The 277,622-nt window shown below is 41.8% G+C and overlaps 2 protein-coding genes across 11 annotated transcripts; both read right to left on the reverse strand.

The window, feature by feature from the left end:
* Positions 1 to 7,598: 7,598 nt before the first annotated feature.
* Positions 7,599 to 160,236, reverse strand: KIF21A (kinesin family member 21A). Of its 10 annotated transcripts, XM_030575700.1 has the most exons (38): positions 159,973 to 160,000; positions 119,632 to 119,720; positions 114,742 to 114,964; positions 111,109 to 111,291; positions 103,370 to 103,519; positions 101,727 to 101,861; positions 97,731 to 97,898; positions 95,583 to 95,698; positions 91,232 to 91,427; positions 89,700 to 89,889; positions 87,934 to 87,997; positions 85,888 to 86,091; positions 81,355 to 81,393; positions 78,589 to 78,676; positions 76,532 to 76,646; positions 74,132 to 74,320; positions 70,491 to 70,690; positions 70,140 to 70,247; positions 69,575 to 69,643; positions 69,237 to 69,451; positions 67,596 to 67,749; positions 66,904 to 67,101; positions 64,640 to 64,741; positions 55,368 to 55,533; positions 54,692 to 54,712; positions 43,388 to 43,448; positions 43,112 to 43,166; positions 40,689 to 40,906; positions 33,191 to 33,301; positions 32,518 to 32,646; positions 30,811 to 30,849; positions 27,905 to 28,041; positions 22,503 to 22,683; positions 20,827 to 20,991; positions 19,156 to 19,273; positions 16,747 to 16,917; positions 13,134 to 13,333; positions 7,599 to 8,881 (listed from the first exon to the last, which is right to left on the reverse strand). In XM_030575700.1, exons 2-38 carry the CDS (start codon positions 119,706 to 119,708, stop codon positions 8,788 to 8,790), a joined length of 5,049 nt encoding a protein of 1,682 aa, XP_030431560.1. In that variant the 5' UTR covers positions 119,709 to 119,720; positions 159,973 to 160,000; the 3' UTR covers positions 7,599 to 8,787. The 10 variants fall into 10 exon arrangements, with proteins under 10 accessions (XP_030431560.1, XP_030433203.1, XP_030434070.1 ...); XM_030577343.1 differs by lacking the exon at positions 119,632 to 119,720 and having other exon boundaries at positions 159,973 to 160,236; XM_030578210.1 differs by lacking the exon at positions 81,355 to 81,393.
* Positions 160,237 to 208,394: 48,158 nt separating this feature from the next.
* ABCD2 (ATP binding cassette subfamily D member 2) lies at positions 208,395 to 276,873 on the reverse strand. The gene is made up of 10 exons (XM_030533604.1): positions 275,799 to 276,873; positions 274,155 to 274,335; positions 268,936 to 269,057; positions 264,032 to 264,200; positions 259,655 to 259,749; positions 257,682 to 257,827; positions 229,591 to 229,736; positions 221,099 to 221,183; positions 216,628 to 216,753; positions 208,395 to 213,405 (listed from the first exon to the last, which is right to left on the reverse strand). The coding sequence occupies exons 1-10, from the start codon at positions 276,786 to 276,788 to the stop codon at positions 213,195 to 213,197; spliced, it is 2,271 nt and encodes a 756-aa protein (XP_030389464.1). The 5' UTR covers positions 276,789 to 276,873; the 3' UTR covers positions 208,395 to 213,194.
* Positions 276,874 to 277,622: the final 749 nt, after the last annotated feature.

Here is a 277,622-nt window from a genome sequence, read left to right on the forward strand (position 1 = left end):
GAGCCTCATATCGGTGTGTTTTTGGTTGGATCCAGATAAATCTAACAAGGGGAGGCAGTCGAGCTTCCTGTGCATCAACTGGAATCCACCTCTGGGTTCAGGGGTCATACCAGGAAATCTATCCATGCATATTTAATTTTGTCCAGAAAGCTTTTGTGTTCAGTGGTCCCCTTTGTGCTGACTTCCTCCTGTGTTCCAAAATCAGGTCTTACCCCTGGAGTAAGAGAAGCCCCTTCTCTGGTATCCTTGTAAGTAGAAATGAAAACTATTCTGACTTTTTATGCAACCCTGTAGGTCTTCTTGGACTTAATTGCAGCAGAAAGCTAACTTTTTGGCTACTTCTACTGTCAGTCATCTTTACAATCTTCTCCCTGAGCAGGATTCCACAGGATAATTTTGAGGTGCAGAAAAGTACTTTGGAATAGTTCTTTGTTGTCCCAGATGAAACCAAAGACAGTTCCTGGCCATTGATTTATCTGCTAGCTTCATGAAGTCCAAGAGCCATCTGCTCTGAACACAGTAGATATGAGAAAGCACGTGTCTGGAGATGCACATGCATGTATATATACGCATATATAGAAACAACTTTAATTTGGTATGGTTTTGAGGGGTGAAGCTTTCTTGTTCTCCACACCAGGACATAGTGACCATAGAAAAGCATATGGTTGGTTGCCAGTCAAGCTTTAAGGGCTTTGGAAGAAGGTCCAAGGTTATTCCATTCTCACAGTGACTTCTATCTTCCTGTTGGCAGGGTCATTTGGAACAAAAAAAAATGCCCCTCTGATGGAATTAGCATTCCTTTGCCAGGGATGCTAATGCAGCTTCATTCTCAAGGACAAAGGAGAATCTTCAGGTTCTAGTACCCTGCCAGCTTTGTCAGGAGTTTCTTATGACTCCCTAATGCTTTATTTATGTAACCCTTCTGCCCCTCTGAGTTGGCAGCAACAAGGGCTGGGTTCAGTATCTAGGGGTTCTGTTTCAATAATGCAATGCAAAACCAGCTCGAGCCCCCACTCAGTGACCTGGGACAATTACATACCACCCCCTGGGTGCCTCTAGGAGGCAATACTTCCCCTCTCACAAGCATGGAGTCTGAGTGTAGCAAAATCCTTTTAATAAAGGAGGGAAACAATGCGGCATTATGTTGGGGAAACACCACAAACAGGATTTATAACAAACCATGAGCAAAAGACCCATCCCCAAGTAAGTTTAGCAGTATCCTTTTAAGTCCAGCCACCCAAAAGATCACCCCAAAGTCCCAAAAGTCTCATGAGTCCAGCAACCGAAAAATCACCCAATAGTCCAACAACCCAAAAGTCTCTGTCCCTGGTCAGTGCAGCCCCAGAGTTCAAAAGTTTATCTGCAGAGTTTTACCTCCCCCAGCCTGGGTCGAAATAGGTAGGGGAAAGTGGGGCACGCGAGATGTTAAAGGGCATCTTACATGGTCCAAGGCCAACAGCCCCACCTCTCCGTGGGGTTCTGCTGCAGCCTTCACCACGAACTACCAGTCGCTCTGCTCCTCCAGCTGTCCTGTGAGCCAGTCCAGCCATCCCTGCAAACTGCTCAGCTCTGCTCCACTCGCTGTTCCGTGGGCTGCTCCAACTGTCCCACAAACTGCTCCACTCTGCCAGCGGCTTAGCAATATATTTTCAGGCTCCCCCACTAGTTAACACAGCACCCAGTGATCTCAGCTCAGTAATTTTAGCTCTTTAGTGATTTCAGCTCTCAGTGATTTCTGCTTGTCGTAGGAGAGCCCCAGTGCTGGTGCACCATTGGCCCAAAGTGTATTCAGCTCAGCAGTCTCTAGCTAGACTCCTAATAGAATCAAAATTAGCTCTGCTATTCAATAGTGGAGAGGAGGTGGTGCAGTTGGCATTCCAGACCCTCAAAAGGGGCCCATACCATCAGGTACACACAACTGTCCCCAACCTCTCTCAATTCACTGGGTTTTGGAACCCATGTCCCTTGTCTAGCAAGTGCTACTTAGTTGATGGTGAGTCTCTCTGTCATAAAACAGTTCCACTGGCCTTGATTCACATAATTAGGGTAACAACACTTTATTCCTCCTGCTCCAATAACAGAGAAACTGGGGATCCCACAGCTGCCAAAGTGTCCATTTTGGGCTGCTGTGGGCTCACGCTAGGCGGGGTGGGTGTGCTTATGCAAACAAGATCAGCCCCTGAAGTTCTTTTCCACACACAATTCACCACCAGGTGTCAGGGTAGAGCTCATCCTGACTCTGCTTACATTTAAATACAGGGAAATAGTAAGCCCTAATTAGCTTTTGCATCCTAGGCTTTAGATGATGACTCCTTTTTCTCTGGTTGGATCTCAATGATGGACACCATTTTCCTGCTCACGGTTTCCAGCATGTCAGGTGAAAGAACATCTTTATCATCTCTGGCTCACGATTATCACTATCTGAAGCAGAAATTCCTGTTCTTCCAAGGGAGCAGATAGACCTTGTGGAAGGAGATACAGATCTAAATTCCACTGGGCTTCTCTTTTCTTCTTCAGTTTTCGGGGTTGAGTGACTGAACACAAAGGACTGGCCACTTCTTATCCCTTTTCCCTTTGGAGTCTGCCCATCTGAAGGGAGTAAGGAAGGCCTCTTGAGTGCCAATGGTCTGTTGCCAGATTCCTTCCTCAGCTCACCCCCCAGGCCCTGGGCAGAACCCTTGCACTCACCTGGGACTCTGCTTTGCAATGTCCAGGTGTTCCACCACCCAGCCCAGTGGTAAAAAAAGCTCAGTCTCTGCTGTGCCCTAGACAGTCTGCCCCTTCCAGGGCTGTCAATGAGCATAAAAGGAAAGCAAATTATCCAGTGAGTGTGGTAAGACTCTTTAAGAGATGATTCTGGTAAGCTGTGGCCCCAACTAGCCTCACAGGCCAATATGGAGAAATAGTTTCCTCTAAAGGTGGATCAGCAGTAAGCCCTCCCTTCCTTCAGGAAGGGGTCACTAGGCAGCGGTCACCCAACAAATTCCTGCCTTCAGTCAGCCCTCTCTGCAGTAACTATAGACCCAATCTCCTGGCTGGTCTGCCACCGGCTGGCCTGTTTTCCTCTTTTTAAGTTCCTCCCTCCAAATCTGACATCTCTGAAAGGTGTAGCATGATGAGGTCACCTGAGACCATAGTAGCTCATTAACCCTGTGTTGCCCAGGGTGGGATTGATTAACCCCACCACCCCTCTCTCTCTCACACACACACACACACACACACACACACACACACACACACACACACACACACCTTTTCATGATATATATTTGGAAAGTAAAAACGTTCATAAGAGCACTCAAATATTCCCTTTGGGAAGGAGAATTAGAAACAATGCCAGACTCCTTATGCACAAACTCAACCACCCCCATAAGAACTGGGATGGAACTCTGGGCTTTTCCCTTTAGAAACGGGTTGGCCTGAGGGATTCAGGGAAGTTTAGAAATTACTACCCAAAGAGTCCTTTCTAATGGATGAAGGTCCTGTTTGCAGATTACCGAGAGATGAAGAGGACTGACCTATCTTTGTGAAGATATCTGTTGAGGAGTCTTGGCTGGTGGGGAGGCTTCAACGAGCTGCTCAGAATCTGAGCCCCCAACGCTGGCAGCTCAGAGTCTATGCACTGGAAGCAATCATGGTAAAACTCTCTGCTATGGCTCCTTGAGAAAGGAGCAACTCTACCTCTGATTTGCTCCATCCAGTATATGTAACAGGAAGGGAGAAACATGTGAGGGAATGAGCTTGACAAGTGGCCCTGTTTGGGTGAGTAAAAACCCTAAAAAGTTATTTCCTGAAGGGAGGGGGGGGGGAGATTTGCTTGTTAGTGGCCCCCAAGTCAGCTTTAAAAACTAAGACTGCAATGGACAAGGCAGGATTGGTGACACACTGCCATTTCCACTGCTGGAGATAAATCTGGCACAAAGGCAGAAAAGATGTGGCTAGGCCTGAGGGACAAGGCTGAACTGCCTCTCGTATTTTCAGGAAGAGAGATGGGGAAGTCTAGGGGAAAGGAAACAACTTTCTGGATCCTAACTTAACTGCCAGCCCTGCATATCTCACCTGTTGGTCAGAGTCAAGCGAGGCTCTTTCCATCCATGTGTATCAATAAATGTTCCACAGGCCAAACTTAGGTCTTCACTTACACTCTATTCAGCCACGAGTTACAAATTCTGGCCCCCACTGACAAATGTGCAACCCCTTTGCTCTCTGTTGCTTTGCACAGGTGTATTTGAATGCAACACAGTAACAGGGTTGATGAAAGATGTGGACAAACTGGAAAAAGTCCAGAGGAGAGCAACAAAAATGATTAAAGGTCTAGAAAACATGATTATAAGGAAAGATTGAAAAAATTGGGTTTGTTTAATCTAGAGCAGAGAAGATTGACGGGGGACATTGTAACAGTCTTCAAATACATAAAAGGTTGTTACAAGGAGGAGGGTGAAAAATTATTCTCTTTAACTTCTGAGGATAGGACAAGAAGCAATGGAGGTTGCAGCAAGGGAAGTTTAGGTTAAACATTCTGGCTAGTTAAGTGCCAGAACAAATTGCTTAGGGGGGTTGTGGAATCTCCATCATTATCTAACCTGTTCTTAAAAACCTCCAAACACCCGTCAGGAATGGTCTAGTTATTACATAGTCCTGCCTTGAGTGCAGAGGACAGGACTAGATGACCTATTGAGGTTCCTTCCTGTCCTACACTTCTATGACTCTATGCACAAGGTGGAATGAACCCTGCTCATTTCATTTTAGCTATGTTAGTTCAGCTAAAATGCAAAAATAGGCTTGTTTTTAATCCCTAAAGTCAGCCGACATGATTTAATACACAGAATTAGCAAATCTGTCAGTTTACATGGTGTCTTTTCAGACTAGAGCCATACTAATTTATTTGTACACTGAAATTCTTTACAAAATGGGCATTTTGAAAGGACAACTGGCTCCCTGGCAAAATTTCTGACTCTGTAGGTGTTAGAACATTTTAAAAAAATTAATTTCTCTTGCCAGTTTGAAGCACTGAGTCCATAGCTGATTCTGAAAACCAATCCTTGTAAGTCTCGGGTGCTGAAAGGCACATGCAGCTGCTGATTTCCAGACACATTTCTAACTGATTTGGTGCAAATGAGGTAGAAGCAACTTGAAAAACAAAAATAAATAATTCCCTTCTTTCTTGTATGCCTTCCTGTTTTAAAGCCTTAGCTCATTTTTGCTGGTTTGATGGCCTGTTTCTGTGTAAACATCAGTAGAAGCTGGAATTGCAAATCAGCAGTTGAAATTAGTAAGAGCTTTTGCTGCCAACTAGTGGCTTTTTCAAGGTAATTTCCATGGAAATGGATGTTGAAAATAAGCACCTTGAATTATAATTATGAAAACATATACATGTTTTCTCTTTCTGATTCCATCTTTTTTGAGAAACTAGGTTAGCAAATACTGCACTACTAGGCATCCCTGAGGAGGATGAGTGCAACCACATTTTCTCCAGTGTAATAATACTGATAGCTTACATGCTGGGATTATTTGCATGTTTAAAAGGTATATTACATGGCATAGCTAGTCCTGGTGTGCAGAGGCTCCTATGATGTCCCCTCCAACTTTCTCCCTTAGGCTCAAGAGTGAATCAATCTCTAGTATAAGTGGATGCAGTTCCCAGCCTCAGAAGTGGGAGCTGGGCAAACTTATTTTGGGGCTGCCTTCCCTTTCTTAGGTTTCAGATGAGCAAAGCACTTAAGTACATGCTTAACTTTTAGCACGTGAGTCATTCCATTTACTTCAGTGTGACTATTCACGTGCACAGAGTTAGACATACGCCTAGTTGGATCAGGATCTAATTGCAGCACTGTACAGACATCCCAGTCCCTCTTTATCCCCATTGCAGCCATCCCTTGCCTGCATTGGTTTCCAAATCTACTCCCATTTTGTTTTCTCCCTCTACCGTTCTCTCCCATACACAAAATGTCTGATTTCTTCTCCATGTAGCTACTTTGCATTTACAGACACTACATTCAGCTTCTAAAAGCTGCTTATTGCAAAATAGAAATATCATCTGTACTGACCTGCAAACAGAACAGCAAAAAACTGAAGACTCTTGATTCGTTTCATGGTCAGACAGGTAGAATTAGTTCACACAGTATATCCGCCTTTTATAATGGGCAACACTATGACAGTTACAGCAGCATATCTGTAATTTGAGACACTGCAAACATTTTCCAAACATTAGTATCTGGCATGAGATTAACCAAAACACATGCTCTTCTACGCATGTCAGGTAATAGCAGCAAAGAATCCTGTGGCACCTTATACACTAACAGATGTTTTGGAGCATGAGCTTTCGTGGGTGAATACCCGCTTCGTCAGATGCATGTATTCACCACGAAAACTCATGCTCCAAAACGTCTGTTAGTCTATAAGGTGTCACAGGACTCATTGCTACTTTTACAAATCCAGAGTAACACGGCTACCCCTCTGATACATGTCAGGTAATGTTTTTCTACTGGATAAAGATACAGAATGTAAAACAAATTGGTTACTAAAAACTAAAAGTAAACTAAAATTAAAATTGAAGAGCTGGATGCTTTCCTTTAGTCTGCCAGATAGAAGACATCAGAAATCAGTCAGGCCCTGTGGGGTTTCATGGCTCTGCTCCTAGGATCTCCTCACTAGCTGTCCCACTGAGGGGAAACATTAGTCAGACAGCATGAAGGTGACCTATGGTAGCCACTTGGGCCTTCTAGTAATGAATGTGTTCTGCAGATTACATAGTAACTATATAAATCTCACGTCCACCAATCCACACCCCTAACTGGATAGTGGGATTAGAACCCTGAACTTTCAAGCTCCAAAACCACAGGTCTCTAGTACAATTTAAGCTACAGATGAACTCCCGCAGCTGATGGTAGTAGTACCAGATGCCTTCTGCTCTCTGTGGACCAGACACTAGAGGGCACAGTCACTCACACACATAGCTGCCATCTAAGGGTTTTACCATGGGAAGGTGTGATATGGTCCTAAATCTTTCGAGCATGTAACCTTTTGGTAGTCAGAATGAGCACTTAAACTCTCAGTGTAAATGATGCTTCCCAACAACCTGAACAGAACTGTTAACTCGAACAATGCTATTACTTTGGAAGTCTCAACCAGAGTAAATTAAGATTATTAAGTGAGAAGATTTATGAATTTTCATCTACTTTTCAAATTGATTTAATGTGATGGGAACTCAAATTAATGTGATGGGAACTCAAATTAAAAGAAATCTTCAAGGCTTTTGTCTGTTTTGTTGTCCTGTTGTGTAGTGTCTGGAATTTAGATTGTGAGCTCTCTGGGGCGGGGAATGTCTGCTTTGTTACAAGTCTGTACTGTACCTAGCAAAATGGGGCCCAAATCCTTGATGGGTTTCCTAGGTGTTATTGTGAAACACATAATGAATAATAATGGACGATTAGAACAATAAAACAGTACAGAAGTAGAATCTATGGAATATTTTACTCATCAGATCGTTCTATTGCATTAAAAAAAGTAAAACTATTTCATATAAAAATTTGGCCTCAGGAAGTATACTCTAATAATGCATGCTTTACAGACAGAATGGTGAAAAATGCACAGAGAAATAATTCACAGTCACATGTTTATTTAAACATCACCTACATAAGCTACAATTTACAGGCCGATATTTTCTGGGAAAAAAAATAAAATAAAAATCCAAACACTGTTTTTGAATCTACATAAACTTTTAAAACTTGCAGAATTTACAAATTAATATTTGTAGCAGCTGGATAAACTATACATCCTCTTTCAATATTCACACTCTGCAGCATTTTAAAATCCACATAGGCACAAGATAAGATATTCTCTTTTTACAATCCATCTATTTACATAGCTTTTTCCAGTGCCAGTGTTACAGTTCTCTTAGTCACAGCCAAGTTTGCAAAACATAGCGTATCTGAAATATTTTTAGCAGCATATAAAATTAGATAAAAATGAATGACAAATTGCTGTTAAAGAAAATGTGAGATGATTAAAACAAGTTCATAAGAAAAACAGATTAAGATATACGTCTATTATGACATTAAGAATACTGTTCATTACAGAATACAGGCAAAGCACTAATAAAACACAACAATTTAACAGCAATTTAGTTCTAGTCCTGAGCACAGAGTATACACAGCTACACAACTTTGGTCAAAAAGAGTATATGCTAACATTAACACAAATCATATGGCATTCACTGATAGCCAGAAACAGCCATATTAAAAATATCTGTCACACTAACAACTTTCTCAGATATTTTATTCAGTCTACTTTCATAACATCAATATAGGTAGCCTTTTACAACCTCAAACCAAACCTAGTTTAATTAAAGGCTTAGTATGGTATGCATCATTCCCATGTTATCTCAAGATACAAATCAGCTCATCAGAATGTCTGAGAGAGTGAAGTACAATAGAGTATTTTGTTTTGTATTTCAGGTTGCAGGTTTGAGACTGTTATTAGAGCAGATTACTTTCTGATTTGTTTAAATTACAACTGTTATATATGCACACAAATCCAGCCATTAGATATATCAGGGAGACTCAAGTATATTACCAATAGGCTATTTTTAAATACAGTATACAGGGCTAGTGTTCTGAGGATATCAATTCTAGGAGAATACAACACATATTTACCGGTTGGGTTCAGCTGCGTTTTCCAGTTTATTCCAGTTGTCAGTGTTTACCTAGTAAATGCACAGCAAAGTGCACTAAGAATACACAGCATTTTATCACAATATTCATTTGTGCCCATCATTTCAATTCATGTTTAATTACTGGCGATATCTTCATTTGCATCTCCAGTATCAGAGATATGTCCATCTAGCAGGTTGCGAGCTTTCCAGATCCTCACAGTTCGATCACTGTAAAACATTTGTGATATCAAACAGAAAAAGTGAGCAAAAAAGAAAAAAAAACCAAGTTTCTGGAAATGTTTAGCTTGTCAATTTACTCCAAGTTGGTTTTAAATATATGCCTATATACTCGTTCATTAGCCGAATATTTTTGGTAAAAAAGTGACGCCTCAAAGAGCGGGGGTCAGCTTATAAGCAGGTCTACACCAAAATTTGATGATTTTAAAAACTCTATGGAATCACTGAATTGAATAGCTAATACAGGGATCGGCAAAAGACAGTTACCTTTTCCGTAACTGGTGTTCTTCGAGATGTGTTACTCATGTCTATTTCACAATAGGTGTGTGCGCTTGCCACATGCACTGGTGCCGGAAGTTTTTCCACTAGCAGGACCCGTAGGGGGAGCGCCCCAGTGACCCCTGGAGTGGCACCTCCATGGTGCGGTATAAGGGGAGCTGTGCACTCCTCCCACCCTCAATTCCTTCTTGCCAGACAACTCCGACAGAGGGGAAGGAGGGTGGTATGTGGAATAGACGTGAGCAACACATCTCGAAGACCAGTTACGGAAAAGGTAACTGTCTTTTCTTCTTCGAGGGATTGCTCATGTGCATTCCACAATAAGTGATTCCAAGCTATACATGTTGGAGGTGAGTGGGAGTTCACAAGTTCTCAGGACGGAGTACAGCCCTGCTGAACTGGCGTCATCCCCGGTTTGGGAGACAATCGCATAGAGCGAGGTGAACGTGTGAACCGAAGACCACATGGTTGCCCTGCAAATGTCCTGGACAGGGACGTGGGCCAAGAAGGCAGCCGATGAGGCATGCGCCCAAGTCGAGTGCACCTTCACAATTGGTGGCAGGGCAATACCCGCCAGAGCAGAACAGGTATGGATGCACAAAATGATTCAGTTGGAGAGGCACTGAATGAAGATCGACTGACCCCTCGTGCTCAGCCAAGGTGACAAACAGTTGCGAGGACTTCCTGAATGGCTTAGGCTGCTCAAGGTAGAACGGCAAAGCCCTCGGCACATCGAGCGTGGAGGCGGCACTCCTCATGGGATGCGTGCAGTTTGAGGCAGAGAACTGGCAGAAAAAAGGTCCTGACCCATGTGATAGGTGGACACTGCCTTCGGGAGGAACGCAGGTGAAGCTGGATCTTGTCCTTATGAAACACTATGCATGGGGGCTTGGAGGTCAGGTCCCTGAGTTCTGAGACCCTCCTGGCCGAGGTGACCGTGACCAGGAAGGCCACCTTCCATGAGAGGCAGGACCAGGAGCATGCGGCTAGCGGCTCAAATGAGGGCCCTGTGATGGGTCAACACCAGGTTCTGGTCCCACTGCGGAACCGGAGGTCTAGAATATGGGAAAAGATGGTTCAAACCCTTAAGGAACAGGCCAGTCATAGCATGGGAAAATATCGTGTGCCCTTGGTACCAACTGACGGAAGGCCGATATGGCTGCCAGGTGCACCCTGACTGACGAGGGCGCCAGGTCCTGGGCCTTCAGATGGAGGAAGTAAACCAGAATAAGCCGGATAGGGGCAGCTACAGGGGAAACACCTTGGTCTGCCACCAACCTAGAAAATTGGGACCACTTTGCCAAATAAGAGTGGCGAGCGGAGGGCTGTCTACTTTCAAGGAGGACATGCTGAACCTGTTACGAGCATGTCCTTTCCTCACCACCTAGCCACTGAGCAGTCACGCTGTGAGGTGAAGAGCTGCTAGGCTGGGATGGAGGAGGCGGTCCTAGTCCTGAGAGAGCAGGTCTGGGTGGAGCAGCAACGGCCACTGCGGAGCTACCGCCAGGTCCGTGAGGGTCTCGTACCAATGCTACCTGGGCCACACCAAGGCAACGAGGAGGATGCGGGCCTTGTTTGTCTTTTATCTTCTCCAGGACCCTGCTGATTAGAGGGAACGGAGGAAAGGCATAGAGAAGCCGGCCTGACCAGGCCAAGACAAAGGCATCGGAGACAGCACCCCTCTCCAGGTCTCCCCTGGAGCAGAACTGGGGGCATCGCTGGTCCTGCCGGGTAGTGACTAGATCCACCTGGGGAGTTCTCCACCTTCAGAAGAGCCGGTGGGCCACGTCCCAGTGGAGGGACCACTCAGTTGCGAGGAAAAGTCCCTGTTCAAGTGATCTGCCCTCACGTTCCGGGCACCCAGCAGGTGGAAGGCCTTCAGGCAGATGTCATGGACTATACAGAAATCCCACAGCCTGAGGGCTTCGTGGCAGAGGGCCAAGGATCAGGCCCCGCCTTGCTTGTTGAAATAGAACATCAAGGCCATGTTGTCCGTGAGGACCTTGACTACCTTGCCCTCCACATGCAAGCGGAAAGCCATACACGCCAGCTGCATCGCCCTGAGCTCCTTGACGTTTATATGTTGGGTCAGGTCTTGAGCCGACCACAGGCCTTGGGTCTGAAAGTTCACCGCATGGGCCCCCCAACCCAGGGAGGTGATCACAGAGTCCGGCACGGTGAGGACTTTGTCCATCCTGTCCATGGCCTGGGAGAACATCGAGGCCAACCAGAGCTGGAGGGGCCTTATCCTGAGTCTGGCATGAAGGGCCACGTACATGCACTCCAACATGTGACCCAAAGGCTGCAGGCAAGCCCTGGCTGTTGTCACTAGGAACCTTGTGACCAAGTCAATGAGACCTTTCAGGGTCTGGAATTTATCTGGAGGGAGAGAGGCCCTGGCCAACATTGTGTCCAGGAGCATCACGATAAACTGTATGCGCTGGACCGGGACTAATGTGGACCTGGTGTTGTTTACCCATAGGTCCAACCTAAGTAAACAAAGTGTCCCGGCCCACCAGTGGCTTACCCTGATGGGCTGGGATAGCAACTGATGGGACATTTTTTTGGGGGGTGAGGGAGAGGATGGGGTCAGGTTTACTTCCGTGCCTGTGTACGCTCAAGCTAAACAAACCATCTCCGCCCACCAGTGGCTTATCCTGATGGCCTGGGAGCCAAAGTTTGCCGACCCCTGAATTATAGGGTTAGCTTATGAATGGGTCATAAAAAGTTTCCATTTTTACTTATCCATCTTGGGGGGAGTCGGCTTATAAACGAACCAGCTTATGATGAAGTATTTATGATAACTGTTTTCTTACCTCACATACCATATCCTCGGCATATATACATTTCTTATATTCCTGTCTTTATAAAAGGCTGGGATCAGCTGGCAAGGCTCTAAACTCTGGAACTTATGCCCTCCCTTGACCTGAAATAGCCCAACTTTGGTGACTGTGATATTTGTTTGACTGGGCTTTTGCCAAAGCTAAGGTTTTGCTTCCCACAATGATGAAGAAAGGAGTATCTGCAGGTGCCTGGCTGCCTGCTGGAATTATTAACACTGCCAGGATTTTATCATGTTATTAATGAGGCATAAGGGTAACTAGAGCCTGGGACAGTCTTATTTTTAATTATTTAAAATCTAAGCACACAGACAACAGATTTATGTATGATAAATGTACATAACCAACATTTTCAAACACAAATACATATGAAACACCTACACCCATATTTAGGCACCTAAATATAAGTGGCCTGACTTTTATAAACGCAGACCTCTCGCAGCTCCCAATCAATGAGCTGTGGCCGCTCAGTATTTCTTAAAGCTGGGTGCCTCAATAAATAACAATTTTGGCCTTGGCAGGCCCTGTGCTCACCTTAGTTACTGTCCACCTAGGCTCTGATGCAGATGCCTGCATTTTCTCTAGACACTTTTCTTGTTTATAGTGTCTCCAGTATGTTTGATTTTTCCACAAGAGTAAGGGAATTATTCCATTTATATTGCTTCTACCTAAACATGCCTATCTTTCTATCTTGGGCTCTCAGATACTGGGAGTGCAATGGGAAGATCTGACCCTTTGTCACTAATCATCAACATTTCTCACTTCTACCTAATAATGCATTCCTCCCTAGAGTATTCACATTAAGACATGAAAGGAGGACAGTAAGAAGTTACCATATTCAGAGTTTCTGCTTAGCACATATATTGTGTATTTGTGTTACAAAAGCATGACATTTTGGGTTGTCTCCTGGTCTATGAGAATTTTCTGATGCCATATTCTAGCAGTGGACGGCCTGAGATCTCCATAGCATATTACAGTCTGTAAGCAATTTGAAGCATGGACCTAGCTTCGAAGTGACTAGCACACTTGTGAGTGCTTTGAATTAATTTGTTTGTGCAGAATTTGAGTTACACATGAAGAAAGAGAAAGCAGCATGTATGGAAAACATTAGAACACAAACTCACTCTGCTGCTGTAAAAATGTGGCTGGAGTTGGTGCAGATAGCATTTATAGGACTGTCATGTCCCCGCATCTCTCCTACTGGTGTGAATGTATCCACATTCCAGAGCTTTAGAATACCTCCTCTACAGCCACTGAGAAGAACAGAGGAGCCAGGCACCAGTCCAAGAGCACACACCCAGTCCTTGTGTGCATTAGGAACTTGCTGAAAAACAAATGATACACAAATCACACTACAAGGCAGAATGGGCACAGGAATGAGCACAGGTTTAGGCATCAGGAAGTTCTGAGTTCTAATCCCAGTTTCCCAGATCTGCAACAGACTAGCTATGTGGTACGTCACAACTTCTCTGCTTCACTTTCTCTTTCTGTAAAACAGGGATAAAGCTTTTCTATCACAACGGCTTTTATATAACAACATTAATCAGCATTTGTACCTAATTTTGAATGTGTGAAATGCAAAGTGTTATTGCAGAACAGAAATAAAATCCCTTATGCACAGTACTGACTCTGATATCTACCTGCTCAGTCCATACATGTTGCATTTCAAGAGACTAAAGTTGTAGATACAGAATAATTGTATATTTCAACATTCAGGTTCTGTATTTTACTGATAAGCATATAAAACAAATTGTGGGACTGTAGAAAAATTTCAGACTAAAGAAAATGAACCCTAAAGATGCAAATGTGTAAGATGCTTACCAGCTGTATAGAAATAGTTAAGGAACTGTGAAACTGTCTAAAGCTTGTTCCCTTCTCCCTCCTACGTATTAGAAATAGATTTGAGGAACATCCATTAAAAACATATTCTTCCTTTACTGAGGCAAGACATTGCTGATTCAGAAAGCAAAATGTTACCCAAACAGGATGCCAATAACATTCATTTGAGATCAAGAGCCGTGAGCTAATGGCCCAAGCCTGCTCCCATTGACTTCAATGGGAACAGGCTTGGGCAATAACTTCCAACATAATTACATTTTAGAGCAACTTTAGCTTTGGCTTCTGACTCCACTTTTCTCCCCCTCTGGAATAGTCATGCCCAAAGCAGTCAAGAGCAGAGCTAAAACATGTAGTACACAATGAGAACACATACAACATTACAAACCAGAGTATTTTTATTGCCAGAAAAGGTTATATGCCATCAGGTTATAAAATTATTGCTAAACTTATTTGCAGAGCTCCCAAGTGGCTGAGACATTAGGTAGAGCAAAAAAAATAAATAAAAGACTCCACCAAAAAACCTGAAAGCATAAGTAAGTTCTGATATTAAGTGTCCCGCCTCCCCTAGTGATCTCAGAATTGGAAGTCCTGGCATTCAGTGATATTTACCTTCTATCTTACAACACTGCTCTCTAAAATGTCTCCAATTGTTTTCTAAATATATTCAGGCATTGAAAAAGCAACATCAATTCTTTTCATTTCTTACTTTAAAATTCAGTACAACTGTGTCACTCAATCCAATCCCTTTTGGGTTGCTCACATTTGCAGATAAACACATGACATATTCTGAAGCAGTATTTGTGGGAAAAAATAGAAGCTAAGGTTAACCATTTTTGAGCTCTGTCATGCTCTTCTGAATTTAACAATCAAATTACAAAGATAACAGGATATGTACTAAAATCAACAAAATACACATCCTCTATGAGAAAGCATAAAATATATTGCCTGTGGTATACTGGAATACATCCAGTTCATTATACAGTAAATCACTATAGTATAGAGAAGAGTGCACTCTACATACTGTTACAAATATTAACGTAATTATATATGTGAATATATCAGTGCAAAGTTCACATTACACAATATTTTAATGAGTCTGGAAATGCAAAAGTTATGATTCTCACAACATTAATTTGATCACATTATGCATATAATATTTTTGTTCCTATTCTACCCATTTTTGTTGTTAAATGTGTAGCTTAATATATTTTTTATTTATATGGTCAAATGTATGCTATAAAATATATGGATGTATATACGTACGAACATGGCTGATTAAACGTTACTGTGGGAATCTGAATTTCTGTACTTTAACTCATAAGGTTAAAGTACTCATAAGGTTGCATAACATAGGAAAATAGGAATTGCCATTCCAGATCTGACCAGTAGTTTCAGAGAAAGGCACAAAAAAACATACAAGACAATTATAAAATAACCTGCCCACCCAAGAAGTTTCTTCTTAACCTTATCAGTTAGTGGGTCTCTTATGCCCTGAAGGAATAACTTCTGTTTATTTTAATCCTTATTGATGTAACTGTGGATGTTTTCGTTACATCCAAATACTTTTTCAAGAATTGCTAAGCTCTGCTAAGCACTTAGCATGAATGATAACTCGTGGCAATCAGTTCCACAGATGAATTGTGCACAGTGTAAAATAAGCATTTTTTTTTAAATCAGATTTACTGCTTTTCACATCTTCTTTAGTTTTGACTTGCCTAAATAATTTTGTCTCTTGTCTCAAGGACTCCCTCAAGCCCTGCCATAGGGGCAGAGTCTTGTGGAGCTGCAGCCCATACAGCAGCCCAGGGAGGTTCAGACAGGCCTCCAGTAATGTCAGTGGCTTCTGCAGCCCCTGAAGCAGCCTAGAATCAGGAGGTCGCAAAAGGTGACTTAAAGCTGCCTTAGCCCCGAGGCTCTCAGTTATGTGCTGCAGAACAGAACCTCACTCAAAATGTTTTAAATAAAAGGTCTGTCAAAAGAATGTGCTGTATGTCATAGGGGAAAAAAACCAAACCAAACCAAGATGTTGTTAGGCTCTGCTCAGAGGTTAATTTTTCCAATGACTTTTAAAACTATTGTCCAAGCAACGTTTTTTTAGTTTGATTGTGGAGATATTCCAGACTGAAAATCACTTAAGACACACTTTAAAGTTCTATTGTTCTTATCCTCAATAAATAAATGACAATTTTTTTTTAGAGTGAGAAACATTTTTTTTTCTAGAAGCATGGATCTAAAGAAATGTTTTGAAACATTGTAGCTATAATTTTACACACACACACACACACACACACACACACACACACACACACACACACACGTCTTTTCAGTTGAGACCGCGAAAGAAAACATTTCAGACAAAAAGAATGTTTTTGGAAGTTGTAAGTAAAACAAAGGATATATAGTGAAAATGCTCTGAAATCCGATTTGTAACAATTGTTACTTAGGAAACAGTAAAAAATTTGTTCATTAATTACTCCTCAATTCAATATTCTCCACACTGTCCACAATACTGATGTTAATAAACCAATTCAGAGCGCAAGAAGGTTAAGATGAATATTCCATGAGGATGTGATTTCATGTATTTATAACAATGCTCTTGAAGCTAACCAATTAACGTAAATGTTCTGTGCTATACTAACGGAGTACAAACCACTTCACTGTCAGTCTTCTGACATTCCACTTCAGCTACAGAGGAAAGCAATGGTGTTCCTAGTAAAAAGAGCAGCTTTACATGTCCAGTTTATTTGACCAATATGCTTACCTAACGAATTAAAAACAGCAGCAGCAAAGTAGGTAATGACAGGCTGAGCACAAATCGAGTGTTCATTTATAAAGTATGAAATACACACAAAAGTACTACAGCAAAATTATCAGATCATCCACCTGATTTTACATTACCTGAAGCAGGTCTTTTTGAGCTAAATCCCATTTCTTTATTCCATTATCTCTGGACCCACTAAAAAGGGTGTCTCCAATGATAGTAAGTGCTTCAATCCCATCATAATGAGGTGGTTCAAAATTGTGTGTTGGACTAACAGTTCCAAGGGCCCCTTCAGTTACATCAAACATCTAGAACAAGAACAGCAATAAATATTCAGACATGCTATCTACTCTTGGCAGGCAATTAACAAAATAAATCAGAGAACTCATTTCACCTCTACCATGTAGCTATCTTGAATTTATTCAGGGATAATGTAATATAAGCTCAGGTTTAGCAGAACTCGAGTTAGCAGATCCTGAGTTTGCTAACCTAGGGCTTGAGCATCTACGCTCATTTTGTAATTCCAGGTTAGGAATTGTTGGGGTTCCAACACCTACCTTGAAAGTTGGACTCATGCGGGCCTGAGTTCAACCACCCATAACCCAGTTTTAGTGCCCTCCAAAATGTGCCTGCTCTAGCCCTTTGTTTGTGGTGCTGTGTGGGAAACTTGGGACTGTCCACCAAACTTGACTGTCCATAGGACAAAGAAAGTCAGCTTGTTGGTTTGAGGAATCCCTTTGGTGGACTTCCAGAGCACGAGTCCAGTGAGACTGTGTCTAAACTGCAAAGCAATAGGGCTTGAACCATGGGTCCCAGCTTGACTCAGGCTCAGCACCTCCACTCCCATGGGATCTGTGGTGACTCTTGAGCCAAACCTTCAGTTGGCATCATTTGTGTGTATACAGGAGGGGTTAGCCTTGAGCCTGAGTTTGAATCTGGGCTGGCACTGCAGTGTAGACAAACCCACCATGAATGATTTATAGGGGAACACTTGGGAAAGAGCTGGAGAGTTTAATTCCTTACAGGCAAGACCCAGAATACTGTGGAGCACATAAATTATGTGGCAGAGCCCCACTCAATTAATGCAGCAGAGCTTCACTGAATTCACTGCAAGTGGGAATTATTCAGAAGTGCTAACTCACTAGGCGATCAATGCATAATCTTCTAATTGTATTATAAAAATGTGTCCAAATACCAATAACCAATGCCCAATATTTATTTGCTCTGTAGCAGAGGAACATCTCTCCTCTCATCTCAGCCTTACTATCTTCGCAGACAGCCCGTTAGTAATTTCTTACTGCTCAGGGAAGGAGTGTGCAGCAGCAAGAGGAGCATAAGGGTGGAAGCATTGTCTTGTAGTTGAGAGGTGGATAGTTGTAGGAAGAGGTGGTAATTTCCAGAAAATTTTGCTTCTATAAGTGTTCTGTCCCTGTAAGTATTGATGTCTCCTCTGGGCCACATATACCTTTCTTCTTCCCAGTCCTCTGAGAACGGGGTTGCAGAATGCAGGCTCTTCAAACAACAGACCATTAGCTCCATTCAAATAACCTTTGTGTCATGCAGCTTTGTTACCTTAATAGCACTTTACAATAAATAAACTTGACAATAAGAAAAACTGATTATTTGGCAATGTAAAAAATAAAATAAAATTTAAGAAAGCTTAAATGAATTAAAGGTTTGTTTTTTAAAAAAATTCATTATGCATGGCATTCAATTAGAAATTCAGATGTATCTGTCACAGAAAGATATGGAAGGTTAATTTTATCTAAAGATTACATTCACTTCAGTGGTATATTCTGCTCTTAGTATTTTAATACACATCAAACCACTCAAATAAATTAAGTTTACATCCCATATTTTAGAATCTCCCTTCAAGAGTATGACTATATCTTTCCCACTAAATTAAGTGGGATTTGCCTGCTGGCCTTTTTCCAACTTAATTTGACAACATATTACAATACAAATACAATGACATCAAAAGGAAGCTATTTGGGTGGCAAAGTCAGGCACTCAAAATTTAGAAAACACTAGAATTAAGGTAGCCTGCATTGTCTGGGTGTGCATAATGTACAGTATTTAACTACATGACCACATGCTATTTTCTCCTCAGGATCCCTTCATCATTCAGTGCATCAGGAAGAGAGCTCCTGATTTAACTTCTGTACACAGTTCAATATTTTGTGTATATCTATTATGTCACTACTTATTCATCTTCTCACTTTTGATATTGCCCTAATATTTTAATTTCTCTTTATATGGAAAACTTTCTCAGAATCTAAAAATTGCTGTTGCCCTTCATCAGACTGTTTCTGTTATATACTTTTTGAGATGGGGCCATTGTTAGATGGAAGTGCTATAAAATTGGTATTATTAATAAACATATTCATATGCATTACATGATATACGATTTTCCATGTGGGCAGCCATTTTTGGGGATGTTGGGAGAGGAAGGTAGAAAATTGAAGTGACACTAATCCTAAACCCTGCCCCTACCAGTCAAGTGAAAATACAATAAAGGAGAAAATGTTAATACTAAGATGTATTACCTTTATATAGTGATCCTTTGAGCCAGTGATGATAAGATCTTGTCCATTGGAAATGCGGTCTACAGTAAGGCACATGACAGGGCCTAGGTGACCAGTTAACTTTCCTGTAGACTGGAATCTTTAAGAATAAGAAAAGGAGTGAATGCGAGGCGAGGGTAATGTGATGAAGAATATTCTTAATTTTTAACCAGCTTTAAACCTGGATGTAGAGAGTCTGCAGCTCTGTTTTCAAAAGCATGACACCCTGTGGGGATTTGGGGGTTTATTACTTCCATTGGATATGCTGAAAAACATGATCTATTTATACAGTTTTATAGCACAGACAGTCAGTTTCTGGCCAAATTCTGCCTTTTTGCTCTTTTCTTCACAAGTTTTCCAGATATCTGCTCCACCTTTCCACTCCCACCACACTGGAAATTTACCCAATAAACATGCCCAATCATGTTTAAATAAATACATGCTTAACTTGTCTGAAAATCTACTTTTATGTCAGATAATTCTAACTACAGGCAATTATCTCCACATTAGCTAGTCTTTGCATTCTGACTATTTCTGTATGTCTGTATTCTGATTTGCATAACCGCTGTCTCGTTATTTTCAATTACCATATATTATATAAATCCAGCTGCTCTCACTGGGTGATAGCCACTATTAGTTTGAATGCTGGCAATAGCAAAATCATTTTTCAGTAACTACCTTAAATATGCAAGTCTCTGTACCCTAGTGGGCTACTCTAATCTGTCTTTTCACTTGTGCCATTTTCAAACTGCTTACTTCTGACTCATTTCGACTGAACAGAAAATGACTCTTCTTTCCACTGCAGCTGCTATATATAGGCCTGATCCTGCAGATTCTCACAACCAGGCAAAGTGCGTGCTATGGCTCTGATCCTACAGTGAGCTCCTCAGAGAGCACCATTCACTTAAAAAGGGTGCTACCTACACATAACTCACTGGAGGACTGGGGCATGAGTGAGTATTTGAGCATTAAGGGTTGGCAGTATCATGCTATATGTGTTTGTTTTGAGTTGTATTTCAGAAATGAACTGGGGTTGTGTGGGGCTGGAATTATCTCAGTGCATACACAGTGACCATTATTCTGAGGGGAAGGCTTTGCTGACCTGGGGGTACTAGGGAAGAGAGATGCAAGGAATGCGGAAAATGAGGCAAAAGGTTTTTAAACCCATTTCCACAATCTCACAGCCTCATTTTCTTTGCTTCTATGGTTTCCTCCCCTCTATCACATAAATTTTAGTTTGCTGACCTGTAGGGAGGCAGGAATGGGGAGAAGAGAAAGGAGATAAGGAACGAAGAAGGAAAGCAGGGGGAAATGACTGGGAAGTTAAGAAAGTCCAGTGAATAAGGTTGTATGCTTTTCATTTAAAATTAACTTTTCAACTTTTCGGTTTTTATTCTTTTCCACTCATTTAAAAAGTCAATTTTTAATTCAAAGACTCAGCCTACTAGTAATTAAGCAATAGCTTCTGAGTGTGTTGTATTGGGTCAGTAATAACCATAGTGTGAACTAATTAATCCCTTGGACTTTGACCTATGAGCTTGTTCAGCCCAAGACATTGATATTGCCTCACGAACAGGAAGCATCCTGGTGCCACCTTTGTCATATATTCTGGTAAATATCTAGAGAATATTATATTTTGCCTAAGTTATGTACCTTTTAAGGTCCCACATTCTCACTGCATTTCCAGAAGCTGCATAGAGGAAAGTGCCTGTTGGATTTAGTGCAATTTGGTTGATCTGGTTTTCTCCAGCAGGAATAGTTACTGTTCTGTTAGTGCTTCCAGAACAACCATCACCCGACATGACCTGGCCTGAAGACCTGGATATTGCCAAAAAGAGACTGTTACATTTTGTTTAAAAATACGCATGCTTATTTGAATGGAGAAGAACTACACACCTATTTTGAACGCTGAATAATATAGGCAAATCCACAGAAACACTCTATATGTGGATTTAAAAAATTTGAAGTTTCCACATATTATAAATAAATATTACTGAGTCTGCAACCATAAAGAGGCTGGCACCAGCAAGCTATGCAGTTGTACTACATTGACCTGTGACTGGGATCTCAAACTAGGCAGGATCAGCCTGATAAGTACTTGGATGGGAGACTTTCAGGAAAAAGCCCAGGTGCTGATTATTCAGGAGGTGACATTCTTCTCTCTAATACATGCTGGCTGACTGCCTGTTGATTCATCCTCAGCACAACAATAGGGTCATGGTGCCATTGGAAATGCCAACTTCCTGATCAACTGAGATATAAGATTCAGTGGCATATTTTTGCAAGAGTAGAGATGTTAACCCTGATATTCTGGCCAAATTCTAGCTTAGATAAGTACATTCTGCTCACTACATTTCTGTTGTTTCAACTGGCTAAATTGATTTCTCTTCCTAAAAACTGTTGTGTATTTATACTGACAAAAAATGACTGCTGTGTTGCACCAAACAGGTGGTTGCAATGGAGTGGTGGATAATGTGATAAACAGTACATATAGACAACAGCAACAAAAGGGGTTACCTTAACCCTGTAGTGATACTATAAGAGAGGCCTCAGATCAAAGTTTGCTGAGCTGATAGTTTCATGGTAGCTGCAGTTCTTGGTAGCTGCCTCCTTTGCTCCTCCCATAAGCAACCCAGCAACTCCTATTCCTCTTCCAAACCCTTCCCCTTGCTCTCTCCCCAGAACTCATACAATCCCCTTCCTAGTTTGTCAAACACATATCCCACCTCTATTTCTACATCCCAACTAGCCAGCACTAGGATGCAATCTCAAGTGAGATGCTAGTATTTTTAAGTTCACTCAGAAAAGGGGGTCCCTTCAAATATTAGCTCTGGCTTTTGAATGATAAGTGTTTTTAAACTAGCCTTAATATAGAATCCTCACCTTAAACTCTTGTATTTAAAGATAAGGTAGAGAAAGATTCAAGTTTGATTAGGGTTCGAAGTATCCCCATAAAACCCCCCTCCCATACCTTTAAAACTGAATAGAACTATCGTGTAAAGACTCAACTCACTCAACCAAGACCAAAATGCCATCTGAGGGCTGAAAAAACCCTGAAGTTAAAGGCAAAGCTGTTTTTTCTCAGTGGAACACAGAAAAAGAAAAACCTCACAACACTTTCCTTTTCCCTAGACACTGTGAATCTACCCCTAAAGTCCAGGTTTAAAGTCAGTGGGAGTCTGTTCAGGGAGTTTGAACCCTTACATTGGTTTCTTTGCAGTCCATACATAAAATATGATCTTTACACCTTCTCTTATTAAGACTAATGAAATTTTATTTAAAATTAAGAATCATTCAGCTCTCTGCCATTTGAGATTTAAGTCACTTACGTCAATGTCCGAATACACTTGGCAGAATCGCGGATATCCCACACTTTAATATAAGATGTTGAAATTGTGAAGACCAGGCTAGTATAGTTGCAATATTTCACAGATACAACATTGTTAGGATGACTTCCGAGAGACATAATCTCCTGTCCAGTTACCAGATTCCATACTTTACAAGTGCGATCTAAAAAAGATACACAGAAGAGAAAATGTGTATATTTTTCTCCATATAAAAATGTATAGTTATGTTTATATATCATAGAATATCAGGGTTGGAAAGGACCTCAGGAGGTCATCTAGTCCAACCCCCTGCTCAAAGCAGGACCAATTCCCAACTAAATCATCCCAGCCAAGGCTTTGTCAAGCCTGACCTTAAAAACCTCTAAGGAAGGAGATTCCACCACCTCCCTAGGTAACCCATTCCAGTGCTTCACCACTCTCCGAGTGGACAAGTTTTTCCTAAGATCCAGCCTAAATCTTCCCCACTGCAACTTGAGATCATTACTCCTTGTTCTGTCTTCTGGTACCACTGAGAACAGTCTAGATCCATCCTCTCTGGAACCCCCTTTCAGGTAGTTGAAAGCAACTATCAAATCCCCCCTTGTTCTTCTCTTCTGCAAGCTAAACAATCCCAGTTCCCTCCGCCTCTCCTCATAAGTCATGTGCTCCAGCCCCCTAATCATTTTTGTTGCCTTCCGCTTGACTCTTTCCAATTTTTCCACATCCTTCTTGTAGTGTGGGGCCCACAACTGGACACAGTATATCACTCCCTGCAGCATTTTAGGTTCATCATAAATGATTGAATTCAATATATCCCAACCACCATGGAGATGTGGACAACTCCATGGTGCAGCAAAACTACATCCAGTTTATAATAAAATATGCTCCTTATTAACATACCAGCTCGCAAGAGCATTTCACACCCAATGTACAAAAGCCTCATAATCAGTCCTTGGTCTGTCCCTCCACAGGAAAAATGTAAGACGACAGGTGGAAGTTGCAGAATATCCTGACGATCACAAAATTTGGGCTATGGAACATCATAGGGCCACCTCATCAAGAACACACTGCAGCAGGGGGCTGAAAGCCTGAGCACTACAGATGACCTTGACTGGCAAGTTAACATATGAGGAGAGAGGCATTCTCTCTGGAAGTCACATCCCAAACTATTCAGCGCTTCAGTCACCTCTGAAAATCCCAGTCCAAGTGGGTAAAATGCCCAGGTCCAGTTTCAATGAGATTTAAGTACCTACGGCCTTGTCCACACACAAAAGATATACTGCTTTATCTGCTCTGGTGTAGTTAAAATGGTACAGCCCTCTAGGGTGGATGCAGTTATACCAGTATAGCTTAGGCCTGGTCTGCACTACGATTTTAGGTCGAATTTAGCAGCATTACTTCGATTTAAGCCTGGACCCATCCACACGAGGAAGCCCTTTTCTTTTTTGTTTCTTTTTCTTTTTTTTTCTTTTTCTTTTTCTTTTTTTTGACTAAAAGAGCTCTTTAAATCGATTTCTTTACTCCATCTCTGACGAGGCGATTAGTGCTGAAATCGGCCTTGCCGGGTCGAATTTGGGGTAGTGTGGATGCAATTTGATGGTATTGGCCTCTGGGAGCTATTCCAGAGTGCTCCATTGTGACCGCTCTGGACAGCGCTCTCAACTCAGATGCACTGGCCAGGTAAACAGGAAAAGGCCCGCAAACTTTTGAATCTCATTTCCTGTTTTGGACAGCGTGGCGAGCTGATCAGCACAGGTGACCATGCAGAGCTCATCAGCATGATGTGTATACAGCCGGGTCAATATCTTATTTTGATCCACTCCATCTATCTTTTACATCTTAGGCTGGCAACAGACAGTGCAGTACGACTACTAGTCATCATGTCCTGGCTGCTCGCCAGAAGACAGTGCAGTACCATTGCTAGCCATTGTCATCTACTGAGTGCTCGGCAGATGAGAATGACCTGGCTGAGTCACTCCCATGTCTGCCCAGGCGCCCCTGACCGACCTCATCGAGGTCATTTAAAAGGGGACCCAGGAGTACGACAATGATGGCTACCAATCGTAATGCACCGTCTGCTGCCAAAAAGCAATGAGCTGCTGCTGTGTAGCAAAGTAGTCCCACGTCTGCCAGCACCCAGGAGACGTACGGTGATGGTGAGCTGAGCAGGCTCCTTGCTTGCCGTGGTATGGTGTCTGCTCAGGTAATCCAGGAAAAAAGGCGCAAAATGATTGTCTGCCATTGCTTTCATGGAGGGAAGGAGGGAGAGGGGGGCCTGACGTCATGTACCCAGAACCACCCGCGACACTGTTTTTGCCCCATCAGGCACTGGGATCTCAACCCAGAATTCCAATGGGCAGTGGAGACTCCAGGAACTGTGGGATAGCTACCCACAGTGCAATGCTCCAGAAGTTGACACTAGCCTCAGTACTATGGACGCAGTCTGCCGACTTAATGCACTTAGAGCATTTTATGTGGGGACACACACAACCGACTGTATAAAAACGATTTCTAAAAAAAGACTTCTATAAATTCGACCTTATTTCATAGTGTAGACATACCCGTATTCCTGTTTGGGAAGAGGAATAAGAGATACCCGTATAAGCACATTTTTACCCATAAAACTGCATCCATGATGGGGGTTGTAGCAGCATAACTATCAGTAAAAAAAAAAACAAAACCCAAAAACATATCCCTAATGATCTAATTATACTAGCACAAGAAGCGTGGCTAGACCTGGACTCTCTTCAGATGCTTGGAAAACCCTAGCTTTAAAGTCTAAAACCTATACCTTCCGCTGAACTCCCAAATGAAATTAGCAACCAGTGCAGCTTCTGGAACACTGATATAACACACTCTAAGTAGGCCACTGCCTTCTACATTAACTGCAATTTTCAAAGGGTTTCAAACACATGAAGTAAATAAAAGTCTACGCCATTTTGCAGTTTTATCAGGTTTTCCCTCAACTAATATTTACCTTTCTTAAACAAATGCTTTACACATATAGGAAACTAACAAGTGGCAAGAAAAACAAATATTTACCCCGCTTGCCAATGTGCTTCTTAGTTCCAAAAATTTAGGACGCTTTGAAAACTTTTTAAAGATCACAAATCTAAATTGAAAACACTAATTTAAAATACTTTTTGTCACATAACTACTAAAATTGAAATCTCATTGCAATTCAACTGAGCAAAAACACTTTTAATCATATCATCATAGTGAAAATATTGGCAAATACAACATAAGGCAGCAGACAAGAGATACACATTTCTTCCTGCCATCACTAATGCACGTCCAAAATTTAGCAGACCACATCCTCTGTAAACTTGCTAAAATATTACATTTTTAACAAGAACATGAACATTTATATAATTTCCCACAAATGTAAAGAGGAAAAATAATAAACAAAATAAAATCAGAAAATGTTGGCAGCATTTGACTTCTACTAGCTTTTCAGTCATCAAGGATATAACTCGATACTGGTAATAACAGTCAGTGATGCTATGAGCCACCAAAAGAAATAATCAGAATAGGTTGCACCAGATTACTCGAATATGATCTACAGGAGGACCCATACTTAGATGGTGTTTTCTAGAAAGGAATGTAAGGGTAAACAGGGGGAGGCACTGAAATCTTGGTATTTATTATTTAATGAAGAGGAGAGTTTTTCCATCACTAAGCTATAGTTCATGCCCTGCAGCCACTCCAATTCACTTGGGCCCCATCCTAGAAGGAGAACCATGTGGGCTGTCAATGGGGTTCTGAGCAGGGCCGCTCGGGGAAGGGGGGGGGGCAAGTGGGACAATTTGTCCCAGGCCCGAGGCCCTGCAGGGGCCCCCACGAGAATATAGTATTCTATAATATTGCAAGGGGCCCCTGAAACTGCTTTGCCCCAGGCCCCCTGAATCCTCTGGGCGGCCTTGGCTCTGAATGGGAGCAGAGGTCCATACATGTCATTCTTCATGCAAGTTAGAGGCCTTGAAATGCCTATCTTACATTTTTGGCTGCATGGATATTACAGTTGCAGAGCTTTTTACTAGCTACATCACAAAGATATTCAGGAAGAGCTCCAGAAAGAATGACTATAAAGTAAATGGGAAATAAATGTCTTTTTCTAAATTCGTGTATCTGCAACCAAAATCAAGCAATTAAGATGGAGAGTCACTAAAGATGGATAAAAGAGCCGCTTTCTAAACACAGTTTCTAGCAGCATGGAGAGAGTGTGTAATCTCTTGTAGGCTCCAATACTGCAAACATTTCGGAACATAGTTATCTCTAAGCACTTGTGCACCCTAGCTGAAATCAATACAACTGCTCACATGTATAAACTATTTGCAGTTAGGGCCCTAGTTTTTCTGGTATGTTACTGTAGTTAATGGATAACTTTAATCTATTTCTTTACAGGAGTATGAAGACCACCAAGTGGACATACACTTCCAAGTCATGGGCCATTCATTGCTGGACAGATTCTTATGCAAATTCCACTCTTACAATAGTGTGTCTAAGCTATATTTTCATTTGGCTATAGCAGTTGGATTGCCTTGTAGGTCATGGGCCTGTGCATTTTGTAGGAGGAGTTTAAAATAAAAGTTCATATAAAATCTATAGGACATATAAACTGTATCATTATTAAAGGAAGAGAGTCAGGTCAAACTTGACCCAAAGTACAGTTAGTTTTTCCCCTCTTTTAAATAATATTTTCAAAATCTAACACCAATAGAAATGTTTCTATGTTTTTTTCTTTAATAGAATGCATTTTAAAAACAAAAATATTCCTGCTATGTTTCAAACCCAAATGTTGCAGCAGTGAGCTACTGCATGAGAAGTTGAAAGTGAAATTGAGTAGTAAAATTGATTACTTATGTTTTCAACATTCAGGCTGAGAGAAATGCAAAAGTGAAGAGTAAGTTAGATATTAAAAATTATTTATTTTAATAACAAGGTTAATTGTAACAGACAAAAATTATTTTCAAACATATTATTTTTATCCTGACAGTGGCATTTGAAGAGTTAAAGGAATGATCCAAAATGCCTCAGCCAAATTATGAAACCAATAGGGAGCGATCTGCACAGTATTTTTCCAGACTGGGGAAGTTTACTGGGAGGGGGAGAGTGGTCTGGTGGCCAGAGCTTAAGGACTGGAATTCAGAAGAACAAATGTTTTTTAAGATGCTATTTTGGAAGTTAATTTTCCAATTAAAAGGAACTCAGATGGAATACATGAAGGACAAACATAAATTAATCAAATCAAGCTTATTATGCTCTAAAATGGATTTTTCACAGCATTCTACCCCAAAACCTCGCATTTCTATCACTGGTCACCGATAAGGAATTTCAAAATATATTGATTTTTCAAAGCAGTTTCAGTATTTCAGTTGACAACAAATACATGAAGCCTCCCCAACCTTTAGATCCAGTGAACAGAAGATCATCAGTAGAATCAACACAAAGCACAGCCTTGGTATGCCCTTCAGCTAGATGGACACACTGAAGTGGTGAAGATCTGATGTATTTTGAAGCAGGGAATGGGTTGATTATGCCCCTAAAAAAAAAAAAAAAAAAAAAAAAAAGAAATACGAGTTAGATATGGCAATGTAAATCATTTATTTCCACAGCTCTCTGTGATCCAGTGTTTATTTTTCCTGCATTATTTCCTATAGCCTTACGTATAAAAATGAAGTTGAAGGTATGTAGACAAATAAGTTAATATTACTTACTTACACATTTTGGTATATGACAATTGAATTTGTCTTCTGTAAATTCTGTATTTATTTTTATTATTCTGCTTTATCAACTGTTAGTGTTGTACTATCAATTAAATAAAATGATATCTAATTCAAAAGAGATGACATCTGATACTCCAGCATAGGAGAGAGTGTGGATGGGGCAGAAGAGAGCCAGTTACAGCTCTCTGATTCTCAGGGTCGCCCCAACATGATTTAGAGCTGCATTTAGGCTGCCCGAATATGTGCTACTGAGGCAGGGTCCTTAGTGCACCCATGTGATTGGAGGGCTGGCATAACAAAGTTCCACCATGCTGCAAAAGAGAAACTGGGTTGTGGCACAGATGCCTCACTAGAGAGTTCCCTTACACCAGGGTATTTTCTGCTGGGCATGTGTATCTACATTACCTGAACGGCACAAAGAGGTTGCAATCCAGCCTGAGAATCTGGTCCCAAGTATTCTATCATTAAATGATCATTATTAGCTGTCTAAACCCTCAGTCCTGCAACTGCATGTTTTTGTGGAACCCCAATAACTTCAATAGGGCTCTGTGACAGTGCTAGGGTCTGTCCACGCACGTCCTGCCATTTTTAGGGATTACACCCCCCCCCCGGGAAATATGAATTGCCACATTGTAATAGAACCATCATCCCACTTCGTCCAATATCCAGTGCCAGATGTTTTAGAGGAAGGTATAAAATTCCACAATGCTGTTCATTAAGCAAGGGTCTGCCACAGGGAGAAAATTCTTACTGATCCCGCCTGGTGGGGAGTTTACGTATTGCAGTCTTTGTAATGTTAACCTGTCATGTCAATGCAGAGGTTATTTTATTCATATAAATTCTTATTCATGTCTAATATTTTACTAATATACTTGCCTCAGTCATCCCCTGTGACACATCATGTAAAAAGTTACTCCTCTTTATCTGTATTAAATTTGAAGAATTATAATTTCATAGACTGTTCTCTAGGTCGTATATTATAGAATCATAGAAATGTTGGCCTGGTAGGAACTTTGAGAAGCCATCAAGTCCTGCCCCTTGTGGTGTGGCAAGACCAACCATCCCTGACATGTTTGTCCAATCTGTTTTTTAAAAACTTTCAATAATGTTTCCACAGCCTCCCTTGGAAGCCTATTCCAGACCTTAACTACCTTCATAGTCAAAGTTTTTCCGAACATCTAACCCAAATCTCCCTTGCTGCAGAGTAAGGCCATTACTTCTTGTTCTACCTTTAGTGGACATGGAGAACAATTCATCACTGTCCTCTTTATAAAAGTCCTTTACATATTTTGAAGACTTATCAAGTCCCCCCTTCAATCTTCTTTTGGCAAGACAAAACGTGCACTTTTTTTTAAAACTTTCCTCCTAGATCTCATTTTCTAAACCTTTTATCATTTTTGTTGCTCTTCTCTGAATTCTCGCTACAACTTATCCACATCTTTCCTAAAGTGCGGTGTGCAGAACTGGACACAGTGCTCCAGTTCAGGCCTCATCTCACATGTACTACTTTCCTCCCATCCACTAGGCCAGTAACCCTATCAAAGAAGGAAAAAAGGTTGGTTTGGCATTATTTGTTCTTGACAAATCTATGTTGGCTATTCCTTATATCCCTATTATCATCCAAGTGCTTGTTACAGTATCTTTCCAGGTATAGAAGTAATGGCAATTTGTCTATAATTCCCCAAGTCTTCTTTGTTTTCCTTTTTAAAGATAGGTATTATGTGCGCCCTTATAGCAGAGTATAGATGTGACCAATAAAACTTCTCTATGGCTTTCAATATCTTATATACCTCTAACTCTTCTGCTTTCCAAACTAAATGAACCTAATGTTTTAGAGGCAGCATGATTCAGCAGATGATACCACTGTCAGAGCCAGGAGACCCACAACTTACTCCTAGATCTGCCTCTGTTTTGTAACCTTGGGCAAGTCATCCAACATCTTTGCACCTCAGGGACATTTATCTACCTTTGCAACAGCACTTTGAGATCTATGGATGAAAAATGTTGTAAATGCTATTACCACCAACACTAAATGGTTATTAGCCTTTTCACTGCCTCTCTCTGGATATGTTCTGTTGTTTTTCCACAGGGTAGCCACATTACAAGTCACAGCTGTTTCTTCTCAGGACCCTGTTCCATGTTTCTGGATCAAACAAGGGTGGAAGTATGTTGAGCTATAACATTCTTCCATCTCTTAATCAATTTTGAGTATTGGCAGTAAGACAGTAGATACCACTGACTAACATACACTGGAATATAACTTTTAGATAATAAGCAAAACCCTAAAAAAAAGTGTGTGTCCAATTATTCTTTTAAAAAACATGCTTGGTTTTAAAAAAAACCCTAAGAAAAAAAATTTACCTCTGATTTTCTCTAAAAAACAAAAAGGACATGCTGGACAAAATAAAACAAATATTTTAATTTATTGAAAAAAAAAGAATAAATGAAAAGGTACACAGCATACATGTATTGCGGGAGGTATCAAAAAAGAGCATGCAGCAAAAATGAGATTACTTAATAACTGAAGTAAAGGCAATAAGAACATCAACAAGAGGCCAGAAGGATGGAAAAGAGAAAGAGAGTACCTGTGTACCTCCGACAGAGAGGAATCACTTTCATCAGACCTATAATGAACAGTGGTAGGAGATTGCGAGGAGAAAGAATACAGGTATCAGCAGGGTAAAGTCTCCGTATGAGAAGAACAAATAACAGCATGGCTGACTCAGAAATGCAGTGCACATTTACTTACTGCACATAGCATTGCTTCTTAGTTTATGCTTTACATCAGATATAACACCGGTGTGATTTTTAAAATGGCTCTCTCAGGGTAAGTTAAATTCACAAAGTGTCTCATATCAAGAAGCTGAAGAATACTGTGCAGCCACTTCCTATTTCCCCAATACTTCTTACAGAAGTAGGCAGTGAAGAAAAATGAGATGGATACAATTTGACTCTCCATGTGATACTAATTCTGCCAAATATTTAAAGAGAAAAATCTAAAGCTGTCAGTGTCTGTTTAGTATAGAAACACACTTAAAAATTTTGCAGATTGCTTACATTCTTAAATATAAAATATCAAGATTATTCAGTCTTTATTGAACAAAGCTCAGCAGTTTGCAAATGATCAGACAAGTTCAAAATCTTTCACCTTCTGACCCCAAAAATGTTTTAGAACTGCCTCCCTCCAAAAACAAAAAAATCTACATCTGAAGTATGCCTTAAAATAATAAAATACTATGTCCTTCATTTTTAATGCAAATCAAACATGTTCAGTAATTTGAGTTTGATTTCATAGCCAGATAATAGAAAATACAAAGAGCTATGGTTACTAAAGCTCAAAGCATAAAAAGAAGCCTCTGATAATATTATATCAGGTTAGTGATAAGAGACTAAGATAATTTAGTTGAGATTAGGGAGTTACATGCAGTTTTAAAGTACTGGAAGCCTTGCAAGCAACTACTTGGTGTGCTATGACTCTAGAGGTCACTGAAAACCAAAAGTTAAATAGAAATAACGTTTAAAAAAAAAGGGATTAAAGCAATCCCTCAAAATGCTACAATAAAAATCAAACGTTGATTCTCCATTGTTGAGTTAGAGTTAAGCACCAGGTTGCAGTATGGTCAGTACTGAAAATTTGAAATTAAGATTCTGGCTCAACTCAATGCGATCACTAGTTTTAATGAGATTTTTAGAGAAGGAGATGTCTTCAATGTCAAGAAACTCAAGTTTTATTCAAAATAATTTTCCAAATTGTCTCAATGGAATGCAGTCCATTAAATAATTAGGGTTATTGCTAAACTGCTGCACTATAGCTATTCCAGGAAATCACCCTACAGGGGCTAATTTGGAGAGCTCTCTCAGCCATGCTAAAAAAGAGTAGCTGAATAATTATCAAAAGCACTATTCCTAAATTGTTAACTAAATCGTAATTTCAGGTATAAATATATATATAGTCTCTCTCTCTCACACACATACACACACACACAAATTCCTATAGCTCTTTCAAGCATTTTGACTCATGTTAAAGGAAAATTATAAGTACAGGAGATAAGCTATAAGATAGGGAATAAAGTAGCAGGAAATTAATTTTCTTCAATTTTGGCAATGTGTGAAAAGCATTTCCATAAAAGTGTGAAACTCCCTTTTAGAAAGTTAATGAAATGTAGCAATAATTGTATCTCCTTCTCTTCACAGGAGAGGCTAAGGCATTTATTTAATGGACTGCAACACTGGTGATTGAGTATACTTTGCAACTTGCTAGTAGGGGTCTGAAGCTTCCCTTTGTGACTTACTTATCCTGCTGAACTGATGTGTTTCCCTGAGAAACAGTAAGACGACTAAAAACATTCAGTTCATTACGGGGCCGGCTTGGTGGGGAAGAAGGAGGTGACAGACTAGCCTCTGAGGTTCCAGAATCTGAGCTATAAGAAAAAAAGAACATCTTCTTTGAAAGATTATGACATGTTAGAGAGGTTAAATAAAACATGCCTCAAACAGTGTATTAGATTCTATTTTCTTAAACAAGAAATGTTGTTTACATGCACTACCAGAGAATGAAACCACCTTATGGCTACAAAACTGTTGCTGGCCACAAGATGGCATGAAATTCAAACAGTTTACTTTAAATGGTGAAAGCCCTATGCAGAAAAAATTGGCACATGTAAAATGAAGGAGCTCTTATAAAAAGAATAAATGCAGCTTTTCTCAGACATTTAGGACTTTTAAAAAAAGTAATCATTTGCAAATACTCAAGAGGACTGACTCTCTCACAGTGTTGACACCAAATTGTATGAACACCATTATAAAACAAAAACAGGAACCTGATAGTGGATAATAATTTCACAGCCACCATTAAAAATTCAACCTAGAATGAAAAAAAATGTAAAAAAAAAAAATCTATTATTCTTCCAGAATATTTTCCAAAGGCTTAATAGCTTTGGGGAAAAAAAACGAAAAGATTCTTACTGTTTCTGTTCTTTCGTCTTTGGCTTTTCCATTGCTTTCTCATAGGCCTTCCTCTTTGTTAAAGGTGAAGGTTCAGGTATTTTCTTTTCCATCAGAGATGACTGTTTAGAGCTAAGGTAACAGGGAAGATTATCTTATCTTTCAGTATTTGTTAAAATTGCTTCTCATATATTCAAGTTGCAGTTCTACCACTCAGAGTTAGTCTCAATATAGCTCTCAAAGTATGGAATTTGTTAGATCTCATGATATTTTTATTCATCGTCGTCATTGGTTTATGGACATCAGACAACTCTTGAGTTTCGCTGGCTCCACTCTTTAATTTTGTTCTTGGAAGCCTCATATTTCAATACTAGTATAATACAATCATAGGCCAGAGATCACACACATGTATAGCGGTACGTTGACATTATCAAGAAAAGAAATTAACTGAAGTAATTTTAATAGCTGGAGCAGGGGTATCAAGCTCAATCAATGGGAAAGGAGGAATTCTAATTTTAGTTATGATCCGTGGGCTGAAGCATAAATTTTGGACTTCATCCTCCCTCCCATCCACATTGGAACACCCACTGATGTTAGTGAAATGCTTGCACAAAAGTCAAGGATAGAATCTGGCTTATGCATGGTATCTAAACTATTAGTTACTATTATTTAGTTAAGTTCTTCCTTGTCATATTCAGCATCATGAAGTGAAATAATATAGCTGTGTTCCAAAGAGGGGGCATTTCTATCCTTAGTTTCTTCCCATCCTCTTCCGTCTCTGTTTCTTTCCCTGTTCCTTGTTTTTGTGCCTCTCCTCTGCATTTCCTTCACTGCAGCAATTTCCAACTCTCACTCCCCAAACCTCCCTCCCAAACTCTTTCCACCCACTAAAATGATCACCAATGCAACAATCAATGCTGACCTCAAAGTGTTATTGTAACTGACTCTCCAATGAGACAAATAGGAACTGTGAAGTCCCAGACCTCTCTGAGCCATTAATTCAGGCTCCTTGGAGACTCAGGAAGGTAATGTTGCATTGGTTTGCCCTTGGTTCGCATTTGGAAGGATTTCTGTACAATTATGAGAGCTTGAAGCTTTCACTTTTTTTTTTTAAAGTCAGATGAGATTTTGTATAATCTCAGGATATGTCAGACTTATGTACAGTGCTGGGGAGGAGCCTATGGTCGTGGTACACATAGGCACCAGTGATGTAGGGTAAGATAGGAAAGAGGTGCTGGAGATCAAATTTAGGCTGCTAGGTAAGAGCTTAAAATCCAGAACCACCATGATAGCATTCTCTGAAATGCTTCTGGTTCCATGTGTACAGCCAGTTAGACAAGCAGAACCGCAAGTTCTCAATGAGTGGATGAGATGATGGGTAGGAAGGAGAGTTTTAGGTTTATTAAGAAGCGGGGAACACTTGAGGAAAGGAAGAGCCTATACAGGAAGAATACACTCCACCTAAACCACAGCAGAACTAGATTGCTGGAATGTAAAGCCAACAGGTGCAGAGGAATACACTGTTCAGACGGAGAGGTCTCTTAGGAATGGATCTACTAACAGGGATTCTCTATTTCTTAGAAAAGGGGAGAGGATACAAGTTGAGTACAGGTAGGAGCTTAAGAAAAACAGTCAAATAAAAAGTTCCATTCAATTACATCACATGAAGGCAGACAACTAAATATTGACAAATTTTATAAGTGCTTGTATATAAATGCAAGAAGCCTAAATATCAAGATGGGTGAACAGGAATGCCTAGTATTAAATGAGGATATCGATGTAATAGGCATCAGAAAAACTTGGTGGAATGATTATAATCATTGGGACATGGTAATACCAGGATGTAAAACGTATAGGAATGATAGAGTAGGTCATGCTGGTGGGGGAGTGGCATTATATGTGAAGAAAGCAGAATCAAATATAGTAAAAATCTTGAATGAATGAAAGCATACCACAGAATCCCTGTGGACAGAAATTCCATGCTTGAATAATAAGAGTACAGCAGTAGGAACAGATTACTGATCACCTTACCAGGATGATGATGGTGACTGTGAAATGCTAAGGGAGATTAGAGAGGCTACAGAAATAGAAAACTCAATAATAATGGGGGATTTCAACTATCCCCATAATGACTGGGTACATGTCAGCTCAGGACAGGATGCAGAGATAAAATTTCTAGACACCATTAATGACTTCTTGGAGCACCTAGTCCTGGAACCCACAAAGGGAGAAGCAGTTCTTGATTTAGTCCTAAATGGCACACAGGATCAGGTCCAAGAGGTGAATATAGCTGAACCACCTGGTAACAGTGACCATAATGTAATTAAATTTAACATCCTTGTTCAGGGTAAAATTCCAAAAGAGACCAGCACAGTAGCATTTAACTTCAAAAAGGGGAACTGCACAAAAGTGAGGAAGCTCATTGAATGGAAATTAAAAGGACAAGACATAAGAGTGAAATGCTTGCAAGCTGCATGGAAACTTTTTAAAAACACCAACTAAGCTCAAACTAAGTGTATAGCCCAAATAAAACAAAAATAGCAAGAGGACTAAGAAAATGCTACCATGGCTAAATAAGAGAGTAAAAAGAGGCGGTTAAAAGCAAAAAGGCATCTTTTAAAAACTGGAAGTCAAATCCTACTGAGGAAATTAGAAAGAATCATAAATTCTGTCAAGTCAAGTGTAAAAATATAATTAAGTAGGCCAAAAAGAATGTGAAGAGCAACTAGCAAAAGACACAAAAACTAACAGCAATTTTTTTTTTAAGTACATCAGAAGCAGGAAGCCTGCCAAACAATCAGTAGGGCCACTGGATGATTGAGGTGCTAAAGGAAGACAAGGCTGCTGCTGAGAAGCTAAAAGTATTCTTTGCATCAGTCTTCACTGCAGAGGATATGAGGGAGATTCCCACACCTGAGACATTCTTTTTTTCATGACAAATCTGAAGAACTGTCCCAGCCTGAGGTGTTGAAAGAAGAAATTTTGGAACAAATCAATAAATTAAACAGTAATAAGCCACCAGGACCAGATGATATTCACTCAAATGTTCTGAAGGAACTCAAATATTAAACTGCAGAACTACTAACCGGGATATGTAATCTACTGCCTAAATCAGCCTCTGTACCAGATGATTGGAGGATAGCTAATGTAACACCAATGTTTTTTAAAAGGCTCCAGAGGTGATCCTGGCAATTATAGGCCAGTAAGTCTAACTTCAGTACCAGGCAAATTGGTTGAAATTTACACATTTATCAGACACATTGATTAACACAGTTTGTTGGGAAAAGTCATCATGGCTTTTGTAAAGGGAGAATATGCCTCACCAACCTATTAGAATTCTTTGAAGGTGTCAACGAACATGCAGTGGATACAGTGTCTTTGAACTTTCAAAAAGCCTTTGACAAAGTCCCACACCAAAGGCTTTTAAGAAAAATAATGAGTCATGGGATAAGAGGGAAGGTCCTCTCATGGATCGGTATCTGGATAAAAAATAAGAAACGAAAGATAGGAATAAACGGTCAGTTTTCAGAATGGAGGGAGGTAAACAGCAGAGTCCCCCAAGGATCTGTACTGGGACCAGTGCTCTTCAACATATTCACAAATGACTGGAAAAAGGGATAAACACGGAGGTGGCAAAATTTGCATATGATACAAAATTACTCAAGCTAGTTAAGTCTAAAGCAGATTGCGAAGAGTTATAAAGGGATCTCAGAAAACTGGCTGACTGGGCAACAAAATGGCAGATGAAAGTCAAGGTTGATAAATACTATTAGAAAACAATCCCAGCCATACATACAAAATGATCTGAAAACATCCACTCAGTGCGGAACCGGCAAAAAAGTGAACAGAATGTTGGGAATCATTAGAAAGAGATAGATAATAAGACAGTAAATATCATAATGGCACTATATAAATCCATGGTATACCCACACCTGGAACACTGTGTCGAGTTCTGGCCACCCTATCTCAAAAAAGATATATTAGGATTGGAAAAGGTAAAGAGAAGGGCAACAAAAATTATTTGGGGTATGGAACAGCTTTCATAGGAGGAGAGATTAAAAAGACTGGGACTGTTCATCTTAGAAAAGAGATGACTAAGGGGTGATATATGATAGAGGTCTATAAAGTCATGAAGGCATTGAGAAAGTGAATAAGGAAGCGTTATCTACTCCTTCACATAACACAAGAACCAGGGGTCACCTGATTAAATTAATAGGCAGCAGATTTAAAACCAACTGAAGGAAGTACTTCTTCATACAGCCTGTCAAACCTGTGGAACTCATTGCCAGGGAAAGCTGTGAAGGCTAAAAGTATAACTGAATTAAACAAAGAATTAGATAAGACCACGGAGGACAGGTCCATCAATGGCTATTAGCCAAGATGGCTAAGCCTCTGACTGCCAGATGCTGGGACTGGACAACAGGGGATGGATCACTCGATGATTGCCCTTGGCTGTTCATTCCCTCAGAAGCCTCTTGCATTGGCCACTGTTGGAAGACGGCATATTAGGCTAGATGGACCACTGCTCTGACCCATTATGGCCATACTTATGTTTCTTATATCTACATTGCAAAAAAAAGGTGTGTGTTTTAACTCAAATTGGCTAACTCAGGTTGAAATAGCATTTTAACTTGCATTAGCAGCTCAAGTTCAACCACAGGCTCCCTTATAGGCTTTAACTTGAGCTGCAAAACTGAGTTTGCTGTGTCTTCATTGATATTTTAAACTGAATTAAGAACACGTCTTTTCTACAAATGTAGACATAACCTTAATGTTTTCATGTACAGCACACAACTACATCATGTGGGCCACGTCTGAAATGTGGGCTTTATGCTTGACATCACTGCTGGTGTTTAATATCCAAGATCAGAATCTGTCTCTATATACTTACACAAGAAAGCTCCACCAGTTTAACTTAGGGTGTGATTTTTAAACTGATTTAGCTAAACAATTGCAAAAGGCTGTGTGGACCCTCTTATCTTGGTTTAAACCAGGCTTATTTCAATTCATTTTAAGCCTATTAGGAATTAGTTTAAGATAAACTGAAATAACTCACTCAAGCTGAACTAAGGGTATGTCCACACTACCCGCTGGATCAGTGCGTAGTGATTGATCTATCGTGGATCAATTTATCGTGTCTAGTGTAGAAGCGATAAATCAATCCTCAAGCACTCTCCTGTTGACTCCGGTACTCCACAGCTGCAAGAGGCACAAGCAGAGTCGTCAAGGGAGCAACAGCAGTTGACTCAGCGCCGTGCACATGCCGCGGTAAGTAGACCTAAATACGTCGACCTCAGCTACGCTATTCTCATAGCTGAAGTTGCATAGCTTAGGTTGATCCCTTCCCCCCGCCCCCACCGCCCCAGTGTAGACCAGGGCTAAGAGAGTGCCCACAAAGGGGACTGCACCCATTTAACTAAGGCAGTAAAAACTGATTTAAGTTAAAATGGTGTAATTTTCCAAGTAGAACCAAAACAAACAGTACAGTACTGCAGACGTGGGGTATTGCATCTAAATAATTCTATTTTAAAAGAATATCTGGGTATTTATCTCTGACACCGTGGTATTGAATTAGGGCTGGATTTTTACTCTTAAAAAATGGGAAAAGTCCACCAATGGGAGCTGGCTTGAGCTCTCAAAAGGGACTTTTATATTCAGGCAAACTGCAGGAAGTGAACATCTACAGAAATAAATAATTTACATTACAGGATGTTTTTGCTTTTTCCTACTATTATAGATAGTCTCCTTACCCCACACCACTATTATTTCAGCTCCATGACCTTACAAAGAAGTAATAACCTCCCATTCTGCTGTGATAGGACCTATTTTGATGCAACAGAGTTGGCACTGCAACTTTGCTGCAGGATCCAGTAGGAAGCAGAGATGGATTTTAAGAGGTAACTTTGTTTCAATAACAAATATCAGCAATAACTTGGAAGAGTAATAATGTAGAAAGTAAATTAATACAAGTTCTAACGGAAGAAGAGTATTAAACAGATACCTACAATGTGGAAGTCACTAAGAACTGTTTGAGACAAAAGCTTTAAGTCATCTGCTGAAGTATGATCAATAAAATACAGAAATAAGAGAAGTCCACTACTGAGCAGAATAAATTGCTACAGAGGCTCAACTATAATGTGTCCAAAGTTTGAATTTAGAGAATTTTATTTTGCCTCATTGCTAATTATTTTTCATAATGGATACAATTTAGAAGATGCAGTGAAGCAAAAAGATATTACCTGAACCTTGATGTTATTAAATCTTGGCGCTCCAACAGTCTCATCTTACACACTAAATGCTGAAACAAGTAGGCTTCTCAGCCTATCCTGATCATCATTCCCCCCTCTGCATCACCAATATCATTCCTTCTGAGCATATTCTACTTGTAAAAGCATTGAAGCCATCAGCATATGTTAACAATCTCTGTCAGCAGTGTTTTACTGTTTATTTCTGACATCTCAAGCGCATGCTAGAAAAATATGAAACTGTTAAAACTAATAGCAAGTGTACACTTAACAGTGAAGACTTCCATGAAAAAAACAATAGTTTGATAGGAACAGGACAGATGGGACCTGGTGAAAAATGCCTTACTTCAGCATCTATAACCTAAAGATAGCTATGGGGATAGTCAGCTAAATTTTTCATATTATTGAATGTGGCAAGTGCATTCAGCTTACATGTGACAGAATGTGAGGTTAATATCTAAAAAGCAAACAGTTCCCTGCCTATGAATATCTGACAACAATAGTAATCTCAGTACATAAATAGTGAGAAAAGATTTGTCCCCAAAGTTAAATTTGTTAAATAAAATTAAGTAATTATTATTAAGTGATTATCAATCATTAAAAACTATTCTTCAGCTAAAGTGTACTGTAGTTGGAAAGGCACTGATGGGACTCATATGCATGTTCACAGTGTTATTTTGATCATACACTATTGATTACACTATTGATTGATTGATACCTTATCTATTTTAATATTTACTCTAAATTTAGGCTGCTCCATTTTAAACACAGTAAATACAAAATACATCTAAGTTTTTTTTCCCACTCAGTCATTAGGACTGTGACCTTTATTATTAACTACAAAATGTAAGTTTACATGAGATTGCTTTGTTTTAATAGGCTTTACTTTGGATTTACAATGTGTTTCTTTTTAAGGTCTTGTTGATATTTCGGAAAAGATTTTGCCCTCTAGAATTTGCATTTCATATCACTAACAAAACAGAAGCATCCATAGTATCAAATGATTGCATCCACTATTTACAAACAAACCTAAAGTAGTTTCGCTTAAGAAAACTACTTAAAAATGTCTCAAAATATATTAATTACAACAGCATATGTATTCTTCATTGGGGGGCTGTGGAGGTATAGAAGGAACAGATTTGTGAATGCTACTTGGTTAGTCTGAAATCAGTTGTCCCCCTTTGTAAAATTCAAAATTAGAGATTATAAGAAATTGGCAACATGCATTTTTTTAAAAAAGCAAAAGGTAGTTAGTACAGCTTGGCCAAACTTACATGCTGCCTATTTTAGAAGGTAAGCCAGATGGTAGGGGAATGAGGTCCCTTTCCCTAGCAGAAGTATCACTTGTATCAGTATGCATCCCACTCTCTTGCACTTCTGCAACAGGTGTAAGAGGACCAGGCAAAATGGTGTCTGCTGCATTACTGACAGCAGCTAAATCGCTGCTATCTGCATAAAGCAATTCCATCTGGGTAGTGGTCCTCCGGCGGGCCTGGATTTAAAATAAACAAATAATCAACTCTTTTTTAAACATAAGAGCATTGATAGTGTGTGCCAGTGATATATTTTTTAAGCCCATTCTTAATTTTTACTATTCAGTAGTTACACTAGTTATACTTAACTGTCAACTCTCCTTGGAAACTAAATCACGGAGTTTGCTTTTAATCTATTTAGTTGGCTTCAATGAGAGCAGTATGGGGATCAAGGTCAAGTTTCAGCAGAATAAAATATTTATTTGACATGATGTGCAGTCATCTGCCCATGTTACAAAGGGAAGGAGATGGTGTGAAATAGATACCAGGAAATGAGAAGATGCCAGTTTCAATAAACGTAGTGTTATGGAAGAGCTAATAAAATAACAAATTTAACTCTGTCCAGTATCATCATTCTGCAGAGTTAACTAGGTTCAGTGTGTGAACAATGGTGTTTCTGAGTAGCTATAGAATTATAGGCCCTGTTTAACTAGTAAATATCTGTAAACTGCTGCCTCCTGAGTATCCCCTCTTTGCCAGAGTTGACTGTGCTGAGGTTTTGCCTTCATTTCCCAACTTTTCAGGGATCTCTTAATCAACTTAGCAAAACAAACTCTTCTCAAGTTCAGCAACACCCCTCTCTGGGGCTGGATTTATTAATATTCAAAAATAAAAAGTTCTCAAATCCCCATCAAGTGCATACTCCCAGTCTTCTTGCTGGGCATCTCCCAAGCCTGTCCTTCCCGGAGCCTTTTCTCTGAAAAGTCATGGTTTCCTGCTGGAGTCTACTTGCTCCCATCTGCCATTCCCTGCCTCGGCAGGTCTCTGCTGAAGCCTCTTACTCTACCTTCACTCTGGTTGTCTCTTCCTGAGACTCCCGCCACTTTGCAGCTTTCTGCTGCTCTATATAGGGGAATCCCCTTCCCTGTTCCCAACTGGTTCCACTAATTAAACCCCACAGCTCATCCCAAGTGAGGCAGGTATGATTAACTATATGGGGCTGGCCAGCCTCATGCCTCCAGCCTTAAAGGGGCAGGCCACCTCATTACAGCACCCAGTTCAACAAAGCACGTTTAACTGTAAGCATGTGATAATCCCATCCATATTCAGTAAAGCACCAAGGAATACGCTTTGTTGAAGAATGGTCTAAAAGCATAGGAAATGTTTCAATATAAAACAACTTTTTCTATGCTAAATGATCACTGTGCATCTCTGACTTGGAGAAGCGTTGGTGTGTGCAACATTTGGAAAGAGAAGGTGCAGCTGTTGTGCGACTGACAGCCACTACACAACGTGAACATCTTGAAGATCAGAAAAGTAAGGGGCACAAAGAATGGAGCTTTACTTCAAACTAGCTTAGATATTAAAAAATACCCAGTAGTTGTGCATCTTTACTGACAACATTTGAGGAATATAACATACAATGTTGCCGTCTTAAAGTCTTTAATTACTAAGAATACTGAAAACTACTACACCAATTTTTATTTCTACTGTCTAAAAAAACTTCAGAATGTTTTAAAATGAGAAAGGGAGAAATTCTTAAAGTATAGAGAACTTTTTTAAATATTGTACATATATTTCAAACTTTTTTTTTAGTTCCTAGGTACTTGAGTTCATCTCAGGGAAGGAATGTCTAATTTTAAAAGTGCAGCTCTAATCTGAGAAGTTACTTTATAAAAATGGTGGCTCCACGCTTATTTTGCGTCAGTGGTTTCTAGACCAAATTTCAAAGTCTACCTGGAATCTGAAAGTCAAACTTGGTTCTTTTTTCCTAACACATCACCATTCGTAATTAAGATCCTGTAAGCCAAATTATACCCTCAACAACACTTCTACAACCAGACTGAGGCCCTGATTCAGCAGAGCACTTAAGCAAATGCTTAACTTTAAACATGTGCTTAATTCCCATTGGCGTCAATGAGGTTTAAGCACATAGTTAAGTGCTTGCTGAATTGGAGTGTTGGCAGTAGAAGAAAACATTTTTTCCCCAAAACTGAACAAATTTGATCTGGAAATTTTGAGACAAATATGAAATCCTACAATGCCACTTATAGTCACTTTACAGAGGGGAATGTCACTTTAAAGCAGATTAATTAGGAGTCAAGTGAAAAACACTTCACTATGTCAGTGTTGTTGTGAGACTTATTTCATTAACATTGTAGAAGAGCCATGCATGACTCTCAAAGAAAGTGCTTTACAAGTGTTATTATGACAGTGCGTCTTACCTTGCTTTTGGGCTTGACTTCACCACAAAGCTTCATGAGGTCCGAAGACAAGGAACTAAAAGAAGAACAGTGACACTAATTCATTTTTGCAAAACTAAAGTATTTTTTCTTTATTCTTTTGACAATATTTTTTTTGCTGAATTTGTGGGTAAAATGAGAAGTTGCCAGTATAAAATATATTTTCTAATGGATCAATAGTGACTTAGTAAAAGAAAAGAAGTTGCATTTAGTTTTCTGGAAACAAGGCAAGTTACACAATTTAAAGAGCTCTCTTACCTTCCTTCTGGTCCAGGGCTGTGCAGCGGGGCATCTTCATCAGTACTATCTTCTACATTTTCTAGAAAATTTCCAAAAAGATAATGTCAGAAAGCTCATGCATCATAGGTACATGGACTGAAAGTGCTTCCTAGAAAACAGTGAATACGTTTAATTCATCTACATTTCTCTTCCAGTGAGGAAATATATATTAATGCGGTGATTTTCAAAAGAGTTCCAAAGAGCTCACTGGCAGTTGCCATTGAATTTCAGTGAGAGCTAGGCAACTAACTCCCATCGGTTCCTTTGAAAATCTCAGCCTAAGAGTACAGTGTCAAAGAGCATCTGTGTAAAAAACAGAATGATGTACTTATAAGGGAAATTCTGGAAAAATGGAAGAAAGACAGAAAGAAAAGATTAATAGTGAGCAGTGTGAAATGCATTCATAGTAGACATGACAGCTCTCTCTCCCTCTTCTTTTGGAATTACTCAGATATCGGAAGGGACATCCTAATTCTGAGGAAAAAATCCCCCCTCACTCCCTGTTTCATTTAGCTAAGTGAGCTGGGGACTGGTTTCAATGATTGGGTTGACAAAAGCAAGCACTTTATTAGTATACAAGCATTTAAATTTTAGAAGAGTATGATACCACCCTAAAGAACAGCTCCCTATAGAACTACCAACTCTATATTTAAACTACATGCAAAAAGAGGCTGTGCAGTAGAACGGACTCTTCTAACAAAACAGATACAAACGTTGGTCTGTTCACATAAGATAACACCAGCATGCATGTCATTCACTGTAACAGTAAATCATAAACATCAGATTAACAAATTTGCATGCAAAAAAAGCAAGATGGTACATTAAGTCAACCAGTCCAGTATTTATGTACTTTTGATATTAAAAACAATGTAATTTAAAACACACAAAAACTAAGAAATGTGACAAAGGAAAACAGAGCAATATAATGTATCGCCTTATGCGAGAAGGCAGTAGCACTTATTTGCATTTTCACTGAGTACAGCATTACTTTAGAACTCTTTTTAAAAAAAATGCAGTAAATGCAATATTTAAATCAAGTCCCGTAATTATTCAGTACATTCAAATAATCCCATGGATTAAATATTGTTTTGCTGAAATCTAAAGTCACTTTATTACACAACAATAAATAAAGTCTATAATTTTCCTTACTTGAATTTCTTACATATCCCTTGGGTTACAGGAGACCTGGATTTGAGTCCCCGCTCTGAAATAGGCACAGCAGGATAGCTCCAACAAGAGAGGATGAGAAATCTATAAACCCAAGAATAGCCAACATCCTGGTGTTCAGGACACTCCCCTGGGATGTGGCTGGGAGATCTGTGTTCAAGTGTCTGATCCAAATTGGGTCCCAGATGACACACCACAAATGAATACCGCAACTACAGGCGATTCTGTGGTGCATCTCACCCTCTTTCTCTCTAGAAATTCCATCCTTGGACCTGAGAAACTTCTTGATGAAATTTTCATCTAACCCTGTATATTTCCATAGTTTTGGTTTCAACAAATCAGCATTTTTCTGACTAAAAAAAAGTTTCATCGAAAAATTCCCTACCAGCTCTATTATAAATGTTATACCAGGTTTGTCTACATATTTATCAAAGTTCATTATTTTGAAAGAAGTAGGAAAGATAGCCCTCAGCTGAACCACATACAGTAAGTGAGTAAATTGGGCTAATTCAAATGCTGCTTTTTTGTACACATCAGACTATCCACATCCAAAAATGCTTCCACAATCTCCAAAGACCTTGTCAACCTAAACCCAGATGATGCATCTCAACTTTTGTACTAGTTAAACAATATAACTTTAGTTATTGGATAAAAATAACAATATCACAAAGCTAGACAAGTAACAGGAATACTACTTCAAATTTTCTCCTTTTGCTCCTCTTTAGATTTTGAGACCACATTGAGACTTCTCTAAGTATTTCATTAATGTGTGTCTGCAAAAGAGATGAAATACAAGACAGAAGAATACCTTTCTTTCTAGCAAGACCTCCAAAACACTGAGGATAAAATTAACATATTTCCCAGTTACTTATGGACACTAGGGCTGAATTTAACCCTCCACCCATGCCACAAAATGCATACAACCGAATTTTCATAGATAACACAACAAAATAAAAGCCAGACAATCAAAAATACTGTGGAGAGGGAAACCCGTAGAAGGTTTTGTTTGTGGACTCAATTGAGTTGTCTTGTCACATTAACTCCTTTTTATGTTTGTTTTATAATCCAAGTCCAGGAAGGAGTTTGGGAAGCCCCTCAGTGGAGACTCGCATGTAGTACTAACCAAATGAAATGGATTTTGAGATAGAATTTGAAGTGAGATTCCTAGGCATAAAGGAGGGATGCCGTGACAGGTGGCATAGTGAAATCAAGTGTGGCATTCTGAGAGGGGAGACAAAGGGAACATTAAGGTAAGCAGACCGCCAGATACGGGAAAGAGTATCAGGAGATGAAAGCAGAGATGCAGATGGACAAAGAACAGCAGAGAGTCTTGGAGGTGAGGACAAACTGTCAGAATGTACCTAGTTTGACAAGGGTACACAGAGACTTTATATTTCATTCTGAGGAAATGACACTTGCCTTGCTTCCTTCCCAAGACTGATCAGCTCATTCATGGCCGTGAGTCACATGCACAAATAACCAGATCTCGTTAACGAGAAAAACAATTCTAGTGGTCATACAGAAATTAGTCACTCTAGCAACATTTCATGAACAGTTGCTATATTGTCAGTCTGAATGAGAAAGGGAGAGGAGAGGGTGGAAGAAAGTCCTACCATAAGCAATAAAATATAGTACAAGCAGATTGTGACTTACAAAGCTATAACAACACATCAGGATAGTGGTGGACACAACCCACTGTAACTTTGTACATGCATTTAGGATATAATTTATTCTCTGTTTATAAAATGAATTGGGAAATCAATCAGTGCAGCTGTCTTGTTAGTTGCCACATAGTGTAAAACAGCACAGGATGGAACTTGACCTAATTACATCACTGTGACCAGTGCATGTATGAGTGTGTGCGACACACACCTGAAGAGGAATGACTTTCTCAGCATAGGAGACAAAACCACTTTTTTTCCCTTTTAATTATGACTTCTTTTTTGGTCTTTTAAAAGAAAGTTGTTTTTAAGTTCAGAAAGGTTTAATGCATTAATACAATTCCACTTTGCCTTATGCATAGGGCTAACATGGATAAACGTTACTCTGATGAAGGGAGTTGGTGTTCTATTTTGAGTTTCATCCTGCTTCTCTTGAGGTCAATGGGAATTTTGCCATTGCTATCAGTGGAAGCAGGACTTTTTAGGGAAGCAAGAGCCCTACTGCATCAGAAAATAGCTTCAGCCACTCTGTCATTCTAGACCATAATATTTTTCCCAATTAGATGCAATACTAGAAAAAAAAATCATTCACCTCGTGCAGTAACAATGGTTCTTCGAGATGTGTCCCCTTAGGGGTGCTCCACTGTAGGTGTGCTTGCGTCCCTGCACTGTTGATTGGAGACTTTCAGTAGCAGTCTGTTGGGCCCATGCATGTGCTGTCTCTCCTCATGGCACACCATGAGGCCAGACAGCTAACCCTCCTCAGTTCCTTCTCTATTGCAGAGTCAAGACAAGAACGTTGAAGTAGAAGGGAGATGGGTGGGTTGCAGAGCACCTATGGGTGCACATCTCAAATAACCATTGTTACTGCACAAGGTGAGTAACTTCTTCCAGTAGCACCCCTATGGGTGCTTCACTGTAGGTGACTCCTGAGCAGTACCCCTTCTAGAGAGCCAGGACTTGCATCAGTTACAGATGACAGCACCATTTGAGACCCACTTGGAAAGTGTTTGGGCCAATATTGCTGAGCCCTTGGATCTTTCCGTTACAGAGAGGAAAAGTCTAGAGGACTTCCTGAAGCCTTTGTCCTGTCCTTAGGTAGACCAGGGCTCTTCGGACATCCAAGGTAAGCAATATAGTCCTCCTTGTTGTCTCGGTTAGGGCTGGTGCAGAAGATTGGAAGACGAATCAACTGATTCATGTGAAACTGAGAGGGTTACCTTAGGGATGAATTTTGGGTGTGGCTTGAGCATAACCTTGTGCGGAAGAAATATCATGTAGGAAGGATGCGCCATCAGAGCTGCTTTCTTTCCTTTTTTCCTGGCCGAGGTAATTGCTACCAGGAAGGCTGTTTTCATGGCTACGGACATTAGCGAACAGGTGGCCATGGGCTCGAAGGGGGGCCTAGTCGTCCTTTCAGTCCAAGGCTCAGGTCCCATGTGGGGTCGGAAGTCCAGGTTGAGGGAAGAGATTTACTATGCTGTCGGGAGGTATGCACACCCTATCCTCCTTTGGGGCTTACAGTCTTCCAAATAGTCCTCAGGCTGAAAACACCATGGCCTAGAGGCCAAAGTCAATATGATGGCCCTTGGGGTCAGGGCTGTGTGGCCCAGTGGCCAGAGTCAGGGAAGCAGGTTGCTTCCTAGGGGAAGGTGGCAGCCGCGATGGGGGACCCGGGCCCTCCCTCTCTAACAGGTCCCAGCCCAGAGTCCTGTCAGTGACAGGGTTGGTCATCACCCAGTCAGCAGGGAATCCTACCACAACACACCAACTTTGCTTGGGTGGAAGATACCACTCCCCCTGCCTCCCTGGGCTACTTCCTACCATGGTTACTGAGGTAGCAATTGCTATGCCAACGGGATCTCACGGTTTCCTGGCTTGGTTAACTCTCTGGAACTCCGGCTCCCGGATGCTCATTGAAGGTTGCAGGTCACCAGTCTGGGCTCCGGGTCCTCAGGCTCTTGCAGTCTGTAGCTATAGCAGCTCCTGGCCTGGAGCCTCCATGAAGTATCCTCTCGCTTTGGTTATCAGCCTAGAATGAGCTGGGCTGCTCCCTTTTATACTATGGCAGCAGTTGGAGCACGCCTAGCTTGCACCGCCCATAATGCAGAGTTAATCCTATCTTGCTCAGTGCGGGATATGCACACCCAGTCACATATGCCCTTGAGGAACCTTTTTGTAGTTGGATGTGACAGCACTGAGTACTCCTCTATAGGTTGGTGAAAGACTGTAATAGCCACTAGGTGGACCCTCAGAGAGCTTAGATATAGACCAGACCTTTTTAGGGTTAAAGTATAGTCTATATGTGGAAGAGCTGCGGATGCTGGAGAGATCTGTTGGGACATGAACCAAATCTGAAACCTGGACCATTTCTGCAGGTAAGTGTGTCATTTCGAAGACTTTCTACTATGTAATAGAATCTCTTGTACCTCTCTTGAACAGGAGCTTTCTAGATGTTGGAACCAAACAGAAGCCATGCCTTGAGGTGGAGCACTCCCAAGTTGGGATGTAGGGTATTTCCTTTTTCTGTGAGAGCAGGTATGGAGTGGCTCAGAGAGAGATCAGTGGACATGATCTCTCTCCGAGCCATGAGGTCAATCTTGGCCAAGTAGGGGCAATCAGAATGACACAAGCTCTGCCCCTTTATATTTTCAGCAGGACCTTTAACAGTAGGGGAAATGGAGGGAAGGCGTATAGAAGAAGGTCCCTGTTCCAAGGGAGGAGGAGAGCATCGCCTAAAGAGTGTTGTCCCATCCCCGCTCAGGAGCAGTAGTGTGGACACTTCTTGTTCAGGTGAGTGGCGAAGACAGTGTCCCCTACCATCTAAATAGGTCATGAAGTTACTGATGGGTATAATCTCCCACTCGTGATTGGGTGGAAATTTGTGACAGAGACTGTCCGCTATTGAGATTTGAGTACCAGATACACCACAGACAATGTAGCATTATGTCAGAGGCACCAATTCCATAATCTCATCACTCCTGCGTATAGGGAAGGTGACCTGGCTCCCCCCTTGTCAACTGATGTAGTATATACAGGCTATGTTGCCTGTCAGGATCTTTGTGTGTGATCCTGTGATCAGAGGGAGGAAATGGGCACAGGCATTCCTGACCACTCTCAGCACAAGGAGATTGATGTGGAGGAATATCTCCATAGGTGACCATTTGCCTTGTGTCATGAGACCATTCAGGTGTGCACCCCACCCTAAGAGCAATGCGTTGGTGATGAGGAGCAATGACGGTGATGTTTGTGAGAAGGGGATCCCCTTGCAAACATTGTCTGGGCTCTTCCACTAGTTTAAGAAGTTTTTGATCCTGGTGGGTAGTGATAGGGGTTTGTCTAATCTATCTTTGTTCAGTCTGAAAACCAAGCTGAACTGCATTTGGCGGCATCTTATGTGAAGCCTGGTATGAGGTATCACCACTGTGCCCGCTGCCATATGTCTGAAGAGTTGTGGGCTGCTTTGAATGGTGTCTATAAGTGTGACTAAGGATAGGGACCTGCGTTGAGGTAAGAGGGCTTTGGCCTGTAACGTGTCAAGGTTGGTCCCTATGAATTCCAGGCATTGCACTAGAGTGAGAGTTGAGTTCTGAGTGTTGATCTGTTGATCCAGTTCTGTAAACAAATACATTGAAGTGTCTGTGACTTGGTGAGCCTCCTAGAGAAATCAGGCTCTGAGCAGACAATCGTCCAGGTATGGGCAAATCTTTATCCCTTGAGAGTGTAAATGAATGGTCACCACTGAGAGAACCTTGGAAAATACTCTTGGAGCTGATGATAGCCCGAAGGGGAGCACTCTGCATTGGTAGTGGTCGTGTCCCAGAGTGAATCTGAGAAATCATCTGTGAGCCAGTAGGATTGAGATGTAAAAATTGGCACCCTAGAGGTCGAGGGCTGAAAATTAGTCTCTCTGTTCCAATGCTGGAATGATCATCTTGAATTTTAGAGCCTTGACAAACTTCTTGAGAGCTCTGAGATCTAGTATGGGTCTCCAACCTCCCTTCCTTTTGGGTATTAGGAAATAATGAGCAGGGCCGACTCTAGGACAGTGCTGAGTCCAGGGTGGAAGTGACGTCACTTCCGGGACCGACTGCACTGGGGGCGGGTAGAAGAGGCTGGGGCACGCTGGGCTCCAGGGGGGCTGGGGCGGCTGCAGCACCACTGCTGCACTCTAACCCTCTGGGCAGTGGGCGCAAGATGCACTCTCACTCGGGTGGAAGGGGCAGAGCAGGGAGTAGCCTCCCCCAGCCAGTGGTTCACCTGCCTAGGACATTGAGGTAGTTCTATGGCTCCTGCCTGAAGGAGTAATTAGTGTGACCAGACATCCCAACATTAAGGGCTTTATGTTATATAGAAACTTTATCTCATCCTCCCCGTAAAAATGGCCTCATTAATCAGGAGGGAGATCTTTGAGGAGGCTGAAGAATGGAGGCTATCAAGGAGTTGAGGGTGGGTATCCTTGACTTACTCCAGTGGAAGCTGGAGAGTGTCTGCCACATTCTTTGCCAGTTCCTGAAAGAGATGAAAGTCGTCTGCCGAAGATGGGGGAGAAGGCATGATAGCTTTGTCTGGAAAGGAGGAGGATACTGTCCTTGAGTCATTTCCTTTTCAATACTGGCTTTCTGTTCCTCTCAGTCTCAAGAGGCTCGGTGCAGAGGACTTGAAACCAAGAGGAGGAGACTCCAGTGCAGCTGGCATGCGGAGGTCTCTTGAATGGCGGAGTTCCGCCTATACTGATTGTCCGGTGTCAGTACTGGCGGGGAGAGGATCTTATCTGCATCAGTCACTCCTGTGCCAGCAAGCCATTGCTGGTGGTACCGATGTGGGCTTGCATACGGGGAGTGTCTTTTTAGAGGAGTTCTTACTCCTGTCCTTCAGTGCCAATGACTCAGTGCCTGCACCCATTGGGTCCATAGGCCTGTCAGTGATACCAAGCACTGTCGGTTTCTGTGAGCCATGGGTTCTAGACTAAGATGGCCCTGGTGCTGGCAAAGATACCAAGGGAGACAGTGATTCACTATCTTGGGGCTCACTATGGGGGCTTCCCGTTCTCTTCTTAGATGATTTGAGAGAAGGGTCTGCAGCCTGCTTCTTTGGCCTGCAGCCCTTAGATCTAGAAGACTATCATGTGACTTCGGTTGGAGAGCTGCCTCCATGAAGATAATCTTCTGGTGGAGCTTGATCTTTGTGGGATCTTGGCCGGAGTTGTTGGCAAAGACCACACTACTGTTGTATGTGGCCTTCTCTGAGGCAGCAAATGCACTGAGAGTGCTTATTCATGATCAGGATCACCTTTTTACCAGTAAGACATTTCTTGAAGCCCAGCAGATGGGGCACACCCAGTTGGGGGAAAGGGTCCCTGATAGGGGAGAAAACACAGGAAGAAAAAAATAGTTTGTTTTTTTTTAAAAGGATAAAATAAAGAAAGGGGGGAAAGGTAACTAGGAGACTAACTATAAGTATGTAGATTAAGATGATAGTCTTAATGGACTGCTAATGCCTCCATCTCTAGCCAGGGATGGTAGAGAAGGAACTGAGGAAGGTTAGCCCACACACACTGGCTAGCATCATGGGTCAGCATGAGTAGAGACAATGTGTGTTGTGATAAACTCAGACAGACAGCTGCAAGGGAGGGGTATGAATCAGTCCAGAGGGGTAAAAGGCCCTCCTTATCAACTGAGAGGCAACCACAGGTCAATCAGGTTCAGCTGTGAAAGGGTTACCAAGGTAGCAAATTAGAATCAGCTGAGGGGGATGTCATAAACAGATAGCTAAGGGTTAACGTCTCTTTCACCGGGAAAGAAGTAATCTGAAACACCTGACCAGAGGACCAATCAGGAAACAAGACTTCTCAGGTCTGGGTGGAGGGAAGGTTGTGTCTGAGTTCTTTGTCTTGTACCTATCTCCCTCTCGGCTATGGGAAGGATTTCTCTATTTCCTGCTTTTCTAATCTTCTGTTTCCAAGTTGTGAGTACAGAGATCATAAAAACAAAAGGGTTATTGTTTTTTTCTTTTGTATTTACATGGTATAGTTGCTGGAGTGTTTTGAATTGTATTCTTTTTGAATAAGGCTGTTTATTCATATTCCTTTTAAACAATTGACCCTGTATTTGTCACCTTGATACAGAGAGACCATTTTTATGTATTTTTCTTTCTTTTTACATAAAGCTTTCTTTTTAAGACCTGTTGGAGTTTTTCTTTAGTGGGGAACTCCAGGGAATTGAGTCTGTGCTCACCAGGGAATTGGTGGGAGGAAGAAGTCAGGGGAAAATCTGTGTGTTAGATTTACTAGCCTGACTTTGCATTCCCTCTGGGTGAGGGGGGAAGAGAGATTAGCTCTCAGTACTTCTGTTTTCCAAGGCTGGAAACGGGGAGGGTGGAATCCCTCTGTTTAGATTCACAGAGTTTGCTTCTGTTTATCTCTCCAGGAACCCAGGGAGGGAATACCTGGAAGGGAGAAGGGAAGGGAAATGGTTTATTCCCCTTTGTTGTGAGACTCAAGGAATTTGGGTCTTGGGGTCCCCAGGGAAGGTTTTTGGGGGGACCAGAGTGCCCCAAAACACTCTAATTTTTTGGTTGGTGGCAGCTTTACCAGGTCCAAGCTGGTAACTAAGCTTGGAGGTTTTCATGCTAACCCCCATATTTTGGACGCTAAGGTCCAAATCTGGGACTAGGTTATGATAGGGAGCTACCTGAAGTTACTCAGGATCTGCTGATTCCAACTTGGGGCTGCCTGAGACCTTTTTAAACCCTTCCCTGGAAAGAAGGAAGGAGGGGAGAGCGGAGAGAGAAGGAGCCCTGCTCCCAGAGCAGCAAAAGAGCGAGACTCACCAGGAGGGGAGGCAGTACTCTCTCCCACAAGAGAGTAAGAATATTCTAAACAGGATGGGTGGAGATACGGGGAGCAGACTTCCCCTGTGTCCCAAGGGGGACCGCACTAACCAAGCCTGTCTCACCAGGGCCAAGAGCAGCAGAGGCTGGGGAGACTGAGAAGGTGCCTTGCCACAGTGTGTAGGTCCAACAGACACTGCTACTGAAATTCTCCAACCAGCAGCGCAAGGATGCAAGCACACCTACAGTGTAGCACCCATAGGGACACTACTCAAAGAAGAAAAAGTTTCCTCACTTGTCTTGGGCAGATACCTTAATCTCACCATGACTCAGTGAAAAGTGAAAATACTACAGCTAATCTATGTCACAGGAGTGTTGCAAGACAGTTCAAGCTTGCCAAGTGTTCTGGGACTATCAGATGAAAGGCACTGTGCAAATACTTGCAGAATATCTCTATATCTATTTTGATTTTGAACACCTCTAAGAAGTGCCTGACCTATGCTCCAGATGCATTTAACAGATTAAAAATATATCCAAAGCTGAAGAAACTACAACATTGACTGCTGGTTGGAGAATTATTATTCTAATTTAAGTGGACTTAATTAGCCTACAGATATTATTGAAGCTTATGAAAAGTTATTAACATTAAATTGTCGAGTTTCTATTTTATCCAAGCTATAATATTGATAATCTTTGACATCATTCCTGAATGAATACTAGCTTTACACAACAACATATTTTGAATTGGATCTTCAGCTGATGTAAAATTATTTCAGTGCCAATGAAGCCAACAAAGCTATGACAGTTTAAACCAACAGGCCTATAACGAAGGGGGCATCTTCCTCCTTAAATGTAAAATCTTCAATGAACAACCACTAGGTTAAATAAAACCCTACCCCTGAAAGTTATCTGACATATATGCAAATTAGTATAAGACAGTTCAATGTGGTTAGAAACTATACAGAAGGAATTGCAGATTTTGTACAGCCTGAAGTATTGCTGATGTATTCATAAAGAGCAACCAAATAATGTGGTGTTTTGGATGATGTTTTAAATTTATATTCCTTACCTTGCTAATCACGTTCAAGTGACAAAATATATACTGAGTCCACAAAATGATTAAAATAAATTAAGCCTTGAATAAAAGTGTAAAATAGTCTATTATACAGTGTACATTATACACATTCTGTAAAGCATTTAAGTTCAAAGATAAATTATCTGCAAAAGGTTAAAAATTAACTGCATGTTAAGAGTTATTTTTATGTCAAATACAAATGTTATTTGTCACAGCCACAGCAATAATGTGATGAAATACCCCATTGAGCTATCTATATAGGAACATACTGTAGGTTCTTTAACAAGTAAATTAGGAACCAGTTTTATCTACAGCGGCATTTGCTGCACTCACTTCTTAACTTCTAAAAATCGACTATTACGAGTGTTTTTAAGTGGCGTCACTAAGGGAAAGAGTGTTTTTTAAGCTTGTGTGATAATGAGTATGTATGCAAAATATTACATGCAAACTGTTCACACGCTCACAAATTCTAGGATGCACCAGTTAGTGTACATGAACAATTAGTAACTCATGCAGCTGTACAGTACATGGGAAGCTAAACATACTTACCCAGTGATATGCTATCTAGGTCTGTGTAAATAACAGCAACAAGGAAACAAAAAGCAACACTCCAATCAAAACAGATCCATTAAAAAAATCCCACATTAAACTATATTATTCATAGTTTAACCTAAGAGAAAGCAGAATAGATGCTGTAGCAGACATAGTACCGTCTTCAAAAAATACAAACATATGAAGAGAGAAGGCGGACAAATGTTAGAATTTTATGTTTAGAAGTTTCAATAATACCAAATTGTCAATATTAATCTTTTGTAGAAACAACAGGCAGTATGTTTTGAGTTAAAAACATTGTGGCAATCAAAACTTCCTTATTTCCTGCATTTCCCTGCTGCATGGACATTACACTTAGAGTGACCAGACAGCAAGTGTGAAAAATCAGGACACCATTTTTTGGGGGGTGGGGGGCTGGGTGTGTGGGTGTGCATGCAGGTGGTATAAAGTTGCCTATATAACATAAAACCCTTAATATTGGGGTGTCTGGTCACCCTAATTACACTTTCAAAATGGTCTACATGCACATCAAGTGTGGAGTATATTTTTAAATGTAAGATGTTAAAATACAGCATCTATTCAGAAAAGTAATGACCTAAAATATCTAGTACATCATGCATGAAAAGCAAACCTGACATGCAGTGTACTACCGCTTATAAGATGCCAAAATTACCTTGCAAAGCATGACCCAGCAAAGCATCAAGTTCAGGATTTAATTCTGCCTTCTCTTTCAGCATATGAAATAGCAGCTGATTTTGAGTAGCACTTGTAATTTCTGTTTGCTTAAGGCGTCCTTCAAGAACTTTAATTTGAGCCTCCTTCTGAGCTGCTTGGAGACCCTATAAGAAAATGACAAGTTCTTTAAAAGCATTCTGAGAAGTCGTCTGTAATTGAGAAATCGGACATGTTGTTTTAATTTCTGAATTTAGTAGTCAATTTGAATCTGCTGCATCTCCTCATATTAAAAGGTAACTAGTGGCCAAACTTTTTTGGGCATCCTCTGTCTGCTTTTCTGTTTCACCTTCTTTCCTCAGGGTCAAACTTTCCAGCATGCACATGCCCAAGTAGGTGCCCAATTTAGGCATAAGCCAAATGTATAAATTGGGTTCATCCCTAAACAGGCAAGATTTTTGCACCTAATGAAGCACAAGCAAAGTACACAAAAACTTGAGCCTTAATTTTTCCAAAATGCAGTCTTCTTATCTATTGCCTATTTTACCTATAAAACAAAAAACAAAACTATAAACTTCCAGGATCATTACATGAACATTCAGTTTTCTCTGGAAAGCTCTCAGAACCTAACCTACACAAGAAGCTATTTTAGGAGCAATTCCACAGATGTGTTGACTTGTGAGGCTTATTTAGTTTGAGAAAGTATTGCCCAAAGTGGAAAACTTACAGCAAGGGTTTTCCAAATGGAAGAAACTAAATAGTTAAAAAGGTACATCAATAAAACATCTTCTTGAGTGTCTTTTTCAAGGACAAGAGGAGCTACATCGATATATTGGACAGCCTGCAGTGAGGCAGGTTGCAGGAAAGAATTATAAAACTACACGCAGACACATCAGGAAATCCAGTTCCCCAAATTTTAAGTTTTCAGGCCACTCTTGCAATTCTGTTTTCCCAAGAGGATGCTGGTAAACGTTTCCCTCTATGTAGTGAATACTTAAAAAAAAAAACAAAAAAAAACAAAAAAAAAACAAAACAGGTTCTGCTATAACCGGCCTTTGTGTGACAAGGGAAATAACTAACAAAAAAAAAAAAAAAAAAAAAGCAACACCAAGCAAGGGAGCAAGTATGCAAAAACTTTGACTCTGCTACAGGTTAATCATCTAACAGGAGGAGTAAAGTGCCACACACAATTTTGGCCTTTTTATAATTATAAAAAGAGGAAGTTAACTACCCTGTGCAGTAACGATGGCTCTTTGAAATGTGTGTCCCTACAGGTGCTCCACTCTAGGTGTATGTGCGCCTCTAATCAGAGATTTTTGGTAGCAGTATCCGTTGAGTCTGCACATGCGCTCTCCCTCCCATGTGATCTGCCTTCAGGCTATCTAGCACTGCGTGGGAGAACCCTCCCCCCCTTCAGTTCCTTCTTTGCCACAGAGCCCCATGGAAAACTCTGAAGTAGTGGGGAAAAGGGTGGGTTGTGGAGCATCTGTAGGGGGACACATCTCGAAGAACCATCGTTACTGCACAAGATGAGTAACTTCCTCTTCTTTTTCGAGTAGTGTCCTTATGGGTGCTCCACTATAGGTGACTCCTGACCAGTACCCACCACGGAATGCTGGGACTTTGGAGTCTGTTACTACAGAGAGTACCGTGGAGTCAAAGATCATGTTGGAGGCCAAATCTCCAGTGATTGCATAATGTTCTCAAAAAGTGTGGGAAGAGGCCCAAGTTGCTCCTCCACTGATTGCTGAGATAGGGATATCTTTAAGGCATGTGACCAAGGTAGAAATTGTCCAGAGTCCATACGCACTCCATGAGATCAGAGGCAGCAGGCTGTGTCCTTGATAACAGTGATTAATGTAACAAGAGACCCATTTGGATAGTCTTTAAGCAGATATCACAGAGCCTTTGGATCTTTCTGTGAATGATAGGAAGAGCTTAGGGGATTTCCTGAAGTCCTCAGTCCTGTCCAAGTAGAATGCTAGTGTTCTAACATCTAGCATATACAGAATCCATTTCCCTGTTCTCACAATGTGGTTTTGGAGAAAAAACCAGGCAGATGGATCTGTTAATTCACATGGAAAGTGCAAAGAAAGTGAGGAAAAACTTGGGATATGGCCTTAGAGTTACTTTATCTCTAAAAAAGACCATGAATGGTGGGTGTGCCATCAACGCCGCTATTTCTCCTATATGCATAGCTGAGGTGATGGTAATTAGAAATGCTGCCTTCACGTTCAGGTGTAAGAGACAGCAGGCTCCCATGGAAGGTCTAGTCAAAGCCCTGAGAACTAGGTTAAGATCCTAGGCTGGAGCAGGGAAGAGATTCCCAATGCCCTTAAGGAATCTATGCATCAGTAAGTGAGTGAACACTGAGTATCTGTCTACCTGGCCACAGAAAGCCATTTTCACCACGAGATGTACCTTAAGGGAGATGAGTAAGAGTTTTGACATCTTGAGGTTTAAAATGTAAAATCAGAGGGAGGGAAGAGGAGGTTGGGGCTGTGTATTTAGAATGACAACAAACTTGGAATCATTTCCATTTGGTAGGAATGTCAAGTGGTCAACTTATGGCTGCATAGCAACACATCTTTCAGCTCATGAGAGCAATCTGCCGCTAAGCCTTAGAACCAAGAAAGAGCCAAGCCTGGAGGTGGAGGACCCGCAGGAGTGGGTGAAGGATCAGCCCACTGTTTTGAGAGCGCAAATGAGGAATGGGCTGAAAAGGAACCGGAGAATATATTGCCATCTGTGTCAGGTAAAGGAACCAGACTTGTATTGGCCAGGAGGGACAATCAGAATAACTCTTGCTTTATCTCGCTGAATTTTCAACGAGACCTTGGATAGAAGAGGAAACCAGGAAAAGGCATACAAGAAGTCCCTGTCTCATGGGAGGATGAGGGCGTCTCCCAGTGAATTTTTCCACAGACTGGCCCTGGAGCAGTAACGAACATGCTTCTTGTTCTGGTAAGTAGCGAAGAGATCACTAGTCAGGGTTTCCCAAAGGGCAAATGTATCTCAAAGCACCTCTGAGTTTGGTTCCCATTCGTGGTCGTGAGAAAAATTCCGACTGACACTGTCGACTGTCATGTTCTGTATCCCTGGTAGACAGACAGCTGAGATGAGCACATCATGGATGCACCAACTCCAAAGTTTGAGTGCTTCTGTGCAGAGGGAGGGAGATTTGGCACCCCCCTCAGCGATATATGTAAAATATACATGTCATATTGTCAATCATGACCTTTGTGTGTGTGTTCTTGATGAAAGGCAAAAGCGTGCACAGGCATTACAGACAGCCCTTAGCTCCCAAAGAGTGATATGGAGGGTCACTTCTGTGGAAGGCCATTTGCCCTGAACCTTGTGGTTGTAGGTGAGCTCCCCAGCCTATTAGAAAGGTATCCATCCTAGGGTGGTGAATCTGTGTAGGGGGAGGAATGCTCACACTTGGACTGCATCAAGGTTGGTGGTGATAAATTCCAGTCGCTGTACAGGGGTTAGTGCGCCGCTACAATGGAGAGAACCTGGGTGAATACCCTGGGTGGAGCAATCTGTATGGATAATGGTCCTGTCCAAAGGTAAACTGTAGGAATCTCCTGTACAATGGTTGTATCGAGATCTGGAAGTAGACATCTTGTAGGTCGAGGGCCGGAAATCAATCTCCTTGCCCTAGATCTGTAATAATGGCAGCTAGCATGATCATCTTGAACCTCTGCACCTTCCTGTATTTAATTAATACCCTTAGATCTGGAATGGGCCTCCCACCTTCCTTCGCCTTGGGGATCAGGAAATAATTGGAGTAAAACCCCTTGCTCCTGAGTTGCACTGGGACTGGTTCTATGGCCTCTAGGTATAACAAATAATCTATTTCCTGACAAAGCAGGTTCTTGTTAGAAGGGTCCCTGAAAGGGGATGGGGAAGGAGGATTAGAATGGGGAAGGAACATGAATTAAATGGCGTAACCCTTCAAAACAGTCTCCAGGACCCATCTTTCAGAGATGATATTCTCCCAACTGCCGTGAAAGAGGGTCAGGTGACTTCTGAAGGGGCATGACAGGTGTGTAGATGGCAGCTGATGTAGCAAGGTATAATTGTTCGGGGCCTCAACCAACCTGTCAAAAGTGCTTAGAGGCGGTTTGAGAGGTTGTGGATTGGGGTGCGGACTGCTTTCGCTTTTGAGCACTGGTCCTCTTACATTGCAGCTCGTAACAGCACTGATATGGTGGTATTGAGGAGGTTGTGACCTGTGCTATGGCTAAGAGACATATCTTTTCTTCTTTCCCACAGCGTAGATTCCAAGGGAGCGTAATGTGGCTCGGGAATCCTTCAAAGGTGTGGAGAGAAGGATCTGTCTTCTCTGCGAAGAGTTTGGGCCCTTCAAACTGGAAGTCTTCTGCAGCTGTTTGGGCAACCCAGAAAGGTGTAGCCAAGAAGCCTGCTTCATTACCACCATCACAGAGACCGGGTGGGCCGCTGTATCTGCTACATCCATTGCTGTCTCTAGCACCAGTCTGGCTATTAATTGACCCCCTCTGAGAATGGCCTGAAACTGCTCCTTTTGTGCCTCCAGTAAATGTTCCAGAAATGCATTGCATTTCCCATAATTTATAAAATTATATTTGGCCATGACAGTTTGGTAATTCATGACTCTAAACTGTAATGTTGCTGACAAATATGCTGTCCTCCCAAGCCCAATAGTATGGGGTCGACTGGGCATGATGTTGCTTGCTTCGTCCATTAACCACATGCATTAAGATGGGTGGTGTTGAGCTGCAGATTTTGAAACAGGAAGTCTTCCTCTTTTGGGAGATGTGTAGTAATTTTTTTTTGGCTCTCTTGCTGGTTGGTGCGATGGCGGCTGGTGTCTGCCAGATGACTTTGGCAGGATCTAGAATCGCCTTATTAATTGGGAGGGCAATTCTGGATGAGACGGTGGTGTGCAGAATATCCACCAACTTGTGATGTGTATTTGCCACCTCCTTTAGAGGAACCTGTAGCTTATCTGCCACCTTCTTGGTAAGATCCATAAAGTTCTTAAAATCATCACCTAGTGATGCAGGAGGAGGCATTACACCTCATCTGACAGAGATGAGGAGAAGTTTGCTGGATGGGTAGCTTCCCCTTTGAGCTCTTCTTTCTGTTCTGATAAACCTTCCTCCTCCCCTGGCTCAGAGGCTCTGGACAGCCAGGCTGTAGAACCACCTGGTAGACTTTCATTGAGAGACAATGGACAGCCGCAATGCGTGGGATGTGTACGTTGCCCAAGGATCGCCATACAGCCATGGGAGGGAGAGGGCATAGGTGGTGAGATTACCCCAGGGGGCTTGTACCATGACCATGGGCTGGCTCAATGGAATTGAAGAGGACCCTCGTATTGTGACAGTGGGCCACAATGAGGGGCCGGGGAAATTACCTCCTCCTGGCCACTGTCAGACTCGTCACCACAAGGGCGGCGCTGACTGGGGTATGCGTGGGGCGCTGACTGGGGTATGGGTGGTACACAGCCCGTGCTGAGAGTATTGGGGATTGTGTTTCTTCCCCAACCATCAGGTCTCCAGGATACTGGAGCTCATGTGGTACTCTGGGCTCACTCGGTACCGCAGAGGAGTGTCCATGGTACTTTGTCGGTACCGATGGTTGAGAAAATGCGAAGCACTCCCTAGATGAGCATTTTGATGCAGCCGGTACCGAAAGTTCTCTCTGTGTTGCTTTTTTACAGATGTATGGTAATTGTCTCTCTCCATAGGGGGAGGTACTGTTGGCTTAGAGCCTGAGCCCCTGGCTTCTCCAGGAGGTGCAGTCGAGTTCATAGCGGAGACCCCCTTCTGAGTACCGGCTTCAGAGCTAACAATGCCATCAGTACCGAGGTGGCCACACTGAGGAACCTCTTTGGCTGGCCAACGACTCGAGCCAAAAACCAGGTGGCAGCATTGGGGAATGTTTTTTGGTGCCATGGTACCAAAGTGGCAGCACTGGGCAACACTTCTGGCTGGCCAACAACTCAGCGCCCTTTTTACGAGCCTCTACAGGGTGTATGCAGTTTTTTTTCATGAATCTACCCTCTCTGAACTTAAATGCTCCGGGGATGATCTGGGGTGAGCATCGGAGTCCCCTAGAAACTGAAGTGCCTTCTCCATAAGGAGGTGTTTTAACTTCCCAGTTCCTATCATTTTAGCTGTGGCAAGGGAAGCACTTCTGTGGGACTCTTCCAAGCACCAGACATAGTCAGAGTGTCTGGCCAGTACAGGAATCAACTCCTTGCAGGTAGGTTAACCAGATGTTCCGATTTTATTGTGACTTCCCCAATATTTACTTGTTTGTCCCACGTCCCAACCGATGTTCAGTTGGGATGTGAATTGTCCTGATATTTTACACTCTGGCTCATAGGTGGAGAGGGCTTGTGCCCCCAACTCAGCCCCGGACCCGCCTCGACTCCACCCCCTCCCTGCCCCATTGGATCCCTACCCAAATCCCCGCCCTGGCCCCTCCTTCTCCCCCCTCCTTCCCAGGCTTGCGCGGATCAGCTATATGGTGGCGCAAGCGCTGGGAGGGAGCGGGGAGAAGCAGGATGCAGCAGCCAGCTCAGGGGAGGGCAGGGCATGAAGCTGCCACTCTGGTGGGTTTTTTTTTTTTTTGCTTCGCCGGCGACCTCCCCACCCGTGTCCCAATATTTCATGTCTCTCATCTGCATCTTGCAGGAGAGGCATTTTTGGAGCCAGGAGAGCCAGGCATACCCCAGGGCAGGGGCCTATCATCCTCTAGCAGGGAATGCAGAAGAAAGGGCTTCTTTCCTCCTCCTCCTCTTTTTTTTTTTTTTTTAAACTGAAAAGAAAAAAAAAGCCTGATGGGGTGGGGGACAGAAATTCCCCGAGACAGGGCAGGAAACAAACTAATTCCCCCCTCCCTTTTTTTTTCTCCTTTAATCCCAACAGAGTAAAGAAAGGAAACACTAACTATTGAAAGCAGCAAAGAATCCTGTGGCACCTTATAGATTAACAGACGTTTTGGAGCATGAGCTTTCGTGGGTGAGTACCCACTTCGTCAGATGCATGCACGCACATCGTCTATAAGGTGCCACAGGATTCTTTGCTACTTTTACAGATCCAGACTAACACGACTACCCTTCTGATACTAACTATTAAGGAAAACAAACAAAAGCAACTACTACTTATGCTAATGACGCAGATAAGGAAGGAACAACTACTTGCTTCGTTCAAGGCCAAAGGTGGTTGAGAAAGAACTGAGGGCAGGAGTGTGACTGTTCCCTCTGGGGTGCCACCTGGAACTGGGGTACCACTGAGCCCTCTGACCCACAAGCCAGGGCCCCCTCTCACACTATGCTGCTGTGACAAGCTGCAATGCCCTCCAGCCTGCACTTTCACCAGCATTCACACAGGTAGGGACATACCCAGCTGCAGTTACCAAGCTTTCTAACCACCAGCTTCCTATCCTAGGACCCTAAAGCAGTTCCGTCCTGCCCTGGTCTAATCTGGACAATACATAGGTTTAATACCCAGTCCACATCTCTCTCAATGTGAAGATAGCAATGCACACTTGTGGTAACTAAGCAGAGATTTTCCCCAAGCATGCCATTTAAAGCTCACTGGTTTGGATTAAAACATAAAATAGGTTTATTAGCCAGAAAAGATTTTAAGTGATTATAAGTGACAGCAAACTTAAAACAGATTATCTAGTAAATAAACAAAACGCAAATTAAGTCTAAGATACTAGAAAGACAGATTAAGAACTAGCAAATTCTCACCCTGGCTGATGACACAGGTGGGCTGCGGATTCTTATGGGGCAAGCTGCACTTGCTTTACAGCTTGGATTCCCCAGGTCTTTCATATACAGGCTAGAAATCCCATTAGCCTGAGTCCAACCCTTCCCCTAGTTCAGTCATTGTTCCTCAAGTGTTTCCAGGAGTCTTCTTATGTGGGGAGTCAAGAATCACAGATGACGTCACTCCCTGCCTTATATAGTTTTAGCATATGGTGGGAAACCTTTGTTTCAAAACTTGGTGCCCAGACCAGTTTGTAGAAAAATACTGACAACCCAATACTGAGTCCAGAGACATGTAGTCTGGTCACATGTCCTTGTAGAGTTACAGCAGCCATTTGAATTACAGATCCCTAGTCAGTATTCATAACTTCAAATACAAAAATGATACATACGCACAAATAGGATAATCATAGTTAGCAAATCATAACTTTTCTAATGATACCTCACATGATCTGTCTTGCATAAAATACATCATAATAAGATCATTATGAAGAATATGGGGTGCAGTGCCACAGGGGGGTTGCCTGCGCAGTGCTAGATAGCCTCGAGGCAGACCACAAAGGAGGGAGAGCGCATGTGCAGGCTCAACAGACACTGCTACCAAAAATCTCCCATTAGAGGTGCAGAGGCACACATACACCTACAGTGGAGCACTCATAGGGACACTGAAGAAGAAGAAGTAGATAACAATTAGTATTTGATGTTCTAGATACATCTCTGATATGTATGAATGGGAAGCAGATATACCTGTAGCTATTAAACATAGATTATAAAATACCAAATATGCAGTGACCTCATTCACTCTGAAGTCATCATTCACTGGATTCCAGACATTAAAAAAAAAAAAGCCATCTTGCTATGTTCAAAAGCACAAGTCTTGTCAAATGTATATGTTATATGGATGGAAAATAGCCAGCGATCAATACGTAACTCCAGTTTTGTTATGTAAAAAAGCTAGGTTACAGTTTTAAGAAACAGTTGCTTAAAGTTAGGTTCCTTAAAACTGCTCTGGTTTTCAGAAGTTCTGAGCACCTAGCACCATCCATTGAAGTCACTGAGAGCTGCAGAGTGCTCAGTTGTTCTGAAAACCAGCACGCTTCTTTAAGTATCTTAATAAGCAGTTAGGAGCTTAACCATAGACATATAGTTTTCGAAAAAAAAATGTCCTGGATAGGTCTTAGACTCAGACTTTAAGGTCAGAAGGGACCATTATGATCTTGTTGCGTTTTTCTTAACTGTCTTATTTCTTTACACTTCATTTTTTTGCGTGAGGCAGGGGGAAGAGAATAAACTACAGCTCTTTTCCCTGGCAACAATTGTGATATGGCAGCATAGTTGAATATGCATAATTTCATAATTTGGCACTATTTTTTGCACACTTCATCCTGAAATATGTTTTTTATGTTTTAGTCAAAGCGTTATAGATCCAACATGCAAATACCTGTGACAATTCAAAATGCTTCAGCAGAAAGCACAATATATTTCACTCGCTGTCTTACCTTATTAATGCCCATTGTGAGGAAGTGATCAAGAAGATATCGAGCTTCTGTTAGCGTGCAGGCATTAATCACTACAGACAAATCCATGGTCTCTCCTTCTTCCTACATGCACAACAGTAAAGAAGTCAAGAAATTTACATCCTATTCATATGACACAAGTGCTGCCATTTTAAGATATGAATTATATTAACACTAAAGATTCAGGGTAGGGTTTTCAAAAACAATGATAGTCAATGAGATGTGTTCTCTTAATCTAACTAAAGCATTTTGGAAAATCCCATCTTTAAACATTATAGACTCGCTTAGGAACCTCTTTGTGCTGAAATGTCATTATTAATGCCACAGGGGTTATATGACCCTGCATCGTTGGCTAGCTGGTCAAAAGTTCAAGGAACTACTATCCTGGTATGAGGAGAATAGTGTAAGTTACTGATGTAGTAATGTAAACTAGGAATTCAGGAACAGACCAACCTTGTGAAAGAAGAAGTCAAAGTGAGGCTTTGAGAAGGTACTAAATATTATGGCTTCAACTGTGTGATGCAGTCTGTATCACAGAGTTGTAGAAAATTCTGTCTGGTGGTTAAAAATACTTTGCTATGTAATGCACTTAAAAAGGCAAACTGTATAATGGTTTCACTGCTCTTGGTAATAATCACATTTTTACACAATTGTAACAGCTGGTTCCTATGACTTCATCTCTGCCTATCAGATTACATTTGGCAATCCAAGGCAAACAATATATTTGTTTGACAATACCATTAACCTTCTTTATCTTATTTTACACTAATAATATAATATATTCCAAAAGTACAGAGTAACAGCTATACCAAAACCAACATTACAACTAATTTAACTCTTTATAGAATCATAGAAATGTAAGGTTGGAAGGTACCTCAAGAAGGAATCAAGTTCAGCTCCCCGCTGTGTGGCAGGACCAAGTAAACCTAGACCATTCCTAAAAGGTGTTCGTCCAACCTTTTTTCAAAACATTCAATGATGGGGATTCCACAACCTCCCTTGAAGGCCTATTCCAGATCTTTAACTACTATAGAGTTGAGAGTTTTTCCTAATATCTAATCTTAATCTCCTTTGCTGGAGAGTAAGCCCATTACTTCTTGTCCTACCTTTAGTGGAAATGGAGAACAATTCATAACCATCCTTTTTATAACATCCCTTAACGTATCTGAAAACTTACCAGGTTCCACTTGAGTTCTCTTTTCCCAAGACTAAACATATCAGATTTTTTTAAAAACTTTCTTCATAGGTCAAGTTTTCTAAACCTTTTATCCATTTTTTGCTCTTCCCTTGACTTTGTCCACAGCCTTCCTCAAATGTGGCTTGCAGACCTGGACACAGTACTCTAGCTGAGTCCTCACCAGTGCCGAGTAGAGCAGAACAATTACCTCCCACATCTTACATAAACATTCCTGTTAATACACCCCAGAATTATATTAGCTTTTTTTCACACCTGCATCACATTGCTGATTCACAGTCAATTTATGATTCACTATAACTTCCAGATCCTTTTCAGCACTATCACTTAGCCAGTTATTTCCCATTTTGTAGTTGTGCATTTGATTTTTTTTCCTTCCTAAGTGAAGTACTTTGCACTTGTCTTTACTGAATTTTATCTTGTTGACTTCAGACCAATTTTCCAATTTTTCAAGGTTGTTTTGAATTCTAATCCTGTCCTCCAAACTGCTTGCAAGTCTTCCCATCTTGGTGTCATCTGCAAATTTTATAAGCCTACTCTCCACTTTGTTATCCAAGTCATTTATGAAAATACTGAATAGTACTGGACCTCAGACTGACCACACTAGATACACCCTCCCAGTTTAACAGTGAAGTATCAATAGAAGACAATAACTAAGTACAACTTGAAGTGTGTCTTCTGAACGTGAAACAGACTGTACTATAACAGCCAGCTGTGGAAGGAGGACTTAAATTTGTGAGCTTTTGTCACAGGAAACATAGTATTTAATATCAGCAGAATGGAAAGTATCAGCTTTGGAATTTAAAAGGCCCTGCAATGTTACCTTACATTATATAATCAAAGCTAATACTTATACCTGAAAACCCCACTGTATAAACACCACCTATATCAACCATCCCCTCAACATATTTTAACTTAACAACATAATGAGTAGGTTGCATAATGAATGAAATACCAAGGCAAAATTCACCACAGAATAAAATATTCTCAAGGATAATGCAATTTCCCAGTTGTACGTGTTACTATTCCTGAACCTTAGCACTTGACCTACCTTTGCTTCCTCCATCTGCATAATGTTTGCTTGGCAGTCAGAAATACTGTCATTGATGTAATCTATATTTGCAGTTAGTGACTCCATCTCCTCATTGATGTTATGGACATTTTTGTCTGCTTCTCCACCACCATCGTTGATGACTTTCTCCCTTTTTTTCAAAAGCTTCTCTCTTCTTTTTGTAAGTTCTTCACGTTGCTATTTTCCAAGAGAAATTTTAAATAAAAAGATTGTATACTTAAGCCAAATATAATTTTTATTATTTATTTTTGTTCTTTTCTGGTTACATGGTAACGTCAGTGTACATTTTTGCCGTGGGAAATGATATCAATGTATTTGACAACACATGCATAAGGTGTTCTTAGATCTTGACACTTACATCATATTTGTTTTGTTTCTTATCTCAGTAAAGTTTGATGGTTCTGGGTTCTATGCTCAGATTCAAACACATCTGGTAATAAAGCACTTTATACACTTGTGCCTACAAGGTGTTAAGCACGTCTGACCTCTGACCTAGACCAATGCTTACTGAAGTCAGAGGGAGCCTTTCCATTGACTTCGATGGGCTTTGAATCACCTTGGCAGGTCCTATATGAACAAGTAATTTACTGATACAAGAAAGTGGCTTTGCTTTCTGCTATTTTAATACAATAGCATATAAGATATTTAATATCACATAATAAATACCACACCTTAAGCAGTCTATTCATATCTGTTTCCATATTAGAAATGGTCATTCTCTGCATAATGATGTCAGTCACTTTGCGTTCAAGTAATTGCCACTTCATCCTGGCTGCCTTTGAGGAATAAACTCTGACAGTTGTTCCTTTTCTTTGGTATTTCTTCCTATGGTTAATTCAGAGAGTCACATTACTGAATATAACTACATGGTCCAGTTCAGATTTTGAAACTGCAAATTATCAGTGCAAAATTATTATTATGTTTAAAGACAACATGACTTTTTTTGCAGACTCTGATTCCACATCCACCAACTTGTAATCAGTCCTCTGCAGATGTACTTCCCCCCCGATATACATTTGCCCACCCCTGCTTTAGAGACTACAAGTCCACTCAATCCTACTTCTTATTCTGCCAAATCGCTAAGACAAACAAGTTTGTTTACATTGACCAGAGATACTGCTGCCTGCTTCTTATTTACAATGTAACTGAATGCAAGAACAGGCATTCACATGGCACTTTTGTAGCCGGCATTGCAAGATATTTATCTGCCAGATATGCTAAACATTCATATGCCTCTTCATGCTTCGGCCACCATTCCAGAGGGCATTCTTCCATGCAGATGATGCTCGTAAAAAAAATAATGTGTCAATTAAATTTGTGACTATACTCCTTTTGGGGGAGAATGATGTGTCTACTGCTCTGTTTTACCTGCATTCTGCATACGTTTCATATTATAGCAGTCTTGGATGATGACCCATTACGTGTTCATTTTAAGAACACTTTCACAGCAGATTTGGCAAAATGCAAAGAAGGTACCGATGAGAGATTTCTAAAATAGCTAGAGCACTTGACCCTAGGTGTAAGAATCTGAAGTGTCATCCAAAATCTGAGAGAGATGAGGTGTGGAGCATGCTTTCAGTCTTAAAAGAGCAACACTGATGCAGAAACTACAGAACCCAAACTACCAAAAAAGAAAATCAACTTTCCGCTGGTGGCATCTGACTCAGATGATGAAAATGAACATGTGTCAGTCCACACTGCTTTGAATCGTTATCAAGCAGAACCCATCATCAGCATGAAGGATGTCTTCTGGAACACTGGTTGAAGCATGAAGGGACGTATGAATCTTTAGTGCATCTGGCACATAAATATCTTGCAACACCAGCTATAACAGTGCCATGCAAACGTCTGTTCTCACTTGCAGGTGACATTGTAAACAAGAAGCAGGCAGCATTATCTCCTGCAAAATGTAACCAACCTTGTTTGTCTGAGTGATTGGCTGACAAAGAAGTAGGACTGAGTGGACTTGTAGACTCTAAAGTTTTACATAGTTTTATTTTTGAATGCAATTTTTTTTGTACTTAATTCTACATTTGTACGTTCAACTTTCATGATAAAGAGACTGCACTACAGTAATTGTATGAGGTGAACTAAAAAACACAATGTTTTGTTCTTTATGGTGCAAATATTTGTAGTAAAAATAAATTTAAAGTGAGCACTGTACACTTTGTATTCTGTCTTACAATTGAAATTAATATATTTGAAAATGTAGTAAACATCCAAAAATATTTAAAATAAATGGTATTCTATTGTTCAACAGCACGATTAATCGTGATTAATTTTTTTAATCGCTTGACAGCCCTGGTCTTTACCTGGTTCCATTTGTTGCAGTTACTGATAATGCTTGGACCCTGGCCACAGGAATTCTCATTTTCTGCTGTGCTGCTGCTCTTGATCCATCATAGTCTACAGATGACATACTAGAACTTGGTTCTTGAATAGGATGGTCAGGCAAACTCAGTTTCCGACTCACCCTCCCAGCTGCTTTATCAGATATAGGCCTTACTTGTCGACGCAGAGCTGTAACCTGAAACAGCAGGACATCAAGACCCATTACTATCATCTGAGGCATTATAAATTTGACTTTACTACCAGATATGATGCAAATATCTATGATCTGACAGGACACACCAGTGCTGTAAAACAATACCTCTTCTGTTTTGCGGCGTAGAACAACTTCTTGATTTCTTTTCTGAGCTTCCAGAAGTTTGAGCTGATGCTGTGAACAATAACAATGAATAAGCGAAGTATTTTTCTCTCCAACATTTGTTATTAGCTGAAAAAGAAGGCCAATATATGCTAATATAGGCTTGCAAGACTGTTGTGAAAATGGGTAAACCCGGGTGCAAAATCTTCTTGTCCATTATTTGATATAATGGTTATAATGGGAAAACACACCTCAATACTTTACTTGCCCCCAACAAATAGATAACTTGGCTGGGGTGAATGAGCAGATAGAATTTTGTAAATGGCATTGGTATATATACAATGAGCCTTTATTTGTTTTCAGTAATAGTTACTACTTGAAGCCTAGAGGCAGAATTTCCATAATGTAACTAAAATGCATCAGAGATGTCAAGCAAAATCTTGTTTAATGATAAGGAGAAGATGATTTCGGTTTATAGAAAGAAATGTGACATATTCCACATCATAATGAGCATGTTTACTACTGTACAGAAAGCTTTATGAACATTCACATCTTATCTGTAAATCACCTCTCGCTTGCGCTGCTCCTTTTTAAGCTGTGCAATCTCTCTATTTCTTCTAGATTCGGTCATCCTGGCTTTTTCTTGCTCTTCTTTCATTTGCTTCATCAGGCGAACCTGCATAGAAACAACCACCTTAACAGAGGGCATTTACTTTAAATGAAAATGTTTTTATTCTCCCACCACTCATGTAAAGAGCATTTTCTTCATGCTATAATCTCCTATTACTATTCTGTATTTTCAGTAATTTACCTCCTCCCAGATATACGTTTTTCTTCTTCAATGTGAGAGCATTAATTTGAGAAAATGGCTCTCAATCCCTTTCCCATTGATCAAATGTTAACCATATTTAAAAAATACCTTAGTTTTTTTCATCTCAGTCACATCCTGCTGCAGTTTCTTCAGCTGCTTTTCATATTGAGACTGATTTTTAAGCAATCGTGCATGTTCTTTCTGAGCAGTTTGCAGTCTTTGCAGTTCTTTATTCATGGTTTGGAGCTTTTTCTCATATTCTGACTTTATTTTTTTTGCTTTTTCTTCTGAAAAAGACTCCATGGAACCTAAATAACAAAGGAGAATTCTTATCTGCTAATTTGTTGATAATATTTTCACTTTGTCAGTACTGAGTTACCTCTGCAGTCAGCCGCTTACTGGCAGTAGCCTCCAATCAGCTTTAAACTATTTAACTTCCCATTCTGCTTCTATCCTCCACATTGCTGTGAAGTCTCTACCCAGAATTGATGACTGCTATAGCTTTGGGTAATGTATCAAGTAGTAACACAATCAGCTTTATATCCTTAATTGGTTTCTAATTTTAATAGATCCTCTGGTTTCTTTGCAGTGAAGGCACATACACCAAATTAAAACCAAAACCAGAAGAATTCCCTTCTGTTTTACTGAACACATTGTCTACACTGGACACAGGAGTTGTAGACTCTAAGCGCTCTATTCTCACTTCTTTCTCCCCCCACAACACTACATTTTACCCAAGCAAATCTGAATAGGAAAGTAATGGTGGATACCAACTCTGACCTTCTCTGGCCAATGTACAGAGCAACACTGACAGAATCTTCAAGGACTCAACTCGAAAAAATTGGTGCATTTAACAGGTCTGTGTGTCTGTGACAGCGTAAATTAAAATGTCTCCTTTCCTTCAATTTCCAGGACCTGCAAGCTATATTGGATCCTCTTAAGTCATCAAAAACCACTGAAAGCTGCTGCTGGTAGTGATGTGGTCAGGAAAACGCCCATCATTTCTGGCTTGGTACACCCCATGAATTTCTCTTTCTCCATATAACAGCTGAATAACTTGTACATGGAAAGTCTCCAGCTTCTTCCAGCAAGAAGCTCATAATTAAATCTAAGTCTAACACACAGTAGCAAAGAACAAGTAATGTAATTCAATGCCTACTGAACCAATGCATCACAATGAGTTCTTGTGTTGATTACTGTGAGCATTAGCTTGGACCCCTAAACAGCACTATTTAAATAGCAGTTGTCCACGTATCTGATACACTCACATACTCAATCTGATGCTGTAGAACAAACCTTTAATTGCAGTTACACATCGGGCTATTTCTCCAGATTACTGTTTTAGGGACCAGGACTGTAAACGTTATTCAAAGTGTGTCCAGTTATCTGCTTGGGCTTAAAAATGGTGGGTGTGGTTAGGGGGACCCAGGAAGAGCTCCCCTGATGTAAGTTAAGGCCAACATTTTCAAAAATGGCCTATGGTTCTGAGGTGTTTGCAACATGCAACACCTTGGAACCGATTTTCAGAAGTGCCAACCACTCCTAAGCCCTTCAGAAGCCCAGGGGGGCTGTGACTTCTCGGCATTGCTGAAAATGAATGTGTAAATAAAATCTGAGTAAAGCAGAATAAAATAAACACGACCTGTATAACAGTTAGAATATTATTTTATATTGTGGGTTATTCAAAATAAAGTGGCGGTTAATCAGCCATTCATCACTTAAATAAGGGCTGTGACACAGAGGCCCATTTGTGGGTCACTATTCTGTGTCAGGAGTGCTTGTCAGGCATGACATACTAACTTATCACATGGTTGCCATAATCTGTATCTAAAAGGTGTCATGTAAGCTATCATTGGAAAACTAATAAGTCACTAATCATTAATATTCTTGAATGTATGGGGTGTGTACAAAGAGTTATGGATATGTGCTAGAATAATATTCTTAGTATGTATTTGGCAAGCAATGCATAAGGCGTCTTCTCTAGACAATGGAATATGTATTTGCTTGGCTCACCAACCTGGTCATCAGGCAGACACAGTGAAGATGTATTTACACATAAGGTAAACAAAGCCATCAAGCTAACCAGAGGAGGAGGTAATGACTCAACTATCACAAGTGGGGGACGAAGCAGAATGAGGTCTTCACCAGACCACATGGCATCTCTTCCCAGAAGGAGAAAAGGAACTTTACATGAGAATACCTTTAAATGGTTTACTGGGCTATAAAGGTAATGGGTCTGAACCTCAAATGATAAATAACTGAATCCACTGATTGTACAAAATATTACAGTACTATAAAAGTGTAGCCAGGAAAGTCTTTTCTGAAAGCTAATGAGACACTAGTGATTAATATAATTATGAAACATATTTATTAACACTAAATGAGAAAATATGGATACTCAGTGGTATTATGCTTTAAAGTCTGAGACCAAACACAGAGAGAAACAGGTTTTCCCCCAGATAGGAGAAAAGATAGCATTTTTGAATCAAAACAGTGGAAGCCCTATTTACATATGAATCAACAGGGGAAGAGGAAGTCCACAGGAAGGGTCATCCTTTGTCTGAGGACAAAACAATGAGTTTGGGAAGATATAAGGAGAAAGAAGAAGCCATCTTGGCATCCATCACTGGATGGACACAAGGGGCCGGAGCTCTTGCAAGCGGAGAAAGATGAGGCCTTCAGCCAAGGGGGTTGAACTGAATATAGGTGAGAAATCTGCTTAGGTAAAGATGTTTCACCAAGGAAGACAAAGGAAACCAGCATCTTGTTCTTATGTGGAAAGTTCTGACTGAGAGAAAGTCAGCTACAGTTGGCTGGGGGCGGGAGGGGCAGGGAGGGGAAAGAAAAAAAAGCCTGGTAGGAAATCTACCTTGAACCAAGGCTGTCGCTTTTGGAGTTAAGTCTTGGCCTCTAGAAAGTGTTTTTTACTTTTATGCACTTGTAACCATTCTGACTTTATCCTTTCAACTTGCACTGACTTAAAACTCTCTCTTTTTGAGTAAATAAATTTGTTTTACTTTTATTCTAAATCAACCCAGTGCTGGGCTTGACTTGAAGTGGTTATTAACAACAAGCTGCTATACTTTTGCCCCTTCAAAGGAGCAACAAACTTTATTACTCCTCTGAATGTTCTAGGAAGGGGCTGGACATTTCAAGGCAGAGGGTTTTGAGGAAATTCAGGACTGGGGATATATTGGGGTCACTTGGCCAGCAGAAACCATGGCTGGTAGAGACAAAAGTGTGGCTTGTCTGCCGGCTGGGAGCATCCAGACAGGGAGCTACCACACCAGAGCACCGTAAGGCACTCAGGGTTACAGGACAAGCAGTGACCTCTACCTCTCATTAGTCTGGATTACACCCCAAAACATGACAGGGGCATAGAGCACTGATTATACCACTGATCTGTTCTGTTGTGGTTTTGGTTCTTCTCTTATTTAGGGTGAAGAACGAGAACTTCATTTGAATACATGTACTAAACTGTGTGAAAGGAAGTCAGAACTCATAAGAACTTGAAAATTCATGTTCACCTACTCCTAGTACCAAACAGTAATAAAGACTTAAAAACTTGTATTATTAAAACTGAAAAATTAACAAAGATTAGAAAATGACTCTAGTTAGCAGCTAATTTTCAAATAATTTCTCCTCACAGTTTTCATGCAGTACCAACTTATATGTATGGGGGAAAGTAACAAATCATTTGTCATGAAGATACTACAGTAAAATGATTTAAATAAAGTTATATGTCCTACCCAGGTTTTGAAGAACCTGATCTCTTTCAAGTTGAGTGTCTCGAATCTTATGTTGTAGCATCATTAGCTTTTCTTCATATTGCTTTTTCAGAGTCTGCAGTCTTCGTTGGCTGTTCTCTAGTTCATCTATCAGCTTTTGCTTTATGGCAATTTCACAAGTGATATTTGCTAAATCTGCCTGATAATTTTCTAAAAGAAAAAAAGAAAAATCAAATACTAAAAATGGAGGCCTTCAGATCCTATGGCAATGAGGGCCATACAAACATATAGATAGATACCTCCTGTAACTTTAGGGTAATCAAAATATAATGGCATAGAAGCATTTTTTTCGAAAAGCCAAGGATTTTGAAAAGCCAAATTATTTGGCATAAACTACCAAACACTGGAGCCAACCGAGCAATAAACAGCCATACCTTTCTGAGTTGTACAAACGTAAGATGCCTCAAAAAAACCTGCATTGCCTAATATGCTTGTATCATGTAATAATTTTGCGTTGACATGCAAAATCTGTCATGCTCATATGAACACATTCTGGACAGTGTGATACAGCATGGCCAGAGGGCAGCAGGAGAGGGTCAGAAGGGAGCCTTATTCCCTGTAAGGGGAAGAAAGTTTGCTGTAGATTAATTAGAGCACCTGAAGCCAATTAGAGCACCTGAAGCCAGTCACTTGATAAAAACCCCTGCTTCAATCAGACAGTGTGGGAGTTGGAGCAGAGTGGAATTAGTGTTGGAGCAGAGGACAGTTTGGAGAAGTGCTGTGGTGAGCTAAGAAGTCCAAGACCCTAGGTAAAGGGGCACCTGGCTTGTACAGAGGGAGGGCAGGAAGCCCCCCACAAGCTGAAGGGCAGGAGAGAGAAGTAGCCCAGGGAAGGAAGTGTCGGTTCAAGTGGTTTACCACTATCCTCAGGGCCCCTGGGCTGGGACCTGGAGTAGAGGGCAGGCCCAGGTCCCTCCCTCTCCACTCCCCTCCTCTAGAACACTAGTGGGGCAGTTAATATTCCACTGCAGGGGCAAGAAATGGTGCCCTGAACCATCCCCAAAGAAGAGAAAGTGTGAGACCCATCAAAATAGTGCCAGCAATTTGCCACGACAGTCAAAGCTCATTTGGAGTTTAATGCTTGTGTATCTATAATTTTGTACTGCATATCTGATTTGTGCACATAAAGATTTTGAGTATTTTGTAACCCTGACAGAGGGAAACAGATGCTGGATCTGCACATGGGTAATCTATTTTTTGAGATCCAGAAAAATACAAAGTAATGCCTTCCCACCCACCACACCAATTTGGTGAAATATGGAATTTAGTAGGATGATGGAAAAGTTCATGTATGTCAGATAAGCATTATGTTTGTTTCACAACTCCTTACCCTCAACTCCCACCTCAGACACCATGTCCCTTCTTGTGCTCATCTCACACAACCTGCTAGAGTTCCTTCAACACCAAAGCTGCAGAAACTTCCAACAGCAAGCTCAGGAGTGTGTAGGGAGGAAATCTTGACTGGTCAGTGAATCTTGCGGTGGGGTCCCCCTCACACACACCGTAACACAGCTGCTGAAAAGGTATATCCTATCTCCAGAGAGAAGTGAGGAGCTGTCTCAATCAAAGGGAGGGGTCCCCTATCTCTGACTGCAGTTATGTTAGGTTTATGGCCCTTTTAAAGTTCTTATCTGACTGTCAGTGAATCAGAGAAGAATCAATATACATGGCGTGTTCCCTAGCCTAATTCTCATGAGGCAGATTGTTGGGCTGGGCTGGGCCCCAGATTCTGCACTTATAAAAGGGGGCAATCCTGATGTGTGTGTAATGCCAACACCAGCTTTTTGTGACAAGTAACATTTCTATATAGGAAACCTCTGTCTCTTCATAACCAAGTTGGTTTATAAGCTTCATCATTTCAGAATTAAACTCTGAAAATAGCTGAATTAACAGGTGCTGGATATCACCTCATCCTCATCCATGGTGTTTTTCAGAATGAAGAAAATTAACCTAGTGTTTTAATCTTATACTGAGGATATTTTTCTAAACAAAAGTTTTAGAGAAATAAATCAAGTATCAGATTGCTTCTACTAGGCTATAGAACAAACCTGGATGAATTGCACAAGGGCAACTCAGGACTCTTGCAGTAAGATGAGAGGCAATGTAAAGAAACATGTTCTAGGAGCCCACGGAAGGGCACACCATTATAGATAATTCACAGAATACTACTGATAGCGGGCTCAAGAGATGCTGAGCATACTTCCCTTCCCGCCAAAGGGAAAGAACCGCAAATGGTAGTCATCATGGGGAAGGAAAGTGGCAGGACCAGACTGAAAAAGTATCATCTATGCCCAAATATGGGGTGCCCAGACAAAGCAGATTTTTTTTACAAATTCTGCATAAATAGTGAAGTAATGTCACCTTTTTCATCTAAGTCAGAATCAGATTCATCTGAGCTTTCAACAACTTCCATATCATCATCTTCATCTTCCTCGTCTTCCTCATCCTCATGATCACTTACTTCCTGAATTTCTTCCTATAAGTAAGTAAGGGGAAAAGTTAGGACAAAAATCTCCATTTACCCACCCCCCTTTGACACTTAGATTAACTTGGAAGTACATGGAAGCAGGGTAACAAATCAGACTATGGGCTAGTATATTACTTTTTAAATACTTGTTCATTAGCCCATTCATTTATAAGCCAACTCCCCAAAATGGATAGGTAAAAATAGCAAAAACTGTATGACTCTTTCATAAGCCGACCCTATATTTCAGGGGTTGGAAAACTTTGGCTCCCGGCCTGTCAGGGTAAGCTAATGGCAGGTCAGGATGTTTTATGTGGAGCATCTGCTGTCATGGAGCCCTTCAGCTCCCTGTGGACGCAGTTCGCCGTTCCCATCCAATGGGAACTGCAGGAAACTGTGTCTACAAGGAGCTGAAGGGCTCCATGCCTGCAGACACTCCAGGTAAACAAAACTACAATGTATTAGATCTGGGATCGGCAACTTTTGGCACACGGCCCGCCTGGGTAAGCACCCTGGTAGTCTGGGCTGGTTTGTTTACCTGTCGTGTCCACAGGTTCGGCCGACTGCAGCTCCCAGTGGCTGCCGTTCGCTGCTTCAGGCCAATGGGAGCGGTGGGAAGCGGCGCGGGCCGAGGGATGTGCTGGCCGCTGCTTCCTGCCGCCCCCATTGGCCTGAAGTGGCGAACCATGGCCAACGGGAGCTGCGATCAGCCGAACCTGCAGACAAGGCAGGTAAACAAACTGGCCCAGCCTGCCAGGGTGCTTACCCTACTGGGCCACGTGCCAAAGGTTGCCAATCCCTATATCAGATATTCAATTCAATGATTCCATAGAGTTAAAAATCATCAAATTTTGGTGTAGACCTGTTGATAAGATGACCCCCACTCTTTGGGCTTGTCTACATCAGAAAGTTGCAGCGCTGGAGAGGGAGTTACAGCGCTGCAACTTTGAAGGTGTACACATCTGCAGGGCACCACCAGCGCTGCAACTCCCTGTTTGCAGCGCTGGCCGTACTCCCGTTTTGTCTCGGGTGTAGAGGATCCAGCGCTGGTGATCCAGCGCTGGTAATCCAATGTAGACACTTACCAGCGCTTTTCTTGACCTCCGTGGAAGGAGGAAGCCTCTGGTAATCAAGCTGGTCTCCTTTCCCGGTTTGCTCTCTCGTTCCCGGAACCCCGAGCAAGCAGGTCTCCTTCCCTGCGGTTTGCTGGGTGGCTCCGGGAACGCGAGAGCAAACCACGGCGAAGCTGGTCTCCTTTCCCGGTTTGCTCTCTCGTTCCCGGAACCCCGAGCAAGCAGGTCTCCTTCCCTGCGGTTTGCAGGGTGGTTCGGGGAACGCGAGAGCAAACCGCGGCGAAGCTGGTCTCCTTTCCCGGTTTGCTCTCTCGTTCCCGGAACCCCGAGCAAGCAGGTCTCCTTCCCTGCGGTTTGCTGGGTGGCTCCGGGAACGCGAGAGCAAACCGCGGCGAAGCTGGTCTCCTTTCCCGGTTTGCTCTCGCGTTCCCGGAACCCCGAGCAAGCAGGTCTCCTTCCCTGCGGTTTGCTGGGTGGCTCCGGGAACGCGAGAGCAAACCGCGGCGAAGCTGGTCTCCTTTCCCGGTTTGCTCTCTCGTTCCCGGAACCCCGAGCAAGCAGGTCTCCTTCCCTGCGGTTTGCTGGGTGGCTCCGGGAACGCGAGAGCAAACCGCGGCGAAGCTGGTCTCCTTTCCCGGTTTGCTCTCGTGTTCCCGGAACCCCCCTTGAAGCCGCCCAACAGCGCTGCAGTGTGGCCACATCTAACACCACTTGCAGCGCTGGTTGCTGTAAGTGTGGCCACTCTGCAGCGCTGGCCCTATACAGCTGTACTAATACAGCTGTAACAACCAGCGCTGCAAAATTTTAGATGTAGACATGGCCTTTGTGTCACTTTTTCACCAAAAATATTTGGCTTATGAACGAGTATATACAGTACTTACCGCTTCCAATTCATGATTCTCTCTCTCTGAAGTGCTTTTTTCATCCCTTTTCTCCTGTTCATTATCTGGGTTCTCTTCTTTAACATTACTAAAAGAAAGTGCAAATGAAATATTAGATCATTGATGCTATGATAGTATTTTTTTCTTAAACCAATAACCTGCCGTTGGCACTTGTAAAAACATGATGCTCCAGAGACAGGAGAAATACAAAATGAAGCTAACCAAGTGAACAAAGCTGAGCACTGGGAAAACATAACTTCTAGACCTCTACAGATAATATAATGCCCTGATTTTTAATTACCCCTACATAATCTTGGTTTGTACAGCAGCATTATTGATCATAAAATAATTGTAGCTTTCACCTTTAGGATTTTTAATTTTATAACTAGAAACTTAAGCAATAGGAATAAAAATCTCCATATACTATAGCAGTACTCACTTTGGATAGAAATCGCAATGTATCCCCTGTAACTTTTACCAAACATCACAGAAGTGTATTTTGTGTGTGATTTAGCATGCAGTAGATTTTGTTACACTGTAGAATCTATCATACTGTTTATCATCTGCAAACTCAGGTGTAAATCTTGAAAAACAGAATCCTAATTTATTACACTGTAATGCTTTTTGGAGCTGTTATGTACCTATACATGAAAGCATGCTTAAAGAAGGCATTGATACACCATAAAAAAATAACAAACCCTAAATAGGATTTTTTCAATAGGGCACTGTTTTAAAAAGCAACTTTTTCCAGTTGTCAAATATGCATTTTAGATTTTTTTCAAAGTACATTTACATGCTTTCAGTGTTTAGAATATTGCTTAATCTTACTTGGATGCCACATATCTGTACTCCCTTTCCTCTCTTAAAAATGCGAACTGTAATGATTGGTGTGTTAAAACTATTATAAGTACAGCCATTTGAAAAGAGAATTATATTCTATTTCATTCTTTTAAATGCCAGGTCGTGATGGAAAAAGCAAAATCCACAGTTAAAAGGTGACCTGCAAAAAATCAAGTACCAAATTCCAGTTACTTCATTGACACACACATAATTCATTTTGTAGCTAACATAAGAGTCATTTAGCATATTATAACCTATAACCATCTTTATTTCTCTTCTTTCAGGTTCTACAGCTTCTACAGTCACCTGGGTTAACTGTCTCTTGCCACAATATGATACCCAGCACACAACATGCTGTGATATAACAATTGTTCTAGAGGCCAACTGAAATTGCAGGCAGGGCAAATATTTCTTAAATGTTTTCCCATGTCCTTACTTTATATATATTATTCATTTTTGAAGGTGTAATTGCTTGGAAAAAAACATCATATATTAAAAATTGAACTTTTCTATAAGTTCTATATCACAGCACAATACATGTTGGGGCATCATCTCAGATCAGGAGCTAAGCAGCAGTGGCAGGCTGGACATCACAGAATCAGAAATAATTATGGTTTTATGTAAATTTTCTGAATGTCACTCAGTCTGGCAACTGTGGATACACAGCACATTCATGAAGTACCTGGCATTTGGTACATGACTTTTGTAAGTCAGCTTTAAAGTGTGCTTCTAACAGTAAGTGTATACATGGCACCATCTTACGCAGCAGATCTGCTTCCTGTGTGTATTCAGAGTTATAAATGCTCATTTTACTGTAACTCCTCTTAGCACTAGAGAGCTAGCTGGATTCTATTCCGGTCCTTTCATCATCAGTACAACTATTAACAAAATTAGAATTGTAGCATCCTTACTGCTGATGATACATGATACCAAAAAGAACCCAGCTTGACTTTCAGATCGTAGGAAGGAGTCTGCAAGGCTGATAGCCTTGAGATTTCAGTCACACACCATTGAAATTAAAGGAAATTTTGCAGTGACTTCATTCAAACATGGATCAAGCCTTATGTGCCATTATGAAAACTATTTTTGGCCTGTTTTAATCTCTCTCCATACATTTCTTATAAGGAAGCATTACTACTCTTCTCACATAGCTAGGATGACCAGATGCCATTCAGAATTTAATTACTTCTCAACCTGCCATTATTGGGGACTGTAAGAATGATGTCTGCTTAACCCTCCAGCTATTCTCAGGGTACATTTACATTGCATTCTCCTTTTGGCGGTGTATAGTATACGTACTCATGTAGCCCCCCAGGATGGTTATAAATAAGAGTGTCTAGGGGGCAAGGCTAAGGAGAGTAAATACATGCCTGGGTAAGAGTATGTATGCAAAGCACACACCCTACATGGCTCTCTACTTGCACAATTTGTGCATCCTTGTCTACACTGCCAACTGCTTTTCCCAGAACCTTGCCTCCCTGCAGTGAAAGGCTCTGGCAGCAAGATCTGCTGAAGCCTTTCCCTGCTGTTGGAATCTTTCAGTGACATGTAGCTACAGGGCTGCAAGGTGGATGCAGCTTGCTTTTCACTGCAGTGTGTAGCTATATATACACACACACTTCATACTGCTAAAACTAGTACGTATTATATACATAGCTTTAAAGGCTAGAAGCATTACTTCCCCAACACTACTAGCCCAACAGAGCAAGAGCCCAAGGTTAGCCTTGGCCTCCAGTTACATATAGTATGTTTCTTCCTGTTTAAACAAAAAAAAAAGTGTTAACGGAAAAGAAAACACAGTTTTAAAAAGCCCCAATGAACTACTCTATATGTGTCAATGAATTTACTGCTAGAATTGCCTTTCATGTATAGCAACTAAATTAATTTAAATGACAGTTTAATTAAAAACCTGGGAAATATTCCAACCTTCTTTCTTCTTGATTGCTTTCCTCAAGTTTCTGTAGCCTTCAAAAGCAGGAGGTACAGTATTGGAAGGCCAAGCCAATGAAGGACAAACCAGACAGTGAAAGCAGAAGTGGTAAGAAGGTAAAAATGATACATGAGCTTATGGATTTTAAAATGAAATTTAAAAAGATACCATCAAAAGACGACAAATAGTAAAAAGGCAATACATTTTGTGCAGTTGGAAAGTAAAGAGAAAACTAAAGAGCTGCTGTACCCTAGGTAGTGTTTCTAGTATCTGAAGTTGACCAGTCCGTCATTATAAAGTACTGAAGCTGTCTATACCTCAAGTTACGCTAGTGAAGGGTTTTTTGGAAACACAACTGCTTATTTTATTTTGAGAATCATTTCTAATTAGCTTTTTAAAAAGTACGATCTTCAAAGATAAACGTTTCTTCTCTTTTGCTCTTTAAAAGTCCCTTTAAATCAGCATAGGGGGCCGTTAACAAAATGTTGTTTTAAAACTTCAAAAAGTACTGCCTTTAAACCATACTAACAAAATATATATCCCCACTACGTACTAGGACTCAAACAATACACTAATTTTATATCAGAATATGCTACAGGCATCTATATATACACACTTCGCATTAAAAGAACAATATGCAGAAAACTTCCACTTCTAACAGTAAAACTATAAAGGATACATTCTGAACATAACCTATGAATACATCAGCAATTTGCAGTTGTGGCGTTTTTAAAGATTTTAAGGCAAAATATTATAGTTTACTCTTCTGGGATTAAAAATGTATCTGCCACTTATTGCATGTTACAACATCAACAAAAAAGTACAAATCAGAAGCGATGGGATGGGAAAAATACAATAATTTTTTTAAATGACAGATGTATTACAGTAAGGAGATGTGTGAAGACTTCAATAAATGCAGAAGTGTCTTAAATTACTGAAAATATTTTATAATTTTGATCTCACATTCAAATTATGAACTAATTTTGAGTTGGAATTTATTGGAATGACTTCCCATTGTGCACCTTCTAATGTAAAATACTAACCATGTTGATACCTATTTAATTTTATCAATAATCTAATGTGATAAAGGTTAAAGCAAGAACAGTTAGTATATACATCAAAAAAGTTATGAAGTATGTAAAAATAACTAAAGATTGGAAGACGAAAGGAAAATTTACCCCAGCAACTGAGAGGTTAGGTCACATTGATTGGAGAACACTATACTTAGGGTATGTCTACACTACCCTCCGGATCGGCGGGTAGCGATTGGTTTATCAGGAATCAATATATCACGTCTCATCTAGACACGATATAATCGATCCCCGTACACGCTCCTGTCGACTCCGGAACTCCACCAGAGCGAGCGGCGGTAGCGGAGTCGACGGGGGAGCTGCGGCCGCCGATCCCGCGCCTTGAGGACAAGAGGTAAGTCGAAATAAGATACTTTGACTTCAGCTACGCTATTCACGTAGCTGAAGTTGCGTATTTCACATCAACCCCCGCCCTCTAGTGTAGACCAGGCCTCAAACATGTGACAGTTCCACCAGACATGCTGGCCAGCTGACTTCAAGAAGTTTTATGATAGGTGCTCATCAAGAGCTAAATATTCTAAGCACTGCATACCTGTTGCTCCTTTAAAAAAGGGCACTTAGGCATACAAGCAGATTTTCAGGCTACCTATTTAAGATGACGCATCATTAGTCACACTGACTTATGTGACTAGAATAGTACTGTATAAAAATTGGTGACACAGGGCACCCCCAGGATTTGTTCAAATGATCCTTATGCCCCTCCTGACTCAGGCAGGAGACTCAGGCAGCGGCTCATTGCAGTCAGTGTGCACGTTCAGACCCTTCACCCAGACCGAGAGCTCCCCCACTGCTCTGGTGGAAGTAGGGGGGTGCCAGCAGCATTCACCATAGGGGAGGCAGGGAAGGCGTGCAAAAGGAGGAGTGAGGGGCCAACCCTTCCTCCCCCCCGTCATGCTGTGAACAGAGACCCAGTAGCTGCCATCTTCCCTCCTGGCCACGCCCGAGACAGCAGCATGAGTGGCCTCGCCAGCTATACAGGAAGTATTGGTCTGAGGATCCTGCATTTCCACTGAATGGGGGAACTCCTGCCAGAGTCCCAGCTCTGTGGGCTGGGACAGGAAGCCTTGGCACTTCCCTGAGCCCTAGCTCCTCCACTGGGTGAGGGATCTGAGTGCCCCAACCCAACACCTCACCGTGGGTGTCAATTCCCCAGCTATGGGGCCGCCCATGCTGCTGTACCAGGCTTGGCCCAGAGGAGAGGTGGCATCTGCTGGGTCTCCATTCAGAGCCAACGGTACACACTGTGAGTATGATACGTATGGCTGTGGGTTCCACTGGGTGACGTGGGACAGCACAAATCAAATCTTCAGAACACTATGCACATACAAGGGCTATGCTAATCAGGCAACTTTCAAAGAATGACATTCATAACAAGGTACAGTACAGTTAGAGCAGTTAAATGCCTGAAGGAGACAGGAGTAGAGGAAAGAATCTCCAAACCTCAGGGCAATTTGTCCACTTATAATTCATTAGCTAATCCATTGCCAACTACTGACATTGCAGTGGAACAAATGTAGAGAACCCTCTACCACAAATGCTCTTAAGTAGATGGGAGGAATCCACAGTTAACGAATATCACACCACACCTGTATAATCCCCCAAACCCTAACATTTCTCACCACTCAAGAGGTTTTTCCTTATGTTTTTTAACTATACACACAACAGCAATTTATATAGCTGTATACTTTATATAGATTATTCCAAGGAGTATCAGCCACAAATTATATAGATAGCGATAAAAACCCTACAGGTATTAATAAACCATGATTCCATTCAATAATTTGTTCAAATTGTACACATGCCCCTCCTGACTCAGGGAGGAGACTCAAGCAGAGGCTCATTGTGGTCAGTGTGCACACTCAGACCCTCCAGCCAGTCTAAGAATGATACAAACCCTACAGGTATTAATAAACCATGATCCCATTCAATAATTGCAAGGATACAAAAGTAAACCCATATGCAGCATTTTCTGAGCCTCCCAATCTGAGCAGACTACAACAATCATTCTATTGCTTAGGAATTGAACAAGGACATGATTTACATGTTAAATACGTGTAAAACACATAGGGGCACATGCCCTGATAACCAGCCTAAACAGATTTACACCAGCCAAGGATCTGGCTCAGAGCATTTGCCAATTCTGGAGTTCGGTTTCCTGCTGCCACTATGGCCAATACCGGAGACTTCAGAAAAATAAATAAATAAATAAGTACATATCCCTTTGTGTAATTCTGTACATGGGGTAAAGATTCCTTGAAACCTTCAAGTGACCAGTTCCTTCTATGGGCTTGACCTTGTGAAGTGCTGAGCACTCAGGCTCCAGTTTAGCAAAACACTTACATAATTCTTTAACTTTAAAACAAAACAAGGAGTAAATCTCAGCACATATGCTTAAATTTAAACCTACCAAAGTGTTTTGCTGGATTGGGATTATAATGCTCAGCACCTTCCAGGATCCATAAAAAGACATCTGACAAAAAGGTGAGATACAAGTGTCTGTGTCCAAAAAAAATAAATAATTTAAAACTTCCCTGCAGACATAGGCACAAAGGAACCTAGTGACTATGAGAAAGGGTAAATTTGTACAACTAATAATATTTTTATCAGTCAACTCTTGTGGTTATGACTTTTTGTAGATATGGGACTCAATCCAATAGACCTTCCTCATACAGAACTACTGACCTCAGTATTTCATATTTGTAGCAGATTTTTTTTGAAGTTGTGAAAATTCTTGTGTGTGTTAAGTTTCAACAGCCAATAAAAATGACATAATAAATTGAAAGCACAGGAAGATTTCAGAGAAAAGAGAACTATTTGATATTTAGAGGAATCAATGTATCAATGAATGGATCCTTGCTCTCTGAACAGATATTGATGTCTATGTACATTTCAGTGGGTTAGAAATTGAATAAAAGAAAATAATGAAGCATGGTGTTGCAGTGAAGTAGGTGGTCTTGAATAAAAACAGGGATAGAAAATGAAGACGCACAAGCAAAAGAAGCCATTCAAGAACTACTAATGGAATTCCCAATAGCTGTTCAGTACATCTTTTGAAGCAAGCTACTTCCATGTTTCAACAGAGTACACAAAATAGTTATTTTCTCTCACTGAAATATCAGACTTGTGTGAAGACAACAATACACATATCAGTTTTTACTACTATAGTTTCAAAATTATTCCAAGTTTCAAATGATAAAAACATGCACTAGGACTGAGGCCCTGATTCTGCAAATACTATGTGCTTAATTTTACAGAAACGAAGTCAGTGGAAACACACATGCATAACCTTAAGTATGTGCTTAAGTGTTTGCAGTAGAAGCCGCTTACAGCCCTATCCTGTGTAAGGATCACAATACATTTTTAAGGCTCATTGGTTAAAATACACCCCTTTGCATAAAAAGGGTTTAAAACATTAAAAATATAGATTTATAAAGCTACCTCTTTTTCTTCTTCTTTTCTTTTTTTTTCAGTTTTTCTAAATCTTTCTTAGCTATATCAAGAATTTCCAAAGTCTCTTTTTCTGAAGAAAGCACAGAAGCAGAAAATGCTGAAGGGCCTCCAAAATATGATGGTCTTGTTGAAGCTCTTGACAGACTGCGTCGAAGATTTTCATTAACTGCTTCACTTTCTAAGAATTTTGCTCTAACAACGAAAGAAAACAAAATCATTAAAAAAATCCACGAAGATATCATGCAGTTAGAAATACTGTGGATATATAAAGAGTATACTGGCAGTTTCAGAGCACCTGAACCAAATTGTTTACAAACTTAAAAACAAATTCTAAGCCATTGTAGAACACACATAAAGTATTAAGAAAAAACACACTGACATTTCCAGAGATCATACCATTTCATACCGTGACCCTATCAGCTCACTAATGCTACGTGGGAATTGGGCTGGATCACTACTTGCAAGGTAACCTCTAAGGAACAGTGAGGTTAAGTCTAAAGAAAGTTACCAGTTAAATTCATAATAATCTTAATTTTCCTTTAAAAATACAGGGCATGTACAATAATAATTTTAGATTCTCATAGACTCATAGACTTTAAGGTCAGAAGGGACCATTATGATCATCTAGTCTGACCTCCTGCACAATGCAGGCCACAGAATCTCACCCACTCACTCCTGTAACAAACCCCTAACCTATGTCTGAGTTATTGAAGTCCTTAAATTGTGGTTTGAAGACCTCAAGCTGCAGAGAATCTTCCAGCAAGTGACCTGTGCCCCATGCTGCAGAGGAAGGCGAAAAACCTCCAGGGCCTCGGCCAATCTGCCTTGGAGGAAAATTGCTTCCCGACCTCAAATATGGCGATCAGTTAAACCCTGAGCATGTGGGTAAGACTCACCAGCCAGCACTCAGGAAAGAATTCTCTGTAGTAACTCATCCCACCCCATCTAACATCCCATCACACACCACTTGGCATACTTACTTGCTGATAATCAAAGATCAATTGCCAAATTAATTGCCAAAATTAGGCTATACCATCATACCATCCCCTCCATAAACTTATCAAGCTTAGTCTTGAAGCCAGATATGTCTTTTGCCCCCACTGCTCCCCTTGGAAGGCTGTTCCAGAACTTCACTCCTCTAATGGTTAGAAACCTTCATCTAATTTCAAGTCTAAACTTCCTAGTGTCCAGTTTATATCCATTTGTTCTTGTGTCCACATTGGTACTAAGCTTAAATAATTCATCTCCCTCCCTAATATTTATCCCTCTGATATATTTACAAAGAGCAATCATATCCCGCCTCAACCTTCTTTTGGTTACGCTAAACAAGCCAAGCTCTTTCAGTCTCCTTTCATAAGATAGGTTTTCAATTCCTTGGATCATCCTCATAGCTCTTCTCTGTACCTGTTCCAGTTTGAATTCATCCTTCTTAAACATGGGAGACCAGAACTGCACACAGTATTCCAGATGAGGTCTAACCAGTGCCTTGTATAACGGTACTAACACCTCCTTATCTTTGCCGGAAATACCTCGCCTGATGCATCCTAAAACTGCATTAGCTTTTTTAACAGCCATATCACATTGTCATCCTATGATCAACCAAGACTTCGAGATCCTTCTACTCCTCTGTTACTTTCAACTGTGTCCCCGATTTATAACTAAAATTCTTGTTATTAATCCCTAAATGCATGACCTTGCACTTTTCACTATTAAATTCCATCCTATTACTATTACTCCAGTTTACAAGGTCATCCAGAACTTCCTGTATGATATCCCGGTCCTTCTCTGTGTTAGCAATACCTCTCAACTTTGTGTCATCACACAAGGTGTTTGGTTTTTTTAAAGTATTTTCTCAAATACCATTACTTATACAAAAAGTTACTAGGTTCTGCTAAACCATAAAGCTATTTCCAATGTTCATTTTCAGCCTCGCCAATGATATAGTGAGTAGCAATTTAGAAAGCATCTACATTCTGAAAGGTTTTTCCCGCCCATAAATGTGACTCAAAACACCACAGCATGTTGTACAAATACCTGAGATCTTCAATTTCCTTGATATAGTTATGAATCATGTTGCTGATTTCTTCATTCCCATCTCCTTTGAGAGAGACAGAGAAAGTGATGTAATATAACTTTTCACATTAAATTAGTATGCATGCAGTGGAATAGGGCTATTTGGGTTTCCCACTTTAAATTTTCTCCTCATTTGTGAAAAAATATATATTGTATATCATCCATAACCTGAGAATGCTGCAAGCAAGTGTGTTTCTTCAAAAGGAAATTAAAAGAGCTGGTGAAATGAGGAGCTTAACAGCAATGTATCGTATATCTGTAAGTAACGTGTCACACTGAACACCTACCAGTCTTGCAACTCAAATGACATTCTCTCTGAAGATGAGACACACTGAGGTTAAAATGACAACCACTGGGATTTTGGCCTAAAATTTTCCATACAGAGGAACTTAACCGTTTCATGTGTCCTTTAATTGTATTTATTATTTAATTTGGACAGTTAAATTTTCAGTCTTTTCTCCACTCCTGCTGATGTTGATATCAATACCAACAGACAACAGATATGCACATTGATTCCCAATAGCTTGGCAAATGTGGACTTTCCCAAGTTGCACAACCCCATTGTTGGGCACAAGGGGAAAAACAACTTCTAAACCTGCTTTCACCTCCCTCTGCTGGCTGCAATTTTATATCTGGGAAAACTGAAGCATCACTAGGTTTTAACATGGAATTGGTCACACACACACACGCACGCACACACGCACGCACCAGTCAGACAAACCATACAATACAGTGATTCATAGGACTGGGTAGGCACAAGCCTTTAAAAGATAACTGTGAGACCAACGTAGATGAGACTTTAAAGCTGTTTATACTATAAATAAAACTGGCCCCAGCTGGATCACCATTGCCCCCAGAGGTTTCACTGACACGTATATAGAGGACTTCAGAGGTGTTTTGTAGCAAGGCTAACACCTTGGTTAAGTAATGGCCTAGCTATTTCCCCCCTCCCAAAATACCCATAATTTTAACACTAGTACAGATGAACCAGCAGGAACCCTCATATAGAAGAGTGTCTGGTACACTGAAAAGCAAGTTTAAATTAGCACAGTGGTAAAATGGGTGCGATCACAGGAGCTTTATCTACATTAGGCCTTCCACCAGTTCTAACACTGGTTCAGATGAACTGATGGGATTTTTTAAAAAATGATACCACAAGATCTTTGACATGCGAGTTTACAATGAGTTACCAGTCTGAAATGTAAGTTTCCTCGTTTGTGTCACAAGTTCAACATTATTTAAACTTAACTTTTTCTATTTATTTTCTATATTAGTTAATGCTGATAATATATTCATCATAGATGTAGTAATGTAGGATATGTACATAGCTCCTCAGATTGCTCTGAAGCAACATGCAAAACGAGCAGTAGATAAAGCAATTTCAATCTAGTCTACGATGTGAGGAAAACATGACAAGATCCACCCATTCCATATCTAGGCTCCAATCTAAAGCAAAGTATCTAAGCACACATGCCCATCCACTGGAATCATTCACATGTTTAAAGTTACTCACATACTAAAGTGGTCTGGTCAATTGGGGCCTTAAAGAACTTTTCTACTACTAAAATTTCTAAGTACTACAATGAAGACTGCTAAGAGGGGGCTTTTTCCTGCAGAAGTAGGTTTTGCAGTTTCTGCCCTAAGTAACCTGCAAGAACTGAAAAGCAAGAGTTCAGCTCCCTCGTTAATAAATGTCTTAGTTTTCAATTTTAAAAAGTACACAATACCTGCTCTTGCAAGGACCTGGTTTGCTTGATCACTCATAAGCTGTGTTATTCTGGCTCTTAGTGCATCAACAGTCTCTTGCATTGCTTTAATTCTTACACGCAGGTTATTATTCTCTGTTTGCAGCATAGCATTTTCATGAAACATGTCATTGACGCTTTCGATACCTTCTTCATCAATAATCCTTTTGCCCTAGAGAAAACATATTTATTACTAGTTAACACTGATCTGAACCCAGCATTCATTCAACTCAGAAAAGGCAGTCCACTTAAAATTCCATACATTTCTAAAGACACTTCAAGATAGAAGCAATCATCCTTTCAAAGGTTACTGTAATATGCATATTTCTCAAAACAGTTATGAGCTGCCATTATTTTAACAGGTTCCTACGAAATTCTCTTAGTCTGTAATAAGCCACAGGAACATGCATTAGCATGGGTGAGGGAAATGAGTAATCCATCCCTTTTCTTATTAAGACAAAAACATTTTCTCATAACCATAACCAAGAAAGGAGACTGCTTGGCAAACAAATTTAATAGTAGTACATTTGCTGGAAATCACAGAATATTAGGGTTGGAAGGGACCTCAGGAGGTCATCTAGTCCAATCCCCTGCTCAAAGCAGAACCAACACAAACTAAATCATCCCAGGCTGGGCTTTGTCAAGCCAGGCCTTGAAACCTTTAAGGATGGAGATTCCACCACCTCCTTAAGTAACCCATTCCAGTGCTTCACCACCCTCCTGGTGAAATAGTGTTTCCTAATATCCAACCTAGACCTCCCCCACTGCAACTTGAGACCATTGCTTCTTGTTCTGTCACCTGCTACCACTGAGAACAGCCTAGTTCCATCCTCTCTGGAACCCCATTTCAGGTAGTTGAAGGCTGCTATCAAATCCCCCCTCAATCTTCTCTTCTGCAGACTGAATGACCCCAGTTCCCTCAAAATGATTCTATTTTGTTGCTGAAAAAATACTAAGAAAGCACAGTACAATATGAATATTCAGCATGTATAACTTACACTAGTTTTAAAAATCGTAGTCCAGAATTTACTTTGATGTTTCAAGAACTCTGTGTAAAACATTTAACCCATGATCTGGTTTCTTGCCAGTCAAACCAGCGCAGGAATCTCTACAACTGAGATGCAAAATTTCCAACCTATATAAATTGTTTTAACCACAATAGGTATTTAAATCTTTAACCATCACAATAATAACATTCCTAAAAAATAATATTCTTACTCATGTGCCATCCTAAATTGTTGTGTAATCTACCCCCACAGCTTAGTGGTGAATGAAGTGTTTTCTGTATAGGTTATAAGATCACACTCTGCCTTCTGATATGCAACTTCCATTGACATCAACGGTAGTCATGCATTCATATCTGAAGGTAAAATTTGGATGCCACCATGTGCTATATAAGTTAAAGGTATTATTCTGTTCTTTTATTTGTGCAGTAGAAGTAGCTAACAGAAAAATGAGTTGTAAAATGGTAGTGAAATACTAAAATGAAAGAAACCCTAATAAAATTTACTTACTGTTTTGTACTCCATAAGTTCCATTTGAAGTCGTGCAATCTCACTGCGTAAACCATTGATTTGTTGACTAGCCCTGTCTTGATTAACCATCACCTTGTTCTTGATGTTTCGTGCCCGATTGGCATACTTTAGTGTGTTCAAAGTTTCCATGAAGTCTCTGTCTGAAGGGCTCACACATGCTATCATAACTGTTTGGCTGTGAGTTACAGACATAGATCAACTTTATAAATCAAAAAAAAACTCTTTTAAATTATGCAAAACAGCCCATATGCCATGGCATCAAATACATCAACTGAAATATTGATACAAAAACACTGACTTTAAACTAACTTTAAAAATGTTCAGAATGTGACTTACACCATTAAAAGCATGGAAATTGTGAGTTAATGCTACCATATTGTCCTTAAATCATCTTACTTTAGCAATTAAGATACTAGATCTGGGGCGGGCAAACTTTTTGCCCTGAGGGCCACATCTGTGTATTGAAAATTGTATGGTGGGCCATGAAGGCTCACAAAATTGGGGGTTGAGGTGCAGGAAGGCATGAGGGCTCCAGCTGGGGGTGCAAGCTCTGGGGATGAGGAGTTGTGGGTGCAGGAGGGTGCTCCATCTGGGACCGAGGGGTTCAGCGGTCAGGAGGGGGGATCAGGGCTGGGGCAGGGGAGTGGCATGAAAGGGAGCCAGGGGCTCAGGTTCCAGGCAGCGCTTACCTCAAGCAGCTTCCAGAAACAGCGGCATGTCCCCCCTCTGACTCCTATGAGGAGGCGTGGCCAGGAGGCTCTGCATGCTACCCTGTGCACAGGCACCACCCCTGCAGCTCCCATTGGCTGCAGTTCACGGCCAATGGGAGCTGCAGGGGTGGGGCTTGGAGTCGAGGCAGCGTATTGAGCCTCCTGGTTGCCCCTACGCATAGGAGCCAGAGTGGGCATGTACCACTGCTTCCAGGAGCTGTGTGAAGTATGGCAAGATCCCAACTCCACTTCCCAGCGGGAGCTCGAGGGCCAGATTAAAATGTCTGGAGGGCCAGATGTGGCTCCCGGGCCGTAGTTTGCCCACATCTGTGCTAATCAATAACTGATCTCAGATCCTACAAGTAAAATAAATGGTAATTATTTAGCATTTAGGTAGTTCTTTATAACTTAAAAGACTTTACAAAGAGAAACTCATTAATTGTCTGTCATGTCATTATTATCCTCATTGTACAGCTAGGGAAAGTAAACTGGAAAAGGTAAATAGCTTGCCCAAGACCTCAATCTCAGAGCTCGGACTATAACTTAGGAATTATTCTTTGGTTCCCTTCAGGCACAAATTCAGAAAAATACTTAAGCATGCGCTTAACTTTAATGATAGTGTGAAACTGATGACTCAAGCTGAAAGTTAAGCATGCTCAATCAAGGTCTTCGATATAATACTACTACAATAATACTACTACTTCCCTCTGACACACTGAGTGGGGACTTCAGTTCTGCTTTACCATCAGACTTTCATGATGAACTATTTTAACAAAATTCAGTCTATTCCCTTCATTTTACTTTTCCCTTAAATGTAAAAATAATATGAAAATTAAGCAAGTTTTCATGTCATATATTGCCTAATGCAAACACTTTTCAAATAAAATAGCATCAGTGCTGAGTATCTTTGTAAGCATAATACAGACAAAAGATTTATATTTAAATACTGCTTCAGAACTATTACAGCATCAACTTTTGACCAGGATTATGCATAGTGAGAATAATACACATGGACACAATAGTAGCATTACGATCATCTAAGGTCCTTGGGGTGCAGTACAACATAGATGGACTTATTACTAGCAACTCTTATGATGTAATAAAAGATTGTGTGTGATACGTCCACAACATATACAATATATATTCAATGGAATATATTCAATGGAACGTTAGAGCAATATATTCAATGGAATGTTACAGTACCGAAAAGTTATATGAAGAATTGATTCTGCATGCAAGCAACAGCTGCTTTCCAAAGTTAAAGAACTCTGATATTTAAAACAAAATTAACAGAAGTGACTTGTCCACTTTAACAGGTGAACTACACAACTAATGAAAGTAAGTACGAACTGATTCCTATCATAATGAGAATATGGGACAGGCAAGAGGGAAAAAAAATCTATTAATTTGATTTCTGCAGGGACAATCTGGATTTCAAAATGTGGTTAGCCATCATCTGTGAAATCTTTTGGCAATTCCAGGTTGGTAAAGATATCATTCAGTTACAGCCATAATGGATTGGGGACATATCAAAACAGTGTCATGCACCTGTTAGAACCTTTATTTGGGTTATAACACAGACACTAGGGTTGTATATCTAGGTTCAAAGACAATACCCTCACCTGTGGCACCAAACACAATATCTGTTTTTAACTGGTTCTATCTAGAGACAATTATGGTTATATACTAGCTTTGTTTTCTTCTTTTCTTTAGGATTCAATTCAGTATAACATCATTAAACATATCTGAGTCATGCAAGCTGCATGAAGGCCAAAGAAGACGACAGTGCAGGAGGCAGAGAGAGCATATGCTCAGAAATCCTGAGGCTACTCCCAGGAGATGGACTACAATACTTGATGATCAGATTGGGAGAGTCAGACTCCATACGCCAGGTTAGGCAGGAGATTATTATCTCCTGCCTAACCTGGCGTAGGCAGCTGCTTTTGGAAAGCAATTTCCCCAGTGACTTGAAAGTAGTGTACATGGGTGTGTATTACAGGAGATTTAACAGTCAGCAGCTGCAGAAGCTCCTTCTCTGTGGTAGGCCCTATGTATTTTAAATTATTATGGACATTTGCATGCAAACATGTTTGTTTTTCAGGGTTCATCTGAGCCTGGATGCTTATTGCTTAATTAGCTGGTTAATTTTTATGATGACTTTGAAGATTACAAGGGCTATAATATGTTAAGTACAGAGTATTATTTCTCACTGAAGTCATAATACTCTGTTTGTATCACAGTCATCTCCACAGTAACTACCTGTGATTTACGTTAGAGGCTAAGGATTTGACTAGAGGAATATAAGCAAGAGACAATTAACTCTTTAAACCAAGCTTGGAAAACTCATGAAAATATATTAGCTCAGTCACAAAAATCTACTCAGCTTCTGTTTACAATGATGACTGATATTAACAAAAAACAATTTGTCTTTTATCAAACTATTAAATCTCACACACACACACAAACCCCAATCCCGCAGCAAATGGGCAAGCAGTAATTTGCAAACTACTTCAAACATACAAATGCAAAGATGGGGGGAATGGAGGAGTGAGGATTATAAAGAATAGTGCCAAAAAATATTGTGGGGAGGCAAACTGGATTGCAAAATTAAAATGGCAGCTAGATAATGAAATCCTCTTGGGTTGTTTTTTTTTTTTTTAAATAAAACACTGCTGAGATAATAAAATGTTTCAGAATTCTATTCATATTGAGGAACTCACCTCCTTTGTAAAAGCAGCAAAGAATCCTGTGGCACCTTACAGACTAACAGACGTTTTGGAGCGTGAGCTTTCGTGGGTGAATGCATCTGACGAAGTGGGTATTCGCCCATGAAAGCTCATGCTCCAAAAATGTCTGTTAGTCTATAAGGTGCCACAGGATTCTTTGCTGCTTTTACAGATCCAGACTAACACGCCTACCCCTCGGATACCTGTCACCTCCTTTGTGACACTAACTGTATATTGTAACACACCAAAGACTGGTCAGAACATCTCGTAAAATAAGCCATGTAAAAAACGCTTCTCCTTCAAGCCAAAAATGTCTACAACTTCCAACCACATTCTAATTAATAAGGCCATGATGCAACAATGAAATTACAACATTTAAGTTACATAGTTTAAAAAGGATTGTTTTCTTAATTGGCAGCTAAGATTTCAAACAATTTAGCCATAAGCAAAGTATAACCACAATGCCACTGAAAGGGACAATGTCAATTAACTTAAATTTTTTCCCTATGTTACTAATATCACCTTGGACTATTGGAAATTAAATTAATCTACTGTAGCTTTCAATGTTTATACCGCTAGTGGTTTTTTAATTTCACTCAGAAGGAAAATATAGTAGTCATTTTCACTTTTGTTCATACTATATCTTACTTTCCTGTTCTCATGCACTAACACAATACTAACAGTATTTTTATTTCCGAAAGGGTAAAGGAAAGTTTTCATTTAAATTACACATTTCTAGTCATCTTGAGTTTTGTAATAAAATACACAGCCACCAAAACACTTTAGGCCTCAGAAATAATAAACTGATAATATTCTTTAAAATTATGCAGTCCTTTACCAAAGCCGTCAAACCAGGTTCATCACAACGTAGTATATAATAACCAATTTTCATACCTATTTCCCCCAAGAGAGTCTTGAAGTAGTCTTGTGAGTTTTGAATCTCTGTATGGTACATGAGTTGCCTTCTTACTTTTATCCCCCAGTGCACTTATTACGTTGCCAAGTGCCAGCTAAAAAGATGACAAATTTTACAACAAACTTATTGTCAATTTTAAGTAACCTTATTTAAAAAAATAGTTATTACTGACCCAGGTACAGTAATTTTGTTATGCACTATTCTATATTTACATGCTCGCAATAATTAATTAATTAAATGACCGTTGTAATCTGCTGTCTTTATGAACAATCAGGTTATATGGCAAGCATATGCTCTCTTAATTAATTCAAAATGAGGGTCACATGTAGCAGTATTCATCATTTTGTTTTGTAACAGCCATTTAATTTGACGATTGTTAAATTTATAAGCTATTTCTCATAGCAGGTATCTTCCTTATTATATTTAATTTTACTAAGTTTGTTTTTATATTAAAAGAAAAAACAACCAAACATCTTGCATCAGTATTATTCTGACATAAAAATGAGCACTTAACACCTTTGCAGATATGAAAGAAGGAATACCCTGAATTTTCTATTTATTGAGGTGCTAGTATAGAATTCTTTAGTTGCGATTTTTCCATTACCATAGACACTACATTGTTATGGCAAGTGTTTACATGTTATTTATAAACAATCTATTGCCTAGATCCTGCAAAAACCTATGTACACGTGCAACCTCATTTCCTTCAACGGGATTGTTCATGTATGTAAGCATTTACAGTATCAAGATCTAAAATGTAAAGGAAAATAACCACTTTCTTTGAGGTCTTTGCATCTATGGCATCTCAGCTATATTTGTTCTTCTAAATATATACCACGAGGTGGCACTCTGTGCAACTAATTCCCAATATATTCTTGTAAAATGTCTTAATTGAGCCAACAATTATAAAATCTCAGATTCAATGCTACTTTCAGTAGTGTTCCCATATGCTTGAATTTGTTTAAGTCATTTGCCACCTATGAATTACAACAAAATGCTATAAAAGTAATTCAGTGAATTAAAATTTTAATGTTTAAAATATTTTTCTAAGTGTGGCTATGGTGACTTTAGAAAAGCAGCACCTTATCAGATTTTATGCATGTTACATTTTTGTTACTAAAGCAATCATGTAAGATTTAAAAAAAAACAGAGAAACAAAAAACTCCTGCTAGATCTGCAGTCAGTACAATTATGGGAAACTGAGTTGAACTCTTTTCTGCCTCTCACAATGTTAATAAAATTGTTAACTAAGCTCCAGTTGCAGAATCATTACCACTGGTAATACATGAGCCAGAAAGAAAAAGAAGTTATGATCTGATCACAGGCTAAGTGTGCAGTCTGGCTGTTAGAAGGCATGTTTTCACCCGTAAAATGAACAAATTTGGAACCCAGTCCTGTAAAGAAAATTGCATAGGCAGATCCTTATACCCACAAGAGCCCTAATAAACCAACAGGGCTCTAAGCAAGTGCAAGGATCAGAGGCTTGACATGGTATCACTTAAAGACTGTCAATTTCCCCTGTCTGTCTGGGTCTTTCACACAGCAACAGGGGAGATAATTTTTTTTTGTAAATAGTAAAATTCAATTGTAAAATCATTGAAATAGACAGGGAGAGACATAGGACCAGAAACTACTTTAAATTTTTTGTTTTAATGAATTATATTTCAAGTTGATTGCGTCCTTTCAAAGAAATATTTTGATTTTCATAATATGACTATAAGCCTAGCAACCTACTATATATTTTTTAGTTTTATTTAAAATTTTATTACAGAAAACATACTTTAATTATAGCTTTTGTTTGCTGTAAGTACAGTACAATGTGACTGCCACTACCATCAGTAGAGGGTACACTTTATCTAAAAATATTTTTTGTGGGGCCCAAGTTACTTTCAGAGAGAATTACTGGTACTACAGTTTTCTAGTTACAGTCTAGTGCAACCCAGGAATTGTTAACAAGCATAGGAACCTAGTCAGAATTCCTATAAATTGTCATTTCTTAGCTCTCATACTGAAGTCCTTAGTTCTGAGCATCACTAAATATTTCCACTTCAGAGATTACTCAATGAAAGAGAACGAAAAGCAAGAAAAGAGGTTAACAGCCTAACAAAACAAGTCTTTAATCTTACTAGTCCACAGTTGATAGAAATGCCTTCTTTTGCTCTCTCTCCAGTAGCTCCTGTACGCTTTAATCTTTCAGATCCTGCCAGATCAACAAAATGGAACTTGGCAGTAAGGGTTTCAAACTCATTCGTCTGAGAAGATTCAGAAATTATCTTGTTATCTGTCACATTGTCCTGCAACAAAGAAAGAATTCAAAGTTTTGCAACAAGAAAAAATGTAAAACACTTTACTGCATATTAACAAGGCTCAAACAGCAATTATTTGACAAGGGACAGCGCTGTTCCCTTCTATCTCTTTTTAACAAAGCAACTACTCCCAAATCCTCCTCAAGTTTAGCTGCACACATGAACATATTTTCCATAAAAACCCAACTTGAAACAAATATCAGCACCAAAATAAAGTTCCACACGAGTGTTCAGCCTAAACAGCTCCAACTGCTTCTTACTAGAGAAAAACATTGTATTAAGAAATGCAAAAAAAGCTAGATAGCCTGGCAATAAAGTTTGATCATAAACCTGGATCTTCCCAACTCACCCCAACAATTGGTTAAAAAATGTATTGGTTAATGCATTGTGTGTCACTTTCTAAAGTAACACACATTTGCTTAGTTCATCAACCTGCCAAAATAGCACAGTGAATGTTCGCTAAAGATCCACTGATTTACTACTCTGTAAGCCTGAACCGCAGCTATCATTAGGGCATCATCCCAGACCTTCATTGTAGAAAATGCTTATTTTCTTCTGATCCTCTTCCCTGCTGCCACTCTTATAGCAGAACCCACATTTTAGACCGGGGATGAAGTAGGGGCAGGAGAAGGGAGAAAAAGGAAAGGAAAAATTCAACATTTCCATCAAGTTAGTAACAAATGCTACCAGCACACCCTAATCTCTTCAGACCAGCTGCATAAAGTCTGGCGGGCACCTTGTCTTTAGTGGCTTAAGCTATAGGAGGGTTTCAGTCAGTCACTCAAATCCACATCCTCATGCATGGCAGCAAAAACATTCTTTCATTACCGTTAGGCCACCCCAAAGCATTTTTTAAGAAAATAATTATTAGTCCTTATCCTGCCTTCTAATGTCTCCAAAACATCACCTGCACATTGGGGTTTAACATCTTATGGCAGAAGCCCAAGGTCCAGAACCTCAGAGGTGGGTCACAAGAGCCCCCAGTACCAGTGGGGTCAAGTATCATTCAGAGTGTTGACAAGTTCACCTACGTAGAGCTGCAAGCAAAGTTCAAACAGTTGCAGCAAACTGGATGTTCTCTGATGAACAGGTCTCACCACCTCCTGCATGAAGCCTATGTCTTGCTTATGAATGCAAAAATAGCTTTGCGCTGAGACAAAGTTCAGAATCTACCAAACCTGCATACTGCCTGTACAGCTATACCAGTCAGAAACCTGGACCTTCTTACAGGCAGAAATGGAGCAGCAAGAGACATTCCATATGCGCTGTCAGTGTTAAATTCTGAGCATAAAGTGGTTTGACTTTGTGTGAAATGTCACAATCCCAAGATCTGGCCTTCCTTCAATCACATTATATTAAAAAGCACCATTGCATGTTCTTCAGCAGTGTCACCAGGATGGACAAAAGCACCCCAGCACAAACTCTCGATCAATGTGCAAACAGGTGCATATCCTGACCTTACCTGGCACCACATGTAGGGCCACCCCAGAGATTCATGGATTCACAAGACTGAGCCAGATCTGAGAATTTCACTATACCATGCCTGGCGTGATGTCATCAACTGTGGTTACTCTGGCTGGTGCAACCGTCCTTAGTAAACTGTATGTTTGCTGCTGATGCTTACATTGGAGACTGAAGTCTTACCCATTCCAAAACAGGAACTGCTGCCTATGCTGTATCTAACAGTAGTCCTCACTCTGCCTTGCCCATATGGCTCAATCCTACTGTATAGGCAACACCTGTGAGTTGAGAAGATAGTTCTTTTCCTATGCCTATTTATTTCCTCCTTGGACCCTCTGCTAAAATTGCCATGAAAACAGACACTAATTGGCTCTCTTGTTGGCAATCTGTGCTGTGGACACCTCCACTGAAGCTGGACTAAGACCAACTCATTTCATACAGGCGTATTCTGCAAACTGGTTAAAATATTACAAATTTTCAATCAGTGCCAATATGGACTGGTTTTAAAATTGATGACCAGAGTGCAATAGTTCTTGCATCCCATTAATAGTCCCCTCAGCCATTAGTGGTCTTTGACTGCAATGTTTTGTGGTTTAAGCTTACCAGAAGTTAAGCATTTCATTTTTCTCAGGTGATTTTGTAGGTTTCAAAATAGAATACTACTGTGCAACATTTTTCTTACGAGTTGCAGTATCTTAGTTCCGAGTCTGTAACAGTTATATAGCTAATTTATCTCTCACACACACACACACACACACACACACACACTCTCTCCTTCTCACTCCTTAAATATTAACGCATCCTTTCATTCTTGCTAATTTAGAAAATAAACTATAGGTTTAAGAACTTCTCTAAGTGCAGAGGGTGTAAAAGTAGAGGGTGTAGAACCCTTTCAATCCTCTGCAGACCCAGCTGCCTACCCTCCCTGGGCAGCAGAGGCTTCATCTGCTGTGCTGTCTGCCAAAGGAGTAAATCTGTTACCCTAGTAACAGGCCTCTAGAAGCTGCTGTCTATGGAAAAAAGCAAAACCTGAAACCCTGCCCCCAACTGATTATTTGCAGTACAATTGTGTCCATTAGGATCAAGAATCCATTATGCTAGGCACTGTAGAAACACAAGAGAGTCTTTTAATCAACTGAAGTTTGGGTTTCAGGATCCAGTAATGTCATATACCACATCTTCATAAGATCTTACTAAAGCCCCCCAGAAAAGAGGATGTCTAACTAGTATTGTCAACTTCAAGAGATCAAAAATCATGACTCAATCCCCCCAAAAAATCACGAGAATTTTTTTAAAAAGACTTGGGGGGGTGTTTGTCCCTTGATTTTTGAATTCTTTCTGCACATCTCCTGTGTGTAATTAGTGTTGCCCACTCTTCCAAATTCATTGAGTGATGATGATTTTGGACCCTGTTGCAGGAGCTCTCACCCCCATATCTTCCTGACCCCTGCCCAGCAGCTAATTCTGTCCCCACTCCCATCAGTTCAGCACCCCAACCCTCACCCCATCTGTTCGGCCCCACCATCAGTTCAGCTGCCCCAACTGCACCTTTGCTCCTTCTGTGGTTCTTCACCTCCGTCTCCCAAGCCTGGCGGGGGGGCTGCACTGGGGTCCCCCTATCCCCCTTCCAGGAGTGGGGGAAAACTCCATGGGGTCTTCACCCCCCTCTGCCCATTCCCAGGCCAGTTGGTGCAGGGAGAGAGAAAAGAGGGGCAAGGAGCAGAGGAATCATCCTTCCCCCATTGCTCACAGGAGGGGAAGGAGGTTCATCTTGGTTGGGACCCTGTGAATGACCAGCTCCCAACCTGTTCTTAAATGGGGCTCCACTTAAAACAGGGCCGGCTGGCCTCAGGCCAGACCACTGTGTTACAAAATGTTGCCAACTCTTGCTATTTTTTCACAATTACATGATTCTGGCTGAGGCTGGAGCCCATACCTGCAGTGTAGTGAGAAGATCCAGCCTCCGAGTGAAATTGAGCCCTAAAAGTGGTTGCCCATCTGCCTCCCTGGCAGAATAACCAATAAGAGGTGCTATAGGCAGGACTTCCTCTCCTCCTCCCACTCCCAATAGCAACTGAAAGCCTCTCTCACAGGTAGGGAAGAGGGAGCTAAACAGTCCAACAGTGGCTGATTCACATATGAAATTGACCAGTCTACCATTCCCTCCAGCTATGGGGCTGGTTACATGTGCACAGAATAGATCAAATTATTCATAGTGCCTAGCAAATGGCATGGTGATGAGTGAGATATTTTTACCAAATGTAATTCAAACACAGAACAGTTGTCTGACAAATTGATATTCACATTCAGAAAAGCTGCCACTAAAGCAAAGTACTGTAAATCTGTAATACATACAATGTCAATTGCAGAACAAACTCTGGTTTGACACAAGTGTATAGTGAAGATGGCATGCGAACGTGAGCTTTGAACATTCATCTGAGTACTGGCCGTGGTTCGAGATAAAGCACCCAACTTCAAACACTGTATCATCTGTAAGACAGACAAAATGTATATATTCCATTTTTTATTTTTTTTTTTAAAAAAGAACAGGAATTGCTACACTTGCCTGCCTGCACTTTAGAAATGCTCTTGCTATAAATAGACTGTTTTCTTGCTCAACTAATGTTTCAGCTGCTTTTAAATGAAAACTGCATGGACTCTTAGGACCAGACTGAAGAGTTATGTGGTTTCACTGTAGCTTCTCAGTACACTCTTCTGAGCTTTCTACAGCTATATCCCTCCGTGAGAGACAAAAAGATATCCCTCCACCACTTAAAGCAGTAGTGTACTAGAGCATCATCTACAATACGATTTCCCAAGACGAGCACTAACAAGATTTAGGGACAGAATTTTAAAACCACTGCAGTAAAATTATTTTAAAAAGTCATTATAAAAGTGCTTTCCTAACATGGGAAAAGTAGTATACATAGGGCCTAGGATACACATATACATGCTGGAATTACAGTACCATCTTAAATCTATGCTAAACACAGCTCCTGTTCTTTCTTAAGGTATGTCTACACTACCTGTTGGATTGGTGGGCAGCAATCGATCCAGCGGGGGTCAATTTATTGCATCTAGTCTAGGTGCGATAAATCGACCCCCGTGTGCTCTCTCGTTGACTCCTGTACTCCACCGCCAAGAGAGGCACAGGGAGAGCTGATGGGGGAGCAGCAGCAGTCGACTCACCGCAGTGAGTAGGTCTAAGTACGTTGACTTCAGCTACATTATTCACATAGCTGAAGTTGTGTAACTTAGATTGATCTCCCCCTCCCAATGTAGACCAGGCCTTAGCGCTTGTCGTCACTACTAGGAAGATTGACGCTGCTGAAATCGATGCAGCAGGTATCGATTTAGCAGATCCAGTGAAGATTTGCTAAATTGATGGCAGAGCGCTCTCTGGTTGACTCTAGTACTTTAGCTCCCCTGGAAGAGTAAGGTAAGTCAACTGTACAGCAGCGCCCATCAATGCAGCACAGTGGAGACACTGGGGTAATTTGACCTAAGCTACGTTGACTCTACTACGTTATTCACATAGCTAGAGTAGTGTAACTTAGGTCAACTTACACTGGTAGTGAAGACAAGCCCGTACTTAAGTGCAGGTCCTATTTGTATCTATCCACAGACATAAAAGAGTGCTGTGTTTGAAACAAAAAAGTTTTCAGCTCTATTTTAACTTAAGTTAAATTGCTGAGCTTCAGAAGGTTCTGTCACTAACGGAACAGAAGACCTATATTTTTACTCATTATATTTATCAGAAGTTAGAAACTGTGAACAATAACTTTAGTATTTTCTACCCTCCAGCACCACCACCCCCTGCCTGCATCTGTGGTTTGAAAATGGCTAAACTTGGACTACAGTAAGAACTGGGGGGGTGGATGGGAAAGGATAGATAAATGAGTCAGGGTTTAAACACGTTTGTCCATCAAACTAGAAACAATCCATATTTTTATATTGGGGATGCATACGTTATGTATAAACTTATTTTCAGTTATCACCTCTGCTTCTCCATTCACAGTTCGCGTTGTAACTCCTACTGTATAAATTCCTCCAGTTGAATCTTCGTGTATTTTGATATTTGATTTTTTATTTTTTGCATCGATATCACGTGTTGTATCAAACAGATCAAGAACTTCTTCATTGTAAAGCTAGCAAAAAAAAAAGGCATAACATGTTACTTTTGGTAATAAACTCTAAACAAAACCAAAACATCTACATATTATCTTTATATAACATTCTAAAATTGACTTCTCATAGGAGAGTCATCAATAATTACCATAAGGGCCACTGTTTAAAATACAGCATTAGGAGATCAGTGAACACAAAAAAAATGACTGGAAGTTAATTATCTGTGCCACTTTTACTATCTAATTTAAGAAATACGAGCAATGTCAATTTGAGCCATGTGGCTGGGGGGGGGGGTGTGGAGAGAGAAATTATAGGGTGATGCCAACCCAGGGAAGGCAGTCAAAGCTAGCAAAGCAATTGCAGAAGCAGTCTCAGTGCAAGGCATCTTTGGACACCGATGATGTCAGACTGCTTTCTATAGTTTTACTTTGGACATTCCTTCCCCTCTACTGTCTGACTGTTTGCTCCAACCCTCCTTCCACTCAGTCCCTCATCCCACTTGCCTGACATGTTCCTCTCTATCCTTCCCACCCCCATCTAACTCCCTCCTCTCAATGCCCCTTCTTTGTTTTTTACTTTTGGCTAATCCCTTTCTATTCACCCACCACTGCCCTAGAATACATATAATATCTAAGTAAAACAAACAATACACCCCATCCAAAAATATTCCATAAAAAATACCAAAACAACCACACACAATAACAATGTGAAACTGACATGGAACTTACATGTCATACTCTAGCTGTAAATTAGAAAGTAGGTAGGGCAAAGTCTATTTAGATAAGCTCTTTGGGGCATTGTTTCTTCCTCTACCTTTGTACATTGCCTAGAACAATAGCCCAAATATTAATTGGGACCTATAGCCATAACTTTAATATAAAAGCAAAATATATAAGATATTTTTCAGGCTGTCAGATATCCACATAATATTTAGCCCTTAGAGAGCAAACATCCTCAAAGTGCTTTTCAAAATTAATTAATTAAATCTCAAAACGCTTATATAAAGTAGGCAAGTTTTAGATTCTGGAAACTGAGGCAGAAAGGTTAAGTGACTTGCTTAACCATGGTTAATCAAACTTGCAACTATTAACAAACAGTAACATTTGTTATAATGAATTACAGCCAAAAAAACCCACATCACTGAGGCAGATTAAGAAAAAGGCTATTGTCCAACAGCCTGAGAGAACCAAAACTTGGTTTAGCCAAAATTTTCAACATATGGGTGAATAAGTCTAGGCCTCTAAGTCAATACTTAGGCACCTAATAAAAAGAAACTTAATTTTTAAAGGTTCTCAGCGCCTAATTGCAGTGCCTGAGATTACTGTGTATGCACTTACCACAAAGAATAGTGTGGAATGCAAATCCCATGCAGTGGCTTTTGCAAGACAAATTAGGCAGAAGTAACATTTTTATTTCTAGTTGTAGGCTTGACATACTAGTTTCTGAGCACATATGGGATTTTTTAAGTGCAGGCAGGCCCTCTCAGAGATCCAGAGAGGCCCAGGTCCCTTCCAGTTTTTGAGGTCCCTAGCCATAATTTTAAAAAAACGAAAATAAAAAATAGAAAAAAAAGGCATATGAAAATAAAATAAGGCACCAAAAAAGAGTGAGACATAATTTGAATATTTTTTTTATTTAACAAATGTTTTTCTAGCCTTTTCCTGTGCAAATCAATGTACTAATTACTGAGGCAAAAATCTAGCTTTCATGCAATGTCACAGTTGATATTAAGCATGGCAAGCCCATTCAAAAGCTTTTGTCCCATGGTTGAACGGTGATAGTTCTTAACTTGTTTCAGCACGTTGAAGGTGCATTCACCTGAAGTCACTGATGCAGGCAAACTGACAAAAATACGCAATGCAATTGTGATATTAGGAAACACCCCCAGAGAGTCCAAGTTCGAGAATTTCTTGAAGCAATTCCTTTGGCTTGCAATCCAATTTAAAGTGTGTTGAATATATTTGTTTGAGGAAGATGACCTTGTCACTGAGATCTCTTGAGATTTCTTTGTTGTACTGTTGCTGAAATTGTTCAGCTGCAGAAAGTTGATCTTCATTACTCAGTCTGTTGAACTGCCAAAGAAACGCAAAAAGTGTACAAATTAGTCGCAGTGACTCAAATCGACGTATAAGACCTGATTGAATAGAGTCAGTGATGACAAGGAAGACACTGACCCTATAATGCTCCTCGGAATCGGATTCAGTAAGTAAGTTGCAATTGGTGGAGAACTCAGATGAAACACCAATATTCTGTGCTGCTAATTTGGACTCAGTCAGGATCACATCCCATTGTTCATGAATCTGTTGAATGTAATTGATAAGACTTTCAATGTTATCCCTCTCGACATCAAGTGTAGCATTGCATGCTTCAATTACCAGATTAGTTTGGTGGATCATTGTAAGTAGTTTCACTCACAAAGATGACATCAGAATGCATTCAAATTTGGACATGTGCTGCTGAATAGACTGAAGATCAGTTTGAGCCTGTGCAGTGAGATTGAGAGATTCAAGCTCATTTAAAGCCTTTCTAACTCAATTCAAATGCTGTGCAACTGGTTGAACGCCATCAATCCATGCAGACCATCTAATTTTGGACATCCCATGCAGTGAAACAGGAAGATATTGCTTCAGAATCTCCCAGCTTTGTGGACTGCTACTGAAGAGATTGTACATTTCCTGAACAGTTCCAAAGTAAGTAATTGCCTCCTTGCATGATTCAGCATAGTCAACACCTACAAGGTTTCGAGCGTGGTTTCCACAGCTGGAGAAAATACAGTCTGAATTACATTCAAGCAGAACTGCTTGTACACCTTTGTACTTCCCAGCCATATTAGATCCATTATCATTTTTTTATTTAACAAATGTTTTTCTAGCCTTTTCCTGTGCAAATCAATGTACTAATTACTGAGGCAAAATCTAGCTTTGTACTTCCCAGCCACATTAGATCCATTGACCAATGCAGACTTGAAAATCTAACTTAAAACCTTCTAGAATTGCCGGTACTTGAGCAGCAATGTCTTTTCCAGTTTTTCTAGTAAAATGATCAAACAAAATAAACCTTTCTTCAATTGAAAATTTTGAGCCATCTACAATCCTAACATATTGAATAACCATTACAGTCTGTTCCTTGTGAGAAGTATCTGGAGTGGCATCAACAATGATTGAAAAATACTTGGCATTTTGAATCTCATCAAGAATTGTTGTTTGTATGAATGACCCACATCGCTCAATAAACTCATTTTGTATGTGTGTTGAAAGATAATCAACTTGCATGTGCTTTTGACTCTCATGATTCTCATTTAACATGCTCTGATAAAAGTGGGTCATATTTGCTGAGGAGCTCAACTATGCCTAGAAAGTTTCCATTTGCATGATCATCAATAAGTTGACTGGAACCAAAGAAAGATAATCCCCGCTCAGAAAGAAAAAAAGATGACATTAAGGATGCGCTCAAGAAGTTTTTTTCAGCTATTAGTTTCTGTAGAGAGAGTTCAGTCAAGAGTAAATTCTCAACTGAACTTTCAGCTGATGCTGCCCTACTGGCTGATTTCCATGCAACATAGTTTTCTGTGTGACACTGAACTCTCACGTGATGGTATTCGGTCTTTCAACTTCCTCCAACCTCTGTTGATGCTCCATCCTGATTGATCAGAGAGAACTGATGTATTTGCAGCACTTTTGTTCAAAATGAAGCAGGGTGCACAATACTGAGATTGTTTTTTCCATACTCTAGCATAACCAGCTTCTTGTGCAGGTCTTATTTGGAAGAGTTTTTGTCAGCAGATGAGTAGGAAAAGCATGATCATCAGCATCTCGTGAAATGTTACTTGGAATTTCAAAACATTTAATTTGAATAAAAGATTGCACTTGGGCAGCATTGCTCGTGTTAATAATTCCAATGTCAGTCACAATCAAACCTGTACTACTCATGAATTGCTCTTGCCGCATTAAGATCTACATCTTCCTGCTGCTGTTGAGTTTATTGATCATACATAGGATCTTCTGCTGAAGCTGTTACTGTTGGCACATTTCCTTCTTGACTACTGTCCTCATGTTAAGGTTTTGGCATTGAAATATCACCAGTTGTGGTTGCAGAGTTTCCATTATCTGTAGCATTGTTTGTTGGGTAAGGTGTGTTTTCCACCGGTTTGAGAAATGAAGTTATTGGCTTTGAGCTCTTAGCTGCTGCTTCACTAAGATGTTTTCGCTGTCTCTTGCTTGTACCACTTTCAAATCTCCTCTTCAAAGTGATCTATCTGGTCAATGTGTAGCCTTTGACACTTGAAATATTCTACTGTAAATAAGTGGAATATCTACACTGGAAATCTACTGTAAACATGTATACAAATGGTAAAAAGACAAACGAAGGAATACTAATTAAGAACACAAAATGAAAGAGTCAGACAGGTTATTATCCTTATCACTGAATCAAAACTCAAGCACGCATGATATAATGTAACAGGCTGAGCTGAAGACAAAAGGGATGACATATATACAGTAAACACAGACACAGATACAGACAGAGGGATAATGTCCAAAACATTTTAAACGTGTGTCCTCACGAAATTCACTGTACAAGATTGTCCTCACAAATTTTCACCTTGAATCTGGCCCTATACACTACAAAAGCCTATGATGATGGCCAAGCTGCCAAGTTAGAGCTCAACCAACCAACCAGTCACCTCTTTTAGCTACCATATGAAGATAATAATGAGGAATTCTCACACACAAATAATTCCTTAGTCAACGAGACATAAAACTATAAAGACACTAAAACACAACAATTCTCTACCTTTCAGCATGCACTTGATCCAGCACCAGCCACTAGTAGTGGTCTGTTATATAATCAGCTGATCTGAGAGGACACATTCATCACAGTCTAATCTTGTGCCATCAGAACCGATACATTTTTATTAATATTTATAAACATTTTAAACTCTTTAATATGACAATCTATATCAGTTAACAAAAAAGTGTGTCTTTTACCAAATCACATCTCTTATTTGCTTAAATTTGCAGCTCTAAGCTGAGAGTGTCACATTTTGGTCCAATAGGGATGCACATAGAAACAAGTTGCAAAACTTATCAAATGCCAAAAAATTAACTAGTGTCTAAATTTGAGGCCCCCTTTGAGCTCGGACCCCCTTTGATTGGCACTGAGTGTAGGTCAACAGCTCGTATCAAGGACAGGAAGCAATTTTCAATTATCAGAAGGTAGCCATTTTAGACTAAGTGTTCAAAGATATGAGAGGAAGTATGGCAGAGTTACCATGGTTTTAACATAGGATACAGAAGCATATCAACTAATTGTATCTATAGTTTCCGCTGCATTGTTTCGTTACAGAACAATATCTGGGGATTACAACAGTCACAGTAATGTTTGCAGTATTATATGCTGCACAAACTCTTGAAATCCAGTAAATATTCTCTTAAGGTTTTGTCACTGCTCATGCTGCTACCATCCAAGCTGAAGTAGAGCAACTGCAAGTTTCAAAACAATGAGAAAGTAAAGTTCAAATCCATTGTGAAGAGAACAGTTTTAGCATTTGAACTATTCATCGTGCATTATTCTTCTAGTCAAACATTAGCCAGAGTTTTTAAAATTTGTGCCTAAAATGAACAGTGGCAAAAGCGTGCAAGTCTGACAACACAGTAAGGTCTGTTAAACTTCAGTCACATGTTTTAAAGTTACTTAGGACATCTTGTACAAACAAGCAGCTTTTTACTCAGAAGCCATGGTGATGAGTGGAGCTTAAAAGATTTAGATAGATTCCAGCAACAAAATACCAATTAAACAATACACACATTCCTACAATTTACAGTAGAACTTTCTCAACATGCACTAGTGACAGGGAGAACCACTGTGCAATATCAGATTTTGTAGTTTAGCAATAAGGAGGATTTTTAAAAAAAAAAAAAAAAAGGGAGGGGGGGAACATGGACATGTCCTCCAAAAATTTAACAATTACATTACCTGTACATTCAGTGTAGACTCACAAGATTTGCAAACTAGTAAGTGTTGGGAGTGTAGGAATGGGGGAAGGAGCACAAATGCCATTGGTTTTAGGCGTCCCCAGTCCAGTGTCACGGTATTACTAAGTGAGAGAGGGGACAGGTGACACTGGCCCATATTAGCCCAGGTTTCAGACTTCTTAAACTCCAGCTCCCAGGAAACATCCCATATGTGGAACCATGCTGTCAGGGCTTCTTCTGCCAACAGCTGCCTCTACAACTCCATATTAATTGCTTTCACAGCACAGGGTGGGCTTTCACTGGATGCAGTGCAAAGGGCAACCCGGAAGTGGCTTACCCTACCCCTCAAATGTTTAAAGGCAGATCCATATGCAGAAATTCAATGTGTTCCATGGTTTATACTATGCATTTTGCAGGAAGGGAAGAGAACGGCTCAAGATAAGCCACTCCTCAGCAAACACTTCAGGGTTAAAAGACAATTCCAGGACCAGAAAAGGCCCGTGAACAGGAAAGAAAAAGAACTGTAGTAGGATTAAAAAAAGAAAAAAAACTCTCTATTCAGGAGAGTCAGACAGACACACAACACTCTGTTGGGGATATCTAAAGAAGTTAGGCCTGCCTAGGTTACCATCAGGGGATGGTAAGACTTTAGAGAAACTGTGTGCATGTCTCTCTTATCTAATGCTTTGTTCTGGCTGACAAACAAACAATACTTTGGTTTTAAGAAGGTTGTTGTGTCACTGTATACCACTGATCACAGTCTCCTGAAGGGAAGAACCACAGGTGCTAGAACTCGTTTGGACCTGCAGGAAAGAACCTTTGATATGCAGGTTACTGTAGCTCAGGGCCCAGTCAAAGAGAGAAAATTGTCAAAATCCTCTCCAACATAGGTAAAATCACAAGGCCTGGCATCTGGGATAGGCGAGAGCAGGTGCACTCAGAGATCACAGAGGGGACAGAGGAGCAGCTATTCATGTAACCATGATGCTGGTCACAGCTAGGGAGTAACTTGAGGACCCAATCCTGGGTGAGTTAAATAGCAAAGGAGCTGCCAGAGGACCTTACAGTTACAGTGAAGAGATCTTCAGATTTTCAATATTGCCAAGAACTAGGGAAAGAAATATTTTTAAGTCAGTCAGCTTTTGAATGATGGCTGTAACAAGACTACTAACAGCACTGGAATATTAGAGATATTCTTGGCGTAGTTAAATGAATGGTCAGAGCGCAGATTACTGTTCAGAAGCACAAAGTAAATGCCATTTATTTCGTATTTTGCAGTTTATTCCAAAACTTAAAAAAAAGGTGATTATGTGATTGTTCCCATGACCACACAAATGGTACAGAAAGGGATAGGACTGCGTTAAATATGTATGTATAAAAAAATGTTTTCTATTCAAAGTACACTGTAAATGGACCTGCCAAAAATAATTTACTATCTGCTGGAAAAAGAATGAATTAGAATTAGATTGTAAAGTCTCCTTTTATAAATTCAAGAGCCAAATCAAATACTAAAGGGAAACAGCAAAATAATAAATTAAAAATATATTACATGAGAAAAACTACTGAATAAGTAGATATCAGGATACATAAATATTTCACCGACTTTCCAAATAAATAGCTATGTAAACAAAGTTTACCTCCAAGAATTGGGCATTCACTTTGAATTCTGGAGTTGGAAGTTCTTGTTTAATAGCAGCTTGCTTTTTTTCTTCAATGCATTTAAAAAGGTGTTTAACAGCACGTGATATAATGCCCTGTTCTTCTTCTGTTATGTTGACATCAAATCCTGTTCCCATGGTATATGTTTTGCCAGCGCCTGTCTGAATTTAAGAAGAGAAGTTACAAGTAGAATCACAGAAATCATGGAATATCAGGGTTGGAAGAGACTTCAGGAGGTCATCTAGTCCAACTTCCTGCTCAAAGCAGGACCAATTCCCAACTAAATCATCCCAGCCAGCGCTTTGTCTAGCCTGAACTTGAAAACCCCTAAGGAAGGGGATTCCACCACCTCCCTAGGTATAGCATACATTAAAGGCACAAAATCGCACACAATCTTGGATCATGTCAAGAGGTACAATAAAGTTGCTCATACCATTGTATGAAACTTAGGCACTTCCGTTAAGTCACAGCTCTTACTAATTGCATTACAAAGCTACCACACACAGAGTAAGATAACAGAAGCATTTCTAAAAAAGGAGATAGTAGAAGCTATATAAATTCTACAGCAGATGCACGACTTTGATTTCTTTATAAAGGTTTTCTTTATGAATGAAATGCTTGTGAGAAAAAAGTGTTTTATTGACCATGTTAGAAATCAAAATCCTCCGCTTATCCACAGAACAGGTACAGCACAGGCAGTGGCAGTTCAAACTTCTCCTACGGTACTGACAAAATGCTTCAGCCCTCATCTCCAAGACAGAGTTGATAGCGCCCATTTCCAAGCCCATTTAGTCATTTGTGTTGAGAGTGCCAACTAATGTGTCATTAAAGCCAATTGTGCTGGCACTATTTTCAATTGTCTACCTAGGTTATTATATGGCTCTCATGGCGGTATCTCAACATCTCACATTCATTATTGTACTTATTATCAAAATATCTTTCGAGGTAGGAAAGTACATTATCCCCATTTTACTGATGAGGAATTGAAAACACAGAAAGAATTGGCTGTGCCTTTATTAAGAAAAAATGTGTGTTCTCAACTTCGAGGTAAAGTCCTGCTGAAGACAAGGCAGTTTGCAGTTTTCACATGAGTTAGCAGGTTGAATGCACATGCAGCTGGAGGTGCAAATTCCAGCTTGAAGAGATATATCCATGCTAGCGCTGATCAAGCTAGCATGATTAAAATAGCATAACCAAGGTAGTGCAAGGGCTAGCCCAGGGATTGGCAACCTTTGGCACGAGGCCCATCAGGGACATCCGCTGGCAGGCTGGGACAGTTTGTTTACCTGCAGTGTCCACAGGTTCGGCCGATCGCAGCTCACACTGGCCGTGATTCACCGTTCCAGGCCAATGGGGGTGCAGGAAGCAACAGCCAGCCCATTCGTCAGCCCATGCCACTTCCCACAGCCCACACTGGCCTATAATAGCAAACCGTGGCCAGTGGGAGCTGCGATCGTCCAAACCTGCGGACGCTGCAGGTAAACAAACTGTCCTGGCCCCCTAGTGGATTTCCCTGACAGGCCGTGTGCCAAAGGTTGCCGATCTCTGAGCTAGCGGCTTGTCCGAGACCATAGGTTCTTACTTGGGGTGGGTAGCTCCTCCCACCACTCAGGCCAACAGGATTACACTCTACTTTTAATATGCCAGCTTGATCGGAACTAGCATAAGTATGTTTTCTTAAGCAAGCGTTTAGACCACTGGCTTGAACTGCAGACATACCCAAAGACTATGGAGGTTTAACTCACCCTGCTAACTCATGTTAAACTACAATCTGCCTTGTCTTCACTAGGATTTTATCAAGTTAACTAAATGGAATTAAGAACACACCTTTTTTTTCTGAATGAAGACATGTTCTAAGCAGAAGTCAGAACCCAGGTCTCCTGAAATCAAGTGCCTTCACTTGATTTCAAATCAATAGGGGGCTGCAGGCACATTGTTTCCTGCAAGAGCTTAAGAACATAAAAACGGCTGTACCAGGTCAGACCAAAGGTCCATCTAGCCCAGTATCGGTCTACCAACAGTGGCCAATGCCAGGTGCCCCAGAGGGAGTGAACTTAACAGGCAATGATCAAGTGATCACTCGCCTGCCATCCATCTCCATCCTCTGACAGAGGCTAGGGGCACCATTCCTTACCCTTCCTGGCTAACAGCCATTTATGGACTTAACCACCATGAATTTATCCAGTTCTCTTTTAAATGTTGTTATAGTCCTAACCTTCACAACCTCCTCAGGTAAGGACTGTGCGCTGTGTGAAGAACTTCCTTTTGTTTTAAACCTGCTGACTATTAATTTCATTTGATGGCCCCAGTTCTTGTATTATGAGAATAAGTAAGTAACTTTTCCTTATCCACTTTCTCCATATAACTCATGATTTTATATACCGCTATCATATCCCTCCTTAGTCTCCTCTTTTCCAAGCTGAAGAGTCCTACCCTCTTTAATCTTTCCTCATATGAGACCCTCTCCAAACCCCTAATCATTTCAGTTGCCCTTTTCTGAAGCTTTTCTAGTGCCAGTATATCTTTTTTGAGATGAGGAGACCACATCTGTACACAGTATTCGAGATGTGGGCATACCATGGATTTATATAAGGGCAATAATATATTCTCAGTCTTATTCTCTATCCCCTTTTTAATGATTCCTAACATCCTGTTTGCTTTTCTGACCGCCTCTGCACACTGCGTGGACATCTTCAGAGAACTGTCCACGATGACTCTAAGATCTTTTTCCTGACTCATTGTAGCTAAATTAACCCCCATCATATTGTATGTATAGTTGGGGTTATTTTTCCAATGTGCATTACTTTACATTTATCCACATTAAATTTCAATTGCCATTTTGTTGCCCAATCACTTAGTTTTGTGAGATCTTTTTGAAGTTCTTCACAGTCTGCTTTGGTCTTAACTATCTTGAGCAGTTTAGTATCAGCTGCAAAACTTTGCCACCTCACTGTTTACCCCTCTCTCCAGATCATTGATAAATAAATTGAATAGGATTGGTCTTAGGACTGACCCTTGGGGAACACCACTAGTTACCCCTCTCCATTCTGAGAATTTACCATTAATTCCTACCCTTTGAATTCACAGCTTTAGAATTTGTTCCCCAAACTTTGTTTGAAATAGCCCACATCTGATAGCCTTCAGGACATACTGCAAAGCCAATTTCCCCCCCAGGAATCTGAAAATACAGGGGGAAAAGAAAAGGTGTGGAACAGCTCAGGTGTTTGTGTGGAACAGCTCAAGAAGGAAGAGGGACAGGACACTGGTTTACTGGTGGCGGATTATATTAAATAGTACTGTTGCACTTAAAAATATATCCTAAGTTACATGACAGGCACCTTCATGGCCTTTTTAGCACTTCCATAAATTCAAATTTTTATATATATATATATATATATATATATATATATATATATATAATCTACACTGCATTTGAACTGGCATCCTTCAGCCCAAAGGCTCTAAATAAACCTTCTATATAGTATTCCTTACACAATGCTTTTTAAAGCAAACAGGTTCACGCATTTTAAAACTTTACTAAAACTGTAGTTACTGGAAATTTCTTGCATTTGCTCATAAACAAATATTTAAAATTAAACTGTAAGACTTACTTGGCCATAAGCAAAAACAGTGGCATTATATCCTTCAAAGCACCCTTCAATCAGTTTTTCTACACATTGATCATAAATCTCCTCTTGCCGCGAGTCAATGTTGAACACATAATCAAAAGTGAAGGCCTTATCTTTTCCCAGGAACACCTGAGGTTCGCCAGGTGTGACAGATGTGCAAATATGGCATCCTTCAATCTTCTCTTTGGCTAGCTGTGGTCTGATTCTATTATTTAACAAAAACAAAAAAAACACAATATATACAGACCAAAGATTAGAAATCCCCCTTGTTAGAAATAGAATCAAAGAAGCAATGCAAATAAGACATGATTAAGATTGGTCATTTCTAAAAGAAGCGAAAAAACAGATAAGCAAAGAATATTCTAATTTTTCATAAACCTAAGAGTACGTCTAGATTGCAGTCACTGGGATGATTGCTGCTCAAGCCGACATACCCTTAATCTAGCTTGGGTCCTGGAGCAGTGACGCTGCAGCAGTGGACACTTCAGCATAGATTGCATGTATCTGCCTAAAACCCTGGGAAATTACTTGTGGGACTAGCCCACACGGAAGCTCATGCTGCCATGGCTTCTCTGTTCCAGGACCCAAACTAGCTAGATTAAAGCTAGCTCAAGTACGTTAGTTCCAGCTGCAATCACACCTAGTGACTGCAGTCTAGACATTCCACAGACAAGCTGAAAAGTTTTTCAGCTAACTTTAATCTTCTGCTGGTGGCTGATAGCAGAGCCCCAATGATGCAAGCCTCCCTCCCCAATACGTTTTGTTTGGATGCTTATCAGAAGTTTATCCTGACTCAGACCTCTTTGAGGTTCACCTATCACTACAAGTGTGACCTTTTATTAAAAGCAGTTTGTTGTTGTTATGGGAGAGCAAAATATAGAAACATGTAAGCCTCGCAGCTATAGTACTGAGAAATGACATGCTTGTTACATACAAGGGTCATACAATAGTACATAGCTCTTTGAATTCAGTGTGACAAAACATCATACACTCAGATTCTGCATTCAGTTACTTTAAACCCAGAGTACCTGATTCACTTCAATGTAGTTACTCTGGATTTACACAAGACTGAAACTCTGAGCACAAACCTGGCACTCTGCTTGCATGGGATATATTCTTAGTGTAAACCTTACAATCTGTATTTCAAACTAGAGTAACTTTTAATGGAATTCAAATGTTGCAGACTGAGTGAAACTTTTGATCCGTCACACGGACCACAGAATAACCCGAATAAAAAACTGAACTATCTGTATCCTGTGCAGGTTAAACTGATCATTTTTCTGCAAACAATTATTTTCAAACAAGTGATGTTGAGGATAGTCAGACATACTTTTTGGCACTTCAGTTATGAAGATTTTATTGTATCACACTGCATGACAACTTGTAGAAGCTGTGTTTACTTGTAATGTTTTCTGAAAGTTAATCCCTATGCAGGAAACTCATAAATAATATCAGGAAGTATCTCTCTCATGAACATTTCCTCTAGCATGTGGTGGAAACTAAACAAACCTTTGAAAACTATCTTCAAAGGAACTATTACATAAAAAGTAATATACAATCTCTCAGGGCTGGTCTACACTACGGGGGGAAATCGATCTCAGATATGCAACTTCAGCTACATGAATAACGTAGCTGAAGTCGAAGTATCTAAGATTGAATTACTCACCGTCCTCACAGCGCGGGATCGATGTCCGCGGCTCCCCATGTCAACTCTGCAACTCCGTTCGGATTGGTGGCGTTCCGAAATCGATATAAGCGCGTTCGGGGATTGATATATCGCGTCTAGATGAGACGCAATATATCGATCCCCGAGCAATCGATTGCTACCCGCCGATACAGCGGGTAATGAAGATGTAGCCTCAGTCAAAAAAAAATATTCTACAACTTGAATATTTGCATACAAGCATGTTTAGCTTGTAAATATAGGTCTCCATTTTACTGAATTCTGTAAATGATTTGTCCTTTCTAACACACCCACTAAAAGGAATCTGAATGAACAAGATTTTATATTACTGTAATTTGGAATGCAAAATAAAGCTTCAAGAGCACCTTCTAAAAAACAGCTGATTCTGGTAGATGTGTCCATTGGTATCAAAACTGAAGAGAGAATAAATAGTCTTTACCTACGCCTAAACTAACAACAGCCTCTTTGTACATCATAAAATTATAACGAAAACATGAACATTCCTTATTTTATTTCAGATTAGAAATTCAGGGCTTGCCTTTCCTGAAAAACTCTGAACAACTGGAGAACTACAGAGACTATGACTTCACAGCGCCAAGCGTGAAATCTGATTGACAGGGAAATGATTTTTAGTTTGACTCTTTAAAATTCTTCAGTTTGTTTGTTCTGCTAGCATCTATTTAACTCAAATACCTTACAGTCTCCTGGAGGACAAGTTCTGTTTAAGATTCAAAACCCGAGTCTTGCATTTAACGCAGTGTTTCCCAAATGTAGTAGCACAGCGGTGGCATGAAGGACAAGTCAGGTCCTCTCAGTAGTTCTCCAGGCTCTCTGCTTTCCATTTTCAAAAAGAGCCTCTAACTTTTATGACTGTGGAGCAAGTATAATCAATGCAAAGATGCCTGCCTGAGTTTCCAGAGAGCCCGAAATAACAACACTGGGTGTGAACAGCCCCATTAGTTTCAGTGGGTTCTAACTCAGTGATAATACTTTAAAGGTCAACATGCCTAACTATTCCACTGCTTATCAAAGCCGTGTAAAAAATAAAAGCATCATACTATGAATCTTTACACCAGTCAGGGACAGCACTTGGAGGGGGCGGGGGAGTCACCTCAAATTTGTCTTAGTGCCTCGTAGCCACTCCTCCCAGCACAAAGTTTAAATATTATTACTCAGGCCATGTCTACACTACAGAATAAAATCGAAATTATTAAAATCGGTTTTATAAAACAGGTTTTATAAAATCGATTTTACGCGTCCACACTAGGGCACATTACTTCGGTGGTGTGCGTCCATGGTCCCAGGCTACCATCGATTTCCGGAGCAGTGCACTCTGGGTAGCTACATTAAAGGAATGAGACCAATAACTTCGATTTCCGTCCACACTAACCCTAAAACGAAATAGTAATATCGATTTTAGGGTTACTCCTCTCGTTGGGGAGGAGTACAGAAATCGATTTTAAGAGCCCTTAAAATCGATTTAAAGTGCCTTGTGTGTGGATGGGTACAGAGTTAAATCGATTTAACGCTGTTTAAATCGATTTAACGCTGTAGTGTGGACCAGGCCTGTGAAGGGCAGCATGGTATGGTATTTCCACCCTTACTTCTCTGCTGCTGCTGCTGGCAGTGGCAGTGGTGCTGCCTTCAAAGCTGGAAGGCCAGAGAGTGGCAGCTGCGGGCCGAGCCCCCAGCTCTGAAGGCACCGCTGCTTCTAGCAGCAGTGTAGAACCGCAAAAATAAGGGTGCCCTGTGCCCACAAGATGATTAGTACAATCCCCCCCCCCAATTTTCTGTCTAGACCATTTCAGGGGCCCCTCCACACCATCCAGGAAGAGGCTGGCACCACCTCTGGTGCCATCATGCCACAGGGGCTACAACAGTGGTTAACTCACCCAACAATATTGTTAACCTGTCCAACAACACACACAGCCCGGCAGAAGAGTCTGTCCTATCTCAGGGACTCTCTTACTTCCCCACCACCCCCATGCACATGATGCAGTTCTGCGGTGATCTGGAAACCTGCTTTCGCCGTCTCTGACTCAAAGAATATTTTCAATACACTTCTGAACAGGGCACTGACCCACAGGAACCATCCTACCAACACTACAAGAAGAAGAATTCTGTGTGGACTCCTCCCGACAATTGAAATGACAGACTGGACCTCTGCGGACATGCACAGGCTGAAATTGTGAACAAACAGCATCACTTGCCCCATAACCTCAGCTGTGCAGAACACAATGCCATCCACAGCCTCAGAAACAACTCTGACATTATAATCAAAGGGGCTGACAAAGGAGATACTGTCGTCATCATGAACAGGTTGGAACAGGAGGCTGCGAGACAACTCTCCAACACCACATTCCATAGGCCAGTATCCTCCAATCCCACTGAGGAGTACCAAAAGAAACTACACCATCTGCTCAAGAAACTCCCTGCTACAGCATGGGAACAAATCTACACAGACACATCCCAGAGCCCCGACCAGGAGTATTCTATCTGCTACCCAAGATCCATAAACCTGGAAATCCTGGATGCCCCCTCATCTCAAGCATTGGCACTCTTACAGTAGTATTGTCTGGCTATTTGGACTCTCTCCTCAGAGTCTACACTACCAGCACTGCTAGCTATCTTTGAGACACCACCGACTTCCTGAGGAATCTACAATGCATTGGTGATCTTCCTGAAAACACCTTTCTGGCCACCATGGATGTAGAAGCTCTTTATACCAATATTCCACACACGGATGAACTACAAGCTGTTGGAACAGTATACCTGATGAGGCCATGGCACACCTGGTGGCTGAGCTTTGTAATTTTGTCCTCGCCCACAATCATTTCAAATTTGGGGATAACTTATACCTTCAAATCAGTGGCACTGCTATGGGTACCCGCATGGTCAAGCAGTATGCCAACTTTTTTATGGCCGACTTAGAACAATGCTTCCTCAGCGCTCATTCCCTAGCACCCCTCCTCTACTTGCGCTGCATTGATGACATCTTCATCATATGAACACACGGGAAGGAGACCCTTGAAGAATTCCACCTGATTTCCAACCATTTCCACCCCATCATCAACCTCAGCCTGGACCAGTCCACACAAGAGATCCACTTCCTGGACACTACAGTGCAAGTAAGTGATGGTCACATAAACACCACCCTATACCAGAAACCTACTGACCGCTATACTTACCTACATGCCTCCAGCTTCGATCCTGGACACATCACGTGATCCATTGTCCACAGCCAAGCTCTAAGATACAACCGCATTTGTTCCAATCCCTCAAATGGAGACAAACACATACAAGATCTTTAACATGCATTCTTAAAACTATAATACCCATCTGGAGAAGTGAGGAAACAGATTGACAGAGTGAGATAAGTACCTAGAAGCCACCTACTATGAGACAGGCCCAACAAGGAAAACAACAGAACACTACTGGCCATCACGTACAGCCATCAGTTAAAACCTCTCCAGCGCATCATCAATGATCTACAACCTATTGTGGAAAGCGATCTCTCACTGACCTTGGGAGGCAGACCAGTCCTCGTTTACAGACAGTCCCCCAGCCTGAAGCAAATACTCACCAGGAACTACACATCACACCACAGAAACACTAACCCAGGAACCAATCCCTATAACAAACCCCATTGCCTACTCTGTCCCCATATCTACTCTAGCGACACTATCATAGGACCAACTATATCAGCAAGGGGTGACTCGATTACTATCTGTAACGAGTGGGATCTAGCAGAGAACTGTCCTAGGTCCGGTTCCAGTCAATATCTTCATGAATAATTTGTACAATGGTATAGAGAGTATACTTCTAAAATCTGCAGCTTATGCCAACATGGGAGGGCTTGCAAGAACTTTGGAGGCCAGGACTAGTACTCAAAATGATCTTGACAAACTGGAGAAATCGTCTGAAATAGGATGAAATTCAATAAGGACAAATGCAAAGTACTACATTTAGGAAGGAACAGTCAGTTGCACAAATGCAAAATGGGAAATGAGTGCTTAGGAAGGAATACTGCAGAAGAGGATCTGGGGATTATAGTGGATCACAAACTAAGCATGAGTCAATGTAATACTTTTGCAAAAAAAGGTGAACATCAGAGGATGTATTAGCAGAAGTGTTGTAAGCAAAACACAATGAATTCTTCCATTCTGCTCAGCACTGATAATGCCTCAACTGGAGTACTGTGATCAGTTCTGGGCACCACACTGTGGGAAACATGTGGACAAATTGGAGAAATTCCAGAGGAGAGCAACAAAACAAATGATTAAAGGTCTAGAAAACATGACCTAGGAGGAAAGATTGAAAAAAAACGTGTTTAGTCTGGAGAAGAGAAGACTGAAGGAGAACATGTCTTCAAGTACGTAAAAGGTTGTTATAAAGAGAAGGCTGATAAAATAATTCTTGTCCTATCCTCAAATGGATAAAAAGAAGTAATAGGCTTAAATTGCAGCAAGGAAGATTTAGCTTAAACATTAGGTAGTTAACTGTTAAGGTAGTTAAGCACCTAAGGAGGCTGTGGGACCTCCATCATTGGAGGTTTTTAAGAACAGGTTAGACAAACATCTGTCAGGGATGGTCTAGAAATAACAATGAGGAGTCCTTGTGACACCTTAAAGACTAACAAATTTATTTGGGCATAAGCTTTTGTGAGTTAGAACCCACTTCATCAGATGCATGAAGTAAAAAATACAGGAGCAGATATAAATACATGAAAGGATGGAGGTTGCGTTATCAAGTGTGAGGTCAGTTTAACGAGATAAATCAATTAACAGCACGATACTAACTTTTGAAGTGCAAGGCCCTGAATTTAACCGTATGAAGGGGAAATTCATCAACTTCATGAAAAAATTCATGCAGATACAGACATCATCTTCCTTTCTCCTCTATTTTTCACTTCATCCACCTGATGAAGTGGGCTGTAGCCCATGAAAGCTTATGACCAAATAAAGTTGTTTGTCTCTAAGGTGCCACAAGGACTCCTCATTGTTTTTGCTGATACAGACTAACATGGCTGCCACTCTGAAATCAGTCTAGAAATAGTTAGTCCTGCCTCAGTGCAGGGGACTGGATTAGGCGGCCTATCAAGGTCCCTTCCACGTTTACATTTCTAGATTTCCTAAAAAGATGACAGCAATCCTACTGGTACATCTATCATGCCATTATTTTAAAATACTTTTCACCAATCTCAACTATTAAGTAGTCACTAGTTGGCCTTTCGCATATTAGAGATCTTGTTTTAAAATAACAAGTTTGTTTTATATCAAACAATAAGTCTTTCTTAAAAATTAAAAGGAAGAACCTTTTTGGTTGGAGGTCTCCAAGCTGTTGTTTTCAATTTGCAAATAATCAGGAGAAAATAAATGAATTAACTGAAATAAAATTTAATAAAGGAAATATGGCACTGGTGTAATTAGATTCGTCTGGAGGCTGTTCCCTTATTTTCAGTCAACCAACACACATGGGCTTGCTTTTCTTAAAGAGATTTATTTTCCTAAAACAATTATCCTTTTCTGCAGCTCTCATCGGGACAGGCTCTTTTATTCACTAACCATGTTTGCTAGAAGTCTTATTCACAATACTGGGCCAAGGTTTTAGAGCTGGATAACGCCACTCTTTACTGTTTCTTTCTGTCATTTCCTGACATGCCCCTGCCCACCCCAACCCCCACCTTTTGATCCCAGCTCTACCAGCTGGGTAATGGTAAAGCGGCATTTTTCTCAAATCAATTCTTGTGAAATTCTGTCACGTCTGGCAGAGAGTTAAACACAGATGGCATCCTCACATAGACTGTGCACTCTCCAAGAAAACAGACAATGGGAGAGGAGAACCCCAAGTCTGCTCTCAAGTATCTCTGTCTCCAGTGGCCCCCCAATGATAGGTACAGAAGATCCTGCAAGTGTGGCTACCAGTCACTTAATTTCTCTATTTAAACCATTTTTAAAACTTCTTTGCAGATCTAACCTCTAATTTATGATTTAGGATATTTTCTTTAAAGAAACATACCATTTGCAAAGAATAAAACTGATTATTTGCGGGAGGGAAAGGGACACAATGTTAATGATTTTCATGTTTCCCAATTAAAAAAAAAATTAGTTCCTTGTTTTTAGTTCAAGACAATGTCATCAGTGAAGGAGAAATAACGTGCCTGTCAACATTTGAATGAGTTTGCAACGTAGCAGCATAACCAGCAGCACTCCAAATTATGTACAAGTAACTTTAAAATCTTGTTCCCACAGTAAGTTAAGTCTTACGGCAATATGCTGATCTCCAAAGAGGAAACTTGAAAACTGCCCTACTCCTTGCCTGCTGCTTGTTCTAGATAAGCACTGACTGTTGTAATGTCCCCTTCACCTCCCTCAAAATGATAAAAATAAAATGTAAGTCTTACTAGACTATGGAAAATGAGGTATAGGCAAGCAGGACAAATATGCACTTCAGAATTAAAATCTGAAATGCTGGGGGCTACATACTAGCAAGGAGAAAAAAGCACGAAGTCAGTCATATATCTTTTTAAATTTAAAATTCAATATTTATTTAATAAAGAATAGTTTTTCAAACCACTTGGAAGCAGCTCCACTGATAACTTTTCAACCATGAACCACGGTCTCATCCTATATTAAACTACTCACCTCTAACTTTGCATAAAGGTTTAAACTCCCACCTTAACTGGATACATTTTCTATTTCCCAAGCTGAAGGATTATTTGTCTCTCCAAAATTTTGAAGGAAGTAACTCAATTATATGCAATTAAATATTCACAGTGTTTTGTAATGTTCCAATGCTGTAATTATTTTTGTACTGATAACTTAAGCATCTTGTTTCTAAAAGTCAAAATGTCTAATGTATTTATCCTCCTGTAAGAGTACTGTATTGAGTAGTTCACAAAAGAGAAATTCACAGGCTAAGTTATTGCCACTTTGAATTACTACTGATTGCATGAGGTGCTCCTGTGGAAAACAAACTCTGCAAGAAGGTGTAGAGTAGAATCTATGCTGAGACAAGATTCAGCATAAAGTTTTATAAACTGAAGTTAGACTGGCAGCATCAACCCCCAGGTGACCCAGCAAGTAGCAACAGGAGGAGTGCAACAGATTTACAGTCTTAATTGTGAAAACTGAGCTGTACATGTGTCAAATCTTATATGCATTTCTAATGTGCTCATCACCATAGTATTTGGACTCCACTACTGCAGGTCATTTTTTGTTTTGTCATATATAATACACACACACAGAGGAAATATCCAAGCAATAAATTAAATTAAAATGCACCTTTATCATCTCACCTGTTGCCCAGTAAATCTCCCTTTAAAACTTTTAAAAATGCTGATTCCTCCTCCCAATTGTGGAATCTTCTCTCCCCTTCCAATTCTACCTCTGCCGCCCCCCCAAAAAGCTACCCTTACTCAAGGTCCTGGATGGGTAAGATTCAGTCCTGCAACAGTAACTTACTTTTAAAGCATAACATCTGTAAAGTCTGATAGCTCATAGAAACAGTAGCTTTATACTACTGATGATCAGAAAGTTCTAGCTTCCCGGGCAGACTCATCACTCACTTCCAGACCAGCAGCATCCCATGGTATCAGACCGCAAATTCCTGACATTTTTAGTTATAAGAATGCTACTTCAAGTCGTTTTAAGATGTTTTCATCACTTTGTGGCCACTTCAGCTGGGCTGCTGGAGCTCACCCAACTTCAAAAGTGATTATAACCCCTTATATGGGTCATCTCACTAAAAAAAAAAAAAAAACAAAAAAAAAACAACTTTCCTGATTCTCCAGGAAATCCTGCTGTAACCTATATATACTAAAATGGTCTAAATGGAAATCTCATCTTCCATGACATTCAGCACAGAGCTCTGTAAGACAGGGTACTGCCAGCCTGGGAACCAATCGGTGTGCTCCTCCCTCGGAGAAAGGGCCTCTTCCTTAAAAGGCCTATTTCCTTAATAAGGCCACTGCAATTAAAATCCGCGGCGTGCCAGCTGACACAAGATCATGGAGCTTGGACTAAGGGATTGTTTGATGCTTGGGCTCAGGCTGCAGCCAGAGCTCTAGGACCCTTCCACCTCACAGGGTCCTAGAACCTGGCCTCTGCAGCCTGAGCCCGAATGTCTACACAATTAAATAGCCTCTTAGCCTAAGCCCCATGAGCCTGAGTCTGTCAGCACAGACCTACAGGGGTTTTTAACTGCAATGTAGACATACCCTCAGAGTCCTGTAAAGTGGAGACTGATGGTAACTTAGGCTCCTGGCTTTAGAGGGAGAGGGATTAAATACATAAAAACAAAAAATGGGATTCTTGGCTTAACAACCTTCTGAAACACTCCTAAAATAATATTTCTGTAAGATATATAGGACAACCAGAAAAAACAACGAGGAGTCCTTGTGGCACCTTAGAGACTAACAAATTTATTTGGGCAAAAGCTTTCGTGGGCTAAAACCCACTTCATCAGATGCATGGAGTGAAAAATATAGTAACCAGAGTAAGTGATGATGTGATGTAGTACAGAAGTTGATACACTCATTTGGAATGACCTTCGTAATTCACTTGTGGTTTTGCAACATGCAAGTAGCACAATGACCCAAACTCATGGTAATATACACTTTTTACACTTCTCTGTTATATCTATTTTACATAACTATTCATGTACATATGTACACCTATGTATACATATGTATTATAAATAATCATTTGCTAGCAATGAAGAAACATGACAGTTAATGTATGGACAATACTCTCCACTCCCAACACCAGGAGTCTTCAGTCTTCACAACCCTGCTGACTCCATGGAAGGGTGGGAGGAAGATGAGGAGAAAAGACATGCCAACTTTCCTTTTTCTGTGTCAGGACATTGGTCACAACAAAGCGTGTGAGAGTTATACTTTGACCAACACAGAGATGACCTTCAAGTAAAATAAAAATGATGGGAGAGGACTAAATATGGGCCAAAGGACACTGCAAAACCATGCAAAAGAGGACAGGGCCATTAACTCCCTGACTCTCATGTGGCGATAACTGGCAGCTTAGAAAAAACTGAACACAGAAAACCCAGGGCGTTGAAAGAAAGCTAACATATGCAGCTCAGACAACATTTATTTCCAGGAAAGATCAGTAGCTGAATAGGGTGGCACGTGCTTTGAGGAAGGCAGCCTAGAAAAACTGAGCAACTAGATCAGATGTAACAGCAATATATTTTCCTATTAGAGGCTCTAGAATGGAGTCCTTCATATTCAGGGAAGACAATCGAAGCTCCTGGGAGTTCAGCACTTTTGAAAATTCGGCTTTACAAACCCAATTACAGGTATCGACTTTCTAAAATCTTGGTCTAAAGCTTTTATTTAAATCTATACTGAAAAATGCTTATCATCTTTGTCTCACATCAGTGGAAGAGTGTGAACCTTTCCTACCTTTAAGAGAGAAAGATATAAGCATGAAGATGCTACATCATTTTAATTTTGACAGGCTACCTCTCACTATATGGGAAAGCCTCGGCAGACTGTCCAACGTGCATGGCCTTTGGCAATAAGCTCCGCACAGACTGGGATCCTATGACTGGACATTACTCCACAAAGGGCGATTTAGATGCAGCATCCGGACATCTGTATCTTATACCAGGTTCCTTCCCATGGTAGTCTGGGAATCCTATCATCACTCAAACTCCATCCTTTCCCATCTTTCCAAGGATGTTCAAAAGAAGAGTCAAGGTGGAGAACGGTGGATGGAAATAAAATATGTAGTCCAGAATTGTCCCAGGGAATGCTGAGCCACCTGTAGGTTTGGATTTCTGCTCTAACATATGAGAACTGTATGACTGCCACAGGAAATAAAGAGGCCAAGGGTCTGGAACCCACTACTTATGACTGTGCTCAAGCATACGTGTGTGTGCTAGACCCAATATCCAAGCAGCAAATGGTACTAGAGACTGTCTGCTATGCAGTTCTAGCCGCTTGTAAGTGACTGCAGGATTTGATTACGCTAATACACTATACCAGCATTCCATACTCTATGCTTGTGATTTCCCTTCAGATCTTGTTTCTTTCGTTCTAAAAGTGAAACGGGATCATTAGCTTAACAAAAATTGGGTAAAACTTCTTTGGAAGATAGATGCTACCATTTTAATTTGCAATGCATAAGATTTTATTTGTTCAAGGAAGTAGGGATACTTCTGGGTTTTTATAACGTATCCCATTTAACGGATATGCTTTAGGGTGAACAACATATATCAATCAATTTTAATAAAATAAGGATTTTAAGACTAGTGAAGGCAGGGGGCTGGACTCGATGACCCGTTGGGGTCCCTTCTAGTTCTATGAAATAGGTATATCTCAATTTATATACTAACCAATAAGAGAAGGACAATCCAAAATTAGTAAGGTGAGGATATACAGATAAGGAAAAGGGGGAAACCCCTACTGAATATGTATCAAACATAGTGGCATCAGCCTTACATATTATAAAAGTTGCATCCCAGGCTGGGGCAGTAGGAGAAGGCGATGTGGTCCTTAGGAGATGCCAAAATGATGGCTACTGGTGATAAGGGAGGTGATGGTGATGAGGAAGATGATGGCTAACATTTTAGTTTGTTCTGCAAGAGTTGCTGTGAGTATATGGATGTGTAGATGTACATTCTGTAGTATCTATCTACCTTACTGAGTTGGGATGTTTGTGACTGTGCTAAATGTATTAATAAACTATTTGTAAATATAAAAGAGTTCCTTTAGTGTGAGTGTTTCAACCGTGCACATCGAGTTTCCAGTGAGATCATAATTTAAACAACACTGGGCCTGATTGTTAGACAAGAACCCTCAAAGTAATAACTAGGAATTCTTAAGTAATCAGTATAATTAATACAGAATCTATAGATCAGGCTACAGCCTAACATAAATGTACTGTCTAACCATATTTAATTTACCTTTCTTATATGCAATTTTCAGGGGTAAGAATTTAGCTGAAGTAGAACAATGCTACCAAAAGTAATATGATAGTTCAGACAATACTAACTGAGGACAAAAGTAGTTTACAGAGACGGCAGTGGCTATAACGCAACATTTACTTAGGTATTTTTTAGGTTTCTTTGCTGAGTGCATCAATGCAGTAGTAAAATCTTTTACCCACATGTAAATGAATCTCAGTGGGAGGAATGCATATAACGAAGTGAGATGTTATACAGGACATATCCATGTGTTGTAATTATTAAAAAGAGTATTCTAGAGAGAGGATGTTCTGCTAATGCTCAGACTTAAAAAAACCCAACACATTTTACCTCTACATTAACATGAAATTAAAATGTTCCATTAATCAAAATTCTAACACATTTTTAAACCTCCAAAGTTAGATTATTTTTAAAAAGTTATATATATAACTCAAGTACATACATTCAGGAAATTCCTTGCATTCAAAGATCATCATCAAAACCTGCAGTGAAACTGAGAAGTAGGGGAATGAGTGCTTTTTACATTCCCAAAACAGCTTAAAGAACAAAAACAGCTAGTTCATTAATATCCAAATAAAATATTAACAAAGATACATAAAACATATAGCAGTGTATGAAGGATTACTCTATATGACCCACCAATTGTGAATCAGTGAGGTATACAATTTTAACAATTCTATGTTGTTAATGATTTCTTCCTCTTATCATTTGATTGCAAATCTTTTTAAATGCTATTTTTCTTTAAAATTGAATAGTGTTTAGAAAGCTGGCTTTTCCTCCCACCACTTTTACAGCAGGTAACAAAGTTTGGAATGTTTACACACAACCAGGCTAAGAACAAGACAAATGAATCTTGCCCCCTTCTTCTCAACTCCCCTTCTGCCCATCCCTCTTTCTCCCATTCACTACCTTACTAAAAAAAATACCTTCGAACAATACACAAACTTTACCCCGGCTACAAATCTAACTAAACAATTAAAATCACAGCTATTCTACTCAATTCCATTTGCTCTGTTATATGTAGTCTGGTGCATGCCAGTGAGTTGCTCTCATTTAAAACCACAAGTCCAATTACTCCAAGTAGTTTTATGCAGTGAGACCTTAAATCACAACTTCATTTAACCCAAAACAAGGATTTGGAAGATTTCAGTTACCAACATGCTTTTTCTGTCTTACGCTGCAAAACATTTCCAAAGCTTTTTTAATTAAAAGACATTTCAAGGAATAAAGAAAATCAGAGCAGTTTTTTAAAAATGTACAAGTTGCTGGTAATTATTAGTGAGTGGACAGCTCAGTTAACATCACTGAGATAAAAAATGGACTCTTAAGAGTGGGCTAGCAAGCTAGAAAAAAAATGTGTTTTAATAATCTCCTGTACATAATTCCTTCATTCTACTAGCCTTCCTTTAGCGTAACACGTATGGAACAAAACCACTAGATGATTTTCTCAGCCTCTGCTACTGTTTTTATAAGAGTGTAGTATCCATTACATCCAATCCACTAAATTCCAAAGCAAACTGCAGGAACTCCCTTCATATTTATTGCTGACTGTTCCTAATGAACAGAAGTTGCTCTGTTTTGAAACAGACAGTACACTGTGCATGCAATGACTGAAAGCTCTGAGCTAGAAAACCCTAACTGTGCGGTAAGAAAAAATGAAAACTTAGTTTAGTGCCTTGTTAAAACTCACAAAATAGTAACAGAGAAAATTACACACCCCATACTGTATTTGTGGCTCAATTACATTTTGTACATTCCTGAATGTCAGGCCTCAGTTTACCCGGTGAATTAAAACTATCTACTTCTCCCTAACTACACTTTATAACACAACCTGCAAAAGATTTGTGGTGGAGGTTGCACACACAGCTACAATAGGGATAGATCTGAAGTCTTCCATCACTCTGCTCTAACTTTTACCAGCTGAAGCCAGCAACTGTGTCACTTTGGGCTGCGACAGGTAAATCTCAGAAAGTTACTAGGATTGACTTTGGACAGTAGGGCTGAGAGGTGACCTCTCAAAATAATTCTCAGGTTGTTGCAGGAAGTGATGTTGGCAATTCAGTAGGAGGCATTCTTCCCCCTGAATCAGTACAGAAGCAATGCCTCAGCATGATGTTAGGTTCATTTTTGTTGTTGCAAGCAAATGTAAAGCAAATATTCCAACCATTACTTTTTGCAAGAGTTGGGATATTCGCAAAATTGGAATTTGGCACTGAAGCTAACAATATTCTACCTGCCAAAATTTGCAGTGCAGCTTCAACCAGGTACAATATTATTGTCCACTTCCTGTCCTGAACTGATGTGCTATTAGCAGCTTCTGCAGTGCCACTCAAAGGCGCTGATTTTCAGTAGGGGTAAAGAGGGAAAAGAAGAGGGAAACAGTATTTGGGATGAAGGCTTTCTGTCAGTGAAAGATTAATTAGCACTTGTACTGAGATGCCACAAGAAATCCCATCCAGTCCGCCTCACTGAAGGTTGAAAGCACTGGGGCTTCACAGAAAAGAAAAGATGAGGGAGAGAAAGAAATGGCCTTTGATGAGACAGTGGAGCAAAAATCATCAGTTATGATCAGTTCAGAAGACTAGGGGCCTGGGTCACTCCCCCATGCAAAAAAAAACCCTAACAGAAGCTGGAGCTGCAAAAGGAAAACAAATTTTCCATCACTTTACATTCCAGGGTTGTAGTGTAGAGAACTCCCCCTTAGCAGGATGGCTATACCAGAAGCTGACCTGACACTAGTTACCACCCTAATCTTGCCCTCATATCTTATTCCGCTGAGGAGGGATAAAAAAGCTAATATCTACATGGGAACGTATGGAGTTAGGAGGAGGTAGCATGCTTGGTACAGCTACTACTATTCCCTTCTCATCACTCTCGGAGCACCAGTCTGAGTGGCGGCTTTCGTGGGCCTACCGAGGAAAGGTGGAAGCTTGGGCTGATGAAACATTTTTGATGGAAATTTTTTGTCAACAGAAAAATTGCATGTTTGGTTAAATTACCAATTTTTAAGCATTTGCTTTCTACAGAAAATGTCAACGTTTTGGCTCAAAACACTTTTTTGGCTGAATTTTTTTTATAATTTGAATTTTTTTTTGAAAAAAGATTATATTTTCGTCTAAAATTTCTCACAAAAATTCATGTTTTTCCATTTGTGGCTAAATTTTCCATTGGGAAGAGACTAAGCATTTTCTGACCAACTCTACTGTGAGACTTGTTCCTCCTTTCTAGCCCTCCTCTCTGCCAAGGTCATTGACCTTAGGTTCCTTTTGCCAGCTCAAACTGATAGAGCACCTGGCCGTAATTATGCCAAGAACAGGAAAATGAATCAAGCTGACTAAAACAAGTAGACTATTTAAAAATCGATCTACAGGCATTTAAGCACATGGTTATGGTCAGAAGATGACACTGATAATGCATATGCAAGCTCCATACAAATATCTAATCAATTTACTGACAAAAATCCTAAGGTGCCACTAGCATCAGCACTGATGAGTCTTAACAGAGAGAGAAAACAGATTCTCTTCTGCCTCATAAATGAAACTACAGGCCAATTTCCAATTCTTGACTACTGATAATGTGTGAAGTAGAAAGAATGGCTTGATTTTCTGATGGTTGAATATCCACTGCTGGCAATTAGAAAAGTCTTGCTTTGACATACAGGCCAGGTTCACACTACAGCCTTAAATCGATTTACACAGCGTTAAATCGATTTAACGCTGTACCCGTCCACACTACAAGGCACTTAAAATCGATTTTAAGGGGTCTTAAAATCGATTTCTGTACTCTAGCTAAACGAAAGGAGTAACCCTAAAATCGACATTACTAAATCGATTTAGGGTTAGTGTGGACGGAAATCGAAGTTATTGGTCCCATTCTTTTACTGAGCTACCCAGAGTGCACCGCTCCAAAAATTGATGGTAGCCTGGGACCATGGACGCACACCACCGAAGTAATGTGCCCTAGTGTGGACGCATAAAATCGATTTTATAAAATCTGTTTTATAAAATCGATTTTATTAATTTCGATTTTATTCTGTAGTGTGGACGTGGGGACAGTTTAGAATGAGCAAATCTGATCTGGAGGTCATTGTGGGAACCTAGATACCATCATTCTCTAATTATAACTACAACTCAGATATTGTAAAGTGGGCTTGAACAATCTGCAGCTAGGTAACATCGCTAACAAATATATTGTTGGTAACATAACTTGACAAGATTTTAACTTTAGTACAAATCACTATGAAGTCTATTCAACAGCAGGCAATCATAAGTATACTGTGGTGTAGCCTGACAAATTAATGAATCTAGTACATGGTTAACCCATGAAACATGTACTGCAAATAAATCCTAAAAATAACTGCCTCTCTTTCAGCTATTTTATGTCTGTTTTATAAAACTGAAACCTATACTACCACAGACAGAATACATTCTGTTTCAGCCACAACTCTAGTAATCTGCAGACTGCATGTCTTTTATTTTGTTTCAGTTTTTCAGATTAAATCAGAATTACAATTAATCAGAAAGCCAGATAAAACTGGAATACTATTAACAAGGTTTGTTTAAAACTTGTGTATACGTAGGCTTGGCAGAATTATTTTTGTTATAATTTCAAAGTACAATATCTATGTTTATTTTTAAGCATTTTTTTATATTTTACCTACTTCAATTTGCAGAGTAGCAGGACATTATGTGGGGAGTCAGGCCATAGTTATTTAAAGACAGAAGCTGTTGAGATTAAAACTTTATAACCATTAAAACAAAAATTGTCAACATCACGTTAAAATATACATGGTAAAAATATCCTTAAATCAAACATTAATAAGTTCTCAAGCAACATTTTTCTTTCTTACTTACTTTCTTATTTGGAAATTTTTGTTGGTTTGTGTGTGTATGGTGAACTCGACTTTGACCAACATTTACCAAAAACAATCTAATCCTTCCAAGTGCATCTCTTTCATAACTTTATTACTTAATTCAATTAAACTTTCTCAATCTGTTTATGTTAATATCTTATATTTCAGACATGCAAAGCTATTTTTCTGCATACATTTCTGGAACAATTCTTCCCTTATGTGCACAGCTGCTGGCCTGTTCAGTGCTCTGCCAGTCTCTCTCAGCTCCAGCTCACACAAAAGCATCAACACCTGATCCTGGGATTTCTTCTATTTGCTGAATGCTTGACTGCATCTCCTTGGGGAAAGACAGAAAAGTCTGTCCAGACAAGTTCCTTCAGGGTCGAAACCCATTTCTTTGTTAGGACACAACTGAATCAGCTCTTTCTGGCACATAATAGTTCAAAATCATACATTTCCCAGCTGCTGTGAGAGGCCATTCATGCAAATTACTTGTGGCTTGGCTGCACAATAGAGCTCATCAAAGGCTCATGTATTTGGGGGAGGCAAGCACAGACACTATTAAAACACTTAGTTTTACTTTTAAAACAAAAATCCACCTTCTTACAACAGCTATGATCATTATATATTTATATTGCAGCACCTCAGGACCACTGTAAAAATAACTGAGACAATTACAATCCCTGCCTCAAAGGGCTTACTATGTAAAGCCTCAATTTTTTCAAAGACTTACATAAACTTACATAACTTTTTACACTGTTGGAACCTGGATCCTATCATTCCACTGACTTAAATGGGACTACTCACACAGTGTGTAAAGTTAAACAGCCATGTAACTCTTTGCAGGTTCATTGCTTACGATGACAAGAAACATGGGTGTGGACAGAGGAAACAAATTAATATAATTTTATTATTTGTATTACAGCAGTGCCTAGAGGCCACAGCTCCACTGAGCTAGACACTGTACAAACCTATGAGACAGATCGTTTTTATAACTGGCTGAGATACATATATCCATATCCCCTAACAATTAAAGAGCTACATTTGCTCCAGAAACACTAAAAAACTAGGAAATCTTAAATTAAAGTAATAGCTAGGCCCAACACAACCCTAAACTCCAAGTATCATCACGTTCCACTACACCCATACGTAAACACCTAACACACACAATCTCAATTCAATAACAATACTGTATCTTCAGAAGCTAAGGATCCAACCAGCGGACCAAATTCAGTGACAAATCCTGGTCACATGCCACCTGAGGCACATTACACATATGCTAGAACAGGGGTGGGCAAACTTTTTGGCCAGAGGGCCACATTTGGGTGGGGAAATTGTATGCAGGGCCATTAATGTAAGGCTGAGACAGGGGTTAGGGTGCTAAGAGGAAGTGCTCGCTTCAAAGAATTGACAATCCCACTGCAATAACAAAGGCCTGGACATTTAGCTGTCCGGTTTTCAACGTTCACAATATTGTCCTTTAACAGCTATGTAACAAAATGTGTTTTTCCGAAATATTTCCTATAGCAATTTAGCAGATATTTAAAATCCTTATTTTATTAAAATTGATTGATGTATCTTGTTCACCCTAAAGAACATCCCTTAAAAGGGATACAATGTTATAAAAACCCAGAAGAATCCCTACTTCCTTAAACAAACAAAATCTTATGCATTGCAAATTAAAATGATAGCATATATCTTCCAAAGAAGTTTTACCCAATTTTTGTTAAGCTAATGATCTCGTTTCACTTTTAGAATGAAAGAAACAAGATCTGAAGGGTCATTATCAAGTAAAATTTTGCCTAAAATTTATATTTGTAAAAGTATAAACTTTTACAAAATCTAAAATTAATAGAAATATTTCCATGTTTGTTTGCTCTTTTTAAAATTACCATTCTGTAATATTTGCAATTCACACATTGCTACATTGTTCTAGCATGTGAAAAATCAAAGACAAGCATTTTCATTGCTGAAGCTGGAAAAAAAAATGTTAAAAGCAAGCAAACAGCAAAAAAAAAAATAGAGTAGTAATTACAGATCTTATAGTTTTAACAATCTGAAGTGTTGTTTGCAACATACGGTCAGGAAATAATTTTTTCCCCCAACATGATTTCTCAACCAGATGATGTCATTTTAAGGATCTCCTAGAGACAGTATGTTTTCTTCATGGTTTCACCTATAGACTTTGCCAGTGCCTTATCACTTGGACTTTTGTTTTGTAGAAATACAAAGCTCTCATCAACCCAAGTGCTTCTGCAATGTTGCTCTAATATAAGCTAGATCACATGACTAATCAGCAGCATTCATAGGAAAAAATAAAAATCACATATTCCACTGATATTCTTCTCAAGATTAACCATTTATAGATCAATGAATCAAGAACTAACGGCCAGAATCTGAAGCCAGATAAATTCTAATTAGAAGTAAGGCACACATTTTTGACAGTGAGGGTGACTAACCACTGGAACTAACTACCAAGGAAAATGTTAGATTCTCCATCACTTTACATCTTCAAACCAAGGCTAGATACCTTTCTGGAAAACATGCTCTAGTCAAACAAGTTATTGTGCGCAATACAGGGGTAACCAGGTGGAATTCAATGGCCTGTTTATATAAAAGGTCAGACTAGATGATCTAATGGTCCCCTCTGGCCTTAAGATCTATGAATAAAGACATTCAGTGTACTTACACTTCTCTAAACCACCCATCACCATAGTGTCCAGATGCCAAATATAAAAAAAACAATGGTCAAGAAATTTTCTCTTAATATAGTACCTAGACTTGCCACTTCCACCTGGTTATGGCAGCTAGCACGAATGGCATCATTTTGGTGACTGTCTTCCAAGAAGCTGACGCTGGGCCATCTTACAGCTCAATTGTTGATGAAAGGGTGTGCAAAGAAAAGGGTCTTTCAAAGCATGCTAGACATAGCAAAACCTAGACTCACTCTAATCAGCAGCAACTGAGAACTGCACAGCCTACATGCCTTCATCTAAAACAGGGGTTCCCAAACTTGGTTTGTGGCTTGTTCAGGGTAACCCCCTGGTGGGGCACGAGACATTTTGTTTACCTGAGCATCCACAGGTATGGCCACTCACAGTTCCCAGTGGCCACAGTTTGCTGTTCCTGGCCAATGGGAGCTGCAGGAAGCAGTGATCTAAAACCTCCTGCCTCCAATTCCCAAGGATTTCATTGTCAGGACTGTCAGGCTCAGTATCACCAACAATCATTGCTGGTATTGTGTGTGGGGAAAATAAAGTATCTCTGAAATAGCTGAAGCCTAGCCAATATCATAGTTAACACCTTGTAACCAAAACAAAATTGGACTGGGAGCAAGAAAGCATGCACAGCACTGGTGAGATATGTTCTTTTTAGTCTGTTTCACTTGGAAGAGTCATTGTGCAATAAAGCAGCTGATGCTTCCACATGAGTTTTGAATTCAACCACAGGAAGACTGTGCTGAAGAAGTCCAGTTAGGAAGTAACAAAACTATAGATTGCTGGCTAAGTCCATGTCCAGGGAGCAAGGGTAGGGTATCCTGAGTATTTTAGGTGTCCTGAAGCAGATGTGCACAAGCCCCTAGACATTACCTTTCATAGAATAAAATAATGAATTTATAGAACAAGAGATCATTAACTATATGCCGTTCAAAACACCGTGTTGCGGAAGTTACCTAAGCAAAGAGCAGAAAGTGAACAGTAGGGACAAATGTAAGTCTAATCAGTCTCTCTCACCATAATAAAGCAGCAGTGTAGATATGCTGTTGTACCACATCTACCCTTTGTTTATATAAAGCAGTCCTTGGAGTGATTTCTAAGTTAAGAATATGTCAATGCTAAGATACATAGTACAAGCAGATATTGTGGGATATATTCTCTAATGTTTTGTATTACAGCAGCGCCTAGTAGAGCAACACAGAATGGGTGCCCCAATCTGCTAGATACTGGACAAACGCATAGTAAGATTATAAGTAACCCCTTCTTCCAACACCAGTATTGGCCCTCTGCAGAGTTACAGCACATATCTAGAGCCTTGCAATTCAGCTTTGCAGTGGAGGGTAAATAAAACATATCAGATGTAGAATTATATATACTTCAAGCTATCCCTTCTTTCAGGAATTTTAGCCCAACACAAATGTCATTCCAAGGAGCAACTCTGCCTCAAGAACTTACTCTGATCAGAGGCCAAAGCAGAAAACAAATTCTCTCACTGCTCAAACAGCTCCCTCTACTACTCAGAACTTTACATAAGGAAAAAAAAAACAAAAATTCACCACATAGCACATGTTCCCAAGACTAAACATTTGTTCACATGTTAAGAAACAGAACTTGGAAGACAAAGTGTAACAGGGCTTCACGGTGACACATGCCGCAACATCTACCGGCCACTACTGTCGGTTGGTGATCAGGAGTTCTCTATGCACAATGACGTTCAATGAAGCAGCATACACATGTTGAGAGAACAGATGCCTGAAGCCAAAAGACTCTCCTCCAGTCCTTTTCCAACAGATTTACAGAAAATTAGAGATTCGGGTCATCTGTCTATTCATTTTCATCATACATTGGCAACTATTACTTCAGTAATAGCAGAATGCAAAGAGATAAAAAAGGGACTCACAAAACTGGGTGACAGGGCAACAAAATGGCAGATGAAATTTAATGTTGATAAATCCAAAGTAATCCACACTGAAAAACAATCTCAACTATACACATAAAATGATAGTGTCTAAATTAGCTGTTACCACACAAGAAAGAGATCTTGGAGTCATTGTGGATAGTTCTCTGAAAACATCCACTCAATGTGCAGCAGCAGTCAAAAAGTGAACAGAATGTTGGGAATCATTAAGAAAGGGATAGATAATAAGATAGAAAAGATCATATTGCCTCTATATAACTCCATGGTATGTCAACATCTTCAATATTGCATACAGATGTGGTCGCCCCATCTCAAAAAAAAAATATATATATATATTGGAATGGGAAAAGGTTCAGAAAAGGGCAACAAAAATTATGATGGGTATGGAACAACTTCCATAGGAGAAGAGATTAATAAGACTGGAATTTTTCAGTCTGGAAAAGAGACAACTAAGAGCAGATAGGATAGAGGTCTGTAAAATCATGACCGGTGTGGAGAAAAGTGTTATTTACTCCTTCTCATAACATAAGAACTAGGAGTCACCAGATGTAATTAATAGGCAGCAGGTTTATAACAAACACAGGAAACATTTTTTCACACAATGCAGTCAACCTGTGGAACTCCTTGCCAGAGGATGCTGTGAAGGCCAAGACTATAACAGGGTTCCAAAAAAAAAAAAAAAAAAAAAAAAACCTAAATAAGTTCATGGAGGATATGTCCATCAATGGCTGTTAGACAGGATGGGCAGGGATGGTGTCCCTAGCCCTCTGTTTGCCAGAAGCTGGGAATGGGCGAGAGGGGTTTGATTATTTGATGATTACTTGTTCTGTTAATTCCCTCTGAGGCACCTGGCATTGGCCACTGTCGGAAGACAGGATACTGGGCTAGAGGGACCCTATTATGACCCAGTATGGCTGTTCTTATGTTCTAGTATGCGACTGCTCAGCCCATCCCTTAGTCAATGCATGATTAATCCCAATGGTTTCTCTTCTAGTGTTTATGCAGTCTAGTTTTAAAAATCTCCATCAATGAGGATTCCATCACTGAAACATAAGGAGGCCCTAAACCTCTAAATTCTACCCTAAACAATACTACATACCAGATAAATTAACGCAGAAGGACTGTGCAGTGCACTGAGGTTAATCCATTAATCTCCAGACCACTGGGTTCTAATTTGACTTGGATCATATCAAAAATGATTTTGGTGGATTTCTTGCCATCAGAATAACACACCTTACAGTCTGAAGCATTTGGCACTCAGTGGTTGGAGGCAGTCCAATGCTGAAATATCAAACATGCCGTGGCCAGGTCTTCATTAATTAGCAAAGCTGGATAGGATGCCTGTACTAAAATTTTCAAACTACAGGGGAAAAGCAATAAAAGTGACTTAAGGAAAAACAATTTAAAAATAAATACACAAAAATATTTCTTCAAATTAAAATATATTAGCATCTGTATGTTGTTAAATGTTTATATTCAAATTCAATTATATTTAAATTCAATTAATAATATATACATTAAAAGCACCTACCCTATAGATCAGTGGTTTTCAACCTGTAGTCTGCATACCCCTGGGGATCTGCAGACTATGTCTAAGATTTCCAAAGGGGTTCACACCTCCATTCAAAATGCTTTAGGAGTTTGCAAGTTTGTTGTACTACTGTATTAGCGAAAAAGGAGAGTTGAGAGACATATATTTGACATTTAAATCATAAAAGACAAAAAGAAAAGTAGTCGGGTTTATTCTGAAGACATGATGGTTGGGGGGGCAGAATAGTCTATAAATGCACAAGGGACTTTACAAAAGAGGATTGGGATCAAGCATTCTCATTAGTCAGCTTTGGACAAAAGAATACATTAACTTAAAAAGCAAAAGGAAAAATGCAGGCAAAAGGTGATTAGCAAATACTGTGGCAATAGGGTCGGGGGAGGAGGGAGTTTTCCAAATGTCTCTTTGGCAGCAATATCACATCTATCATGAAACACCCTTCAAGTCAACATAGCGAGACAGAGCAACTATAGTTTTTTGTAAGGTTTAAAACAAAACAAACCCAATACCAATATTTCATTCACTGTATGTGTAGGATAGGTCAGTTCTTATTCAGTGGTAATAGTCTGATACTTATGATACCACTGTGACATTGCATAATGCTTTATAGAAATATGCTTATGAATGTAAATATGACATAACTGGAATATGTTTTAAGCTACATATGCCATGTTAACATATCTTTGCAATGGTTATATTCTACTGAATGTATTCATCCTATTTGTATGCATGTATCATTTTTATCTGAAGTTATGAGTGTTAGCTCTATGCTTGTATTTAATGTGTTTGCTGTAAGAAGCACATAAGACAGATTTGGTCAACATAGTGTGAAGGGGTTATTCAAAACTAACAATGAACAGTGAAAGACACCAATCCACATCTGAGCTTTCCTGGGAAAGTTCAGCTAACATGTGGGCAATGGCATCGGCCTATAGAGAACTGAGTCATGCATGGACATGTGACTTGCCCATGTGACTCCGAAACTGCATCTTGTAGCTGTGATTCTACACAGAGAGAAAGAGAGAGACTATATAATCCTCTGGAAACCCCTCCATTTTGTCTTCAGCTGGCTCAAGAGATAGCCTCTCCACCCCAAAGAGACACCTGAAAGAAACTGGAACAAAGGACAGTAACTACAGGGGTGTGAGTGATTGCTGGACCGAGACTAGGAGGAAGTCTAGTCTGTAAAAGAAGCTTATTGGAACATCTGAGGGTGAGATTTACCTGTATTTAGTTTCTTACTGTATTAGGCTTAGACTTCTGTGTGTTATTTTATTTGCTTGGTAATTTGCTTTATTTTGTTTTATTACTTGGAACCACTTAAAATCACTTTTTACTTATTAATTAACCCAGAGCAAGTATTAATTCCTGGGGAGCAAACTGCAGTGCATCTCTATCAGTGTTATAGAGGGCAAACAATTTATGAGTTTACCCTGTATAAGTTTTATACAGAGTAAAACCAATTTATTTGGGATTTGTATCCCATTGGGAACTGGGTATCTGGGTGCTGGAGACAGGAGCACTTCTTAGGCTGTTTTCAGTTAAGCCTGCAAGCTTTTGGTGGACGTGGTTCAGACCTGGGTCTACGTTTGTAGCAGGCTAGCGTGTCTGGCACAACCAGGCAAGGAACTGAAGTCCCAATCTGCCAGGGAAAACAGGCTCAGAGGTAGTCCCACCATATCAAGTGCCAGTCCAAAGGGGGTTTCTGTGACGCAACCTGTCACAGCCACCAAGCAGGAAGTCTGGACATCAGAATTCTAGGCAGTGTTGTGTTTTTCAATGACCTAACAACCATATTTAACTCTGCCACATTCTAAAGACAAGAATGCATGAGTTCCAGTGCTATCTTGCCAACCTTCATCTCTGGATATAGGCCCTATTCTATCCAATCTTCTCTGTCTGCTTAGCCATCCAAGGTCACTTTGCCTTTCCCTTTGAGGTACATTGCACAGATGGAGGGCTGCCCATTTCAATAGGATGTAAATTTCATTTTGATAACAGAGTGTCCTGTTTCCCCCTTGTTTGTTCAGAAACATCATGACAAACTAAAGGTTTGCTATAATTACAATGTTTCTGTTAGATATTGACGGTGTCAGGGCTTTTAGGTAATTCCAGATAACTTGCAGCTCTAGGAAGTTGATGCTGTGCCTTTTCTTCATAAGGCCTTAATTGTCCTATCTGGTCTATAAGCATCTTATCTAGCTTTAACTTCCAACTACTGGATCTTGTTATGCCTTTATCTGCTAGAGTTCTCTGTCACCTCATAACCTGCTCTTTGATAGACCACATAGAATGAGCTCTATAAGTCTCTCGCTGAAAGGCAGGTTTTCCAGACCTTGACTCATTTAAATTCAAAGATCTCATAGCTCTGCATCAGGGAGGTTTATCCATCCTTCCTATCACAGTGAAGATGGAACAAAACTCCTAAGCTATAAGCAGACTGAAGACTCGTTGGCAAATCTGTGCACCTTACTATTCTGAATAATGTTTAAACTCTGACTTTGAAATGTGAACTGCTACATAAGTGCCAATTCTCCATTTTCATCAAACCTAGACAGCATTTCACAGTCTAGCCAACGTAAGAGCATGGATGAGAAGGAGTTGACTGAGGCTCAATTCTGACAAGGGATAAGTGATGCTGTCTGGTTACTCAAAGCATCTAGATTCATGTTTTTTAAGGCCAAGAGGGACCATTATGATCACCTGCTGTGACTTCCTGCACAAAACAGGCCATAAGACTTCCCTCAGTAATTTCTGCATCAAGCCCACAACTTTTGCCATCCAAGACATTGGTTGATATTGATTTATCAAATCCAAGCCACCAGCTACTTCTTTGACCATTCAGCAACCACAACAGCTCAGATCAATAATGTTATCACTTTCAGTCTCTAAGATTGAAAATGTACAGTAAAGACTGAAGCCCGGGACTCAGGAGTTTCCTTCCCCTGTTGGTCTGAATGAAGCTTAACTTGTCAACATTTAAAGAACAGTGAAAAGCCCATCCGTTCACTAATGATAAATTGCATTTATGGTTACAATTTGAAAATCAGAGCTAATATAGGGAGCTGAACAGATGACAAGTTAATGTAGGTCACTTCCAACCCAACACGAATCTAAAACCTTTCGGACCAATTTAAGAAAAAGCATATTTAAATACCAGCATAATTGAACACCAACAATTTACCTGTCAATGCTAGTTTAGTCCTAACTCAGCTGTAATTTTTAGAGCTCACTGAATACCAATCCACTTCTGCTGAATTCATAGTACAGCTAACGAAGGTCAAAATGGCAATTCAATTGTTCATGAGTAATGGGTTGACTGATTAAATCAGACAGAAATACACCTATACAGCATGGATTAGACAGGTGACTTGCTCTGTGACCCACTTTTTTTCCACAGATGGTTTAATGCAAATCTTTCCTCCTTTTCTCATATCTAAAACATACATATATTAACAGATATCTTCCTTCCTACCCCCTCCAGAAGATATTTTAATATTTTGTTTATTTTCTTGAAGAGATTTTCTAAACTTCCAAATGTTTCAGGTATTTTGTTCATTAAAAAAACCTCTTCAGAATGTAAAAATTCAATGAACCAAGAACTTTGTTTCATTATTTACTGTCACAATGATTAAAATTTACTTGAAAAAGAATGTTTCAGTGATGCTTAGATGTTGTCAATAAAGGCCCAAATCTTGCCACGTGAGGTGCATGGACAAAGCCTCCTCAGAAGCAAACTGACACAATGGGCTATCCACATACACCACATTGCAGAATCAGGGCCTAGAACCAATGCTTTCAAATATAATTAAAATAAAACACAATAAGACAATTAAGAGTTTGAAATTCCATGAAAACTGAAGCAATGCACAGTTGAGAACTGCGGCTCATCATGAAAATATCAGACTGTTTTTTTTTCCTGTGCACCACAGAGAGGCATGATTTGGGCACAGCAGCCAAGCTATTGCTCAAACACACATACAAACCAGAAAGCCTTATTTATGTCTACTACCATAAGTAATTTTTAAACAGATAGAAATTACCACAGGGCACACATTTTCTTAGGAGCCAACAACTAATTATCAGAGGTTTTTAGCATAATTGGTTTTTTCTTTTGATTGTGTATTATTTATTATTTATACTGTGCCATAGGTGTTTCTGGCACTCTGCAGCCAAGTCTTTTCCCATAGGAGTTTACAGCATAATCCAGCGACAACAAAGCAAGAAATTACAATGAACCAGGATATGTGGAAAAGGGGTTAGGAGAAGAATAGGTAGAGGACAAGGGTTGCAACAGGAGCCCTTAGCTAGGGACGTGTAATTACCCTCTCCCTTCTCTCACTTTCTTACCTCTTCTTTTAAAAAAAAAATTACATTTCTAGCCCTTATGGTTGTAGGAATAACCAAAAATAAGTGAACTGAGCATAAATTGATCCAGTGATGCCTGTCTGAATCTCCAGACAGCCTGTTACAAAGTTCTAAAATAGATGTTCTCAGCTTCAGAGGTGGTCACAACCGCTGAGGGTGTCGCAAAGAGGTCTCAAGAGAAGCAATCACACTGCTCTTTCTTATTGCTAAATGGAAAGGGGTCCCACCATGGGGAAGGTTGAGAACTACTGGGTTACAACAAAGGTAATGAGATTTATTCACGTTTATACTTCCTTTTTTAAAGAAATGAAGCTAATAAAGTATGTTACTACACTTTTCCACTTCATCTTCCCTCACCCTCAAGAACAGAAACATAAGAATTGCCATACCAGAACAGACCAATGGTTCAGAAAGTCAGACAACCCACTGGACAAAATCCAATGCTTCACAAAAAGGGGCTTGTCCCAATTCCTCTACCTCTTAAAGTATATACCAAAAGGTTATGTAATAGGGGAAATTTATTCCTGAGCCTGCGTGGGCTTAGCATATGACCTGAAACCCAAGGACTGGTGGGTTTATTAATTTTATCCCACCAATAACAGTCGCTATTCTTTTTAATAAAAATGGATCCATTTTTTTAAACCAATTATACTCATGTATATAACTCTTTACAGACATTGATTAATAATAAATTAAATACCTCAATACAATCCTATGGCAGACCGTTCCAAAGGTTAACTTTAAACAGCCTACGAGCTCTTTTTAATAATTTTTTTAATTTTCATTAGAACACCTAACTTTATTGGATTTGAATGATTGTTTTCAAATGATAGCCCCATAAGAATAATATATATTCCCATTACCACAGCTGGACTAGAAGATTGTCTGTATCAATATTATATATGGTATTGTATCAGAACTTGGATAATGCTCCAAATGTAACACACTATTCCGTTAATATTTTGAAACTGCATACAGTTCCTTCTGTTGAAATATGTTAGGCTATCATAGTAAGAATTCTAGGGTACTGTGGAATATTTTATTTAAAAACACTGTCCGAGCAGCAGCAAAACCCGTTTACTTTAATATGTGAATAAAACACATTTTTCAAAAATTACCACGGTCAGACTGAAAGGACCATTTTGTTAAACAATGGGGATGGGGGGGGGGAGAGACAAGTATTTTCCAAAATTATATTTCCTATGGTATAGTAGGAGAAATTCAACCTCACTTTTTATAGATTGAGTTTCCTAACATTTAAGAACCATTAAGTGCTATCATCTTACTCTGTTGTGTCACTTGGACCTGCAGATGAGACACACAGAAGACATTTATCATTGTTCAATGGGTTTGGACAGCTAAGGAAAGGATGCTTAATGTAACACAGTCAAGGGTGGCAGGCCCAAGTTTGTCAGATATTTTACTTTAAAATCTGTTTGTGAAATCAATGCAGTCTTGCAGGCTTTTCCTTTTAAAAAAAAATCATGACAAAAAATGCATAAATGCTTTGTTTTCTTAAGACAAATAAATCATAACTATAATCATTCCAACAGCCCAGAAATTCAACAAATGAATGTGTACATAAGAGTAAAAAAATATTTCGGGGCCAAATACAGCAACTCCTCTCTCTTCCCTTCCATACACAAATTGTCCAAAAGGAATTGGAGGAAAATCTTTCACCTCAATCCAGCTGTGTGCTGTGGAATGGCTGTATAACTTCTCCACTTCCAAAACTCAAGCTCGTATGCTATAATCAATCGCTTTCTCAGTTTACCTTCTCCAACAGCTATGTCTAGACTAGGAAAACAGGTGTTTTAAAACATATCAGCTGGTCATGATTAACCTTAGGCTCCCCCCCCTCCGAGTCTGACCATGACCCCAGATAACATATTTATAAAAGTGACATGTCCTGTCTAAACCAAGTGCAAAGTCCTGTTTAAAACTGTGTCAGCTAAAATGTGTTAGCTGGTTGTGATCAATCCAAGGGGGAGAACATGACTTATTTTCCTAGACGAAACATCACTTTACTGGAGGGTGTTTACATCCACATGGAGCAGCAACCACAGGCTGTATCCTTGCACTGCTCTCCGAGGGCTTATCTACACTTATCGGAGGATCAGCACTGCGGCAATCAATGCATCAGCCATCAATTGCTCTCCCGTCGACTCCTGTACTCCACTTAATCGAGAAGAGTAAAGGGAGTTGACGGGAGGACATCTCCTGTTGATGTTGCATAGTGTGGACCCCGCGGTAAGTAGATCTAAGCTACCTCGACTTGAGTTACACTATTCACGTAACTCAAATTGTGCAGCTTAGATTGACTTTTCCCTTTAGTGTAGACATGGCCTGAATCTTTACTACCAGCCCTAATCATGCTTCAGCAGAGGTATCACAGAGCAAGCTCTGCAGTACAGAGGGATTTGCATAGCACAGTGGCCTTTCCATGGACTACACCTGTTCCCATCACCCCCATAGCAGAACTGCAGCAGCTTGGCAGCATTTATGGCCTCTGAGACTGCATGCATGGGCAGCCTTTGACCATCAGTAGGGAAACATTTTAGATGCAAAATTTTAAATAGCATTAATAATTACACAACTTTTTAAAAAACAAAATTCTAGAAAATATTGTATGCCCTTTAAAAAATCCCCAGGCTAACATACAAGCCTCCTTTAGGAAACTGTTCAAAAAGTTCTTCCCCGCTCATTACCAAATTACTTCATATGTGAAATACCCCTCAAGGGTCCTCCATTTACAGTGTTCTCTTGTTTAATGCCATCACCATAACAACACGCTTGAAAGCTCAGGCCCCACTTCTGCCTTCAGTCATGCTGGGGCAACTGCAGTGATTTCAGTAGGATTTCATTGGTGCAACGAGAAGTAGACTGGGCCCTATGAATCCTTGACAGCTTTTATCAAAACACCACATTTAGAAAAGTTTTAGTCAGCCAAGAATAAAAACAGAACTTTGGATGAATGGCAAAGGAGAAGGGCACAAAAGAAGAATGGTAGAAGTCATACTGTTGTTACTGCTGTTCTGAGTTTATTGCTTTAAGTATTGTTTGCATTTGTTTTTTAGCCAAATTCATTTGTTGTCCCATTCAGAGAAAGTCTCTTATTTTGCTTTGTCAGTTATACACTGGTGTTGCCAACTATTTCAGAAAGGTGCTGTACTACCGAAGAAAGAATTCATTGCTGCAAGAGCCCTGCCAGCACAGATAGACTAAACCTTTTCAGCAGTTGATGAAAGTGCACCCACAGGAGCTCACCTTTCCCTGACATGCCTATTTACTACTGGGACAGCCTGACATAAAAGCTAGAACACCAGTGAACATCTCTGAATGTACAGCAACTGCTATACTTAAATGTGGTGGGGTGTCCACCCCACACAAAGCCTGAAGGGGAAATTAGGTCATTTAACCTTAGGCTGCCACTGGAGGAAACCAAGGGAGTGCTAGGTCCTAATTGCAAATGAAGTCGAGCTGGGGGGAGGAGGAGCAGGATCTATAAAGACAGGAAGTTGTCAAGCTGGGGGAGGAAACCTGCACTCCCTAATACATGGAAGAAGGTGTAAGGGGAGCATAAGAAACAATCCAGAGGAGGGGCAGTGAGGACTGGAAGAGTAAAGCCCAGAACTGTTGGGTTGAGGTTCCCTGGACTGGATACAGATCTGTCGCATCTTAGGCGTATTTAACATGCACGATTTCAGCTTTACGTGGTTGGCAAAAACAAAACAAAACAAAGAGAAAAATAATTTAAATACTGTTTCTGTAGTGCGGGCAATTCCGCCCGCCATTACACTCAATGTAATTTTGACTATACGCGATTTTCGCTTTCCGTGCTGACTGAGGAACTTAACCCCAGTGTAAGATAAGACAGACCTGTACTGGTGTAGCAAGCGGGCTGGGGTTCCCCTACCAGCCACTAGGGGACAGACCAGGCAACAGGGAATGGATTAGCTGGGACAGTTTGCCTCAAAGTCCTTCCAATACCCCAGAAGGGGAGAGAACTTCAATGTGACTTAGGCTACGACTACACTACGGGATTATTCCGATTTTACATAAACTGGTTTTATAAAACAGATTGTATAAAGTCGAGTGCACGTGGACACACTAAGCACATTAATTCGGCGGTGTGAGTCCATGGTCCGAGGCGAGCGTCGATTTCTGGAGCATTGCACTGTGGGTAGCTATTCCATAGCTATCCCATAGTTCCCGCAGTCTCCCCCGCCCCTTAGAATTCTGGGTTGAGAGTCCAGCAGCTGATGGGGCAAAAATCATTGTCACAGGTGGTTCTGGGTAAATGTCGTCAGTCACTGCTTCCTCCGGGAAAGCAACAGCAGACAATCATTTCGCGCCCTTTTTCCCTGGATTACCCTGGCAGACGCCAAAGCACGGCAACCATGGAGCCCGTTCAGCCTTTTTTTTTTTTTTTTTTTTTTTTAAACAGTCACCGTATGTGTACTGGATGCCGCGGACAGAGGAGATACTCCAGTGCTATACAGCAGCACTCATTTGTTTTTGCATGATAGCAGAGACGGTTATCAGTCATTCTGTACCGTCTGCTGCCACTGTAATTTGGCAATGAGATGACGTTTATCTGTCCTTCTGTACTGTCTCCTGCTATCATGGGTGCCCCTGGCTGAGATCGGCCGGGGGCGCAAAGGCAAAACTGGGAATGACTCCCCGAGTCAATCCCTCCTTTATGGTTTCTAAAAATAGAGTCAGTCCTAACTAGAATATGGGGCAAGTGTACTAGAGAACCAGTGTATCAGAGAGCACAGCTGCTCCTTGTCAGATCCCACAGAAATGATGAGCTACATGCCATTCATGGGGGGGTGTCCCTGCAACAACCCCACCCGTTGCTTCCCTCCTCCCCCAACCTTCCTGGGCTACCGTGGCAGTGTCCCCCCCATTTGTGTCATGAAGTTATAAAGAATGCAGGAATAAAAGACACAGTGACTTGTTAGTGAGATAAAATGAGGGGGAGGCAACCTCCCGGTGCTATGACGGTCCAGGCAGGACATTAAGCGGTGCGCGGAAGAGGAGCCCAGCATGTCGCTGCTGTGACAGTCCAGGCAGTACAGAATCTTTTCTTTACACAGGAAAGGGAGGGGGATGATGGAGCTCAGGCCCCAGTTGCTATGATGAAGACAGTTACCAGCCGCTCTGTACCATCTACTGGGAATGACCAAGAATAATTCCTATTTTCACCCAGGTGCCCCCGGCCAGCCTCACCCGAAGCCAGCCAGGAGCACTCACGGGTTGATAAGAAGGACCGTTACCAGTCCTACTGCACTGTCTGCCACCGTGGAGGGGAGAGGAGAGGAGCGGATACTGCTCTTCACTGCTGCAGCATCGTGTCTACCAGCAGCATTCAGTAGACATAGGGTGACACTGAAAGTCGTCAAGAAAATATTTCTTTCCCTTTTCTTTCACGTGGAGGGGGGTAAAGTAAATTAACTAGCTATTCCCTGAACCACCCCGGACAATGTGTTTGACCCTACAGGCATTGGGAGCTCAGCCAAGAATGCAAATACTTTTCGGAGACTGCTGAGGAGTGTGGGATAGCTGGAGTCCTCAGTACCCCCTCCCTCCCTCTCTCCCTTCCTCCATGAGCGGCCATTTGAGTCTCTGGATTCCCGTTACGCTTGTCACGCAGCACTGTGTAGCCTGTAGTGGTTTTTTTTCAAATGCTTTGGCATTTCGTCTTCTGTAACGGAGCTTTGATAGAACAGATTTGTTTCCTCATACAGCGATCAGATCCAGTATCTCCCGTACGGTCCACGCTGGAGCTCTTTTTGGATTTGGGACTGCATTGCCACCCGTGCTGATCAGAGTTCCACGCTGGGCAAATAGAAAATGAAAAATCAAAATTTTGAGGGCTTTTCCTGTTTACTTGGCCACTGCATCCGAGTTCAGATTGCTGTCCAGAGCGGTCACAGTGGTGCACTGTGGGATACCGCCCAGAGGCCAATACCGTCGATTTGCGGCCACACTAACCCTAATCCGATATGGTAATACTGATTTTAGCGCTACTCCTCTCGTCGGGGAGGAGTACAGAAACCGATTTAAAGAGCCCTTTATATCGATATAAAGGGCCTCGTTGTGTGAACGGGCACAGCGTTATATCGGTTTAACGCTGCTAAAAATCGGTTTAAACGCATAGTGTAGACAAAGCATTAGCTGGAGGGCTCTGATATGAAGAGGACAGTGCTGCTGCTTCTAGTGCATGAGAAGCGACCAAGTACTGAGGGACAAAGGAACTTCAGGAAGGGGTATCAGACTAGGTGGTAAAGCTAATTCCACAGATGAGCCACAAGGAAGCACTGCTGACCGGTGAATAGCACCATTCCAGTCACAATAAAATATCCTAAAAGCAACAGAGGTGAGGCTATGTGGGAAAGGAATGCAGATACACTTGCTTCACAAATTCTTAACAGAAGTTACTGTTTAGCTATTCAACAATGTACAAGTTGTTTCTGAATTTTTGCTCACCAAGTCTGAAGTGGACAGTATACTAGTAAGGCAGTATTTGGAGTAATAAATAAAAATGTGAATATTCCTCAGAAAATAAAAATAAAGAGTATTAAGGAAGGGTGAGATATTCAAAGGCACTAAGGTTACACAACTCCCCTAACTTCCTTAGGAACTATAAAATCTCACCCTAAAAATACACTTCAAGAGAAATGAAGGAACTGACACTGCTGAGCATATGCTGAGCATGCAGATAAAAAAATATGATCCAACTTTAGCTGCGGAAGTCATAAAAGGAGAAAAGTCAAACTACTATTTCCTGTCCTTCAGTCATAGAGTGAGTTCACGTTCATTTCACAGCAAAGCACAACCATTGACTTCCGTGTGCCCCAAGCAATGTAAGTAATGGATGATCAACTCTCATAGGGTAAAACATGACTGTTAAATTTGGTGCAGATGGCGGTGTGCATTTTTTGTGCTAAAATGCAAATATGTTGGTGAGTCTATTATAATGTTTTGGGAGGTTTTTTATGCTTAAATATTTTCATGATAGCAGAAGCTCTTGGATGCAAAAATTCAATATTAAATACGGCCCCTTGAAAGTGAGGAGACATAGCAGAGCTTACAGGAAAGAAAAAATGAAAAATATTATGCGTTAATATTTTCTTCTTGTATGGTGGTTCTTTTTTTTTTAAACACATACACACCCCTCCCCTAAGTAGTTCTTGGTGATACTTGACATTGGTGTTTAATATTGGTGGATATATTTCTGTCTTTAGAAGTATGTACATACTGTGGGCATATCTACTGAGACTACCGAATTTCATTGCTGGCAACCAGTGTGCAATTTTTGCTAAGAAATTATGGGCTTTTGCCACATATGTATGTCACTACTTAATAAAGATTATCAGATAAAGAGAAAGTCACATATCCTTTCTGGTTGAAGACAGTCAGTACCATTCATTTCTATTGTTTATCTCCTTGCAGGACAGTTTACACAGTACATGTATGCTTGGTGCTTGTAGGGAGCTAGTGTGGTCTCCCTCCAGACCAGAGGGTGAGGAGCCACTTTCTCAGCCTGAGTGGGCGGAGTCAGGCCAAGATTACTCCATCCCCCAGAAGGGGAGGGGTGGAACAGGAAGTACAAAAGGCAGGGCCCTTAGCCCAGTGAGGGGAGCATCAGGGAGGGAGACAGACACAGGCTGCTCCCTGTGGACTGTGTTCCTGAATGAGAAGATGCCCTGGACCAGGGAAAACCTGACCCAGAGGAGGGACTCAGGTTACCAGAACTGCCGGCTGCAGAGAACCCGGAGGAACTGGAAGAGCCGAGCAGCAACCTGAGCCCAAGTGAGCCTGATACTGAGGGTTAGCTGGAGCTACTGGCAGCTGAATACCCCAACAAGTTGGAGGAACCAGAGGGACCCACTGGAGAGGCTGGGTACAAAGTAGCCCAGGGGTGGAACTGGACAGTGCGGTGAGTTAGTGTTTGGTCAGTGTGTTGTGGACAGATCCCCACTGACTCAGTGGCAGGATGCCCTACCACTGTCAGGGTCCTGGGCTGGAGCGCAGTGGAGTCAGGTAGGCCTTCATTCCCCTACCCATGCCACCCTGCCTTGGGGTAGCAGAAGCCTGATAAAGTGCTAAGGACTCTAGCTGGTGCACTGCTGCCTGAGGGGGTGCGTCAAAGACTCTGGCCAGCAATCTGCTGCCTGAGAGGCAGGCCATAGGCTTTGGCCAGTGCTCCCGTGTCATGCAACTGTGATGTCCCACCTCCCTCTGCTATTTCCCGTTGACAGAGAGATGTGACCAGGGCCTTTCAGTGAGGCAGCAACTCCCCACCACCCCCAGCGGCTCAGCAGATCAACTGAGACCATGCTACAGCACTGTACAGACAAAGAATGAAGTCAAGGTCATTGCCCTGAAGAGATTATGTAAATTTACAATGTACAGCTGAAAGGCTACCATCTTGCAACCCTTTGTATACATGCTTCTCTTTACTACCATGAATGGGCTCACTGATTTTAAGCATAGGGCAAGGCAGGAGTAGAACAGCAACAAGCAAGAGTGCTTCAAACACATCGTGCCACAAATATGACTTGAGTGTCTTCTGTTGTCTTTCTCCTCTTCAGCCAATGTATTTGACATTTGTTCGGGAGGGGCAAGAACTAGGGCTTACAGGTCTTTGAAAGAAGTTTATTTTAAGGAGGGACCCAAAGGATGAAAGGTGGAGGGCATGGCAGTGCCTGGCACAGGATTCTGCACAGAAAAAAGGCTTGGGAGCAAGTATGAGGAAAGACACAATGGAACCAGTTAGTCATGTTAGCAGTGGGGCCATGAGAGGAGTAGTTCCAATAATGAGGTTTGTGATATTAATCAGTTCCACTGTATAAACAATAACTGCATTGTAACTGGCTCCTAAAATTAAATAATGTACTCTGAACTCATGCTGCAGCCAACTGAATGATCTATGCAAGTCTCTGCTCCTGGACCGACTCAAAGATCAGCATGCTCCTTCTACAAGTCTAACCTTGTCTCCCCTTTCAAACATCAGAATGAGGGCAGGGGGCCATAATATGTTTTTACTAAACTGCTATACTTTAGATATTCCTTCCTCTATTATGAGGAGAAATTTCCAGATATAAATCTATTTTAAGTTCAATGTTTCAGTGAACATTAAGTTTTGCTGACAGATAACATACACTAGAGTCCCCTTGAACTCCCTGTAAGGCACTTTTCGAACTGAATCATGAGAAGGCAGGAAGCAGTGATCACTTGCTGGAGTCTGAACAGTTGGGACAGAGGGAGGGCACTTCTTAAGGAGAAAAAGAGATGAAGGCATGAATGATTATCTCCACAGCTGAAGTAGTAGCAATCATGTGCACTGTTGCAGTGGTGTGACAGAAGGCATATTTGCAGGCACAGGCAATAAAAGTACAAATCAAAGACAACACAAAGGATACACATTCTCCTCTTCTCTCCTCTCTTTCCTTTGATCTCTGTCACTTATCCCTCTAGCTCCTCACTGTCCTTGGACTGCAAAGCCTGGCTCTTAACATTCTTCCCATGCCTACCACATTTATTCTGGATGACTGCAACTTCCACAATGACATGACAAAGACATGTGACTTCAGGACCTCACTTCCTCTCCTTAACTTCATTGTTTGGCTGCTACTTCCAGACCAGTACTCGTACTTACTAACTTGATCTTTACCAAACAATGCTCTTTAATATTATTCACCACCCATCCATTCATCACTCACTCTTATCATTCAACTCTCCCTTTAGTTACCTCTGATCCATCTTTCTATTTGCTGTCCGCCAATGAATGCACTACACAGCTTCTGGTCACTCACCTCCTACTCTGTTGAATGCCAAAGAAAAATCCGGCAGCCAAGTAAACTTCCTCTTCCATCCGCTCTGCAGTCTCCATTCTCTACACTTGATTCCAACAGCTTCAGTGCCACTTCTCAACTTCAGTGCTCTCTCTCACCTACTTCTCCAATGACCAAGGCCCTATTGATATCGTCAAAGACCAAAAATGATGATACTCACCAAGAATTCCCATCTCTCACTCTTGTTTCAAGTCACAAGAGTTACTAATCACCATCCCCTGGGCAAGTTCAAGGACCTTTTGCCTCTACAAATCTTCCTCAATTTATATGCCAGCTTCAAAGTAGTACACTCTTCTGCTCAAGCTTGTTCGATGCTTTCTTGCTTCTCTTCAAACCTTTCCAACTGCTTATTCCACATTTCCTTGGGAGGGTCTTCATCCTTCTCCATAGCTGTTCCCAGCGCTCTCTTCTTCATGTTTACATTCTCCCTCCCAAGAGGCTTCATCATATTCATAGTTTCAACTATCATCTCTACAATAGCTCCCAAACCTATCCAATTCCCAACCTCCTATTTCTGCCAAGTACCCCTTTGATGCCTCCTCTTAGAAATTCAATACGACATAAAAATCCCTCCTTTTCCCCATCACTGTTTTCACCTCCTCTGTCCTCCCTGCAACCTCATCTCTTTCCTGTTCTCCCTACCCCATCTCTAAACTCTCACCAAATCCTGTCCTCCCTTTTCATTCCTACCACAAAAGTTCTTGTCCATGACTAAGTAATCTCTCGCCGGACATATTGCAGCTTCCCCTTCTTTGGCCCCCCAACCCTCAATCTAACTAGGTCACTCCCCTCTATTAGTTTCTTCTTACCTTCCATGTCAAGGATGATTGCAGGCAGACAACGTACTGCTTGCTACTCTTTGTGGAAGTGACTTGCTTTCCCCCTTGCTGATAGCGATGGAAATATGCTCCTGGGCCACAAAGGGTATATCTACACAGCAAAGAGAAACCCGCAGCTGACCTGTGCCAGCCAACTTGGGTGTGGGCTGTGGGGTTGTTTCCTTGTTATGCAGACTTCCAGCTCGGGCTGTAGCCTGAGCTCTAGAACCCCCTCACCATGCAAGGTCATAGAGTCCCGGATTATATTTTGCTGTCTAGACATACCCAAAGGGAATTAACTCCCTCTTCTCCTGCTCTGAGCACAGTTGCCAGAAGAGAGGCTGAGAGTAGCTCCACAGGGAATCGGGGAGGTGGGGGGGAAATTACTCCCAGTAAACCCCACAGATACTAGACACAGTTAGATGGGGCAGGTGGAAGAGGGAAAAAAGAGGGAGGGGGTGTTGAGGTGATGAGATCTAGCGGGGAGAAAAGAATTTGGATGTGAACTGAAGGGAAAAGACAATGGCAGGAGGAAAAGAAAATGGTAGGGAGTAGCATTAGAAGTGTTTCCCCTGCACAGAAATATTGGGATGAAATGCTTCCCTCCAAAAGAAAAGCCCTGTGGAAAAGCTCTTTGTTGTAAAATGAAAGTTGGAGATATATTTTTAAGAAGTTAATGACCAATATTCTTACAAAAGATGTTAGAGACACATGACTAACTTGGTAACAGTATTAATCAATAGTACACCAATGAACCAGTTCAAAATATGCAGATTAATTATTTAGATAATCTATTTGCTCACTCTTATCAAGCTAGGCTTGAGCAGCATTCCTGAAACTGAATGAAACTAGGTACCCGGTTTAGTAATTGACATACAATATTTAGTTATGTCACTTTGATTAGATAACAATGGCACTCAGGGCCAAACAGAAAAATTAAGTAAAATTTTGTCTTCAATGCTTGTTTTTGGTAATTTGGAATATATATTTTAGTCCCTCTCTTTCTTTGAGAAATCCATATTGGGCAAAATCTTTCTTCCACCATGAAAAATTTTTATGAACTTCATAGCTTACTCCACACAGAAGATAGAGTAGATTAATTTTCATACGTGAGAAAGGCATTCAAAAATGCATTTCAGCAGTTCCACAGTCACAAAAAGGTAATTTTTACACTAAAAAATAGTCATGATTAGATTATTAAGGGGACTTTATGATTTTTAACTGAAAACAAGCATGCGTGACAACTGAACACAGCCATGGTAACACAGACTAAAAGTAAAGATCTTTGTGAAAGTTGCACATAATCATCAAAATTGTAAATCAGCCTCTTTCAGTGGAAGCTGACAATAGTGAAAGATTTTTTTCTGGATTGCAGAGTTTAACATTCGTTATAGGATTATCTGCCAAAATACTTGCAGCTCTCATGCTTCACTAAACTGGAATATCTGGTACATCATTCACTACCCAATAATTATGCAAAAAACTCTGAAGCAATTACTGTGCAAGAGGATAGTTTAAAAGTAGTGATAATTGGAAAGAAAAGATCATTTTCTATCATACTACAGCATGTTATACTTCACTTTATTTCATTATTAGTTGTGGAAAAACAGTTTAGTAAACATTTTACCTTATATTACATCCAAAAAGTTCTCAAACTGGGGGTTAGAACCCCACATGGGGGTGTGAGGTTATTACAAGGGGAGGTCACAAGCTCTCAGCATCCACCCCAACCCCCGCTTTTCCTCCAGTATTTATAATGGTATTAAATATACAAAAATGTTTTAATTTATTGGGGGGGGGGGAATCACACTCAGAGCCTTGCTATGTGAAAGGGGTCACCAGTACAAAAGTTTGAGAATCATTGGTATAAAGTAAACATGGGCATGTTCTTTTCTGCACCAGCTTCTATGCAAATGTGCCTTTTAAAGACCTTACCTTTGCTATCTCATCCCATTTACAAATATATATGGTACTATGACACAGCAAGCAGTCACAGAAACATTCATAAAACTAATTAAGGCTCCAATTCTGCAATTTGCTGCACCAAGGCAGATCCTCAAAGTCAACTGAAACTCACTGAAGTCACACTGCCCCTGCAAAATTGAGTAAGTACTGTCATTAGCTGAAATACTCTTCTTTCAAAATACTGAAAAGAGAACTTAAAATGAAGTTCTGTATGTAGTTACTGATATTGTGTCCATCTAAAAAACCTGGATCAGAATGGCTTCTCTTAGAACTCTTAAGAGCAGAGAGATAAATCTAGTGCATGAAGAATTAACACTCCAAGGGACGTAGGTAGAAAGAATGATGGGTGTAATCCCTCATTATCAAACTGCACTGAGATTTGGAGGATTAAGGTGTTTGCTGATTATGAGACTACTGTGTAGTATTTAAAATTTATCCCAGAGCCACAAAAGATGTCTTTAATTAAGTTTCAGAGGGTAGCCGTGTTAGTCTGGATCTGTAAAAGCAGCAAAGAATCCTGTGGCACCTTATAGACTAACAGACGTTTTGGAGCATGAGCTTTCGTGGGTGAATACCCATGCATCTGAGGAAGTGGGTATTCACCCACGAAAGCTCATGCTCCAAAACGTCTGTTAGTCTATAAGGTGCCACAGGATTCTTTGCTGCTTTTAATTAAGTTGCCTTTTTGAATTCACTTTTACTAGCCTGCTCACCATATACACCTCTACCCCAATATAATGCAGTCCTCAGGAGCCAAAAAAATCTCACCACCTTATAGGTGAGACCGCATTATATCGGTTTTGGTCCGGTACGCTGGAGCTCTGACGGTGAAGGGCCCAGTTATCCAGCTGCTGTGATGAGCCCTGGTCCCTTTAAATTACCGCTGGGGCTCAGGCAGGGATTTAAAGGGCCCAGGGCTCCCCACAGCAACCATAGCCCCGGGCCCTTTAAATCAGCCCCGGAGCTCTGGCAGCAGGGCTTAGGCGGTGATTTAAAAGGCCCAGGGCTCTCCGCTGCTTTACCACATTGTATCTGAATTTGTGTTATATCGGGTCACGTTCTATCGGGGTAGAGGTTTATTTTTCTATCCTATTTATCAAATGTCTGCAAATACAAATCCTTTGGTACCAGAAGACTTTGTTTAACTCCTAGCTACAATAATTATATACATAAAAAATGTGCTATCCTGCACCAGAAAAATACCTTCTCAAAATAACATATGAAATATTTTCATTTAAAGGTGAAACAGTTGTTTCAACACACCCTATTTTTAAGATTACCCCTCTGAATTACTTTTGTTTATAGAAACATCCTGATTACAGAATGGAATCTCTCTTTTTTTCAGTGTTTTCCAAGCAAAGCATTTCAATATATAATACATATTTCACATATACAATAGTGAAAAGTGCAAGGTTATGCACTTAGGAATTAATAATAAGAATTTTGGATATACGTTGGGGGCGCATCAGTTAGAAGCGACGGAGGAGGAGAAGGACCTTGGGGTACTGGTTGATAGCAGGATGACTATGAGTCGTCAATGTGATACGGCTGTTAAAAAAGCAAATGCGATTTTGGGATGCATCAGGCGGGGTATTTCCTGCAAGGATAAGGAGGTGTTAGTACCGTTATACAAGGCGTTGGTGAGACCACATCTGGAATACTGTGTGCAGTTCTGGTGTCCCATGTTCAAGAAGGATGAATTCAAACTGGAACAGGTTCAGAGACGGGCTACAAGGATGATCCGAGGAATGGAAAAACTGCCTTATGAAAGGAGACTCAAAGAGCTTGGCTTGTTTAGCCTGGCCAAAAGAAGGCTGCGGGGGGATATGCTTGCTCTATATAAATATATCAGGGGGGTTAACGTTAGGGAGGGAGAGGAATTATTTAAGTTTAGTACTAATGTAGGCACGAGGACGAATGGGTATAAACTGGATATTAGGAAGTTTAGACTTGAAATTAGACGAAGGTTTCTAACCATTAGGGGAGTGAAGTTCTGGAACAGCCTTCCAAGGGAAGTAGTGGGGGCAAAAGACTTTTCTGGCTTTAAGACAAAGCTTGATAAGTATATGGAGGGGATGTTATGATAGGATCGTTAATTTGGGCAATTGATCTTGGATTACCACCAGATAGGTCTGCTCAATGGTCTATGGGGAGATGTTGGATGGAATGGGAACTGAGTTACTGCAGAGAATTCCTTCTTGGGTGCTGGCTGGTGACTCTTGCCCACATGCTCAGGGTTTAGCTGATCGCCATATTTGGGGTCGGGAAGGAATTTTCCTCCAGGGCGGATTGGCTGGGACCCTGGAGGTTTTTCGCCTTCCCCTGCAGCGTGGGGCACGGGTCGCTTGCTGGTGATTTCTCTGCAGCTTGAGGTCTTCAAACCAACTTTGAGGATTTCAATAACTCGGTCCTGGGATAGGGGTTGTTATAAAATTGGATGGGTGGGGTTCTGTGGCCTGCCTTGTGCAGGAGGTCAGACTAGATGATCAGATTGGTCCCTTCTGACCTATGAGTCTATAATAAATGACAATTTGCTCAAGTTAACAGGAAGAATTTCTCCTAACAGAAAACACTACTGTAATTGAGAAACTGATTTTAAAACTGATGCAGCAGTTCTCCAACTGTCGGTCAAGACCCTAAAGTGGGTCACGACCCTAGTTTAACAGAGTTGCCAGGGCTGGTATTAGACTTCCTAGGGTCTGGGGCTGAAGCTGAAGCCTGAGTCCTGCTACCAAGGGATGAAGGATGAAACCCGAGGGCTTCATCCCTGGGCAGTGGGGCTCAGGCTTCAGCTTCAGCCCTGGACAGCGGAGCTCAGGTTACAGCCACTCTTCCCCCACCCCCACCCCCCATGGTTAAAGCCCTTGAGCCTCTACTTTGGACCCCTCCCCCAAATCCCCCTTTCTGGGATCCTGTAGTAATTTAGGTTGTCAGAAGGGGATCACAATGCAATAAAGTCTGACAAACACTGTACAGCATCCATCACATTTCATTGTTAATGGGCTTGCCTCTGCATTTGTCATCCAATGGCGCTCAGAGATAGATAGATAGATAGATATAAAATCAGCACCCAGTAACAATGCTGCTTCTACATCTCTTGGGATACTTCGGCTCTACCCTTTGCATCTTACGATTTGACCCTTGAACAAACGAACGAACATTTGGGTTCTGAATATCCAGTAAAGGAAATGGAGTTTTTAAAGTCCTGTACATTATGCTACAGCTCCAGCATAATACACAATGAAGAATTCATTTCATCATTCAGTATAATTATTTCATGTAACTCAAACCCAACTGACAGCTTGCATAGTCCAAAACAAACAAGAGCACTTGAACAAGGACTACATAAAGAGATCTTAAGACAATTTAAGAAAAATTTATTGAACTACTGTGGAATCTTGTGAAGCAACAAAATCTCTTAAAATGAGAAAGCAATAAAATCCAGTTTTACGGACAAATTTTTATCTCTGATAAAAGATTTGAGTCATGTGAACCAGCTGACATTTTAAAATAATTTATGCTCCAGTCCTGTAAACACTTCGGTACATGCTTAACTTTATGCACTGAATAGTCTCATTAAAGTCAATGGGACTGTTCACAGTACATAAACTTCAAGACTTGCAGAGGTCTTTCCAGGATTGAGGCCTTTGCTATGAGTCCAATCCTGCAGTCCTTACTGATACAAATTGCATCATTGAAGCTAGAGGTTATGATGTTAGTAGAAACCATTCATGAGTAAGGGTTTGCAGGATTAGATTCCTGGTTTGTATGCAGATGTTTAAATCTTATTGAATTAGTAAATGGTCTCAAGTTTTGTGAGATAAACACTATTTTTTCTTTTATAATTTTCAACCATTCCTGGGAAACACTCAATTAGAGAGAGAACTAAGATTAAGTAAACTGATACACTTGTTCTATTGTAAATACGTCATTAATTTTTCATGCAGTACAGTGATGCTGCAATTTTCCACGAGTAGAAACTCTTGTCTTTTACTCCCAGATACTGTGACTGCAATTTATCCAGTCGAGAATATTCACAACACTGCCTGCATGTGTCGAACAACGCATTCACTGGAACGTAATTCAAGATATTGCACACATACAGAAAATACACACTTGGTCTTCTTTTGTATAGAAACCCTGCTTACAATCACGATGTTTGAAATCTAAGCTTAGCATGTATTCACCCCCTTCATAGATGTCTCTGGCCTGCCATGCATCTTAGGCAGGGGTTTTCAGCAAGACCTCCATTCACTCCAGTGCAATAAGCCGGTTTCACACCTCGCTGCGGGGCCAGCGGCTGGGGTGGGGCGGAGAGAAGAGTGACCCCGCTCCCCCCAGCTGTGACAGGCAGCGGCCTGCCCCCAGGCCTCGCGGGCCGGTGGGCTGACGCTGCCCCGGACACCAGCAGCCACCTGCTCGCACCGCTCCAGGCCGGAAGGTACCAGCCCACCTGTGCCCGCCCCCGTCATGCGCGGCACCGAGCCCCCTGCCCCGGAGCAGCGAGCCCGGCGGCCCCTCGCCCGTACCTGACAGCGACCCGCACCGAGCTCTCGTCCTGCCCCGCCGACATGGTGTGGTGGGGGGCGGGTAAACACAGGCTCGTTCCGCCGCCTCTCCCAGCCGGGGCGCTGGGCGGCCGCTCTCACCGCCGCGCTCCAGCCATTGCAGTGACTGGCTGACTAGGTAGCACCGCGGCCGCGCCGGGAGGGTCCCGCGCCCCCCGAGCGCTCCCTGGCTGGCGGAGAAGCGAGCGGTTCCCGCTCCCGCCCCCACCGCACTGACAGCAGCGGCGCCGCCAGCTCCGCTCCCCGCCGCCTCAGGTTCTCTCCAGCCGCAATGCGTAACCAGGCCACTCCTCCCTCCCCAGCCGAGCGGCTCCCCCCGGGCTCTGGCTGGCGCTGCGGGGGGAGCACGCACTGCTCTCCCCCCTCACACGCACACGGGCTCGGCCCCAGGGCTGGACGAGCTTTACTCCCTGCTGAGCCTTTTCCCGAGAATAGCCACCTCCGTTTGTGTCTTCCTCAGCAGCAGGAGCCACCCCATGGGGCGGAACGAGCTGGCTTTTTATTCCAGGGCCCTGCTTATTCTGCAGTGCCACTATAGCATTATCGTGAGCTGAGCTGGGGAGGGCCGGCCAGAGAGCCCTGCAGAACTCCCCGGGTTGGTTTTGTCTGGCAAATTGGTTCAGAAGTTCCCCACCTATGTGCCCCGTTGCTCGTCCCAGCGCTTTAATAAACTGTCTGGTTTTCACATTCGGAAATTTAGGGGAGGACACTAATTGTTGATGCAAACAGCAGCCCTGCTAGGAAACAGGCAGGTTTTTGCTTGAAACATTTCACATTGCTGAGCAGTATTTTCCAGCAGAATAGGCCCATTTTTGAATTTGTAATGATATGCTAAGAACCTTGCATATCAAGTTATTGTGCTTTTCATTATGAAAGATGTGCACACCCAAGCCTTCATCTTACAATCAGATCCCTGCTGGAAAACTCTTTTCCCACACAGATCTGATTGCAGGATTGGGGCTCTAGCAACATCCATGACTCTTTACAGGAACAAATCCCCTGCCCTAAAGAAATTTCAGTTTACTAAAGCAGTCCTGAATTATTTCTTTGGGGCTTAAATCTCGTCACTTTTCCTTTGCTATTTTTTCTCCATTTAATTCAGAAACAGTGTTGACTTGGGAATATTGTTTTACTGCAAGTTGCTACATATAATAATATTGTATTATCTTTCCTTTAAAATTATAAAATGTTCTATACTGAGATCACCCAGCATTTTAAAAATATTGATGGCAAGCTCCTTAATATTCCTGTGAAGTATGTATTATGTACCCAAAGATGGAGAAGCTGACTAAGGCACAGAGAAGATAAGCCTAAAGTAGTGATTCTTAAACTTTTATACTGGTGCCCCTTTTCACATAGAAAGCCTCTCAGTGCAACCCCTTCTTATAAATTAAAAACACTTTTTATATATTTAACACCATTATAAATGCTGGAAGCAAAACAGGATTTGGGGTGGAGGCTGACAGCTCACGACCCCACATGTGAGAACCTTGTGACCCCCTGAGGGGTCCTGACCTCCAGTTTGAGAACCCCTGACCTAAAGTCACCCAGGGAATATGCTGCAGAGACAGAAATAGAACCTGAATCTCCCCAGGCCTGCCTGGGCTTTAGCCACAAACCATTCCCTAGATCTGGTGCCATAGGGAAAGGTGTCTCACTTCTGACCTTTCTTTTAATATATGTTTAAGAAAGTGAATATTTAGACTGAATAGCAGCAAAGGGTTCCTGAAAGTAGATTGCATTAGGCTGCAGAACAGTCTCTTGAGGGAGTGATGGAAGACATAATTTAGGGGTTTTAAGATTAGTTTGGACCAACCCCTACAGAAGGAAAGAAAAATTAACATCTCTAAAATATAATTATCACCCATCCACAGTGTGTGTCAATATCTGGTACAACCGTGTTATTCAGTTTTCATATTTGTTTGAGAACATAGCTTCTCTCAGACTAGTATGAATAAGAGAAGATCCATATGTTTTTTCTTCTGAATCACAGGGTATGTTTTAGTGAAATGGATGTTTTCTTATAAGAATCAAGTAAGTTTATCCATCTAGCACCTCTAAGAATGCTAATACATCACACAGGTTAAAGCTAGACTTGATTTAATATACCTATGCAATATCAGGACTTGTATTATTAAAGCATATTTAATCTTGTCAGCCTCACTACTGCAAAGACTTTAAGCATGTGTATAATCCCACTGAAGTCACTGGCACCAATTCTCCACAGTCAGAGCTATGCCCAAACCTAGTGGACAGGAGCAGCTGGAGGGGGCTGGCTGTAGTTCACTCATACTCAGCCATTAAGATCTGGGTCCCACTCTAATTTCTGACAGTGGCATACAATTTAAGATTATGCTAGTCAGGGACCAGACATACGGGAGCTCATCTCCACCATGCCCTCTTCCATCCTCGGCGCACTCCCTACACACTCACTCCACCCTCAACACATCCCCGCCTCCCACAAACATGGTGAAGGTGAATTTAGCAGACTGAAGAATATGGTCCAATAGAAGTATTCGTATGACTAACCACACATGTACGTTTTTGCACAACAGAGGCCATTGTGCCAAAGAACCACTGTTCACAATGGGGCTAAATAGGAAGTCAAATTTCAGTGTCAAAAGAATAAAGTTTTCTTCTGATTTTGGCTTTTTTAAGTTCAACAGTGTGTACATGTTCTCCATCCTGAATGACTTAAGCTACTGAAATCAGTGGAGTCTATTTGACTCTTGATTTTCTCTTCAAAGGAATTGCCCAATTTTAGAGCATTTGAAAGAAAATTATGGATCCCATAAGTATTCCACACTTTTCTGCTAAATTTAAGCTTTTAATTAAAAACAAATCTTAATTTTTTTAGTATTTTTTCCATTCCTTCTCAAAGTAAACAAATCCACTGCTATTCTGTTAACACATCTGTCTCTGGGTAAATGATAATTGTAACTATCTCTCATACCATTTTCTTCAATGAGGAGCAACCTCTGCTTCCCATTCTTATTCACATCATTGAGAGATTAACATTAATAAATGGGTAGGAAATCACTCCCTTTGTTTTAACAGATATGTAAGAAAGTACTTTGTACCGTCAACAATTCTGTTTATCTTTAATAAAAAATTAGTAACTCAGAGCTGTATTCACAAGAGTGACTTAGGCACCTACCTGCCACTGTCGTTACTTATGTACAACATTTATGCACCATGGACATCCATAAAACCACTGCTCAGCTGCTGCCTGAATTTGTGGGTGCCTAAAATTCCCAGGCACCTAAGTTTCCACCAGTAAAGTCTACCAGGAGCAGCTGTGCTTTCCCTGCCTCTATTATGCTCAGGAGTGAGATCAGCTAAAATCACCACCACCTGTGGAAAAAACAGTGCCAGTATTCAGTTCCATTGCCCTATACAGCTATAATCATGCCAGCGAGCTAGCCTCCTCCCCCTCATTTCTCCAAACCCATCCTCCCACAAGGGCCATACTCACCATGGCTAGTGCTGTATGGAAGTGAGTGAGTTCAGTAACTTAAGTTTCAGTTTCCATTTTGAATACAACACACATTATCAGTGTATTTGCAGCTGCTGCTATGATAGACTTCAGCATCTCCCCCTCCATACCCAAACTAGATAAGGAGAAGAAGAGGACTCGGGATGGCATGTTCCAGGAGATCCTGCAAGCCAGTGTTGCATCAGAGAACAAGACCAGGACCTGGAGGATGACTCTTGCACATAGCATGGAGAAGGATAGAGTAAAGAGGAGAAAGACACAAGAAAAGGAGAGGGACATGCAGCAGAAGATGCTTGCACTTCTCAGACAGAAACAGAGATTCTGCAGACTTTGGTAGACCTGCAGGTTCAACAGTCCCATGCTCACCTCCTTCTGCAGCCCATAATGAACTCAAATATCTGGACCTTGTTATACCCTCTTCCCAACATTCTATGTGGCGTCAGGGGTCGGGGCACTACCCTTACCACTCCACCTGGGTTGGGGGAGAGGACACTAAAGACAATCAATCACAGCTTCACATATGCTGACCTGTGAAAGCATGTATGTGTACCTGTAAAATGGAGTGTTCTTTCCCATTCATTAGTTCTGTTCCCTTAATTTATTACGTTTCAAATGTTTTTTTCCTCCCCATTGCCTAGTTCCTGTTACAGAATGAAATGCTATTTTTTGCTGCAAAATTAATCTTTATTAGTACGCAACATACACTGTTAGTAATGAGCAGGATTAACACCCACCAGTTTCCTGTTACTTCACTTTGTCACAGAACTTATAACATCATTCAGAGACAATATTAATAGGCACATGACAATGTCATATTCCTACATGTACAGCAATCACTGCAAGATTCATACGAGCTGCAAAAGAACAAGGCCAGGTAGGCCATTGGGTTATTTTTCTCACTGAGGTCCTATCTTGTAAGTAAACAAACAACCAAAGGCATATTCAACTCTCATTGTGCACCTGCTGAGTTTGTAGCTGAAGCAATCATTGGTGCTATCATGGTGGCTGATGTACCATGAATCAGGGAAGCAAGGAGTAGGCTGGGTCTCTCAGGATCATTATTGGCATTTCAGCATTCCCAGTGGTGATGCACTGGTTGGGAAAAATAGACCCTGCTTGCAGCTTTCTTTAAAAGCAAAGATGCACACACATGCATCTTCCTTTAGCAGCCCACACTGATACAGCGAAAGCATCCCTGGTGATCCACCAGCACTTGCATTACCATAGAAAAGTAGCCCTTTCTGTTGATGTACTCTGTGGCAAGATGGTCTGGTGCTAACATAGGAATATTCATGCCATCTGTCACTCCACTGCAGTTTGGGAACCCCATTGCTGTAATACCATCCACTATATCCAGCATATTGCCCAGAGTCACAGTAGCAGGGAGCAATTAATGGCCCTGAATACTTGCATGACAATGGCCCCTGTGCTGGATTTCCCGACTGACCGGTAGCAATCTAGTATTGCAAGTTTCCACAGTTTAATCACCATTCATTTCTCAAATGGTCAGCATAATCTCATTTTGTTGTCCCTGTGCTAGAAGGGTGGAGCAAGGTCAGCACACAGATCCAAAAATGTGGTCTTGCACACCCAAAAGTTCTTCAGCCACTACTCATCATCCCAAACCTGTATGATAATGTAATGCCACCAGTCAGTACTTATTTCTCAGGCCCAGAACCGGTGCTCCATCATCTTCAGCTTCTCTGTGAATGCAACCAACAACCTTGAATTGTTTCTTTCTATATTCCACTGCAATCTAGCCTCCAAGACATTGTAATGGTCCCCACAGCTCCTCTTGTGACTCTGCAAATACCACAGGATCATGCATCCTGTACTTGCAATGCTCATGACAATAGTGCAGAGCTATGCAGGCTCCATGCTTTCTTGTCAGAGCTGGCAGAGAGCGAGGAGGGATGCATAGGTTTGTGTGGAATACAAGAGAAGAAGGTGTTGTCAGGATCCCAACAAGGGCAGTCAAGGCCAAGGAGCAAACCTGAGGCTAGGAGTAGCAGAGGAGTTGCTACTCAGTTCCAGGCCAGGGTTGATTCTGAGGAGCAAATCAGGAGGTGAAGTCCAAAACAAGCCACAGTCAAGCCAGGAGTTCAAGACCATAGACCAGGAATGGTCATGGTAGCTACAGAAGATCTGCATTGTTGCTTGGACACTTCCTGGAATTCACCTTGGGTTTAACTTCCCATGGTCTGTATCCACAGTGGATCATAGGAAGTGAAGCCTAGGTTGATTACAGCTGCTGCTGGGTGGTAGCCTGGAGCTGTTAACTGCCCGCTATCTCTACAGGCATAGGTTTTAGCCTTTTGTGGCCTTACATTTACTCCCTTACCCCCACAGGACCCAGGCTTCTCAGGATGGGCCTCATGGAAAGCTGCCACAAGGTTGGGCATATGGATGCAGGATGCAGGCTCCCAGGAGTGCTTTTCTAGGCCATAGCCCTCTTGGTCTGAGGTACCAGAGGGAGCCATGTCTGATTTTTATTTTTTAGTCCAGTATCTCATTAACCTCATCCTCATGTCCTTGGACCCGCACTGGAGGGTGTAGTTGTTGAGGCTGATAAGGGAAAGGGCTGTCAGTGTAGGGTTTTAAGCAGGGATATATGAAACACTGGGGGTTCGAGGGACCTGTCACACTGGAGCTCATGGTCACTGGGTTGGTTACCATGGTCCGACATATTGATCCAGTTTAGAACACGGCCAGTTGGCATAGAGGTTTTGGGCTGAGCATCACACTTTTTGTCCAATGATGAATGCTGGCCTCCCTGGCACTGACAGGCAGCATGCCACTTGTAGATCTCCTTGACCTTATCCAGAGAGGCTAAGACTTCCTCTTGCACCTCATGGATCTGTTGCACCCAGTCAGCAGCCGCAGCATTGGTACAGTTGACAGGTATGGCTGGGTGGAGACGGGTGGAAATCAGAGTTTGCATAGATAGGGTTGGCCCTGTTGGTGGAGACATATAACCAAACTCCACATGGGGTAGGAGGCTTGACCAATTATCCTTGTGGAAGTTTGTGAAGCAGCAAAAGTATTGTTCTAACATTTGATTTGCTTGTTCCGACTGATCATCAGTCTGTGGGTGGTAAGCAGTTGATGTGAAAGTGCAGACCCCAAGCAATTGTAAGGTTTCACACCAAAACCACAACACAAACTGTGGACCCTGATCAATTGTGACTCACTCTGGGAATCCATGGAGATGGATGACATGAATTACCAAGAGCAGGGCCATCTCTTCTGCAGAGAGCAGGTACACAATGGGGACAAAGTGGGCCATATTTTGTCAGTTAATGGACCACAGTGAGGACTACAGTGTGCCTGTGAGAGACAGGGAGCTCAACTATGAAATTTAGAGTAATGGCTGCCCAAGGTCTTTGAGGACAGTAGAGTGTCAAGGAGTTTTAAGTGTGGCATCTTGGTGTGGGCTCATGTCTTACAGGAATCCATATATGAATGGATGGTGGTGCACAGTTGAGGCCACCAGAAGGAGCAGGTGGCCAGAGAGTCTTGAGGCAACCCAGATGGTCCACTAATGGTGAGTCATGACCTAGCCAGAGCACCTCTAACTGAGAGGGTCCTGGTGGAACATACAAGTGGCCCTTAATATAGTGCAAACTATCCTGGACCCAGTGTTGCCTTTGGCTTGCTGCCTCAGGTTCGTTGCAAAGGGGCTCCTTCCCTGTAGCTAAGTGGATAAGTGATATTAGGTCTTGGGGAATCATAGCATCCAGGAAATTCTGGGGCTTAAGAATCCATGGGGACTCCATGTGAGGGGCTCTTGACTGCTGAGATATTCTCCTTTTCAGGACAAGGCATCAGCAGCTTTGTTCTGGGGCCCCAGGTGGTACATGATGGTGAAATTGAAGCATGTGAAGAATAGTACCCCGCAAAGCTGCCTCTCTTTCAAAACACTCTGTGTGTGTAGGTACTCTAAGTTTTTATGATTAGTGTATAGCTGTACTGGGTACCCCACACCCTGCAGATAGTGGTGCCATTCTTCAAAGGCCACTTTCATGGCTAGGAGCTCTTTATCTAGGAATTCGTAGTTTTGTTTGGCCAGAGTAAGCTTCCATGAATAGCACTTGTAAGACTGGAAGTGCTCCTGGGGACCATGTCTTTGGGAGAGCATGGCCCCTAATTGCCATATTGAAGGTATCGGTCTCAACGATGAAGGGTCGTGCTGGGTCTGGACAGACCAGGATTGTGGCACTGGCAAAGACTGTCTTGAGGCGGTCAAATGCTTCTTGGGCCTGCAAAGACCAAGTGAATGTGGTGCCCTTGTGGAGAAGTGTTGTCAAGAGGGCTATTTGACTTGAAAACCCATAGATGAAATGTCTATAAAAGTTAGCAAACCCCAGGAAGTGTTGTAACTCCTTGATGTTTTGGGGGGGCAGTTATGTCTGTACTACCTCTTCCTTCTTGCAGGGACAGGATATAAGCCAGAAACTCCATAGAACACTTTTCAAAGCTGCATTTTTCCAGCTTTGCATACAGGCCATGCTGGTGGAGCCATTTTAGACCAACCAGACATGCTTGGTGTGTTGCTCAAGAGCTTCTGCAAAGATTAGGATATCATCCAAATAGACTACAATGTATGTTTTCTTAGCATATGCTCAACATTCCTGAGGTGGCATGTGACCAGGCTTCATCACTGAATTTGGTCCGCTGGTTGGATCATTAACTTCCCCAGCTTGAGCTGGGTATTTGTGGAGAGTACGACACGAACACTGATACATGCCCCGATCCAGGATGTCATGGAAGACCTCATTCAAAGTGCTGGAATGTTTCAGATGCATTTGTGAGGCCAAACAGCATTGCCAGGTATTCAAAGTGGCCAGAACAGGTTTGGAAAGCCATCTTCCATTCAGACCCAGCTTGGATCTGAATAATGCTATAGGCCCCACGCATGCTGAATTTTGTGAATATCTGGGACAATTACACATGGTCCAGTAGCTCTGAGATGATGGTAACTGAGGGCCTGGTAATCCACGCATAGACATAAGGTTCCATCTTTCTCCTTAACGAATAGGCCCAGGGCCCGAGCAGGAGAGGCGGACAGGCGTATAAAGCCTTTGGCCTATCTCCTGGAGATAGGAATGCATGGCAGCCAGCTCGGGTTCCAACATCATGTAGCTGCAGCCAAATGGTATGTTGGCCCCTGGCTGCAGCTCAATCGGGCAGTTCTAACCCTGGTGTGGTGATAGGGTGTCAGCATTCTTTTTTCTCAAAGATGTCACTCTAGTCACCACTCTAGTGGTCCCAGCAGGCCCACCACCAGGGCATGGGGGGCGTGGGCATAGGCAGACTTGTTGGCAGAACTTGGAGCAGAAGCTAATGTGGTGCTCATGCCAAAGGGTGTGGGGCTCATGAGCCACTAACCATGAAATGCCAAGGAGTATGGGGAAGTGTGGTGAGCAGATCATCCCACACTGGAGGGTCTCCTGATGGTTCCAGATGGCAAACTTCCAGAGGTACTGTCTTCTGCATCACTGGCCTCAATGACAGGAGTGAGCCATCTGTAGATTCCACCAGGTCAAAGACAGTCTTTGGTTGAACCAGAATACTCAGGCCTTGGACCTTATCAGCATCTATGAAGTTGTCCTCTGCCCTGGAATTCTGCAGGGGACCCCTGGAGCATGGATGTGGACCTGGACCTTATGATGTGGGGAGTGTTCACCATGCCTGCAGCGTGCTTCAATGAGGAGTAGGGGGACATTATCTTGAGGTTTGCCCAGGCCAACTCCCTCTACTGGTCCTGGATGTGGTCATTTCCCAAATAGCATCATGCTAGAGCTCTGAATGGGAAGTTGACAAGAGTAGGGCCAGATCTCCCATAACAGAAACACAGCCAGTGGTGACGATAATGTTCCTTTTCCTCAGGGGTCACACAGCAGGGATTTGGGGTCCCAGTTGGAGAGGGGCACTGGCGAGCTGGTAACACAGAACCCTTCCTTTCTTCATGTCATTCGTGGAGCAGATTGTCGATGTGTGGGACTAGGTCAATGAAGGCATCTAGATAGGTTGGGGCCTCCACACAGGCTAGCTCATCTTTAATCTCCTCGCATAGCCTCACTGGAACTGGTAAAGCTGGGCTGGTTCTTTCCACTCAGCGTTGGAGACTAGATGTTAGAAGTGCACGCTGTAGGAAGAGGCTGGTCCCTGCACTACTGGAGTTTGTGCAGGGCCACCTCTGCCAAGCAGACACAGTGAGAATTGTCAGACCTGGCAAAGGATGCATGAAGGAAGGCATCCCAGATCAATAGCATCAGGCTCACTTGTTTGAATAAGGGGGAGGCACAGCCCAGTGCTTCTCCTGTCAGAAGGCTAATAAGGAGTTCTACTTTTGCTTGGTCAGTGGGGTAGGACTTGGGGTGGACCAGAAACAACTGAAATCATTGATTAACAAACTTCCTGAATTTTTGGTGGTCTCCATTGAAGCATTGTGGGAGGGGGACTCCAGGGACTGACTCCGGGTACATAGCCATAGCGCTTGCCCGTAGTGCAACATTTTCATCTTGCAACCAGGTTGCCTTCTCATCTCCGGCATGCTGTGCCAACTGGGCCAGCAGTACCATGTTTTCCTCATGGATCTGGGTGGTCTGCCTGTGCAAAGCTTGGTTCTCCATGGTGAGTTGTGATAATTGGGTTTGAAGTGTGGGGAGCTCCTCCTGAGAGTGGTCAGCCTGTTCAGGCTGGGACAGGCTGGGCAGGGAGTGGCCTGCTTCCTTCATGTTCCTCCAGAATAGGCCTTCACCACAGACTAGATGGTCAAGGCAAACTGTCAGGATCCCAACAAGATCAGTCAGGGCCAAGCATCAAAGCAGGAGCAAACATGAGGCTAGGAGTAGTTGAGGAGCTCATTGTTAGTTCCTGGCCAGGGTCAATACGGAGGGTCCGAGTCAGGAGGCAAAGTCCAAAACAAGTGGAGGTCAAGCCAGGAGTTCAATAGCATAGAACAGGAGCAGTCATGGTGGCAAATCCATACTGTTGCCTGGACACTTCCTGGAATGCCCTTTGGATTTATATAGGTCAGAGAGCCAATCAGGAACCATGGAGTTGCTGCCCATCAAACCCTTGAGTCAGAGCTTCCCATGGTTTGTGTCCACAGCAGGGCATGGGAAATGGAACACATGTTGGTAATAGCTGCTGCTGGGTGGTAGCCTGGAACCATTAACTGCCAAGTAGCTCTAGAAGCCTGGGTTCTAGACCTGTGGGGCCTTTAGCTATAACATTTTATGGGATGCAGATGAAATTATGGGCTGGAGAACACTGCACTATTGGAATTTGATCCCATACTCCCAGTCACCCCTGTGCAATTCATTTTGTCGCCATCAGGCATTGCAAAAATTTCCCAAAACACCCAGTGCTAGATGGTGGTGAGTTACACAATGTGATACCTACCTATGATGCATTGTACTCTGCATCAATACATATGTTCCTCATAAAGACGTGCACGGCCAATGCACGCAGTAAAGTGTGTGCACACAGAAGTGAAGTAATAACTGTGGTAGCGGTATACCAACGTAACTTAAGTCAACATAATTTTGTCATGAAGACATGGCCTCAGTCTTTGTCTTACCCCTCCCAGGTGTGTTCCCAAGCCACTGAGCTACAAAGTCATTCATATGCTTTTGCTTTGGCCCAATGAATATTTACTTGTACCAGCTAAATCAATTTAAGCAAGGGTTAAACTGGTTAAAGTTTAAATCTGCGTTTGCATATTTACTATGTTCATTAAGTATCACTTTGCTGATACTATACCTGAAGAATTTATCAGCATAAGAGAGATATTTTGTGGGCCAGAATTCATTGGAGCAGTGATAATTTATATCAGCTGAGAATCTGCCCTGTAATATTTGTGTTGAGGTATTTCTGAAAGTGTTGACTGTTCATTCAAGGTGTCATTTCTAATACAGCTTCAAGATCTAACAATAATTACGTCAATGCCAATTATTTTAAGAGTCCATTGCACATCACTCTCTCAGTTGAGTCTGTTGCTGTCATTCATTGTACAGTCATGGTATATAGCCATATCATTCAAACTTTTTCAGCAGTGCAGAACTCACCACAACTGTGTGCTTTAAATTAGGTGCTTCCCTGTTATTTTTTCTGTGACCCGGAGGAGATATTGGTTTTGTGGAGCTTAACGATAAACAGATTTTTCTGACTCACTAACTTCTAACTAATCTGTTGTACAAACAGTGCCACCCAATTAGGACCAATGGAAGACTAAGCAAAACCTGCTTTTCTGTCAAGTTTAATGCTAGCTCTGTCACTTGTGAAAGCTACAATATTCTGGTAAGTAAAAATAATGTTACAATTTTTTAAGGAATAGGCTGTTTGAAAAAAAATCTTACAGGTAGACAGTACATTATCATGCATGAGTGATCACAAATTTTCTCTGTGGTTTGTTCCCTTACCCTGTCTATTACCCCAAGCAGCTAGTCAAATTTTGAGGCCCTGGGAATGTTCCAGATGGAAGAAGAAACTGATGGAATCTGGTATTCTCCTTTATGAAATTTTGTTTATTTACAAGGAATGTACATGTTCTGTTTCTCTGAATGCAGGAGGAAGTAAGCTCAACAGAAGCAGTTTCTTAGCTTACAAACCCAAACCCCTTTAGCCAACAGCTTTTTCTCTAGCTTTTCCCAGGGTCACACTGTGCTCAAAAGCTACTGCTTGACTTCATTGCTTTTTACCTTTGCCTATCACTCTATGTTCTTGTCTGTTCTGAGTTTCTGTGCTCTCTCTCTCTCTCTTGTGCGCACACACACACACACGTTACAATATTCAGTGGAACCGCCACCTACATGAATCAACTTCTAGGCAGCCTTGATTTACGTGTGGCCCCTTAACCATCTTTTACAAATATCTTAAATAAAGGGTGCCTTCACACATCAATTTGAATGGGGTTTTAAACTCAACACATAACAAGGTTTCACTAAGCTTATTACAACGCTTTGTGCAATTACATGAGTCTTTAGTTATTTGGATTCTGTATCTTCTTTCACAGAAATTTTTAACTGGACTTCTAGATTTGACGCATTGTGCGTGATTGAAATTAACTTAGTTCTTCAGCAATCTATACTTTGTGGTCTTTAAAAGCACCAAGAGCTGCAGCAATAGAACATACACTGCATCCAAGTTTCTACATGTTAAGGTCAAACTATGGTGGAGCTCCTCATTTCTTCTTCTACATCTCTGATTTCCACATGGCACATCAGGCTCGAGTGAATGCAAAGCTTTGGCATAATGTTAATGTAAAGAGGCGATGCTAAAAGCTAAATTAATGCTCTAAAAGATGTACATTTCTTGATTTTTCTAGGGATTTTCTAGAAGGAAATCAATCTCTCTTTTGTTGACTGCCTTTTTTGTTTCAAAACTTCAGAGCTTTGAAAGCATCAAGGCTTGTAAAAAACTGAAATGGTTTTCCATTTTCTTGTCATCGCACATAAAAACTTATATCACAGCAGGAGAGGAAAGAAAAGCATAGACTACTGTAAACTGGCAAACAGCAGTTACTAATGGTGACACAGGATTATCTCAGAAGCCAGTTATGGTGGAATAGGGAAAAAGGCCACTGAAGGAACTAACAGCTTTGTCATTGGAGGATGAGGTTTCTGAAGTTTAGGTTAAGAGGAGAAAGAAGGCAGCACTAAAAGGCTCAGTGGATTTATGTACTAGGTTGCAGGGTCTTGGACAGGGGAGGTGTTGTCTCTAGTAGCAGGTCCAGTAGGGAGAGAGAAGTTGGGGAAGTTACTACAGTGCTATTAAGGGAGCAAAAGGTCAGCTCAGGGATGTATCTGGAACCCGTCAGGTAGAAGAGAGAACAAAATGGCAGTGTAGATGGCTGTGGAGGGAGAGTGGCTGAGAAAGCAGGATGAGTGCTGAAGGGAAGGAGGGAGAGGCGGCTGGAGAATCTGTGAAGCCACCATCAGGTTCAGGTTTGGCTGTGTCCCCCTCTTGAAGCAAGTCAGGTTAGGAAGGGAAAGGAACATCAGGAGGGATTTAAGACTAGATTCACAAAGGATCTTAGGCATGCTGATGCAGAGTGTCACAGTGCCTAACTATTAGGCATTGGGATAGTCATAGGAACAACACTGTGATTCACAAAGCCAGAGTTAGGTGCATAGGCTCCCTATACAATGAATGGGGAGCGACTTAGCATACTGTTCACAAAAGCCAGCATGCTAGGAGGGGAATGCCTAAACTAGCCCACAGGAGATGACGACAGGAGTATGTGCTAAGTCCCTCTCAAAACATGGGCACCTATGTCCAGGCTACAGGGAGGCACCTCTTTCTGCTACTGATACACAACCAGAAACCCCTCTCCTGGAATCTGGCAGCGAAGATGTTTCTTGTGAAAATAGCTTAGGCAGTTGTCTCACTCCACAGAAAATGGCCAGAGAAGGTGGTGCTGTCACCACCCTCCTTATAACTTCTAGCTACTTGATTAGAGCACTCACCTACAATGTGGGAAACATACCTTCAATTCCCCCCATAGTCCGAGTTGGAAAAAAAGGATTTGAACAGGAATCTCCCACCTCTCAGGAATGTGATGTAACCACTGAGCTATGGGATAGTCTGATGTAAGGCTCCCTGAGTCTCCCCTCTTCAAGCTGTTCCACTGTGGATAATTAAAGAAACATTAAAGCAGGGGCACTGGACCCTGGGTCTCCCACCTGGATTCCCCAACCACCAGACTACAGTGTCATGTTCACTTCCTTGCTGATCCAATGACTCTTTAATTATTCATCCACAGTGCAACAGCTTCAACAGGTGGGGCCAAGGGTGCCCCATATCAAAATATCCCATTGGTCAATGGTTAGTGTGCTCTCCTGAGAGGTGGGAGATGCCCCTGTCCAAATCCTCTCCTCCCCTTCTGGAAGAGGGGGGAATTGAATCTGGGTCTTTCAAATCTCTGGAGCCAGGCAGAGTGAAGGAGAGGAGGAAGCAGTGGAAGGGAATAGATGGCTGGGGCTGCATGTCAGGTGAGGAAGAGAAGGGAGAGAATGTCTATACATACACAGAAAGGTTTTACCACTTTAACTATACAAGTACAGTTAAAGCAATACAACCCCTTAGTGTGGACACAGCTATAGCATTATAAGTGTGGACACACTATAAGTCCATTATAGTGTGGACACAGCTATAGTATGCCTGCAGGAGGTCCGCCGAAGCCGCGGGACCAGCGGACCCTCCGCAGGCAAGCCACCGAAGGCAGCCTGCCTGCCGCCCTCGTGGCAACCGGCAGAGCTCCCCCAGTGGCTTGCTGCCCCAAGCAGGCGCTTGGCGTGCTGGGGCCTGGAGCCGCCCTTAGTTGATTCTAATCAGTTCTTGATAATGTAACCTGTTCTGGCTCACACAGGCATCCATGACATCAGCTTGTGTCTCGCTTCTGCTGTTCCTGGGCACAAATCATCTTCTTCACACAGTGGGTACATCTACGCTTTGAGCTGGGAGTGTTATTTCCATCACAAAGAGACATACTGGCACTAGCTCTGATTATTTTTAGGCTGGTAGCTCAGAGGCCTGGTCTACACTACGTGTTTAAACCGATTTTAGCAGCGTTAAACCGATTTAACGCTGCACCCGTCCACACAACGAGGCCCTTTATATCGATATAAAGGGCCCTTTAAACCAATTTCTGTACTCCTCCCCGATGAGAGGAGTAGCACTGAAATCGGTATTACCATATTGGATTAGGCTTAGTGTGGCTGCAAATCGACGGTATTGGCCTCTGGGCGGTATCCTACAGTGCACCATTGTGACTGCTCTGGACAGCAATCCAAACTCGGATGTATTGGCCAGGTAAACAGGAAAAGCCCCTCGAACTTTTGATTTTCATTTCCTGTTTGCCCAGCATGGAGCTCTGATCAGCACGGGTGGCAATGCAGTCCCAAATTCAAAAAGAGCTCCGGCATGGACCGTACGGGAGATACTGGATCTGACTGCTGTATGGGGAGACAAATCTGTTCTATCAGAGCTCCGTTACAGAAGACGAAATGCCAAAGCATTTGAAAAAAATCTCCAGGCTATGATACAGAGTCCACAGCACAGTGCTGCGTGACAAGCATAACAGAAAGACAAAGAATCAAATGGATGCTCATGGAGAGAGGGGGGTACTGAGGACTCCAGCTATCCCACAGTCCCCAGCAGTCTCTGAAAAGTATTTGCATTCTTGGCTGAGCTCCCAATGCCTGTAGGGTCAAACACATTGTCCAAGGTGGTTAAGGGTATAGCTCGTCAATTTACCCCCCTCCCCCTCCGTGAAAGAAAAGGGAAAAAAATTGTTTCTTTACTTTTTTCAATGTCACCCTATGTCTACTGCATGCTGCTAGTAGACGCAATGCTGCGGCAGTGAACAGCTGTATCCTCTCCCCTCCCCTCCCCAGTGGCAGACGGTACAATATGACTGCTATCCATCGTCATCATCAGCCCGTGAGTGCTCCTGGCTGGCCTCAGGTGAGGTCGGCCGGGAGCGCCTGGGTAAAAATAGGAATGATTCTTGGTCATTCCCAGTCGATGGTACAGAACAGCTGGTAACCGTCTTCATCATAGCAACTGGGGGCTGAGCTCCATCAGCCCCCTCCCTTTCATGTGTAAAGAAAAGATTCTGTACTGCCTGGACTATCATAGCAGCAGGATGCTGGGCTCCTTTCCCCCACACTGTTTAATGTCCTGCCTGGACTATCATAGCAGTTGGAGGCTGCCTCCCCCTCATTTTATCTCACTAACAAGTCAATGTTTCTTATTCCTGCATTCTTTATTACTTCATCACACAAATGGAGGGACACTGCAATGGTAGCCCAGGAGGGTTGAGGGAGCAGGGAAGCAACGGGTGGGGTTGTTGCAGGGGCACCTCCTGGAATGGCATGCAGCTCATCATTTCTGTGGGATCTGATACAGAGCGGCTGTGCTCTCTGGTACACTGGTTCTCTAGTACACTTGCACCATATTCTAGGCAGGACTGACTCTATTTTTAGATACCATAAAGGAGAGATTGACTCAGGAGTCAGTCCCATTTTTGTCTTTGCACCCCCGGTCGACCTCAGCCACGGGCACCCATGACAGCAGCAGACAGTACAGAACGACTGATAACCGTCATCTCATTGCCAATTTACAATAGCATGGCAGACAATACAGAACAACAGATAACCATCTCTGCTATCTTGCAAAGGCAAATGAATGCTGCTGTGTAGCGCTGCAGTACCGCCTCTGTTAGCAACATCCAATAGACATACGGTGACAGTAAAAAAAAGCTGAACAGGCTCCATGGTTGCCGTGCTATGGCATCTGCCAGGGCAATCCAGGGAAAAAGGGCGCGAAATGATTGTCTGCCATTGCTTTCACAGAGGAAGGAATGAGTGACGACGTTTACCCAGAATCACCTGTGACACTGTTTTTGCATCATCATGCATTGGGGTCTCAACCCAGAATTCCAATGGGCAGGGGAGATTGCGGGAACTATGGGATAGCTACGGGGATAGCTACCCACAGTGCAACGCTCCAGAAATCGACGCTAGCCTCGGACCATGGACGCACAACACTGAATTAATGTGCTTAGTGTGGCCGCGTGCACTCAACTTTATACAATCTGTTTTACAAAACCGGTTTATGTAAAATTGGAATAATCCCATAGTGTAGACATACCCGGAGTGTAGCCATGGCGGGTGAGACTAGCTGCCCCAAATATGTATGTAGCATCTCACATGGACTCCCACTCAGCAGCTAGCCTCTCCCACTACTCATGTCGCATGACATCTCTCTATTTTTAATGTGGTAGCTCAATTAGATTTAGCATGGGTACAGCTTCTGGAGCTGGGAAAGACACGTCCACCTCAAAGTGTAGCAATAACCTCAGTGGGTAGCAATCCAAAGTGAGAGGGTAAACTGAGTCATGCACGTTCATAAAAATATTACAGCAATTCCCACATTCTCCACAACCAGTACGTACACATACACACAAAACCAACAGTTATACTGGAGAGTGGTACAAAAATTGTGGGTAGGCCAGGCCTAAGTGTCTCAAGGGGAAACCTCCTACTTGGCACATCGAATCATAATAGTCCCACTAAGTGAGGTGAACAGAGTGATATCAGGATGAGCATGTCTTCTGTTTAAATTTTAAAAAGAGAGTCAATTGAGGAGGAAGAAGAGATGAACAATAATATTGCAAAACCTTGCTACTCTATCCCTAATGACTGGGAGACGTGAATTAGGAAGTGAGCACGCACAGTAAGACTAGATAATGGATCACAAAGTGGCCTTTGTTGTAAGTAGTAATTTAGTTTTAATTATTTATAAATGCCATTCAAATCTAAGGTAATATGGACTGCAAAAATAACAAAGCCTTAGAAGTGTGAGATTTCAGTGCAGCTCAGTATTAATCAAGCTCTCCTGAGAAGTGGCCAGAGGCTGCTCCTTTTACATGTGACATAGGGTTTGTGGACTGGCATCATTTTATTGCACTTAGCATTTATATACACTTTTCAGGCCTGATTCTCCACTGCCCTGCACAGTAATTTACACCTGGGCAAAGTGAATTAAATACTATTGGATCAGAATATTGTGTTCCGCAATCAATTTGGACAGGTGTGAATGACTACACAACATCCAAGGGAGTAGAGAATTAGGCCCGCTATCTTCAAAGTGCTTTACAAATATAAACTAAAAATAAGGATTAGTATTCTGCTTTTTCAGATGGGGAAACTGAGGCAGAGAGGTGAAGTAGCTTGCCCAGGGCCACAGAAGAAGTCAGTGACAGAGCTGGGATTAGAATTCACAGCTTTCTGGCTCCCAGGCTTATGCTCATGTCACTCAACCACACCTATCTCTTTATGAGATTAATTATTACCACAAAAGATGAGCAGGAACCACTTCCTTACAGCTTCTCAGCATAGGAAACAACTGTGTTCCTCTATGCAATTCCACTATGCAGAGCTGAACATGTCACAACACAGTTACACAACATAAAAGTTGCCTCAAGGGTATAGTTACCTAACAAGAAAATTTTCACCACATTCATCCCCACAGTATAAACATCTCCCCTGCCCCTCCTCCCCTCTAATATGGTGTTAAAGCTTCACTGGGTTCAGTGCTTGTGGAAGGTGCCAGATTGTCAACTTGAAGACTAGAGTTCTGCAGCCACAGAACAAGTGCAGCACAAGTAGCAGCAGTGCAAGCTTCCCCCCCAGTAGTATTGCCTATGATCAAAGAAAATGCAGATCCCATATTTAAAAATGAAACAACAAAAAATCCCTAGTACCACATGAAACCAACTTTTTCCTTTATCCCTGGTAAAATAACAGAACAAACATCAGCCCAAAATATCACTGGAAATTTTTTAAGTCCTCTACCTTTTCTGCGATGCCCACCGCTCACTACTGCCCGGTACTGGTTAGACTGGTGCCCAGCAGTGACTACTGAGATTACTTTCACAACTAATCCATACAAACACGTTGTCCTCTGAACTGAGGGGTTCAGTCCCTCTCACCTGGCCTCAGGTCTCTTGAAAGTACCCCAACCCTTTAAGACCTTGCTCCCGTGGCCTTCTAGTTCAACTCCAGCTGCCTTCAAATCCCTATATCATATTCCTCACAAGCCTGGTAACAGGAACTAAGGGAATCTGGTTTTCCTCAAACTCGCAAACAATAGGAGAATGGGTACCTGCTCAGGACTCTGCTCCACCACCTAGCAGTTTCCCCTTCAGTCCTTAGAGGCTTCTGGATCCTGCTCCTTGGTCAGCTTTCTGCTAGTCTGTTACTGATACAGCATAACCATCAGCCTCCCTAACAATCACCCCCTTCTGCCTGGGCAGCAGGCTCTTAACCCAGCTGTTGCTGGTCAGCCAATTAGCCAGCTGGGGAGGTAGCTACCCTCTCTCTTTATCCCTTAGTGCTGTGGCAGAATGGGGTTTATACTCCCTAACCTATTCCTGTTTCTCTGCTTATTCACCTGCCGCAGCTTGTCTAAGGGTATATCTACACTACGAAAATAGGTTGAATTTACAGAAGTCATTTTTTCAAAATTTGTTTTTATACAGTCGATTGTGTGTCTCCCCACAAAAAATGCTCTAAGTGCATTAAGTCGTTGGACTGCGTCCACAGTACTGAGGCTACCGTCAGCTTCTGGAGTGTTGCTCTGTGGGTAGCTGTGAGCAGCTATCCCACAGTTCCTGCAGTCTCCACTGCCCATTGGGATTCTGGGTTGAGATCCCAGTGCCTGATGGGGCAAAAACAGTATCGCGGGTGGTTCTGGGTAAATGTCGTCAGCCCTCCCCCGGCCTCCCTCCGTGAAAGCAACAGCAGACAATCTTCTTGTGCCTTTTTTCCTGGGTTACCTGAGCAGACGCCATACCATGGCAAACATGGAGCCCGCTCAGCTCACCGTCACCGTATGTCTCCTGGATGCTGGCAGACGTGAGACTGCATTGCTACACAGAAGCAGCTTATTGTCTTTTGGCAGCAGATGGTGTACTACGACTGGTAGCCATCGTTGTCATATTCCTGGGTGCTCTTTTAGCCGACCTCAGTGAGATCGGTCAGGGGCACCTGAGCAGACATGGGAGTGACTCAGCCAGGTCATTCTCATCTTCTGCTGAGCATGTAGGCGATGACGATGGCGTGCAGTTGTGCTGCACTGTCTGCTGCCAGCCTAAAACGTAAAAGATAGATGGAGTGGATCAAAACAAGAAATTGACCCAATTTATTTTGTGAAATCAATGGCCTGCTAAACCCAGGGTTTTGAGTTCAATCCTTGAGGGGGTCATTCTGTGTGACAGTTGTTTGTATTTCTCCTTGATGCAAAGCCACCCCTTTGTTGATTTTAATTCCCTGTAAGCCATGTTATCAGTTGCCCCTCCCTCCGTCAGAGCAACGGCAGACATTTGTTTCACACAAAACCAGGTGAGGAGGCTACGGCAGCGCGATGACGAGAGGGACATGGTCATAAACTTCTCACAAAGTACGGGCTGGGCAATGTACCCCGGCAATGTGCACATCATGCTGATGAGCTCTGCATGAGTTCTGCAAACACACTGGCCAAAGAGGAAATGAAATTCAAAAGTTTGAGGGCCTTTTCCTGTCTACCTGGCCAGTGCATCTGAGTTGAGAGAAGCTGTCCAGAGCGGTCACAATGGAGCACTCTGGGATAGCTGCTGAAGGCCAATACCACTGAATTGCGTCCACACTATCCCAAATTTGACCCAGCCAGGCCGATTTCAGTGCTAATACTCTCATCGGAGGTGGAATAAAGATATCGATTTAAAGAGCCCTTTAAGTAAAAAAAAAAAAAAAGGCTTCATCATGTGGACAGGTCCAGGCTTAAATCGAGGTAACGCTGCTAAATTCAACCTAAAGTAGTAGTGTAGACCAGGCCTAAGTCTGTGAGCTCTTGTGGGGGCAGGGACTGTCATTGCATTTGTTATTTTTACAGTACCTTGGCCAATGGGAAGAGAAACAATAACTTATCATCAACTAAGAAGGGTAATAATGATGGGGGGAATCCCTAAATATTTAAAGAATAACAAGACCATAAGCAACAAGCAGCACAGGAGGAGCAAGTGGAGGGTGCCCTGCATGAGAGCAGTTTTGGCAAATAAAGAATAACTCTTGCCAGACAAAAACTGATATTTTGATAGCACCACAGAATTCATAAATGAAGGGATGACACTAGATATGTATTTAGCATGTCATGCATTGTCTCATGAAATCTCACTCTCAACATTTACTTAGCTTGGCTTGGATAGAAGTACTGTCAGATGGATTAATAAATGTCTTCAGGAATACACATGAAGCATAATGATAAATGGCAATATGTCAAGATAGGAAGAAGTCTAACTGGGTACCACAAGGATCAGGTTTAGCACTGATCTTACTTAACATCTTCACTGAGGATGTGGAAGTGGGAGTACATGGTGCACTAATGAAATGTGCAGATGATATTAAACTGGGAGGAGCTGTGAGTACCAGTGAGGCCAAAGAAATAATACAAAAGGCACATATGAGCTATGGAAAAAGACTAAAAATGGCAAAATGCCTTGGAAAATCATGCATTAAAAAGTAGGAAGAACAAACAAAAACCAATGCTAAGCACTTTGTGGACACACAAGAAGGGATGGTCCCTGCCCTGAACAACTGAAAGAGATAAACTAAACATAAATTTCCCATGGAAAATAGAGTCAGAGGCAGGGGACCTGGGTCACTGTCAGTCAGACCTAGTGGTCAGAGTCCAAAAGCCAGAGCCAAGGTGTCATGGTATGATTCCCCACTCTGAACCTTAGCGTCCAGAAGATGGGGTACCAGCATGAATTACCAGCTTAGTACTTGTAGCTCTGCCACCAACCAGGAATTCCAGTGCCTGGTACACTCTGGTCCCCCCAAAACCTTGCCCGGGGACCCCCAAGACCCAGTCCCTCTGGATCTTAACACAAGGAAAGTAAACCCTTTCCCTCGCTGTTGCCTCTCCCAGGCTTCCCCTCCCTGGGTTACCCTGGAAGATCACTGTGATTCAAACTCCTTGAATCTTAAAACAGAGAGGAAAATTCATCTTCCCCCCTCCTTCTCTCTCCACCTCCCAGACTCTCCCTGAGAGAGAAAGTAATCCTAACACAGAGAGAAAACTAACCTTTCTCTCCCACTTCCCTCCTTTCTCCCCACCAATTCCCTGGTGGATCCAGACCCAGTCCCTGGGGGTCTCACACCAGAATAAAAAAACAATCAGGTTCTTAAACAAGAAACTTTTAATTAAAGAGAGAAAAACAGTAAAAATTATCTTTGTAAATTTAAAATGGAATAGGTACAGAGTCTTCCAGCTATAGACACTGGGAAACCCTCCCAGCCTAAGTATACAAGTACAAATTAAAATCCTTTCAGCAAAATACAAATTTGAACTCCTTCCAGCCAAATACACATTTACAAATAAAGAAAACAAACATAAGCCTAACTTGCTTTATCTACCTAATACTCACTATTCTGAACTTATAAGAGCCTGTATCGGAGAGACTAGCGAGAAACCTGGTTGCAAGTCTGGTTCCTCTGAGCCCCCAGAGTGAACAACAACCAAAATCTAACAGCACACACAAAAACTTCCCTCCCTCAAGATTTGAAAGTATCCTGTCCCCTGATTGGTCCTCTGGTCAGGTGACAGACAGGCTCACTGATTTTAACCCTTTACAGGCAAAAGAGACATGAAGTACTTCTGTTCTATTAACCCTTGACTATCTGTTTATGACACAAGGGTTAAGACAGGGTCAAAACCAGGGCTGATGTTTAGGACTGAATTCAGAATCTGAATGCCAGAGCAAAAGGTCAAAACTGTAATCAGGAATCAGAGCCAAGGATTGGAACCAGATTACCAGGACTAAGAGGAGGTAGGAGCAAGACTGGGACAGGATGGGAACAAGGCTAGGTGCAGGACAGAGTCTGGGCTGGATGTGTAGTGAAGCTTGGAGGGAGACAAGCACAGGGAGGCAGTGAATCCATGGGCATGGATATTGAGCAGTCAGCAAGCTACTGCTGCTGCTAGGGCTAAAGAACTGGCCTGCTGGCTTCCTCAGCCAGGCAGGCAGGATGGTCTATCAGGCAGCCTAACTGGCTCATTAGTGTGTCAGGATTACTGAGAAGGTGCAGCAGCAGGGCCTTACACCTGACAAATGGCATCAGCAAAAGCCAGTGCAATTTGGGAAGGTATGTGCAGACCTCACCTGATGAAGCAGGAAGGTATTCTCAGTAGAGCTCTAACGTGACCACGCTTGCTTGTCTAACAATGGAAGGTCCCCATCAGCTTGGTATCTAAGTTTCTGAATTATTGTAAGTTATCAGAAGATATTGACAAATCTGAATGAGCAATAAGAATGACTGGAGACTTGGAAGGACTAACATGAGGAAAGACTAAAAAAATTAAATGTATGTATAGCTTGGCTGGGTGATGACTACAGAGAGCATGACAAAAGTCTAGAACTATTTTGAGGGTGTGACTAAGGAGTGAGAAATTATTTAGGGTGGAACAAAGGGTATAATTAGTAACTGTAGTAGTACAAAATTAATACAGGGAAATTTAGGGTGAATATTAAAAGAAGTTCCTACCAGGGAGACGTGAGAATGTGGAAGGGAAGGGAAGCAGTAGAAGCCTCCTCAGTAGGGATGCTTAAAACCAGGCTGGACAAGACACCAGAAAACCTGCATGACCTCATACATGTTTGCCATCTCTAATTTTTTTGATTCTATAACATGGCAATGGTAGAGATATTTATTCCAGTTACTTACAAGCTATGGAATGCAAAGGTAGATCTTAATTAAGGTAGAATGTTAGGGAGTCAATTAAGGCCTTGAACTTGCAAGCCCTTGAGTGGTGGATGGTGAACGCTGTTGTTGCACTCTAGCTAAAGTAGAGGTGAAAGCTACACATAGGCTTAATTAAGGTTAAGCCATAGGTGGGATCCTCCATACCAAGCTGCAGTAAGTCTTGAGCCCCTTGCACCTCAGCTTTGTTGGATAAAATGAGTGAGGATGGAGAATGGGCATGTCTGAGAAGGTATGGCCTTAGTTAAGCATGATCCTCATCATGCTAATACCATCCTTAACTAGTTGCTCCCCTCTTAGCTACCTGCTAGGGGCAACTTATCAGCCATGAAATAATACTGTCAGTAATGCAAGATCAGGTTCTCTTGCTCTCCCTCTCCTACTACCTTGTGCTTATATGCACAAAACACTGCACCTGCTGTCTGAAGGACACACCCTAAATCTTTCCTTCACAAAATTTACCAAACAGAGCTAACACACCTGCAGTTTTTAAACTATTTCCAAACTGAAGCTTGTTACTCACTGTGTGATGATTCTTTAGAGCCCTTTCTAGTTTATGCACATACTCACACTCCAATGGAACACTAAAAAGCTGGGAAACAGAAATGCTTTACTATTATTATATTACATATTTTACTTACAGTTTGAATTTTCTGTCCGAATGATGACAGTCACCATGTTACAAATAAGGCCTAAAGTCATAAAACATGCTTATTTTCTTCATAAACACAGAAGGATAATATTTTAATGGAGATAAGAGCACCATCTAGTGCTAAACAGCATTTGTTGGTCCAGATGTCTGTCACTCTTTCTTTAAGTTTTTTTTTATAGTTTGTCATGTCAAAGAAGGATTAAGTTTTAGAACAATGAGCACCCACAACACCCATAGGCAGTGGTTGAAGGCCCTCAATAGGGGCTCACCACCTGTTCAGATGTCACTAGTAGGAAATAAGGTAATACTGAAGGCAAATAATTAACATAATTGTTATTAACTTAATTCACTGAGGGCCAGAGTCTACCACCCTCACTCATGTTGAGTGGGAGCGTATCACAAGCAGCCCACTGACCTCATTAAAGGAAGGTAATACTCAATAAATGTGTGAGCAGTATTGACAATCCAGACATTCAGACTCATGTACTGGGCCCCCAAAAATCATGAGACTGACTTAAACAAGGTCCCCAGTATACTTTTCACTAACTGGGTTACCTTAGAATTTCAGTTATGCTGGTAGTGCCCAGGAAGTGAATTGGCTCCTATTGGCAGCAGATTTTTAAAAGGGCTCAGGGCCAGATTTTCAACTGCTCAGAACCAACAAGTGGGGCAAGATTTCCACAAGAGTTCAGCTACCATGTAGACAGCTAACTGAAGGCCAGATTTTCTAAAGCTCAGTACCCAGATATGTACCTGACCTGCTGAGCTCTCTTGAAAATTTGGATACCTATTTAGATGCCTAAATGGGAATTGAACTCCTTTGGAAATATGCCTATAAACGTCATGGGGAATATGATCATGTTTCAGCAAGGGGGAGAAGATGTGTGTATGTGTATATTTATATATTTATATTATATATACATTTTTGGTGGAAACGCAGATGGGTGTGGAGGTGGATTTTGTATGTGGGTGTATATCTCAATGGGGTCTGTAAATATGTGGTTTCTGGTTATCAGGGTGCATGTTACCTAGTGTGTAGGGGGTTGGTTTTGCATCTATTTTATAGTTGTAAGGAAACTGTGGACAGTTCTGGAGTGTCAGTGTGGGTATAGTTGCCTGTGGAATCTGTATCTGGTTGTGTGTAGGTCTAATACTGTTGCTGCATTGAGCGATGGAGTTTAATGCATGGCCACTGTTGCACTCATGAATCTGCATCTAAAATAATTGCTACAGATGATGTAATAGTCTCCTGCTTCTAATCGGAGGCGGGGGAGTTATTTATGTAAGCTTGCTTAAGTGACTATTTCTCCTTAAGGAATTAACCAAATGCCATGTTTGAAATTTGATGCTTGAGCCAATTTTGAGGTAGGACCCACCATTTTGATTATTTGTCTGTTTGCATAACTGATAAACAGCCAGGCCAGTTCTTCTCAAACTTTCCCCAGAAATGTGAGATGTATTCAGTCATGTGATGTTTAAACACAACTGGAACCTTCTAAGAAAGAGGAAACAGAAAACACATATTTAGGCCCAAATTATGCCCTACCATGATAAAATCCTAATGAGGGTGAAAGAGGACAGAAAGTCAATGGATTTCAGAGGCATGAGAGTCAGTAGAAGGATTTATGGCTTCTTGGAAGGGCGAAGGGTATGTAGCCTCCTAACCCACGAAGTATCCACTAGGAAGGCAAAATCTTTCTCCACCGATTCCAGAGCATGCACCCACAGTGACCTATCTTGCCTAGTTCTTGTTCCATCTGGCTGTGTGACTTGTGGTTCCAAGTGAGGCTGGACTCACTGACTACACTTTGTAGAAGAATGAGGTGAAGCATGAGTAAATGGTCCCTCTGGAAGCCTGATTCACTACGTCTGGTGTAGAGTGACCAGACAGCAAATGTGAAAAACTGGGATGGAAGTGGGAGATAATAGGAGCCTATATAAGAAAAAGACCCCAAAATTGGGACTGTCTCTATAAAATCGAGACATCTAGTCACCCTAGTTTGGTGCCAGGTGTTGTCATTTACATCTGTGCAAACCCCAGATCAGCATGACATGTTGCATAGGTAAAAAAGCAAAGTGCAAGGCAGTGGAGAATCAGACCCTGGATCTTTTAAACTATGGATTTATTTTAATGTTAATTTTGGATGTTTAGGGTCCCCCTGATTGATCCCTCTCCTTTTCCATTCCTTTTCACACTCAAAAGCCCTGCCCACATTCGGGAAGGTTCATACTCGTTGGCAGGAGTTGTGGCTGGCAGCAAGCAAAAAACCTGAGTTCTACTACTCTTTAAGTATAGCTTTTGCTGCAAGCAGAACCAAACAATCATTATCAATTCAAAAACTCTTACAGACCACTTTTTTTCCCCAGACTGTTTCTAGTTTTGGTTTTGTTCTATGTTTACAGCTACTATATAATTACCGTCAATAAAACAGCATGACAGGGCATGTCAAAGCCACACCCCAAATGTGTTGTGAGAAGTGGCTTGAGAAATGACGTTACCCAACTATAATTTCCTAACACACACTCTGAAGTGTCTCCTCAAAAAATAGCCTTTATTTTTACTTTAAAAAGTTACATATTAAATCTTTTCAAATCTTGATACTTTGTCCAATGTAGCCTTAGTTTAAAATATTCTTTCTTAATAATTATAAACATAGAATGTATTATAGCTATTGTATTGTAACAATGTTAATATCATGAATACAGATACTATAGCGATCTTATTTCTAACAAATTTATAGAAAAATATCCTTTAATATCTGAGCATGGAATATGACTCATGGAATATGACTCATCTTGCAGATTTGGGAACATCATTAACCTTCATTTCAACACCTTGATATCCCTGTGACTGACTGACTGACTTGCACTTTTCCTTTATCTGAGCAGTCTCTACTAAGATCTTAGAAAACTGAAAAGCTGTAAACTTGTGGTGCTGTTGAGTAGGGTTATCAAGATGGAGTCCTGACTCACTCATGGAGTAGCAGAATGTACTACCAGGGAATCATTGGGCCTGCCTAGTCTTTTAAATCAAAAAAGACCAAAATCTATTCTAGCCAAGTTAGATAAAATGGATTATTGTGACTATATGAATAGGACTGAAACATACAGGAGAAATGTTGAGACTTTCTTTTTGTTTGTTTGTGCACAGACCACATCAGCCTAACTTTTCAGTTAGGATGACACAATAGAAGTTTAGAAATTTATTCAACAAACTATGATTTGTTCTTGTTCTTGAAAAAGCAGAGTAGAGTAGATCAAATATGTGCCCTGTGATGTTTTATGACTGTAGAAAAAGGCATGAACTGAGGAAGCCCAAGAGCTCTTGGGGGAGGGATAGCTCAGTGGTTTGAGCATTGGCCTGCTAAACCCAAGGTTGTGAGCTTAATCCTTGAGAGAGGCTGGGGATTGGTCCTGCTTTGAGCAGGGGATTAGACTAGATGACCTCCAACCCTGATAGTCTGTGAAATATTTCTATGTTGACTTTAATTCCAAAATGTTTGTTACATGAATGGACAGTCTTCAATTATTTTAAACCAATGTTTGTAGCCTAACAAACAAAGAACTCGTGGAATCCAGCTCTTTTGTTTGTGTTTACTTTCTGAATTAACTACTGTTTTGTCCTGAATAAAGTCTCACTACTTGATTAAGTATGGACCAGATCTTGAAGTCCTCACTAAGTTTTTACTTAAGGCTCAGTTCTGCTTCTGGTATAGTCAGTGACTTCAGCAGGTGCTGAGAAACAGGAAATATTTTGTTCACATAATTAACCTGTGAAACTCACTACCACAAGACATTACTTAGACCAAAAATATAGTAGGATTTAAAAAAAAAGAATTAGAAATGTATGAGGATAATTGAAAACATCCACAGTTACATTAGACAGAATAAAAATTGTTTAACTTAGATTGTGAGCTCTTCGTAACAGTGTCTCTTTGTTATAAACTGAGCATAAAGGGGCTGGCACTTTTAGGTGCTTTCATAATACAAATTATGAATAAATAATAATTAATCCCTCATGTTTCAGAGCATAATAGAAACCTTAATTAGTTGGGGTTAGTGGGAAGCTTCCCCTGTGGGCTGGTTTTTACATAATTGTCCATTATGGGATTTCTTATGCCCTCTTCTGAAATGTTTGCTGCAGGCCAGCAGGACACCAGATTCTATGGACCACTGCTCTGATTTGGTGTGGCAGTTCACTAACTCAGGCAGACTCCTATTGAAATCAATTAAAGGTAAATTAAGGATGAATAAAAACTTTAGGATTTTGCCTATATTTTTAATGTACAAAGCGACTTTAGTACAAAATATATAGTGCCTCATTCTAGCAGGCACTGTGCACAGACATCCAGCTTGACTAGAAAAACTGCACCTGTAGTGGCAGTGCAAGGTAGAAATTGCCTTTATGCTAACTATCTCCAGACCTCACAGAGGTTGCCAGGAATGATGCGTGGTGGAGTGAGCTCTTAGAGCTAGAACACAAGCCTACATCAACACTGCTTTAGTGTGCATACCTGGATTGTTCCAAAATGTGGCCCTGAATACATACAACTACTATTCCCCAATGTCTTGTATTAAATCATTAGTTCTCAAATACAGTCAGTAAAAATTAGCAGTAAAGACTATGGTAAGATCCAGACAATTACCTGCCTCAGAGGCATTGTAAAATAGCCAAGACTCAATTCCTTTGACAGCATATGAAGGGCTACTATTCTTGTATAACTTCCCTTAGAAGTGCAGCTTGTACTGCTTTAATAACTGTTGATTGTTTTTAAATTAAGGTAAAGAGTCTGACTCTAAACCTGTTTCAGTATTCTGGAGTGGCCACTGAAATAATTTCTTTCATCCCACGCATTTTATAAATTGATTTTAAATGATACCATTTACAGGTAGCAAACACTATAGAAAACAGTTTCTATATTCTGTAAACCACTATTTTGGCTCGTAGCTTTTAGAAAAATCCTCCTTTGCATAGGGTTAAAACTTTTCAGTGAACTCTTGCTACATTCTTGTTGCTGTAAATATAGGAAAAGGCTGGACTCGCTGACTAGAAACTTAACGCATAAATAGTCCCCAGAGAGTAGCAGCCAGTCTTCTAAATGCAAAGATATGGGGTTTCCAGTGAACAGAGTAAGTAACAGCTACAAATCCCATTCTGAGAACTTGCAATAAAACATGTCACTAACTTCCAGGATGCCCAAGTCCAGATGGATGCAGTGCACATGACCAGGAAGTTCTGGAAGTGCACACTTTTAGAACTTTTTAAGAAGCTGTAGTTGTGTTTTCTATCAGATAATAATGCATTACTTTCTAATGTCCTGAGGCTTTGCATCTTAAAATGTACTGATGGCTACCCAGCCTAGGAGACTTGATATGGATAGGCAGCTAATTTTCTGGCTGAACTGCAGGCCCCGAGGCTGATCCTTGTTTTGGTGGTGGTGATTTCCCAGTTTTGCTCTGGAGGGGGTGCTCAGTCTGCTCTCCATCACCTGTAAATCAGGCTTGAGCAGCGGTTCTCAAACTGTGGGTTGGGACCCCAAAGTGGGTCACAAATTCATTTTAATAGTGTCACCAGGGCTGGTTTAGACTTGCTGAGGCTTGGGGCTGAAGCCAAAGCCTGAGCCCCTGAGGCCAAAGCCTGAGGGCTTCAGTGCTTGGCGGTGGGGTTCAGGTTACAGCCCCCCTGCTTGGGGCTGAAGCCCTCAGGCTTTGCCCCCCCCCCCATATGGGGTTGTGCGGCTCGAGTGGGCTCAGACTTCAGTTCCCCCTTCTGGGACCATGTAGTAATTTTTGTTGTCAGAAGGGGAGTGCAGTGCAATGAAGTTTGAGAAACCTGGCTAGTATATAGGGACCCCATAGACTCTCTGACCTTTTCTCCTCCGTGGGGAAGCATCTTCTTAATTTGTTTATTGGCTGACTCTATGAAGCCTCTGGTACAATCCCTGTAAATACTGCACAAGTATTTCTGTTAAATGTCCGGTCCCCAAAGCTCTTCTGTGTGCAAACAGTTTGGAATTAACTTCAAATATGCACCAGTTCGGTGCTTAAGAAGAGATGTGCTGGTGTGTCCAAAGGGGATGCATTCCATTGCATTGGCTTCTTTTCTTTAATTTTTTTAAAGGCCTATGCTACTGTAATGTTGTTTGCAAATTTAAACACCCAAAAGTCGGGAAATGCAGAAGTTACCATGTACAAGAGTAACCTACCCAGGTGACAATAATCTCAAATAGTACCCTTCATGGAGTTTCCTTTGGAATGAACAGCTGAGGATCTGGCCCTTAGTTTCTTACAGGACTGAACTGATAAAACAGATATAAAAGGTAATGTTCTCCATTACCATGAAAACTCTGAAACTACCCATAAGTATGGTCTCACTACCTCTCCATCATAACATACAAGAATCACTTAATCACCACTCAAGTATCAGAGGGGTAGCCGTGTTAGTCTGGATCTGTAAAAGCAGCAAAGAGTCCTGTGGCACCTTATAGACTAACAGATGTATCGGAGCATGAGCTTTCGTGGGTGAATACCCACTTCGTCGGATACAGCATCCGACGAAGTGGGTATTCACCCACAAAAGCTCATGCTCCAATACATCTGTTAGTCTATAAGGTGCCACAGGACTCTTTGCTGCTTTTACAGATCCAGACTAACACGGCTACCCCTCTGATACTTAATCACCACTGAAAGTCAGCCACAAATGGAGTAGGCTTGACAGGATTTATCAGCACACAGTACACTGGTTTAGTACAAGATATACATAACATATTCAAATGTAAGTAGGTGGAATACACTCTAATAACCCAAACGGGAATTTGATCACAACACAGGAATGATCAGGATTTCAGTCTAATGTCTTATCTGAAAGATACTACATACTGCTCCTTAATGCCATGTTGGAATACTGGTTCTGTACTGGTTAAGAAAGCAGTGCCAGCTAATGAATCACAGAGCTTCTGCAACACCCTCAGTTTTCCTTGAAGTTCTTTCATCTAAGTACACACAAAGCCTGACCCTGTTAACCTTGTAAACCTAATGAGATCACAGTCCAGCAAGCCACATTGCTGCAACATGAGATGAAATGATAAAAACTGCAGCTGAACATTGTGGGCCCATTCCCATACTCGTTACATAGGTAGGTGAAGGTCCCATGGATTTCTCTGAGTGTGGCACCCCTGTGTGGAAAGTGAAAGAATTAGAGTCCAGAGGTTTAGTTAAGGAGAACACTATGGCTACACTTGCAGGTGTGCAGCGCTGGGAGTTAAAGCTGTCTTCGTACAGCTGTGTAGGGAAAGCGCTGCAGTGTGGCCACAAGCGCTGCAGTGTGGCCACATTTGCAGTGCTGTTGGGAGTGCTGCATTGTGGGCAGCTATCCCAGCATTCAAGTGGCTGCAACATGCTTTTCAAAAGAAGGGGGTGAGGGGGGAACGTGGGGGAGAGAGAGAGAGTGGATCTTTGGATCTGTCAACTCCCTGCCTTGCAAGTTCTAAGGACTGGAACATACACATCACCAACCTGCAATCAATTTAAAAGTTTCGAGCCCTTCCCCGACCCCTCTCTTATTCGCTAAATGCAAATTATGCACTCCTAAATAGCCTTCAGACCACATAAGCAGCTGCTCAACACGGACTCCCCTCTCCACCGTGTGACTTCTCTCTTCAAGCAAACAGCTGTGAACCTTTCAAAGCAATTCCCCAGCCTGCCTCCGCCCGCTCGCTCGAGCAAACAGGAGCTGTGTTTGTTTTTTAGATAAGCAGCTCGGGGGAGCTCGGAGTTCAGCCATTCTTCTGGTTTGTTGTGAGCAGGCATTCTGGGATACCTCCTAATACCCTGGAGGCCAATAACAGCACTTTTGGTTGCCACACTTGATGAGCAGCGCTGCAACACCAGCGCTGCAATCGTTACACCCCAAGCAGACCAGGTGTACAGTCAGCGCTGCAGCCAGGGAGTTGCAGTGCTGGATGTGCCTTGCAGGTGTGGACAGTGACTAAGTTGCAGCGCTGTAAACCCACCACCAGTGCTGCAACTCTCCAGTGTAGCCAAGCCCAGAACCACTTTTATTGGGGAATTAACAGGGCTTTTTTTTCTTTTTTCTTTTTTTTTTTTTGAAGGCACACATCTATCTTACACCCAAGGTATTCTGGAACATGGGTTAAAGTGCTGTCCTTATTAATTCTTGGTTTTGATATAAATTCAGGGGTCTTCATCTGAAAAATCTCCAAGTAAATACAATATAAGGCAGGACATCAGCAGAACTAGTAAAGACAGACATGGTTTCCACATTTACCAAGTGACACCCCATGGTGGCACATTGACTAGGTAAGGGTAGACAGGGCAGGGAAATGGGAAGAGAGATTAAACAACACAAACAACAAAAGAAATAGAAATGCAGATATCTTCAGCACAAATGCCACTAAGCTCAATGTACCCCAGATGTCCCTGCACTGTCTCAGCCACTGATTAGGAGCAGAGTAACTGGTATAGTTCTTCTGGGCTACACTGATGGATTCACCAGACAAACAGAAGAGGAGTGAGAAGGGAAGTTGCTAACACAGAATCTGTAGTAAATGAAGCTCCTCCTCAGTCCCTGGCCTATGCCAAACCTCCTCAGAACACCTCTTTCTGGTACTCAATAATTTCTGGGCTGCTGTTCACTACTACGGGTCCCCCAGGTGTATGCGTTCATGCTGCTGACTTCGAGCAGTCCATACAGGCTGGTTTGGCTCAAGCAAGGATAGGCCTGGTATGAGACCTGGAAGAGAACAGCTTAGAATGCTTCTGTGTGGCAACATCCGTGGCTGGTCAGGAGGGAGAGAGGCCTGGTTGAGCCAGCGCAGTGTCACTTCTCTCCCCAGACCCCAGCTGCTCTCTGCAGCCTTTGATCCCTCAGCCTGCTATCACAAATGGACCTCAGGGTGTAACATCAACCCCCTTTACTATATTTTCACCACTGCCAGGGACCCACAGGCAGAGAGCGGTAAGGGCTTCCTAGTTCAATTATTCCTAATATTTTCCCTGTTGATTCATACAGGTGCCATCTAGAGGCCAAAGGAGGCAACATTTGGAGGAAGCCAGGTTTTCAGCACTATAGTATTCTTAACATTGAGCAGGTGTTTGGGTTGCAGAAGTTGGGTGTGTCAGTTACCTTCTCAGTGGTGCCAATTCTCACCATTTTATCACAAGCATCCTGGAGGCAAGTGATTATGTGACAATCTCATCTTCCATTTAAAAAAAATGCCAAGTTTCTAGCTTCACGGTTGTGGAGTAAAGCCTGAAACAGGAACTGAGCACCTTAATGGCTCAGAACCCAGAAGGCAATTAGAGATAAAAAAAAGTCCCAAAACTATTTTTCTTTAAATCTCATGATTTTTAGCCAGTCTTATGATTTTTGAACTCTTGGGGCAACCAGTCCCACTTCCTCTGTTTGGGAAACAGGAGACACTGAAAGAAAAGAATTCCTGAAAAGAAAAGAATTATGCAAAAGGTGTGGGATTATGTTACTAACTTTTATTTGATTAACCATCCATATGTATTGTTTGTTCCATCTTTTGAGAACACAGATTTGATCCAGGTGAAGGCAAAAGCAAACAGAATTAGAGGCACAAAGGATCATTCAGGTTGGGAGGTGTTTCTGCACTCTCATGAGTGGAATCCAAATATATCCCTATGTACAGGGTTTTAATTTTTTTTTTATAAATCCTTCACCACAGAGAGATCAGGCTGTAGGACCCAGGAGCTGCCCTTTTCTCACTTTGAACACCACCTTAGAATTCAACATGAGCAGGACAATGTTGTCCTGTTCATGATCTCTGAGGTTCAAACCTGTTTAGAAAGTGAGCTACGGTATAAGATTGTCTCTGGAGGTCTGGGATAACCTCTTGAAAGTGAAGCAGGGAAAGTATCATTTGCTTGATAGATGAAAGGAATAATGAATAAGATTTAATTAAAAATTTTTGTCCTCTAGTCAGATTGTTTAAATATTAACTCCCATGCACCTTCAATTCAGCTTGGAAGCTTAAAATATTGATTCTGCTTCTTGGATTGTACATTTGCTGAAGCTCAGCAGCAGAGAGAATCCCAGGATTATTCTAAGGTGGAATTGTTCTTGTATAGTAAGTGGTTAGGGAATTACAGGGGGGTGGTGTCATTTTAGAATGTAGAAAGAGTTTCATGCAAATGTTTTAACTTTTCCAAGTTCATCATGATTAATTATCTCAAGACTGGATCCCATATCAACTACATTATGGATCTCTAAAGAAGAAAGCTTTCTGGAGATGCAAGTTGCAGTTGTTTGATCAAAGTTGTGCCCTAGGTAGTGTAAGATAACTACCCTAGCCTACTCTGTACTGGGTTCTGTAATGGACAGTCTGCATCAGTTTTATATTGTAACTGACTAGGAGAAAACATATTTTATTAGCAGTGTTTCATTTTCTTTCATATTTTTTGTCTCTGTTTGGCAGTTATTCATATGGGCTAGATCTTCAGCTGCTGTAAATCAGTGTAAATCCTCAACTGCTATAAACTCGTCCTTGATTTAAAAGGCATTTTACTGACTTACATCAGCTGAACATCTGACCAATACGGTATAAACAGTGTTGGCTGGCAGCAAGCATAATGCAAGCAGGTGCATGTTCCCACACTACACTGGCAATACTTCTAACAGTGCCAGGAAAATACAATGGTGATAAGTGGAGGAACCTTCACTAAGGCCTAGGCTGTGGCCAGACCCTAAGCAGGATTGATCTCAATTTCACTTTGTCTGCACACAGAATTTAAACCCACCCATCTCCAGGGATGAAAAGGCAGCACGTGAACCCAATTGGTCACATAACCCCTAGTAGTTGTGCTTATTATGTTACCAGAACCAGGCTGACAAGCACTGGTCTGTGCCAAGGTTGGCTGCACTGTTTTCAGCAGTGGTAAGGAGAAAAGGAAACAATGGTCTGGTATTCAGAATGGCCACATTGTGGCCTCTGCTTCTTGGCACGCAGTTTTGTGCCCACAGTTCATTGTGGCTGCAAAAATACAGATATAAAATTGCCCCTACTACACGCTCCACTTCTGAGAAAGTAGGCCAGTGAGTCAGTTTCGTTTTTCTCACACTTGGGTATTTTGTATTTGCTGTTACTACATTAATGAGCTGGCTAGTTGTCAGGAGTGTCACTATTTGCTGGTTTTAGTTGTGCAATGTCAGTACTAACTAGATTGTACATATTTTTGTGGTTTTAATAGTTAATTAACAATGTCACTAAACTCCATTTACCTGTTTATGAGCACAGCCTCAGCACAAGTAGCTAGAACAGAAAGGCTCTGCACCTGCAGATATGCATTAAACCTAAGCAGGAAGCTGGAACTAAGGGCCAAATTCTGTTCCGCTCTTATTTACACATTGCCTTCACTGAGGGAGTCACAGAACACAGTTCAGCCATAAAACTTCAGCCTTGCAGTGTGATACTCATTAAACTCTTTGCGGTTGCTAGGTTACAGTACCCTCATAGCAGTACCAATGAGCCAATCAGAGATTGCTTGGATTAAGTAATGCAGGGTGCAATCTATGGGGAAAATGTATCTTAGGCAGCAAGAACTCTGGCAATAATTTTGTAAGTGTTTCAGTTTTGACTTTAATGCTCATGGACTATGGGTCCCATGGGAGCTGAGTGCACTTGGGATCTCCCAGGATGTGCTGAACACCCTTGCAGAATTATATCCATACCAAATAATTCCTTAAATAAATAATTAAATAGGGCATCTTTCCCCCATGAATGCTATTGCTGCAGAACGGATAGTGCATAATGTCAATGTTGCAATGATGACTTTTCAGTGCACTAAGAGTGCCAGGGCTCTCTGCTCTGTTGGCATCACGCGCAATCATTCTCAATAAACTGGAGATTGCTTGCCCATAAAAAATGACCCTATCTGTCCTGCAAATAATGAGGAAACCTTTGCAATGCTATTCCAACATGGATCTGTAAACCTGGTAGAGTAAACTCAGACCCTTGCATATTGCTGTCCAATACTCGAATCAGTCCCATCAAGACAGTGATAAAAAAAGCAATACAGACTATTAATGAATCTGAGCTTCATGGGCCAAGCTTATATCTAGGTTAATTCCCCTGAAAGCAATGATGTTTCACCAGGGATACATTTAGCCCTATGACTCTAAAGTTCTCCTGCTGCAGCACCCAAAATCACAGAGTCAAGCAGCTTTCCGGTTCCAGTTCCAATAGATCAGAAGATTAATTGAGTAGTTTCAGATAGGGTTTCTGAGTTCTAAAGTCATGTGTGGGGCAGGAATCAGCGTGATAAGAGTGCACATATGTAAGACTTGCATTGAAGCTTCTGAATTTGAGCCTAAATATCTGTGTGATACTCACGCCTGTCATAACTGCAAGTGAAATTTAATGAGATAAATTATGCAGGGGGTTAGGGTAGGAGCTGCAAAAGGACTTAGGTGTCACAATGCTGAGTGTCGCAGTACCTAACTTTTAGGCCCGCAGAAAGTCACAGGAACAACAGTGCAATCCACAAAGCCTGAGTTAGGTGCCTAGACTCCCTGTACAATGAATAGGGAGAGACAGGCGCCTAAAAACGCAATCCACAAAAGCCAGCACTCTATGTGGGGAGCTGCCTAAGCTAGCCAATGAGAGATGGCAATAAGAGGAGTGTGTGCTAAGCCCTGCCCTTCTCTTGGAGATAGGTGCCTAAATCCAGGCTGTAAGGAGGTGCCTACCTCTGCTTAACAACCCACAAAGGGGCCCTGCTGCCTGCAGTTGGGTGGCTTAGGCGCCTACGCCATTCCTTGAAGGAATGAGTTAGGCACCTGTGTCACTCCACACAAAATGGCCGGAGGAAGACATGCCCACATTATAACCTTCAGCCCAAGGGTTAGAGCTCTCCCGTGGAATATGAGAGACACACGTTCAATTCTGCCCCCGCCTAAGGGGGAGAGAGAATTTCAACAGGAATCTCCCACCTCTCAGGATAGGTCTCTGAGCTCTGGGATATTCCGAGGTAGGCGGTCTGTCACTGTGGAAATTGTTCCACTGCAGATATATAATGAAAGCATGATTGGAGCAGGGGGTCTGAACCCTGGCTCTCCTGCCCCCCAGGTGGGTGCCCTAACCCGCTGGGCTACAAAATCATTCTCAGCGTCTCTCTGGCCCCATGATTCTTTAAGTATTTATCTACAGTGGAACATAATTGGGCCAGACAGATTCAGTAGTTAGAGCACCCATCTGGGAAGCAGGAGACCTGGCATCCAGTCCTCCAGCTCTAATTATTCTTTCATTATGTATTCACAATGGAACAGCTTCAACAGAAGAGATTAGGGGAGTCCTGCCTCAGACTGTCCCATAGCTCAGTGATTAGAGCACCCTCCTGAGAAGTGGCAGATCCCTGTTCAAATCCTTTCTCCCCCACTCCCTGAGGTTGAAATTGAACCTGGGTCTTCTACAGCCTAGATAACTGGGCAAACCACCAACCTATGGGATATACTGATGTGGGGCTTCCCTCAGTCTCTCTTGTTTAAGTTGTTCTACTGTATATAAATAAAGAGTCATTGGATGAGTGGGACTGAACCCAAGCTCTTCCAGGCCACAGAGTCATTCTTACTCTCTCTCTGGCCAAAGTACAGTTGTATGTGAGATGTGCATTTGCTGGTAGAAACTGCAAGAATGTAAGAAAAGGTCTAACTGGACACCTCTCTCTCACACACAGAAGTTGGGCCAATAAAAGATATCACCTCACGCACAGTGTCTTTCTAATTTCCTGGGACCAACCTGTTTACTAACAGTGCATACAAAGTGAAAAGGAATAATTTCTGCCTGAAAATGCCTCATGTTTTAGGAAAACGTGCAGCTAACCCTCCTCACCAAACTAGCAGCCAGCAAAAACTCCAAAGCATCTTTCAGAAATATCAGGAGAACATGATTGTTGGAGCAGAAACCCAGCACATAGCTGATTTAGATATCTTAAGGTCTATAAATCTGAGAATACCAAAAATGGGGACTTTAGAAATACAGCACTAGACATTCTAGAACTCTATTTCTGATACAGAAGAATGCAGCTTCTCATCTGGAAATGACACATTAAGCACATGTAAAATGAGTGTGATTGAATGAAGAAAGAGATCTCCTGTCAGGATGAATGGCAGGAGAAAACCATTCTCCAGAGCTGCATCTCTAAATTAGACGTGATCCCTTCCCTTCTAATATTTAATTTTTTCCTGAATTTTAAAAAGTTAATTGTAAACAACTTTGTGTTCCATATTTTTGTTGACTTCTCCCCTATGAGGTATGGTATGCTGAAACAACCCTAACTTCAATGCTGCTGCTTCAGATTACATAGATTTTAAAGCCAGATGGTCTAGTCTAGTCTTATCTTCTACATAATATAGGCCAAAGAACTTCACCAGATAATTTCTGCATCAAACCTATAACTTCTATTGGAGCTGTAGCATATATTTTAGCAAGATATCCAGTAGTGACTAAGGCTGTGAGAGAGAGAGAGGGAATGCACCACCTCCCTAGGTCAGTTACTTCACTGTTAAAAATGTGCACCTAATTTCTAGTCTGAATTTGTCTAGCTTTAGTGTCCAACCCTGGGCTCTCATTAGGCCTTTCACAGCAGTACAGTAGAACCTCAGAGTTACGAACACCAGAGTTATGAACTGACCAGTTGACCAGACACCTCATTTGGAACTGGAAGTACACAATCAGGCAGCAGAGAAAAAAAACCAACAACAAAAAAACTCAAATACTGTACAATAGAGTATTGTGTTAAATGTAAACTACTAAAAAAATAAAGGGAAAGTTTAAAAAAAAAGATTTGACGGTTAAAAGCAGCATTTTTCTTCTGCATAGTAAAGTTTCAAAGCTGTATTAAGTCAATGTTCAGTTGTAAATTTTTGAAAGAACAACTATAACATTTTGTTCTGAGTTACAAACATTTCAGGCAAGGTTGCCAGGCATCCGGTTTTCAACTGAAACGCCCAGTTGTAAAGGGATCCCGATGGCTCCGGTCAGCACTGTTGATTCCGGTCAGCGGTAAAGCGCTAGGCAGGCTAGGCAGGCTAGTCTTTATCTGTCCTGGTACCACGCTGAGCCCCAGAAGTGGCAGTAGGTCTGGCTCCTAGGCGGGGGCACGGGGGAGGCCACGGGGCTCCATGCACTATCCCCACCCTGAGCCGCAGCCAATGGGAGCGGGGGGGGGGGGGGCGGTGCCTGTGGGTAAGAGCAGTGCACGGAGCCCTGAGGCCCCCCTGCCTAGAAGCCAGACTGGTTGGTCACTTCCGGAGCGCAGTGTGGTGCCAGGACAGGTAGGAAGCCTGCCTTAACCCTGCTGTGCCACTGACCGGGAACCGCCTGAGGTAAGCCCACACCCCAACACTGAGTCCCAACCTCCTGCCTCAGTCTTGAGCCGCCCCCAAACCCTGAGCCCTCTCCTGCATCCCAACCCCCCTGCCTCAACCTGCAGCCCCTTCCTGCACTCCAAAACCTTTGGTTCTACCCCCCAGCCTGGAGCCCCCTCCTATACTCCAAACCCCTCATCCCTGGCTCCACCCCAGAACCTGTACCCCCAGCCCAGAACCCATACCCTCTCCCGAAACCCCAACCCCCCCTTCCTCAACCCACAGCCCCCTCCTGCTCTCCAAATCCCTCAGCCCCACCCCCCATCCTGGAGCCCCCTCCAGCACCCTGAGCCCCTAATTTCTAGCCCCACCCAGGAGCCTGCACCCCTAGTTAGAGCCCTCACCCACTCCTCCACCCCAACCCCCTGTCCCCATCCAGTGAAACTGAGTGAAAGCGAGCCACAGAGGGAGGGGGGATGTAGTGAGCAGGGGGCAGGATCTCAGGGAAGTGGCAGGGCAGGGCCTTGGGGAAGGGGCAGGGCCTCAGGGGATAGGGTGTTTGGTTTTGTGTGACTAGAAAGTTGGCAACCCTAATTTTAGAGTAATGAACAACCTCCATTCCTGAGGTGTTCGTAACTCTGAGGTTCTACTGTAATCTGTAAATGTTAAGCGCCTGATTGTATATCCCTTCCACACTCAAAATGAAGATACAATTTGGGCACTGGATAAGTAATGAAATACAACTAAATGCAATGTAATTATTTAGTGAAGTTTTAAAAAAGCAAGATTATTGCCTATTACACTATATTTGATCCTTCACCTGACATCCCATAATGGGTCAAAGTATGCAGCCCTTACAGCTTCAATTCAGTTATGCTTATTAAACAGCAGTGCAAATAAAGTGACTGCACATGTATAAGAGGTAATCTATTTGTTTGGTCTTGGGGGGTGACTAACAATCTTGTTTTTAAGAAACAGGCACTTTTGAGTCTCTCTAAAATGTATTTTAGAACTAATTTTTTTCCTAGTCACTGATAAATACTTTCAGGCTGAGACTGTTTGCCAATAATTTGAAAGATAAATTCAAATAGCCATCACTCAGCAACCCAGGAAGTGAGCCTTAACAGTGGACGTGCTGACAGACATTCAGCCAGCTTTAACCTTTGTATGAAATACTTTAATGGCTCCTTATGCACCATAATAATCTAAATAAGAAGGATCTAATAAACAGAGAGGCCTTATCCTCTGATGCACAACAATGTGCCATATGGCACATACATAAGTGAAGATTAGCGATTAGACAAGGGCTGAATTCTCTGTAACATGATTACAGTATAAAAATAGGTTACTAATAGACTGTAAAAGCATCTGATAGTTTGCTCATTTTGCACCAGCATGGAAAAGAAGGATTTTTAATGGTTTGATTCTGTTTCTATAATTTTACAAATGGTCGTTGTTAACCAAAGTAGCTGAAAACAGGAATATAATTTTATTTTCAAAGTATCAAATATATTTGTATACAAACTTATAAACATTCCCTGAGGATATTATAACAAGTACCTCTGTGATTTTGGTAACCAATTGTAAAGGATTAAAAGAGGGTTCCAGAAAGTTCACATTTGATTTTTATGGTTATGTGTTCATAGATTCATAGACTCTAGGACTGGAAGGGACCTCGAGAGGTCATCGAGTCCAGTCCCCTGCCCTCATGGCAGGACCAAATACTGTCTAGACCATCCATGATAGACATTTATCTAACCTACTCTTAAATATCTCCAGAGATGGAGATTCCACAACCTCCCGAGGCAATTTATTCCAGTGAATAAATACCCTGACAGTTAGGAACTTTTTCCTAATGTCCAACCTAAATCTCCCTTGCTGCAGTTTAAGCCCATTGCTTCTTGTTCTATCATTAGAGGCTAAGGTGAACAAGTTTTCTCCCTCCTCCTGATGACACCCTTTTAGACACCTGAAAACTGCTATCATGTCCCCTCTCAATCTTCTCTTTTCCAAACTAAATAAACCCAATTCTTTCAGCCTTCCTTCATAGGTCATGTTCTCAAGACCTTTAATCATTCTTGTTGCTCTTCTCTGGACCCTCTCCAATTTCTCCACATCTTTCTTGAAATGCGGTGCCCAGAACTGGACACAATACTCTAGTTGAGGCCTAACCAGCGCGGAGTAGAGCGGAAGAATGACTTCTCGTGTCATGTTTACAACAAACCTGTTAATGCATCCCAGAATCACATTTGCTTTTTTTGCAACAGTATCACACTGTTGACTCATATTTAGCTTGTGGTCCACTATGACCCCTAGATCTCTTTCTGCCATACTCCTTCCTAGACAGTCTCTTCCCTTTCTGTATGTGTGAAACTGATTGTTCCTTCCTAAGTGGAGCACTTTGCATTTGTCTTTATTGAACTTCATCCTGTTTACCTCAGACCATTTCTCCAATTTGTCCAGATCATTTTGAATTTTGACCCTGTCCTCCAAAGCAGTTGCAATCCCTCCCAGTTTGGTATCATCTGCAAACTTAATAAGTGTACTTCTATGCCAACATCTAAGTCGTTGATGAAGATATTGAACAGAGCCGGTCCCAAAACAGACCCCTGTGGAACCCCACTTGTTATACCTTTCCAGCAGGATTGGGAGCCATTAATGACTACTCTCTGAGTACAGTTATCCAGCCAGTTATGCATCCCCCTTATAGTAGCCCCATCTAAATTGTATTTGCCTAGTTTATCGATAAGGATATCATGCGAGGCCGTATCAAATGCCTTACTAAAGTCTAGGTATACCACATCCACCGCGTCTCCCTTATCCACAGGGCTCGTTATCCTATCAAAGAAAGCTATCAGATTGGTTTGACATGATTTGTTCTTTACAAATCCATGCTGGCTATTCCCTATCACCTTACCACCTTCCAAGTGTTTGCAGATGATTTCTTTAATTATTTGCTCCATTATCTTCCCTGGCACAGAAGTTAAACTAACTGGTCTGTAGTTTCCTGGGTTGTTTTTATTTCCCTTTTTATAGATGGGAACTATATTTGCCCTTTTCCAGTCTTCTGGAATCTCTCCCACCTCCCATGACCTTCCAAAGATAATAGCTAGAGGCTCAGATACCTCCTCTATTAACTCCTTGAGTATTCTAGGATGCATTCCATCAGGCCCTGGTGACTTGCAGGCATCTAACTTTTCTAAGTGATTTTTAACTTGCTCTTTTTTTAATTTTATCTTCTAAACCTGCCCCCTCCCATAAGCATTCACTATGTTAGACATTCTTTCAGACTTCTCAGTGAAGACCGAAACAAAGAAGTCATTAAGCATCTCTGCCATTTCCCAGTTTCCTGTTACTGTTTCTCCCTCCTCACCGAGCAGTGGGCCTACCCTGTCCTTGGTCTTCCTCTTGCTTCTAATGTATTGATAAAAAGTCTTCTTGTTTCCCTTTATTCCCATAGCTAGTTTGAGCTCATTTTGTGCCTTTGCCTTTCTAATCTTGCCCCTGCATTCCTGTGTTATTTGCCTATATTCATCCTTTGTAATCTGACCTAGTTTCCATTTTTTATGACTCCTTTTTATTTTGTAGGTCGTGCAAGATCTCGTGGTTAAGCCAAGGTGGTCTGTTGTGTACCTGCCATTCCACTCTTTGAACTGCAGGAATAAATGGCTACTGAAACTTGCTTAGTCAATGGAAAAAAACTCTGTTGTGAGTACACTCATAGTAAACCACTATTTTATTACTACTAGCTACTGTTTTACTGAATAGTTTTAAATTATTTCTTAAAATCTTGAATAATGGAGATTCTGACTGACTCGTTGAAAATGATGTATACAGTTGATGCATCCACCTCCCTACACCCTCACATGTGCATAACTTTAAGAATGTGACTTGTTCCATTGACCTCAAAGTTAAGAATGTGCAGGATCTGGACACCAATTATTTGGGGCTGGGACTTTGCTGGGACTTTGTGTGTGTACACCTAATGCAAAGTGGCCCTGATCTTGACTGGAGTCGCTGGGTGTCTCTGCAATACAAATGGTTAATAATAATAATTGTGAAATATTTGTTTCATAGGATCTGGCTTTCTCAGAGAGTTTTATTAATTTTAATAGATAATGAATAGGGACATAGTCACATTCACCATTGGCAGAATTCAGTGACTTTCACCCCAGAAGCAACAGCCTGCATGGGGCCATTCATGCTACCATACTCCTGTAGTGACCCCAGGCAGGCTTTTTGTAGTGGGGAGGACAACAGACTGAGTTGTTGTAGGGATAGGCTCTGTGCTCATCCCAGATCAACCAGCATGATGTAATGGGTGGGCCAATGGAAGAGTCATTTAATCCTTTATTATACCTAGCTAGGGCCCAATCCTGTAAACCTTCACTCACAGGTGTAGTTCTGACCTTCAGTACAACTACTTACCTGGCAAAGGAGGTCTTACACAATAACTTGCAGTACCAGGCCCTTCATGGTCCTAAATACCTGTAGAGGAGACACATAAGGTCAGTGACCCTTTAGTACATGTTATAAAGAGTTATAAAGAGCAAGAGTGTTTGAACATTATCGATCACAAGATTTGCTCCTCTCTATCTTTATGTTTTAAACCCTGCTTACCTACTTAGGGTAAGTATGGTAAAATTCATTTTACAATTTTTATTTAATACAGTTATGAAGATCTGTAATATAATGTCCTTTAGGTTTGAAATGTAGGTAAAAAAACCCATAACTCCATTTGCAAGTCATTTTTCAAAGTGTGCAAATTTTATGTGGGATTTACCCAGACACACCCAGAGATTTTGCTCCTGGCTCTCATGTTAATCCAGAAATGAGATTCCGTCACTATTATGTCATTTTATGGTTAAAGGTACTAACAGGAAAAAAGGAATATTTATATATAATGTGTGTGTGTTGTGTGTTAGTTAGTATTTCCAATGTCCATTGGAAACACAAGGGAAAAAGTCAGTTTTGACAGCTGAAATATGCAAAATCAGCTGGGAAACATTTTTATTTACAAAATTCTAATTAATTAACAAAATGAATAGTTAAATTAAACTTGTTTTAAAAAGACCTGGACAATGTCTGGAAATATTTAGTTTGAAATAAAACAGAGTGTAAGCCAAAAAAAACCACACCCAGCCAATTTGAAATTAATAAACATAGATGTATTAGTAACATATTAAAATATCAAGTAATATAACTACATAAACATTAAAATGGCATGGTAACAATTGGGCAATTCTTGGGCACTGGTTGGGGAGAGTCTTTAAAGATATGCTTCTGTTCCTGGGATGACCAGATTTCACTGCTCTACAGCCAAAATGCTTCTGAAATAAATGTAGTCCAACTTTACTAATTCTGGGTCACTGAGAATGAAAATGATGCTTAAAATTGTTGATTGGCTCTAGTTTTCAAGATATGCTATTGGATCAGCATATACAACCTTTGACTTAGGAATGGCAGAAGATAAGTGAGTTATAAAGGGAAGGGATCTCAATTTAAACCAGAAATGACTAAAATACATCTTTGACTAGATCTATGAATAAATCTATGACTGGGTTTGGACAGTACCTGCTTTTTAGGCAAAACAGTGAATGATGCAATCTGAAGCTGGTATTGCATCATACATGATATGAATTGCATCATGTTCTTCCTAGAAGTCATGGATGATGCAATCATAACGAAGCTTACATCACTCTGCTGAACAAATTGCCCTATATCAGCTCTAGAAATCATACAGTGTCGTGATCTCTTATTTGTCAGAGTTTGATTTTGCAAAGGGACACATTTCTGTTTAGCCAAAGTGAGCAAAGATGCCTCGTACTTTTGTGTGAACAGTGCAGATAACTTCTGCTATGTTTGTGGTAAAGTGACTTTTGCATCACAAAAGCGCAGTATAACCACTATGGTTAAGAAAGCCTATCACCTTTATTTTGGCTGCAAAATTGGAGATCAGGACAAGAGGTGGGCCCCAAACATATGCTGCAACACTTGTGCAACAAATCTTTGCCAGTGGTTGAACAGGAAAAGGAAATCTATGCCTTTTGCAGTGCCAATGATTTGGAGAGAGTCAACAGATCATACCAGCAATTGTTACTTCTGCATGGTGCCTCCAGTTGGGAAAGGCGTGTTAAAGAAGAAAAAGTGGACTGTGCATTATCCAAACCTTCCATTAGCTATACGCCCAGTACCCCACGGAGAAGGACAGCCGGTTCCTGATGCACCAGAATCATTCTCACTTGAGTCAGACGAGGAAGAGGAAGAGGATGAAACTTCTGGTCCTGAACCATCAATGTCACAGGACCCACATTTTCTCCCATCCTCCTCCTCTGAACCACACCTCATAACACAAGGTGAACTGAATGACCTTGTCAGGGATTTGGAACTACCCAAGAGGAAGGCAGAGCTGTTGGGCTCCAGACTACAGCAGTGGAATCTCCTGGCAGGCTATCAGGGCAAATGGAGCCCATCAATGCTTGCAGCCTATTGCGGGACTGTGACAAGAGATGCTCCATTTAATGAATACAAGAGACAAGCCAAGAAGCGCCGAGTAGACACTGAATAGGACTAAACTACGTACATAATAGTTTTTTGCCTTTTGTTTCATAATAAATTTTATTTATATAACCCTTTTGCTGATTTTTCAAGTGTTACATAAACAGGACAGATGAAATATCATGTAAAGCAACCATAAACACATGAAAAGACCTAGGTTTACAATTTATGATTAAAACTCTACTATTTACACAATATACATAGACATAAAATGTAAAAACTTAAATATCTTAGAAACAATAGCCAATCAGTTGTTTTAATTGTCATATTTGAATTCAGCACATCAAAATATATAATAAATATCACATTTTATCTCTGAAGCAGACGACTTCTCAAAAATTGTAGACCAGTGTTACCCATAAACTATTATTTTTTTAAGTGTCTCTGGCAGTTTAATATTGTTTTCTGCTGGAATTATATTTAGTCAATGCCATGAGCAATTAAGTACTTTAGTGTGAGTATCATGCCTTTAGAGTGATGAGGGCCAGAACAGCTTCTTTTACAATTGTAGCGTTTAAGCCGCAAGACAGGCCGCAAGACAGTAAACAGTTTTTTGATCTTCTTTGCCTGGGGAAGCCTGTCAAAACATGGATGGTGAGACTCATTAGAATGTGGAGCTCTGGTTTTCTGTTTATCATATGTGATTTAATAATATAGTACATTATGTTCTTTGATGTGTGAGGAAATGTACTTGTACTATAAGGCATTTTTTGCACCTGCACTTTATGAAATGGCTGTAGAGTAGTGTAGCCAAGAGTAAATGGCATTTACCTACTACTTATTTGCAGAACGTGGAATTTAATTTAGGTTTACCTACTTCTTTTTTTATCACTACACCACTCAGCTATTGCTTAATTATTACAAGCAAAGGAAAACATTTACCCTCTGGAGTAGCTCCCATGTACATTTTGGACATAACAAGCGCATACATGTTTATGTGAGCATCTGGCTATAGGAGAGGTGTCGATGAGACTGTAAACCAGGAGGAGCTACTTTGCATGGAGTGCATTTTTACTCCAAGCAGTAGGCCTAGGTGTGGGAATACCTGGCTGGACAGGTTCCCTGTGCAGGAGAAAGGTTATCCTGCATGGGACAGAGAGGCCCTTAATAAGCAGCACACAAGTCACAAGGCAGTCAGGAATAACAGAGAGCTGGTGGGTGTTCAGGCAAGGGAGCAGCTTGATGTAGCACCCATTGGTATTCATGGCTTGACTGTACCTGGAGCACTGCAAGCACAGGGCCTGGTCCCACAACTCTTGCTCATGCTAAGCAGCACTTACTGCTGTGAGGAGGTCTGCTCCGAGGCAGGCCTGCTGCTCAAGGAGCCAGGTGTGGAGTGGCAGGGCCCCCTGCTCCACTGGAACAGGGGTGTTTATCCGAAGCTGGCTACGGCTCAACTGAGTGGGAAGAGGCAGGATGGGATGGGGTCTTGAAGGAAGGGGTAGAGTGGGGTGAGGTCTAGTTGCGGAGCAGGGTTCCAGCACCTCCTAGCAACTCCTAAGTCAGTTTATGCTGGTGCCATAGGGTTAAAACTTACCATGACAGCCTCTGAGGCTGGTCCAGCTAATCTTGCCTGTGCTGCTCTCGAACAGTGTCAAACCTCTCCCTTAAACCTCACTGCAAATGGTGACTGCATTCTTGTCACAGGTCAATTCCAATCTAAAGTTTGCTGGCCTGGGATGTGAGCAGCCAAGCAGCAGCCTGTCATTTCAGTCTGTCCTAGACAGCAAAGCCCGCAGCTTCAAAGATAGTTAGGTACCTAACTCCCTTTTAAAGCAAGGAGCATTCAGTGCCTAGGTACCTTTGTGGATCTGAGCCCTTTACTCCTCTATGAAGGAAATGCAGGTTTTTCATTTCAAAAACTAAAAAATCCCATGAAGTGTTTACCTCTTTCAGGAATGTAGTGCTAGCCCTATCAGGGTGCTCTCTTAGTATAGTGCAGGCAAAGATCTTACGTGCTCCTTGGACTGCTTTTTTAATGGTTCAAAAACAACACAGAACAGTTGTTAAGCAAATGCCATGGATTTATTTGGTGTTGAAATAAATTACAAGTGTAAAGCATAATTTATTGCATTAAAGATGGTCTGCTTTTAAAGGGCATTAAACCAAATGTAAACAGAAAAAAACACAACTTTGATTGAGCAATTCATTTGTTTTAAACTTTATAAACAGCCAGCTGTAGTAATTGAATTCTATACTCTGTATTGTTGAAACCTCTGGAAATAAGTTTATAAAAAGACTTGCACATGCACAAAGGTAATTTGAGTTTACCAAAAGGATATTATAAAACTCAAATCTGTTTAGTGGCTTCAGGGAGGAAGTTACTATTGTGAATTCTCCAGTCCAGCTCCTTAAGCACTTAGTCCTGCTTTCCTCATGCAGACACAATTCCCTTTGATTTTAATGGAGTTGGATCTGTGAGAGAATCCAGCCCTAAATGATGAATTAGTACAGAACCAAAACTGATCAGTAAAGCAAACATTCATTGCAGAAAAGGCGTTAATACCCAGAGAGCAGAGACTGTTTTCTAATATGTTTAAAAAACAAAACAACCCAAACCCCTGACATTCAATGAATTAATTTTGCTGGATAATTTGTATTTTATTTTTTTTCCAGATATAACCATTCCTCATTTCTGAGATTATATTAATTCTGCTCAAGACCTTTTTTCCTGTAGTAGTCAGATCCTGTGAAGTGCTGAGTACCCTGAGTTTCCATTAATTTGAATAGGGTTTGAGGGTGTTCGAAGCCCAATCCAGGATCTGGCCCAGTTGCATAATGATTTTAGCACATGAAATTCCTTGAAACAATGAGTTCAGCTGTGGCTAGCTCTGCATGGGCATGCAAGGGGAAAAATAGGCACGAGGGCCCAGTCCCTCGAAGATATATAGGCTCCCACCTTCCAGAGAAATCAATGGAGGTTAGAAACCTAAACACCTTTGAGGATGTGGGCTAAGGAGGGATCTTCCGCACACCCTGGTGCTGAGACTAGACACAGTTACAATGTTTGCACTCACGGCATGAAATGACTTTGACAGGGCAGTGCTCACGGACACAGAGAAAAGGGGTGGGGGGCATGCATCATTCCTGCCTCCTGAGCTAGCTGGCTGGCTGGCTGATCTTGCTGAGAATAAACAGTGCCACAGCCACTTGCGCCCTGTACCTGACTCAGTTACAATGCCTCCCAGAGCACCCATTTAGGCAGCATGCCTCCAACCCCTCAGCTCTCTCTTTCTGGGCTGTGTCTGAAGAGTCACAACTGAGCTCTATATTGGCTCAGTCGTGCTCCCAGTAAGTCCATGGCAAAACGCTCGTTGAAAGCACTAGGAACAGGATTAGGCCCTATAGTCTTTATAATGAGCGTTTGGAGCAGTTCAGAAAGATTACTGGGAAAATCTTCAGGGCAGCTTGTTTTTAAACCACAAAAATCAAATTTGAAACTGATGAGTCACTGGTGGAGTAACTGTGTGAAGCATTATCAAGGGTAAATGTAACATATCGTAGCCACTTGGAAAGGTCCAGTTGAGTGAGGGATGTCGTATATATCAAAGCGCTCACATTCTTTTCATACCAATTGGAATTTAAATCACAGACTGAAGTGTTAAAATACTTTGTACTGTATTTCTGAACTGGAATGGATCATTTATCACATCACTGGCTCCAGTAAATGTGCATCACACTTTACGGGGCTTATGGCAACATTTTATCCAGTTGATTCCAGTTCAATTTAATCTTTTCATTGTAAAAGAACAGGATTGTTTTCACAGCAGTATGCAATTTGTGTAAGTTTTACAGAGAATTTCATTTTAAAACTGAGAAAATACGTTAAAACTTCTAGACATTTCTTCTTCAGAGGCGGTCTTTCCATTACGCTTTAGTGGGCTGCATGTTTTGCTAGTGGGACAGCTCAAATAACAGGGATTGCATTGTTGCATTTAGTAACATTTTTTAAATCCCATTTAGAATGTTTCAGTGGGAGTTTATAAACCATAGGCCCAATTTTAGAGCTGCACGAGCTGCTCACCAGCTTTTCGCACCCCTGATTCAGGGGCCAGTGGGGGAGGTGTCAATTTAGCCCTCAATGCAAGTAAGAACAGCCTTAGGGAAAAGTGCCTTTCGGAAAATTAGGGAATTGCTGGAATACAGCAACACTCCTTCCTCCACCATCCGCCTTACACCAGGCACCATGAGAGTGGTGGCATGGAACTAGGTTTGCTATCTATGGAGGTCCCCGGGCACTGGGGGAATCCTGGGGTAACATAACTTTGTGGCTGCTTTGTGCCAGCAGACTGATACTAAGCTATCAGGACCAGGATCTGGCCTTATACTTTTTACCTGTCATCCCCATGCCTTACACAGCACCATATGTTACAGAGGTATAATGCTGAAATACACTGGCCTTTTCCCTTTTGAAAAGTCAGTTTTTCTTAGATTATGCTCATTTGTAACAAAGATTTCTACTCTATGGACTTTTTTATTTGAAGACTACAAGAAAGAAAGTTAGCCTTTTGGGAAGAAAGGTGCAGAGAAGCTTGCAAATTAGAATGCATGCATGTCACCAGCCAAATCAGTGACCTCCTGTCTTTGCTTTACACAACTGCATCTAATTAGGTACTTAATTTCCCAGTTCTTTTCCAGTGTTCTCCAGGGCATTCCACTCTGTTCTGTTACACTGAGACATCTCAGAGGATTGTCTGAGGAAACACCTAATGAGACCAGCAAACAACTGATGCAAGGGTGGATACATGATTCCCTTCAGGAATAAGGGAGAGAAAGAGACTCAGCTGCACAGACTAAGGGCCAGGTTCATTCCAGGGTCTAGTGTAGTCCTTGGTAGAGATCTCTGGTAGCAAGAAGCCCAGGAAAGGAAGAGAGGAAGGAAAGTCAAGTGCTGAGGGTGCTAGCCTAGGACGTGGGAGAGCTGGGTTTAATTCCCTGCTTGCACCACCCTTCCTTTAGGACCTTCAACAAGTCACGTTGTCTTTTTGTACAATGTACTTTTCCCCTGCACAGGGTGGTGTGAAGGATATTACAGATTGTGAGTGGCTCAGATGCTGCAATCTCTAGATACAGATAAGTGTCTGTTAGGTGGCTGCATTGCCACAAAACAACAGCCTCTCTTGAACTGTGAAAAGTGAGTGGTGCTTACCAGAAAGGGGGCACAGTCGGGATGGTGCTGGACTCTTCTGTGGCGCACTAGCAGGAGTTACAGTTGACCTCCTTCTGACAGAAACCCCAACTAAGGGCAGTGGCAAGGATATCACCTATGGCAGGCAGCTGGCATTCTGGAGTCTTTTCCAGAGCAAGTTTATTGAGCCTCCTTCTCTGCGACTCCAGTCTGAAGTACCACATGGAAGAGCTAGCAGTAAGTACAGCTAAGCAGCTGGCCTAAAACTTCCCCAAGCCTTGACACATCGCTTGTGTTTTGCAACTGAGCTTTGTCAGCCTGCAAAGCACCAGTCACACAGCAATCCCCTAAGAATTAACTCTCTTTTTCTTTTAAAACAGACCCACCAAACTTCAGATCCACTTTCTTTCTGCTTAGCCTTTCTCGTTTCCTCAGAGCACACTGATCACTTTCAAAAGCCGTCCCTTCCTATTCTACCTTCCAGAGCTGTCCACTAGGAGTGGCCTGTTGTGCACACAAAATTAGAAACATGGCTGCGAACCTGTGCATTCTCCCATTTGTAAGTGAGGATAGCAATGTTTATCCACCTTTCTGAGGAGCTGCAGGCATTAACTGATGGTGACATAGGGCTGTAACATTTTAAAGAACTCTTTAATTGCTGCACATTTTTATTATCAGAGTGATAGCTCATGAAAACTAAAGGGTGCATTAATAAAAAGACCTGGATCTTAGATAGGCCTTTTCATCAGTCAATCACAAAGTGCCTCACACCGGTGAGTGAGTCTTATTATCCTCTTTTTTCAGATAGGGAAACTGAGGCAGAGAGGGGTAGTGACTTGCTCGAGGTCACAGCAGGTGTGGCAGAGCCAGGAACAGAACCCGAGTCTCCTGACTCAGGATCCAATGCCTTGCCTACCAAAGTATACTGTATAATGGGCATACATAATCCTTTGAAAGGTTACTAGGAATTAATGTACATGTCCTGAGGAAAAAAGACTTCTTAAATTATGCATTGTGGCACTCTGTACTCTACACGTGTATTATCTGTCTTGTTAAATCCCTGTTAATTGGTTGAAAGGACAATTGGATAGCTGTTGTTATGACAGTTACCTTCTGGGCTGCCTGTCCTGTTGTTATTTCCTATGGAAATGCAGCTAATAACATGCATACGGCTCAGCTGAGGAACAGATCAGTTTTACATGGACAGAAAAATATTTCCTTGTACCCAAATTAGATTTTTGCATGCATGTGCATACTCACCCACAGCCTGCCTTGCGTTGCTCCATGCCTGAGTTACATGCCAGATTTGCTTTGTTTAGCAGGCATATCATATACACATGGCAATCTGGCATGAGAGCACATTCTGCCCGTCAGCTCCCAAGCAAGAATTCACCAAGCAAATCTAACTGCCGGTAACTTTGTGCAGTGAATTGGGCTTTCACTAGGAATTACTGTAAGCTCTCATGACTAATCTTGTACACAGTGCATTTGCTGATCTACTTTTCAGGGTTCAAACTATTTTCTTCCTTAATACCAAAATGCTAAAATCTTATAAAGCACTATTTTTTGCTGATTACATTTCTCTATGCTCTAAGTCTACCACAAGGCATGCAAACAAGTGTCATTAAATTCATAAAGCTTTGAACTAAAATAAAAAAATTAAAAATATCAAACATAAATAAAGATATTTATTCCTCTTTATCCATTGTTTTAAGCACTGAATCTTCTCCCAAAATTTTGCAAAGTTCATTCAGTCTCTGCTGCATTTCAGGAATTCCGGCAAGCTGGGATTCTAGTCTTTGTTTTTCCTCACTGAGTGATAAGCGGATTGCAGTGTCCAATTGTTCAAAACGCCAGCCTCCTTCTCCATCAAACTGCAACAAGTGAGTATGGTACTTCCTGCAGAAGAATTTAAAATATTAGTAATGGCTTTGGGGACATTTTTGTAAGTAAGGTTTGAGATTCCTGGGTGTTAAGTGCCTTAAGGCAGACTTTGAGCAAGGCACTTGTTTGTATAAAACATCTTCACACTGCACTACCACCATGGCTCAGAACAGGCCGTTTTTAGAGTCACTGGGTAAAGCTTTTAAAAGACTTGGAAGCCTAAGTCCCATTTTCAAAAAGACACTTCAGCACTTTGCAGCCTAAATCTCATTGAAAGTCACTGGGACTTACCCTAAGGCCTTGCCTACACAGGGATTCAGCAGTTGCTGGCGAGCAGTCTATGTAGCTGCACTGGTGCTGACCCCTGAGTGTAGACAAAGACAAGCCACGGTTTGCAGCAATTGAGCCCCCCACCCTCTCAAAACTCCCTGCTGAGGTGGTGCTGGCGGGTGCACTTAGCTGGGTTATTGGGGGAGCCACCTTAGGGCCTTCTGCCTCAGGGGGTAGAGATGGCTGTCCCCCACTTCTTGGCTGCCCAAAGAGGAATGGCAGTGGCGGCTGAGGCTGCACCCCCTTCAGCTGCCAGGCAAAGTCCAGTTTCTTCAGATACTGTAACAGCAGCAGCATCTGGGGCTCTCTGTCCAGAGGGGAATGGCAGCAGCGAGCCCCCTTTTCTGGCTGCACTCACCAAAGCAGCCAAGACCTCTAAACCTCCTCAACCAGCCAAGGAAAATCCTTCTCTCCTGCCCACCCATCTGAAGAGAATGAGCAGCTGCTCTCCAGGGGTGCTTACCTGAGCAGAATGCCTCATGCTGCAGGGAGTCCCCTTCACACAAGGATATCACGACTGTCATCACACAACTCCACAGTTATGGAGCCTCTATACAAGCTCTATCCTCCATTTATATAAAATGGCCCCTTCCACTCCGTAGAACGGAGGGAGCATATACACCATTTAATTTTATTTATGTTACTTTCTATGTGATATTATACCTTCCTACTAGAAAGTCCACAGGTCCTGATATTTTGCAGGACAGGGTGCAGCAGAATGCTATTGGTATGACTGTATTTATTTTGTTTCACGTCAGTTTTCCTGAATTTCAAGCCCTGACTGTAAGCTTTGCTTGTCCACACACTTCAGCCCTCCACTTGCCACTGATTGGCAAGCAAAAAAACAACCCTGCACAGGTGTCACAGATCTTTCAATCAAGAGTAGGGTGTGTGCTCAAAGAAATATTACAAGATATGCACATGGACTTTTTCAAGACACACACACAGAAACTTAAAAGAACATGGAGGAGGGGAATTCCAGCAGATGTGCTGTTATGAGCTGGGTAATTGATAGTGAAGTTTACTGATGCTGAACTATATCACAAAGTGGTGATTATCAAACGCATGTAATTCCATAAAGGAGATGTGATAAATTAATAAACTTCCACAGTTTATGACATAATTAGCAGATGAGATATAATTGAATCATTATAATGACCACGTCACATGCATTGTTCTGTATAGCACAGATTGCTTAACCAATCTTCTGACAACCACTCCCAAAAGTCACATAAATTAGAAAGAAGCCACTGTGCTGAGAAGAAAATAGTCTGAGATGGCTGATTAATGCTGTCCGGGAGAGCAGCTAATCTGCTGCATGAAACATAAAATAACTGGTATTGCCCAGTGTTGTCCTTGAGGAGAAGAGAACAGTTCATAATCTGATCTTCTGTCTCTGCACTGCAATAACCAGGGAAGACAAGCTGAGTTGAAGAAGTTTTAAGTCTAAATCTCAGAATTTGGTACTTCCTTCTTCCCATTCAAGACCAAGAACATCACCTCCACCTGCACAATACAGAGTGTACAGTATATTCCCCACATGAAATGGATGTATTAAAATTTGTGTCTCTTGCTATCCGACCATCAGATCAGTTGATAATTTTGATAAACAAATGGAGATTACAGGAGGAACTGGAAACCTGCCTGACCAGCATAATTATCTGAAAACAAGTAAAAACAATGGGAATGTAGACCTCCAGAGACCTTCAATCCAAACCAATACATAGAAGCTCCCTCTGGGTTCTCACTCTCTTGTAGGCTAGACATCTCCCCCCCCCCCTGTTAACTAGATACTTGCTTTCTTATCCAGTGATTGTAAAATAGTCTTGCCCCTTTTTATATTTAAATAGGGTTTTTATTTCTAAAGGTAATCTAATCTCTTTTAAAAATAAGTGGAATATGGGAGCTGAGCTTGTGAGTGGCAAATATCTATTTTTCCAGATTTCCTGTCATTTCAGTTTTTTCATAATTTAGGCCCCAATCCTACACGCTTTACTTTCTGCTCTGTGACTAGTCTCACTGACTAGGGAGGAATATGGCGGAAGCAATCCTTTTCTCAGAGAAAGCTAAGGGAATAGGACAGTAATACAGCATATTTCAACTGTGAGGTCTAGCTGGCACAAGACCTTTTGTCACAGGATAAAAGAGAAGGTGGCAATGGAGAACTTGGACTTGAGAACTAATGGTTCTCATTTAGTAACAACAGATTTGTGCTTTTTTGCTTTCTTTGCACTGAACATTTGTAAGGATCCGGCTACTCGGTATGCTCTATAAAAATATTTCCTAGGCTGCAATCTTTTATAGTTGTTACTGCCTAATTTAGAAAGGTCTCTCTCACTGTCCTAATATTTTTCTTTGTATAAACAACCTGATTTGTAAATATGAAATATAAAACTTTTCTGCCTGGAGGTGCACTGAGAGGTAAAAAAAATTGCAGGATTAGAATGCCTAATTGACACTAAAAATGATGGGTCTGTTCCTCCTTGTGAAAGACAAAGGAGATTATCTTGGTGACATATTGGCCATCTTCTTCTTCTAAGCAATGGACAACCCGCCTGAGAAGTAGCCATTCCATTTATCTTTTCCCTTCGTGTTTACAGAATAATATGGTGATATTTGCTGCAGCTGTGACATGATGTATTAATTAATTGGCTCTTTAGCTATCTGTATGTTGCTATTAAGAGTGAAAAATTCAATTGCATTAAAAAAGGAAATAAATAGGTGTACATAAAAGGGAGAAAATCAATGCTAAATGCATTTATATGTCTATTATGGTAGTTAAGTTATCTTAAAAGGAGTGTAGATATTGATTTAACAAGTGTACTGGAGCACAGAAGAAAAGCGAGTCTATCATCTGGTAGAAAGCTAAAAAATAAGCCCCCGTTGTAAGTATTTGCATATACTCACCAAAGAGAAGGTCTGTGTGTGATAGAAAGCAAGGATATCCCAGAACCTTTTGCAGCTTGGAAGATCTTTCCTTCAACATCAATGCTTACAGCACTTGTACATTCATCCAACAATGCATATTTTGGTCTTTCAAAAGAAAAGAAAACAGGTCGCTCATTTCGTTTTTGCACAGCATTCCTATACACTACAGATACAATGCTTAATTTAGAGAACAGAGATGATGCTTGTTGGTGGGTAAGATAACCAGTTTTCAAAGACCGCTGTGACGCATCTGTCATAGTATAAACCCCCACTCTGAACCTTAGCATCCAAAAGATGGGGTACCAGAATAAATTCCTCTAAGCTTAATTACCAGCTTAGAACCTGTAGCGCTGCCACCAACCACGAATTCCAGTGCCTGGTACACTCTGGTCCCTCCAAGACCTTGCCCAGGGAACCCCAAGACCCAGACCCTCTGGATCTTACCACAAGGAAAGTAAACTCTTTCTCCCACCGTTGCCTCTCCCAGGCTTCCCCTTCCTGGGTTACCCTGGAAGATTACTGTGATTCAAACTCCTTGAATTTTAAACAGAGAGGAAAAAGCATCTTCCCCCATCCTTCTCTCTCCCCCTCCCAGACTCTCCCTGAGAGAGAAAGTAATCCTAACACAGAGAGAAATTAGCCTCTCTCTCCCCCTTCCCTCCTTTCTCCCCACCAATTCCCTGGTGAATCCAGACCCCGTCCCCTGGGGTCTCACCAGAATAAAAAAACAATCAGGTTCTTAAACAAGAAACTTTTAATTAAAGAGAGAAAAACAGTAAAAATTATCTTTGTGAATTTAAAATGGAATAGGTACAGGGTCTTTCAGCTATAGACACTGGGAATACCCTCCCAGCCTAAGTAAGTATACAAGTACAAATTAAAATCCTTTCAGCCAAATACACATTTGAACTCCTCCTAGCCAAATACACATTTGCAAATAAAGAAAACAAACATAACCTAACTCGCCTTATCTACCTCGTACTCACTATTCTGAACTTATAAGAGCCTGTATCAGAGAGAAACCTGGTTGTACGCCTGGTCCCTCTGAGCCCCCAGAGTGAACAACAACCAAAATCTAACAGCACACACACAAACTTCCCTCCCTCAAGATTTGAAAGTATCCTGTCCTCTGATTGGTTCTCTGGTCAGGTGACAGCCTGGCTAACTGATCTTGTTAACCCTTTACAGGCAAAAGAGATATGAAGTACTTCTGTTCCATTAACTCTTAACTATCTGTTTATGACAGCATCTAATACTGTAAGCTGGTATGCAACAGCACAATGGCCCCACTCCTCAAACCCTTACTCAGGTAAAACCGCCTTGGTCTTTTAATTATAACCCCACTAGTGCGTGGGGGTAGAGTAGAGGCTTCACTCTACACGCAACAGATTAGTGAAAAGTTTGCAAATGCTGTACAATATCATTAGATGTTCCAAAGTACTAATAAAAATACATTAAAAACCCTAACCTAGGAGCCCAGCTTGGTGGATCAGTGATAATGCACCGCACTGCTCAATCCCAGATCACACTCTCTTACTCCACAGGCCACAGTGGAAGAATACAGCACCCAGGGAAGGGAATGCATTACGCTCCTTAAAGGCAGCCACTGTGGCTGACAAAAGAATATAGTGGGCAGCTACTCAAAATAGGTTGATATTAAATTACACATGTGAGGCTTATACCCTAGAACACTGGTTCCCAAACTGGGGGCACGCGCCCCTGGCGGGGACATGAAGAAATTCCAAGGGGGGGCATGAGGCCGCCTGGCCCTTGAGCTCCTGGCCGGAGAGAGTAGCCCCTGGCCTCTCCCCTCCTCTCCTCCCTCCCCTACAGCCATGCTGCTGCGTGGGCAGCATAGCTTGCGCCCACCCACCTCCCAGACTTTCCAATAATCCAGTCCTGCTGCTCTGAGTGGCCTGGTAAGGGGGCAAGGAGTAGGGGGATTAAATAAGGGGCAGGAGGTCCTGGGGGGCAGTCAGGGGACAGGGAGCGGTTGGATGGGGTGGAGATTCTGGGGGGGCAGTCAGGAGACAGGGAGCAGGGGAGTTGGATAGGTGTGGGAGTCCAGGAGGCCTATCAGGGGGTGGGGGCAGTCAGGGGACAAGGAGCAGGGGGGGTTGGATGGGGGTGGGGGACCCGGGAGGGGGCAGTCAGGGGACAAGGATCAGAGGAGTTGGATGATGGTAAAGAAGAGGTGGGGGGGCATGAGGGTTTCTCGAAAATTAAAAAGGGGGCATCATGCTGAAAAGTTTGGGAACCACTGCCCTAGAACTACTACACTACTGCCTTTGGAATGGAATAGACAGACTACCATCGAACAAAATCATCAGAAACAGAGACGAACATGATATATTGGGGAAGAGTCAACACAGCTTGTGTAAAGGGAAATCATGTCTCACCAATCTGTCAGAATTCTCTGAAGGAGTCAAACAAACATGTGGACATGGGTGATCCAGCTAATATAGTGTTCTTATACTTTCAGAAAGCCTACGACAAAGTCCCATGTCAAAGGCTCTTAAGCGAAGTAAGTTGTTATGGGATAAGAGGGAAAGTCCTCTCATGAATCAGTAACTGGTTAAAAGATGGGAAACAGAGGGTAGGAATAAATGGTCAGTTTTCACAATGGAGAAAGGTAAACAATGGGGTAACTCAAGGATCTGTACTGGAATCTGTGCTGTTCAACATATTCATAAATGATCTGGAAAAGAGCGTGAACAGTGAAGTGGCAAAGTTTGCAGATGATACAAAATTACTCAAGATAGTTAAGTCCAAACCTGACTGTGAAGAGTCACAAAGGGATCTCACTAAACCCAGTATCCACTGGTTGACAAAATAGCAGATGAAATTCAGTGTTGATAAATGCACAGTAATGCACATTGGAAAAATAATCCCAATTATACATACAAAGTGATGTGGTCTAAATTAGCTGTTGCCACTCAAAGAGATCTTGGCATCATCAATAGTTCTCTGAAAACATCTGCTCAGTGTAGGGTGACCAGACAGCAAGAGTGAAAAGCCCCAAATATCGGGACTGTCCCCATAAAATTGGGACATCTAATCACCCTAGCTCAATGTGCAATGGCACTCAAAGAAACAAACAGAATGTTAGGAACCATTAGGAAAGGGATAGGTAAGAAGACAGTAAATATCATACTGCCAGTATATAAATGCATGGTATGCCCACGCTTGGAAAAATGCGTGCAGATCTGGGTCGACCCATCTTATACTAGAATTGGAAAAGGTGCAGAGAAGGGTAACCAAAATGACTAGGGGTATGGAAAAACTTCCACATGAGGAGAGATTAAAAAACTGAGATTGTTCAGATTAGAAAAGAGATGACAGAGATCTATAAAATCATGAATGGTGTGGAGAAAGGGGATAGGAAAGTGTTAATTACCCCTTCACAAAAGAGAAGTAGGGGTCACCTGATTAAATTATCAGGCAGCAGGTTTAAAACAAACAAAAGGAAAGGCTTCTTCTCACAACACACATTCAGCCTGTGGAACTCATTACCATGAGATGTTGTGAAGGCCCAAGGTATAACTGGCCTCAAAAAAGAATGATATAAATCCATGGAGGGTAGGTCCATCTTGGCTAATAGCAACCCCATGCTCCGTTTTCCCTGAACTTCCAACTACCACAAGCTGGGACTGGATGAGCAGGGATGGATCATTCGCAACTGCTCTTTTGTGTTCATTCCCTTTGAAGCATCTGGCACTGGCCCCTATCAGAGAGAAGGAACTGGACTACATGGACCACTGATCTGACCCAGTATGGCCATTTTTATGTTCTTATTAGATAAAATACCCAGCAGGGAATCTAGGTTTGAATCCCATGCTGGGACTGTTAGGTGGTATATGCGTGCACAGCACCTAGCACAATGAGGCCCAGACCTGTCTAGCCCCTAGGCACTACAAGTGTTAAATGGCTTTTGCTTCCTGATCTTGCTTGGCGCATGGTGGTGGAACTTCTGGGGGCAGGGTTGACCTTGTATTACTCAGCAGTGTTAATATATCAGGATGTAACTAAAGAGCAACTCAAGATGCTTCTATCCCTCCAGGTGCTAAGTGTGTTGCTTTGCAGCGTTTCCAGCCTCAGGTGGCCCAAGAGTAAAGGTCCAAAGGATAGGCTCAAACTCATCTCCCCCATATAACGTTATTTCCCATAATATTTCTAGGACTGCCCCAATGTGATCATTTTTGTTCAAGATGCAAAGGAGAGTAATGTATGGAAAACGCAATGCTTTTAGTGACAAATCAAAGCAGAAACAAGAAGCATCACCCAAACTAAAAAGCTGATCTCATACACACACCTCTTATAAACTGTGAAGTCTCTTTTCCTGTGCAACTGCAGACCAGTATTGTGTGGGGGTATAAAGACTATCACTGCTCAAACCATTATCGCAAGCCTCCAAAGCTTGGCTGCCTGAAAAGCAAGTGAATAGACTTACTTATGATAAAACATGCGAGCCATGCCCATCCTTTGCTTTTCTCCTCCTGATAAGACATCTTTCCAATCCATCACAGCATCCCAGCCTTCAAAAAGATATAAACAAAATGGAACTATAATGTACAAAACAGGAAACCACAGAAAATGAAGTCTCTGCATGTCTGCAATCCTCAATTTAAAGCAGAAACAAAATTCCCAGTGGTGTGGTAGAAGAGGTAGATCAAGACGCTGGGTAAAATTTTCCAAAGTGCCTAAAATTTATGATCCTAAATCCCATAGAGTCTCAATTGAAATAGGCTCCTAAATCCCACTTCAATTTTGAAAATGGGATTTGGCTCCTAAGTCACTTATGCACTTCTGAAATTTTTACATGTCACCTCTTTGACAAATGTATGCTTTCAGCTGTGTAAATCTATTTGCGTTTTTTTCATGGCATATTTATCTCATGGGAGAGTATATGACACTTCCTTAAAAGTTGAATAGGAATTAAAAAAAATCAACCTACAGGATAAAGAGAAAGGAAATTTAAGAAAATAAAAGAGAATTCAGTGAGTCAAAATATGAAACCATAACAGTTACAGAGTGACTCCCTTGCTATTGCAGGTAAGAATGATGTCTGCTCAGATTTTTGGTGACGCAGTTAGAAATGTCACACACACATGTCTCTGCAACTGTGAATGCAGATTGCATGCACAAATGGGCACCTAACACAAACTGGGTACCTGTGCAGCACATGTGCATGCACACACAGATTTTTTTTTGCATGCAAACCTCTCCACTCCTTTAATAAAAAAGTGACCCTACAATTTCTATAAAATTTGACACTGTTTATATAGTTAGATTTTCCCATAAATCTTTCTTTTACCATCTCTTCCTCATAGAAAAATCAGTAAAAAAAAAACCCCAAACACTATTTGAATGCATTTTATTTTCTATTCTTATTACTGTGAAGTTGTGTTTATGTTAGCATTATGGCATACTCCTGACATTATGCAGGCTACCTTATTAAAATTAAGATTTTAATAAAATTAAGCTTGATAGAACAGTGCAAAACTAGAAATTATTTTTAAAAGAGAGAAACTAGGGTAAGCACATTTCTCCCAATCAATCATTTACAGAGGAGAGAGACAGACTGTCTGACAGGTGGGAGAGGGGGTGGAAGAGGAGGAGGATATATTTCCAGATCAGCCCAACAGCACTGAAACTAGAGGAATAAGGAGACCCACAAAGACCTTTTGCTGCTTCCGCTGCCTGATCCAAAATGAACAGTTGCCAGATAACACCGTAAACAAGGTCAAGTAATCAAGTTAGACTGTGTCATTTCTTGGCTTTGGTCTATGGTTAGAAAAGTGCAGGCAGGGTTTTGCAAGGGTGCTGTAGGCTTTTGGCTATGCAATGGCATTGCTGGAATTATGCCAGGGCCCACCAAGAGCTGTGCCTTTGTAATTTAAGTCTCCTGATGGAGACTTAAATGAAAATGGAAATCAGTAATGCTGGAAGCTGAATTCCTAGAATTTTCTGTCTACCTGATTGTAAAATATACAGTAACACAATGACGCTATTCATATATGTACATGCACATAAATGACAGAGAAATACAACTTTTTCAGTCCAGTTCTATTATTCCTTAGAATTACATTTGACTCAAATCTGGAGGCTCTGTCTGGCTCTCAGTATATGCTGAGTGTATATTGCTTCCTACCAACTGATTTCCTTTAAAGAATGTTGCTTAATTGTCTCCCTCTCGAGTTACCATTTGGGTGAATTCTGCCACTGGTGATAACTGAATGTGTGGGCTCTTTGTGACAGGGTGTCCCAGGTGCTACAACCCAGCACAGCACTGAGACAGAGTGCTATTCTGCAGACTCAGCCCAGCAGACAGATGCCATAGGTCTGGTGAGCTCCAACCAAGGGGAACTGAAGTTTTGGTGTGTCTCTTTAAGACAAGGGGAACCAGGGTAGGGACAGAGAGTAGTAGCCATGCAAACAACTAAACTTGGGAAGTAACTGAGGCTGACGCTTATATTCTCTTTTTATTTTACATTAATAAAAAAGGAAACCCCAGGGATGTATTGGGATGGATGTTCTGGATCCAAAGTGGTTTGTGCGTGCGCATGTACTAAGAGTGGGAACTGTGCCCACCTACAGCCTCTACCAGATATGGTACAAGAGTGGTGGGAGGCAAAAGAGAGGAAAAGTTGCTGGAAAATGGAGGGAACATGACCTGTTTACTAAACTCCTCCTATGGTCCCCTCCAAAAGAAGATATGACCTCCATTTATCAAGGCAAAATTGCCAGATTTGCATCTGCTTTAACTTATACTTTAACCATATTCTAATATTTTCATTTGTTTCCGCTGCCCTTTTCCCTCTAATGCCTTCCTCATCCATCCCCTCCACGAGACTTAGAAACATAAGGACTTAATAATGGTTAGGGAAGGAACATAATATAAATGTTACCTATTGGCTAAATTTAAAATTAATGCTACTTTCTAATGCTCTGATCTTTACCTCTGAACAGTTAGTAGTGTAGCTTGCAATAAACCAGCTTCATGGTTTATATCTGCAATAACAATTGCAGGTGGATAAATCCTTTGCACTTACAGAGCACCTTTTAGCAAAGTATCTCAGTGCTCTAGAGACTTCAATAAAGCTCACAACACCCAGTGACACAGGTGATTATTATCTCCATTTTACAGATGAGGAAACTAAGGTAGAGAGGTTAAGGACCAGATCCTTACACTTCCCCTTCATCTCTGATTGCACAACACAGGTGTAAAGAATATTGAATATCATATATATATTTATTTTACAAAAGGGAGGAAAAAATCTCCCCAAAGTTGTTTGTGAAAGGAAAACTGTGGGATTTCAGAATGGATTTAGAGTCATTTCACAGTTAAAAGGTTAGTTTAGTCACATGACAGAATATATGTAACAAAGCGATCAAGCAAAACAAATAATCAGACTATCAGAATAGCACACATTTAACAGCCTGGATGCTCTTGGTCAGAGTATCGTAAGTGGAAACTCTTGTCAAAACTACTCTAAATTTGATTGCAACACCAATTCAGTTCCTTGTACAGGCTCCTGGATCGTCCTCTCTCACTTTCAACATCAAAAAGTAGGCATTTGTTCTGAGCATATTTGGGGCTGCCGTAAAGTACATCCCATGTGTCCCATCAACTTGGAAAGAGTGGTACACTGCTACCACAAAATGGTCACAAGACAGTCACATGCTCTTTTGAAACACTGAAAAATAGGCAAATTGAGGATCGGGGTGGTGTAGCTTCATTGACAAAAGCATAAATAGAACTATACTTATCAGACTGTGAAGTCTTTGGAACATACTCCAGGTCTCTCTGGCTGTGTGTCTATATAGTTTCGAGGCCTGCGGGAACCAAGTCCTGACAAGCCTCCTGGAGATATAATAATGCTGCAAAGTCATGAACTAGTTCCACTTGCTTAGCAGTTCATCAGTCCCTGAACTGGCAAAACTGGGCAAGTACTAGGCAGGTTACAACAGATGTCTGGGGGATTTTATAATGTAATAAACTGATCAGTGTGCCCCAGGCTGCAGTGCTACTGACAGTTGCTATATATGTACACATTTTGACCCAGGATGGGGAATTAAAGCTCTACAGACCCATATTTACTTTTCTTTTTTAAAACTCTTTACTCTAGATTACTGGCCATGTCTTTTCAGCATCAAATGCTAAACGTGGCTTTATTTATTATTTCTCATATATTTTATGTTTCTATTCATTTATTTTATTGTAAAATTATTGGACAGCATCCTGAGCACCTTCACAAAGTTGCATTATGGGCTTTATAAATAAACACAATATTAGGTTCCCCTAGCTGAGTAGACACTATCAGTGTCTTTTTTGTGGCTCTTGGACCAAATCCAGCAGTGGTATAAATTAACTGGCTATCAGCTGGTTACAGAACAAGGGTAAGTGCCCCTCATCTGATATGTGAGACAAACCTGCAGCCAGGCCAGGGCAGCTCACTCAGCTGTCCTGACTCACTCCTCCAACAGAGCCTGCAGTGACTCATCACTCAGAATGCCGCAGCAGTCTATTCCTGAGCAAGACCCAGATCAGCTGACCCCCAGGCACAGGTATTTCACTGACCCTGCAGAGCTACAAGTTAGTCTGTGCAACAGCACTTCCTGGCCAGAAACTTTTCTGCTGCTTTGCAGTATTACTTGGGCCCTACCAAATTCATGGTCCATTTTGGTCAATTTCATGCTCATAGGATTTTTAAAATTGTAAATTTTATGGTTTCACATATTTAAATCTGAAATTTCACAGTGTTGTAACCGTGGGGGTCCCAACCCAAAAGTGGGCTGAGAGGGGGGTGATCGCAAGGCTGTGGTAGGAAGGTCACGGTAGTGCCACCCATACTTCTGCACTGCTTCCTTCAGACCTGGGTGACATACTGTACCATGCCGCCCTCACAGCTATGTTGCTGCTGGTAGCTGTGCTGCCTTCAGAGCTTGGCTACTGGCCAGCAGCTGCCGGTCTCCCCTACAATAGCCAGATTTCATGTGGGAGATCAGATTTCATGGTCTATGACACGTTTTTCATGGCCATCAATTTGGTAGGTCCCTAAGTATTACAGATTTCCTAGGCTTCCAGCCTGCTCTTGATCTGGTTCCTGTTCCTGCTGCCAAGCCTTGTCCCAGTCTACTTCAGTCTGGTTCATGTCTTGCCCTGATCCTGCTCCAGGTCTGCCTTAGCCTCCTGACCTCCAGACCAACTGACTGACTCCAGCCTGGCTTCAACTCGTTTTCTGACTGTGATCCTAATTTAGTTTGTCCATGGACTCAGACAACAGTTCTGACCCACAGCCTGCTCCTGGGCCCTGGTTTCAGAATGGCCCTTGGCCCAGCCCCAGTCCCACATCTGGCTTTGACCAACACTCCAGCTACCAGGTCTGACCACGTAGAACCCAGAGCCTGACAAGTCAGCTTTTGTCTTTTTAGATTGCAAACTCCCTGGGGCAGGGACTTTTCTTATCATGTGTTTGTGCAGCACCTTGTGCAGTGAGGCCCTGACCCTGGCTGGGGCCTCTGAGTACTCCTGCAATAAGACTAATTATAATATTGACATTTGAATTATTTGTATAAAACAGGTATCCAAATCTGAGGTTAGAAAGTCAGGCAGGAGAGCAGGAATAGAGGGCAGCGATAAAAGGCTGACTGAAAGCTCTCCAGCCTCAGAAGCAAGAGACCAAGACTTGAGTCTGGGTCTTCCACTTAGTAGTACATACTACTATCAGCGACGGCTGCTCTTTAGGTGCAGCACCGTAACTGCCTTATTGTTACAGTTTATTACAACAATCTAACTCCACTAGCTGTCCCCCCGTTTTTTTTTTTGTCCTGTGACTGCAGAAGTGTTAATGAGCCACTGTCCCAAGGTCCTGCCCCTTCTCTGAGACCCTGCCCCCTGCTCTCTCCCCCACCCTCACTCACTTTCACCTGGCTGGGGCAAGGGGTTGGGGTGCAGAAGGGTGTGAGGGATGCAGGCTCTGGGAGGGCATTTGTGTGCAGGAGGGGGTGTAAGGTGCGAGCTCTGGAAGAGTGTTTGTGTGTGGCGTGTAGGCTCTGGGGTGGGGCAAGGGGTTGAGAGCTCTGGCCTCCAGCTCCCAAAAGCAACCTGCACATCCCTCTGGCAGTGGCTCCTAGTAGGGGGGACAGGAGGGTCTCTGTGCACTGCCCCTGCCTGCAGGCACTGCTCCTGCAGCTCCCATTGGCTGCAGTTCCCAGCCAATGGGAGCTGCAGAGACAGTGCTCAGGGTGGGGGCAGTGCGTGGAGACCCCCTTTTTCCCCTGGGGCCTCAAGGACCTGCCGGCTATTTCTGGGAGCAGTGTGGAGCCAGGGCAGGTAGGAAGCCTACCTTCGCCCCGCTGTGCTGCTGGACTTCTAGCATGCAGGAGGTGCTGGGGGTGGGGGAGGAGTTGATCAGCAGGGCCCGCAGACCCCCTGGGGTATCCTCAGGGAGCCCAGTTTGAGAAACGCTGCCTTAAAATATGCACTAATTACTGATGCTAAAAAATCTGTTCCACCTTGTATTTAGCTGTGAGGCTCTGAGTAACCTTCCCAGACCTGAAGAAGAGCTCTGTGTAGATCAAAAACTTGTCTCGCTCACCAATGGAACTTAGTCCAAAAACAGATATTACCTCATCCAACTTGTCTCTCTAATTAGCTGCATGTGTTCAGATACAGAGCAGCAGGCAAGTCATACTGGCGCATGGACATATGACGCATGGCCCCCACGAGCATGTGGGGGGTCAAATGCCCCCCAGATTGGCCTGCCAGGAGCAGGGAGGGAGAGAGGCTCTGTCCTTATCTCCTTGAGCCTCCCCCTCTTCCGTTTCGGCACGCTTGGCTGCTCTCCCTGGCAGCCAGAACTGGGCGGGGAGCGGGATGGAGCCAATTCTACCTGAGAGAGCCTGGCTAGTAGACAGCAGAAGCCCATTTCCTGCCTAGGCTTGGCTGCTGGGGACAGGGGCTGAGCATGCTGCATGGAAGAGGGGGATCCTGCTCGGTCAGTCCCTGGCCTTGGCAGAAGAACCCGGGTGGGGAGCCAGGCTCTCTCAGGAAGAAGCGGCTCCATCCCGCTCCTCACTCCCCACTCAGCTGTCAGGTAATATGAGGTGAGGAGAGCATGATGGCCCCGGGCTGGGCAGGATGTGTGTGGGGATCACTGGGCAGAGGAGACATGTGGGACAATCACGTGTCCTTCTGTTCACATAGTGTCCCACCGCATATTGGGAGGCACAAGTCTTCTATGGTTGAAGGCCTTGTTCTTTGCCACAGACCTCAGGAAAGCATTGACAGCCTATGAACATACACCATTGGATGGCCTATTTCTATTATAGCACAGGTGCTTGATATGAAATGTCTTTCTTTTTTTAAATATTTCTAACACTGCTATTTGGAGAAATGTCTGTAACATATCCTTCCACTATAAAAAATAGTTCATAGTGGAAAAATAGCATTAAAAAAAACAGGGGAAAAACATAGATCCATCCTTCCTATTCAGCTCTTTGTGTGTTTTTGTTTTGGGTTTATTTTGAAATTACTTCTTCCCCACCTCATCCCCAGGGCCCATTCTGCTGCTGCCCATAACAGCCACAGCTTAGCTGCTTTCACTGCTGCTGTTTTCAGTCCCACCTTCCATTACAGAAGCTAAATTGAGACTTATTAATATAGTTATAATTTTTAATTCTCGATTTAGTTAATTGGGCCCTTTGACCCTTCTTCATCTACCTCTGGCTAACAGGTTTAGTCTTCTGGTAAATGTTTCATGCTGTGTGTTATATTAACATGTGAATGTTGAATTTGAATGGAGATCAAAGTAAATTTAATTTACTTTGATTTTATTTTCTCATATTTATCTGAACAGAGCAATGTCCCAAAACCCCAAAGGGCAGAACCATCATGGCTTTTAGGTCAGCAGGTCACACAATCATTAAATTCTTCACATGGGAAATGTTAACCTAGGTAAAAATATGAGTGCAGGATTGTGGATTGGGAAAAATGGGATAGGTATGGAAAATATCATAACACACATGGACATAAGTGATTACTAATATTACACTCAGGAACTATTACTATCCACACTCCACAGTAGCACAGAAAGTCACCACTAAGATATGTTTTTCAGAAAGAAACTAATATCCTTGTCTTTTAGCAGAGTAATGGACTCCAGGCAGGAACTGGAATTCAAAACTAGCCCTGAGTGCCCTACCACCTGAGCCATAGGGGATGAAGTACTGTGAGAATGATACAGTTGGTCTCCGAGAGTATGGATTACTGCATCTGAAGTATCTCCTCCTAAAGAAGCACCAACTATAGCTGCACAGCCTGCCCCCTACAGCCTCCTCTTGGGTATCCTTCTGCTTTTCTAAATGCTAGTAGTTCTGTCACAAATCAATTACTAAAGCACATTGCTAAGGGAGTCAATTCAAACCCCAAAAAAGGGACTGGTGGGCCCAGAACCATGAAAATAATCTATAGGAAAACACAACAGAACAAAAAACTCATTGACATCAATGCTCCAACTCCCTAGATACAGCAGGAGACATTAATATCTTGACATTTACTGCGCTGAGGTATTTAGTGTCCCCTATTCTTAGAATGAGGAATACTGGGAATACCATGGTAACTTATACTTATACTGCAAGTTATAACATGATGGTTCTAAGGATACTCACTGTAGTTTAGTTATTTTTAACTCATTCAGTCTGGAGATGCTTGTAAAAAATACTACTGAAAATATGCTTGCTTTGGTCAAAGCCTTATAGGAGATATAACTGATGGTTGACAATGAATTTGATTCTCCTCTCACTAGCATCTTGTGGAGTCAATGGAGCTGTAATGTTTTAAGACAGGCGTGAAAAGGAGAATTGGGCCCAATATTTTCATAATATTACACTAACATCTATGCCTGTGAGATGTTCAATTTACTAACATATAGGATTTACCTCCTTCTCTTTGAACTATGTGATACAGATGAACAAGGTGCAGGATACATTCCAGATCCTGGTCTTGGTATCCTCTTTCATGCATGTCATCCACTGAGTCTGGATAAATGACTTGATCACGTAGTGTTCCAATGGACATGTACGGCCTGTAAAACAACAAAACGAAACTAGTAACCTACACCAAGTCACTTCTCTGCCCTGCTATTTAGTACATCTTGCTGATGTTCTATGAGCAGGGTATAATGCTTTAAACACTGTTTCTAAAACTGTAATTATCTGTAGATACACTGTGGGTGTATGTTTCTCTAAACTCACTCTGGGGACAATACACTGTTTACATAAAAACCAATTACACTGCAGCAACATGCATAACATTAGCATGAAAACAACACGATAGTTAAAGCAGAATAAACATTATTTCATGACCTAGTCTGAATCCATGTTTTTGAAAACAAAAATCAGGTACTGCATACTGTTTCGCATGTGTCATATTTTTAGATTTTAAAAGTTTAATTCAATATATACACACCAAAAGGAAACTACAATAAAAACTTACCACGGGTGAGATTCTGTGCTGCATCTCTTAGAATTGAAAGACGGAATTCACAGGCCAGAGGGAAAGGAGGGGGAAGGTGCCACAAAGTCACCTTTTCATCCTCTCTATCCTGAACTGCTTTGGAGGATGGGAGGCAGCAGCCCCAGGCAGAGGCAATGGATTCTTCCTAAAACTGGGGGGTCCACAAGGCCCGGCCCCCTCTGTGGCCCCACCTTTGTGCCTCTTCTTCCCCCCGAGGTCCAAGAACAGCCCCTGGCCCATGTTCTCTCCCACCAGGTCACCCACCCAGGGAAGGTGGAGGGTCTGCAGCTCCTCACAGCTGCCCGCGCAGCTCTTACCCCAACCCAGCTAAGCCTGGGGTTGGGGCCTCAGTGGCCAAAGAGCTGCAGCCAGGCCATGGTAAGAGCCGTCTGGGCAGCTGTGTGGAGCCATGGAGAGGGGATATGGGGGGCGGGAGGGACATGGGTCAGGGGCTTCTCTTGGGTCCCCCCACCCCAGGTAGGTGGAGGGTCCACGGTTCCTCACAGCTGCCCAAGCTGCTCTTACCAGTGCTGGGCTCCAACTTCTGGCCTGGCTGGGGGGTGATGCCTTGTGGGGAAAGGAGGGGTAGGGGGCTGGGCCCATGGAGAAAAGTAGATGGGTGAGGCCTGTCCATTTTCAAAAGTGGGGGAGCTGTGGTCCCTTGGCCCCCCAAGCCCCAGGCATACCTCAGACAGCTGTGGATACCTGAGCTAGTGCTGACTCTTTGGAGTGGCCTTGGGGCAGGTGCCAGTGCTGCCCATAATCTCTGCTATGCTTTGGTCTAGGGTTGCCAACCCTCCCCGACTGGCTGGGAGTTTACTGGAATCAGCATCGATTTCCAGGCAACTACTGAAAGCAATCTGGGAGATTTTAACAGGCTATTTTAAGAAAATAAATTGATATAATAAATGCACATAATTCATACAGAAGTTCATTCATTGTTAAAACATAACAATGTCCTGTCATTGTGTTTTTCTTTCCCTTGGCTGCATAATGACCCAATAGGTAATATAAACTGGTAGTACTATCATAATTGGCGCACACATACACTCCTGAAAGTTGCCTGTTTTTCCACTGCATTTCCCAACTGAGCACTAGAAAAAGTACATTAGCTATTTAGCTAACAGTTCAAAACAAAAACCCAAAACAAAAGTGACGGTGGTGACGAGTCATTTGAACAGTGGCACAGTAAAAAAGAAAAAGTATTTTTGCTGTTTTAATGACCAATGGTGCAAAAAAAAATGCATTCAAAAATTGGCTTCACAAAATTGACACAGTTACAGCAGAATGCATTCTGTGTTGGCAGCTTTAAGGTAAAAACATAACATTTAATTATAATTAAACTAAGTATAAAGGTTTAAAGTTTCAAGCTATTCATTGCTGTTGCTCTGTAGCTAGCTTGATATTGTGACTGGGTTAAACATACAATTAGTGACATTGCATCATGTTGGGGAAAAAAATCTCCTAGAATAGCTTTAGTCAGAGTTGGCAGAGTGTGACCGTCCTGCTGATACACCACCCCTCCCATTCCCCCCATACCCCTTAAGCAGCGGCGTATTACCGCCTACGCCAACAATGCTTAGGCATAGGGTGGCAACTTTGCTCGTGCCCCCTCCCCAACTCCGCCCCTTCCCCAAATCCAGGGCGCGCCGCGCTTTCCCCCTTCCACCTCCCTCCCAGACTTGCCACGTGAAAGCGCTGGGAAGCTGGGAGAAGCGAGTAGCAGCGTGCTCGGAGGAGGCGGAGCAGAGGCCTGCGGGCGCGGGGAGTAACCCGGGGGGCCGGGAACCGCTCCCCGCCCCAGCTCACCTCCGCCATCCCCCGAGCGCCGCAGCTCCTCTTCTCCCGCCTCCCAGGCTTGCAGCGCGAAAGCGCTGGGAGGGAGGAGAAGCGAGTAGCAGCGCGCTTGGGGGATAGCGCAGGTGAGCTGGGGCCAGCGGGCGCAGGGAGTAACTCTGGGAGGTTGGGGGCAAGAAACCGCTTCCTGCCCCAGCTCACCTCCACTCCATCTCCGCATCCCCCGAGTGCGCCACGACTCCCCTTCTCCCACCTCCCTCCCAGGCTTGCGGGGGGGAACGGAGATGAGCTGGCGCAGCGGGGGGGGGGTGTCTAGGGGTGGCAAATTTGTTAATCCACCACTGCCCATAAACTTGGACTTGTAAAGGGGGTTCTCAGCGAATCGCCTTACAAATCGTCTCTGCAGTGCCTACACTGGGAGAATCTTCCCCTACCTGGACTACTGGCTTTCAGGGCCCTTTTATGCTGCTCCTTCACTTTTATCTGGTGTACAGGAGCTGGAGCAGGGGTGAGGCTCTCACCCCATATCATGGCTGTAGCTATGGATGGACTATGGCCCACCCCATTAGCACTCAGACCCACTCAAACCTGAGCCTGTGGGAATGCCAAACGTAAGTAAATTTATTAACATGCTTTAAAAAAAAGTATTTATTTTAACCATGGACCCTGAAGGCAGCAGCTCAGATATTGGACAAATATGATATTTTTAAAATATGTAGCAGACTTTGGCCAATCAAAGACAAAGTTACTGTGATGCAATATTTGGGTGGGATCTTCCTTATACAACAAATTATGTGCAAGCAGCATTTCACTGAAAGGTTGTGGCCATGTGGTGCAAATCTATTAGAAGTCCCAACAGGTTCCATATACCAACTTTATTTTAAATGTACACTGAGGAAACATAAGTTCTAACATAAATGATTTGCTGAGATTTCAGACCTTTATTCACTGCTGATCCACTATAAGCAGGGGCCCACCCAAATTTCCATTTCTAGCTATAACACTGCCACACATGTACAAATGCAACCATCAGATTTGTGTTTTGTATGTAATTGTTACAACATTTGAAGACTAAAGGAAAATTACATAACATTGAAAGGACACAAATATTTTCTTAGGACTTGTTTATTTTTCATTCCTCACTGAGATAGTTTTAAAATACCCATTCTGTTTTTGGAGCTGATTAAAGAAAGTACTTATACACGTGTCAAAGTTTAAGCACAAGGGCAGTATTCTTGACCTCAGTGGGACTACTCACGTACTTAAAGTTAGTCATGTGCTTAAGCATCTTCTTGAATCAGGGCCTTAATTATTTATTATAGGCATCTATACAAGTCCCATCACTGTAGAATTTGGCTGCACTGGTTGTTGCTTAGGAATGAGGCAATACACAATTCCCATTTGGAGAAAGTTGCTTCTCTCATTTTCTGTATGGCAAATATTGATTTTTTTTGCCCCCAGTATAGTGACTTATGAAGAACAAGCTGATATAGAAGCTACTGCCCCTTGATACTTCCTCTCATAAGCACAGCGATGTTAAGGGTGCTGTTGGCACAGTGCAAGGAACAGCGTTTGTTAGGCCACGTCCAGACTAGATATTAAAATCGATTTTAGATATGCAACTTCAGCTACGGGAATAACGTAGCTGAAGTCGAATTTCTAAAATCGAGGTACTCACCAGTCTGGCCGGCGCTGCATCGATGTCCGCGGCTCTCCGTGTCGATTCCGGAACTCCGTTCGGATTGATGGAGTTCCGGAATCGATGTAAGCGCGCTCGGGGATCGATACATCGCGTCCAGACTAGACGCGATATATCGATCCCCGAGCAATCGATTTTAACCCGCCGATGCCGTGGGTTAGTCTGGACGAGGGCTTAGTTAACTAGAATTCCCCAAACAACTGGGCTCCAGATCATATTATACCTACTCAGGTGGCTTAGGCCCAGTCCTGCATTCACTGGGCCAGATCCTCCAGTGCAGCCAAGCTGTGTTCAGTGCACGCTGGGGTAGGTTAGTAAATGTAATTTTGAGCCACCCTGCTTCCAGCCTAAAGGCTGCTCTTTGCTTAGCTGCCCACTGTCTCAAGGACTGCAGCAGCCAGGGACGGCTGGTGATAGGTCCATGCAGGCCAGGCCTCTTTGCTGGGGGGCCAGGATAGGTGGCATCAATTCTGTTCTGGGGAATCCTCAGCAGACTATCCACCGGCTTTGTGCCACTGGAGGATTGCAAAGCCCAAGATCTGACCCTTTGACTTCAACGGTACTCAGATTAAACCTTTACTATTCTGTCTGTAGTGAGTTTCTTCGGTGGGTTGCGCCTTAGTGCTGAGGCAAAGCTCATCTGCCTCTAGTTCCTGGAACAAACTTGGGCTCCATTAAAAAACATTTACTACCTTGCTACAGACACTGGTACAGATTAGACTGATATTCATTGGGCCAGATTGTCCTAGCAAATGCACTTATAGAGGGCTGATATCCCCCTTCCTGCCTATCACCATCTTCTGCTTGCTGGGATGCTGTTGATGCACCCTGTGGGTGATCTATGAGATATTTGGGGGTGCAGGCAGGGCCTGCACAGAATCTAATCAGCTGCAAAACAGTGCTCCCTGCACAGAAATCCAGGAGGAAATTGTTTTAGCTGGGAGCTATATTAACTCCCTCTGGGACCTTTTTAGCTGCTGCTGCTGATCATCTGCCAAAATCAGTACAGCTCCTGTTAGAGCTGTGGTGCCAGGGGCAAGAGGGCCCAAAGGAGCAGTGAGGTGGAGTAGCAGTAGAGAACTCCACGTAAACATCTCTTGCCTCTTTAGATTGCTGTTACTGTTAGTTTTACAGTGCTCAGAGGTGTGGGCAACCCCTTCTCTGAAGACTCCAGAATCTGTGGGTCTGGCAAATCTCACTCAGGCAAACTCTATGGCCCCACTCCTTTGAGAGGAAAGTTTACAGAAAGCTGTGAAGTTATTCTTTAAAAGTTTTTCTGTCTTCATAGCCTCCTCCCATGGGAGTCTTTTCAGTAGAGGGTGGTCTAACCCACTGATATTATGACACCGATCAGACCCCACTGCAGGGTAAAGGGAAGGAATTTCATGACACTAACAGTTATGGACTTACAGAACTAAGGCCCTAAATAGTTTTACATGTATTAGTGGCATTGGCCTAAGCCTTAATTGCATTTTCTGTAAAAGTGCTGGAAATGGTGTTGTCTATTTACACTAGTACAGTGGTTTCCAAACTGTATGGCGCAACCCCAATTCCTCACATGTGGATGATGCCAGTTTGCTTGGAACAGCATAACATTGTGTAACGCCAACAGATGCTGGTCATCAGTGGGCAGGATTGAACCTGGGACCTCGGAGCTTGGTACATGAGCCTCTACTGCAAGAGCTAAAAGCCAACTGGCTGTTAGCTAAGGCTGTAGAGCAGGCTCATTAATCTCTCTCTAAGTGTTCTCAGTGCCACTAGCTGGGACAGAATACCATACCTAGAAGGTGTGTGGGTTACACTTGCACATCCAGTGTGTGTGTGATCTCACAATGCATGGAGGACATCACTTAAAAATAGCAGCCTACACACAGCATGCTCTCTCATGCACCATAGGTACAAGGTCATTCTGTGAGGACAACACCATGTTTTAGAGCAAAATGGCGCCCCCCATGTGGCATGACCTCGCACATACCATAGGTACGAGGTCACACGGCTCTTCAAAATGGCATCCTCTGTGCTGTCTGGGGTCACAGGAGGAAATAATTCATTAAAATGAGGTTGTGCCAACGAAAAGTTTTGGAACCACTGTACTAGCATTAAGTGAAAGTTAAACTGTTTTCAGCACCAGCTTTTTGGACTGGGGGAGGCAGGGAATATGGATTGTTGAAAACTACTTAGTCATTTTCCTACAAAACCATTGATGATATTTTCATCTTCTGGATAGATGGCATTCACTGCCTCACAGGTTTCCACCACAACTTCAACAAGCACCATCCGTCCATTAAACTCTTTCTGAAACAGTCCCACCCGACCATCAACTTCCTGAACACAATAAATCAGCTTCAACAATGGAACCATACAGATAACTATACACAAGAAACCCATGGATCACCACACCTACCTTCATAGATCCAGTAACCACCTCAAACGCACCAAGAAATCTGTTGTCTACAGCCAGGCACTCAGATACCACAGAATATACTCCAAGGATAAAGTCTGGGATATGCACCTTAACACACTCAAATTCATGTTGACCAAACAAGGACACTCCACCAGAGAAGTGGCTTGTATCTTGGAACAGACCACCCAAATACTCTGAGAGAACCTGCTTCAATACAGATATAAAAGCCCCTAGGTGTCACCTACCACACCACACTAGAACTCATATGGGGTATCATCAAACAACTATAACCTATACTCGATGGGGACCCCATCTTGAAAGAAATCTTTTCTGAATTCCCCACTTCTGGCCTTCAAACAACCCCTAACCTCTCCAAGTTCATTATCAGAAGCAAGCTCCCCACAGACCAAGACACACAAACTCAAAGCAGCACCAGACCCTGCCAGAACAACAGATGTAAAACCTGCAGACACATCTCCACTGTTACAATGATCAACAACCACCACAACACACTTTTCAAGATCCCTGGGTCCTACACATGCCTTTCACAACATGTGGTATACCACATCCAGTGCCCTAAATGCCAAAATAGCTACCATGTGGGTGAAACAAGACAATCACTACGCTCTCAAATGAGCTCACAAAGGAAAATGATAAAAGACAAAAACACCACATCACCTGTGCGCAAACACTTTTCACAAAGCGATCACTCTGTCTGACCTATCAATTCTCATCCTCAAAAGGAAACCTGCACAACACTTTCAAAAGCCGAGTCCAGAAGCTTAAATTCATTATTCTGCTAGACACCAAAAATCGTGAACTGAACAGAGACACTGGATTTATGGCTTATTACAACAATTAGTTACCCACTAACCAGAGATGAAAGTAAGTCAGTATGGTGTACTGGTAAGAAAGTGGCTGCCAGTATGGGCCGGTACACGGCCAACGTTAAAGCGCTGCTGTGCTTTAAGCCCTCTACCGGCAGGGCCGCTGATGGGGAGGGGGAGGCCAAAGCTGACCCGGGGCCTGGTGATTTAAAGGGCCTGGGGCTCCAGCCGTTGCCACGGTAGCAGTGGCCGGGAGCCCCAGGGCTCTGGCAGTGATTTAAAGGGCACAGGGCTCCTGGCTACTGCTGCTGTTACTGCAGCAGCCGGAGCCCTGGGCCCTTTAAATTGCCACCAAAGCCCCAGATGGCGCAGGCTGGGCAGTGCTGAAGGGCTGGCTGAGTGAGTCTGGCCCCAACCCCTCCCCTTCTGGGGGCCCAAAGCCACCTTGCACAAGACCCTGGCCACCCTGCATACCAGTAAATCCTTAAAGCTACTTTCACTCCTGCCACTAATCCCCTCTTTTTGTCCTATGACTGCACAGGTGTTAACAGGTCACTTTAGCTTGAACAGTCCTTTATAATATGTGCTAACTACTTACGCTAAATAATCTGTATCAATTTGCATTTTCCTGTGAAGCTGGGAGTTCCTTTCTCAGACCTGAAGAAGAGCTCTGTGTGACTCAAAAGCTTGTCTCTCTCACCAACAGAAGTTGGTCCTTACCCCTCACCTCTCTAATATCCTGAGACCGACACAGCTACAACTACATTGCATACAATGAAGACGTAGTTAACTATATGCATTTACTTGGCTATTTATGTAACAAATTAATTTAAAACACTATATACATTTCCTAAGCAATACTGTGTTACATTGGTATTGCAACTCCCATCTCACCATCCCAAAGCAGTTCCTGGAATTATTTTACCCACTCCTGAAATACAACCATCTCTGGCGTTGAATCCATCAACAGTACCAGGGCACAGCAAAAGAACCCTACAGTTTAGATCAAGAAGTGAACAAGAAAACTGTAATTAATAGAAAGTGAAGGGAGGATTTAGGTAGGTAGAATATAATTACCCAAACTGTAATTTGGCTAGGACACTGGGGATAATACTCTTTTAATCTTGCAAATAATGCCAAGGGATCTTTAATGGCCACAAGCTCTCAAGGCCTTAGTTTCAACTCACACCTGAATGACTGCATTCCACACCAGGACACTGTGATCTCAAAACATCTATGGTCTAAGTTTTACACTATGCATGAGGGGGATGAAATCTTAGAGAGGGAACAGGATGAGGAAGAACAAAAGATGCAGGAACACAATTTCATGGTTACTCAGGCCTTGGCTACACTTGTGAGCTACAGCACTGTTAGTGGCTTTATAGCACTGTAACTCACTCCCCGTCCACACTGGCAAGGCACATACAGCGCTGTATCTCCCTGGCTACAGCGCTGCTTGTACTCCACCTCCACGAGAGGAATAAAGAGTGTAGCGCTGCTGCTGCAGTGCTGGGGTGCCAGTGTAAACAGGGAATAATCTTAGTACGCTGAAACTGACCTCCGGAAGCTTCCCATAATCCTTTTAAGTAAAGATTACTCTTTGTTTTGTTCTGATGCCTCTCTTTATTTTGTTGTGAACTCCGGCTCCCGAAGCTGCTTATCAAAAAAACAAACACAGCTACTGTTTGCTGTGAATGAGCAGAGGCTGGCAGGGGGCTCCCTTTGGAATGCCCACAGCTAGTGTTTGCTTGAAGAAAGGGGGAGGGAGAGGGCTTGAGGAGAGAAGCGGCACAGTGCGTGGGAGGGAGGGAGCAGGGGTCCATTTCGGGGAGGCTGCTTATCAGCTGCTGTTTGCTTTCAGTGAGTGAGAGAGGGGTGAGGGAGGGGGTCAGAACTTGCAAGGCAGCTGCTGACACAGTGTCAGCTCCAAAAATCCACTCACTCACTCCCTCACGCTCCCTGCCACAGTCCACCCCACCCCCCTCTTTTGAAAAGCATGTTGCAGCCACTTGAACGCTGGGATAGCTGCCCATAATGCACCGCTCCCAATGCCGCTGCAGATGCTGCAAATGTGGCCACGACAGTGCGCTGGCAGCTGTCAGTGTGGACAGACTACAGCGCTTTCCCTACTCAGCTGTACGAAGACAGGTTTAACTCCCAGTGCTGTACAGCTGCAAGTATAGACATACCCTCAGTTTAGACACATCATTTTTTTAAAATACTTTTTGCATTACTATTATGCACAGCTCAAAAAGACCCTGTGTTTGTAACAGCTACTGATCTCTCCAATCACAGGGTTAGCATGTAGCTGATGTGTGTTACCAAAGGAGGAGTAATGCTGGTCCACAAGGTATGACAGGATAGAAAGGCTGTACTCCAGTCTGACAGTACTAGCATTTTCTAAGTCACTGTCTTGAAGTGTGGAGGGTCTTGTTAGCATAGTTGTTGTCAGGGTAGCAGGTGAGGAAAATCCATCTTTGGATGCCTGGAAATTCCTATTCCAAACCAGCATTTAAAAATACTTCCTGAATGTATTCAGGTTTTATTGTTGGGTTTTACATGGAAGTTCAAAACAGTTTAAGGTAAGATGTGCTTATAGAATGGAGTAAGTATTCTAAACAACCCCAATCTTACCATAGACAATTATTGTAACTGATTACATTTTGATCATTTCAGAGATAATCTGAATGGTTCACAGTCCTAATTAAAAACAGCACGCAGTAATTAATGCACTTAAAGTATATTTTAATTAAGTGGCTTGTACTGGAGTGTGACAGAATTCATTCCAAATGAAAAGCTAGAGCACACAGGAGACCAGGATTTCAGAAGTGATCGAGACTATTTTACTTCTAAGGGCAGGAGCTGCAACTGTCACAGAAATGCTTCATCTTGTATGGGGAAGAGGCAAAAGCAGCACAGTTTGCTCCATTCTGTCACAACTCTGTGAAGCTGACTCAGAGATGGGTATAATCTTGGATGAGTTGGCTCGCCATACACCATCCATGGGTGACTGCAACTATGACATCAAATGGGGGCTGTTGCACAGATGGAAGGATTGGGTTATATAGGAAAAATAAAGGGGATGTAAAAGCCCAATAAACCCCGCTCTGATGTACGGTTAAAGTTTCTGCCTGAGGCTGGTAAGAGACCCACTTAACATAGGGGTAGGGCAGGGAGAGACTATGCTGGGATGCTGGGATCTTGATAACAAAAGAATTATGGGTGGGATTTTTCAACAGAGCTCAGCGTTGGCTTAAATCCACTCCCCAGTGAAATCTATTATAAAACTCCCATTGATTTCACTGAGAGGCCCAGACCCACAAAGGTACTTAGGCACCTAAACTCCAGACTCACATGCCTAAATCTCAGATTTAAATCTCTGAGATTTACACATCTAAGCCCCAGTTTTGGCTCCACTGCAATCCACAAAACTCCTGTTGAGCCCTGTAGGTGCCTAAACTCACACAGTGAGTAAATTTTCCACAGTAAAAGTTCCCTCAGTGCCTATGCTCTTGCCTCTGGGCATGTGCACTGCTGCCTTCCTCTAGGCATCTGGGTGCCTCTCTCCTGCCTGTGCCCCAGAGTGAGCCACAAACTGGGGAAAGACAGGTGTTCATCCACCTAAGTCACACGCAGGGCCCAATCTGGTGGGCCGCCTCAGTGGCAGCCTACCAGATCAGAGCCATTTAAAAACAGGCTGGAAGAGGTGGTGCTGCTGCTGCCCACCTTAGAACTTTATCCCAGGGATCTGAGCACTCACCAGGAATGTGGAAGACCCACGTTCAATTCCCCTCTGATTCCCAGAGGGGGAGAAAATATTTGAATAGGGGTCTCCCACCTCTCAGGAGGGTGCTCTCACCATTGAGATATTCTGACATGGGATTCCCTCAATCTCTCCCGTTGAAGAGGTTCGTCTGTGGACAAATAATGAAACAGTAATTAGAGGAGGGGACTGGCCCTGGGTCTCCCACCTCCCAGGTGGGTGCTCTAACCACTGGACGACAGAGTCATTTTCTCTCTGTCTCTCTGGTCTGAAGACTCTGTAAAGTTCCAGTCCCCCCTGCTCCATTTGCTCTTTTATTATTTATCCACAGTGGAACGGCTTCATTGGGAGAGATTAAAAAAGCTCCATGTCAGAATTTCCTGTGGCTCGCTGGTTACAGCACACTCCCAAGAGGTGGGAGATCCTGTTCCAATCTCTCCCCTCAGGTGGGGGAGAATTGAACCTGGGTCTCTCACATTCCAGGTGAATACTCTAACCACTGGGCTAAAACTTGTAAGGTGTGCATCACCTCCTTCTCCAGCTGTTTTGTGGTTGCCACTTGTAAATCACTAAGCAGAGAGGGGCAGAGTTTAGCGCACACCTCTGACGTCAGCATCTCCCATTGGCTAGCTTCGGCAGCTCCCCACCTAGAATGCTGTCTTTTGAAGATTGCATTTCTAAGGTGCCTCTCTCTCCCCATTCATTGTACAGGGAGCCTAGATGCCTAAATCAGGCTTTGTGGGACACAGTGTTGTTCCTGTGATTTTATAGGTGCCTAAAGTTAGCCATTTTAGTGCTAAGCATTACAGCATCTAAGTCTTGTGAATCTGGTCCTGAGCACATTAGAAAATCCCAGTCTTCAGCTATAAAGTAAAGTGATGTCGGTTCCTATTTAACTCTATGCTGGGACTAATAAGGTGAACAAAGAACAATCACAGCAGGATAACACAACTAAGAGCTTTTATAAAGTTAGAGTTTTGAAAGAACATTAGTTATGTTCCACTGCAGACACCAATCCTAGCATAGAAAAACATGGCACTATTTAAAAAGAAAGTAAGATAGCGGAAATGAAGATTAGTTAAATGGAGTGTTACTTAGAGAGCAGTAGCCTTGGTTCATAATATATTTGATTCTACTGTATCTAGTTGAAGGGTTTTTTAAGGGCCAGCTAAAGTTTCGACAACCCTTCTGAAGTTATAAATAATTGGTCGGTGCTTAAAATAGCCTACACTAAACTTTCCTCTCCACATGTACAAAAACTATCCAAGAACATCTTCTAACTATTTCAGGTAGATCAATTACCAAAGCTGAATGTAATTAGCTTACACCCACTAACAGGGTACGAAGCATAGAGCACAAAAGATATTTTCACTCTTGGCACATATAATTAGAATCTTCTATCAAAGGCAGAAAAATCATAATGATGATTCTGTGACTCTCTCTATAGAAAGTGCAAGCACATCTCTAGTAGAAGAGAACCTGAGAAGAAATAGTAAGCAGGATTGTAAATGCATGCCTTAATTAAGTATTATTGACTCGCTGCTACCAGTTAGGGGTTCTCAAACTTCATTGCACCATGAACCTGTTCTGACAACAACAATTATTACATGACACCAGGAGGGGGAACTGAAGCCTGAGCCCATCCAAGTCCCGCCACCCCAGGTGGAGGGGCCTGTCATAGGGTCCTGTGCAGGCTCTCCCGTTTTGTGCCTGCACCCTGTGTTTCGGCTAGTATAATAAAGAGTGTTCACTCCTTCTTTTGTTGGATCACCCAAGTGTCTTTGTATACAGGGCTCATGCAGTTCCCAGATCCCTCAACAGTTAGTGCCCCACAGACCTCCCCAGGGTCTCCTGGCCCTTGAGGCTTCCTTGTTGGTAAGGAGACAGAGATACTGCCCTCCTGTGTCCTCCAGCCTCCTCACTGAGGTTTGCCCAGAGCTTTTATAGCCCTCTCCTGCTCCAGCCCAGCTGTCCCTACTTCGCTCAGTATGTTCCTCTGAGCCAGCCCTCCTTACAGCTTGCAGCTGGGCTCCCTGCTGAGTACCTGCATCTCTACACCTGGCCTCCTGGCCAGAGAGCAGGCTGCAGCCAGCATTTTGGCACGGCTTTAAAGGGGGTTTTACCCCTACCCTGCCACAGGGCCAGAGATAAAGCCAAGGGCATCAGCTCCAGGCAGAGGGTGTAACCTGAGCCCCACTGCTCAGGGCTGAAACCCTCAGACTTCGGCTTCATCCCTGGGCAGTGGGGCTCAGCTTTCAGCTTCGGCTCTGGGCTCTAGCAAGTCTATACCAGCCCTGGCAACATCATTAAAACAAGGTCATGACCCAACTTGGGGTCCCGACCCACAGTTTTAGATACATGCTTTAACTACCAATTCACTATCATCAAGATCACTGACATTAAAATTCATGAAATAGCATAAAGAACTTTTTGTGAACAATTCACCAAAACTATTTTTCCATTTGGCCTGTTCATACTCTTTATGTAAATGTATACCATAAAAAGTACCCAGGTCAACCTCTAGGTTCTTTAATCTAAAAGACACCACACCCATACAAAATAAAGACAGGAAATGCAGCCTGAAATTACCCCAGTTTTCAATGACAAGTCACGTTAATCAAGCAGACAAATGAAAAAATATTCCACTTCTCCTAAGTAAGCAGTCTTTCCATGCCTCTTCTCTCTCCCTAACAGTCCAGGAAAATAGATGTACCTAGTTGTAGACCATGAAGATCAACAAATATAAGGGGTACGGAAGAGAAAATTCCAAAGTTAAGGACCCTTCATGGATCAGTGTCATCTGAGCCATTCCCTCCCATTTTAAACAGCGGTGCTTCAACTCAAGAGCCTCTGCTGGGCACTATGCAACACAGTCACTCTGATTTACACAGGTCCCAGATCATCTGTATTTGTACAGCACAGAGCAAATGGGGTCCTGGTCCTTGACGAGGGCTCCTCGGTGATATGATAATACAAATAATAAATAATCATAACAAGTAATCAGTTTAGGCACATCTCCATTCTGTTTTTACATACCAATCATATTACTCTTATGCACATTTCAGAAAGTCTATTAATGGCATGGAAACCTGCAGTCTAAATTTCAGTCTTAAAGTATGGCAAAATTATAAGCAAATGAAATCAGGCTCTTACCATGGGAAGTGTTGGGGAACCTAAATAATGGGCAGTACTACCAACCCCACTATAATAATTATTTTAATATTTAGCCACTATGTTCATTGGTCATGAAAACTGTGTAAGTGAGCCAGCAACAGTTTCCTCTAAAGAAAACATTTCTACCGCCAAATACCCTTTAATACAACAGAGACCTTGAAAAGTGAAATCTACAGAAAATCAAAGAATCATAAATTACAATACATTGTTTGGTGCCAAGGAATCTCACAGAGTTCCCTGCTCTTCCTGTTCATTTTAGTATTCTTGACTGTGTCCTTTGGAATTTCCAGTGTTTCCTAGATTGTGTTACGGGGTCAAATTGCTACTTATCACACTACATGCACAAGACACCAGAATATGCTATTTTCTATTCCTGAATAACTCAAATATGATATTTAAAACAACATATTTCTGAAATATTAAATAGTCCCTATTGTATTCTTCTATCAATTCAAAATTTACAGTATTTTGAAACCAACTAAAAGGGTTAGGTTGGAAGGAATAACTCAAATTGAACACTGGAATTAGATTTCTCCATAGAAACTACGCCATCAAAACACTGACCACTAATTAATGTGTCTAGAATACAAAACTGTCCCCAATATAGATAGATAAAATCCACAACTTAACTTAATGCACTTTCTCTTGCCACCAATAGCAAGTTTTAAAGGGGTTCGCTCAGGGAAAAAACCACCATGCACAGTTTAATTTTAAGCAAATGGTTATCTGCTTTTCTGAATCAGGTCCATAAATATCGGCCAGGTACTTCCATTCTTACAGTGTATGAAATTATAAGTTTGGTCCGACAATGTTACTTTAAAATGTTTCTGCTACGTATTTTTCAGATCAAAATGTTCATGGCCTCGTTTTTCCATATTTTAAGCCAGGTTCAGTATTAAGAGGTTTCAGAGTTTTACAGATGCAAGTGAGGGTCTGAGAACACCATCAAGCCACTGGTGCTGAACATCACGCTTTGTTGATCACAATCCTTTAGAAAGGAGCAAGCTGAGGAAGTGAGCACAGTGGTCTGATGGGCTGGCAAGAGCAAAGTCCCCAGGTGCATCACAAGACACAGGGCAGCTGATTTTGAGAGATACTGATGGAAACACTTCTGCGTCCATAGCTGGGTTTTATGATAGCTTATGGTATTGCTGTCTCCTAAATTCAGCTCTTCTGTACCATTGGGGAAAGTATCTTGAAATAATGCAAACAGATTAGATGAATATTGGTGAACTCATCCCTGTGCAGAGAGCCAGCAGATGGTCAATGCAACCTTTTAAGACTCACGTACGCCTCAAAATAGGAAGGATGCATATGCTTTGTCATGTCCTTTTGCAAAGGAGTGAATTTTACCCATTAGCTGCATGTACAGCATTGTATTTAATAAGCCCTATGACATGACATCACTCTGTGTGCGTGCGTGCGTGCGTGCGCGCATGGGGAACTTGGTTTATGCACAAATTTAAGTAATTATGTGGCTTGTTAAAGGCGCCAAATTGATAAGCCTGGAAAGTGGAGCCCTCTATTTATCTAAAGAACAGATATAGACAGTAATAATACAAGCTTCCCAACCAATATGCCTCAACTCTGTCCTGAAGAGACTACCTTTATAAGCAAGACAGTAATTAGATCGTTATGCCAGCATAATTCTTGGCCTCTCTGCTAAGACAAACTTGCTGATAAAAATGCCAATTTGTGCCAAGAAAGGAACTGGTTTCCATGATGAAGACAAGTGGGTCAACTAGGAAGTGGATGGAGATGATGACCTGCCAACTGATCTAGCTTTTATCCACTACTAACCTGGGCAGGATCAGAACCAGAGGCAAAGTTCTCTGTAATTGGAGCATCCAGGGGACACAGCAATACACTATTGATATTTGCAAAATAAAATAATATAATAGAGAGTTAGGAGTCCCCTAAGCCATCTACTCCCGAGCAGTAATATACATTACCAGAAAGAAAAAAAGTTTATACAGTATTATATCCATGTCAGTCCCAGTTTATTAGAGACAAGGTGGGTGAGGTAATACCTTTTATTGGACCAACTTCTGTTGGAGAGAGACAAGCCTTTCAGGGTTACGCAAAATGCTTCAGCTCATCCCTCTCAGCAACAGAAGTTGGTCCAATAAAAGACATTACCTCGCCCACTCTGTCTCTCTAAAATAAGGTTTGGTATTCTCTCCTAGAAGATTTGTTCTCATCATGCAATACAGAATGATTATTTGTTTCAGCTCCCAAGAGTCTACAAGGTATGAAGCAGGGTTAACTTAATTGCAGGTGAGGATCAATCAGCTCATATTCTGCATGTCTATAAGCAATCCTCTAAATCCATTACTCACATGAAAATTATCAACATAAAACTAGACATTTCCCCTGATTTGACTGAATCTCATCTTACTACAATTCATATCTCCCCAACAAGGGGACCTTTGATTTATGCAAAAACTTTAAAATATAAACCCCTGTGCAGCAAACTGAGTGTGGTTTATAATCTGGGATTTCCATAGCTTTTTGTCTACATAAAATAAAGTGCTTGTAAATCCTACACTAATTAGTAGACTCAGTGTCTGGGTGGTAGTCAAGGTACTTTGGACGGCTTGAGAGGAAATAACAGCTAATCCAGAAAGCCAATTTTCACTTCTGGAAATGAGCCCAGATAAACCTTACTCATTTTGCAAGTTGCCTGCTGATCATCCCTGTGTTCAGAAACCATGTGCAAATTAAAATCCTTTGAAGTTCACAGTTCTAAGTGAATTCTTCATAGAACTTGGCAGATCTTCCACTGACTCAGATAGGCAAAGCCCTCAACTAACACATATGATAAAGACAAGGCTTCTTCTGATCTAGATAGGATAAGATGGACCTTCCTTTCATGAGGATGGGATAGAGCCAAGCATCTCAACATTGAACGTGTCGTCCATTAATTCAGATGAAGCGTTACCTGGCCTGAACTGTGTCATTTGAGAACTCCTCAGAATCATATTTAAGATTATATTGCGAAGGCTGTGTCCTAGTCAATGGACATAGCAACAGGCCTGATGAACAAAATGTCTCATTTTTTACAGGTCAGCAGAAGCCCTGTCTGACCTTAGTGCATTTGCTTCAGAAACATTTTTTTTCAAAGCATCATGCAAATAAACAAATAGTCAATTATCTAAACTAAACCTAGTTTGAAAAGGCGTTATGTTGCCCAAAGGCTATTTCAATAACATTTAACAACAAGCCCACCATTAGTTTCAAATCAGACTACTTCCTCCTAGGCTTTAGAAATCCACCTATTCCTTTCTCAATATACATTAATGATGGCTGCTCAAATAAGGATGCTAGTTTATATCAGCTACTAATTACACTGCTTTGGTTTTCACATTCCTATGATGAGTGATGAAGTTTAAGGAAAGATATTCTTATAGGAAATACTATGAATATGATGAAAATCAGTCTGACAACAATGTCACTGATGAAAACTATGTGCAAAAGTGTTAGTTTTGTGTATAAAGTGACCTGAAATAACGGGGAAAGTTAGGAACTAAAACAGGTGTGGTGGGACACCGCTATTCACAAGCAGATGGGACAACAGAAGATGTTAACATGGTGCTGGGATTCAGATGAGAACTCTACATGGAGTAATCGCAGCCAACAAACCAGTTAACTTTCTCTGCCCCCAAAATGAGTCACAGATTTACCAGATGTCAAGATTAGGTGACTTTAGAATATTAAACACTAGTGAGTCAGATGCACTTTACAATTGTTTGCAAGAACTACAGTATATAAAAAATGGACCTGAAACAAGACAGTCTGTGTCAACATGATAATACATGCTATAAAAAAATGAATTTACATGTCCACTAATAAAAGGAGCAAAACAAGATTTGACCTATCTAAAATGAAGAGGTAGACAACCCACAGTTATCCACTTTACAACTTTGTCTTCTTAAAGTTGTTACCTCATCATGACATTTTGTAACACTCTGATGCATTGTCACATAAAGAAAAGCAGATAATCCAATATCCATCAAAATACAGTCTAGCCTCACTATGATGATTGTTTGTATAATTAAAAACTGTCTGTAAAATAACCATAATTTACACTTACTGACTACCTGTATACGCAAGGTAACACTGGGGGTTGAATTATAATCCCATGCTTTTAACTTTCTGAAAAAGTTATCTTTTAAGACAGAAATTTTCCTTGCTTAGTCTCATCCAGGAGGTGAAGTTTGTAGCTATTTGAGGAAAATCACTTCAGACATCTCGGTTACTGAACAGTGTAGGACAGAAAAAAGGTAGCTGATGCAATTTTATTTAGTAGCCAAGGAGAATTTTAGAACACAGAAGGAGAAACACCAGGGAACAAAGGCTTGTAATGGAAATCAAGATAACACAGCAGAAACAGAAAAGGTGGAGGAAAGAACATAAGTTTCAAGAGGGCTCTAGCACATTTTGCCCATTCTGTTCCGTACTCTCCTGAGCTATATAAGATAACAGCACAATATAGGTATGTAAACCCGAGCAGATGAAAGACAAGTAATGTGGGCAATACTATCAGTGAATCTTTGGTTGTTTCCATTTTAAAGATTTACAAGCCTGGTGTTGAAGGAAAAGGCTTAACATTAGAACACAGATCAAATTTCTGATTATCACCATCTTGCTAGAGAGGTACTGGAGGAAGGGAGAATTATGGAAGTGGACTGTGATGCTGACAGATATGAAAGTAGTCATGTAAAGTTTCTGTATAATACCTGAAGACTGTGCACAGTGAAAGAGGGGATATTTATAGTACTGAAGAACCATATTCCTCATATGAAAAAGGCCTGATTTACACTGGAAACTATGCTGGATAGGAGAAATGGTAAGCATGGGATGTGAAAATCTGAGCCTAACTGACTAAGAACATGGTTTGGAGAGATGGTTTGGGTAGTGGTCCCTTGCTTTTGAGTGGGGAGGGAGGCCACTCCATCTCACTACAGGCAGACTGCAAGTCACAGTTTGTAGGGGAAACTCGCCCTCTGCATGGGGCTAGGGTTGCCAACTTTCTAATCACACAAAACCGAACACCCCTGCCCCACCCTTCTCTGAGGCCCCGCCTATGCCTTGCCCCTTCCCTGATGCCCCCCATCTGCAGGGTCCCGGCAGTGCTTACTGTGAACTCTGAGGAAGTGGCCACCAGGTCCTTGCAGCCTCTAGGGGGAGGCACAGCCAGGTGGCTCTGCACAGTGCATGCTGCCTTCGCGCCCACAGGCACCATGCCTGCAACTCCCATTGGTTGCGGTTGAAGCTGGTACTCAGGGCAGGGGCAGCATGCAGCGCCTCCCAGTCCCTGGCCACCCCAGCGCCTAGGGGCCACAGGGACCTGGCAGCCGCTTCCGGGAGCAGTGTGGAGCCAGGGCAGGTAGGGAGCCTGCCTTACTGCCCACTATAACGCGACCCGATATAACACGGGTTCGCGTATAGCGCGGTAGCAGTGGGTCTCCAGTGGCGCTTTAAAGGGTCTGCGCTTCGGCTGCTGCAGGGAGCCCCAGGCCCTTTAAATCATCGCTGGAGCCCTGCCAGCGCTACCCCGGGGCTGCGGCAGCGGGGCTCAGGTGGCGCTTTAAAGGGTCCGGCGATTTGGCTGCTGTGGGGAGCCCCAGGCCCTTTAAATCCTGCTGGAGCCCCATCGCCGCTACCCCAGGGCTGTGGCAGTGGGGCTCCACCGGCGATTTAAAGGGCCTGGGGCTCCAGCTGCTGCGGGGAGCGCAGGGCCCTTTAAATCACCGCTGGAGCCCCACTGCTGCTACGCCAGGGCTGCGACAGCGGGGCTAGCCGGAAATTTAAAGGGCCCGGGCTCCCCACAGCGGCTGGAACCTGGAGCTCTTTAAATCACAGCTGGAGCCCTACCGCCCCTACCCCAACATAATGGGGTTTCAGCTAGAACGTGTTAGGGATTTTTAGCTCCCCATGACTGCATTATAGTGGGGTAGAGGTGTAATGGAAATCTCATAGTGATCTGGTAGACAGAGAACCTGGAGCCACAACAGTGGTACCCCTAACCCACCCAGCAATATCGTCAATCTATCCAACTACACACTCAGCCCAGAAGAAAAGTCTGTCCTAGCTCGGGGACTCTCTTTCTGCCCTGCCACACCCACCAACATGATACAGTTCTGTGGCGATCTGGAAGCCTACTTTCGCCGTCTCCGACTCAAAGAACACTTCCAGGACAACACTGAACAGTGCAGTGATACACGGGTGCCCTCCCACCAACAGCACAAGAAAAAGAACTCCACATGGACTCCTCCTGAGGGTCGAAATGACAGCCTGGACCTATACATTGAATGCTTCCGCCGGCGTGCACAGGCAGAAATCGTGGAACAACAACATCGCTTGCCTCACAACCTAAGTCGTGCAGAACGCAATGCCATCCACAGCCTCAGAAACCACGCTGACATTATCATCAAAGAGGCTGATAAAGGAGGTGCCGTTGTCATCATGAACAGGTCTGACTATCAAAAGGAGGCAGCCAGACAACACTCCAATACCAAATTCTACAGGCCACTTCCCTCAGATCCCACTGAGGAATACACTAAGAAACTACAGCATCTACTCAGGACACTCCCTACACTAACACCAGAAGAAATCAACATACCCCTAGAGCCCCGACCAGGGTTATTCTATCTACTACCCAAGATCCACAAACCCGGAAATCCTGGACGCCCCATCATCTCGGGCATTGGCACTCTCACTGAAGGACTATCTGGATATATGGACTCTCTACTCAGACCCTATGCCACCAGCACTCCCAGCTATCTCCACGACACCACTGATTTCCTGAGGAAACTACAATGCATTGGTGACCTCCCAGAAAACACCATCCTAGCCACCATGGATGTAGAGGCTCTCTACACAAACATCCCACACACAGATGGAATACAAACTGTCAGGAACACTATCCCAGATGATGCCACAGCACAACTGGCTGCTGAGCTCTGTGCCTTTATACTTACACACAACTATTTCAAATTTGATGACAATATATATCTCCAGATCAGTGGCACTGCTATGGGCACCCGCATGGCCCCACAATATGCCAATATCTTCATGGCCGACCTGGAACAACGCTTCCTCAGCACTCGTTCACTCACACCCCTTCTCTATCTACGCTACATTGATGACATCTTCATCATCTGGACCCATGGGAAGGAGACTCTGGAAAAATTCCACCATGATTTCAACAGCTTCCACCCCACCATCAACCTCAGACTGGACCAATCTACACGGGAGGTCCACTTTCTTGACACCGCGGTGCAAATAAGTGATGGTCACATTAACACCACCCTATATCGAAAACCCACCGACCGCTATGCCTACCTTCATGCCTCCAGCTTCCATCCCGGGCACATCACACGATCCATTGTCTACAGCCAAGCACTGAGGTACAACCGCATCTGCTCTAACCCCTCAGACAGAGACCAACACCTACAAAATCTCCACCAAGCATTCTCAAAACTACAATACCCGCATGAGGAAATAAGGAAACAGATCAACAGAGCCAGACGTGTACCCAGAAGCCTCCTACTGCAAGACAAACCCAAGAGAGAAACCAACAGGACTCCACTGGCCATCACATACAGCCCCCAGCTAAAACCCCTCCAACGCATCATCAAGGATCTACAACCCATCCTGGACAATGATCCCACACTTTCACAGGCCTTGGGTGGCAGGCCAATCCTTGCCCACAGACAACCTGCCAACCTGAAACATATTCTCACCAGTAACTGCACACCACACCATAATAACTCTTGCTCAGGAACCAATCCATGCAACAAACCTCGATGCCAACTCTGCCCACATATCTACACCAGCGACTCCATCACAGGACCTAACCAGATCAGCCACACCATCACTGGTTCATTCACCTGCACATCCACCAATGTAATATATGCCATCATATGCCAGCAATGCCCCTCTGCTATGTACATCGGCCAAACTGGACAGTCTCTACGGAAAAGGATAAATGGACACAAATCAGACATTAGGAATGGCAATATATAAAAACCTGTAGGAGAGCACTTCAACCTCCCTGGCCACACTATAGCAGACCTTAAGGTGGCCATCCTGCAGCAAAAAAACTTCAGGACCAGACTTCAAAGAGAAACTGCTGAGCTTCAGTTCATCTGCAAATTTGACACCATCAGCTCAGGATTGAACAAAGACTGTGAATGGCTTGCCAATTACAGAACCAGTTTCTCCTCTCTTGGTTTTCACACCTCAACTGCTAGAACAGGGCCTCATCCTCCCTGATTGAACTGACCTCGTTATCTCTAGCCTGCTTGCTAGCACACATATATATACCTGCCCCTGGATATTTCCATTACATGCATCTGAGGAAGTGGGTATTCACCCACGAAAGCTCATGCTCCAAAACGTCTGTTAGTCTATAAGGTGCCACAGGATTCTTTGCTGCTGGAAAAGAGAGATATTGACAACAGGCCTAATTAATATTAAGCAATCTAGGAGACAGAAAACAGGGAGTCTCAGGTGATGCCCTGTTTTAGAATCTAGAAATCTCTAAGTAAAGCTACTGAGAAGTGTTTCAACAGCAGCAGAAAGTTGGTAATATAAAAGGAGATAATCAACTTTTTTATAATGTGTACTTATGTGTTCAGCTTTGAATTCAACCAAGCCAGCTGACTGTCCATGCACTTTTGGAACTGGACATTACATACAAAATCAGCAATGAAATGGTACTCATTCCATTCAGCCCCTTTACTATGGACTTTTTGTGGTGGTTCATCTTTTGCCTGCCTAATTTCAGCAGAGATTCCTTTTTCATTTCTTACTCAACAGTCTTTGATGCACAGCTGATGATCTCACCTGTGAGAGCACTAACTATATTGGTCTGTGCAAAAAAAAAGCTGACGAGAACCACATTCAGCTCTAAGTAAGCAAGTGTGGCTCCCATTGGTTTCAATGGGAATTGTGCCTATTTACTGAGTATTCAATAGGACCCTGTGATGGGATATGCAAACCCCACATTGGGCTGGAAGGTGTTCAAGGACAGTACTGGGCCCAGGTAGCCCCCAACCCTCCAGCCCTCAGAGCCTGTCCCAACTGGAAAAGGGGTTGAAAAGGGAGCAACCCAGCCCAGAAATAGGAGGTTGGGGAGGGGACAGATCTGCCCTGAAGGCTCCTGCCAAAGGTATCAGAGAAGCATCCCTGAAGGATTGTATGCTGATCCTGGTTGAGGCTGATGGTTTGGTGGCTTCTACTTTTTCTCTTCACCTTATATTGGACTGGAAGCTGGGGGAGAACAGCAGATGGTAGGAAGTAACCCAGGGAGGGTAACTTGGAGAGCACTTTCAGGGGACAGACTCTGTTGATACTCCTAGGGCCCTGGATTGGAATCTGGTGGAGTGGACAGACCCAGGCTCCCCTACCACTGCCCAACCCACTGCATCTCTGCGTAAAAGAGGACTAGGACTGCAAGACCTGCCCACTGAGAGGGAGCACTAAGTGTGCTAACCACTAGGCAACCTAACCCACCAAGGACTATTACAAGCCCATATTGAAATGGAGATATAAAAGAAATTCCAAGTATACTTTTGCACTTTAACATATTGTATTTTATGGGAAGGCTCTAATCTAATAAGCCACCTCATGTTTCATCTGCCAAACTCACTGCACCACCAACACAGAGCTGCTTGAGGGCACTCTGCTATGCAACAAATTTTTCTTCTGTCAGCAAATGAAAATGGTGATCTAAATAAGCAAACCATGATCATGCAGACCCTCTCTGGTGGCCTACAGCCTCCTTAAATCGTCTCAGATTGATATATAGTCATGTTCCTGACTCAAAGGATTTTTATGGAAAACCTGACCTCCAGTCCCCTCTCCAACAGCTCCTCTTCAGGAAATCAAGCAGGTGGACAAAGTGTTATCAAGTCTGCAATTTTTCAATTATTTATACAAACAAACAAACAAATAGGTCACCCTGACCATGCAGCAAATTGTAACAGGCTAATAAGTAAACTGGCTAGATTTCCCAAGACAAGTAATGATTTGCTTCAATTGCAGGGTTCTAGCACAACTTACAATCTGCTGGAGTTATTCTCTGTCTCTTTTAGTCAGGAACAAGCTAAATATTTAAAACACTATATACAATTCATATAGGAATACAAGTACATACTACAAAAAAGGAAGGTTCAACAGCCTTAAAATAACCCCAGCAAAAACTATTAAATTATTCCACCTTTAGCTATAGTCAGAGTCCCCTGAATACTTGCCTAGCATCCCACCTAGAAAGTAACACCATTCAACTGGCCATGTTCATTCCAGGGCTCCCAGAAGAGTAAAGTAAATCCTGTCAGGTTCATATGGATGCTGCTTTGAGATCTTGAAAAGATTTGATCATAAATGTGGTAAAATAACTTGAGTGAGAGGAGAAGGGGAATTTTCACCCACCAATCTTCAAGAGTTTCAACCCCACAGTCCTTTTTACAAATACAAGCTACTTGCTGGCTGAGGGCCAAGCTTCTCAGTTTTAAGGAATTAATATCCCAGAGAGCTGGACTTTCCCTTTCCTCAAAAAGAGGTCTTTAAATCCTTCAACCCAGTAAAACAGAGAAGCTCTCTATTCAGATTTTAGAACGGTCCTAAACTCCATCTCTCACTTTCATCCCATTCTGAAGTAGAAGACCATAAATCGGGTCACCTGAACTAAGATGGAACTTAGTTAACTGAGAGCTCTGAAATGGACCTGGTAAGCAGGAAAGACAACAGTCTTGTTGATGCGAAAATTTCCCCCTTCTGGGGCAAGACACACCCCAGCACACTCCCATAAGGATACTAAGGGCAGCCTTAATTGGGCATATCCTAATTTTGTGCTTGACCTTATTATTGTATATAGACTATAATTTGAGCTACTTGTGTGTTACGCTTGAGAATCTATTCTGTAGTGTTTATGCAAGGAGTAGACTATTTTTCATAAACAACCCACTCTTCTATAATTACTACTACAGTCAACGTGGTCCTGGTTTTCATGATTTCTGAAGATGGGAGAATGGGCAACAGTGCCCAAAGATCCCCATTTGTTCTACAACTACTCGTACGCTGAAGGAACAGTCTTATTTTGCAACGGTCATGGACTCTATTGCCCTTGCTTTAACTGAATTCAGTTTGTTATGGAGCTTTGTTATGTTTTGTGACCAAGCTCCTTCATCAGTTCATTTATTTGTAACTATATAAAAAAAGATAATTGTAGAGAAGCCAGCATATTAAAACACTGTGCTTTATGCCTAATGCCAACATACCTAGTGAAGCACATTAGACTATGCAGTATCTTTCTATATTACATTACATTTTGTGCTTAGACTTAACCATCATAAAATGTTTAGGCAAGCATATCTCAAAAGTAGAGATTTTTGATATGCTGCTTGCAGATTATAAATAAGGAAGGGCGAGAAGAACTAGTAGTAAGATGATGATGATGAGATATATAAGCCCCTTTCTAATTTTAGCAAAAGCTTTTTTATGTTTATGTATAAACATAAAAAGCTCCTAGCAAAGAATTATATTACTTTTGAAGTAGTGAGAGATGTTGTTAACAGTGCAGAGGCAAAGGCATTAACACTAAAAAAAAGACCTCTTTAAAAGCAAGGAAGATACAAATGTTCACCTTTCACCTCCGTGTCACAGTTACAATCAAGTGCTATGCAAGAAAGTGATAGTATCTGATGGCTAGTCTGAAATGAACTGATGGTTTTAACTTACTTCCAAGAGGACATCTATGCACATCACAAAACAATAACCACAACTGGTACCTCTGTTTGCTATCTCAGCAAGGAGGACAAGAATTTAGTGGCTAAGGAGAGTGAATTACTCTCTCCCCTTTAGAGGTGATCCATAAGGTCACAGCTAAGGATCACTTGCAGAGCAGTTTGGGGGAAGCCTTCTCCAAAGACAGAAAAAGAGACGTTGAACTCAGAAGTGGCTCCTACAAGTGGAGTTTCAGCCTCACTAGTGTCTAAATCTCTAGCACAGTCAGAGGGAAGTTTAAGATGTAACCCTTCCTGACCCTTCTAAACATTTCAGGTGGAGACAGGAAGGAAATGGGGAGGGTGGCTTTTTCTTTGAAACCTGTTTTCTCCTTGCCTTAAAAAGTCCCCTACAGTTCCAAATGCCACTTCCGTCATCACTTCAGATCTCTGGTTCAAGGGGAGCTGGAGGATGGTAATCACAGGACCTTTGTTACCAACCAGGAAGACTGCTAGCAGCCTTGGACAATGGTTTCTTCTTTTCCAAAATGGCCTATTTTCTTATTGCAGCTCTGCCTGGCTCCTGACAGAACTGCATTCACGCTGGAGGATAATTATCCTTTGCTATTTCTGTTAAATAAGCTGATTCTTGAGTTGGCTTTTAAAATCTTAAATAGAACATAAGACTTGCCATGCTTATTCAGAGCAATGGCTTACCTAGTCTAATATTGTGGTTCCCACAATAGACAGAACCAGATGCTCTGGGTAAAGATGCAAGAAACCCCTGAAGTGAGCAATTATAAAATAAACTCCTCGTAAGGAAAAATTTTCCTAGCCACCTCAGTAACAGATTGAGTAACATGCCCTGAAGCATGACAGTTTGTATCCCTTCCAAATTTCATTTTGTTTTTAAATCCTTGCTATTGTACCTGTGAGTGCTCATTATCCACTTTTTTTTTTAATCCTGCTAAACTCTTGGTCCTTAATAATATCTTGTGGCAGGGAGTCCCACAGGCTAATGTTGTCATGTAAAAAGTATTCTTTTATCAATTTTAAATTTGCTGCCTTTCAGTTTCACTGAATGTCTTCTGTTACCCTTTCTCATAACAACAAGAACAAGATGTTCCTGGTTTACCTCCTTTATACTGCTCATCATTTAAACCTTTCTTTCCAGGTGAGAGTGTACCATTGATTTCTACAGTGATGTAACAGCTCCCCAGAAGTTCTGAGAAGTTCCTCTTGGGATAGTTCAACTCCTCACTGCCTTCTTCTCAGCACTGAGTTTTAATGACACTATCTAGTTACAATATACTCCTTTGCGTTATTTCCACACAGGCTTTTTATGTTGTTTTGAAGGCTTTGTTTGTCTGCAGAAAAAAAATCTATCCATCATTTAATAGCGTCCATCCTGCTTTATCACTGGTATTTTCTAAGCAGAAACATATTGTGAACATTTACTTTTACCCAAGTGAAGAGGGTGAACTACAAAAGGCAAGCAAAGATTTTCAGTGCTTGATTTAGCTTTTGCAAAAACATCCAAGTTAGAACTCTAAAGAGAAATATTGGAATATATTGGATTGGATTGTGTTCTGGGAGACCTTACAGATTAAAAAGGAAACATTCAAAACATCATACTTTCCTTGGCAAAAGGAACACAGATTTAAAAGCGATAATGTAAAAGTAATGCTGGATTTGGTTTTGGTTTAGTATTGCAAAATTTAGGGGTTTTAAATTGTAATTCAAGTTTGGGGAAAAACAATGTTCCCCACTTGTCAGACGTTATTTCACATTTATTTTAGAAACAAGCTCTATTTGGCCTATTTCAAGTTTTGCTTGACGGAAAAGGAAACTATGTTCCAAAGCCTAAACTGTCCACCAGTGTTCTTCAGTCATCCAGCCCCCTCGCTGTATGTGAGCTCATCCCCATCATACATTGATGACTGGCCATGGGAGCTCTCCCCGTACAACTGAATGGGCGGCAATTCTTCTGCACTTTCCAGTAATAAGAGGTGGGAGTTACCATCTTCTAACCTAACTTTAGATGCCAGAGGTTTAGAAAGTGGACCAAATCTCACAAAACTGAGAAAAAAGTATTTCCAGTGTAGGCAAAGCACGTACCTTTGTGGGATATAGAACATGTGCTGGGGAGGCGGTTTGTAGAGAACACCATCGTAGACTGGCCACAGACCACTTAAAATTCTGAAAAGAGAACTCTTTCCACAACCATTGGGGCCAGTGATTAAAAGATGCATTCCTTCCTGTACCTAGAATAGTCGTGAAAATGATAAAACAACCACCTTGCAAAATATATCACTTTTACCATGAAGCATATAATGACACCCCACAATGAAACCACCTAAGCATTTAGTTTAAGTACAAATTGTGAAAACTGGCTACAACTTTTATTCAGTCTCTGCTTGAAAAACTGCATTTGCATAGAATCTGTGGATTCAAAAAGCAAAAGAAAAGGAACCAGAAGAAATCATATTTACTAGCTTCAAAGATACAATTTAGATGGTTTTTTTCTAATGTAGGAAAAAATCCAGATGGGCATGGTATTACTTACAAAAGGCTATTTTGTGGAGGGGCATGAGTCTTTAGCACTGAAATCCTTTTTAACATTTGGGCACTTTGTGTCTTGGATAAAATCTGACTGCAGTCCATTTTAACATGTAGCAAAATTAAACCTTAGTCACAGAGAGCTGGGAAAAACATGCCCACCCACCACATGTCACTATGATGAATCTTGATTTCAGTATTCCTTGTTCTGCATCTACAAATCATATTTAGAGCCAAATATTCCCCTCAAGTACTTGCATGCACTGACTTCAATTTGAGGAGACTGTAAGGAGTTAAGGACACTCACTACCTTACAAACGTTAACATTCCTGTAACTATCACTAAACTCCATCACAATCTCATTAAACAGTGTAAGGTAGTTTTTGTATGGGTGAATTAGTCACAAAGGGTGAACTTGCAAAGCAGTGAATAGGGGCATGTATGGCATGAACTTAAGTGAATGAATTGAAGCTGTGTGAGCAAGGCCCAATGACTTGAAAAATTAACCTCAACATTCCATTTCTGCTTATATAGTGTCACTTTTATGCATTTCTTATATATATATACACACAAACACACACATACACACACCTTTGTTTATTCACCCTATACACCCCATACTTCCACCCACCCTCCCACCCAATAGCACTGTTTGTGAATTCTCTCTATAAATATACTAGGTAAAGTGCACAAACATACAGGTATCTCTGCCTGAATATCAGTCCATCATTTTATAGTGCTAAACAAAATACATTTAAAGTAGCTGGGAGTTTTGCCAAATTAAAGGCCCTATTCTGCCAAGTGCTGACTATTTCCTTAAAGGTGGTCTCTCTCTCTGTCTCTCGCACACATCCAGAATACAAATACAGAGGTAGCATGAGCAATTAGATGCATAAATGAGGTAGTGGAAGTCCTCATGCAACTTTCCAATGCTTTCACCTATTTCTATATAATTACTACACCAACATTCAATATTGTGACATATTTTGAAATCATTCAATAAATGAAATGCATTAACAATGTGATGCCAATAGGAATCAATTGCTATTTGCAAAAAATCATTGAAAACAATGTGAGTTTTTACTGAGCAAAGATTGTAGGATTGGGCCTGCAGATTATACTGTCAGCTGTTAGTTACTATTGATCCTTGGAGTGGTCAAGTGAAGTTCCACAGACTCACTGTTTGCTCTAATGCTGTGGACTTGGAAGATTTTTAAAGCATCCTAAAGGTGTTAAGCACCTCAGTCCCATAGAAATTCAGTGGGAGTTGGATGCAGAACTCCCTTAAGCAATTTTGAAAATGCAGCTGTAGTTTTTAATCTGACAATGACACAAGTCTAACCATTCCTTCTCCTCTCTCTCCATTTTCTTTGAGCAGGAAACACTGTACATATCTGCCTCTAGTGAGCCACTATGCCTACCTTTCTTGACTTCCCCTCTTCTCCAAGTATTTAACATAGGGTACATGAACTCTGTGTTGTTTTGTGTTAATGTGATGGCAACAATCAGAAGATTCTTGCATATCATCTTACTTTGAAGTTTAGTCTGGAAACCACCACATCTCCATTTGGGGTAATAATAGGAACATTTTCACAAACAATTCCATGATCAACATCAATAACTTTTCCTACAAATTAAAGAAAAAAGTTAGTGAAACGTTCGGGGGGGCAGTGAGATCTATTAGTCCAAGAACAGGGCTGAGAGCCACGAATTTCTGGAGTTTGTATGTACCCTTCATGCTTCGATCACCATTCCAGAGGACATGTGTCGATGCTGATGATGGGTTCTTCTTGATAACGATCCAAAGCAGTGCGGAATGACACATGTTCATTTTCATCATCTGAGTCAGAGGCCACCAGCAGAAGGTTGATTTTCTTTTTTGGTGGTTCGGGTTCTGTAGTTTCCACATCAAGGTGCTGCTCTTTTAATATTTCTGAAAGCATGTTCCACACCTCATCCCACTCAGATTTTGGAAGACACTTCTGATTCTTAAACTTTGCGTCGAGTGCTGTAGCTGTTTTTAGAAATCTCACATTGGTACCTTTTTTGCATTTTGTCAAATCTGCAGTGAAAATGTTCTTAAAATGAACAACATGTGCTGGGTCATCATCCAAGACTGCTATACCATGAAATATATGGCAGAATGTGGGTAAAACAGAGCAGGGGGCATATAATTCTGCCCTAAGGAGTTCAGTCACAAATTTAATTAACACATTTTTTTTAACGAGCATCATCAGCATGGAAGCATGTCCTCTGGAATGGTGGCAAATGCATGAAGGGGCATGCAAATGTTTAGAATATCTGGCATGTAAATATCTTGCAACGCCAGCTACAAAAGTGCCATATGAATGCCTGTTCTCACTTTCAGGTGACATTGTAAATAAAAAGTGGTCAGCATTATCTCCTGTAAATGTAAACAAACTTGTTTCTCTTAGTGACTGGCTGAACAAGAAGTAGGACTGAATGGACTTGTAGGCGCTAAAGTTTTACATTGTTTTGTTTTTAAAATATGTGTACTAAAAATAATAATATAAAGTGAGCACCGTACACTTTATATTCTGTGTTGTAATTGAAATCAATACATTTGAAAATGTAGAAAAACAACCAAAAATATTTAATAAATTTCAATTGGTATTCTATTGTTTACAGTGCAATTAAAACTGTGATTAATCACGATTAATTTTTTTGAGTTAATTGCATGAGTTAACTGTGATTAATTGACAGCCCTACATATTTTGTTAAGTCTTAAACTACTCCAAATAAAGAAACAATTAAATACAGGATTGTTACAGGTGGATCTGGTAGCACTGCCTATAATTAAGGTTGCCTTACACTTTCCATTATAAGACCCTGTTTTCAGTTGCTTATAACTTTACCAATCTGTAACTATTTGGGCAAAATTTTCCATGTTGGACATTTTCCTCAGGCTGAATTTTGCAATGTTTCAGCGAAAATATTTTGGTGATTTCTATGAATGAGATTAGGATTGTTCTTCCCATCTTAAAATAGTTCTTACAACCACTTAGTTGAGAAGCTCTGTTGCTTCCATGCTCTGGAGCAGAGACTTGAAATTTGGCAGACAGGTCACCCTAATGTCAGGGATGAGCCTTATGCCATCTCCATGAAAATTTATCCAAATCTGGCCAAGCTATAAGCCTCTGAAAAAAGTTTGAACATGAAGGCGTGTTAAGAGTTTGGCAGCTACATTCTCTGAATATTCCATCTGTTGCCTGCCTTATTTGTCGGAAAAGTTGGAAAATGTGTAGTGAAGGAGGCAGGAGACCAACTGAAGAGAATATATAGTCATATGGTTAGAGAACTAAAATTAAAAATTCTACTTCATTGCCTCTGCCACGTGATGCTGGACAAGCCACTTGAACCAAAACAATCACCATTGGTCACTAACTGTGTGTTCCTTATTTTCTAGGTGCCTGACGTCAGACAGCTCAGACCCAGGGGCCACCCAGAGGGGGGACAAGTGGAGCAATTTGCCCCAGGCCCTGCAGGGGCCCCTATGAGAATATAGTATTCTATAGTATTGCAACTTTTTTTTATGGAAGGGGCCCCCGAAATTGCTTTGCCCCAGGCCCCCTGAATCCTCTGGGCGGCCCTGCTCAGACCAGATTTTCAGGAGTGCTCATGACTGCAACAGAAGTCAAAGCTGCACTTTGGATACATAAGGCGTTACAGAAATACTACATAATCTGAAACCCCTAGGCTTCTCAAGTTGGGAACCTATGACATATTTGTCCTTAATTTCTCCATGCCTCAGTTCCCCAGCTAGAATACAGGGATAATAATACCTTCAGACAGATGTTGTGAAGATCAATTCATTAACATTTGTAAAATATGCAGATATCATGGTGAGAATTGCATAGGCACCATTAATTCTGGGATTTCCTAATATTTGAGTGCTTGACTTTGCGACCTTAAGGCTCTCTTAATGTAAGGGGGCAGGAGATTGTTTGTTTTGTTTTTTAATGTAATGAGGCATATAAATTGAAAGCACAGCTACAAAAATTAAGTGATGATCCTTTTTTATAATTCTGAATGATAAGATAAGGAACAACTATAGTAAAGTAATATATTATTGTTATTTGACTAAAGTATTTAAAAGGTTGTATGCAGTGTAGTTGTAGCCATGTCGGTCCCAGTATATTAGAGACAAGGTAGATGACGTAATATCTTTTATTGGACCAACTTCTGTTGATGAGAGAGACAAGCTGAAAAGCAGCTCTGTGTGTCTCGAAAGCTTGTCTCTCTGACCAGCACAAGTTGGTCCAATAAAAGATATTACTTCACCCACCTTGTCTGTTTAAAAGGTTGTCATTCTTTCTTGGCCTACATCAGTAAAGTTATGGGTTGTAGTAAATACAGAGGATAATATAACATTATTTGCTGGCACAAGTTGATACTGATGATTTAAGAGGAAATAAGTGGTGTGGGGCAATGTAATAAACTTGCCTTAAAAGACAGTTTAAAATATGGATTTTTCTTTTAACAATATGTACACTTACATGTATGCACACATGAGTGTACACACACGTGCACAGATACCCACACATCCCTCCACTGTTATAAATTCCTATGCAGGGATTTCTGAAATTATCAAGGCTGAAAGAAAGCAAGAAAAATGTTATTACAGTGGAACTTCTGATGGGAGAGCCTCAGAAAATATTTTGACTCTGCAACTGTAGTGGAAATAAAGTCTTGGTATGGGCTGCAGAATGGTATGCTATACCACATGGAAACATCAGCAGAGTTCTCATATCTGAACTGCATTCAGTCTTTAAAATAACTAGGTAGTCATGCTAAATAACAATTGCCTGTGGGCCAAGTACATTAATTTACCACTATTTGGACTAAAACCCCCTTTTCTCTACTACATTACAAATTGTAGCTATTACAAAATGTTGATTATTTTATTGGTAATCACACATTGTCATGTCCTACAAGGTCAAGAAATCAGTTAATGCTTACAGTTAATGTTTGTGCCGCCTCAGGGTGTTTATTATGACCCTGTTGAGAAATCTGTGCTGAAGGGCAATAATGTTGTAAGAGAAGGAAGAAAATATTTCACACATAGCAGTTTAACTCCTTCACCTCTGAACAGCTACATTTTTTCCTGTGGGGGTGGGGAAGGGATTTGGTTGTCAGCAGCAGCTGGGAAGCAGGAAATGGAAGGAGTCCAATGTGGGTAATCAGGAGAAGTAAATAAATGGCAAAAGGCCAATAAGGGGATTGGGAAAGAAACTGGATGGGGCTCAGGGGGGTAGAGACAGAAGGTGAGTAATGGGGCACAGTGAGAATTCAGTCACAGAGAGCACATACACAGACCTCAGGAGGAGGAGACAGAGGGGAAATGACAGAACGTAGAGAGTAGGAGGAGAATGGGGAAAGGCAGGCAGGAGGGTTGGAGCTGATCAGAAACATTTTCAGTGGCAAATTGTGACTTTTTGCTGAAAATAGGAAAAAGGAACAGAGTTTGGTTTTCAGTGCCTGAAGTTTTTTCGACCAAATCCTACTAAAAACATCAAAAATTATCTCTTTTCAGATGAAAAATTTCAAGTTTCAGTTTTCTAATTAAAACTGAAAAAATGTAAAGGAAAGCAGATTCTTTCTGGACGAACAAATGTCAAAAAAACCAATTTTCTGTGGAGGTTTTGATGGAAAATTTCCAGCCAACCCTTGTGAGAGTACATAGGGAAGGAATCTCAGGGTTGTCTGCTGGGAGGTATAGAAAACTGCAAAGAAGTGGGTTAGGAATATGTAATGGGAGGAGAGTTGATCTGTGGCAACTTTGAAATAGCAGCAAGGGTTGTGTAAAGAAAAACTTTGTTTAGACCAGTAAAACTGCATAGTAGGCTGAAGAGTTTATAGAGAAAAGTATCAAAATATGAATTACCCACCCTTGATTTCCAAGGGTCCATCAATGTGTAGTTCTGCTTTATCTTCATTCTTGCTGTTGGTTTCAATCTCTTGAAAAACAGCAGTTCTTTTGTAAATGCCCCTCTTCACTTCATCGAAGACTGAAAACATGTTGTACACTCTAGCTGTATAGCCTGCTAACTCGGTGACCTGGGAAACAACAAATGATCTGTTTAAATTACATAATCTGGAAACTGGAAATTTAATACTTTGTCCAATAATTTATGGATAGCGTTCCCAATCATTTTGACTCAGTACTACTTAGATTTCATTCTGGAGTAAGAATGAAAGGAAATTTTTCCTCACCAATTAATATCATCACCAGATGTCATCACCAGAAAATAAGGGGGCTGCTAGCTCCCATCTGTCAGCTGAATTTCCTAAAGCAGTTCCTATAATAGCAATTTATTGTGCAAAATACACCACACACAATTTTTAGACCTTGGAGCCCTAGCATAAAACTTGGTGTTTGAAAAGGTCCTGGAAATTTGCAGAAGACTGTGCTAAATTTGAAGGGAGGAGGCCTGGGCTGGCATAGAAGATATCAAAAAAAGAAAATTTAACACATAAGGAAAAATTTCCTCTCTTTGATTTTCTGTGGCAAGCCAGATGTTTGGCTACCTCCGAAAGCAATGCTGTGCCATACAGTAGGCACTGATTATACCTCATGAAAGCTGCCTTCAGCGCTCTCACCAAGTGATGAAGCAGCTCATGCTGAACATTACATTTGCTGAACACTACAGGTTAAACAGTGAAGGACATATACCCCAGGTGGCTGCCTTCCCTGTCTCCTGTAGTTCTGTATACATCTTCTAGGCCATGATGCATTTAACTTTCTAAAGCCACACACTCTGAATGCTTCTGGGACTTCCTTGCTGGCACTGAAACAACTTTCCCTTATGGCTACACTTGACATTTCAAAGTGCTGCCGCGGCAGCGCTTTGAAGTGTGAGTGTGATCGGAGCGCCAGCGTAAACCACATCCCTTATGGGTGTAGCTTGCAGCACTGGGAGCCGCGCTCCCAGTGCTGCGGCACTGATTACAATGAGGCTTTACAGCGCTGTATCTTGCAGCGCTCAAGGGGGTGTTTTTTCACACCCCTGAGCGCGAAAGTTGCAGCGCTGTAAAGCCAGTGTAGCCATGGCCCTGGCCTGACTAGAAACTTCATTCTCTTGGAAGGAATGGATGTGGATGCTGCTCACTTTGTTTTTCTCTCTTTCTTCTGTGGCATTCATGCTACTGTTGTGAGGCTCTGAACTGCTGAGATTTTTGTGAGATTCCTAATACCCATCATGGGTGAATGTGGAGAGAAGCATGCCAGTGTACTATTCTATTTAATTGATAGTGAATTTGTGGTGCTAGAATACATATCTCTAGTCCTGCTGAAATACTTCTCTACTGTTCTGTTGGACTCTGTGGCAATCTAGTCTGTTTAGGTCTTCTCCTATTGTGACAAATTCTCTCAAAAAACTCACTCCTTTTTTCCACTCTCTCTAGCATATTTAGGATCTGTTTGGCTAATCTGCTCTGTTGCATACTCTGACTATGGGAATAACAAATAGGATGGCTAAGGGGGGAATAGGGGGCTGCTTTCAATACCTGGCTTTCCTTGGTCATATCTTTGCTCCAGGTCAGTTTATTTGAGTGAGAGATGGTGGCTGATCAGTGTACCCACGCCAAAACATTCTTCAGCCTGTGGTGAAAGTGCAGAGGAACGAGTCCAACTGTTCTCCTCTGGATATGACAGACAGACTCATACATTTGTCAGTGAAAAGTACTACAGGGTCATGGCGTACCCCAGGTACTCCCCTCTCTACACACTGGTATCTGTAGTCAGGATTTCATGGCTAGGCTGAGGCCCCAGAGCAACTGAGACTCAAATGAGAGCGGTATCTAAAACTGCACAAAAGGCTCCCTAGAAGACCCTGGCAAAGGTCCCATGAATCCTCCTTTGGATAAAGATCTGCTCGTCTGCCTGGACCTTGGACCCTGTGCAATTGAGGGGGCCTCTGGGGAACAAGGCTGACAGGGTCTTGGGGAAAGTAATTCTCACCTTACCTTGCACTTTTTTATTTTTATCTTGTCATCCTCTAACTCACAGGGGAGGAATCCTGTGGGGAGAAATCTATTTTGTGTGTGAAAGCCAAGCAGCATGGGCACTTCCTAGTCCTGAAACGACTGCAGCAGTTAGCCATACAGTACTCCATGCTGTCTCTGCCTCTTATGGTAGCCTCATATTGGTGCATAGTTGGAAATTCTCCTAGACCTTTGATGCCTGCTCAAGGACTTTGTCCTTAGTTCAGGCCTTTCTCCACAGCCACTGAAGATACTGATCCTCAGCCTGCTGGAACAGAAACAAATAAGCTCTAGGACCTGGCAAGCCCCTTATCTTGCAGGTGATGACCTCACCAAAAAGTCTCACTGTACTCTCTCCATCTGCTGGCAGAGAGGAATTACACCCAAGCGTCTGCAGTAGTATAGAAGACTGAAGGGAAAAGTGTTATTCCTAATATAATTGTATGATCACCAGATTCAGAAAACACAAATTCTGATATTGAAAGCTAGAAGAAAGGCAAGAAGAGCAGAACAATGAGTATAAGGGTGCCTCTAAACAGCATGCTTCTTTCTGTGGCATGCAGAGCATCCCCACCCCCAACACAGGTATAAATAGCACCGTAGACAGACAGGCACAACTTAGGCAAGTAAAGTAAAAGGTGTGGGTATGTATCGGAGTACAAACCTGACACAGCTCCAATTTGCCCAAGCCATGCCTCCTTGTCTACACAGCTATTTCTAGCAGTATAGTGTTGCGCTGCCTTCCGACTGCCGGAGCCTTTTCCTGTCACAGGAAAAGATGCAACCGGGGGGAAGCAGAGGGGAAATGTTTTGCCAGATCCTCATTGCTGGAGCCTTTCCCTGCTGTAGGAAAAGACTGCAGCAGGGGGAAAGGTTCTGACAGAGGGGAGCTGCTAGAACCTTTCCCAGCTGCCTCCCCCACTGCTGGAGCCTTTCACTGACACATGTAGCAACACACCACAGTGTGAATGCAGCGTGGTTTTCACTGTAGCATGTAGCACGCGTACCTTACATGCCAGTGAAAGTGGTGTGTCGTTTAGACATAGCCTTAAAAAACAAATAAATTATCCAGTTTAGTAAAGCATTTAGGGATAGCCAGATACAAACCAGGTGTTAGAAGATGTCTCTGGTGTAAGGAAGTGTAACTCTAGACAAGTTCCATAATTGCACAAAATTAAGAACAGCTATTTGTTATTAATTATAAGGTCCTACTCTCAGTCATGGTTTTATAAGAGTATAGGAGTTTACAAGGAGAACTTTGCAAAACCCGTAGTAATGATCAAATGTTTCAACTCCATGAGTAAGCTTAGACTGTCCTGCATTGGCAGTTTTTTGTCTCTAACACTTGTGAAAAGAGTTGTACTGCCAGCATTTAAGACTGAAGATCTCCTGCTACCAGTAGAGCAGGTACAACGTGGACAGCAGCAGGACAGCGTTTCCACATTGTCTCACCAGGGAGCCCTCCATGCTGACCTGCAATGACCATTTCTAAATATGACAATGTAGTTCAGTCTCCAAGCCTATTCAAGGTCTGATCCAACTCCCACTGGGAGACTTTCCAGTGAATTCAGTGGGAGTTGAATCAAGCCCTCAATCCTTGGCCTCTGCTAAGACTGCAAACCAGCATTCCAAACAGTGTTCTCTGTTACGGTGATATTTGTGATACTGAATGCTGTACCCTATGAACAAACCTTGGATCAGCATCTCAACTCACATGCGGCAGGAAAGCTTACAGGTGGTAACAGTTTCAAAAGCATGAGCCGGTAGACTTACCCACCAAAACACTGAAAATCTGGATTTACACTGGTGGCCTACAGACAAAAAATAAAATCACAAAGAGCCAAACATTGCCCATCTTACTAAAGAGGTCAGTTCCACTGACTGTTACAGGGCTGCTCATGTAAGAAAAGGGAGTGGGATTCGTACTTTATTACCAGAAAATATTAAAGTTCACAGGAAGCATATTACCATTCTATGGAAATTGCCTAAAAGTAACTTAAAATAAAATATGACGGTCTGGTATCCCAATACTACTTTGGCAAAATTTTAAGTATAAAATTAAGATGGAAGCTCAACTCACTGGTCTTTCACTTCATACTCTCTGAATTAAAAAGTGTAATTGTGTTACAAGTCAAATCAGTTTGCCGTCTTTCACCTATTATTTAGTGGATATTTTTTCTGTGTCATAATGCAGCCATGTTTGCAAGGCGCCATGTAAATGTATAGCATTATATAAATGATTTTAACGCTGAATGCTAATAGTAACACCTTAACATAATTGGTAACCAGGCAGTCTCTCTACATTGTAGGCCAAGTATTGAAACAGATGAATCAAAAATCTCACAGTCTATTAGGAGAACTGCTTGAAAAGTCTGCACAGTATCTGGCTCTAGTCTAGAAAATGCTGTCATGGTTTATGCTTATGGGCCACAAATTATCTCCACATTAAAATATTAGCTGTACTTAAGTTACAAAGAGATAAATTCTGCAGCCTTCACTCAAGAAAAACTTCCATTGATTTAAGGACTGCAGAATCTTCCCCAATATGATTACAAAAGAAATTTAAAAAAAAATCTTACATTTGCAAATTCTGTTTTATTTTCATTTATTTCTCTTTTCAGTGGTTTGAGCATTGGCCTGCTAAATCTAAGGTTGTGAATTCAATCCCTGAGGTGGCCATTTAGGGATCTGGGGCAAAAATCTGTCTGGGGATTGGTCTTACTTTGAGTAGGGGGTTGGATTAGATGACCTCCTGTGGTCCCTTCCAACCCTAATATTCTATGATTCCATGAAATGACACACACAATACCTCTTTGTAAGAAGACATAATCCTTTCAGTGGCATCTGCTCCAGAGACCAACAGATTTCGTGAAGTAGTAAAGGTTTCTGTTCGCTCACTAACCATTGCTTGTTTATGGCCATCTTCTAACTCTAAAAGCAAAAAATGTTCTTCTGTTCAAATATTCTTCTGAAAAATATCTCTACAAATTAAACTATGGTTAAAATGTGAGCCATTATTAAAACAGATATTAAATTAAGAACACTTTAACTCTATGAAGACAACTTTCTGAAAGGAATCAGAAAGGCAAACAATTAGCATAAAACTTCTAGTAATAAAGAAAAAGTGGGAGTATGAGAAATTCTTCTTCTTACACAAATCATCCTTTTTTCTTTTTAACACTCATTAACCTTTTTCTTTTTAATATACCATTACTCAGTCTGAGTTTTACCACAGCTGTAGTGAGTCAAACAGAATTTCAGTTTCATTGTTTTGTTTTTACTAGTACTGCTATTACACATTTTCAACCTTACTTAATTCTTCACTCCACTTAAAAAGGAACATTCATACTGATACACATCTGGCAAAATTAGAATATTTTATAAGAATGCAATTAACTGACAGTAAGTTTCTATATTCCTCTTGGTAGTATTAAAGGGATCTGTGTTTGAGTAAGAGCCTTCTTTCTCACAACCCAGTTTCTCTGTCTGTTTGATCCAATAATGAAGTCATAATCCTTTGTTTATAACATTGTAGCCTGTTATCATGAAAATTCTTCTGAATCAAATAAGAGCAAGAAGTGATGTGTTGTGAGAAAATATCCTTAACAACTGACAAAGGCAAAAATGGCAAAACTAGAGAGGGCATGGGAAAAAGAAACACATTTATGTTTTAAGTATAATATCTTCACATGAAGTGTTTGTTTTTCCCAGAGTAAAATTCATTAAGTACTTCATGCCTGGAGTCCAATTCTGCTACTGTGATATCTCTTGCCATCATCACACCCACAGAAACTGCTATACAGCATGGAGCCAGCCTGTAATTTGCTCCTCCACAAAATCAAGATGATAATGCGGCTGAATTTTTTAAGAATGAATAATGTATAATCCTTAACATTTGCAACTAAGCAAATTAAGATGACAATATATGGGCAGCCAAATGTAAAATTTTAGGTTGCAAGAGAGGTTTGGGGAGGATATTATTAACCAGTCTGTAATATTATACAGACTGGTTAATGGTGGAGCTTCTGTCTTTCTCTGAAGCATGGCTACTGCCAGACACTAGATTAGCCAGACTAGTAGGCTGATCCAGTATGCCAACTCCTACAGCAGGAATTATTATTAATATCTTCTATTAGGCTGGCTCAGTGCTTTTAGTGAAGAAAATCTCTGAGCAGTTTCCTACAGATGTAACGTGATGGTCATTTTATGTGCTGTTCTATGACAGGTAACGCTAAAGCAACGTAAGCGAAATCTTCTTACGCAGCAAGTGGTTCTCTCACCTCCATGACAAGGTCAGACTCTGCAGTGTTTGAAAACATAAATCCTGTATCAAAACTTGTTGTACCTGTCTGTATCTTCTTTTTGCTTTTGAAGCTCCTGATACCCAAATGCTAGTTTGTTTTAATTTATCAAGCCACCAACAAAAAAAAAATTTGGATAAATACATCCTTGGTATAACTCCACTTACATCCATGAAGATACACCAGAGATAAGTGTAACATTTTGGGCTAAAAATATTATATAGAAAGTTACTGTCATACATCCAAGACCCCAATTTGGCCTCTCTTCATCTCAAAATTCAATTTCTGAATTATTTAAGAAAACTGTGGCTGTTCAGATTTTTTAGTTTAAGTTATGCCAAGTCAGTAGTGCATCACCCAGCACACTGGGATATACACATCTGGTACACAATGAGAGAGTCATGCCTTTGTAAAAAAGGACATAACTTTCCTCAGTCAGGGGGTGATTCTAAAACCCTTGCTCATATAGATAGTCATGTAAATGGTCACATTTAGTCCAATGGGAGGACTCATGTGAATAAGGCTCTGTAGGGAATCCAATCCTCAGTAGTGATGTCAATTCAGTAGTACAAAACTTAAAAAAAAAAATCATAACTCTTTCTTGGCAGATAACCAAGTTTTACTGATCTAGACAGCATTTTAGATGTCATTGTGGATTTAAAATTGTGTAAATTTGAGGAACTTTAAACTGCTCCAGAACACAATTCTCCATTATTGCATGACTGAAATCAAACCACCAGACCTGCCAAAAAAATTTTTTCTTGATCATTTCCTCCAATGTTTTTCATACATAGGCTTTTCCTTCTGTGTTAGAGGAAGTGTCATATTACAACAGACTGGGCCAGTGGTCTCTCTTTAGTCTAGTATCTAACCTTTGTCAGTAGTTTAACTTGTTCCCCACTTATAAAACTTCTTAATCCCATTTGTTTTATGGAAAAAACATATTTATTGTGCCTAATGAAATTAAAATCTCATTGTTATTAATGTTTAATTCCCAGGGAACAAACTACATTCAGGATATTTTGGTCTACTTGTGTTTTTGTATGATTCCTTTTGCATACTAGCGTACTATAAAACTATTTACAAAAACTGTAACAGCAAACAGATATCAGAAAAGGTAGCACTAGCTGTGGTGTGTGTGTGTGTGTGTGTGTGTGTGTGTGTGTGTGTGTGTGTGTGTTTGTTTGTTTTTTAAATACATACAAATACCTAATTTTTTTTGGCAACAGTGAAAAGGCTATTGCTATATTGATGCAATCCCCCCCCGTCTGAAGACCATCTACATGAACAGTTTCAGATTGATTTCAGGCATGGGCATAAGTTCTAAACACTGGCTATTTGGTTCCAAACACTTCCTGGATTCTAATGGGTTTATTCATCAATGACAGTTCTAGTTCCCATTCCTCAGATTTTAACCAACTTCATTTGCCTTCCACACTTGATCTGATTGGATACAGTACTATTTCTCCAACTAAACCGCCCAGCAGTGAGCTGCACTTGTTGGATTTTTAGCATACCTGCTTTACTTCTTACCACTTGATGGGGTCAATTTGTCACCATTAATAATGTATTTCTGATCTTGTCCCTGTTCTTGTAGAATGTCTCAGGGCTCTGTAATAAGTTCTACACTTTAACAATTTGCATGTTCCTCCTGGCAAATACTCTTCAGTATTATGTGACAGGCCTATCACTGACATGGAGAAGACAGATTTATTTTTCTGACCTTCTGCTCTGCCGACATTTTAAACACATTTGTCAGAGGTCCATTCCTGGATGTCAGAGAATGTTACTTACTGTAGAGTTGATATGGGTGAAATACTGCTCCTTTCCTCTATACACCTTTATAGAGGCTCTCTCTCTTTGAAGGATACCTAACCTGTTTCTGATTCATGGGTGAAGGGCTAAGGAGGAGACATTTACATTCTGTGGTTAAATAATCTCTTTATCAGTTACGGGATTTTGCTGAGCTGCATTTATTTCCATTTTAGCAGAAATTACATTAAATTGGTTAACCTCATTTCTGTTACCAAAGTACTAAAGCACTGTTAGCCTTCACTGGTTGCTCTGTGTAATATGGATAAGCTCCTTTGTTTAGAATATGATTGCCAAATTCCTTATTAAATTCAGACAATATGCACAGATTTCACCTGCTCTGAAAACAATCCATTGGTACTTGGTTAAATGTACTTAATTTAAAATTGATTTTTTTCATTTACAAAGCATTACAGAATCTTTGCATGGTGAATCTTATTGATTTTTTAAGACTTCTTATGATTCCAGTCATGTATATGGAGATTTATTGAGCCAACTTCAAAGTCAGTTTTTCACTATCCATTTATTTAGCTTAGGTATTGCTAGGATACTTATCATTATAGTTTCTAAGCTCTAATATGCAGTATCTAAAAATGCTAAACAGGAATTTCTAATCATTGTATTATATTTTTTTTGGTGTGGATTTCTCTTCTACTGAAGTTAGTATATAATCACAAAGTACAAAGAGTTGCACATGTTTCAAGTACACAAAAGGCTGTTACAAGGAGGAGGGAGAAGAACAGTTCTTAACCTCTGAAGACAGGTTGCAAGAAGCAATGGGCTTAAATTGCAACAAGGATGGTTTACGTTGGACATTAGGAAAAACTTCCTGTCAGGGTGGTTAAGCACTGGAATAAATTGCCTAGGGAGGTGTGGAATCTCCATCACTGGAGATTTTTAAGAGCAGATTAGACAAATACCTGTCGGGAATGGTCCAGATAATACTTAGTCCTGCTATGAGTGCAGGGGACCGGACTAGATGACATCTTGAGTCCCTTCTAGTCCTATGATTCTATGTAAAGTACAAAATGAACAAGCAAACAATTTTTTTTTGCTTGTTACTACTTCTTAATCTTGCCTCCTGCTTTGCTAAGTTACATTTTTCCCTAACTTTAAAAAAAAAAAAAAACATTTCAAACAACACTAAAATCATGGCCTCACTTCGCTCTCATTGCTGGAAGATCTGGACGTGATCTTCAAAAGACCTGAATTGTGCTATCATACAAGCCTATAATCTGAGCTTCACTTGCCTTTCTGTACGCTACTTGAGGTGAGAGATGCTGATTCTTACACAGTCAACAGTAAGGTGATGAGCAAACACCAGAGGAAAACCACTAGATAGGTAACTAGATGGATAGTATTTAGTAATATAGCAGCAGAGATTCTGAGAATTGACACACCTTCGCAACCCTGGTTGGGGCATGAGGGCTACAGCTAAAGTTACAACTTGATGAGACTTCACAGCTTAGGGCCTCCCGTGAAGAGTGGAAAGTGAGCAGCTGACATTCTTGATATTGCAAATATAAAAAACAAGATTTTATTTTAAAGTTTGTGAGACCATCTTCATACATCAAAAAGGGCAGAAAATGGTTTAAGTGATATTTATAAACTGCTTATCCACAATTCACCTTGGCATCTTTTTTGAAAAGACTATCCTTTGATTCAGAATGTATTGTGTTTATCACGTTTAAGTTCAAAGATACGGTTTTTGTCACTGATATTTCTTCAAGTGGTTTGTTTGTAAAGTTTTACACATGCCAGGAGCTACCCAAGGATGAGGCATACATGGTGTTTGAATATTATAGCATCACAGCTATAAATGGTATTAAAATGAAATGTAGTCTTCTTACGTGACTATTCTTCTACACTAATATTTTTAAAGAAACATTTGAAATTAAAAAAAAGTCTTTATTACCGCCATCTGCAAATGCTGTCGCTGTGATGATAGGTACAGCCACCATAATCAAACCACAGCTACTCCAGACATACTTCATCAGGAACTGCTCTATCATGATGTACCATAAACGTTTGGACAATATGAGGTTCATTTGGTCTGCCAAAGCCTTGTAACTTTTCTGCAGTTGTTTCATTTCCACCTATAGTTAAAAAAATGTAAGTACTTACATAGTACAGTAAATATTAATATGCATATGAGTACAATACATACACATGTACATATAATCAAATGACTAGTGTCGGATTTGAATTCTTCACTATATCTTGCACTCAGTACAGCAAGCTATGTGGTACCTGTTTAGACAAAGGGCCACATTCTCAGTGCAAATCAGCATAGCCCATGGAACTCACTGGGCTGGATTCTGATTTACACCAATGCCCCTTTACCCCACTCTGGCAGTTTTACACCCACTTCACACTGCCAGAGCAAAATGCAAGCAAGTGATAAAAGCTGTTCCTTACCATCTAAGTAAAACTAGTTCTACGTGTTTAATGAAGAGGATTTTGAGAACTATACATCTGTAAGTTGAAACTGCAACTCCATGAACTAGGCAACACTTGGGGACTCAAGCCTGCAAAATTCCAATTTATTCCAGTGAGAGTTTGCTTGAGTAAATCTGCAGAAATGATACCATGAATTGGTACAGTATTTCATGTCTTTTAGCAATGTGCCAAGAGGAAGTGATAATGTACATCAAGGAAATGAGTCAAGAACAGTGACAAATCAGTATGACATAATGCAGTCAATTTGAGCCCACACAAAAGTGGGAATAGGAAAAAAAGTATTGAATTTAATGTTTAATTTAGCTGCAGTTAATGCAATGCTGCAAACAATTTTTGGTGCTCATTGCTACTATAAAAATAAAATGTTTATGTTGCCTTATTAATACTTTTGACTAAAAAGGTAGTGTGAAATTTTACTATTTGCTTTTTCACATTATGTGAAACTTTTTTACAAGCCATTTAAAAACACATTACAGTCAACATTCACAATATAAGTTTGAAAATTTCTTCAATATGCTGATTTTTAAATTATCTGTTACTTTTATGAAACTGATAATTTAAATACTGTACTGTATTTCAGCAACTTTAGGACTATAGTGACTACAATTTTTCTTAGCTATCTATACAAGACAATGTCAAAGATCGTGTTACCATCTAAACTGTAGCAAAATTCTTCTGGATTACTGTGTGCTACTGATTTTTGCATTTAGAGAAAAAGTATTTCTGTATTATTAAATATTCTTAGTTAATAAAATAGGGAAGAAATAAGAGACTGGAAAGGTTAAAAGTTAGGGCACCTTTTGGAAATGAGACAGAAGGGGGAAATCAAAGTTTACTAGAGAAACGTGATGCTGCTCAGAAGTAAGAATACTTCAAGAGAAAAATAAAATGGGGAATACTCTATACTTCTGTCTCTCTCCATACAATGTGGGAGAGTATATATCGTAAACAGGTTTAGGAATCAGAGGAATTCATATCCCTCACAGAGGAGGGGGTGAGGGCACACGACCAGCATTATTACAATAGGTCAGCATCTAGTAGGACAGCAACAGTTCTGAACCATCTCACATTTTAGTCCTTGCCTTTATTTCCATTTTACCTTGTGTCCTCTGTAGAAGGCGATCTCTTCCACATTGGCTATAATCCGCGAATGGACGTATCGCAGATAACCCTTTCTGTGAGCTTCCTCTGCGACCAGCTTGCCAAATTTGGGCGAGCATGCTTTCAGTACTCTCGCCGTGGCATACACCACAAGGCCTGCCAGCAGCGTAGGCCCGATGGGGCTTGCTCCCTTGGACCTGGCAGTCTGGATAAGACTGTAGGATGTCAGCACCACATCCAGGATGGGCTTGGTCAGGTTGGAGTACAGGTGTGCCACCGACTGGGAGAACATCATGATGTCCTCGGTCAGGGACTGGTCGGGGTTCGCCAGCCTCCCATCCATATTGATCACCTTGTAGTAAGTCTGATTGGCAAAGTAGGTCTCATAGGCATGATCCACCAGGCGGGTACGGAAGGCTAGGGCCAGCTTGCACTCCAGGTACCGTATGGCGCTGTTCACAAAAGTGGCAGGGATTGCAATCATGAGCCACTTGATTAATTTGATGGCAAAGCTCCTGGGCTTCTTCTCCACGATGCTCTTGACGATCTTCCCATCCAGCCCGGCCACGTAGATGGAGAGGAAGGTCCGAGAGACAAGAGCCACCGAGTGGAGGCAAAGCCAGCCCGATTCGGCGCTCACCAGCATCGGGAAAAGGATCTTACGAAGTTCCAGCAGCTGCCTGAAAAATTCCGCATTCACTGCCGGGGAGGCTCTGCCCCGGATCCGGCTGCAATGCAGCGGCTCCTCGCCCCCTCCAGCCCGGCAGGCAGCCTGCAAGCCCTTTTCGCAGGCTGTCTGCTGCAGGCGCTTGCGGAGGACGGGATAGAGGATTTTCAGCCCATATGCCGCAGCCACCAGGCACGCAGCCCTCTTGGCCGCGCTGGATCTGGTCCACTTCCCTCGCCCGGCTGCGGCACGCAGCAGCTGGGTCATGTCGCACAGCCGCAGGGACCGCCGCGGAGCAGCGATGCTCTGGCGCTGGGTCATGCCCACGAGGAAGCCCGCCTAGGAGGGATGTTCATGGAGCCCGGGCATGCCCCACGGCTCCTTCCTCGCCGGCTTGCACCAGGGGATGGTTCCCTTCAGTGCACCGAGAGCTGCCACACGCTGTGATCCGCCGCCGCCAACTCCGCCCCCGCCGCCCGCTCATTGGCTGCGAGGAGCTGGGGAACCCACCGAGTCCCTCTGGATCCTCAGCAGCCCCGCGCGGCGCTCTCGGAGTCGTGCGCCAGGAACGGGGCCGGTAGGTGCTGGCAGGCTGCACCCCATTCATGCAGCCCTAGGCTGCTCCAACTTGGGCTACGTGTTGGCCTTCGCAGGGGCCACCAATGTGTCTCTAGACACTGCGAGGACCACGCAGGAGGAGCATCAGACAGGGAGGAGGAAGGGAAAGAGCAGGGCTGCTGATTTTGCAAGTGTATCACTTCTAGATTTACCAACAGAGAGAGGAACGAAAGGGGAACTGAAGGAGGGAGGGAAGGTGCTTGGGAGGTGCCTAAACTCTTGAGTGGGGAAAAAAGGGGAAAAAAAATCAGGCATAACTCCACTGAATTCCTCCTGTGTAAATAATGTTGCCAACCCTCCAGGATTGGCCTGGAGTCTCCAGGAATTAAAAGATTAATCTTTAATTAAACATTATGTCCAGTGATTAAATCTCCAGGTGTACATCCAGCCAAAAGTGTCATCCCCAACTGTAAATGAAATCAGAAGTTGGCTGTAGATGAGAGGTCCAGGCATGGCCCCAGCGTTGCAGCTAATTCAGAATGAAATCCGATGGGGGAGAAGGCAGAGAGGAAGAATAGGCCCCATGTGAGGGAACTT

Source organism: Gopherus evgoodei, chromosome 1 (genome assembly GCF_007399415.2).
Source record: "Gopherus evgoodei ecotype Sinaloan lineage chromosome 1, rGopEvg1_v1.p, whole genome shotgun sequence".
In the NCBI taxonomy this organism is placed as follows: Eukaryota; Metazoa; Chordata; order Testudines; family Testudinidae; genus Gopherus; species Gopherus evgoodei.

What these genes read in the sequence shown, in the direction of transcription:
- ABCD2 (XM_030533604.1), bottom strand. Translation starts at nt 276,788, where the DNA reads ATGACCCAGCGCCAGAGCATCGCTGCTCCGCGGCGGTCCCTGCGGCTG. An exon ending in CCTTCTACAGAGGACACAAG is followed by an intron (nt 274,336 to 275,798) that starts GTAAAATGGAAA and finishes TTTTAACTATAG; the next exon opens with GTGGAAATGAAACAACTGCA. An exon ending in TGGACCCTTGGAAATCAAGG is followed by an intron (nt 259,750 to 264,031) that starts GTGGGTAATTCA and finishes TTTAATTTGTAG; the next exon opens with GAAAAGTTATTGATGTTGAT.
- KIF21A (XM_030575700.1), bottom strand. Translation starts at nt 119,708, where the DNA reads ATGCGGTTGTATCTTAGAGCTTGGCTGTGGACAATGGATCACGTGATG. An exon ending in TCAGGTTCTTCAAAACCTGG is followed by an intron (nt 70,691 to 74,131) that starts GTAGGACATATA and finishes TTTGTTATTTAG; the next exon opens with GTTCCATGGAGTCTTTTTCA. An exon ending in TACGCCGCAAAACAGAAGAG is followed by an intron (nt 69,452 to 69,574) that starts GTATTGTTTTAC and finishes CTGCTGTTTCAG; the next exon opens with GTTACAGCTCTGCGTCGACA.